This window comes from Gouania willdenowi, chromosome 4, assembly GCF_900634775.1.
Source record: "Gouania willdenowi chromosome 4, fGouWil2.1, whole genome shotgun sequence".
In the NCBI taxonomy this organism is placed as follows: Eukaryota; Metazoa; Chordata; class Actinopteri; order Blenniiformes; family Gobiesocidae; genus Gouania; species Gouania willdenowi.
Genome location: NC_041047.1, coordinates 6,685,459 through 6,973,816, shown reverse-complemented (window position 1 = coordinate 6,973,816; position 288,358 = coordinate 6,685,459). Strand labels below are relative to the sequence as shown.

General features: G+C 37.2%; 11 protein-coding genes across 20 annotated transcripts; 7 read left to right on the top strand and 4 right to left on the bottom strand.

Moving 5' to 3' along the window:
• The first annotated feature begins 18,129 nt into the window (after positions 1-18,129).
• cfap144 (cilia and flagella associated protein 144) lies at positions 18,130-20,413 on the top strand. The gene is made up of 4 exons (XM_028443760.1): positions 18,130-18,391; positions 19,559-19,618; positions 19,734-19,837; positions 20,094-20,413. Exons 1-4 carry the CDS (start codon positions 18,271-18,273, stop codon positions 20,223-20,225), a joined length of 417 nt encoding a protein of 138 aa, XP_028299561.1. The 5' UTR covers positions 18,130-18,270; the 3' UTR covers positions 20,226-20,413.
• A 407-nt stretch (positions 20,414-20,820) lies between these two features.
• stxbp3 (syntaxin binding protein 3) lies at positions 20,821-35,637 on the bottom strand. The gene is made up of 19 exons (XM_028443749.1): positions 35,530-35,637; positions 34,436-34,485; positions 33,547-33,628; positions 33,351-33,427; positions 33,152-33,224; positions 32,030-32,130; positions 31,625-31,770; positions 30,381-30,474; positions 30,010-30,134; positions 29,622-29,720; positions 29,496-29,553; positions 29,332-29,397; positions 28,480-28,560; positions 28,202-28,337; positions 27,934-28,040; positions 26,981-27,079; positions 23,322-23,407; positions 22,719-22,867; positions 20,821-21,918 (listed from the first exon to the last, which is right to left on the bottom strand). Exons 1-19 carry the CDS (start codon positions 35,573-35,575, stop codon positions 21,815-21,817), a joined length of 1,779 nt encoding a protein of 592 aa, XP_028299550.1. The 5' UTR covers positions 35,576-35,637; the 3' UTR covers positions 20,821-21,814.
• Positions 35,638-37,982: 2,345 nt separating this feature from the next.
• LOC114461562 (fibronectin type III domain-containing protein 7-like) lies at positions 37,983-52,628 on the top strand. The gene is made up of 14 exons (XM_028443743.1): positions 37,983-38,459; positions 38,584-38,599; positions 38,703-38,963; positions 39,919-40,182; positions 42,029-42,289; positions 43,240-43,503; positions 44,018-44,272; positions 45,579-45,836; positions 47,050-47,304; positions 48,546-48,800; positions 50,028-50,288; positions 51,363-51,392; positions 51,626-51,663; positions 52,095-52,628. Exons 1-13 carry the CDS (start codon positions 38,397-38,399, stop codon positions 51,655-51,657), a joined length of 2,475 nt encoding a protein of 824 aa, XP_028299544.1. The 5' UTR covers positions 37,983-38,396; the 3' UTR covers positions 51,658-51,663; positions 52,095-52,628.
• Positions 52,629-61,619: 8,991 nt separating this feature from the next.
• Positions 61,620-132,079, top strand: fndc7b (fibronectin type III domain containing 7b). Its single transcript, XM_028443737.1, has 59 exons — positions 61,620-61,752; positions 61,869-61,887; positions 63,024-63,293; positions 64,673-64,936; positions 65,873-66,142; positions 67,101-67,364; positions 71,040-71,158; positions 72,912-73,053; positions 73,330-73,593; positions 73,750-74,010; positions 76,795-77,055; positions 77,989-78,243; positions 79,716-79,976; positions 80,059-80,322; positions 81,350-81,613; positions 82,178-82,438; positions 83,241-83,498; positions 84,599-84,862; positions 85,624-85,881; positions 85,961-86,221; positions 87,017-87,277; positions 88,341-88,604; positions 89,353-89,613; positions 89,710-89,973; positions 91,961-92,221; positions 93,614-93,874; positions 95,453-95,716; positions 96,739-96,999; positions 98,455-98,718; positions 100,096-100,356; positions 101,222-101,494; positions 102,359-102,622; positions 103,681-103,941; positions 105,002-105,265; positions 106,308-106,568; positions 107,756-108,016; positions 108,636-108,896; positions 110,404-110,664; positions 110,746-111,003; positions 111,836-112,096; positions 112,170-112,430; positions 113,384-113,433; positions 113,520-113,730; positions 117,499-117,759; positions 118,380-118,640; positions 118,715-118,975; positions 119,634-119,894; positions 120,849-121,109; positions 121,853-122,113; positions 123,013-123,276; positions 123,355-123,615; positions 124,616-124,879; positions 125,873-126,133; positions 126,831-127,088; positions 127,230-127,493; positions 128,729-129,016; positions 130,032-130,268; positions 131,385-131,450; positions 131,538-132,079. Exons 1-58 carry the CDS (start codon positions 61,690-61,692, stop codon positions 131,447-131,449), a joined length of 14,040 nt encoding a protein of 4,679 aa, XP_028299538.1. The 5' UTR covers positions 61,620-61,689; the 3' UTR covers position 131,450; positions 131,538-132,079.
• Positions 132,080-133,033: 954 nt separating this feature from the next.
• Positions 133,034-162,996, top strand: fam102bb (family with sequence similarity 102 member Bb). Of its 2 annotated transcripts, XM_028443758.1 has the most exons (12): positions 133,034-133,049; positions 137,249-137,521; positions 143,851-143,971; positions 144,461-144,490; positions 144,643-144,759; positions 146,211-146,257; positions 147,699-147,793; positions 150,523-150,621; positions 153,861-154,089; positions 155,110-155,246; positions 158,808-158,877; positions 160,119-162,996. In XM_028443758.1, exons 2-12 carry the CDS (start codon positions 137,376-137,378, stop codon positions 160,159-160,161), a joined length of 1,134 nt encoding a protein of 377 aa, XP_028299559.1. In that variant the 5' UTR covers positions 133,034-133,049; positions 137,249-137,375; the 3' UTR covers positions 160,162-162,996. The 2 variants fall into 2 exon arrangements, with proteins under 2 accessions (XP_028299559.1, XP_028299560.1); XM_028443759.1 differs by lacking the exon at positions 133,034-133,049 and having other exon boundaries at positions 137,232-137,521.
• Positions 162,997-163,107: 111 nt separating this feature from the next.
• henmt1 (HEN methyltransferase 1) lies at positions 163,108-170,610 on the bottom strand. 3 transcript variants are annotated; one of them, XM_028443757.1, is made up of 10 exons: positions 170,592-170,610; positions 170,059-170,160; positions 169,875-169,987; positions 167,610-167,744; positions 166,556-166,738; positions 166,288-166,468; positions 164,923-165,109; positions 164,660-164,777; positions 164,409-164,569; positions 163,108-163,322 (listed from the first exon to the last, which is right to left on the bottom strand). In XM_028443757.1, exons 2-10 carry the CDS (start codon positions 170,140-170,142, stop codon positions 163,171-163,173), a joined length of 1,314 nt encoding a protein of 437 aa, XP_028299558.1. In that variant the 5' UTR covers positions 170,143-170,160; positions 170,592-170,610; the 3' UTR covers positions 163,108-163,170. The 3 variants fall into 3 exon arrangements, with proteins under 3 accessions (XP_028299558.1, XP_028299557.1, XP_028299556.1); XM_028443756.1 differs by lacking the exon at positions 170,592-170,610 and adding an exon at positions 170,337-170,567; XM_028443755.1 differs by lacking the exon at positions 170,592-170,610 and having other exon boundaries at positions 170,059-170,292.
• A 3,218-nt stretch (positions 170,611-173,828) lies between these two features.
• LOC114461565 (E3 ubiquitin-protein ligase RNF14-like) lies at positions 173,829-182,776 on the top strand. Of its 2 annotated transcripts, none has more exons than XM_028443751.1 (7): positions 173,829-174,094; positions 175,435-175,565; positions 176,468-177,160; positions 178,262-178,340; positions 178,426-178,626; positions 181,111-181,283; positions 181,375-182,776. In XM_028443751.1, exons 1-7 carry the CDS (start codon positions 173,938-173,940, stop codon positions 181,462-181,464), a joined length of 1,524 nt encoding a protein of 507 aa, XP_028299552.1. In that variant the 5' UTR covers positions 173,829-173,937; the 3' UTR covers positions 181,465-182,776. The 2 variants fall into 2 exon arrangements, with proteins under 2 accessions (XP_028299552.1, XP_028299551.1); XM_028443750.1 differs by having other exon boundaries at positions 175,432-175,565.
• A 1,166-nt stretch (positions 182,777-183,942) lies between these two features.
• On the top strand, positions 183,943-248,099 carry LOC114461561 (phosphatidylinositol 4,5-bisphosphate 3-kinase catalytic subunit alpha isoform-like). 2 transcript variants are annotated; one of them, XM_028443741.1, is made up of 27 exons: positions 183,943-184,251; positions 216,779-217,524; positions 217,897-217,978; positions 221,391-221,494; positions 222,843-223,011; positions 223,215-223,341; positions 224,222-224,431; positions 224,749-224,843; positions 224,951-225,106; positions 226,420-226,665; positions 228,347-228,432; positions 228,660-228,765; positions 231,975-232,127; positions 232,236-232,370; positions 234,632-234,756; positions 234,911-234,992; positions 236,345-236,509; positions 238,048-238,151; positions 238,226-238,397; positions 239,297-239,403; positions 240,120-240,241; positions 241,256-241,334; positions 241,444-241,614; positions 241,748-241,865; positions 242,970-243,121; positions 243,969-244,131; positions 245,649-248,099. In XM_028443741.1, exons 4-27 carry the CDS (start codon positions 221,439-221,441, stop codon positions 245,754-245,756), a joined length of 3,207 nt encoding a protein of 1,068 aa, XP_028299542.1. In that variant the 5' UTR covers positions 183,943-184,251; positions 216,779-217,524; positions 217,897-217,978; positions 221,391-221,438; the 3' UTR covers positions 245,757-248,099. The 2 variants fall into 2 exon arrangements, with proteins under 2 accessions (XP_028299542.1, XP_028299543.1); XM_028443742.1 differs by lacking the exon at positions 216,779-217,524.
• LOC114461566 (zinc finger, matrin-type 3) lies at positions 193,664-214,408 on the bottom strand. Of its 2 annotated transcripts, none has more exons than XM_028443752.1 (6): positions 214,133-214,408; positions 199,006-199,727; positions 198,767-198,907; positions 197,474-197,646; positions 196,726-196,829; positions 193,664-195,137 (listed from the first exon to the last, which is right to left on the bottom strand). In XM_028443752.1, the coding sequence occupies exons 1-6, from the start codon at positions 214,257-214,259 to the stop codon at positions 194,929-194,931; spliced, it is 1,476 nt and encodes a 491-aa protein (XP_028299553.1). In that variant the 5' UTR covers positions 214,260-214,408; the 3' UTR covers positions 193,664-194,928. The 2 variants fall into 2 exon arrangements, with proteins under 2 accessions (XP_028299553.1, XP_028299555.1); XM_028443754.1 differs by lacking the exon at positions 214,133-214,408 and adding an exon at positions 202,563-202,763.
• Positions 248,100-253,644: 5,545 nt separating the features above from the next.
• Positions 253,645-261,403, bottom strand: kng1 (kininogen 1). Its single transcript, XM_028443896.1, has 8 exons — positions 261,315-261,403; positions 260,360-260,512; positions 258,779-258,889; positions 258,602-258,677; positions 257,684-257,853; positions 256,500-256,610; positions 255,439-255,537; positions 253,645-253,938 (listed from the first exon to the last, which is right to left on the bottom strand). Exons 1-8 carry the CDS (start codon positions 261,378-261,380, stop codon positions 253,645-253,647), a joined length of 1,080 nt encoding a protein of 359 aa, XP_028299697.1. The 5' UTR covers positions 261,381-261,403.
• A 3,426-nt stretch (positions 261,404-264,829) lies between these two features.
• mccc1 (methylcrotonyl-CoA carboxylase subunit) lies at positions 264,830-278,891 on the top strand. 4 transcript variants are annotated; one of them, XM_028443747.1, is made up of 19 exons: positions 264,830-264,891; positions 265,076-265,159; positions 266,293-266,336; positions 266,434-266,573; positions 266,643-266,738; positions 266,818-266,939; positions 268,485-268,632; positions 268,705-268,826; positions 268,907-269,018; positions 270,169-270,250; positions 270,323-270,450; positions 271,543-271,726; positions 272,473-272,582; positions 273,945-274,161; positions 274,251-274,337; positions 276,038-276,087; positions 276,167-276,304; positions 276,794-276,901; positions 276,977-277,798. In XM_028443747.1, exons 2-19 carry the CDS (start codon positions 265,104-265,106, stop codon positions 277,226-277,228), a joined length of 2,196 nt encoding a protein of 731 aa, XP_028299548.1. In that variant the 5' UTR covers positions 264,830-264,891; positions 265,076-265,103; the 3' UTR covers positions 277,229-277,798. The 4 variants fall into 4 exon arrangements, with proteins under 4 accessions (XP_028299548.1, XP_028299547.1, XP_028299549.1 ...); XM_028443746.1 differs by having other exon boundaries at positions 264,885-264,938; XM_028443748.1 differs by lacking the exon at positions 264,830-264,891 and adding an exon at positions 278,371-278,891 and having other exon boundaries at positions 264,898-265,159; positions 276,977-277,048.
• Positions 278,892-288,358: the final 9,467 nt, after the last annotated feature.

Sequence of the window (288,358 nt, the reverse complement as noted above, 5' to 3'; positions counted from 1 at the left end):
GTATATTAAATTGATGCCGCCTATCACGAGAATTTTGCACTTTAGATAATCGCTCTGAAGATGAATAATAAAACTTTGTTACTAATGTGTGAAAAAATAAATGTCTGAAGTCATTTATATCAACTTTTCTCCTCAAACACTCTTAATCTCCCTTTATATGTGGACGTCTTCCATTTGTGAGATTTCAGCCAAATGTTTGTATATCCTGTTATCTTTGCATCATGATTACTCCTAGTTTTCAATGTGACGGTTTAATGCTTAGTTACGTCCCATCCATTTCCTTGGATGTTACTTTATTCCTAAAAAATTAACAGATTTTCACGTTGCACTCACCAGAAAATTAGAACTGGGAGTTTTTTGGGGGGTTTTTTGTGGTTAACCAAATATCTGTAACCATCTGAAAACCAGTCTGCGACCCACTTTGGGTTTAAAAGGCTGTATTTGATCCATTATTACTAATGAACGCACATAATCCAAAAATAATGCCATTCTGAGGATGCAGAGCATGCATTATGCAGCTCCACGTATATAGCCTTATGAGTTTTTCACATATTTTGTACGCACTCACTCCAGATCAGAACACTAATAATTATTATACAAATCAATCATCTTTGACGTGCATAGGCAAGGAACATCACGGTACACACCTTTAGAAGTAAGAAAAGAGTCAAATAATCAAATTTATCTCAGACATTTGGGATATATTAAAGATGAAATAGTCGACAAAAATAAAAATGTCTTGGTTCAACATACGTTAATACTGTAAATACAAACCAGAGGAACAAATGTTTCCTATGCACACACGTTCCTTTTCACTAAAAGCTGCTATCCTTGATATTATTGCACAACTGAAGTCAGTGAAAGGGTTTCCCAGGGACCTTGAACGCATCTTGGGAACACATTAATGTAAAAGACCTTAACTACTGCTAATATTCGCTGTATCTGAGAAATTCCAGCAGTTTCTGAAAGCTAAGGATAGGCTATTTAAAGCCACTGTGTTATAGTTACGGTAATTCTATACTCACATGATGGAATCATTATAGATGCCGCTTTGTTTTGACGAAATCGTCACATGAGGAAAAGAGAAAGAGGACCAAAGTCCAAGAGAAAGAGAAACAATAGTGAATTTAAGTGAAAAGGTGATTTATTGAAGTTTAAACTTAATGATCATTTACTGGGAATTAGCTCCCAGTCTGAGTACGGGAAGCTGCTATTCTCTCCACCTTTAAAAATAAACTCAAAACCTACTTATTTGCTAAAGTATATATCTTATAATAGCAATAACCTAAAACGGACATGGTCTTGTTGTTTGGACACAATCACAGACCATTACACATAAATGCTCAACATCTCAGACCATTGCAAGAGATACAATCATAACCTACTCATTTACCATAACGTACATTGTATAGTTGCGATAATTTCATGTAAGCAAGTGTCCCTACTGTAGTGATCTTGAGATCACTACGTGCGCCCATTACAAGACAAAATCTTGTCTGTAAGAAATAAACTCAAAGCATGGTGGATGGCCGCTAGACATTTAATATTAATGTTAATCTAACCACTAAGAACGAGTGTATCATAGTGTATCATGTTTTTCCTGCAGTCTGTGCCTTCACCTCGCCCTGCGTTCTTTGTTCTGTTTCAGGAGTCTTGATGTTGGAGTTGGAGATTCCTGATCGATGGTTCGTGGCCCAACTAGTCTGGAACACTCTGATGGACTATCCTTCTATTCTGTTTTCTCTTCTGTTCACTAACCCTAACCAGTCGAAGCAGAAGGCTGCCACCTCTGAACCTGCTTCCGCTGGAGATTTCTTCCCATAAAAAGAGGGAGTATTTTAATTCCCACCATCACTAAATGCTTGTTCATGTGGATCTTGTTGGGTTCTTTCTTTCTTACAATGGACTCTATATTTTGTTAAGTGCGCTGAGATGACTTTTTTGTAAACAGCACTATATAAATTAAGATGAGTTGAGTTGGGGACGCACGGTGACAAGAAGGTCCTGGGTTCAAGCCCTGGGGTGGACACTTGGGTCCTTTCTGTGTGGAGTTTACATGTTCTCCCCATGCTGTGTGGGTTTTCTCCAGGTACTTCGGCTTCCTCCCACAATCCAAAAACATGACTGTTAGGTTGATTGGAGTCGCTAAATTGCCCGTAGGAGTGAATGTGTGTATGAGTGGTTGTCTGTCTGTATGTTGCCCTGCGATGGACTGCCACCCTGTCCGGGGTGTACCCCCGCCTAGCGCCAAAAATATTTGATCTAATTTGACCTAATTTACTGTATATTCTCCATTAGGGTTTCACAAGTAACTTCTGTGAGTTTGTAAAAGCGAAACCAGTTGAAAGATGGAGTTGAAGCAAAGCCGTGGGAGACAAAATCACTCTGCAGATAGAGAGAGAAATGGAGACAGCACGGCTTGTGATTGTCAGACTGCGTGTCAGACGCAACGCCTGCACCTTTCCCCACAATCTGTCCATCACCGCTCCATCTCACACACGAGCGCTCGTCACCAGAGGAACACCGTGCACTTTGTTTTTTTATTGTGGGAAACACAGTTCAGCAGGAAGGGGTGTTTTAATACTTCAACTGGAAGACATCATGCAAGATGATCCCTTGCAGAGGTGAAAGTAATGGATTACAAGTACTAATTTTACTTGTACTCAAGTAAAGTCATTTATTTCATTTCTACACCCAACCTATACTGAGTAAATTATTATCTAGCTACTTTTTACTTGTACTTGAGTATTTTATGTATGACTTACTTGTATTTTAATACAATTTCAATCACGTAACAGTACCGACTTGAGTAGGCTATATTAGTACCGTTCTGATTAATTGTGATATGATTGAAAGCAGTTGTCATGATTTGCTTTGATGGCAAAGGAACAAAATGACTTTAGAAGAAAGAAAAAAAAAGCCTTATTCAGTTTGTTTGAAGATGATTCTAACAACCAACCTCAGGCTTGAACGTAATGCCTTTCTAGACCGGTGGAATGAAACATAGAAAACGCGAACATGCCTTGAAATACTCCAGGGAAGCACTGCAGCGACATGGAGTGTGTTTTTGAGCATAACAAGGGATGACGTTTGTCAGAGAAAAAACATCAGAAGCCAGCAGCAATCCTTCTGCACTGATGCATGAATACCAGTTTGTTTGTGGCGTGTCCTACAGAGTCCGATGGAGCTAATGTGGCGAAACCGCGTAGTGTAAGAAAAACACAGAAACCTGTGCACGGAGATAAATTTACTCCTTGTAACATCCAAAAACTGAAGTTATTAACACACACTCGCACATACATAACACTGTCTGTCTGCCCAGCTGTGTCAACAGGTCTACATTTATTTAGTTGTGACTGTGTTTGACTTTGAGGAGGCAGTTACACAGAGACTGTGTGTAAATTTGTGTGTAAATGTGTGTTTTGGGCTGAGAGGTATAATGATGGTAATTAATGATCCTTCTACGCTGGGCGTGAGTCATGTTTTGTCACAACTTTCTGTCATTTGGTCCAAAAACAAGTCGTGCAACAACCTATTTCAGGGGCCCAGCGTATACGTACCAGCGCAAGAACTTCACGTCTCTAACTGTGCAGGTGAAGTGGAATTATTTTCAGATGTGGAAATGTTATTGTAGACTTTTTAAATCTGCAAAAAGTGAAAACTGTCACAAAAACATCCATAGTCGTTTTTGGCTATAAGCAGAATATGCAATTGCATAGGGAGAATGAAATCAAACACTGAATAAGATCTCCTAACGCCTGGTAAGTGTTCCACAGCACAGTCTGAAAGCGATCCATGTCAGATTTGTTTAAACAAGTAAAAAAGATAATGATCTGAACAAGGTCTCGGCATCTGACAGCAGCGGTCTCCAATTTGACAAATTCCTCAAATTAACAGTTTCTTGCATTTTAAGCCAGTTTGTATAGTGTGTGCCAGTGCTGACTGTTCTGGAACCGAGATCTCGACATCTGTCACTTTGGAGAGCCTCACTGCAGTCAGGAGGAAATGGATTTGCTCCGTCACTTGGAACGATTTATAACAAAAATTACCAAAGGAACACGGCCATGAGCAGCTCTTGAACAGATTTGATCCTAAATGAAAAAAACCTTAGAATTGTAAAGGTGGGCACACACTGTGTGATTCATTTCAATCTCTGCACTCAGCTCCAGCTCAAATTGTGCGACTCAATCGCAGAGTCCGAATTTTCGCAGCTCACGATTCATGTTCTCACACTATACGACAGACACTCTGACGAGACCTGACTGCTCACACTGTTCGTTCATACACGACACATCGGAGTCTTTAATCCGGAAATTTAACTTAAAAAATAGAAGAAGAAACCAATAAGTGGATAGACACTCGATGCCATGCAAAAAGAAATGCACTGCCTATGCAATGTGTCCCATTCTCTGATAAGATCACAAAAATAGTCGCACAAGTGAAAAATCATCTCAATATGGGCCAAAATCCACACACTGTATGGCCACCTTAAAGTTTTTTTCCTCTACCTTCTTCACGGATCTTTTAATTGAACAGCTCCGAGGACAGATGACAAGAGCAGTATGATTTTAATGTGGTTTACTGTAGTTACAGTCACAAGTAAAATACACACAGGTGGTCAGAGGAAGGAATCTATGTCTCTCTATGTCTCTATGTCTGTGTATCTCTATCTGCGTATATATATCTGTGTATCTTGATTGCTGGACCCTCCTTGCACTGCACATATGAGAGGCTGGTACATACTGTACGTGATCTAGCCATATATCACAGAGCAGTCCAAGCTCTGCTTGCTCAGGCTGACCTTGAGGCATACGCAGTTTTCCCAATTTTCAATAATATTGACATAATATATACAACATATTAAGTGCCAAAATTCAAAGTGACTTGGAAATAATAAAAAGGCGATATAAAATTCAAAGGTTCACAAAATAAAACCAAGTAAAAAGTAAAGAAATATGTAAACTCACTATAGTCTTGTTTGTAATGATGCACCGAGAAAACAAGCAGAAGCGTGCATGTATTTAGTGTTCAGCGAAGGTGGAGTAATATTGTTAGAAACTATTAATGCCATAATCTTTGTTGGACTTTTAAATGTTTTTAATCCATTTGGATCCTTTCATTCTATCCAACCTGTGTCTAACTTAGTGATTTACAACTGCCAGCAAGCATGTTAAAGCATAAATCCCATTTTAAAGCACATGTATCGAGTGTTTTATGATACAGTATATCATGTAGAGCATCATAAAAAAATAACACTGCTTAATTTGAGCAACTTTACTCTCTCATTCCTTAAGTTACTAGAGGGTCCTGAACATTTCAAGCTGCATTTTGGATGGCAGCAGTTCATCTATGGTACTGCAGCAAAAATGAAGCAGAAAGCAGACACCGGCCTCATTTTATCATGTATTTACAACATTGAAAGATGCTTCGGCACAATTTTTTGTAGTTTGTTGGCGCGAATCTCAAGACGTTCTATATATTTAATTCTATTTCTTTCTTTTTTTTGCCCCCCCTAGCAAGAACCTCAAACTCTGCCTATGCTTTGAGGTCATGAAAATAGTGCACAGTTGAAAAACACAGAAATAATCTTGCAGAGTCCTTCTGTGATTGAATAACCAATATTACAGCTGCAATGTCGGGCAGTGCAACACGGAGTCAATCAAACATATGTGACACAAATATTTGTGTTAGTAAATCATGTCATCTCATGTTGAGTAGCGTACTCGGCTTGTACAAAGTCGCACGAGTCTGTCTCAGCTGACACTGACTGGTGGACCTTTCACTCTGATTTATGCTCTTGTCATTCACTTGGTGGGTTTTCCATTCTAAAGAAATTATAGATTTTTTTTTTTCACTAATTTAGGCAAAACTGCACCCAAACCTATTGCACCATGATTCATGGACAGTTAGTGTTGGGTTTTGAAAATATTTGTGTTTATTTTTTTCTGTAGCAACAGCACTCGGAGAGCAAAAATCTTTCGCCAAATGCCAAATCTCCTCTTTGCCAGATATTGGCAGTTATCTGGATCACTTTTATGTAAACGTCTATCCCCTTTAACAACCATACAGTAGGTCCAAATGTATTTTTAGAAAAATCATGGTGAAAGGTGCAATCTGGATTCAATCTAGATGAAACTAATTGGGGTGTTTGATGAACCAGCTTGACATAACCGAGACAAATTTCAAAAAGATCGGCCATTTTTTTAAATTTCACCAATGATGAGAATGAAGGATTTTTCCATTTTTTTTTATTTTTTTTTTTAAGCGATCCAGAATTAGTACCGATATATTGATCCAGATACCCTCCAAACATAAGGACTATCTTTGGTTAAGATTCCGTCAAAATCCATGAAGTTCTTTTGGCGAAATCCTGTTAAGACACTAAACAAACAAATACATAAAGGCCAGAGAAAAATATTACCTCCTTGGTGGAGGTAATAAGTTAATGTGGAAGAGCCCCGTTGGTCCGATGCGAGTCACACCTGCTTCTGCATCTAAACAGTTCCCTCAAGGTCCTGATCCAAATTTCTTCGGTGTGTTCATGACTCAACAGTAGCATCAGAACACATGCTCAGTCATGCCTGGCCATAGAGGGCCACTCTGTTTAAAGAGCTGTGTGAAGTGTAGGTCAGTGGTGTCATCAGTAACCAGATCTGTGTTTGACTATTGACGGTGGCCACGATGAGCCACAGTTCTTTAAAAGGAACGATGGGAGGGAAAGGACTGAGTGTTTAAATGAGTAGATTTTAAAAAGTGGTCCACAATTTATAGAATTTCACATAATATCTGCTGTTGGTTTTTGGCATTTACTGTAAGGTGTTAGTTTGTTTGCTTTTTCGGTTGATGCACATTATTTAACAAATTATCAATGAAATATCAGCTTTCTGTTGCTTAAACATCAATGCAAAGCTGGAATTTCTTGTGATTAATTTGGCCAATCACATCTTGCGCCAGCTGCTTTCTGTCCTGAATGGGCCATGAATCTATAATCTATGAAAGTTTAACTTTTTGAATGGAATTATGGAAATTAAACAACTTTTCCATATATTCTAATTTTTTGGAAAGGGTCTGTATGTGGAAGCAGGAGAAGCAGGCCTGCTGCTAAATTTTTCTAACTTAGAATAAACTACCTTGAAATAGTATTACACACAGATTACGTCACTTGTCATCTGTTCAATTTAATTTCTGGGAAGAAGGTAGAGGAAAAAACCTTACAATTCTATATTTCAAAAGGACCGTTGAATTGACAGCCTTACAGACTAACTAAACCCCTGCTTTATGCTGACCTGCCACTTGGAGGGAAATTAAAAAATGCCTTGATTGTGGGCGTTACTGCTGTCGCTGTAAGACACACCCAGTCAGGCTGCCGGTCAACTCTGCACAGTGAGTGTCACTACTATCACATGCACGTACAATCACAACGTGAAGCTCATACACAACCTTACAGACATCACTCAGGGGCAAACAGCCCTACTATCCCAGCACCTCACGCAATAGCGTTAAGACATACACGCATGTCCGCGCACACACAGAGACAGATGGGAATACACACATTATGTGTCTGTACACACACACATCAGTTTGTTGAACACTCTGATTAGCGCAGAATCAGCTCTTTATAGAAGCACAGAGTCACAAACATCACCGCTGCAGATAGATGCTTCATACGGAGCAGTAAAGTTCTGCGTTGAGGCTGTCAACTAATGCTCACTGAGGGCTGTGATTGGTGGAAACCTTCCTCCCTCCTCCCAGCTTTTATAGGAGGGACGATGGTCACAATGATCCTTCTCTGCCAGTAACAAATTCAATTGTAATAGCCGGCGTTCAACCCTTCGATGCCAGTAACTCTGACATTTTACAACTAAATACGCAACATTTAAATACTAAAATGTGAAGAGTGAGACTAGGATTAATAAACACCACTACTTAATCCAAACACATATGTATTTGTCAGAAAAAAAGTGGGTTTGGGGTTTAGTTACTCTTTAAAGCTGCAGTTTGTAGAATCCTCCCACCGCTCCGTTTTGGAACCAAAACTTAATCCTCACTTACCGGTGTCTTTGTGAGAGCTCCGAGCGACTTTTTTGTCAATAGACACTAGTGACAAATGTAGGGACTTTATCTTGTTAGTGGCGAGTTTCCTGGTGTTTAGAGACTCTTACATGAATACACGAATCACTCTGTAGTTACTGCCCTGAGCAGTGGCTGCTCCCGTCAGCTTGTCCCTGACAGAGAGCTCACACAGGCTGCTGTGATCTCAGCTGCCGCTCTGAGCGGACTGACAACCACCACTGAAACCACAGCTGAATCCAGACTGTAAAATGAATTGCATCTGTTGTTTCCACCTTAAATAAGCTTCTCTTAAGTTTACATGCGATGTATCCCATCTGTTATCACTCTCCCTCTGACACCAGTGTGTAGGGTGGACCCTCCACAGTCACGGAGATCCACTTCAGTCTGCCGTTGCCGTGTAACTGTTGTGCCTAACGCAGCAATAGGGACTTCTGCTGCACTTGGTATGTGAACGCGTCTGACTTCAGTCAAGCAGCCAATAGTAATGCACGAAACAGCTCAAGGAGTGCACGTGTTTGTAGAACAATCTCTGATTGGCTGAAGTCCAGCCTCATGCTCCTGGATTTCTAAATGTATTTTACAGGGCCAGGAAAAGGAGAAGAGATTCACTGTCCACTCAGAACACTTTGGATTATAATATCCTCAATGATGATTATGGATTTTTGACCAAATGATGCAAAAAAAAAAAAAAGAAACTTACATTCTGCAACTTTAAGTCAAGCCCACAAACATGCTAGATAAGAAGCATTTGGCTAGCATGTTTTTCAACTTCACTGACAGTGTGTCTATTCTGAATAAATGTAATCAGTTAAAGATGAAGATTGTTACAGGGCCAGTTATGGCTAGGACGAGTCCCTTGGGTCACAAAGTGTTAAGTGTCACACACACACGCGTTGTAGAACAGGCGTGCTCAATACGTCGATCGCGAAGGTCAGCCTTTCATCCATCCCGTCCAAAAAGCGAGGGCTTAAAATTGGAGGTAACTCGCTGACTAGCTTGTTTGTTTTGCTGCACTTAGCGCCGTTATTTGCGCAGGCACGGTGACCTAAAGGTCAGAAAAATTCAGTTGTCATCTGACTGGCTGCCCTGCATGTCAATCAAGTGACGGGATGAATGATAGGCTGACGAGATGGACTGTCGAGAAAGTACCAGGTGAGGAGTGCGATGATGGGTTTTTTCTGCTGGTGGCTGAGCACCACTAGTCCATGAAAGGCATTTTAGGGGATATGTGTTGTGTTGTGTTGTGTTGTACTACTGGAAGAGGCCAGTCAGGAGAGTGCACCTGGACAGTACAATAATGTACATTACAAACTCATTATGCCACATAACTGCATTGAAAGTGTCAGGACATCTGTTTTCTTGTGAATAAAAGAGCCACAAAAAATATGGTCTGTCCTGTTTTTTGCTGCTGAGCCAGCATTTCTGAGCAATAGAAAGCTCTGCATCAATCCTGCACAGCGTGTGAAGCTGATAGGATGGGAGAAAATAAGCATTTAAGAGCTCTCCATTAATCAGACTCTTTTGGCTGGAAGTTACAATAATACCAGCAGAGCGTTGAAGAAGAACTAAAGCTGAATATCAGCAAAACTGGAAATAATAAGGCTTTTTTGTATTACTATTTGGGCTGCTAAAAAGCTGCTTATCATTACCATAAACCTCCTAACATGTCACAAAGTCAGACATTAATAAGGCATGCTTCATTACAACTGAAACAACACATCGCCAATGAAAAAAATAAATATATCACTTGACAAATGTGTCCATTAGGGTTTTATTTCACACTTACACTGATGGATAGAAAGCATTTGGGAGCTATTTTTGTCTAGTTTTCTATTGGTTATGATGGACAAGCAGGCTCCTGTGAAGTGCTTCAGACTTTTATAACAAGCCATTCGTGTATTTTAGTTTAATAGGACGTATCAATCACTATTGTTTGTTTTTGAAGCTCAGAAAGAGCTCACATGGTCAGTCCCAGTGATTAATAATCCAGAAAACATTTTCTACCCTTTTTTCTTTGGGATTATTGTTTTTAAAAAGTGTTTGTTAAGGGTTACCCTCTGGATCATGGAAGCAACTAAGAATTTTTTACAGCCCCAAAAGTAGTGGCTTTCCAAACCAAACACACGAAGTGTTGGAAAAATACTCAAAATGACAAGAAAAACACAGGAAATGACTCAAAAAAACATTGAAAATACACAGAATGAAAGAAATTTAAACAAAATTAAAAGAAATTACTCCAAAATCAGTAGTGGTTGATATTATACCATTGAAAATGTGTATAATTATTTTATTTTATTTTTTATTTTTTTTACCAACCACGGTGTTCGCATTTTTTTTTTACTTAACTAGTTTAATCTTTTGATAGAGGTTTGTAATACAAATAATATCCAACAAACACATGTCGGCCTATTTGTCTTACACACATGCAGTAGCACAACATTGTACAGATTTTCAAATAATAACAATAATAATAATTATCTAAATAGTAACCACTAAAATGTATTAAACAACAGAAAACTATGCCAACAAAAACTGCTCAAAGTCAAACTGGACCCAGTGATAATAATTCTAAAAGTTTACCTGGTTCAGTAAACCAGCCATGCTCTGTGTCCAGCCCAGCATTAATCAGCAGGTGTGGCCATTCAGCCAAAAAGGAAGTGGAAGAAACCATCTGAAATAATAAAAAAAACAAAAACCTGGTGGGATTATTTTATTATTATAACCATAACACATCAGTTCTCCTTTGAATGCTGAAAACTAAAGAAGGTGAGGATGAGATCTTTAAGTGGACAAAAAGGCACTTCTTCTCCTGTGACAAACCTCTCCTTGCACAGCAGAAATACGAGCCGGCTTTTGTAGCTTGTGTAAATTGGTGGTTGTTGACAGGTGTGACATTCAGTTGGACAGCACGGTGGGACGAGGGCTGGATGAGCAATTTGTTTTGATTTTCTCAACCTTCAAAAATGACACAGAAGTGTAGCTACTATTTACTCGAGTGAAGAAACTTCCAGAACGACAAACCTGGCCTTTGGTAGACATGTCATAAATATCACTCACGTTACTGTAATTGAGTTGCTTTTATGGGTATTTCTAAATCAGTAATTTTACTTGTACTTAAGTATGTTTTGAAAGAAGTAATTCATTATGTTTTAAAATGATCAACGGACATTGTGAAATATTAAAAAAATGACCAGACAACAATCAAATGTATCATAGCCGACCAACCAGATTACACATAATGAACAGTGCCAAAACAGCGTTGAATGACGGTTATTTTCTCAGGTTTAGAGTTCATAAATTTAGCTATACTTACAGCCTGATAATTGTTTTTATTTGGGATTTAATGAATTGGTGTTATTTTATTTTAAAAATAATTGTACATTTTGACAAATCTTTTATTTTATACAGATGCCTTTGTGGAAAATAAATGAAGTTCCAATAGTGCAAGACTTCGTCGCTTCTTTTTTAAGTTTATACATTAGATGTTTACCATATGCAAGGGAACCATGGCAACATTTATTACTACAAATAAACGTGGGGGGGAGTAATGCAACTTTTACTTTGAGTTACATGTACTAAGATATATCAGTTCTCTTTACACCTCTAGTAGTTTACGTTAACACTAAGGTTGAGATGCCCCAGAGTTTTAACAGATCCCAGATTGGCGTTACATTAGCTTGAACTTATTTTTCCTTCAAAATGCAGCATGTAGAAACATTATCTTTAAAGTGACCTTAGCCTTCATCACACCTTATTATATCTCTTATGATGTTCACTCACTGGTGGCCAACTACACCTTGAGCCATCAACTGGCTGCCAAGTAATCCACGGTTGGTTTCAAGTTTCTTAATTGATGGCCTGACATATTTATTATCCTTGCATGTCATGACTGGCTAAAAGTCTTTCAATACACCAGAGGAGGGAGTGATTAGAAATCCCACTTCTCTCAGTGTCTGATGAAACTCGTGCATCTTAAAAGTAGCCAACATTCTTCACCTTTTCCGCAACTTAGGGATTCCCAGGTAGTATCGTGTACGAGCTTATTGCATCCCAGACCATGGCCCATAATCAAAGTCATGTAAGAGTTTGAACAATCATGACAAAAAAGAAGTGGCTCGCTCAGTCTTCAACGAGTTATGTGACGTTATCGTTTTAGCATCTGGGGCTCCTTTCACTCGAGGCCAATGAATGAGGGCCAAGCTGTGTCAAAGCCAGATCTCTTTTCCAAACAAAGTGGCCACTTTGGTCAGGAATTTGACACGAGTGATGACCCCATCACTCTTTCCCCAACAACCTCCACCATTCAGATTTTCTGAGCCATGGAGACTTGGGTTTTTGTTGTCAGCCCCAGAGCTACAGAGGGTTAATGATGCAAACCAGTGTGACCGTAAACATCTCAGCAAGAGCGAAACCCATAGATACACATCAGATCCCTATTTATTTATTATTATGGAATTTTGGGCAAATCAAGATAAGATAAGATAAAGTTGAAATGTTGACATTAGGTTTACTGTTTGAGAATTAAGTTGAAATAAAATGTTGAGATTAAAGTCAAAAGACAAGATTAAAGTCAAAATTTTGAAAATAATAAGCAGACTATAGGTTTGACTCTCTCAGCAAGCCTTCAACTTTTATCACAATATATTTCAACTTTTTTCTCAAAATTTAAACTTTAATCTCGACATTTCATTCCAATATTTTCTACGTAAAAATTAGCCCTAATCCGCTCCCGTGATTTAAGAATTTCTTAATGATAATGACCAAAAAGGATATGGTGCCGTTTTTGGCTATCATTGAATGCTAGTTTTAAAGAATGTAATGTTCCACACTGTTGTGGCGGTTTTGAATGGAATGAGACAGAGTCAGTTGTAGGGTTTACTGGTCAGATGCGGACACAGGGTTTATTTGGTCAAAGGGTTTTCGAGGCAAACCGGTGTGGGATTCAGAGTTTTCCATGTGTGTCCCAATGAATCTGTAGTTGTTCTGTGCTCTCAGGGTTTTTTATGCTGCTGATAGCACTAAGCATAACAATGACAGAGTCTCTGAGAAGAGAACTTGGCAAATGTTATCAGTGTACGATGGTATCTGGCCTGCTTAGGGCACTGTGACCTGGACCAAGAGAGATTCTGTAATCACATAACACACACAATCTCACGGAGGGATGATGAAATTGTCACGTAAATGAATCTATCTATTGGTTTGTGTTTGCCAACATGGTTTCCTCATTTATTTTGTGCTGCTTGGAACACATTTTAAATAGATTTATCTCAATTGGAAGGCATTTCTCTAACTTTAGTTCTATTCAGATTTTTTTTTTAAAGCTGCTGGAGACGATAGTTCTCTATCAGATAAAGATATAGTGTAGGCCTCATGGATCAATAAATCAAAGCCAGGTGATAAGTGAGACCTTGCGGCAGAAAGCCAAAATGATAATTTGCCTAAATCATCAATGGCAGGTGTGTCACAATCTCTCACATTTAGAAATGCTGTCATCTCATCTCATCCCATCTGAAAATGCTAGGCACAAATAAGCAGACCTACAACTCCTGAGATTTCTTGTTTGGACATCATTTACTAAGTTAATATGAGGCTAAACACTTATATAGAAAAACCATTAACATGCTCCCGTACTCGAGGATAACGTTTCTAATGAGGACGTGTTCTTGGAGTCAGATGAAAAAATTGTTGACAGAAATGGATCAGAAGTCGGCGAGCTTCAGAATTAGGTTTATTTTGATTACTTTTTTTGGCTTATTTTATCTTGTCGCAGCACAATACTTGAAAGGTGACAAACCTAGCATAAATATGTAGACAACTAGTTTGGTATAAATGGTGTAATGGATTGTGATTTTTCTAGCACTTTGTGTTAATCTACTGAGAGGTCTTTCCAAAATCTAGACTTGAGAATTATCTGCCCTACCTGAGAGTTTCTTCTCCTGAGACAAAACAGGAGATAAACAGACAAGAGAAGTGGTGACACTGAGCTATCGTCTGATGTGGAGACAGCTTTCCCATGACCACGCTGTCTCCAGGAAGCCCCACACACACTTTGGGCTGTTTCAAAACAAACTGCAAGTCAAATGTCTGTGTGTGCAGCAACCTACTGTGTTTATGCATGGACCAGAAAATGAGATCTTTCAAATGTTGCTTCCAGAATAATATGGATGGATAAGAGTGCGTGAAGGTGCCCTGCTTTCCCAAACACTGCTTGTGTAAATGGCAGCGGAATGGAAATCCTTAATCAGTTAAGTAAATGATGGCAGTCCGAGTACAAGGGTAAAAAGGGAAAAATCAGATAAAAGAAGCGGCGTAAATGATTGCAATACGTGAGGAGACAAAGGGGTGAGATGGGTGGGATTTTATCTGTTGTTAGATTAGCTTTCCGGTTGACTGGCAGCCACAGACAGAGTCGGCAAGCCGCTCCAAATCCAACCACAAAGCCACTCTCTCACGATCTTTAGACAAGATTTTGGATGAGCTCTGGGTCCTAACACAAAATCCTTAAATCTTGAATCTTCCCCAGACCTGACAAGCATTAGCTTTGAATGTATATATATATATATATATATATATATATATATATATATATATATATATATATATATTGATAGTTGTTTTAAACCTTTCCTTCCCTCTGGGACAGACACTAATTCCACTACAAATATGAGTGGACGTGTTGCATAGCTTTCTCTGTTGCAGCTCCTAAATTATGGAACATGCTACCATTGCACATTAGACAAGCCTCATCACTGTCTATTCTTGAAACTGGTTTAAATCAATTTTTATTCCTTGGCTTTCAACCCAACATGAGAATCTCGTGTTTTGGTGTTCTATGGTTTGTTTTTATTTACTTTAGTGTTTATTCCTGTGTTACTTACTGTAGGTTGTTTTATTGTTTTCATTGGGGGTATTTCATCAAACCCAGCTCAGAGTCATTTCCAGGTTTACCCTGAGAGTCCGGCTCAGTTAAACCAGGTTCCAACTGGAACGGCCATGTCATCAAAGAAAAAACACATTAATTGCCATGGAAACACAGTTTGTGGAGCAAACCTGCTCCCGACCAGGTGAAGGCAGCAGTCTTGGTTTACCTGCTGCTCAAACCACGTCATCATTATGAAAGATATTTGTTGTGCTTTAAAACACTCAACAAAGATCTCCCAATAGAAAAAGAAGTCAAATAGACTTATGTTATATATTTCCTCCCCATCTATGGCTTTAGTGCCACATTTTAAAAGGAAATGAAACAGACTATGTTGGTACATTTTTAATTATGATAGATAGAATTATCATCATAGTGTTTTATGTGTACACGGTACATCACATTCAAAAGTACAGTACTGTGATTTCTTGTTTATCTTTGCTAGACAAGGAGGACAGAGATTCACTTGGCATCTTTTTTGCTCTAGTTTGTTCTCAGTATTCACGGTAAAGATTAAGTAAAAACACTTCTACGCATCTGTCTATTGGACGTTTCCAAAAATTGTCAATAAACAGAGTGTGTTGGAGATCAAAGGAGACTTTGAAGATGCAATTTCCACATTTTTTTCAAGAAAATGACTTTTGATTTATTGATCTTTGAGGCCTACACTGTGTTTTTATCTGAGCAGCAGCATTAAATTGTTACATATTACATATAAAGTAGAATATGTGGCATTAAAAGATGGACACCCCGCGACCCTGTTAAAACGGGAATAAGCGGGTATGAAAATGGATGGATGGATGGAAAAGATGGACATATATTTCATATTTGTTTCATGTTGTGGATGTTGGTTTAAAAGAATCCATTTTGATTTTAATTTACTTTAATTAATCTTAATCATCACACATTCAAAAGTTGTTATTAACTGGTGCTGTCTTGCTAGGAAAGGTCAGAGACTATTAACCTTTAAGTATTGAATTAGCTCACGGGAAAGATATCTGACACAGTTATCTTGGACACCAGATTGTTCAACCACTTCATGAGGATCACTGCAAACTTCTCTGTTCCTATATACAGTATGTTGTTCCACTGAAACATTGTCATATTTAATCAGCTCACTCGCCATCTGCTTTACCTTCCTTGGCCAGAAGAACTTGAACAAACTCACAAAGAAAGCCTTGAGTTGCCTGCTCGAAGGCCTCAAAGGCTGCTTTGATGATAACGTGGTGCGACGCTGTGACAGGAGCCGGAGAACAAAGCTTGACACGATCAGCCCTTTCATCCTCTCATACATAACGCTTACTCCCTACACACACAAAGGTAAAGGTATTCCACCCACACTGAAAACAAGTTATCTTTCACAGAGGACTAATAAAGCATGAATGAGGTTCACCATCTTTCTGAAACAATAAGATTAACATCTCAACCATTTTTAAAGTAGATGTCACTGAGATGAAAGGCAACACACAAGCATCAAGTCAGCAGAGACAGAAAGAGGAGAGCGCATAAACATGATGATTGCTTCTGAAAGGAGCAGATGGGACAGTTTGAATGGAGAAAGGCTGGAGGAAGGGGAACAGGACGAGGAAGGAAAACTAAATGAAATAGAAGTGAAATAATATGTCCTTATGTGAAGAGACAAGCATTAAGGAATTGGCAAGCCGTGCAGAACAGTCTTGAATGTACAACAATGCATCCGACCATGGGCGCCATCTAAAAAGATGTCAACGGCCCGTTATTGGAGTGTGACAGAAGGCCGGGGAAGCCAAGTGTGGTCTGAGTCGATGTGAAGAAACGCCACTGCTTCCACTGTTCTTACACCCACTGCACTGTCACAGCGCCACGTGTACGGTTACATTTTAGGACATCCTCAGGTCTCAGGTTGAAGTATCAGCTATCACAAAACGGACTCATGACTCAGCAAAACCTCTGTCAAATGAAACAGCCTCACTTGTCAAACCCAACGCTGTCAAATGAAACGGCCTCAGGCTTCAAAATAAAAGTCATCAGACGCAAAAACACAACATGGCGTAAAACACGACAAAAAAGCAGCACCAGGTACGATGGAGGAGGTACTTTTTCCCAGTGGAAACATGTCATAAACCACCTCAGGCCTTAAAACAGACATGATGTTCTTTTTTGAAGAAACTGGAAATACCCATGAAGTCATCAATACGAAATTAAGTTGAAAAGCCATTCTTACCTTTTATTTATTTTAAAGTTCAGACACATCAACGTATTGTTTGATTAATAAATACATAGTTAAATGAAACATTGATATATATAAAACCTTTAATAATAATAGAAAATAACAGCTTTCAAAGGGCCTTAAGTTTGACACATTTGGTCTAAACCATTGGTTCTCAGACTTTTTGGGCTCAAGTACCCTCTTTCTCTAATTTTTGATTCCGAGTACCCCCTTTGTCTGACTACAACATTTTGCTTAGAAAACTATTCAAAAACAACAATAGAGCATATGGATGGAATGAATGAGTGATAACATATTTTAAAGAATCTGGAAAGTGGAAAGAAACAGTATTTAATACAGTGGTTCACAACCTTTTTTGGATCGTGAACCCCATTTTGATATCAAGAATTTCTGGTGACACCAAAGAGCATTTTAGTTTAACGAGATGTATATTTTACAAAGTAAAGGTATAGAAATATAGTTGTTTAAAATTGTGAGAGTTGTTTTTGTTTTTTTGTTGTTGTTTTTTTAAATAATAATTTAAAATATCCAATAATTTATTTGAATTTTTCAGAAACTCCAGGTGACCCCATGTGGGGGTCCCAACCCCAAAGGTGAAAAACGCTGATTTAGTGGCTCCTGGATACGTTTATTTCTGACACTTCATTTGTTTTTTTTCCTAGGATTTAGAATTTTGCATGATTTTCTGCTTTGATCAAACTGGTCTGTAATTGTCTTGACCCCTGAACTGAAATAAGTTTGACACCCCTGGTTTAGAAAAATCACATTATTTAAAACCATTTAACCTCTGGCATCACCAAAGACTAAAACGTATTTATTAATTTATTTTTAAACAAAAGCAAAAAAAAAAAAAAAAAAAAAAAAGAAAAAAAGGGGGGGTTATGCAAGTAATGCCAAATGACAGTTGAAGCTCCTTCATCGACCACTCTGAGCTTAGGCCGCCATCTTTTGTTGGGTTCCCGCCACTGCAGCTGTTGACCAACATCAGTGTTTGGCGTTGCTATGGCTCTTGACTCTTTGATAGTGTCTGTTTGACAAGTCCTCGGTAAAAAGCTCAGTGGTTAACAACATGACTGAGAGAGAGAAACCGGATTTGGTTCATCTGAACGCCATTCACCGTGAGATGATAAAGAAAGAGCAGAAACTCCAGAAAATCCACACAGAGTTTAACATCAACCCGCACCGGAAATGTAAGTGTCCACTTTTCTGCTTAAAAACGGACTAACAACTGATTCTTTCATAAAGTGACACATACATGTATGGAACACCGTTGCCGCTGCAAATATAAAATAAAAATCCGTTACCATTCTTAATTACACTTGGAATAATAATTCATTCAAAACACACATTTTGGCTGTTTATTTAGTTCACGTGGTACATAGTGTAGAACAAAATAGTACAAGTACATAAATAAGTCTTTTCTCAAAATTATGACTTTCTATCTCATAATTATGACTTCCCAAAATTATTTTGATTGGAAACGGGCTTATTTGCCGGTTTACATAAATTTACATTAAAACAATTATTTTTCTTATAATTACGACTTTCTGTTTAATAAATAATTATGACTTTCTATCTCATAATTATGACTTCCCTAAATTGTTTTTTTTTTAGTGGCGGAAACGGGCTTCCATACACAATTGTGTAAGTTTGTTTGCAAATTTACATAAAAAATAATTTTCTCATAATTATGACTTTCTGTCTCATAATTATGACTATACTAACTTATTATTATGAATTCCCCAAATTGTTTTTTTTTTAGTGGTGCAAATGGGCTTCCATATAATGTTGGTGTTTTTTTGAGAAATTTACATGAAAAATATTTTTTTTCATAATTACAACTTTCTGACTCATAATTATGACTTTTATCTCATAATTATGACTTTCCAAAATGATTTTTTTAGTGGCGGAAACAGGCTTCCATACACATTTTTCTGTTTCTTTGCAAAGTTACATTAAGAAATAATTTTCTCATAACTTTGAGTTTACTGACTCATAATTATGATTTTACTAACTCAATTATGACTTGCCATACTGATTTTATTATTTTGTCAGTGGCTGAAACAGGGCTTCCATATCTATGATATAGACTCATGAGGACACATACAGTGATTTCAAGCCTTTATTTCCTGACTTTTTGATTATTATGGCTTATCAATAATGAAAACCCAAAATGTAGTTTCTCAGGCTATTAAAATATTACATGAGATCAATAAAAAATAGGATATTTATTTCTGTGCACTTGATACTTGGTTGGTCCTCTTTTTACATGAACTACTGAGTTACATTATTTATTATTTTGGGTTTTCATGAAGTATATTTTTTCTTCTCTGATGTCTAACTCTACTTTGTTTTAGTGCATATTCTGCCAGAGAAACCCATGTCAAGGAAATCCACGGACGCCATTGCAGAAAATAGTATGTTTTCATTAACAATAAGAAACAAGTACACGGTTTTATTTATATATATTATATGAATTCCAAAAGCATTTCACTTAATATATACCTTGACTGTTTTTTTTCACTTCTCCAGCCGAGTTCCTTAATATGTTTCACAAAGCTCATGAGGTACCCTCTCAGAAATACTCTAACCCAATCACTGAAAGTCAAGAGATTGGATGGATTTCTACTCCACTGGTGAGAATTGTTGTTGTTATTCTTGGTTAATGGCATGTTGCAACCTGGTGAGAATATAAAACCAAATCACATTTTGCTTCAGATTCACTCGTAAACATTATTGTGCTTGTGGGCACATCTTCTTGTCTTCAATGCTCTGGGCTACACTCCACACCACAATTAGCATATATCAGGAAATTATTTGAAAAGCATTCAGGAGCTCCAGATATTGCCAGTACTAAAGCAGTAACCATAAAAATGTCTTTTTTCCTCCCAGATCCCTGCCAACCGAAAAGATGAACGATTCAACTTCTGCAGAAAAGTCACAGATGTCACCAAACATCAGGAAATGGCTCTTCGGTCATCAAGTTCAATATTGAAGAACCCAAAAAAGACCGAGATGAAATAAACACTGTATTTTACGCTGTTGGTGTATCAAAGGAAACGTTTTGCCTTCATCAGAACAGAAGCTCTGCAGAATTACTGCAGAAAAGTTACAAATGTTACTGTGTTTGATTAAAATATAGGCAGTGGCTATCCGTACGGTTGCTGTATCAATATACCGACATTCTATCCGTACGCAGCGCCCCTATTTGGCCAGTTTAGGTCATGTGACTAAGACTAAACCTAACCCCAAAAATTGTTGTGATATTGGGTTATAACCGAACCCTAAACCGAAGACGTTTTGTACGTGTACTTCGTTAACTGTACAAATTGCACCAGGGGTTGTCCGTACAAATAGACACTTTCTCAAACATAGACCTACATAGGTTTCCTCCTCTCTCATAATAATGCATTCGATTGCACTCGAAACTCGGACAAATCCGACAGAACGAATCGGAAAAGTGCAATAAAACGGCCCTTGAGCTCGGGACCCCGACTCGCGAACTCGGGCAGGATCCAAGCATTTTGAGTCGGTCGGTATCACATTTAAGCAAAATGGCGGCACCTACCGTAAAGACGTAAACAGTTACTTTCTCCTCAACTTTAACATTCTTGTGCCGTCTAATTTGGCATGTGTGAAAATTCGTGCAAGAGTTTCATGTTTTAAGTTCATCATAGAGTGACCCACAAACAGAACAAGATTCAACTTTAAAACAGAAAAACACTGCTTGTCTGTTTTTTTTTTTTAAATTTTTCTATATTTCTGTTTTGATTTTTAAATCAGTACAACAAATTCACCACAGTTTGTTATTTTGATTTGGTTTTAAAACGGAATAACTAAAGAACGAAGGGTACATGAATTGTTGGACAGCAGGGCTATTCTTACTGCTAAGTGTCTGCATGTAGGACCAGAGAAAGGACCACTGAATGTTAACGTCACCTTACACCTTTCCTGTAACTGATCCTGCTTCACTTTACGGTGGAGGTTAACACATAATATCACATTATAAAAGTAGTGTTTTTTTTCTCATAAATATTATTTGAATCTATAATTATTTGTAGAGGTTAGAAGAAAAAAAACTATTTCCAATGTATGCATTTTGAGTAGGCCAACATATAAAAACAGTTTGAACCCTTCATCCATTTATTAGTCAGTTGTTCAATTGGGAGAAAACGTAAATACTCTGTTAAAAACTCTTCAAAATTACATTAGAACAAACAGAAGTCATTGAAAAACACTCAGTGCTTACATACAGTATTTACACATCCACTTTGTGCAACTTTCTTAAAATCCTTCCATCGCTGAATGATTCACAGAGGCCATTTGATTTGTAACATCCTCATTGTTGCTGATGTCGGGACAAAACGCCAACATGAAAAAGCCGGTTTGGTGTTTTCATGAACATAAAAAGCTTGTATGAAGACGTTTCAGACACCAGATCCTTTGCTCTCCAATGTGAAAGGCTTTAAATAAAGTCTAAACGTATGATGGGTTGGAAAATATAAAGCTGGTTTTATGGTGAATTCCCTTAAAGTTCCAGAGAGGAAGATATAGTGAACGGTAATTAGCAAGCAGCTTGAGATGATGGGAAAACTAGGACGTGTGAGGCCTGGTCAGGCATTGCTCCTTTCATCTATTGTGAAGAACTCCATTGGATGTTTGCTTAGAGCCTTGATGTCATCCAAAAGGCTGTTTGGGGTAAGAATGTGGGAAGATCCTGGAAACAAAGAAATAAGTTACTCAAACAATTTAAAATGAAATAGCATTTAAAAAACAAACAAAAGCACACAAAAAAAAAACTATCATCACACAGTTTTTCTGGTTTTGACCACTGGGCGGAGCTGTTGTTTGAAACATTGCTGGTTTAACCCCTAGGTCCAGCCCCTATACTATAAAACATGTGTCACTCAACTCAACGCAACTCAAAGCCTGGGGGCCAAATCTAGCCTGTTAAAACATCAAAATCTGCCTGCAGGGCAAAGTAAGAAATGGTTGAGAAACAAGTGTAAATTACCAAATAATTTAGTTGTGGATATATCAGTAGGGTTGCAAAGTGGTGTAAAATATCTGGCAAATTCCCATGGGAACTTAAGCTCAGGATTTTTGGCAATATTCAAAAAATAGAAACTTTTCATGGCAATTATTTATTGAAATCAAGCAGAAATTGGGAGTAATTTTAAATCACTATCATATCCAAACATAAATATTGGCATCCATGTAAAATTATACACAACATTTTTTATTCAAGTGGAGTTTCATGGAATTTGACAAATATTTGCAGGGGTTTCCAGTTTCTGATTTCTTCAAAACATTGGTATTTTATTGGGCTTGAGCCATTTTCTTTTTTTTTTGGTTGTTGCTTTTTTCCAAACATGCTTTTAATTACATTTTCTTATGGGTTATTATTTGTAAATAATTTTTCAATAAACTAGTTTATCATGGAATTGTATTTTGCATTCATTAAATAAAACAAATGACCGTTCAATTTCAATTATTATTGTTAGTTGTGCTGCTCACCTATGATCACCTCACAGGATTTCACTGCATGTGTGACCTCGTAGGCGCAGCGCATTTCTGAGTGAGTGATTCCTCCGATTACAAAGACGATGAGACGTGAGCCGGTGCGACGCTCATCCTGGGAGCTGGTTTTGTGTTTCTGCCGGGCACTGGGAAGCAACGTCAAATCAGATTCAGATAGGTTTATTGTCAGACACGAATAAAAACACAGTTTCGCTATGTAATGAAATGCTTTTATTGCTTGCTTTCCATAACATCACAGAGCAAACAATCACATAAAGTGCCCAACAACATTAATCAAGTGCAACACAGAGCTAATAAGTCAATAAACAAACAATAAAGTGCAACACAACAGAATCAAGTGCAAACAGGCAGGAAGAATAATATTGACGTGCAAGAAGGCAGGATGGAAAAAGAACAGCAGCAATAGAGTGTAGCATTAAAACAATGGACCACTAGAGGGCAGAATTTAACCTTTTTACAACAACAAAACAAAACTCCATATAACACGTTATTTTATAGAGGAAAATACCATTAAGTAACCTTCAAAAAACAATGAAGCAAAGGAAAGACCTTGACTGAGTGATATTACGCAGATCTTACCTGACGGCCCCTGAACCATTCCAGGCTGCAGGATTCTCAGACTGGTGTGGCCAATCTCTGGTGTCTAGTTTGTTCTCCACGGCATCCTGTAATAAATCCAGGTTTACATCATATTTTGTATGAGCTCATTAGGGCTGCACGATTTTGACTAAAAACCTAATTGAGCTTTTTTGGACCAATAATGCGATTGCAATTCGATTTGCGATTTTAATATTTGATACAGTTAAATGTATAAACTGCTAAAATGATGCGTGAAGGAAGTCATGTTACTTGTAGACTGTCAAACAACTGTCTTGCTCAAATTGCCCAACTTTAGAACAAAAAACACAAAAATCTACTTTCAAAATTTGGTTTTATGTGGACAGAGCCCTCTTGTGGAGGAATCACAGAGCGTCTATCTAAACACTTTAGGAACTGCTTTATGGAAACTCAGATCTTTTGTCTGTTCCAGCTGAACCTGAGATTGCAAGCCTCCACCATTTTGATTGGTGAACATCACTCGAACGCCAGAGACAGAGGAAAAAAACCTCAGCTTCTTGAGGTTCCATTATTGCAGCAGTCAAAACCTCGAGTGAAATTTGATATCAATAAACCTTGCGGCCCTAGAGCTCATCTCACTTGGAAGCGCCCAGATCTGTTGTCGTTTAAGGCTCCGAACTTGTACAAAAAATAAAAAATATTTGAGGGAAGATTGTTTAATAGGTTCGTAAAAATGTAGTATGTAAACCTACTAAATGTTTAACAAAGTCAACCTACAAACACATAGAATTCTTTATGATTACAGATTAATGATTCTACTTCAAGCTAATGCCAGTTATTTATGTGAAAAGAAACAGTAACACTTTACTTGAAGTTCTATACATAAGGCTAACATTACGTAGTCAAATAAGGTGTCAAGAAGGCTGTCATTAAGTGTCGTTCACTAAATTATGACACCTTTGGAGCTATGTTGGCATTTTTTGGGTTAGGTAGAGGGATCTAGTGGCGTTAGGGTAACAAATGACACTCAATGACAGTCTTCATGACACTTTATTCATGCTAATGGCAGGTGTTCATGTCATTATAATGACAGCGTAATGTCAGCCTTTAAGTGGAAAACTTCACGTAAAGTGTTACCAAAGAAACCAAGGGCTATTGTCATCCAGGCCTATTTACATTATTTATGAATCTGCAGTCAAGAACAACTACCTGAAGGAGGTACGACAAGTCAATAATCATAAAATCCTAATAGTTCATGGTAATTTAAACAAGAAAACATGTTCATCAACATCCCCCGCCAAAAAAAAAAAAAGAACAAGGGCAATAACTCCAGAAAAAATAATTGCACGCTTTTCATTTTCGAACTCCATCAAGGCATTGATACCCTGAAGCCACACACCGAATTTGGTTTTCCAATCTTAAACAAAAGCAGTCCCCTTTAACTCGGACGGACGGACAGAGCTCAAGCCTATATCAAGCCTATATCCCCCTTCCACACTTTGTGGTGGGGGATAAAAAATCTCACTATACAAAAAGTCCACTAGCTTCATGCTAACATCTATGGGAAACTCATGTACAGGTGCTGGCCATATAATTAGAATATCATAAAAAAGTTGATTTATTTCAGTAATTCCATTCAAAATGTGAAACTTGTATAATGTATACATTCATTTCACACAAACTGACATATTTCAAATGTTTATTTCTTTTAATTTTGATGATTATAACTAGGGGTGGGAACCTCTGGGTACCTCACGATACACGATACAAAGCTCATGATAATGATCATCTCATGATATGACGATACTGCGATTATCGATATATTGGTCAGAAATCAATCTACGATAATCTATGACATAAGAAAAAAACAGGTTAAGTGAAAAAATATTTTTTTTATTTTATATCTCTGAAAGACAATAAATTGAAAAAAGTGTCCTATGAACAGTGAGACTATTTTAGTGCAACATTTCTGTAAATAAGTGTCAACATACCAATGTAAATGAATAAGTATCTCCAATAGTGCTTTCTGTAAACAAAAAATAGGGTCTTTCTTACCAGTGACACCATTATAGTGCAGTATTCCAGTAAACAAAATATTGGTTCCTTCAACAAACAGCGACAACATTTCTGCGAAGACGTACCAGCGCATTTTAATTGATTGAAAAAGCAGAAAAGGTTTAAAAAAAAATTAAAAAAACCAAAAAAATTGATACTTAGCGAGAGCATATCGATAAACGATTGTGCGAAAAAAAATCGTGATATATTGCTGTATCGAGATATCGTCACACTCCTAACAAACCTATATCCCCCTTCCACTTTGTGGTGGGGAATAATAATATGCAATATATCATAAGGTAGGCAATTTTTTTTTAGAGACCACCAAAAAGTGGCCACAATATTCATGTACGAATTTAGAATAATAACAGATGTGAACATTAACACAGGGAAGAACAAAGGTTTTGTTTTTGTTTTCCAGAGGTTTTTTTATATATTTCTGACTGTTGTCATTCAACCCTTGGGGTACCTTTAAAAAGTTACACTACCAATACGGTACCCTTCATAAAACTGGCATAAAAATGTTGTGTAGAAATATTTTTTCACATCGGATGTTTTGAACAACTCCAGACCCAACCATAGATATAATGTTTTCATTATATTTCTGTATATTTTTGTCCTTTCCGTCATAAAACCAAAATTTTTTTTTAATGAGAAAAACATAAAATGTGCTTTTTTTTCCTTAAAAATAAGGTTCACAGTGGAACATTTGATATGAAGTTATTACAGACTTGAGTAGGTCAACAATTGATAGGAACATTGATTTTGAGGCATTATCACTTTTAGAGCTATGAGTATTTCCTTTTTTTTTTTTTTTAAATCCTACACAATTTGAGCTTAGGTACCAAAACGATACCCTTCATAAAAGTGTCTTCAATATTGAACCTCTCCACAATATTCTCATTTTCTGAGATACTCAATTTGGGGTTTTCATTAGTTGTCAGTTATAATCATCAACATTAAAAGAAATAAACACTTGAAATGTCAGTCTGTGTGAAATGAATTGTACAAGTTTCACTTTTTGAATGGAATTACTGAAAAAAAAAAATCAACTTTTTCATGACATTCTAATTATATGACCAGCACCTGTAGTTTCACCTTTTAACAGAAACCTCAAAGAAATGCCAAGAGGAAAACAGAAAAATATTCATTTTCAAAAAGCCTATATGTTCTTTGTCTCTTATGGACAGAAGGTACTTGAACAAAGCAGCAGATCATGGTGATATCCATCAGCACAAAGCAAGCTCTCACCTTACTATCATAACTTCCTATATGGAACACATTTAGCACACCAGAAAATGTATTGATGCAAAAACACAAAGGAGCCTCCTTAGGGAGCGACTCATAAGTGTTGTTTTATAGTTGGGCTTCACAGAGGTGTTGAAATGTCTCCTTTATACACAATAAAAGACCTGAATGACACTATCTCATATGTGCTACATTTTATCAGGTGACCTGAATCTTTACTTAACCTCTTTTTGTGCAGCTTCTACATTTTCATTATCTGTTTTTCTCACGGATGCCTGTTGGACGATGGCTGCGGTACCACAGTGACCCACATAGAGCTGCCGGTAGAAACGCGCACCATGTTTCTCACAATAAGATACACTGAGTTAGTCACTGACCTCCATCACATCCTTAATGACAGGAGTCCATCTGGAGAGGTTGTACGTCTCCCCCTGGGAACGATCCCGACGAGTGGGTTTGCGGGAAAAGTTAATGGGCTGGGAACAAAAACACAAAACACACAAATGAAAAAACAGCAAACAATATCCTTTTTTTTTTTTTTTCAAAACTCCGTTTTTTATTTAACATTTTTGGCACTCAATTAAGAAAGATTTCCACATTTGGTACAGTAATTGCATGCATTACAAAAACAAAAGACATCCGGCTCAAATATAAACAAAAAAAGTCAATAATAACAGTAGCAATGAAAGTAATAGTAGGAATAATAGCAACAATAGTGTTAAGCAAATAGTCAAGCAAAGCAATAGATATCGGATACCCAGAAAAAGCGGTCACACAAAATCTGAATGTATGGCACACATATATATATTTTTTTATTATTCTGTTTTTATTGTAAAGATTAATAATCTATTTTACATGTATGTCGAGCAGTAAAAACATGGTTTTATATATATATATATATATATATATTTTTGTAGTATATGGACACACATACCCATATACCCATATATCTATGGGTATACATACCCATAGATGTATACATGTAAACTGTACACGTATAAATTATATAATTTAAAAAATCAAAAATAAATGAATAAAATAAAAGCTGGGCTCGGTCAGATGGTAAACGGAGGTTCATCAACAACCTCAATATGGCTACTTTTAACGACAAGAGGTTTGAATCCCTCCAGGCTTTTATGAGGCAAGTTCACAGGTTTAAATGAGGTTTATTCTTGGTCATAGGTATTCTTCCCACAGTCCAAAAACATGTAAAATGTGTTGATATGTTGGACTGGCAGCCTCGGGTAGGTTAAAACTCTAATGAGTTTACATGAATGAAGATACATTGATGAGCCCAAAAACACATTCAATAAACAATATTTTCTCATACCGTTGTGATGATGGGGACCCCCAGTTCTTTCCAGTTCAGGATAAACTCTCGTTCATCCTCTATCTTTACATGCTGGATGAGTTTGCTCAAGTTCTCATCTGTAGTTCCTGTTTAGAAAACCAAACAAACATGAATACAAGCATTTTTTTTTAATCCTTTTTACCAAAATGCATATTTAACTGCAGACCTATATATAATTTTGTTTAACAACTACATATGAAAGTAAAATGACTTGTTGAGAGATTGAAAGAGAAGAAGCAGACTGTACCGTTAAGGCTGAAGATGTAGAGGAGCACAGCTCGGATTTTGTCGTAGATTCCGTATGGATTGAGCAGCACAGGCAACAGAGTCCTCATGGGATCTTTCACCTTCACCCCTTCCACATCTGAACCTACAGCAAGGTCCTACGAACACAAAAACATACTAAATTTACATAGTTTGTCCCTGAAGTTAAAGACACAGGTGTTGGAGGCTAAGCAATTCATTATATTGATAGATTAAAAGGTTTTATAATGCTTTGTGAAAAACCACAGAGAGGAAACGGACCTGTTCGGCTTTGCAGAGTTTCTCCACATTTTTTGAAAATTGTTCCATGCAGTTCTCGGCCAGCTGCAGATGAACAGTTTTCTAAACATTCAGACAAAAAGAGAGACAAATTAAACCAACAATGCATGACAAGAAAATTGATGTTTGCTGTGGATCGCTGCCCTTAATCCAGTGGTTCCCAAACTTTTCTGGGTCGTGACCCCAATTTGATACCAAAAATTTCTGGCGACCATGGACTTTTTAGTATTTTTTAGGGGTGTGTATTGCCTAGCATCTGGCGATACGATTCATATCCCAATACATTGGTGACGATACGATATATCCTGATATTTAAGTATAAGGCGATTATTAAATAAAGGTTTAAAAAAAAAAATCGATTTGGATGCATTTTGAATCGATCCGAGAATCGTGCGATATGATATCAACAAATCGATTTTTTTCAACACCCCTAGTATTTTTAGTATTACAATTTATTTGTTATACTGCGCTACAAATACAGAGTATCCAGTATTTGTGATAAATGCTGTATGAGTGCCAGCTTAATTCTTTTTTTTTTTTACTGTATTTTATTTGAACAAGATTTATATTTCACAAAGTCAAAGTATAGAATACAGTTATTTAAGATTGTTTTTTGTTTTAATTTGAAAAAGAATATGAATTAAAACATTTCAAAAATGTATCTTTAATAAGTAATTTTTTTTAATCAATTACTAGATATTTCAGGCGACCCCAAGGCTAAAAAACGCTGCCTAAATCAATCATTTAGGCTTCTCTAATATAACCACCCTTAGGTCAACCCTACATGACAACAGGCTGAAAAACTCACTAGATTGCATTAGAAAAATCATCTACCTCAGTCATTTGTTTGCGAAAAGCTGGCATTTTCTTCATCATTTGAGCCAAGTTATTAATGGTGATCTGAAAAAAAAAAAAAACAAGACAACATTTAATCACATATTAGCATATGTTCAGTGTATTTAACGAAAGAGAATTAGCTAAAGAGTGAAGCTCAGTACCTTTCCATCTGGCTTCTTTTTGCTGGCAGAAATCTCCTTTACCATCTTAGGAATTTGTCTATGGTGCAAAAAACAACAAAGTGGTTACAAAGCTCAATGATTTTAGGACTCATATTTAAGACTTACTCCAAGACCTCTGCGATGTGTTTGTGCCTCAGTCGGACCCAGAGCATGTCGTCCTCATTCAGAAACGCCTGCTTCTCTGAACCGTCTTTGGACTTGTACCTGGCAGGAGAATTGGTTCAAATCAGAATCATTTTTAATGGCCACACAACAGAGTATGTGGAATGTGTTTTCAGTACAGCACATCATGCTCACATCTCCTGTGTCAATTACATACATACAGATAGTCAAAAAATGCAACATTACAAGATTTAAGCATTGGCTTAGTGTCTGTATGACAGTGGGGAAAAACTGTTCTTAAATCTGTACAGTACAAACTTATAATATCTCAACTTAGAGCATGTGAGCACGGCCTAATGCAGATGTAGCATGCGTTAGAGAGTTGACATACCTGTAGATGTCGTTCTGAATGTCGATGAGGTCGTAGGCCATGGCCTGGTAGGTCAGCTCATGCAGGATTGGGCTCACAGGATCAAAACCTCGTTCTACTATAAGCAGCTGAGCCTGAGTCTTTCCCTGGAGAGAAAAAATGTTAAGATAACCTAATACCTACTTAGTTATTCTATTTATAAAACACAATTAGCATAAAAAGCTAATGTAACACTTTCAAGAGTAGTTAACCAATGTGTTTTTACCCTTTTTTTTTACCCAAAGAGTAGCGAACCTCACACTCAAAAAAACAAAACAAAAAAAAACAGTGTACTTTTGTGAACATTTAAATTTAGCGGGATTAAAGAGGAGGAACTTTAGCACACATCAAACCTTTTTCTTGGTGCTGTCATCCAGCTCGTAGTGTTTGGCCAGCTTGTTGTCCACCAGCTCTGCCAGGATCTTTGCATTCTCCATGCTGTTGTCTCTAAATAAAATATCAATCAAACAAACTTTATTTATAAAGCACCATTCTTACTAATTCAATTGTAGATCAAAGTGTTTCACAAAAATTTGCTTATGTTATTGATAAAAGTTAAAAAAAAAAAAAAAAAAAAAAGAGACTAATGCACACTGAAATAATTTAATAAAATATTTAAAAAGATGATAAAATAAGAAAGAGTCAGAGAAAAAACCCAAAGCAGACTGAATAAATAGGTTTTTATCTTGTGTTTAAAAATCGTGATACTCTCTGCTCCTCTCAGATCACCCCCAGGCTGTTCCATCGTCTTGGATTGAAACTGAAGGAGGAGTCTCCAAACTTTCTAGTTTTGCTCTTTGGAACAGTTAACAGAGCAGTACCAGAGGATCTGAATAACCAACTGGGGTTCATAAACTAAAACCATCTCTGGGGTGAGGCCGTGTGGTGCTTTATAAATTAATACAATTATTTTAAAATCAATGCAAACACTGACAGGCAACCAGTGTATAGTAATATTTGCTCTCCTTCTGGTCTTGTTCAGTACTTTTATTGCAGAATTTTGAATGAGCTGGAGTTGATTTATTGTATTTTTTTGGTCAAGCAGAAAGGAGAGCGTTAATAGTCAGTTAGTGATAAAAGCCTGCATTAGTCTCTCAGTTTGGCTCAGAGACAGAAATGATCTAATTTTTGCAATTTTTTTTAAATGATAAAATGCTGTTAGTTTCTCTATCTGAGCTTTGGTTCCAATAATTAAAACTTGAAATATGTTAAAATACATTTCCCCATGAAGTCCAACAATAAAGACGGTACTTAACACTATCATAGCTCTGACAACAGCATAAGGAAATTATTATACATTACCTCATCTGATCTTTCTCACAATTTTTGCAAATTGAATGTAAAATACTGTTAAAATCTGAGCCTTATGGCAGCACATGAGAAACTGAATCCTCAGTAGACATAAATCAATCTAAAAAGGTCCCTCAGTAATATTAAGATGTTTTTTGTTGGTTTTTTTTTTTACAGGGATGAGTGCAACCACACTGTCAACCTAATTTCCAGTCAAAGGTAGGTAACTCATTCCTAATAACTGGGTCTCTGTCCTCGGAGGCGGTTGTGTGTTGTGAGCGACGAAACTAAATCTCCTCTGACTTACTTCTTGTACCTGACCCCTGGGTACTCGTCCAATGTGGCACAGAGTGAGACGAGCTGATCCGCCAGAGTCTCCAGTGTCTTCTTTTTGTCCTGGCTGTGGGGGCTGTAGATGCTTTGGAAAGCACCGGGATTGTCACAAGTAAACACCTAAAGAAGTTTAAACATTAAAGAAAGCAAAGGAAGAATTAAAAAAAAAAAACAAGTTTAGAAGTTATCAAACATGGAAAAATTATGTTAAATCAAAAACGTTTTCAACATTATTTCAAATCAATGTTGCTTCTTTTAATGCTTATGACTGCAGCTTCAATTTCCCCACACTAAGTTCCCCTAAAACTGACAAAAAGTCAGTCAATAAAAAAGGAGGAAATGGAACGTTACGACACCAACACAAAGAGCCACTACTCACTTGTGCCTCCTGAGGCATGAACCAAATGTTGATTTCCTTACAGATGCGTATGTGCTTTCCACAGTACAGCTTCATGTTGTTGAACAACTCATCGGGGCAATCTATGGAAATATTAAAATAAAAAGGGTTCAGTGTGTATTAAAGGGATCCTCCAATGTTTTTACAAATGTGGTATAAAACCTTTGAAATGTTCTCATTAGAAGATCTGTTTAACAAAACACATTGTTTGGCACCATATTTGTTTTATTAAATAGAACTATCGTAATTTATAGCTTCAGTGACTGTGTTTCGCCATCTTGAAATCATGTGATTGATGATGTCACAGCCCCATTTGCCTGTAAGCATCCCATTGTTTTCTATTGGAGTGAAGCATTCAGCCTGCTTTTTAGATCATTTAGCAGCGTTTTCAGTCAAAATGCCATTTCATGCTGCTTTTGTTTGCTGTAACTAATCAGGAAAAGATGTCAATAAAAATCTCTTGTTTATGGAAAGAGGATAAAAATTCAAAAACTCTTCTATCCTAAGGGTTAATGCGTCTTCAACAGTCTGTGATTAGTCTCTAACTTCAGCCAGCAGAGCATCAGCTGTGCACTGTTTAAGGGAAAGTAAAGGTCCCTGAGGAGAGCTTTTCTTCTCTGCTTCATTGTCTACTACCAAACCGTAGGGTGGGAAGTGTCGCCCCCGGTTTTTGTCCCCTTTCTGTAAACAAAGAGATTTGCATTGACATCTTTAACTTCACCTAATTATTTGAAGCAAACAAAAGCAGCACAAATTGGCATTTTGATCAAAAAAGCTGTTTAAATAATCTAAAAAAGCAGGCTGAATGTTTCACTCCAATAGTAAACAATGGGATTTTTGCAGGCAAATGGGGCTGTGTGACGTCATCAATCACATGATGGTGGAACACAGGCTCTAAAATGGTAAAGTAGCCCTATTTTTAAAACTTAATAATCAAATATGGTGCAAAATAATGTTAATAATTGTCTTAGGCAAAGATCTTCTAATAGGGACATTTCAAAAGTTTTAGGCCACATTTATAAAAACAGTGGAGGATTTTGTTAATGGAACTAAAATGTCTCCATTTGTTCAGTTCTGAGATTGAGTTAGTATCATGCTACTTACAGTCAGTAAAATAAACGTACGCTCCCTTGTATTTGGGTTTTATCTTGAAGTCGTCTATAAAGGCATCCACACTCTGAAAAAAACACAGTTTAATGTGAATAGCTACAATAAAATTTGAACTTACAAAAAAACCAATATATGTATATAATTGATATTATTTTTTTTTAATCGAGATCATTGTAGAGTAAGTGAAACAAACCTTTGCGGTTGGTGTCATAAAGTAAATAGCCTTCATTTCTGGAACGGGCTCTCTGCTTTTATACAGATCCTCTACAACTAAAAAAAAAAGAAAAAAGAGAAAGTGCATATTACAGTAGGAAAGATAAACATTCAGTTTTCATTTCATTCAAAAAGCTGTAATATATATATATATACTGTGTTGAAATATAACCTACTTGTAATTTTTTCTGACATCAAATCTGACATTTTACAGCATGTTGACAGGAGTTTGGTGGTGAAAGGATCCAGAATCAAGATCTGAAAGAGAAAGTATGAGAAAAATGTGAACAGAGCTTTGTTTATAGCGCCTAAAATCAAATTAAGTTGATGTTTAAAGCAGAACTAAGTAACTTTTTCACCTTAATAAATCCTCCTCGTACTCCCTCTGAGGGTAAAACAAGTGTTTATGGGGTAAATGAGGGGTATTTCATCCCCCCCTGCTGTCTCTGGCCAGAAAACAGCACTTGCAACTTTCCCTGCCTCCGACTCGGTGGCAGTCTCACAGCTCTGTTCTCATTCTCCCGACAACACGTACTTCTTTACGACAGCCCAATACAAACTGTGTTCACACTAAACGCGACTGTAGTGACTGCAGTCACTTTAATCGCCTGTAATGAGTCGCTTGAACACAGTATTGCTTTTTGGTCACTTCATCGCTCCAGTGACGTCATTACCAGGGAACGTGCATGTGTGTGTGCACATGTGCGCAGCAGGGTGACGGGAAACAACTGGCTGACTTCCCTCATCATAAACAGCACTGTTTTTCCGGTATAAATGGTCAACTTACTAAGTCACTATAGGATACGTTTAGAGAGCCTCCCACTGCCCATCTCACTGAAGCCGGAGGGAGGACCTGCTGCCACGAGGGTGCGGAGGGGGAGCGCTAAGCGCAAGTTACTTAGTTCTGCTTTCATTCCAGAGCAGTTAATCTACCAGATATAATGCAAGTGTTAATGTGTGCATAGACGCACACAAATAATGACATTAAAAGATGCTGAAGCTCTCCAGAAAGTCACCAACGCATAAGTTGTATCTTTATGCTAAGAACACGGAATATTGTCGTACCTTCCATACTTCTGATTTCCTGCAATCAGTGATGATCGTGTCTTTGATTCCTGTAAAAGACAAAATATTATAAAAAAATAAGATCAGACATTTTATTACTCATTTAATTAGATAATAGTAAAACTTTTCCATTTTCCATTTATGGATAAAAAATATCTTAGTTAGTTTTGAATACAGTTAATATTTTGAAATCAATCATATCCAAAAGAGATGTAAAATGTAAAATTACCACAAAGATGATAAAGAAAAATAAATAAAATTACTAAAGTGACACAAAATATAAAGACACTCAAAAAAGGAGAGGAAAAAATATTTGAAAATTGAGAGAAAAAATTTAGACGACAAGTAGACTGTCTTACTTTAATAATTAATTACTTAATAAATATGGTCCCACTGCTCCAAGGTTTGGACAACATGACATATTTAGTGGGAAAATGTGCAGAGAAGGCATTGCAATTTGATAGAGAAGTGGCAGAAATGAGAGTAATGTAGCACAAATGCAATAAAAGGAGCAAAAATATGGCAAGAAAACGTGATCAAAATAGTTTAAAATATGGCAAGTTTGGAGTAGTTAAAAAAAAAAGTTAAAAATAAGCAAAAATGGGCTATTAATTGTTCAATAAATATTCTAAATTTCTCGAAGGTATCTGGTGACACCCTCCCAGTGTCTCGCGATCCCAAATGAGATCCTGACCCCAAGGTTGAGAACCCTTGCCCTGACCAACAGGAGGTTACGTTAGTCAGACTGAGTATTAGAAGAAGCTCATCTGACGGCAACTGTCTGAAGAAACAAGGTGTGGCTCCATGTTTTTTTTACTCCTACTCACACAAAGCACAAACAACACGTGTAAGATCTGATTTGGATATTTAATGTTAACTCTCAGCAGCTTCACTTCAACAAAACACGTTTTAACGAGAAACAAGTACACACAAAAACAGAAAAAAAGGGGCTCGAATGTCACCGGATAACACTTAACTACGTAAACAGGTCGTTAGAAAGCACAGCGATGACTTTTAAGTTCTCCTGCTAAATATAAACTATTGTGTCTGCAGTAAAACTGTAATCAAATATACTTATTTATGAGTTAACTTACTTTTCCAAACTATTGTTTTCAGTCCGTACTCAGAGCTCGCAGCCATCTTGTTTCTGTTTTGGTTTTATCGCGACTTCCTGTTCTTTGGCTGCTGATTATGACGTCACTTGCGTCAACACGTGTGCGACAGTGAACAATTGTAGTTTTTGTGTAACCTACCCGGAAACAGTGCAACGCCTCTTCTGGTCCTGCTCTCACGCAAGGACTTTTTGGAAAGACTTCAGTCAATTTATCATTGTCCATCTTTACAAAGACTTTGCACTGAAATGGGAGGATATTGTCTTGTTTTTTGGGGGGTTTTTCTTTTTTATAAATTATTCTAAAGAAAAGTGCTTTCTTTTTAATAAACTTCTTGATTATTTTGGCAAAATATTACATCCACAAGTGTAAGTACAGCAAAGAAAAACCAACCTTTATTCACTTTCATATTGATATAGTAAATTACATAAATCTCAAAAATAAAAAAAAAGGCTCAGAAATTAATTTACACATGTACAGTTTCGAAAATGTTTGATTGTATGTGAACCCCCTGGCACTCTTTTTGTGCATTTTGTATGTCCTTGTATACTGTTTGTTTGCAAAATAATAATTTAAAAAAGTAAACAATTACAGTTTTTATAATTGACCGTGTATTTACCATAGACTGTAAAAAATATTTACTTTATATCACATCAAACTCAAGGCCCAGATGTTCTCCTACTGCCAGCTCAGGCTGTTAAACCTCCAATCCGAGTACAAATGAGTGAGAAAACGTGAATCATTGTGTAAATTACCAAATAATGTAGTTATGGATATTTCAGTAGGGTTGCAAAGGGGCATAAAATATCAGGCAAATTTCCACGGGAACTTAAGCTCGGGATTTTTGACAATATTAAAAAAATAGAAACTTTTCATGAAAATTATTTATTGAAATTAACCAGACATTTGGAGCAATAATTTTACATCACTGTATCATATCCAAACATAAACGTTGTTATCCATGGAACATAATTAAAAAACATAACATTTCAACAGATTTATTTGGAAGTAGAACTTCACAATTAGTTTAAATGCAACAATGTTATTTGTATCAGAATCAGAATCTGGAGTACTAGTCGTGAACCATTGATCAGTCCATCCGAGTGTCCCAGACTAGTTGAGCCGCGATCCATCGATCAGGATCCGCCGGCTCCAGCATCAAGAAAAGAGAGTGGAGGGTGAGGAGAAGATACAGACTGCAGGAAAAAATGATACACTTGTTCCTAGTGGTTGGGTTAACATTTAACGTCTTGTGGTATCCTCCATGCTCTGAAATGCTACCACTACAGATAAGGTTTTGTCTTGTACTGGTCACATGTAATGATATATGGTGTGGACATCAGTGTAAATGGTGTGAAGCAGTGTGAGCAGTATGAGGGGGTATGCAACAAGGGACAGAAGTGGGGGGTTGTTTACAACCCGGCACAACAGTGTCTGACTGGACATCATCCCGTTAAAGCCCATTAGAGCTATGTGTAGATGGTGGATCGTGTTTGCAGATAATATTGGTGTTCTACTATATAATCTTTCTTTTTTGTTCCTATTTTTAGGTTTAGGGCTTTGTTCCTAGTGGTTAGGTTAGCGCTATTATACGGTATACGCTTTAGCAAATAAGCAGGTTTTGAGTTTAGCCTTAAAGTGGAGAGGGTAGCAGCCTCTCGTACTAAGATTGGAATCTGGTTCCAAAGGTGAAGAGTCTTGTAGCTGAATGCTCTGCCTCCTGTTCTACTTCTAGACACTTTAGAAACTTCCAGGAGACCAGCAGACTGAAAGCGGAGTGATCTGCCCAGACGATAGGGCACTAACAGGTCTTTATGATACACAGGAGCTTGATTTTGTAGAGCTTTGTATGTTAACAGGAGTATTTTAAACTATATTCTAGATTATACAGGAAGCCAATGAAGGGAAGCCAATACTGGAGAAATATGCTCTCTCCTGTTAGTACCTGTTAGTGTTCTAGCTGCGGCCTTCTGAATAACACTTCAACAGATTCATTTGGAAGCAGAACTTCAGAATTATTCAAATGGAGTTTCATTGAATTTGATAGGAGAACACTCAATGTGAGAACAGATCACAGGTCACAGGCTGAAAGAAGGGAAAGAAAAGAGCTGTTACGGAATTAATCGTACTTCACAGCTCTTATGATGCTCTCCTTGAAATAATTCCACATTGCACAAACTCACACATCACTTTTTTTCTCCAACTTTATTTGGAATATAAATAAAGGTATTTTCAAACTGCTGACATTGCAATTTACCTTGCAAACCGGAATTTATTATTAAATGCATTAAACTTGGTCAAGTACACACATCAGTATCAGTATCGATACAGTATTGGTATGGGGTCATCGTTAATATTTTTTCAAAAAGGCTGCACAAGAACAGTAAATAACAAAGTTCAATGTCAAACACAAGTGAATGTGCAAATTCTGGATTGATTTCTAAGAATTTGTTACTAGTCACATATTATTTTTCAGTTTGACCATCTGGGAAAACTATTTAGCAACACTTTGTGTTTCAGTCTGTGTGGTTTGCCAATGGGAAAGTTCAGTTTTCTGACTAGACCCGTACTCACGAGCCTTTTAGTGTCTGTATTATCAAATATCAAATAACATCCCTATGGTCAGAGCTGTTTCTTTCTCCTCCTGTTCACCCAACACCTTTCCCCAAGGCCCATATCATTGCTTTAGTGTGATTGGACATTTTCACCCAGTGGGAGGAGACACACACAGGTATTTCTGCTTCATATACATCATGTTTTTTTCTATAGGAAAAGGTATAAGCATTAGATGGACGTGTGTTCTTAAAAGAACAAATAGAAACTAAAGAAAGAAGAGTTGCCTGTAATAAATGCCAAGGATGGGTGCAGCAACATGGTTGGTGTTTTCTTTCCTGCTCGCCATGAACTCACAGGTACGGTGGTTAAAAGCTTTACTTTTAGGCAAAGAAAGTTAGTTTGTCATAGCACAAACTGGTACAATCAATAGGAAACTGCATTGTGATGATATAATAACCTTTTCTTGTTTCAAATTTGCAGACTACGGCACAGTCAGGTACTGTTTGTACCCTTTTACCACATTCATGTTCTACTCACATTCATGTGGGAAACCATTCCTTCTATTCATGGGCTTTTCTTATATCACTCTCTCTCCTCAGATGTCACAGTGTCTGTGTTCTCCACAACATCCAAGACTGTGATTCTCAAATGGACCAGGATTTCTGGAGCGACTTCATACAAAATCACTGCTGCCCCTAAAAGCTCTCCAAACAGCCCTGTTGCTTTCGTCACTTATGGTGAAAACACAGTGATGGGCTCCATCACCTCCCTGTCATCAAACGTTGACTACATCTTCACCGTTGAAGCGTTGAATGATGCCCAAGTGGCTCTGAGCTCTGGTACTATTGAATCATCAACAGGTATGCTTCATTATAGAGTTGTTGTTTGTTGTGGTGTGTACCATGAATGTCATTTGTGTATCTCTGAAAGTATCTTTGTGGACTTTTTTCCAGCTTTGTTTTTAGATTATTTCACCATTGTCTTTAACAAAATATATTTCATTCTTAATTACCATTGCAACATAGTTGAACTATAACCTACAACCAATAGTTAAACTTCAAATGAGAACAATATGCTATAGCCTATATCTTATTACAATGGATTAGTAAGATATTTGGTTCTTACTAAGCCATTTTTCCTCAAGTCAAAGATACCTAAATGTGCAGATTTAGTTGTTTTTCAAACTATTCAATTTGTATTTAAGGCCAAGAATAAATTATTAACGTAAAACATTCAAAAGCTCTTTATTGAGAGGAAAAGGGGCTTACAAACTGAGAAGTAAAATTACTTTTAGGTCTGTGAGTGGGAGTGTTTGCCAATGAAAATTAAAGAGTGTAACAAATGCCAGGTAACTTAAAAGAAAATATAAAGAAAACATTTATTTTGTATGAACATTTTTGACAATGTGTAATATGTTTTTTTGTGCGTAGTGTAATCAAGATCATATAAAGATGAGACAACATTCATTTATTAACAGCAGCAATAGTTAGAAAACAAAAAGATGCTGAAAATTAGATTATTTGTTTACTATAGAGTAGGAAAAGGGGTGGGCGGAACTAATACGTTTATACTTCCACCCACTCCCTTTTGAAAACAACAAGTATGTGCATGCAGTAATATATGTAATTGGGTGTGTCTTAACTGCTCCAGGAGCCCTACCCATAATCAAGTCCACCCCCCCACCCCCCCACCCCATTTCAGCCAAAGCCAGGGGATTAGTTACTCTTTAATCATAATAATGTGAATTATATCTATCTATCTATCTATCTATCTATCTATCTATCTATCTATCTATCTATCTTTTTGTCCCTACAGCCCCTGAACAGATGGATCCCATTCAGGCGGTGAAGCCCAAAGACAGCAGGTCCCTGATGTTGGAGTTCAACCCTGACCCTAGTGCCACCCATTACATCATCCGGATCCTGAACTTGGATGGCGTCTTCTTCAGAGAGGACTCTGTGTCCTCTTCCCCCGCTGAGATCCAATCCCTTACTCCGTACTCTGAATACACACTCAGTGTTCTGGCTGCAAACAGCGGCGGCCGCAGTCAGCCTTCCGATCCTGTTACTGTGAAGACAGGTACTCCTATTCTATCACTGGTTATTCATGTGGTTTTTAAACGTGTTCATCCCACCGACGGGAAATACAGCTTAGTGCAAATCTTGAACCCATTATTCTGAAATAATCCCATTTACCCTGCAGATGTGACCTGATCCTGTTTCTTGTTGCACAGCAGAGCGTTTACATGTGACTATACAGAAACACACTGGTGTTCAGGTTCCTTCTGCTTAAAGAAAGACATCAGCACCTTAAGGGGCTTCTCATGTGTCAGTGGTGTTTGTACCCGACCCCACTCATAAACAAAGAGATGACCCCATCGCCTGCACAAAACCATCACCTCACCTCTCACCTGTAGGGCAAACATCTGATCCTCATGAGTCACATCTGACCTTATTAGTGTTCTAAAGCCAAACTATTGTGGTGTGTTTGTACTTCGCCTAAGCAATACAGTATATCAAGATTCAGGATATATCAAGATTTCTATTTTGGCGATATAGAAAATTATAATATTGCCTATAATAATGTATTTTTTTATTTATATCTTGTTTTTTGATTAAAATCCTCATTTTAAGAGTCATCGCTTTCACTACTTCTCAGAGCAGCATGAAAAGCTCAGTTAGATGATTAGTGATTGTGTCCTAACCCAGACCTTCCCCTGAACAAGCCACACTACAGAACTCACTCACACGTGCTGTCCCTTAGAGGAGTGGTTCTCAAACTTTTTTGGCTCAAGAACACCCTTTAACTTATTTCTGAATCCAAGTTCTCCCTTTGTCAGTCTACAACATTTTGCTTAGAAAACTAGTTAAAACATCTATAGAGCACAATGATGGAATAAACAAAAGTGAAAATAAGATTCAGATTCAGTTTCAGAAAACTTTATTTACCCCCCAGGGGAAATTCAGTTTCAGTTATATCGCATCCAAGAAAACATGAAAAGACACATAGAACATGGGAAACTCAGAAGCTTTAGTGATTGACAAGCCTACAACATGAAAAACGTGAAAGATATTAAATATTTCATAATAGATATTCCATTTTAGTCAGTGTACTGTATTTACATCAGATGTTTCTTTCGACCAGCAGAGAGCACTAGTAACCCAGTGGTCGGTTAACATGCAGCTATTCTAGCAGTGACGAAGAAATGCTATGCTAGCAGACAGAGCGAATAGAAAAACGTGACTTTTACAGATATTCACGTAATATTACAGATATTCTTTCGGTGCTAAAGCTGTAAGGAATAATTTATGAACATGTTTAAGAGTAGTAGGTTTTGAAGCGCGCAATGCACAGCAGTACCAGTAACATGCAAGTGGGGTTGCCAGGTTTGGGGCCCTCTAGTGGCCAGGGGGCCCTAAGCAGCCACTTAGTCTGCGTATAAACTGGGGCAGCATGCTGATATCGTGCAACATGCTATCGGAGGGTAGTTTTATAAAATGTCCTCAAATATCATATTTTCCAAGCAAAAAATTTTACAATAAGTGTAAAGATTTTCCACAAGGACCAAATTATGATGGATTTATCTTTGAAAAGATGTGATTTTAGGAAGTTCTGAGGGAGAATTCAGTAACTATACAAAAATTTATAAGGAAGCCCTTAAACAATGGCTCTGAATCAGAGGTTTACGAATGGAGGTTAATGTGCCACTATGGGATAATAATGTGAGCTGTATAGGTCATAAATAATATATTTTATCAAGTCATTTTAAAAAACTATTTCAATAGAATACAAGACCTATAGGTAATAAACTGAATGTACTAATTTATTATTATTATTGTCTTATAGGGTCTTTTTTTTAAACTAAGTTGTCTTTATGTCTCTTTGTAGCCATAAAACATAACAAAATATCTTCTTTAATCCACAGTTTTGCCAGCTCCAGAGATCACAGCCTCGTCTCCAAGCAATGACAGCATCATTGCGTCCTGGTCTCCTGTTTCCAATGCTGTCCTCTACACTGTGTCCATTTACAAGTTCGACTCAAACACCCAAACGGAGCACAACACCTCCGACACCAATCTCACCTTCTCCGGCCTGAATGCTGGCTCACTGTACATCATTAGGGGTCATGCATGGGACCCTGAGGGGAGAGAGGGGGAGAGCAGTTTCTACATCAACCAGACAACAAGTAAGGAAACACACTGTGTTACTGGACCATTTGAACAAATACACTTGACCAGTGTGTTTCTTTTTTCTTTATTTGTTTCAAATTTGTATCTGTTTATTTAACATTATTTTCTAAAGTTAATGTGGTATATTGATATTCTAAGAGCTTATATAGCAGAGTTGGGCAACTTCTATCACAGCAGGGGCCTCAAAAATGTTTTTGTTTGATCGAAGGGCCACATTATCAACATTCTTGTCAAGATTTAGAATAATGACCAATCTGAGCATTAACACAGGAAAGAACAAAGCATTTTTATCGTAATTTTGTGTTTTTGTCATTCTGTATATGTTTGTTGTTGTCATGCTTGTTATAAGGAATTTTGTGTATTTCTGTTGTTCTTTTGTGTATTTTTCCTGAATAATAAATGTTGTTTAGAGTCATGTGTTGTATTTGTGTTGTCATTTTGCGTTTTTAGAGACATATTGTTTATGTGTGTTGTCATTTTGCGTTTTTTTGGAGTACTTTTTGTATATTTTTGTTGTCGTTTTGCTTGTTTGTTAGTACTGTGGGTTTGTGGAGTAATTTTTTGTGTTTTTCTTTTTTTTTGTTGTCATTTTCTGTAATTTTGTATTTTTTTTAGCCATTTAGTGTATTTTTGTTGTTTTTTTGAGTTATTTGGCATAATTTTGTGTATTGTACTGTTGTCGTTTTGTTCATTTTTGTTGATGAGTATTTTCTGTGATTTTCTTGTATTATTGCTTTAGTTTACTTTGCGGGCCACATAAAATTAGACCAAGGGCCTCCAGTTGCCCATGTTTGCTATACAGGAATATGATAAATGATCCCTTTCCGTGATGTAAAATGTGGGTTAAAGAATAGCAAATGTCACAGTAATGGGGTAAATCTGAAATATAGAAGGGAACATAAGGCATCAAACTCTGTCAAACCTTTTGTATTTTCTCTTTTAACAGGACCTCCAGCACCATCCTCCGTCAATGTTTCCATGGTGATGATAAATGGAACAGGAAAACTTTCTGTGTCCTGGGAGCTCAACCAGGAGCTTTTTGGGCTTACGGAGTATCATGTGACCAGCGACCAGGGCCTGACCTGTAACACCACGTCGCACACCTGTAGCATTTCACCTGCAGGCTGTGGCGAGGTGCACATCATCCAGGTCACTGCCTCCAATGTGGCAGGGCCAGGCAGCCCATCAGCCCCTGTGGTCTTCATCACCGGTGAGTCTTTATGAGAGGAGGCTTTTTTAACTTTTGAGATTAAGAATCTCCTTTTCAAGAGAGTCCTGGAGTCCTGATGGATGGATGGATGAATGGATGCATGGACTGATAGACTGATGGATAGATGGATGCATGCATGGACTGATAGACTGATGGATAGATGGATGCATGCATGCATGGATGGATGGACTGATGCATGAACTGATGGATGGATGGATGAATGAATGGATGGACTAATGAATGGATGGACTGATTGATGGATGGATGCACTGATGGATGAACTGTCAGATGTACTGATAGATGGATGGATGTACTGATGGATGGACTGATAGATGGATGGATGTACTGATGGCTGGACTGATAGATGGATGGATGCACTGATGGATGGACTGTCGGATGAACTGATAGATGGATGGATGTATTGATGGATGGACTGTCGGATGAACTGATAGATGGATGGATGTACTGATGGATGGATGGTAACACTGTAGCTGTGTGTTCTCCTTTCTCTCAGTCCCCTGCCCACCAGAGTCTTTGACTCTAACGGATTCCTCTGAGGATGAGTGCATAATCAGCTGGAGCTCAGCGCCTCACGCTGACAGCTACATAGCCTTTGTAAAGAAGAGCGATGGCAGGGAGGAGATGTGCAACACCACCTCTAACAACTGCACCTTCTCCTGCCAGTGTGGCTACACATACTTCATGTCGGTGCTGGCCTTTAACCACGCTGGCAGCAGCCCCCAAGGACCAGTTCTCAACAGTACTACACGTAGGTACCAGCTGTTGTGGCAGTTTTGAATGAAATGAGACAGAGTCAAGTTTTATGGTTACAGGTCAGATGTGGACACAGGGTTTACTTGGTCAATGGGTTTTGGAAGCAGACCAGTCTGGGATTCAGAGGTTTCAGTGTGTGCGTCCAATGAATCTGCCATTGTTCTGTGCTCTCAGGGTTTTGTATATTGCTGATAGTGGTAGTCATAACAATGACAGAGCCTCCGAGAAGAGACCTTGGTAAATGCTATCAGTACGATGGTATCTGGTTTAGGGCAGTTTGACCAGAACTGACAAGGAGAGATTCTACAATCACAAATCAGAGACTCGTTCACTTGTTTGACAACATAATCCTCTATTATTGTTACGAATCCAGTTTGAGACTGTTTAAGCAGGTACTTTATTGACCAGAATGTCATATTATTACTACTCACACACACACACTCACACGTATACACTAAGTTTTAATGGAGTGAAAGACCCTTGCAGCAAGAAGTATCACCATAAGCCAGTGGTTCTCAAACTCTTTTAGGTATTCACTTTGAACAAAGGTGAACTTTCAAGTCCCACCTGTGCCCATTGCGTCCCCAAATAATCCTGACAAATACATTTTTGAATTTATTGAACAAATAGGGAACAAGTAACATCATATTTAATAAAAAAAAAAACTAATGTTAACCAACCAATTTGTGTGGTTAATAAATTCCAATTTCACCACCTTTTCCATCATTTTTGGTCACTTTTAACCCATTTTATTCCTGATTAAAACTAGAATTTACATCATTAAATTGACTATATACTATGGAGCGAATAATAATAAACTTCCTGGATAACAATGAATATTATTCAAATAAATAAATGTGGTTATCACACATTCAAAGAACAATGGACCATCATTTTGCTGACTTTATGGATGGATCCCAAAAGGCTCTACCCTTTATTTCCCCCTTATATAGTCTCCACATGACTGTTCTGCAATGTTCATGTCTGTGTTCAACCACTTTCAGGTCCCCGATCTCTGGAACCTTTATTTTGGAGGTCGCAGGCTGAAAAGGTTGAAAAGGTTGAGAACCACTGCCAGGATCACTAATAAATATTAAAAAGTTTTCTATGAAAACAGGCACAAATGGACCAATTTTTCCATTAATCTCAAAAGTCTGATTCCCATTGATAAGAATCAACCTCACCATTTACTGTAGTTTAGTGAGATTGTATATATAAATGTTTGATTTCCATTAGTATCTACTGAATGAGTACATGTTGTGAGTGTTTAGGTTTATTTTAATAATCGGTGTGTTTTTCAGTGCCCTGTTGTCCAGAGGGCGTGTCTGTCTCATCTGTGAGCACAGACACATTGGAGATCATGTGGTTGGCGTCACGAGGGGCCGAGGTGTACGAAACCCGAGCTGTAGATGATCTGGAGACCATCATCTGCAACGACACCGCCCCAGTGTGTGCCCTGTCAGACCTACGCTGTGACAGCACCTACAGCGTGGTGGTGATGCCCTGCAGTGACGTCAGTGGATGCAACCGTGCATGCAGGAGTCACACCAAAGACACAGGTACCAAACTTCTCATCATCTCCAGCCAGGGTTTGGGCTCAATTATAAATGTAATTGCGTAATCGATAATTAATTACAGTTATTACATAACTATGATTTTAAAAAATCTGTTGCTGTTGTAATTGTAATTGAATTGTAGTTGAGGGCAGATATTTTCCTTTGTAATTGTAATTCGGGGGGTGTCAAACTCAGTTTAGTTCAGGGGTCAAATACGGAGCTGTTTCATCTTAAAGGGGCCACAGATTTTTTGCTGGAAATTGAGTAATTTCAACACTTCTATGTATACATAAAATACAAAATATGTGAGAAACTGACAATATCCAAGTAATAATTGACAGATATCAGTCCCAACAGGATCTTCACTTTAAATTTCCTAGATTTTCAATCATGCAATATAAGCCCCTGCAAATATTGTTGAGTTTCATTTACACGATTCATGTTTTCTCTGTTATTTTTTTTTACTATCTTCTGTGGGCCGGATTGGATGGCGTAAAGGGCCGGATTTGGCCCGCGGGCCTTGAGTTTGACATGTGTTGTAATTGGTATGGATTTAAAAACTGGAGAATCATGTTACAGTTCTATAGCTTGCACACATGTAGTTTTATGGGATTATTTATTAATGGCTTAGTTTTGGGGTGACCATGGCTCAGTAGTAGAGTGGGTAGTCCAGAAACTGAAGGGTAGGGGGTTTGAATCCCACTCTATTCAAGTCATTTTACCCACAACATTGCCTTGTATGAATGGGTTTGAATTGTGCATGGATGTTGGTTGTGGTCAGAGGGGCCCTTGTCGTGAAATGGCAGCCACGCCTCTGTCAGTATGCTGTGGCTACATTGTGTCTTACCACCACTGGTATGACTGTGGTGAATGATTAATGGTTTCTGTCACGTGCTTTGAGTCTCCTAGAAAAAAGCGCTATATAAATGCAAGCCATTATCATTATTATTATTATTATTATTATTATTATTAGTAATTGTGATTAAATGAATGAATTTAAACTTTAATAATTGAGAACTTAATTGTAGTTGACTTTCAGGGAAAAAATAGTAATTGTATTTTTAATTGTAACTAGAAAAAAATGCTGGTCAAATCGTAATTTAATTGTAATTGCACATGGATAACTGAAGACGTAATTGTAATTGAAAATTTACATTTTTATACCTCACATTGCATGTCCACCTAAAGCATGAATCATCTGTTCTTTCATTTACAGTTCCCTGCACGCCCACTAATCTGATCCTGGAGCCAAAAAACTCGTCCGGCGTCAGCGTAAGCTGGACAGCTACAAACAGAGCTGCTGCTTACACTGCGAGCGCTGATGGAGATGGAGGATGGTTCTCCTGCTCCACTAATGGTAGCAGCTGTGACATCACAGACCTGCTCTGTGGATCCACATATGAAGTCAGCGTTTCAGCCACCAGCCTATCTGGTGACAGCTTACCCAGCTTCTCTGACTCCATAGAAACAGGTCAGTAATCTGAGGTTTGCTTTCATGCAAATATTTTACAACATGGAATCTTTTGAGAGATAAACTTGTTTATCTTCTATTTGTTGTTTCCCCATCCCATAAATTATTTCACTCCTCAATCCAGTCAGTGTAGTCCATTCCCTGTTCAGTATATCACAGTTAACTCAACAGGCAAAGCAGACCTTTCAGTTCACCCCAATTTAGTGTTTTGTTAGTAACATCTTTGTAGCTTTTTCTGCCAAAAAATAACAAATAACTCCAAACAGCAGGAGACCATAGCGATGCCAATTGTTTTATTACTAAAGAAGTAAAAATAATTGTGGGAAGGGAACATAATCTTGCATCTTGACTTGATAATTAGTAATCTTTATGGAAAAAGTGCAACCTTTCAGAGGTGTAAAGAGTACTGATATTTCCTACTCAAATACAAGTACTGTTAGTACAAGTAAGTCATATAAAATACTCAAGAGTAAAAAGTAGCTCAATTAAATAGTACTCAAAGTAAAAGTTAATAGTTACTTTCACCCCCACATTTATTTTCCCTTGCATACAGTAAACATCTCATGTATAAACTTAAAAAGGATGGAAACCAAATTTTGCACAATTGGAACTTAATTTATTTTCCACAAAGGCATCTGTATAAAATAAATGGTTTGTCAAAATGTACAATTCTTTTTTAAATGAAATAACACCAATGAATTCAGTTCAAAATAATATATATATATATATATAAATTATGAACTTTAAAACAGTCATGTCAAATGTGCCATTTGGCTTTGGTCCACATAAGCAGTAGTATAGGCTAGTTCTTCTTATGATCTATTATCAATGCTGTTTTTTGAGTCGTGCATCGCGTTTAATCTGTTTGGTCAGGTATGATGTGATGTACAGTATTTGATTGTTGTCTGCTCATTTGATTTTTTTGTAGTTTCACAATGTCCGTTGATCATTTTAAAACTAAAAATAATCATTTGCACAGTAATGGTTGGTTGTAAAAATGTAGTGAATTACTTATTTTAAAACATACTTAATTACAAGTAAAGTTACTCATTTAGAAATATACTAAAAAAAAAAAAAAAAAAAAAAAAAAAAGTACAAGTACCCAAAAGAGCAACTCAATTACAGTAACTTGAGTACTTGTAATCTGTTACTTTTTACCTCTGCAACCTTGGTGCATGTGTGAGACAACATAGCAGCTCTTCTGCATGGCGTCCATGTCTGCTGCTGGTTTTGTTTTCCAGAGCCCTGCTGCCCAGCAGAGCTGACGGTTCATCAGGTGACACAAGCCATGACCAACGTTTCATGGTCAGGCGCCAAAGGGGCTCAGTCATTCATCACCTCTCTGACATCACCACGTGGTCACGCCCGCTGCCACACCAAAGACTCCCACTGCCTGATGGGATGTATCACCTGTGGCACCAGCTACAACGTCACCATGGAGGCATTCAGCCACACCGGACGTGTCTCCAGCTGCACCTATCAGGGCTTCTCATCCAGTGAGTGATGATGGATTGCATCTTCACAAGCCAGTCATATGGAACATAAAATATTAAATCAAATCAATTAAAATATAAATTATTTATTGAATTAAATCATGAAATTTTAATCACCATAAATTACATTTTAATTATGATTAAATAACATTTGAATTTTTAATGACAAAAATAAATGTGATTAATTTTTAATGATTAAAAAAATGTAATTAAATTAATGAAAATGTAATTAAATAATTCTCTGTTATGGTTCGGTGTGGACCCAAATGCAGGGAAAGAAGGAGGCAGGATCGTAGCATATCGTTCCTGGAACCAATCCATGTTTTTATTCCAAAATCAAAACAGGGGAGTAGGAACAGGGAGCAAGACCAGACAAGAGGAAGGAGACAAACGAACCTGACATCACACAATGATCCCGCAGTCATACTGTGTCCAAGCACTCAGCTAAATAGTGGAGGAGGCCTGATGGGAATGGGCCACACCTGGGTGAAAACACCAGGGAGCTAATCAATCACCACCCAAGCACACAGACATCACTGAGGGGTTGAGCCACAAACAGGAATCCCTGAAACACAGACAAGAGTTAACACAAACCAAATAAACAAAGACAGAATAACAAAAAGAGGACCCAAGGGTTAAAATAAACAGAACCTAACAATATTCCCCTTTACTTTAGTTATTTTTTAGGGGCGTGCATTGCCAGGAATCTGACAATATGATCTGATTCTCGATTTGCATGTCCCGATACTAAACAATATGATAATATGACATTGTGATATATCGTGATATCAATATTTTCTAATTTCACCTTTACAAGTAAAAAAATTGTATGAAATAAAATTTATTTTTATTTTTTAAACTTGCAAGAACAAGTAAATGGTAACTAAGTGATTGAACATTTTTTGGATAGATACGATAATCGCGCAGTAAAATATTGCGATATATCACCGAATTGATTTTTTCTTACACCCTTAGTATTTTATACTTAAAAAGTCCTTAGGTACCTTTCCTCTCTGCAATAAACAGTTGTTCTTTAAATGGTATTAAATATCTATACATTAAAAAAATAGATTAAATAATATAATAATTTACTAATGATAATAATAAGGACATGGAATAATTAAATCTATATTGTTTCATATGCTGTACAGAAGAAGGATGGGAGAAGATGGTGTTTTCTGTGATAAAACAAGTGAAGCATCGTGTGTGTGTGTGTGTGTGTTTCCTCAGGTGCTTGCTGTCCATCAGGTGTGAAGCTCTACAGGATGGCCGGTGACTCTCTGAGGGTTTACTGGCGCAGCACTGGGAGCAGCCACAGCTTCACTGCAGAGATGTTTGGGAGCACCAGCAACTACACCTGCACTGCATCACCAGGAGAGAACAGCTGCAACGTCCACAGCATCCAGTGTGGAGACGTCTACCAGTTGGTTGTCTCTCCGCTCAAAGCAGAAGGAGACAAGGTCACGTTCTGCCCTCAGAAACTCTATTCAGGTAAGACACACCTGGACACGATCACATACTGTATTATTATTATAGGTACACTCAGCTTAGGCAACAGTTTTAAACAGTTTTATACATAAAAACACAGATTCCTAAATCGCACCCAAACTTTACCAACAGACGACCAAAGCACATGCAAAGTAATTGATACTAAACTAGTTTGATAGACTCCCAACAATAATCCCATATCCCATTAATAGGACTAAAATTAAACAATAAAAGGACTAAAATGGGAAATTGATAGGACTAAAATTAGACAATAACAGGACTAAATTGGGACATTAATAATGAGACAATAACAGGACTAAAATGCAACATTATTGGACTAAAATGGGACATTAATAGGATTAAAATGGGACAATAATAAGACTAAAATTAGACAATAACAGGACTAAAATGGGACAGTGATAGGACTAAAATTAGACCATAACAGGACTAAAATGGGACATTAATGAGACTAAAATTAGACAATAACAGGACTAAAATGGAACATTAATGAGACTAAAATTAGACAATAACAGGATTAAAATGAGACATTAATAGGACTAAAATTAGAAAAAAAAAACAGGACTAAAATGGGACATTAATAGGACTAAAATTAGAAAAAAACAGGACTAAAATTAGACAATAACAGGACTAAAATGGGACATTAATGAGACTATAATTAGACAATAACAGGACTAAAACGGAACATTAGTCCTGTTATTAGACAATAACAGGGTTAAAATGAGAAAATAACGGGTCTAAAATGAGACATTGTTCTTGTCTAATCTTACTCCTATTAATGTCCCATTTTAGTCCTACACTTTTTGTTTAATATCCTTTTGCACTCTTAACCTGTTAGATATTTATGTTTTATTACTTTTTTTTTAACCTAAACTGAACAGTTGTAGTGATGTTGACAATAGACATACTTGTTGAACTGAATTAATTATAAAAGTATTTTGTATAGACAGTGTAGATTAACTCTGTCTTGCAGCCAAAAGTTTAAGCTATGGTTTGAGTGTGTTAAACGTATGGTACACTAAATATCTCTGAACTTAACATTTCTGTTCTCTATTCTAGTGACTTGTTTGGGGAGTAACATTGGCACAGGTGAGTACATTCTTCTTTTATAGAAATCTACTTGAAAAACAACCTTAAATGCCACTTTATTTGGTAGCTGAACCATGTCTGCTTCTCATAAAGATGCTTAAGACCTTCTTTAAGAGATTATTATGCAACAGTAGAATTGTTTGATCAAATAAGCTGACCATTGCATTTTTAAATATATAATCTATATTATTTTGAATTGTTTCTGAAACATGTGATTTCCTTTCATCCTATAGTGATTTACAGAGGAAAGAGAAGCGTGGACTAGCAGATGGTACGTTTTACGTTTCTTTAATTTAACCTGTGTAACACTTCACAATAAGGGTCCCTTAATTAACGTTACTTAATGCATTTTTTGGCTTTTTGTTTTTTGTCAGGTTGCTAATGTTACGTAACACATTTCTTAAGAAACACCATAAGTAAATGACTACTAGAGACATATCAAGCATACATAAGGATAACTAATTATATTATGTAACTTTTATGAATTGACTTATTATTAAACTGTTCATTAATATATTAACTAGCATTAATTAAGGGACCCTGATTGTAAAGTTTTAACATTCATGACGACTTAAGAAAGTAAGACAAGATATAGGATGATATTATACTCTACTAGTCCCACAATGGGGAAAACACTTAAAGAGGATTACCTCATTTGACACCTTTAAAATCTATATCTATTCCATTTTTAATGTTTTTCAGAACCCTCTCCTCTGCAGATACATCATCACCTTGGTCCAATCATTCCGATTCCACTGCAATGAATCCTTCCAATTCATCTAAAATCAACGAAACATCAAACCAAGAAAAGCCTCAAGTAGCACATAAATAGGAAAGAAGAAGCATCAATAGTTTATTTTTCCATGTGTGGAAATGTGCTGCATGAAAACAAAGATAATGATCTAATGAAACCTTAAAGCAGTCGTTCTCAAACTTTTTTGGGGGTATTTCCCAATTTCACCCCAAAGGTGAAATTTCAAGTCCCACCTGCACCCATCGCCCCCCAAATAATCCTGACAAATAACACATATTTGAATTTATTGAACAAACAGGTCATATTTCATAATAAATCAAAAATCATAAACTAAAGTAAACAAATTGCCTGCCTAGAAAAGCAAGTGTAAAAGTGCAGTAGAAAACAAAAAAAAAAAGGAAATTAAGTGGAAGTAACGTATTTCATAAATAAATCAAAACTTAAAAACTAAATTAAACCAATCACCGGCATGAAAGTGTAAGCAGTCAAAAAATACAAGTCATAGCCAAACATTGTTTGCAATCTGTGACAAAAAAGATTTAGAAAACAAAAAAGGGAAAAATTTTCTCTTAGTCAGCTATTAAAATTTTTTGTTTATCGTCCCTCTCCTCCATATCTAATATGGAGTCTAATAATTTAATACTCTTTAAATTTCTGCTACATTTTTAAGCTTCTCATTATCACTTTCTCTGTGTGTTGGCGTTTGAGACGCACACATTTAAACTCATGCGCAATTAATTCACTTGATTATAAATAAAATCTCTGCAGCTGATGATGCTTAAGGTTTATGACTACTGGGTAAATATTACATAAATGACATTTCAGATCCTAACACAAAAACTGCACGTTAGGTCTGATACTGTCATTTTAGAGGCTTTGTTGGATTGTTATAGGATAAATTACAAATGCATTTTATTATCTAAAGCCCCATGTAGGAGGCCCCCTGGTGGTGAAGTACCAGGCACTGATCAGAGATCTGGTTTTTGTGGTGAATAAAAAGAAATCTTCAGTGTAACGTTCTCTTTCACCCAGGATGGGAATTGAATCTAGATCATTGTGTAAACGAGATGTATCTCAATTAATAAAGCTTGAGCATTCACTTCAACAATGTATGTATGTGTGTGTGTGTGTACAAGATTTTAGACACTTTTGTAATTATGTTTAATGTTAAATAAGAGGAGAAAACAATTAGAGTTAGAATTATTATACATATACATATATATATATATAAATAATAAAAAATAATATATAATAAATAATTCTATATTTTTTTTTTTTTTAAAGGCGCAGCTTCATCTCGAGTAGTTGACATTTAAATAAAAATGTGTTTCTCTATATCAGTGTTTCTCAAATGGGGGTACGCGATGACACTACAGGGGGTACTTAAGAAAAAATGTAAAATTAACAAATGAAAACACTACAAATATGGGGTTTATAATGTTTATTTTTAAGCTAAAAATGATAATCATAATAATGTTTTTGGAAATGATCTTGGGTAGAACATGAAATGAAAATACAAGAGAAATTCTTGGTTGCACACCAGGTGGGAGATGACTGGAAATGATAAAAAAAACTATAGAAATAGATCTAAATATTGTTTCATTCTACTTATGTACAATGGGATTCTTTAAATTGTGTGTTATCACTCATTATGCTCATGGTTTTTGTTTTTTCATATTATTCTGGGCAAATAGTTGTTGTCGGACAAAAGGTACTTGGATTCAGAAATCAAAGTAAGGGGTACTTGTTTGTTTGTTTACTTATTTATTTCATTCAAGACATTTAAACAAGTTCCTTTCTCCCCACATTGAAAAAAAGATGAATGAACAGGAGCAGAAAGAAGTAAAACGTATAACATCTGCCCCTCCATTAAAAAAAATAATGACATTAAACAAAGGCAAACTTCAAAGCAGTCATTACCACAACTCATTTAAAACTAATAATTTGATGTCCTAATTTAGATTTTTCCATAATTTGACCCCTGAACTGAAATGCACCTTTTATTTTGTCATTGTGCTCAAATTTGGGGTTTTTGAATATATCTGTTACTCACAACACGTTATAATGACTTTCTCTCTTAATTATTATTATTATTATTATTATCATTATTATTAATAAACAATTTTATTTTTATTTTTTCAGATTTGTGGGTAAGATTTTTAATGGGCTTTGTATATGGTTTTTAAAATGTTGTATTCTACCAAATTCTGAAATTTTATTGTTTTTTGCTGTATAGATATTGGGTTTTGTATGTTTCCTGTTTCCACTTTAGCGTTATCTGCTGGAGGAGCGCCAAATTACACCCCCCACATTTTTTTTAATTTATTTTTTTATTAATAATTTTTTTAACTATACTTCAATCAATCAATCAATCAATCAATCTTTTATTTGTATAGCGCCAAATCATAACCAATGGTATCTCAAGACACTTTACAGTAGAGCAGTCTTAAGGACGGACTCTTCATTTTATGGATACACACATATGCATATATACGTATATACGCATATATATGTATCCCACACCCAACATGAATTCATCATGGCGGCAAGGAAAACCTGTTAAGCAGCAGGAACCTACAGTACTTGCTAATCTTTATTTTATTTTTTGTTCTATTCTATTGTGCTGTTTGCACTTTGTGTTTTTTGGTTTTAAGATTACGAGTAAAACCAAACAGGAAAGTAGAAAGTCCACTCTTGTCTCGGGCACCGAATGACCTTAAGGTCAGGAATTTGGTCAGGAATAACCAAATTCTCCTGGATTTAGTTTATTCAAATATCTCATTGATGTTCTTGACAAAGTCACACAAGACTCACACAACTTTGGACTCCCGCACTCATAATATAAGGGGGTTTCTAGTATGTTTTACTGATGAGATTAATCTTCTCAGATAATTTTACAAAAATAAAAAGTCTATGCACGCAGTATCGGCTCCACCTCTGCTTACATTTTGAACAAATAAAAGAGGTGGATCAGATCCTGGTCAGATTTCCTGTGTCTTATTCATAGTGATAGTGTTGCAGTCTGTAGGGAATAGATAATCCCACGATCTGTGACTCAAATGTGAGCAGAACGCCAAAGAAATGACCTTTCTTTAAAATGCTTATCTTACGTAATTTTAATATATCCCACCAAACAACCACCAAAACAGACAAATTCCAGGTTGCCAGGTCTACACTTATTTATCAAGTTCATTCCAAGTTCATTCCTTCCTTCTTTGATCTTCTTAATTAACTTATTTCTCTCTTATTTTACTTATTAAAAAATATGTTCAGCTTTCATTTATGCAGATAACTTTAAATAGTTTTTTTTTCCCCTGACAGTTGGCAGTCGAAACATGTCAGGTGATCAAAGTCAATTTCAAAGTCAATTTCCTGAAAAAAGTTGTCATATTCCATAACATATTATTTCACTGGCCTGCATAGAACAAACAAGCAGATGGTGAATGAATATTCAATGTTTTGCTGAAAACAATAAATCCTGAGAATATACTGTCTGTAGATTAATGTCTTTATAAAAGTTGCTTCAATTAAAGGCAACTCAAAATTTAAATGTTTTTAATTGAAAAAGTTTTTTTTTTTTAAAAAAAAAAAAAAAAACCTTAATTAAAGAAATCAAAGTGTTTAAATGCATTTTTGAGGGGACAGAGTCAAATATTTGTTTGCATTCAAACACTTTCATTAACGAATATTGAAATAGCTATTTTTGACCAAATAATTGCAGTTGCAGTTTTTTTTATTGAAGTAAACTTTTTATTTCTTTTGATTGAAATTGATTTTTTTTTAAAGATTATTTTATTGAGTAATAAAGACACATCTACCTCCATAACTAAAGTTAAAGGAAAATTAATAAATGCATTACATGGATACACCACCAGGGATCAGTAACTCAGCCAATGGATGGTATTCCATCCGAAATAGTTGCTCCTGTCGTGTGTATATTTGAAAGACTCTTTAGAAAAATAAAAAATAAAAAATTAGGAAGTTAGGTTACGATAATATATTAAATTATATTATTACAACGACCTGTGCAAAGTTTAAAATGTGTTGAATGTGTGTATTTAAAATAAAGCTATAAAACTGGCACGATACGCACACATTGCGCATGCGCAAATGTGCCCAATAGGTCATTTTTAAAAACATAATCTACCGCGGGTAAGTCTTCTTTTGAAGTAATTTGTCCTGGTTACTTTTCTGCTTATTTTCGAAATGTTTGTATTAATTTCAAGCGGAGCGACAGGGACATTTATTATTTATTTATTAAGTTTTTTTCTTAATTTAATATATCAAGGTAGACGTGCGGATATTTTAATTGTTTCAAAGGTACGAGCAACATGTAGTTAGCTTGTTGCTATAAATACGTCACATTTCCTTCAAAAAAGATAAAAAATAATAAATAACTGGAGTTGACTTTCAAATTAAAAAATTCATAGTGTAGTGTTGTTGTACTCGCTTGTGACTGTAGTATGTAGACCTTAGAACTACCACCATTTATTATTTTTAAAAGGCTATTATTTGAAGAATTATGAATGTTCTAGAACAACTTAACGATTAAATAATGGGAGGGGGGGGGGGGGGGGGTTATGATATTTATTAAAATTAATCAATTAAGTGGAGGATTTATGGGTGTTTAACATTTTATGGCATCTATCTAGTGTTTCCTAACCTGGGGTATATGTGACAAATTACAGGGAGTAGAAGGATATATATATTTTCCATTCAATTTCTATTTCAATGCCCTTTTCACATAAGGTACCGTATGTGAGAAGAGTAGAAGCCAATATCAACTTTAGTTATTATGGAAGAGGATTATAGCTAATTTTGAAAAAAGTAAAGGTTAAAGTCGAAATTTGAAAAAATACAATATCGTGATAAAAGCCGAAAGTTTGCTATTAAAGTCAAATCCACAGAAGCTGACAAGGGCCAATTCACCATACGACAACAGTCTCCATCCAAACTGGCCCTGATCTGTTTCCGTAGCTCCTCAGTAGCCACAGACGAGAATGAAACATTTTCGGCAATATCTCTACTAAGTCCTTAAAGAGATTACATCGCTGTGTTTATGGGCTAATAAAGAAAGAATCTCTTTGTTATTAAACCCAGATTTGAAGTGTAGATTAATAATAATAATAGTAATAATTCATTGGATTTTATATGGCACTTTATCATAGACACTCAAAGCGCTTTACAGAATTAAGGCATTATTCTTTCACGCCACACTTATAGTGGCGATTAGCTACTATTGTAGCCACAGCTGCCCTGGGGCAGACTGACGGAAGCAAGGCTGCCATAGTGCGTCTTCGGTCCCTCTGACCAGCACCAACACTCACTCACACACGACATTCATACTAGGCAACGTGGGTGAAGTGCCTCGCCCAAGGACACAATGACAGATACCACTGGGGTGACTTGTCCCCCACTGTGGCACCTAGAGTTCTCAGATTAATACATTCATTGATGCATGGAATTTTGTAGACGGCCACAATCTGATGTTTGTTGTCATATGGTGAATTGGACCTCGTCAGTTTCCGTAGATTTGACTTTGTTAGAAAACCTTTGACTTTTATCACGATATTGTATTTTGAGTTGGTTTTCAAAATTTTGACTTTAATCTCGTTTATCGATTTTGATCTCGACATTATATGTCAACTGTATTCTCAAAGTTTCAACTTTACTCTTGTCATTTTGGCTTTATTCTTGATTTTCCCAAATTTATTTTTTCCATCAAAATCGGCCCTAATCTGCTTACGTACCTTTCTTTATGACTGTATAGGAATACATTTAAAAACCGGAACAAATGCTCAACTTCTTACTGTACTCCTGTTTCTCTAGTCTAGACTTGTCAAACTCAAGGTCAGAATCAAACCTCCAGAATGGTTTTTCTTGAGTGAAAATGAGAAAACTTTGCATATTTGCTGATAAATCCTTTGCACTTTAGTTGATTGGAAATATGATCTTTAAATGGAAAGTTCTTTGGCGCGTTTAGTAGGGGATGTGATTTTATTATTGACAATTATCAATCGATTCTAAAAATTCCAAAAATCAATTGTTTAATTTTTCAAATTGTTAAAATTGTTTGATTAATTGATACAAATCTGATGATTGCTGATCATTTTGATGTTTTAATTACACTTTACAATATTGAAGGTGCTGTGAGTGGTTACTTAAAAGAGAACACAAATAAGTGAGTGCTGACTGGTGTTAAATGGAAGGTCAATAATAGACTCACAATCACAATAGCTACTTAAATACCCATGTGTTTTACTGTAATGTGCAGTTATTTTAGCTGAAAACAATAACAAGAAAATCGCTTTTGGTGATCACTGATCTCTGATCAAGAGCGAGGCATGAAATCTGCATCTTTAGACAAGCCCACTCATTCATATACATGAAGGCCCCAAAACAGCTTGTTTATAGATGCGTCATGAAATTTACTTTTCAGAGGGCTAAAACTCCAGAAAACAGGTGAGTTTGGGAAAACAAACCTCAAATACTATGTTGTTGGGGTTTTTAGAAGAAATGGAGCCGGGTGAAAAATAACAAAAGTTGTCCACAGGTTCAGGCAATTACCTTTTGTCCAGTGAATAAAAACATGATTTTCTAATATCTTTTTTAAAATAATGTAGAACTGGTCAAATATAAGTATTATGATGACACAGGTTTAGATCAGTATCATGTGGAAATCATCTTAAAGTGGTTCATAAAACGTAAAAGATTGCTTCCGAGTTGCATCACAGGAGGTTTATTACCTGTTGACCTCAGAACAATATCACAGTTGCATTGACACAAAGCTAAATATCAACCTGGTCACATCACTGGTCCTTATTCACTGTGCTTCAAAATCGCTCTTTTGTTTAAGCAGGACAGCTTAAGTTTCCCTGGGTCGGTTTATACTGTAGCCCGTATCCACTTTCATGTTGACTTACTTTTATTTTTCTAACACCAGATAAAGAAGCAGGATAACTACAGCTTTTTATTCACTCGCAATAAAGGATCAGGTTCAGCTGGGCCATGTGGCTTTTATTCTGTAAATTTAGACTATCAACAGTGCAAGAAACATCCAAAAAAACATTCAGGTATCAACAACAAAACTTACGGAAACTTTGTAAGTGACTTATTCTTTTTTTATTTAACACAGTCCCAATTCCCATGTTTGCATTCCTGGCTTTGGTTTCAGTGGCACTTGTTTCCTTTTTCTGTAAAGGACCCACCCATGTCTTTATCTCTTTGGTTCGGGTCATTCTCTGTGTTCTCACGCATTGTTACAAGGATGAGGGAAAACAAGCTGTGCTGTATTCATACATATGTGTTAAATCATGCCTGAAGTAGACTTTAAATTGATAATTTCTTCACAAACGAAAATGGCTTTGATATAAAGAACAAGTGACAAATGGATCCCATTGATACACTTACTGGTGCCATGAAGGATTAGAGATGTGGCTTGAAGATGAAGATGATGAAGATTGTGTTAGTGGGTCAGTAAATTCAAGCTGCATCTACAGTAAACACTGAATGCACACATTTTGACATTGCTGAGATAAGATCAATGACGTAGATCAGTTTACAGTTTCTTTTGCACATCATCACTCCGACTACAGTCACATTTTAATCCGCAGAAATTTATTCAAACCGTTCTTTGGTACAGAAGCTTATTACTGAAGAAAAAAAACATTTTTGTTTTTCTGAATTGAGATAAAAAATAAGTAAATAACGAAATTGGCCCTGTTTTTATAGGGAAATGTATTCAGTTTTCCTGAGTTGATGAGATAAGTTTTTTATAGGAAATTCATAAAAAATGAAAAATATTTCCTATAAAAACTGAAAAACTGTTTTATAGGAATATACCATCATGCAAACAATCAGAAGTGTAAAGAGTACTGATATATTCCTGCTCAAGTAGAAGTACTGTTACCTGATTGAAATTGTGCACAAGTACAAGTAACATTCATACATAACATAATCAAGTACAAGTAAAAAGTAGATCAATTAAATAGTACTCAAAGTAAAAGTGACGAGTTACTTTCACCCCCCACTTTTATTTTTGATAATAAATCTTGCCACGGTTCCCTTGCATACATTAAACATGTCATAACGCGTCATCATTTTTCATTGTTACCCCACACCACAAAGTGGGGAAGGGGGATACGGGTTTGAGCTCCGTCAGTCCGTGAGTCCGTCTGTCCGATTTAAAGGGGACAGCTTTTCTCAGAAACTGTTAAAGATAGGAAAACCAAATTTGGTGTGTGGCTTCAGGGTATCAATACCTTGATGGTGTTCGAAAATGAGAAGCGTGCAATATTCTTTCCCGGAGTTATTGCTCTTGTTTGTTTTTTTTACTCTGTTCAATGTATCTTCAAAGGGGGCCGCTCTTCTCAGAAACTGTTTAAGATGGAATAACCAAATTCGGTGTGTGGCTTCAGGGTATCGATGCCTTGATGGAGTTCGAAAATGAGAAGTTATTGCCCTTGTGTCGTTTTTTTTACTCGAGGTATCTTCAAAGGGGACAGCTTTTCTTAGAAACCATTGAACATAGTAATTTTATATTCTAATGTGATTATATTTTCCAATGTATACATCTAAATTGTTAGATTTAGGACATTTAGGAAAAGGCTGTGAGATCTAATGACAACAATCTGGCGGGGGATGTTGATGACTTTTTGTTGTGCGATGTATTTGTTTTGTATGACTACAAACGATAAATCCTCACGGGATATTTTGTACAGTCATAAATGGAAAAGATATATGCTTTGCTATTTCTTTAGATCTTCACTGTATGGTGTATTTATTTGGTACGACTATAAATGATAAATTTGTATGGGACATAGATATATGCTTTGCAAATCGTATAGATCGTCAGTATTGTACGGCGTATTTATTTTTGTACGACCATAAATGAAAAGTATGATATGTGCTTTGTTATTTGTATGAACTTTAAATTGTGCTTGTCTTTTTCCTTTGATTGTATGACCATAAACAATTGTTAATAATGTACCAGCATAGACTCATGCATGTGTTGTTTGCATGAGTATATGTTGAAAGTTTTTCAAGTGATGTTTTAGATGCACGTGAGATGAGGTGTAGGTTTTTATAAGTTATTTGAACTTGTTCCTGCTCTTTTTGAGCGTAATTGTTGTTATGTAAAATGAGTTTGTCAAATGCTGCTCAAATGAATAAATACATGGAAATGGAATGTATTAACTGATATGACACAAATAGAGTTTGGTTGATACTTCTTTATTACAATGTTTCTTTTTTTGTGTAGGAGTGAGAGATTAGCTAAAGAAGCAAAGTAATATATTTAATGATCTGTAATAGACTTAATGGCAAACTGAGAGATTGAGAAAGAGATCTATTGAAATATCCACTGCTCCCTCCTGCTGGGTTCTCAGACATGCCTGGGTTAACAGTGGGACCGCCCTTTCCCATTTGGGAGACACTGATTGGTTCTCACGCTCACTAAGGTTAAGCTCAAAAGAATCCGGCACACCTTTTGTGTTTAACTCCCTTGTACTGTATACTAAACTAATTTTAATCCCACTGTCAAACATGTCAAACATGGGATTGTTGGAAACCATATGCTTTTCTTTAGCCTTGATGTTTTTCACTCAGGTAAATTTGATCATTTCACAAAGTAGAAACAGCAACAATTTTACAATGTAGATATTTTATAGATGTTTTGTTTGAAGAAAAATATGTTTTAAGATGGCTTTTGCTTTCTTTTACAGATTCATCACAGTGCAGAAGGTAAGAATGTAGAGTTGTAACTGTTTATGTTGAACATGAATTTCACAAGGTACAGGAATGAATCTGATCACTAATCACAAATTGTTTTTTGTTGTAATTTTTAGCGATGGACTATTTGTGAATATGTAGATATGTTTGTTTAATGATATATGGGTAATTAATTGTATTATTAGTTGTACGTAAAAAAGCTAAATCGGTAGTGATTAAAGGGGTAGGATAAAATAAGTTTACACTTCTTCCTGCTCCTTTTTGCACATGTAAGTTAGGTGTTGGGGATCATATCAATGGTCTATTTCTGCTGTTGTAATTCATAATCTTTCTTTTTTTGTTTTTCAAACTGTTGTTCTTTTGTCATTTTACATGTTCAAAATAAAGACATCAATCAATCGGACCTTTCACAAATTTTGATTCAGTGTGTTCAGTGAATTTTCGTACATGTTTTCTGTAGTGAATTTTTGCTCAGAATTTCGTAAAGTTTTATCCCCCGCCACAAAATGTGGAAGGGGGATATTGGTTTGAACTCTGTCCATCCGTACGTCCATCCGTCCGTCCGAGTTAAATAGGACAGCTTTTCTCAGAAACCGCTTAAGATATACGATAACCAAATTCGGTGTGTGGCTTTGGGCTATCAATAACTTGATGGAGTTCGAAAATGAGAAGCACGCTTTTATTTTTTCAGGAGTCATTGCCCTTTTTCTGTTTTTTTTATTCTGAGGTATCTTCAAAGGGGACAATTATTCTCTGAAACCATTTAAGATACGATAACCAAATTCACTGTGTGGCTTTAGTGTATCAATTGATGAAGTTTGAAAATGAGAAGCGCGCAGTTATTTTTTACGGAGTTGTTGCCCTTGTTCCATTTTTTGGACTCTGTTCAAGGTATCTTCGAAGTGGACACCTTTTCTCAGAAACCGTTTAAGCTAGGATAACCAAATTTGGTGTGTGTTTTATATTCTGATATGATCATATTTTCTTATGATACATCTAAGTTCTTAGATTTAAGATATTTAGGAAAAGGTTGTGAGTTATTATGACAACCAATATGGCGGGGGATGTTGATGACTTTGTCTTCTTGTTCTTATTTGTTTTAAATAAGCAACTGACCTCAAATATCACCTCTATTGTCACTCTTTCAGCTCTTCCCCAGTGCAGAATCCTGTCAGCTACTGCATCGGGAGCTTCATCCCTTCTGGTGCAATGGGAAAGCTATCCTGGGGCAACGAGCTACCTTTTAGATCTGCGGAAGAAAAACTCTCCAGGCTCTGCTCCGGTGGTCACATCCATCCCGCAATCCACCACCATCAAGGACGTCCAGGGTTTGAGTCCAGGAACAGAGTACAAAGTCACCCTCAAAGTATTTATGTACTACTATGTGGAGTGCGTGAACACAACAGAAGCTTTCACAGGTACTTATATCAATCTCTTAACCTAGTAAAGGCTGAATCATGAAATAATTGACAGATTATTCCAATGTTTTTAAACTGGTCTTAATGCTCAAATATTGTTCTTTTTTCTTTACCAACAAAAACATAAGAAATAACCAACCTGTCAACAAATTGGTAAAATTTTTAGTGCTATTTTCATGCAACAATGAGATATCCATCAATAGAATGGGCACGGTGAAGTCTGTAACATAACATTTAACTTATTTTCCTTAATTTTGTGGTAAAAGTGGCCTGCACAATGCCATGCAATTTTATTTAGTTTACTTGAAAAAAGAAAATTAGAAAAACACTTTTTGTTGCTTGTAAAATGCATGAACTGCAATAAATTGTTTGATTTGGGGTTACATGAGTTCATATACCTGCTGTATCAAATCTTATACACCATTTTAAACATGGTTATAGCAAAACAGAGATAATGAAATATAAATCTGTCACACTGCATCAACCCAGTAACTGTTCTTATTGATGTTTCAGTAAAAATGTAACTTTAATCTTTTCAAAATTGGAGAAGTTCTTCCTCTAAAACTACATGTGCATCTTTCCTCATAAATGACAGATATTGTAGAGTTGTCGTAAAGGCAACTAATCACTGCCCCATTGTGGATAAATCTTGTATTGCATGTATTTGATCATATACATCTCAGTGATCATGTAGAGCAGACATAGGCAACTGGCGGCCTAATTTTCAAATTCCCAAAGTAAACGTACAAAATGACAAAAAATACACAAAACAAAAAGCAAGAACACATAAAACAAAATACATAGAATTACAAAATATAGTAAAATACGCAGAAAATACTCAAAGAAAAATACAAAACTACAACAAAAATGAACAAAACAACAACAGCAATGCACAAAATTACTCAGAAATTATCTAAAGTTACAGAAAATTACAACAAAAGTACACAAAAACCACAGTACTGTACTCACAAACTAGCAAAACTACAACAGAAATACATAAAAATTACTCCAAAAATGTATTTTACAGGAATAGATACACTAAAGAACAACAGAAATGCACAAATTTCCTCACAACTAGCAAGTCAACAACAAACATACACAGAATGACAGAAAAACACACAAAATTACTATAAACACTATTTGTTCTTTCCTATATTAATGCTCAAATCACTCATTCTTCTAAATGCTGACATGAATGTTGATCACGTGGCCCTCCGATCAAACAAACATATTTTTGTGACCCCACTGTGATAAAAGCTGCATTTCCAAAAACTCATGTATCAAATATGATAAATTTAGCATCATAGGGTTAAAACTCCTTTAGATTTCAGTATTCTGTGCGCCACAATGCTTTTTTTCTCCTCTGTTTTATTCTACAGTCCCCGATAAGTCGCAGATAGTCATGGGTCAAGCTTTGTCCAGCACTTCAGTCTTCTTAAAGTGGAGCCTGGTGCCTTCTGCGGACTGGTACCAACTGGAGGTGTACTCGCATACCGCAGGGCTCGTGCTCAGCTTCAGATACACTAACATCACTGAGGCGGTGGTGAGGGACTTGCAGCCATCCACAGACTACGACTGCTACATCTACACTGGCAATGTTGCCGGTTTGGGCAAAGCCAGCAAAGTGAGGACCATCACAACCTGTGAGTAACCACATTAAACCCATGTGTTTTAAGAGGTGTTCAAATAGCTCCAAAAGTTGATGAACTAAGACCCACAGAAAGATTTGGTAAAAACACAACGTGTTTTCCCTAATGCAGGGGTGTCAAACTCATTTTAGTTCAGGGGCCAAATACGGACCAGTTTGATCTTGAGTGGGCCGCAAATTAAACGAGTAATTTCAACATTAATTTGCCCTAGCTTGCATTTTATATAAATAATAGTAAGTAAAGAATGTAAGGAAACTACAATATCAAAGCAATGAATGACAACTATCAATCCCTGTGAAGAATTTTTGTTTAATTTGAAGACATTTTGTGAAATTTTTAAGGAAAATTACAGGATTTTGGAAAAATTTAAGACTTCTTTCAAAAATTTGAGTTTAAAAATAACTGCCATCATGTAATGTAAGCATGGGAAAACTAGTAAACAAGTAAATGGTAACTAACTGTAATTCAAGTACCAATATCAAAAAAGTGCTATGTTTATTATCAAACTGGGTAATTTTTCCCATAAGTGAAATGCTCTAAAAGAGACAGACATTTGTAAATATTTGGTTATTTGGGCGATTGGTGACTAAGTTGGAGTTTGAAGCAAGTCTAGTATTGTACAAGTGGATATGATGGGAGTATTCGAGCTTTTCTTGAAATAATCTTGGTTGACCAGTTAAAATAATCTTGTTCATAAATAGTAGTAAATTATAATGCATTTTAGTTTTAATGAGGGGCCATGATAAGGTGCAGTACATAACAGTGATACTGATCCTGTAGGGACACCTCAAAGGACACCATTTCCTCACTGAATGAATTTATGTTTTGTTTCTAATGGTTCAATGGATGTTTGTGGCGATTTAATGAAGTGAGTGCATACCTGCGATACAGTTTGTGTGAATTAAATAAATCTTTGCCTTTCTTTTTCAGTGGTCCGGCCCCCAGATGGGATAGAAGCAACACAGACGGGTCAGGATACGGCCAGAGTGACGTGGCAGCCCGTTCAGAACGTCCTCTTATATCAAGTGAAAATTGAGGACATGGACGACCCCACTATCCTGCCTTCCGTGCACAACATCACAAAGACAATGCTGGATGTGAACGGCATCCTTCCCTGCTCCAACTACTTAATATCAGTGTCCTCATACAACAAGTTCCTGGTGCCGAGCGAGGCCAGGAACTACACGTACACCACCAACAGTAAGTTCGTTCTCTATTTCACGGAACCTGCGATTGTGATCTGGTCGGCCATTTTGTCTTTGGAATCACTTTCAGTAGTGATGAACACAATCCTCCAAGCAGAAAGGATTCTGATGCCATGAGAAGTCAAGTGTCTTTAGGGCTTACATAAAAACTAACAGGAATATTGTACTTTATTTTATTTTTTTTCTATCAGAATACAGTGACAAGAACCTATATCGCAGACATGGGCCCTCGGTCTAATTTTATGCGGGCCTCAAAGTAAACGGACAATGTGACAGAAAAATACACAACACAAAAGCAAAAATACATTAAAAAATACAAAGGATTGCAACATCGCAGAAGTAAAATACAAGAAAAACATGGAAAATATTCCAAAAACACACAAACTACTACTACAAAAATGACAACAGTAATACAAAAAAATGACTCCAAATAACACAAAATGACAAAAAATTTACAAAACTACAGAAAATTACAACAAAAGTAAAAAAAGACAAGAAAAACACTAATAATTACTCTGAAAACCCATATTACTAATAAACAAGCAAAACGACAACAGAAATACACAAGAATTAATCCTAAAAAATGCAAAATGACAACATGAATACACAATATGGCTCCAAAAACATACATTTTAGAGGAAAAATACACAAAAAGACAACAGCAATGCACAAAATGCAATCATAACAAGCAAGACAACAACAAACATACACAGAATGACAGAAAAACACACAAAGTTACAATAAAAACTCTTCTTTCCTATGTTCACCCTCAGATTGGTCATTATTCTAAATGCCGACATGAATGTTGATAATATGGCTCTCAGATCAAGCAAACACATTTTTTGTGGCGACCGCTCTGATAAAAGTTGCCCACCTCTGCTATATAGACTCCTTAACTGTCATATGTCAGGTTTCAAATGTAAAAACTAAACATGTTGACTGTGTTTCTGCAGAGCTGACTCCAGTTTCTTCAGTATCTGTGGACTATTCGTGCACGGCCAATTCCGTCAGGGTGTCGTGGTCGGCTGTTTTTGGAGCCGACACCTACAAGGCTATGGCCATCGGTGAAAATGGCACGAAGATGTCATGCACGAGCCAAACCACCCACTGTGACATCACTGGACTGAAATGTGGTCAGGAATACGTGGTGCACGTGACACCCATTTCGGAGAACTGTGAGAACGTGGTCAACGCCACGCTGGCTACGTTTCACACAGGTGAGAACGAGAATAACGACAGACGTCCGTTTAAAACTAGTTTGTTGCAGATTCTTCACAAATGAATTGCTTTTTGGTGAAATTAAGACACAAACAAAATCCAAATTAAGATGGAATTAATACATTAAGATGGAATTAATACATGCTTCACGTATTTGTTACTAATTCCATATAATCAGTAGCAAATATTAAAGTACAATTGGTCTATTGTAGTTATATATGTGGATATAGTATTGTAGTTATATATGTGGATATAATAATATTTAACTTAAACCAAGTTGAATTTCCACTAGAATCTAAGAAGAAACTTCTAAAAGTCTTCAAAATAGAATTTCGTTTCATTTAGAAATCCCACTTGACAATATTTTTTTACGGAAGCTCAGTGCATTCACTGAAGAAAAAAAAGTTTAGGTTTTTCTGATGAAAAAAACCAAGTGAATAAAAAAAAAATTGCCCTGTTTTTTTTGGAAATATTTTTTGTTTTTTCTGAATTTCCTATAAAAACTTATCTCATCTACTCAGAGAAAACAAAAATATTTCCTATGAAAATGATCTCATTAATTCAGACAAACCACAAAGATATTTCTTGTAAAGACAGAAAAACAGGACCATATTTTACTTTTTTTTTTAATCAATACAGAAAAACCAAAAGTCTTTTTTCTTCTTCTGATTGCAATAAACTTCCGTACAAATATCATACATGGAGGAAAATGAAGCTCTTAAAAACCATCAAGTTGACTAAAAGGACATAATTCCCAATGGTAAATATAGAATTTTGGTCCAAAAAAAATGAAGTCACAAAACCCTGCAGTGAAGCTCCACCCGGACTCCGACATTTTGTGTGCGTAGGTGATTCTTTAATTTCGTGGAACCACACCCGTGATTCACATTGTGAACCGTGAGGGTGGCGTGGCTTGGACGACACTGAATGGGATTTTAGGAAACCTGGCTATTATTGCATGACAACCATGCAGGCATTTAATACCTTCAATTTAATACAAAACCTTAAAAGTTCATCAAGTGATCAAACAGCCTAAAGGCACAAGATGCATTTTGGATATTGTGTTTGGTGGTAACAAAGCTGCACTTGACCTCCATAACCTTTGTATCAGGTATCTCAATTGTTTGCAATTATCCACATGTTTAGTTTTATGAATTACATTTAGATTTATTTAAAAATGGAACATCATATTGTCTCTGTATAAGCCTTTTCACACTTTGAAAATGTGTATGAGCGAACTCAGGGGGGTCATAGGTCGAGAGGGATACACTGTAAACGTCAACAAGCTCGTTCACATTGTTGATATTTCCAACCTAACAACGTTTGTAATTTTATTCCAGAGATCGTTAGTGTTTTAATAGTGTTTATATTATTAATGTTACACATATTCAGACTCAGGGGTGACCAGGGTTTTCCACTGATGCCACTTTTGGCCGATCCGAGCACTTTTAAAAACCGATGGGAGCAGCTCAGCAGCAGTATGGAAGCAAGGGCAGTCCTCTCGCTTCCACACAGGTGACCCCTAGTGGACAAAAACGCCGACTACTGGGTCTCCAGCAGGCGGAATTCAGACTCTACCCAGGAATGATGCACATATCCGAGCAATTTTTTAAAACTGATGTTAGAAGCAGTATCAATGCTTCAGACCTCCTCTGTTTCCACACTCCTTCTCCCAAGCTTTTAACTTATGTATTTTCTCTGTTTACTTTTATTGTTGTTCGTTTTTTTCCTGACTTGTGTAGTTGTTTTAACAACTGTAAAGTGTCTTTCAGTTTTTGAAAAGTGCCTATAAATAAAATTTATTTTTATTATTATTGATGGAAAAGTGAGATTTCCGAGTGTGAAAAGGACAGTATGAGTTTTCACTTTGAAAAGTAAATTTACAAGGTACACCATTTACTAACTGGGTTCAGTATTATTTTATTAAGCTATTATTTTAATACAATTTACAAATTTGAAGGAAGTGCACAATGTGTACAGACCGATAAGTGAAACCGTACTGATCACCTCATTGATCACTGTTTAAAAAGCAGGAAAAACCTGAATTTTCAGCTCGTGTTCAGCATTAGCTTTAGCAGCTAACTCGACAGTTCTGCCTTGGAGACCAATACCAAGTTTCCACAAAAATATTTCAAAGAATCAACGCTCCAACGGGAAAAATAATCTAAATCTCAGTCAAACTCGCTGTCAGCCAAGGCAAGTTTATCCCTCTTGACCATTGACCTCATGCATGAGATATGAACAAGAGCAAGATTTCCGTGTGTGCCCCCCAGGGCTTAGTGTTGGGTCCAAATTTGTTTATCATGACATATATATATATATATATATATATATATATATATATATATATATATATATTAATGATATGATAAGAAAATTGCTTGACAAAAATAAATGATCACTAAATTTGAACAAAACAAAAATAATGTCATGAAACTGTACAACATGCAATGAAATACAGGTACAAATAGATGGTAAAGAAATGGTTCTTCAGAGGTATTTTGATATAATAATAATTAGCACAATGTGTTTGCTTGGTATTTGGAGTGAAATGTTATTGCATGGTTTCTGTGTGAGTATTATATTGCATTGATTGTTTATTCACATTATTGTTTTGAAATTGTTAGTAAATTGAGACTGTTAACATTTAAGATAGGAAATCTAGAAAAAAATTAAAGGGTTAAGATTAGACAAGTTTATACTTGCAAACTGAAAATGCAAGATTTTGTTCTGTTATTATTTCTTGATGTTAAATTTATGTTATTTTAATTATTTGATTCATCAAAATAAATCAAATCAAACATTTCTCCATTATTACAGTATTAGGAAGTGTGTTTGGTTTGGGGTCAACTGGGATTCCCGTTGGTGTTTCCAAGCCCAAGTTTTGTTCACACGTTTTTTTTTTTTTTAACAATCACTCTGGAAACTGGGTCTCCTTTTGAGCACCACTGTATACTGTATGTATCACATTGTGTTGCTCACAGTCACCTAAGAAAGTTCCTGTGTTTGTGTGAAACATGAAACTGTGCTCAGTGAAAAGCAATAATCTTCAGTATCAGGGCGTTTTGAGTCAAAAAGAAACTGAGAAGGAACACTTTATATTGATGTGAACATTTACTCGGATTTATTGTTATTTTCTTTTTTAACTTCTCATGCATGGGGTGCTGAATGTAAAAACTCGATCACTTTTTTCATAGCCGGCATATTTTTTTTCTCTCATTTTTCTCTCATTTATTTTATTTTAATGTGTAAAGCTAAATGTTTAGAAATTATGCAAAGCATACTTTTTATATTTTCTAAACATTTAGCTTTACACTTGACGATTTAACATTTAGATTTAACATTTATATTTAACTTTTACATTTAGATTTAACATTTATATATAACTTTTACATTTAGATTTAACATTCACATTTAGATTTATTTTTCATGTTTACACATTTTTAGCAATGATATAGAACATGCTGTTTTGCATGAATTTGTCTCAAATGAAAGAAAAATGAGCTAAATTTGAGGAAAGTGAGCTTAATGTTCAAAAGATGTCTGCTATGAAACAGTGACCGAGTGTTTACATTTGGCACCCCATACATACATACATGTGGCTTTTTGTGGAAAGTAGAGTGTGATGATGCATTCATGTCTGAATAACTGTACAAATCTGATCTGTCTTCCAGTGCCCTGTCCTCCCGGGAACCTGAATTTGGTACGAAAATGCAACAAAGATGTCATCCACTTCTCATGGAGCCCCACTGACAACGCTGACCATTACTTTGCACAAGCAGTCGACTCCCTGGTATAACATTTATGAAAAAATACTGCTACCTCTGCGTGAAATGTTGTTTATGTTTATGGCAACACAGAAATAATTTGTGTAATGGGCTTGTTAGAGCCCGATATGTAACAACAACCCAAAATATAACAGACCAGAATTCTTATCAAAAAAAATGTACCGGTAATAAATCCCGAAATGTAATAACTGGTGGACTGACGCCCTGTCCATGGTCTACCCCGCCCAGCGCCCAATGAGAGCCGGAGATTGGCACCGGCAGACTTCCACGACCCTGACAAACAGGAATAAGTGGGTCTAAAAACGGATGGATGGATGCATGTAATAACTGGTCAATAATAATAAAAATGCTGAGTCCAAAACGCAAAAACCTTATGCCCTTTTTATATAAATAAACGCTATGTATATATATATAAAGTAGGGAAAAAAGTTACCAAAAATGTCAATATTCTCCAAAATGCATTAATTATACAGTCTATACAATAAGTTCTTTAACCCATTAATCATTGACTCACTCTGTGATGTAATCAAATTAATACGCTATTGGGGGAAAAACGTTTTGTAGTAACAAAAAGTTATTACATAGTATATACACAGTATACATTGTAATATATATAGTATATTACTTAGTATATATAGTTTATGTTTTGGTCTCAGCACTTTTGTTACATTATTGACCAGTCGTAACATTTTAGGTTTCATTAAAACATTTTGCTCATCACTTTTGTTATAATATTGACCAGTTATTACATTTTGGGCTTTTTATATATAACAATTCGGGTCGTTGTTACATATCGGCCTCTAACACGGCTCTCCCACATTTGTGTCGTTTGGTATTTTCCATTATGGCGGCTACCCTTCTGCCCACAAAAAAACAATACAAGCAACAAGTTGGTCAAGAGGAGGATTGACTACATGTGTGTCTCTGGTTCAAGCAGATTTAGTTACAGTCACAAAGATTGGGCCTCAGGCTAAAATGCAGCTTGTTAAGAAACACATGTTCTCTTTGTATTTATAGATGTACAGTATGTCTTTGGGACTTATTCCCTGAAGTATTCCTTGATTTTATTAGACTTATTGGGTTTTCTAATTTATTTATTTATTTATTTGTTTTATGTGATTATAGAATATCCTTGTTTAAAGCTAAAATGTATGTAACCCATAAATGGGTCAGTTTTTCTCATACCTACTGTTGCTGACTATTGTTTTCTGTTTGTGTAATATCACGTCAAGCCTTTTCTAACAGTTCAAATTACAAAATAAGTCATAAAATACGGTATGTAATACTCAGGGCTGCAATATCTGTGTCATAGTGGAAGTGAAAAACTTCGGGACACTCCTAGAATCACATAATAAAGTTGATTGGTTGCCTCTGTCTTTTAGAGCAGTGATTCTCAACTGGTGGGTCGGGACCCAAAAGTGAGTCGCGGACATGTACTGGGTGGTCAAAAATAAATACTTAATTTCTTTCATGTTGGGCTTGTCTTTTATTTTGAAAGAAACTTTTATTTTGATATGAATGTTGCACAGGAAAATATATAGATTTATGTTTCAAAAAATATTCCATGTTTGTTTTTGAAAAACTAAAGATTGGTTGGTTGCGATTGCGATTTAAAGAACATGGCAAAATGTGGGTCCCAGGGTGAGACCAGTTGAGAACCCCTGTTTTAGAGAGTAATTTATTTTGTCTGATACCTATTATCAAAGAGGTGATGAGTTTCCATTCACTCTTTTGAGCATTTATCTGTTTCTTTTCCAGGGAAGAGTTCACCCCTGCTTGACTGAAGATGACTTTTGTAACTTCACACGTGTGGTGTGTGGACGGCGCTACGACTTCAGCGTTTACTCCATAACCGGGGGGTGTAACAGCGATATCAGCTCCACAGTGAGCATTCACACTGGTGGGTCATACCAACACAACACCTCAAAGTTTACATGAAAAAAACTTTGTTTCAGAGCTACGATAGTTTTGCTTATTATAGGATTTTGTCATCAGAATGAAACTGAAAAATATTTCAAAGCTCATAACCCTAACCCTAACCATAACGGAGTAAAAGCAGTGGTTCCCAACCTTTTTTGGAACATGACCCCAATTTTTTTGATAGCAAAATTTTCACATGGGGTCCCTACCCTGAGTTTGAAAGTCCCTGTTGTAATGTTGTCCTTCCTCTCCGTAGCTCCCTGTATTCCCCACAATCTTCAAACATCGGCCAACTGCAGCTCAGACGTCCTGCTCAGCACGTGGGATCACTCTGAGGGAGCTCACCGCTACACGGTGAACGCAGTGGGTAACAGGAGACACAGCAACTACAGCTGCACCTCCATCACCAACAGCTGTGCCATGGAGGGCCTGTCCTGTGGAGAGCATCTGAGCATCAACATCACAGCTTTTGACAGTGAATGTGCCAGTCCGCCATCCATGGGGCTCTCAGCAGAGACAGGTTAGGAAGAACTTCTTTCCTGAAAAACTTGAACACGTTTTATACAGTATATGTATATATATATATATAACTTTTGTTTTCTCATGACAAAAATGTCAAATTTTCCGATGGCTGTCAATGTAAATGAAACAGAATTCTAACTTTCTCCTCGTTCAGTCCCATGCGCTCCCTACAACGTGACGGCCGTGAAGGATTGTGGGAGCGACGCCCTCGACGTGACCTGGAGCATGGACAGTGGGGCACTTTTCTATGTTGCCGTGGCAATGGACGGTACCGGCTCGATTCACAGCTGCAACTCCATGATCGAATCCTGCAAGATTGTTGGCTTGAAGTGCAGCACACATTACAACATCTACGTCATCGCCTCCAACTTCATGTGTAACAGCACCAAGAGCGAGACGGTTACCACAGAGACAGGTAACGTGGGGGGATTCTAGTTGGTTTAACAAAAAGTAAAATAATATATCCTTATGCATTCTTGATCCACATCGGGGTGTGATGTCAATACTCTGAGTAACAAGGCCATTAAATCTCTCATCTGGACTTTGTAGATCGACCTTTGAAGGCCTGTGCAGTGTCTGTCACACTGACGGTACACCCCACTGCTGTCAGACCTCCCTTTCACATGTCCTGTACCACTTCACTACTCTATTATATGCTTTCTCTAAATCCACTAAGCATTCTCAATGCAAATGTTGCACTGCTGCGTTCTTTTATGCCATGAAGTTGAACTGCTGCTCACTGATGGTCTTAACCTACTACTATAAGTACTACTTATTACCACAGCTTCATGGATCACCTTAATGCCTTTGTAGTTACAACAGCTCTGGATTATCCCACGTCATTGATGTGTTCGAAATCGCCTACTAATGTACTATACACCAGTGGTTCCCAAACTGTTGACAATCCCATACCCCTTCAGACATTTCACCCGAAGTCATGTTCCATGTACCCCCTGCTCCTGCACACTTAGAAAACATAATAATGTAATGTCATACATAATGTAGCCCTACATCAAAATTTGTCCCTGAATTTTACTGATCCTGTTGAGGATATATAATAAGAATAATAATCTGTAAGCACACAAGAAAACATCAGAATTATCACCCTATTTAAGGGATGTAACGTTTCACTCAACTCCTGATACGATTCGATTCATGATACTGGGTTCACGATACGATTCTCTCACAATTTATTTTACAAAATGAGACTGTAGACAAATGATGACTGAAAACTATTCCTTTATTTTATTTGGGGAAAAAAATAGATAATACTGTACTATTTTCCTTTTATTTTTCATTGTCAAAAGAATCCATTGACAAACTATTCAAAACAATGCAATTTAACTAAAAATAAATCTTGAATGAAATAAATAAATAAAGGAATAATACAAATGAAGAAGAAGCCTGTTCATTTAAATTCTGGTTCTATAGTAAACAATGCAAAACTTTAAAAGTGCAACTAAAGATGTATTTTGTGCCTTAACAATTGGACTTGTAAAAAAAAAAAACACTCATTGCACTGTATTTACGTCAGATATTTCCTTGGACCAGCAGAGGGCGCTGGTAACCCAGTGGTCGGTTGGCATGCAGATATTCTTGCAGTGAAGAAGAGATGCTATGCGCTAGCAGACAGAGCTAATAGAAAAATGTGACTTTTACAGATATTCACATAATATTAAAGAGATTCTTTCGGTGCTAAAGGGGTAAAGAATAATTTATGAACATGTTTAAGAGTAGAAGGCGGACAGAAAGAAAGTAGTAGCAGATTCCGCCCGCTGCCAACACTTCTGGACAAGAGAAAATAAAATTAAAAAGTACTGCGATTCAATTTTCACAGTATCGATGTGAACCGTGATACCTATGAATCGATTTTTAACTGCCCTACGATTAATCGTTACATCCCTACTCGATTTATTTAATGAACTAGCCTGCTGGCAGTGAGGAGCAATTTATTTTTGAAAACATTAGGTGATTGAACATATAGCAGTAATACAACATCGTCGTCATCCTGAAACTTGGGACAACTTTAATGAGAATGGCGAGGTTGAGAGAATGCACAGAACTCTGCAATGTTTGGCTGAATTTGAGTCTCAGTCTAAAATCATTCACACAAAGTCTTGCTCTGTATTTTATTTTCACATTTGTCAAAATTGAAAAACCACTTTCACACAAGTACGTGGTGGCAAAGGGCATCAAAGACTTGATAACATGCTTTGCTTGTACAAAGCAATGTAGCTCATGTCATATTTGCATTTTTTAAAAATAAGATGTGTCTGTCACCACTCGAGGGCAGTCTTACAGAGGCCAATAATAGGTGGCAATGCATGGAGGCTCTTGACTGCTGCTCTATTCATATTCTGGTTTCCAATGTTGTCATGCTGTTTTTAATTTGTATTTATGTACCACCGTGACAATTTGTGTACCCCTGAGGGTACCCGTACCCCACTTTGGGAACCTAGGCTATACACTACATACTCAATGAGTATATACTGTCTAATAGCTACTATTAGTATGATTAGGATGGTGACCGTTCCCACTGAAGTATCCCAAGTTTCCCAAGATGCACAACAATAAAAACCTGAATCACACTGAGGCTAAATATCTGTGTTGATTCTCCACCTTTGAAAGTTCTGAAAACATTTTAAGTGAGAAAGTGACCAAGTAGAATATCAACATGTGCTCATTTAATCCAACTCACAAAAACATATTTCATGCTGACATTTCAGAGATTTTCAGAGAACACGCCATTGTGCTACTGACTATACTTGGTTAACTTCAAAATAAGAGCCCAATTAACAAAAGCATTAAAAACTAATGGAAGACAAGAAGAGATGCTTTTTGTTTTGAAAAGGGGATGTTTGACTTTTAGTTTGAAGCCAGTCCCAGAACCATTTTACATACTGATTTTGATGTCATGCTTAGTATGAGTAGTACGTTAGTATTACATTTCCAACACAGCCCTGGTCTGGCCCACTTGAAACTGCTGTAAAATAATGAGTTTAACATCCTTGTTTTTCATGGAGGAGTTTTGCTGCTATAGTGAAAGAATCCAGGACATGAGGCGATGATTAGTATTGCAACAGAAGAGAATTATACTTCCGTTCTGTATATTTGGGTTGATTTCACATGATGTGAAGCAGCTGCTGATATTAGATATTTCTTTATCACTAAAGTTTCCTGCCTTTTATTTTTTCTCCAGCCACCTGTCCACCTGACACCCTGAGAGCGTCCCTGGACTGTGCCTCCAACGAGGCTTTGATTTCCTGGAACGGCGTGCCACAGATGAACTCCTTCACGGCCACCATCGTGGATCAAGATGACAGTCTTCTCAGCTGCAGCTCCACCAACACCAGCTGCAAAATACCCGACCTGAAATGTGGACAGCGCTACATGGTCACCCTCAGCGCCCATGACAGCATCTGCACCAGCATGCCCTCGGAGCCCATTTACATAGAGTCTGGTATGAACTTTAGACTGAAATATGTCATTTATCAGCCTCTTTTATTGGAATTATTCCAAATTCATCCTTCCATCTCTATGAAAACACTGGAGGAAGTCGTTAAGAAGTGGCTAACACTTACACACAGAGGTGACAAAAGTACTTGTCTGAAGTACTCAAGTAAAAGTTTAGATACAAATTGACTCTGGTAAAAGTACAAATATTGAAGATGCTCCCTTACTTGAGTAAAAGTAAAAAGTACATGCAACTAAATGTATTTAAGTAAGAAATGTAAAAGTGAAACAAATGTCCCTTCAATAAAAAAACAGGGTTTTTACTAATTTATTTATTTATTGGAGGATATGCCCCTTGAGATGGAACAGCAAATTCCATTTAGATAACATGTTTGTTTTTTAAGAACTCTTAGAATACTGGTACATGGAAAAAGTGAAATCTGTTTCCTTTGAACACATGGAGAATTTAGCACTCAATTTGTATTTAAAATGTATCCAAAAAAAGTGCTAATGCTCAATAGAACCCAGAGCAGCTTTGGTTTAACATTTTTAAAAACTTGTACAAAACTGTTACATGAAAATAAATGTCATATGTTGCCCTTATCAACACCTGGAGAATTTAGGACTCATTATAGATAAAATATTTGAAATAATAATAATCAAGCTTCTCTTCCAGCTTTGCAGTTGTTGGTTTGCTTCTTTCTACGTCTTGACGTCATCTTCGAAGGTCTCAAAACTAACAAGCTAATTTTTAAAATGTAAGGAGAAGAAAAGTAAAGATATTTGTTTCAAAAAGTAAAGAGTGAAAGCAAAAAGTCACCAGAAAAATAAATACTCAAGTAAAGTACTGATACAAAAAAAAAAAAGTACAGTAGCAAAGTATTTGTAGTTTGTAACTTGTCACCTCTGCTTACACTCCTTTGCATTTCTTTCTCCATAGTTCCCTGTGGTCCAGCCAACATTCAGACTGATGTGGGCTGTGAATCCGGTGGTTTATCCATCAGCTGGGACCAAGCTTCCAACGCTGAGGGCTACACAGTAGTGATCTCAAACACCAGCACACACATGACCTTCAACAGCACGGAGCCTGTGCTCAGCATTGACACACTAGGGTGTGGAAAGGAGTACGCAGTGAGCGTGACGTCCTTCATCAACACCTGCACCAGCTTTGCCGCAGAGACAACTATCAGGGAAGGTGGGACAAGTATAAAAACTTTCCCTTTGTGTCCTTTCTCTTCACTGTTTATCATGTTTGCTTGTATGAATGTACGGTAACTCACTGGCCAGGTTGGTTCTCAACCAGTGTGGTTTCAAAATACATCATCATCTCCTTTCAAACCATTTTATTGTAAAAATGAAGTTGTTTTATTACACTATTGGGCCTTTTTCAGTGACATGCAGTGAGGTTCATGATTGGTCAGGTATTCTGGAGTCAGGTGCACAAATATATGAATCCAATAGAAGCTTTAATGCATTCATTTAAAAAATATATAATTTCATATTTGTAAATATGGAGCAGTTACGTCATTGTACTTTTATTTTTATTCATTTTTATTTTGCAATTGCAAGAAGATTGCATTGGTATGGTATGAGTCTGAATGTAAGAGAATGTAAGAGCTGGATGAAAGACTCAAAACAAAACAAAACGCTAGCTTAGCCCTTTCCATACAACCAAAGATAGGGTCTGTAGACTCTGTACATGCACAAAATTAACCAAAACACATTTCTAAGATAAGATAAGATAAGGTAAGATATCCTTTATTCGTCCCACAAAGGGGACATTTTCACAGTTTCAGCAGCAGTTAGATAGGAATATACAGTATATATAGATGGGCCTTTACACAGTACAGATAGAAAGAGGGAAAAACATGTTGCAAAAAAAGAAATTGCACAATAAAACTGAATATATATATATACAAATATATAAAAACAGAATATATACATATACACACTAGAATTCCTGACTTGTGTCAGTGGATTTGCTGCCAATGTTCTGGTTGCACACAACAGTCTTCTATACAGTCTTATATATGTAAACATACCTTGTTCACACTTTCAAAGTCCATAACTTAATTTTTTTTTTGTATTTATCTATTTTTTTTAAATGTTAAAATGTTTTATATTTATTTTAGTTTTTAATTTCTAATTCATTAAATAATTAATCAATATTTTTCTCTATTGTTTTTAAGTGCATAACTTAATGTTAACTCTACTCTGGCGTCATTTATACTCACCATTCGGCAAATATCTGCAAAGCAAGTTTTTTTTTTTTTTGCTCATTTCAAATTTTTGGCACAAAAGTCAGGTAGATTAACTTTGCAGCAAAAAAAAAAAAGAAAGTGTCTGTTTGTAGGTTGCCGTACGGACAACTCCCGGTGCTATTGATACGTTCACCAAAGAACAAGAATATAGCGTGTTAGGATTAGGTTTAAGTTTAGGGTTAAGGTTAGGTTATAACCCAATATCGCAACAATTTTTAGGGTTAGGGTTAGGGTTAGGTTTAGTCTTAGTCACGTGACCTAAACTGGCCAAATAGGGGCACTGCGTATGGATAGAATGTTGATATATTGATACGACAACCGTATGGATAGCCACTTCCAAAATAAAGTGTTGTTGAAACAATGAAAATGGATAAATATATAAGTATCTAATCATCTCTCTCCCCAGCACCATGTGTTCCCACAAACCTGATCACAACAAGGACATGTAGCCAGAGTTTTGTTGACGTCATGTGGCAGGAAAGCCGTGGGGCCAAAAACTACACTGCTGCCGCCGTGGATGTGGACGGGGGGCGATTGGAGTGTGTGTCTAATCAGACGAATTGCAGGCTGGAGGGAATCATGTGTGGCCAGGTTTATAACATCAGCGTGGCTGCTGTGGACGGCACCTGCACCAGCACCGGGAGCCCCTCAGTGAGGCTGGAAACAGGTACGAAAACAGATGGAGAAGCTGTTTAGCTCTGTGTGTGTGATTCTACATTTCTGTGCCTTTGTGTGCGCTTCCTCTGCAGAGCCCTGTCCTCCCTCTCAGCTGATGGTATCACTGTTGTGTGCCAGCAACTCTGCATCATTAACCTGGGACAGCAGCATTGGAGCAGCGTCTTACACTGGGAAAGCAGTGAGCTCAGACGCGCATATGGTCACTTGTGAGGCCGGCCTGAGCCTGGGGTGTGTCCTGGAGGGTTTACACTGTGGAAAGGAATACGGCTTCACTGTGTCGACCTCTAACGGTCACTGTCAGAATGTTGAGAGCGAGCCGGTGAAACTTACAACTGGTGAGAGACTGGTTTTATTCTGTTTTTACATTCAATACTCCCTGAACATCAAATCAAAAATGAATCTTTGTTGTTTCATTAAGATACTATGAAAAGTATTGAGTTTTTGGTCGAAGAAAGTTGTAATAGATACATGAGCAAGTTTTTTTTTTGTTTGTATTGACTTAACAGAAAATAAAAAATCTATTTGAAGGGATTTTTATTGACTAATGTTTAAGGGTATAAAAATAAATTGATTTGGCGATATATCGCAATATTTTTCAAAGAATTTCTAAAAAGATTTTTTAAATCATGTTTTTTAACAAAAAAAACAAAACATTTAATTGCACTAACATATGCATAGTACGTACACCCCCGGTCACTAGGTGTCAGTGAACCACATCACACCTCACTCCTCAATGCATTTTAGCTGGAAGTTGATAAAACATACTGGGCGCTTTTCTAGATTACTTTGTGGTTACTTTCTTTTTTTTTAACAATTCAAGAATTCAACAGAATCAGAATCTGTTGTAGAAGCAAATGTGAAACTTTTTTGAAAAATGTAATTTGACAGTTTGATAAGCATACCACTTGTTTTTGATATTGGTACATTAATTACAGTTAATACCATTTACTTGTGCTCTCAAGTTAAGAAAAATTTAAATACATTGTATTTCATACCATTTTGTACTTGCAAAGGTGAAATTTGTACATAATGATATTGAGATGTATTATCATATTGTTTGGTATTGAGATATATATATATAGTATCGTATTGTCAGATTCATGGCAATGGACACACTAATGTTTAGCTGTTTGGTGGGGAAAATATCTGAGATTGTAACAAAACAATATTCAATGAATAAAACAAAATAAAAGTAGGCGAGCAAGTCAACTTATTTGAATGTTTTAAAATGTGGATCACCTCATTTTGATGAATCGGTTCTTGTTTACATGAGATTGTGAACTTTTTTGCTAATGAAAATCTAAATGTCCTTTTTTTTTTTGCTTTAATCACTAAAGTATCATCTTTTGTCCATTTCCTCAGCTCCGTGTGTCGTTCAAAGCATGATGACCAGCCTTGACTGCAGCACTAATGTTCTGACCACCAGCTGGGAGTCCGGAGCCGTGCCAGTGAACCACAGCGTTGCTGCAGTGGCTGCGGACGGTACGGCGACTCTCCGTTGTGTTACAGAGAACTCCAGCTGTGCTCTGACTGGTCTACAGTGTGGACAGCAATACTCTGTGGTGGTCAAAGCCATCAGCAGCACATGTGAAGGACCAGACAGTGCCCCAGAGGTTGTGAACTCAGGTATGAAAGGACCTTAAGTTTAAAATTCTGATTCTAACTCGTTTCAGTACAGCGAGAGGTTTGTCTCAAAAATATTCACAAAAATGTATACGTAATTTTCACATGTATTTTTAAGATTTTTCACATGCATAATTTGTGTGTCGATGACGTTTCTGAAAAACTCAAAAACACAGGTGAAATCTAAAAAAGATATGAAAATCTAAAAAACACAGGTGAAATCTAAAAAACATGTGAAAATCTAAAAAACACAGGGGAAAATCTGATAAACACATGAAAATCTAAAAAACGTGAAAATCTAAAAAAAAAAAAAAAAAACACTTGAAATTCTGATAAACGTGAAAATCTTAAAAACTCATGTGAAAATCTTAAAAAACACATGTTAAAATAAAAAAAAAAAACACAGGTGAAAATCTGAAAAACACATGAAAATCTGAAAAACATGTGAAAATCTTATGTGAAAATCTAAAAAAAAACAGGTGAAAATCTAAAAAACGTGAACATTTTAGACATCTCTCCCATATTCAGTGCTTATTTACAAATTTTTGATGCAATTTTCCATTTTAGTTCCCTGCGTTCCTGCAAACGTCCAAACCACCGTTGACTGTTCCACCAACACGCTGCAGGCCTCCTGGGATGCAGCAGATGGCGCTGTGTCCTACATTTCTACACTGAGAGGAACTGGAGATTTCTCATCGTCTTGTCCCACCACTGACCAAAGCTGCCCGTTTGCTGCTCTGCAGTGTGCTCAGGAGTATGTGTTCAGTGTGACGTCCGTCAACGACAGGTGTAGCAACTCCTGGAGCTCAGACGTCATGACAACCACTGGTAATAGCAATTCATGGAACATATTCACTATTCATCCTCTAACAAAAAACCCCACAAGAAATCACACCTGAATTTATTTTCATGTTCTTGTTTCATTTGTAAAGGTAACGTTTTATATCAGTTGCACTAAAACCCAATACTGTCCCCCAGGGGTCAGTATTGGGTTTTAGTGCAAAACCCAGGGGTCAGATGTTGCATGTCATAGCCTTACATCATCCTGCCAAATCTTGAACGAATCGATGAAGATCTGACGGAGACATGAGTTTTAGAGATTTTGCCCCATGCTTAAGATAAGGAATTTTGCGATTTTTGATTATTTTGTGTGACCTTGATCTTGAACCCAACTTCACCAAAATTGAATGGTCTCATCTGTGCCCAAAAACCAATTAACAGGAAAAATTGTGGTGGATTTGTCAAAAATTGATGACACTATTGTGTACACAGACACACATACAAAGAAATATGATTACCAATATACTTTCGAAAACCGTTTTCGAAAGTAACAAACAGGCAGACTGACAAACGCTCTGCGCTTCGGTTAAAATAGAAATAACTTTTAAATGTTACATTTAATTGTCGTAAAGTTTAGAAACCCAAACATCCAAAAAAAATACTTCCCTGAATTACTTATTATAACTACAAACAGAGATAAAGTTCTGTATTTAGAACAATTATTGTGTGTTTTCTAGGGTTTGTCAGAATTTCATACCAATATGATGAAGAATAACCATTCTGTCTTTTTTATTAAAGCGATAAATCAAGCTGTAAATATTCTCCTCTCCTCTCATCCACTGAACTCTAGCTCCCTGTGATCCCACTAACGTGGCGGCGTCTCTGGACTGTGCCTCGGGTGTGGCGACGGTGACTTGGACGCCGAGCGCTGGAGCCGATGCTTACTCAGCTATAGCTGAAACCCTGGGTCACGTGGACTCCTGCGTCTCCACTGGCGTTTCCTGTGAGCTGAGCCAGCTGCAGTGTGGAGAAGAATACACAGTGACGGTGCTGGCCGGGGACGCCAAGTGCAACAGCTCCGTGCTCGCCACCACCTTCATCACAACAGGTAGTAGAAACAGAGGAGAAGCTTGTCTGTAAAAAGGTTTCAAAATGCAGATTTTTGGCCAGTATTGAGTTACTAATCAATTGAGTTTTTTATTAGATATTTTAAGCTATTCACAGAGGGTTGTTTTTCTCTAAGCCAATGTTTTTGTTTTAGGGTATTTAGAATAAAACTTTGGGGCATAACATTATTTTATGAATCTGTCATTTACTATTTTTGTATAATTTATTATATAAACTATTTCATATTTGCAATTTGCATTTAAACTAGCCTCTACTGCACATTTACATATTTCTGTACTGTTATCTTGGCCAATATTTTTTTTTTAATAACTTTTTTTTCTTGTCAAATTTTCATTTCTGCATTTTTGTTTATAGTTTTCTTGATTTCTTTTTCTTTGTGTCTTTGCCTGCTGTAACATGTGAATTTCCTCACTGTGGGATAAAATAAAGTTTGATCTAATCTAATCCAGCCTTCATTTAGCAAAAAGGAGTAAGAGTTATTTGAAGAAAGTTTTACACATTTCACACTATATTTATTTAATTTTTTTTGTGTGCTAAAATAATTTAAATATTTAGGCTAAACTTTTCCTGACCATAATTTTGGCCTAGTGCTGGGTGATATGGACCAAAACTCATATCTAGATATTTTTACCTCAATAAAGTCTGACCAGAAAGACGTTTCTGGGTTAAATTTGCTGACCCAAAATGCCAGACAGGCACATTTATTAACAAACAGCTGCACAATATGTCACTTTTGGCTTTTTCTCCCATAAAGGACAGCATGTGTGAGTGAATTCTGTTGTGTGGCTTGTTTAGGACACTCAGCAATCCCTTGAACTGCTTTTCATGCTGTTCTGAGGAGTAGTGAAAGCAATGACTCCTAAAATTAGTATTTAACTACAAAATAATCTGTAAAATAAAAAAAAATATTGATATAGGCGATATTGTAATTTTCTATATCACCAAAATAGAAAACTTGATATATCTTGAATCTTGATATATTACCCAGCTCTATTTCAGCCCTGCTGTAAGATGCTTCAGCCAGTTTTAAGACCCCTGGTTTTCACTGTGACTCATTCGTGGTCTTTGTGTTTTCTCCAGCTCCCTGCCCTCCAACCATCCAGGATCACTCTGTCGACTATGCCCTCAACAGCGCGTTGATCACATGGGCCGAGGACGATGACGCACAGCTCGTCACCGTCACAGCGAGCTCAGCCCTGGGACACTCACAGTCCTGTAACTCATCCTCCAGCCGCAGCTGTTTGCTGGATGAGCTGCAGTGTGGAAACACCTACGACGTGGAGGCTGTGACACACGGAGCTCAGTGTGTGAGCTCACCCAGCTCAGCCTTTCAGATCATCACAGGTATTTTTAGAAATAATTACACAGTTCTTCATGGCAGAGATTGTGACCTTTTTTGTAAATGAGAAACTGTTTTTCTTTCAGTCGTCTTTAGTTAACGTATTCAGTGGCAATATGAGGAATACTAATCAGGGTTCTTGCCAGCGCTGTTGAGCATAGGGGCCCGTGACACTGTGATTTTGATCCCCTACGGCAGGGGTTCTTAACCTCGCAAGACACTGGGAGGGGGTCGTCAGATGTATTTAAGAAACTAAGAATATTTTCTGAACAATTTGAGCCCATTTTTGCTTATTTTTTACCCAATTTCTGCAACAACATCACTTTTTCTTGACATATTTTTGCTCCTTTTAATGTATTTTTGCGACATTTCTCCCATTCCTGCCACTTCTCCATCACATTCCAAAGCCTTTCCAGCACTTTTCTCACCTAAAGTCACACATGTTGACCCATTATTGTCACTTTTAACCTCTTTTCACGCTTATTTTTGCATATTTAACCACATTCAGGATTTGCCATTATTTTTCAGTGTCAATGTTGACACTTTTAACCCTTTTTACCACTTTTTCTGTCATTTTTTGGCTTCTCTAATCCCAATTCACCACCTTTCCAACTATTTTTTTCCACCACTGTGTGTCAACCAGCGTAGGGGGCTTTTTTTTTTTTTTTTTTAATTGTTACTGTCGTAATAAATGTTGCACACAAGAGACTTCCAGGCGTGCTTTGGTGAAAACCCTGCTAATAAAGCTCTTGTCTCTTTTTCTCAGCCCCCTGCACCCCTCCCAATGTAGATTATCTGTATTCCTGTGAAACTGGCATCACCCTCGTAAACTGGGGTGAGACTCTGGGCAGGGAGAGTTTTTACCTTCATGCTGAAGCTGGAGACCACGTTACATCCTGCAGCTCGTACAAGACCAACTGTACGCTGTCGTCGCTGCTCTGCAGTCGCACATACGACGTCCAAGTGACGGCTGTGGCCCAGCACTCTAACAGCAGCATACCTGGCCGGGTGCAGATACAGACGGGTAAGAGCACGCCACATGTAGGTAAAAAAAAAAACAACCCACATTGATAGAAAAGTTCATCCAAATGTTTTCCCATCAGCCCCCTGTGCCCCCACGAGTGTTGGAGCCACCCTGCTGTGTGACGACAACACGGCCGAGGTGACCTGGGAACCAAGTGTAGGAGCCATGATGTACAATGTGACGGCAACAGGAAAAGACAGAAGTGTTAAGCGGTGCGGGACGAACACCACAAGCTGTCAACTGGCCAACATGAACTGTGCTGAGATGTACAACATCACCGTGACCCCTTTTACCACAACCTGCCAGGGTGAAGAGACGCCACCGTACAGCTATATGGCAGGTGAGAGAGATTCATGTACTGTCACAGTCCTGATGCTGTTATGTAGTCAGTGAGACAACGATGATGTCATATAATCACTGCAATTTAGCAACAGTTTAGGACAGAATTTTTTCCTACTTAATCTAAAAAATACTGAAGAAGGCTCGTTCATTGTAATTTCAACAAATGGCCCATGCACTTCGGTCTCAACAAATTCTAAATTTTTTACCAATTCTTACATTATTATTCAATAAGCACACTGTACATTTTTAGTTTGATCGGATGACTACTTTTTCAGATATGGCCAATTAAGCGAGGGGGGTATGTGTCGATTTTTGCTTGTTCTTATTTTTCTCATATCACATAGGAAACTAGAAATAGAAAAAAATTATAATTAATTTATAGTATAAAGATGACTTCTTCCTGGGATATAAAACATTTTTTCTTTATGCGACTTCTTCATTTTTATTTTGGACTTTAACTTTGGGACTATCTCACAAATTTGTTGGAATCTTTAGTTTTTATTTGCACTGTGGATGTAGGAAAAATGCAGTTTTGACCCTCAATACCTGTTTTATAGATAATAGTTAATAATGTTTGTTTAAATGTTACATTATTTATTCGATTTATTTATTTATTTTTTGTTTCCTGTTTTTTATTAATTACAAAAAGCAAAATATTTGTTTTTCTTTTTCCCCTGTTTACACCATAAATTATTAGCTTTTTCTTCTAAATATTTTTTTCCATTGCACCTCATGTTTCAATCAAATATTGCATAATTTTCTTCAATATTTCCCTTCTCTCTTCTCCTTGCAGGTCCGTGTCCTCCATCCAATGTCCAAGTGTCTCTGAAGTGTGAGGATAACGTTGGCGTCGTGACTTGGGACGCTGCCACGCAGGCAGACACGTACGAGGCCACCGCTGTGTCTTTGGACACGCACGTATACAACTGCTCCACCTCAGGAACGGGCTGCTCCCTCACCAACTTAACCTGTGGCGAGAGCATTGACGTCACCGTGGTAACGGTGGAGAGAGGATGCAGGAGTGAACCCAGTCAGCTCGTCACCTTTCAATCAGGTCAGAGAAGTAGACACATTATTCACATCAATTATAGAGTGAATGTTGCTTTTAATTCACATCACAATCAGCATCTATGCATTTTCTTATCATTTTGAGATTCGAAATTAATTGGATTTCTTGTCCATTAATTAAGGGCCTGAAACAACATGCAATCTTAAAAAACTGTATTTTATATGTTCACTTTGTAAAATATAAATCTAGTTTAACTAAAATGCAGTAAAAAAATATGAGCTGGCATGACTTGTCACTAATCCTGGCTACTCTGTATTTTTATTACAGTATAACAATCATAATCAAAAGCTAATTCTTGAAAAAATGTTTTTAATGCAGGGTTTTTCTACCTTAGGGTCATGATTCTATGTGGGGTCGCCTGAAATATCTAATATTAATAAAATAAAATAAACTGATTAAAATTATAGTTAGTTATAGCATTTTTAATAGTTTTATGTTTTTTTTTTATTAATTAAAATGAATTAGAAAACAATACTTATAATCACATAAATAGATAGATAAATAGCAGAAACAAACAATCTGAAACAACTGTATTCTATACTTTCACTTTCTCAAATATACGGTAAATCTAGTTCAGATTAAATGCTGTATAACAATATCGCAGCTGGTGCTTATTATTACTGCATGCACTGATTCTGGACACATTATAACAAACATGATAAAAAAAAAAACTAATTTTAGTAGAAAAAAAAGTCTCTGAGGTCACCAGAATTTTGTGACATAGAAATAGGGTCACGACAAGAAAAAGGTTGGGAACTACTGCTTTAGGGTTACCAGAAATTCTTGATATCAAAATGGGGTCATGATCCAAAAAAGGTTGGAAACTGCTGCTTTAGAGAGACTAAATTAAACTTGGATTTATTTATTTATTTTTAAATAATGTGAGAAAACCGGAGTACTTAAAGGAAACCCCTGAAAATGTAGGGAGAACATGTTAACTTCCCTTGGATTGGAAGTTTTTAAGTAACTATTTAAATAAATTAATCACAAAACTAAAGACAAATAACTTCACGCTGCATTATTTTAATTTGTCAAACTTCCTTTTCAGTTATCTGTCCTCCCACTGGTTTGATTGGACTAACCACCTGCAGCAACAATGACATCACAGTGAGTTGGGACCCGAGTCCAGATAGTGGTATTCAATACTTGATCCACTCCCAAGAAGCGGGCGGAGTCGTCGCCAGCTACTTCTCCACTCAGACGTCCCATGTGCTCTCTGGGCTGCTGTGCGGCGAGAAGCACTCGGTCAGAGTCGCTGCGTCGGACTCTGTGTGCACCAGCGTCTTCAGTGAGACAATAACTACTGACACAGGTTGGTAGAAATCTAGAAGTCTTTTGTGCTATTCTCAAACACAATTTAATAGATAAAGCAAATTTCATTTCCCATTTAATAACCAACTAAAAAAACCCATGATGATAATTTACTTAAAGATACAATAGCAATAACAGGTGAGGATTTAATTGAGTTTTGTAGAAACCAAGTTACTATGGCTTAATGACTGCATCAAATGGGCTCTAAATCAAGAGTTAAAATGAGGTTTTCTGTTAAATGTTTGTCAAAAGTTTCAAAAAAGTTCGTGCAAGGAATCATGGTGAATCAACTGACGGGTTATGGAGGACCAAACCTGCTAAATTTAAAAATAAATGAATTACTAAATAAACGTGAAAAATAACAAAAAGGGAAATTGAAAGTTAAATACAAATAAATAAATATAGATTGATAAATACTATAATTCATTGAATCTTTTCTTTTAAATTTTGGCAGGTTTGGTCCTCCATACTGAGTACCTCTTAAGCATTTTTGGAGAAAGAAATTAATCAAATATAGCAGGTGTTCATTATATGAAATGTAGAAAATCTAATGTTCACTTACTCTTGTGGTTAGTGTCTACAAACTCTTATCCTGAGTCTATAGTCACCACTCTATAGTACTAGGCTCAGCCTTCTGACCCAAGGCTGGTTGAACGTCTCCTCTGCAGCTGATGCTAACTTTTTTAATGTAATGCATTGATTAACATTACTTTCCAATCCTTTGCTTGTTTCTATCCCTCTCCTCTCAGCCCCTTGCACCCCCACGGATTTGACAGTTGAAACTGAATGTGGCACCAACCTGGCAACTTTGGCCTGGGCACAAAGCTTCTACACCGTGTCCTACACGGCCACCGTGAGTGGCTCACATGGTCATGTGGTTTCCTGCTCAACCAACAGCACACTGAACTGCTCCATGCCAGTGGACTGTGGACACCACTACTCAGGAGTGGTGGTGGCTTCCAGCGAAACGTGCAACAGCAGCACATCAGCTATGATATCATTTGACTCGGGTGACAGAAACAAAAAAGAAACAGTCCACAAAGTGTATTCAGACTTTAAATTTAACTCTGACTAAAGGTTTTTTTTCCTCTGTTCACCTCCAACAGCTCCTTGTTTGCCTAAAAACGTCCAAGCAGAGCTGGACTGCAATACCAACAAGTTTGCGGTGCAGTGGGAGGGCAGCTCCAGCAACGTGGGCCTTTATACAGCCATGGCTATTGGCAGTGATGGCTCAAGAGAAACGTGTGACTCCGATAAAGACAACTGCACCATCCACAACGTGAAGTGCGGACTCACTTACAGCCTCCTTGTCACCACGTCCACGGTTGACTGCGGTATCATCAAAGGATCGAACTACAAGATGCAGTCAGGTAACAAATAAAATCTCTGTATTATTGCAACTTTCAGTGGGCGGGATGCGTTAGGCATCCCGCCCACTGAACTATAACAAAGCTATAACAAAGCATGTCATTTTAAAAGTCTGATAACGCATCGTTAAATGCAAGCAGCATCGTAGGGTCTGAAGAAGTGTCTGGTGTCGGTGACCCAATGTCACGTATACCAATGTTGGGGATTGGTCAATTTGAGCGAATTTGCTGCAAATTGGTGGAAAAACTGCTGAGATGTTGCATTTAAAATGTAATAGCGCTAGCATTAGCCTAACATTGACATTAGCCTAATGTTAGCATTAGCCGAGCATTTGTACTAACCTAGCATTAGCTTTAACCTAGCATTAGCACTAACCTAGCATTAACACTAACCAAGCATTAGCACTAACCCAGCATTAATGCTAACCTAGCATTAACCTTGCTTTAGCCTAGCATTAGCACTAACCCAGCATTAACGCTAACCGAGCATTAGCCATGTAACAACATTAGCCTGGCTATAACATTAACCTAGCATTAGCATGAGCGCGTGCCGCGCCCTTGCATACCTTCTGGTGCGGCCCCTGCTTGGGCAATCCCCCGTGAGGCAGGGTGTCGGGGCCAGATTAGGGGGCCACATCCCGGCGGGGCGGTCTGGCTTGGCCTCTGGAGGGGGCCCTGGCTTTAAAGAACTGAAGCTCGTGGCGCGGGCGGCATCAGCATCTGGGGTGCCCGGGGGGGCTAGGTTGGGGTGCCTGGGGACCGGCGGGGGGACCCCCAGCGGCCCCCTGGTGCCTTATGCGGCTTGGGGTGTGGTCGTTCGCCCTGGGCGGGCTGCTCCTGGTGCTGCGTCCATTCCGGGTCCTCCTGGCCTGGGGTCGGGTCCCTGCTGGCTCTGGGCTCACCGGCGGGTGCCCGCCGGCTGCCCGTTCGGCGTGGCTCTGGTCGTCTGCTGGGCGTGGGCTTTGGCTCCTCCGCTGGGGTCTCGGGCGGGGGGCTCTCTGGGCCCTCCCCTCGGGGGGCTGGGCGCGGGGGTGTGGGTGGTGGTGGGGGGGTGGGGGGCTGGGGGTTGGAGTCGGTGGCGTGGTGCGCTGGGTCCTTGGCTCCTTGGGGGCTTTTCGGGTGTGTATGGGGGGGGCAATGGCAGCCTCTCGGCTTGGGGCCTTGGGGGCGTTCGGGGGGCTGCTTGGCCGTGGGGTGGTCGCCGGGGGCCCCTAGATCTCTCGCTCTTTCTGCTGGCCCGACTGCTTCTTCGGGCCCGGGGGCGGCTCATGGGTTTTGCAGTAGCAGCTCTTGGAATCACATTTGTCATGGACGCACTGGCCTCGGGCTGTGGGATAACACTCATACTGGGCTCAACCATAGACACGTTGTTCCCAAATACCTGTTTTATGTAACTTCCACTCACTTCCTCCTCTGCTCACAGCCACCACCATTATTCCTAAGCCGCACACTGGTCACCAGACTGGCTTGATAACACAACAATAAGCACAATATACACAACCACAATTTCACATCACATCACTTGAAACTTATTGACTATTCCCCACCCATTCGTTTTCCTATCTTGTATCCCTCCTCCCTGTTAACTCCCCCCCCCACCCCCCTCACCCTGGTGTAACACTGCCCTCTCTTTTTTACATCCTCCCTTTAATAAAGTATTTACCCTTCCCTAGGGAGGGCTGGTGATGGTCACAATTATGCAATGAAATAAATTCATTTATTTAATTGCAATAATAAAATATGCATTGCTGTTAAAAGATTGCACTTCTTGTAGTGTTAACCTTCAACAGCATGTGCAGACAAGGTGAAAAAAAAAAAAAGCATGAGCCGAGCAATTGCATTAACCTAGCATTAACATTAACCTAGTATTAGTATTAGCAATAACCTAGCATTAGTATTAACCTAGCTTTATCATTAGCTTAGCATTAATGTATGAACGCAAATACATTCTGCAGGTTTTGCTTCATTTGTTTCATTGTTCCTTCCTTAGCTCCCTGCACACCCAACACTATGTCAGTGGACCTGCAGTGCCACACCCAGGAAGTGTTTGTCACCTGGGAAAACTCTGGCCCAGATCAGACTCAGGAGGTTTCTGCCATGGACGCCATAGGAATGATCACCGTGTGCCACTCCAACAGCTCCAACTGCACCTTTGAGCAGCTGTCGTGTGGCAGGAGTTACATGATCAGCGTGGTCGGACACACTGACACGTGCAGCAGTGAGCCCACAATGCCAGAGCTGCTAACCATGGGTACGTAGCATTGCAAAAGAAAGGGTGAGGTTGTGTTAAAACAGTATGGTAGTTGTTTTAAAGGGTACCTGTAGTGAAAATGTGTATATAACAAAAAATGTGTTTATTTTATTACTAATAAACAAAATATTTGCACCTTTGAAAAAAAAATTATAGAAAAAAAAAAATTCAAAGGACTTTTTTACAACGATTTTATACCTTCCGGCATAAACTATGTGGAGTCGCCATTTTGGTTATGATGTAATGCACTGTTGTTGATTCCTGTTAGCTATTGCTAGGCAACATTGCCAATGTTTGCTATAACGACAAGGAAAAAACCCTGCAAAAATATTTATTTTGCGTCTCTGAGCCAAATAACAACACTAATTCAGAGTTATCCAGACGTTGGCTCCATAATATCGGCACGAGATACACACTTAAAACGTTTCCGTTCGGACGGAATTCGGTGATATATGAGGACCGCTTCAAGCTGAGCTGCTGTGACAAGGATCTGCGGGCTAAGCTAATGGGCATCAAGCCAAAGTTACGTCTGAAATCAGACGCGGTCCCGACATAATTCTTCCTCATATAATCTCAAATCAGCTTATAAACGTACTTGTTCAGAGCACTACTACGTTTCTGCTTACAGGGGATACTATAATCGGCTGTCTTGACACTAACCGTGCTCCTATCACATTGTTCCCACTTATTTCCTGGTGGATAAATGATGAACTCTATCAGGGGAACTTACCTGTTCATTAGGGCGCAGTCCATGAACAAATATACTTTCACGCAGCTTTCATCACATTTGATAGCCATATTTGTGCACTTCCAACACCTAACTTCTCAGCCGTGTCTCGTTTCTGCTGGTAATAACAGCTCTTTTCGTTAGGCTAATTCTGCATGCTGAGTGGATACAGGAAGACATATAAGAAGCAGGCAGTTATTGAGAAAGGTGATATTTAACCCTCTCTTATCATACGACCTGGATGCTGCACTGTTATCAATAAGGGAGAGTTTACACACGTCCCACAATGTAAACAGACCTGTTACGCCCCTACCTCCCACAATGCACAATTTCTTTAAACCAACAGGCCAGGCCGATGAACGAAAGTGTGTCATATCCTGTCCAAAATGGCGGCTCTCCATAGTTTATGCTCCAAGGTATGAAATCGTCCTTTTAGTCCTTTTAATGTGTTTTTTTATAGAAAGGTGCACATGTTTTGTTTTCACTACAGGTACCCTTTTATATAGCTACCAATAAAAGCACATTTATTCTTATTGATTCATGATCATCCTTAAAAAATCTTCTTAATCCCCAAAACCTTCTCGCATAAGAATTACTACCAACTGAAGGACATGCTGTGGACATTTAAAACCCTCAGTGATCCCTTTAGTTCCTCTGTCTTGCAGCTCCATGCATTCCCACACACGTGGAAGCTCATGTCAACTGCAACACCAACATCACTCTGGTGACATGGGACTCAGCTCTGGGAGCAACGTCCTACACTGTCTATGCTCAGGGGAGCCTGGGCCACTACGATGAATGCACCAGCACCGACACCAGCTGTGACTTCCAAGACCTGGCGTGTGGACAGGACTACAACATCACGGTGGTTGCTCGCCACGACACCTGTGACAGTTTGGCCAGCGAGACGGTCACTGCCACCACAGGTGATCACAGTTTACTAAAGTAGTACATTTTAGTGTTACACTGGAGCCAGACACTAATGACGACAGAAGAACAGAAAAATAGAGCCAATATCTCGCTGAGTGAGACTCCACAAACAAAGCAGAACCAAAATGTTGTCAAGCAAACTACTGCTTTAAATATACACAAATATAACTTCAAACATCACAGTCTGACCTTGTGCTGTAAATTTAGCGTGATAACGAGAGGCCTTTCACGTAAGTTACGCCAAAACCTCGCTCTCTTTCTTGCAAAATCTGTAAGAAATCTTTTCTGCTTCCGTGTCATCTGTGCATTCCTCTATAGCAGTGGTTCCCACACTGAGGTACATGTACCCCTAGGGCAGGGGTCTGCAACCTGCGGCTCATTGACTCTTTTGCAATGGCTCCCGATAGCTTTAAAAATATATTGAAATAAGGAATTGTTATTTTCTTACAGAGAGTATTAATGTATTAATGATTAATTACATTGACACCAAATAAAATCATGATATAACATGATTTTATTTGGTAAGATAATTCACATTGTGAATTATCTTTAATTCACAATGTGAATTAAAGATAATTCACATTGTGCAATAACTCCACGATCCGACTTCACCTCCTGTAACATCTACAGACCAACCTTAAGTTTTAAATCACTGGTAAGATAATTCAATCAATAAAAAGACTTCTGGAAGAAAATAAAGATTTTAATTGTGTGGGGGGATAGATTCATTTATTTGTTGTAGCCCGTTAAATACATTAACTCAAAAAACCTTTCTTTATATAACATTATTCAACATAAGTTTAACTGCAAAGAATTGCATACACTATATTGTCTTCATTCCTTTTTCATCGGCTCCGGTAGAACTTTAATCCAGGTGATATGAGGCAAAATGGCTCTTTTGAGAGTAAAGGTTGCAGACCGCTGCCCTAGGGGTACTTGAACTGTTTTCAACATTCTAGATTTTTTTTTTTTACATGCACACAGACTTTTTTTTCTCATCCATCAATAATAATTTGTGGCACAACTCTTTAAAATACACCAAAAAGTGAAGTTCAAATTCTAAAACGGGCAAAACAACAGAAATAAATGATTAAAAAGGCCTCAATTCAAGGTTAATGTGACACAAATATATAATGTATAACATGAGCCAAGGGGTACTGTACTTGCAATAACAAAATAAAGGCTAAGAGGCAATAAAGTTCGGGAAACACTGCTCTATGGGTATCGCAATCCCAGAATGCGATGCGCAAAACTTTTCCCAAGTTTAAGTCACATGACCACTTGTCCACAAACCTGTTGTTTGTTATGCAGTCAAAACAAAAACTATTTGTGAATTAATTGACCCGTTTGCAGAAGAAATATCTTAAATTTTTTGATTTGTGAGGCCTACACTATGTCTTTATTTGTGTTAAAACCTGAGTTTGGTTCAGCACAACAAAGATTTTTTATTATGAATAGATGAATTTTTAGGTGGTAAGGATGTGATGATAAACAAAGGTTTCAAAACAACCAGCAACAGATGGAGAATGAGAAAGCAGATTACTAAAGATGTGCTATAATCACTTCTTGTGCAGGTCCTTGTCCTCACAGTGGCCTGACCACCTCACTGGAATGTAACACCAACAGCGTCATGGTGTCGTGGACTCCCAGCAGCGGCATCCTTTACTACAACGTCTCTGTTGATACTGTTGACATCAACAGTGAGAAGACCTGCTGGAGCACCAACTCCTCTTGTAACATCACGTCGCTGCGCTGTGGGGAAAGCTATAGAGTCAGCGTCAGCGGACAAGGACAGCGCTGTCAGAGCCCGGCCCAGGAATGGCACATAGTCAACACAGGTACATCACCCTGTTACAAGGTTTTAAAACTGCCACCTTTGAGGATTTATAAATTAATAGTAGTTTCTCACATTTTATGAGCCACACGCAGACCTGATTGTTGCCTGACATGTTGAAACAGTGAGAAAAGTATAGGCCAGAGAACATAATGAAAAACAAGGCAGTTGTCATCAATCAATCTAAAAACAAACTATTTTGTAATAGCTACGGTAAGAGCGATATTTTGCAATAGAAAAAATGTAGAAACAGTTTTACTAAGAGTGAAAAATTTTAATCAAAAACGAAATTTTGTATCCAAGAGGTGATGAAAGAACTTTTCTTTAAAAGTTTTTACATACTGTATTACCTAAGTTTACGGAAAAGAAATACGACCACTGAAAAAAAAAATAAAAAATTGTATAACACGTTTTTTAATCATATGGTTGTCTGTGTTTTAATTTTTAGTCTTAATTTTTTTTTGTCTTAATTGTTTGTTTTTTTACTATTTCGGGACGCCTGCAAGCTCCTCCCGCACATACCACAGGTGGAATTAGGCAGCAGATGACCTAATTGTGAATGACCTTGAAGAGAAGACATTCTCCAGGAAACAGATGAAAATGACAAAAAAAAAAAAAAGTACTGGAAAAAAATAGGCTTAGACAGAAAAAAAATCAAGACAAAAAAAAGATTAAGACTAAAATAAATAAATAAAGGATAACCATATAATTTAAAAACGTGTTCTACAATTGTGATTTTTTTATTTATTATTTTTTTCAGGGGTTCTGTTTTTTCTTCTTCTCCAGTGGCCCTAATCCTATTCCGTATAAGTAAGACAGTATTTTAGTCAGAATATCATCAGGACACTAAAATAAGGCAAGTGAGGTCTGAGGCTCAATCAGACTTCAATCTGATTCAGATGCAGAAGCCTATGAGGCAGTTCATGCTTTGACACCCTCCGATGGTGCAAAGTAGAGTGAGTTAATGTTCCAGCACAATGAGAGAGACTTGATGTCTGTTGATGAACATTCCCCCTATTCCTCCAGCTCCTTGCCCCCCCACCCAGCTGAGTGTAACCTCCACCTGTCAGTCAAACAACATCGTAGTGTCATGGGAAGCGTCGCAGGGCTCCGTCTCCTACACTGTGGTGGCTGAAGACGCAGACGGTGGTCAGTGGTCGTGTGACACCGTCAGCACCTCCTGCCAGGTATCCGATCTGCCATGTGGACGAGAGTACTCAGTCTATGTGATGGGAGTTGATGGGGCCTGCGCTGGATCCAGGAGTGAAGTGACAACGACACAAACTGGTAGGGTTTATAATCACAAAACTTTTTAGGGCGACCATACGTTCGGATTTTCCCAGGCATGTCCGGACCATCCGGCCGGATTTTATAAATTGATGAAAATGTCCGGGTTTCCCAAGGACCCTGAACGCATCTCGGAGAACAGGTTAATTTAAAAGACTGTAGCTCTGCTAATGTATGCTCTGAAAGAAATTCTGAAAGCTAAAAAGTTAATTGCTGTAATCTTACTCACACATGATGTGAAGATGCCACTTTTTTTGATGAAATCATCACAGACACGCACTAGAGAGAAAACAATGACTGAAAGAGACCAAATACTGGTGGATTTAATGAAAAGAAAATGTCAGGAAAACCCTCCTAGATTATAAAATCTCCATGGAGGTTCAGAGAAACTTATCCTGTAGGAAGTTAGGGTCACAATTATTTATTGAAGTGTATATTTAATGATTATTGTGTTAAAGTTTTATTTAAGTTTCTCGTTGTTTCAGTTATTGAGATATTTTAAGAAGGTTTATATGAGATTTTTCAAGGTCAGATTGTTGTAATCATAATGAAGGTGATTGACTTGAGTCACCACTGATTTCAGATTGTTTTTAAGTCTTTGTTATAAAGAGAGGAATGATTTTTTTAATGGACAATAACAACTTATTTATCTACTATATTGTATTTTCCCATTTCAAAGTAGATTCAAGAAAACGTCGAACACCGCAGGTGTCACGGTCTGAGTTTACCTCGTACTGAGATCGTTTATGAGCATTTCCACTACCAGAAAATTTATTCTTGCTAGTTCCACTGTGAGTTTTTCTACTTTTGCCGTGCTGAGATTGAAAATTAAATTTCAAAGCTAATGTTATTTGACGAGTGCTGAATGGCTTCTTTTCTTGGGTACAAATGTACAACTGCTCAATATACGAGGCAGGAGAGGTTCCAACGCCACAAAGAAAGGATAGACAGGTTAATCTTTTTCATGGTGAAGGGTAATTTATTTTTCAAAAAAAATGATTATGATATACATTGCAATAAATAACAGTTAACCTAATGTAACTTTACAATAATAAGCTGTTGTATTCATATCAATCTGATCATGACAATCATATTATTTTTTTTTTATCATTGGTTGATTTTTTATCGATGTGATGTTTTAAGCATTTTTTTAAAATCAGTACAGCAATCTCTGAGCATGGCTAATCCAGCACGGGTACCTCTCAGTACGTAGCAGTCACGTACTGAGATTGTAAGAGAATCTCAGTACGGAGGTAAACCCAGACCGTGACACTGGGTTCGGCTCAAGTTTCTTCTTTTTTGGAAATCAAAATATAGTCACCCTAAACAAAACCAAATTGCTAAAGTTTTCCAAAAAAATCACAAATGCATAGACCAACAAAGTTAAAAATAAACCTGGCAAAAACCACTGAACTCCTGCTTTCTTTGTGACCACACTCCTTGATTTCTCTTTAGCTCCATGTATCCCTGAAAGCATCCAGAACCACCTGGACTGTCTTTCTGGAACACTCAACATCACATGGCAGTCAACCGGTTACTTCCTGCATTTCCAAGCTTCTGTGACAAGCAACAACGGTTTAGTCAGCAGGATCTGTGACACCAGTGAACATCACTGTGTGGTGCAGAGCCTGGACTGTGATCTAACCTACAGTGTAACTGTGGTGGCTATGGATAATACCTGCAACAGCTCCAACAGTCCTGTGAAACAAGTCACTACAGGTGGGTGAAGCTACAGGTGGGATCGCACAAACAGCTACATTCAACGACCCACGGGCATCCTTCATCATTGTTTGTTGTTGCAGAAGTATTGGCTCCGTGCAAACATGATGCTGCACTTTTTAAAAGTTAGAAACAGCACACATTAAAGCTGCTGCAGATGAAAATTTCTGATGTAAATTAGATAATGACATATTGTAGGTTTGAAGAAAAATTTAAAAGTTAAATGCTGAAACCCTCAGTTTATTGACAGTAAAAACACACCACATCCCACAATGCATTGCGTGAAAGATTTTTGAAAATGTCAATAAACAGACTGTTTACAGTGACGATCAAAACAAACTTGAGCTGCAAATTCAGCTCCTTACATATTTTTTTTGAGCAAATTATCTTTGTTTTATTGATCTATGAGGACTAAATTATATCTTTAACCTTTAAGGTAAAAGAAAAAGTTACATAACTGTCACTTTGCATGTTGGAGTGGAATTATTAAAGGAATCCTCCACTGTTTTTACAAGTTTGGCCTAAAATCTTTCAAATGTAGTTATTAGAAAATTTATGACTAACAAAATTTATATTTATACAATATTTATTAAATGGCCTGTTAAAAATGTGACTACTCTACATTTTAGAGCCTATTCTGCCATCTTGAAATCACATGATTGACAATGTCACACGGCCCCACTGCCTGTAAACATCCCATTGTTTTCTAGTGGAGTGAAGCATTCAGCCTGATTTTTAGATCATTTAGCAGCTTTTTCAATCAAAATGACAATTTGTGCTGCTTTTATTTGTTCTGAAAAACCAGGACAAGTTAAAGATGTCGATGTAACAATCTTTTGCTTACAGAAAGAGAAAAATCTGTGAACTGTCCCTAAGGAGATCTCATCTTCTCTGTTTCAATGTCTACTACCAAACCTCAAAGTTGGAACTACGGACACAATTTTTTTTTTTAGCCATGTGACGTCATCAATCAAGTGATTTCAAGATGGCGGAACACAGGCTCTTAAACTGTAAAGTAGTCCCATTTTTAAAAGGCAATTAAATCAATATGGTGAATAATAATGCAGTTTGTTAGACATAGATCTTCTAATAAGTACATTTATAAGATTTTAGGTCAGATTTGTAAAAACAGTGGAGGATCCCTTTCAAGACATTAGTCACATTAAACACATTTTTTGCCAAATTATGAAACTTGATAAACTTTTTAAAGTATGCAATGGGATTCTTATTATATACAATTCTGTTGATTTAAAATTTGTGTTAGTGACCATAGAAAATGTTCAACACGTCTTCAATCTGGCCCAATTTAAATTGTAGTTAAGTAGCCCTGTCTTACACGATCTCAACCTCAATGTTTGTGTTCCCTGGTCTGCTCAGCTCCCTGCCCTCTCTCCACCTTCCAACCCACCGTGGATTGCCGCACAGGAGCTGTGTCCGTCACCTGGATCAATAGCATGCCTGGAGTTTCCTACAGAGTCTCCGCCATCGACGCCATGAATCGCACACACAACTGCAGCAGCACAAACCCGGGCTGCAATCTGACGGCGTTAGAGTGTGGGACGGAGTACGACATCAGCATCACACCGTCCAGGGACGGCTGTGTGGGCAGAGACAGCGTGATAAAAACCATAACCACAGGCATGTTGAAGCTGTTGGAGCATTTTAGTGAAAAACAAAACATTTACAGGCATTGGTTGTTTTTAAAATGTTGCAAAAGCCAGTTGAGTTAAATCTAGTGTTGATATAGGATGGAAAAACATGAAAATCTGTATTGAATGTCAAGCTTAGACCCTGAAATGTCTAGTAATGATAAAATATAAAAAAGTAATGATTAAAATAAAATGTTTATATTTTTATTATTTTGCGCAGTTAAAAAAACCAATACATAAATCAAGGATTTTTATTTGTCATGGACATAATGTCCCCAAGTGCCCCGTTAAGCCCTTAAATAATAGATCGAGTAAAATAATAATAGCAATAAATATAGAAAAACTAATAAAAATACAAAAACACCTGTAATACAAAGAGAATATATACAAAAATAAATATACATTCATATACAAAACAGTAGTGACATGAATATCACAGAAATAGTGATATACAGTGCAGGAATGGGCAGAAAGCTCCAAGATATTAAATATTTTTTATTCTTTTTAAAATTAAAACACCACATACATTCTCTAACAGTTGTATTCTGTACTTTCACTTTCTGAAATATAAATCTAGTTCTGATAAAAAGCAGTGTGAAACTATCTGAGCTGATGCATTTTGTAACTTTGTATTTGTAACATGGTATAATAAACATGATTAAAAACACTTATTTTAGAGAAAGAAAGTCTCTGGGTTCGCCAGCAATTTGTGATATAAAAACGGGGTCAAAACCCAAAGAAAGTTGGGAACCACTGCCCTAGTGGTATGATTAACTTAACGATGATGAACTTGTGAAGTACGTAAATTATCCCGAAGCAAAATGTCATTATTCTTCCAACTTTGTCCCATCCAGTGCCCTGCATCCCTCGCTTGTCAGACGTGGAGATCGACTGCTTGTCAAACTCGGCGTGGGTGATGTATAACGAGTCGGCGGGGGCCGAGAACTACGTCGTCATGGCAACGGACAGGACGACAGACAACGTACAGATGTTTGAGTGTAACATCACGTCAGATGGGATGTGTTCGCTGCCGCCGTTGGCCTGCAGCCAGAATCTCACCTTTACCCTGAGAGCTCAGGACCAGCAGTGCGCCAGTGCACCCAGCAACGCCATCACAGCTGAGACTGGTGAGAGATCATGAAACGCTGTGTGTTGTTCTCAGTAGAAGAAGAAACAATTTAGAAAAATACATGCTTGATTTTTAAAAAATTAAAATATGAATTTCCCGAAAAACAATAAGACTCTAAAGCACGTGTCAAACTCAAGGCCTGGGGTCCATATCCAGCCCTTCCGAGCATCAAATTCGGTCTGCGGGAGTAAGTAAAGATCACAGAGAAAACATGAACTATTGTGTAAATGACCAAATAATCCAGTTGTAGATTAAATTCACCAACTCCACAATATTTTAGGGGCTTGCATTTTTCCTTTGTTTACATCACATGAATGTAGTTATTTTTAATTGCAAATTGTGGAAAGAACTCTCAATTCTTCCCACAAATGTTGCAATTTCTCACAAGCAATTCCACAAATTGAAAATTCCCCTAAATTACACAAAAATTGGTGACAAAATCGAGAATTTTTAAAGTGAATTGAACTAATATTGAAAACTAGGGCACAATAATGTTAAAGTTGGTCTTTTCTCCCCCACCTAAAAGCAATATTTGCACAAAACGTCCCCAAATTCCCAAAATCAGGGGAATTTTAAATGTAGATCCTTCTGGGACTGATCATATTCTCACATACTGTATCATTTATATATAATTTATATGTGGAAGTAAAAACCAGGGCACATTAATGTTGAGTTTGCTCTTTTTCCCATCTATGATCTGTGTCCCACTTAACATCAAACTGGTTCGTATTTAGCCCCTGAACTAAAATTACTTTGATACCCCTGCTCTAAAGCTTGCAGATTAATTTAATCCGTGGTCTTCATTTGTTGAATTAATATCACCTTTGTCGAACTGTTCCTCACTGTGCCTGTCCTCCCTTAGCTCCCTGTTCTCCAGAGAATGTTACACAGTCTGTTGACTGCAATAATGGGACCATCAGCATCAGCTGGTTGCCTGTCTTCGGTGCGGTGTCGTACACGGCCACACTGGAGGAGCTATCAAGAGGAATAACCAGCTGCTGCAAAACTTCAGACGCCAACTGTGACGTCACAGACCTGCCGTGCGGACAATTGTACATCCTACATGTCACGGCTCAGGGGCAAACGTGCAACAGTTCAGAGAGCGAAGGGATCCTCACCAGGACAGGTAGTTCATTGAATTCACTTCACATACTGTTTTAGAATAAAAAAATAAGAAACTGATTAATTTCACATGAGAAAACTGCATCTGAAATTACAGAAATATACATTTGGGTCATTCTATGTCATTTTATAAATGGTCCACGCACTTCGGTCTCCGAAAATTTTTACCACTTGTTCCTTGATTATTCATTTGACACGCTGTAAATTTGCAGTTTGATCGGATAAACACTTTTTGAGATATGGCCAATTTAGCTTCCAATATCTCAGGAACTACTTGAGATATTTTTGTGCAATATCATTGTCATTTTGGTTATATGTTGTCATTTTGTTGGTTTTTGGAGTCTTTATATGTATTTGTATAGTGTTATTGTGTGTAATTGGAGTCATTTTTGTTGTAATTTTTCATTTTGTGTACTCATGTTGTACATTCATTCATTGGCTTTTATATTTTTTATGTTACTAGTGAAAAACTAATAAACAACAATTGATTATGAGACACAGAGGGAAGCTACATTGACCTCATGTAAAGTATTTTCAATATTCGCGAGTAGTGAAATAACCCAAAGTTGAGGTTCAAAATAAAAATGAAGAAGTCGCATAAAGAAAATTTGTTTTATATCCCAAGAAAGAGTCATCTTTATACTATAAATTAAAACAGAGATCAGATATTTTCTTACATACCCAGATGCAGTTATGGGCAAGTTCTGCAAAGTTGTTTACTGAAGGCACAAACATGTTCGAGCCCAGAACCCTGACAAACTTTTTTCCAATTTTGAGGAGCTGGCATGTCCACCAGATAGTATGTATAGCAGATCTTTTTCAACTTCCTATTTGATGTAGTTCATGAGATATTGGAAGCTGAAAATGGAAGAAAAATAACAAAAATCAACACATACCCCCCTCACTAAATTGGCCATATCTAAAAAAAAGTATTCACCCGATCAAACTAAATATTTACAGTGTGCCTATTGAATAATCACAGAACAATTAGAACCGAATTGCGTGGGATGTCCTGAAAATTTGTTGAAATGACAAGGAACTAATTTGTTTGTCCCCGTCCAGTGCCATGTGTACCAGAAAATCTCAGCTCCAGTTTGAGCTGCAGCACCAACGTGGCCAAAGTGTCGTGGAGCAGCAGCGAAGGAGGACAGATTTACACGGTGACGGCAGAGGGAGACGATGGACATGTGCACAACTGCCAGTCGCCTTCCAGCCAGTGTGACCTGACAGACCTGCACTGTGGACGGTACTACACCACCACGGTGACTGCCGAGAACATGGTGTGCAGCAGCAAACCAGGCGACAGCATGAGCATCAAGACAGGTGTGTATTTCAAAAGAGTTGTTCTCAACAAAGGCTGTGTTTGAAATGGCATACTAATCTACTATACACTACACACTCAGTAGTATATAATGTCTACTATATACTATAAGTATGGTTAGGAGGATTAGGATGGTGAGCGTTCCCACTGAAGTATACTTCCAAGTTTTCCAAGATGGATTTTGAACCTACGACAAAAACCTGAATCACACTGAGGCTAAATATCTCTACTTTTGAAAGTTCTGAAAACATTTAAGCGAGAAAGTGACCAAGTAAAATTTCAACATGTGATCATTTGATCCACAAAACTTGCAGAAACACATTTAATGCCGACATTTCTGAGATTTTTGGAGACCCTCCATTGTGCTACTGACAACACTTCTAATTAACTTAAAAACAAGAGCCTTATTTACAAAAGGGTTAACAACTGATGGAAGACAAGAAAAAATGCTTTTGTTTTGAAAAGCGGATGTTTGATTTTTAGCTTGAAGCCGGTCCCAGGACAATTTTACATTTTGGTCGCAATGTATCATGGGGTGGTTGAGTATGACGAGTGTGCCCACCGTGCATTCATATAATGTACATCCGGGTATTTCTCGAATACTCGATCTTCCCATACTATCTAATGTGAATGCACTACATACTCAATTTGATGGATGATTTAGTATGAGTAGTACGTTAGTATGATTAGTACATTAGTATGCAATTTCGAACACAGCCTATAAGTTTCTTAGGAGAACTGTTCTTCTCTGCTTTGTTGTCTACAACCAAACCAGTTGGAACTGTCGCTCCCTGTGGTCACAGATTCTTTTTTGGGTGGAACACAGGCTCTTAAGCTGGAAAGTAGACCCATTTGAAAAGGCAATAAAATGAATATGGTGTATAACAATATGTTTTGTAGGGTATAGATCTTCTAATTAGTACACTTTAAAGGTTTTAGGCCAAACTTGTAAAAACAATGGAGGATCCCTTTAATAACAAGCCACAATTTAAACCAAGGACATTGTCTTATATGACAACTAATAGGCTTAAATGTTCTTTCTTTTTTGCATTCTCTCACCAGTGCCTTGCACCCCAGAAAACACCACAGCTGTTGTAGACTGTGAGAGCAATTCTCTGGTTGTTTCCTGGTCTGATGGTGCCGGGGCAGACTCGTATGTTGCCACGCTGCAGGACAGCAACGGTCAGAGCACGAGCTGCCTCGCCACGACGGAGGGCTCCTGCAACGTGACCGGAGTGGGCTGTGGTCTGATTTACCACGTCTCCGTGGTCTCCTCTGATGGATATTGTGACAGTTTACCCACTTCAGAGATTGAAACACCTTCAGGTAGGACATTGTAGATTTCATCCCTGATATATATCAAAGTTCAGTGTGCTAAAGGATGTTTGACAGTTTAGAGCAGGGTTTTTCAATCACTGTGCCGCGACACACTTGTGTGTTGTGAGAGATCGTCAGGTGTGCCGTGGGAAATTATTGAATTTTACCAAATTGCTTAACTGGTCTCACCCTGGGACCCACATTTTGCCACGGTCGTTAAATCGCAACAATACAAACAACCAAAAATAGTTTTGGAATACACATATATGATCTTTTTTAAAACATAAATCTATATATTTTCCTGTGCAACATGCATTTCACAGCATGCCTGTCAAAAGAAAAGTTTCTTCCAAAATAAAAGACAAGTCCGAGTATTAATTTATTTTTGACCAGCTGTCCAAAAGAATCCACCCAGTACAGTTCTGCAACCCACTTTTGGGTCCCGACCCACCAGTTGAGAATCACTGCTCTAACAGATGCTCTAAAACTCTTAACGTTTAACAACACAGAACAAAAGGTAATTATATATAATAATAATAATAATAATAATAATAATAATAATAATAATAATAATGTTATATTTATACATATTATATAAATAGAATACACAATCATATAATGTTATATTTTATGTTTTGTTTTATATTTATATTCAAGACACTGATAAGAATGACTGCATATTGTTAATAGCAGTTTTAAATAAACATAAAAATTTGATTTTTTTTTGCTGTCATTCATTTGATTCCTTTTAAAAACACTTCTATGAATGACTGCAGATTCTTAATTGTTAATAACTTTTTTTTATTAGAAAGAAGAAATATGAAAAATCATAAAACTTTTTTGTGTGCGTTTATTTGATTACTATTCAACATTTTGATAATAATGACTGTAAATATAGGCTACAAAGTTACATTTTTTTCAGTTGGTGGTGTGCCTTGGGATTTTTTTCAATGAAAAGATGTACCTTGGCTCAAAAAAGGTTGAAAAACTGTGGTTTAGAGAGCTCTAGAGCTACTTTGTAAAGTTTTTTTTCCGCCTTTTTTCCTCACAGTGCCCTGCAAACCTTCACACCTCTCAGCAGTGGTCGACTGCGTCACACAGACTACTCTAGTGTCCTGGCTTCCAACTGATGGAGCAGAATCCTACACCGTGTTAGCAACGTCTGCTTCTGGCTCCGCAGTGAAGTGCAACACCAGTTTGACCAACTGTGAACTGGAAGGGTTGTCCTGTGGTCAGAGATATGCAGTGTCTTTGGTCGCTGTTGGAGAGTCCTGCAGCAGCATTGAACACATGGCAGAAGAGCTGATCGCAGGTGAATTCACAGTCTGATAAGATACGATAAGATATATTTATTGTCACTGTACAAGTACAACGAAAATACTGTTAGAGCAATCCAGTAAAAATATACAAATATACAAAACACTATAATCAAATTTACAAACAAGAATATGAATATGGATAAAAAATGCAGTATAAATAGACACTTTGCAGTTAAAATGAGATGCAGTAGCCGCTAGCCTAGTCTCAGTTCAATTATTTTACCACACAGAGCTGCATTTTGGACTTTACATTTCTACGCTGTATTTAAAATGATTTAGGTCCGGGGTGTCAAACTCATTTTAGTTCAGGGGCCAAATATGGACCAGTTTGAGCTTAAGTGGGCCACAGATCTTAGGTGGAAAAAATTAGACAAGTTTATACTTCTTTCTACTTCTTTTCATTCATGTAAACTGCAATGCATAAGACTTTGAAGATGCAAGATATTATACTGTTATGTAGTTATTTTTTTTTATTTAATTTATTTTATTTTATTTTAAACTGTTTTTAAGTTGTCATTTACATGATCAAAATAAATAAATTAAATCAAAACATTAATGTGCCCTGGTTTGCACTCCCATGTCTAAATTATATATAAATGATAAAGTATGTGAGAATATCAGTCCCAGCAGGATCGTCACTTTAAATTTTCCTGATTTCAAGAATTTGGGGAAATTTCATGTAATAATTTGAGATTCCAGCAAATTAATTTTGTTTTCTTTTCTGAAATATACTGTATGTTAAGGTTTTGTTTATTCAGAAATGTTATCTCCTGACATGTTTCAACTGTCAACTGCCAGTCTTCCTCAGAGGGGATTGCTTTGAGAGAACTCGTGGGGATACGTCAAAGCAGTCACCTCTGAGGAATACTGGCAGTTGACAGACGAAACATGTCAGACGACAAAATTTCCTAAAAAAAACTGAGCTTTGCAAATTAAATATTTGTATTGAGTGGCTGAGGTATGTAAAACTGAATTAGCTGGTAATTTACTAAATTTTTTCATGTTTTTTTCTATCATTTTTACTTTCTCAAGCAGGCTGAATTTGATGCTCCAAAGGGCTGAATTTGGCCCCCGGGCCTTGAGTTTGACACATGTGATTTAGAGATATTTTCTTTGGAATTTAGTCAAATTCTGTCTAAATTTAGGCTTTTTTGTGCTTTCTCTCCACTATTTCCTTTAGCGCCGTGCCCTCCTGAGATCATTTTGACTGAGTACAGCGTGAACATCGGCCAGGCCATGTGGACATCGACAGCAGGCGCTGAGTACTTCACGGTTACCGCGGAAACTGACCAGGGCCTCACCACTTCCTGTAACACCACTGACTCCTACTGCTCGCTTTCTAACATGGCGTGCGGGCAGATATACAACCTCACGATTTCTGCAAGCAACCATATGTGCGAAGATGTATCCAAGTCCTTAGAACCCGTTACCATAATGACAGGTGCGAACTTTTCAGACCAAGGCTTCATTGTTTGCATAGTGCAGTAGTTCTTAAACTTTTTTAGGTATTCTTCACTTTGAACGAAGGTGAACTTTCAAGCCCCACTTTGAATTTATTGCCACCAAAAAATCCTGACAAATGACACATTTTTAGATTTATTGAATGAACGTAGAGCAAGTAACATCATATTTAATAATACATTAAAAACGAAATTAAATTAATCAACTTTGTAAAAAAAAATGTATAAAAAAAAAAATAAAGTGTAATAATGAAATATTGTTTGCAATCTGTGCCAAAAAGCTTAAGAAAACAGAAAAAGCTAATTTCATTCATGAAATGAACTAACAGGGAACAAGTAACATCTTGTTTCATTATGCATTGACATATTTTATAAATAAATCAAAACTCAAAAACTAAATTAAACTGATCACCTGCATAAAAAACTAATGTAAAAGTGCAGTAGACAAAAATACAGGAAATAATGAAATATTGTCGGAATCTGTGCCAAAAAGCTGAAGAAAAAAAGTAAATTAACTCTTTTAAGTCAGCTAATGAAAGTTTGTTTATCGTTCCACTCCGTGTGAAACATGGCATGGCTTCTGCTCCATCTCTTTTCCAGAGCCTTGTCCTCCCAACAACGTACAAACAAGTGTAGTCTGTGAGAAGAACCAGGGCACCGTGTCCTGGGAGTCCAGCTTCGGAGCCCTAAACTACATGGCCCACCTGGCCGGGAGTGATGGACACTCTCTGTCCTGCTACACCAGCAGTATGTCCTGCTCTGTAGACGGCCTCCACTGTGGCGTGATTTATCACACTAGTGTTATCGCCATCGGGAACACGATGAACAGCAGCAGCTCTACTACAGTGATGCTGGCTTCAGGTACTTTGTCTGTGTGTGTAAACTGACACTGAGTAAATATATTAGTGCACTTATTTTTCCTCCACATAAGTTTTATCTTTTACACTCCACTTTTGTCATCTTGGAGCTTCAGGTAAGATCACTTCAAAACCACGAAAATGCATATGCAAAAACTCTTTCAGATTTATAACAGAGGGCGCACACACGTCCTGCGCCTGTTTCCGTTTATAAATCACTACCTACTCTAAGTTTGTCGTACGTGAGAAACAGTGATGTGCCGTGAGCACTAGGGTAGGGTAGGCAGGGCGTTCCAAATCGAGACCACCAATGTCAACACCAATGACAATTTCATATATTTCTGCTGGCAAGTGTTAATTCAATTCAATTCATTTCAATTCAACTTTATTTCTATAGCGCTATTTACAACAAATTCATCTCAATGTGCTTATCAAAATATAAAATTCATAATAAGAAAGAAAAAACCCAACAAGATCCACATGAACAAGCATTTAGCCATCTAACAAAATTAAGATCGTAAAACATCATTTAAGAAACATGAACAATTATTTAATATAGCCTCCATACTCTCCCAACAAGATATATCTCATGACACGGCAGCACATCCGTTGTTTGTGTTAGAAACACAGAAACACGGAGAAAATCACAACAACAACTCAGAACAGCCTCAGTGAGGAGCATCCACAAAGTCAATCCTTTGTGTTGTATCATTCACTGTAGAAAATACGAACAATGTTCTGACCTTACCTTTGCTGAAGGTCTGGTAACTCAGGTGTTGGTCTACCATCTTTTAAAAGCTGTCATTTTTCCTAAAAAAAAAGTTTCTTTATCGTCTCTAGGGCTGTCATCCTGACTGTAGTGTTATCCTGCCCACTAGCTAGAGAACGTAGCAGCAGCAACCACGCTGTATCGATTCACTCATGCACTGTGAACTTACGTATAGCATTTAGCATAGCGCGGTTACGTCCAAAGGCAGCATAGAGAGCTGCCTTTTTATGTAAATGGTTGTCATCTTGGGGAACTGACTGCGTTGATCAGCAGTTTTGCGCAATGATCATGTGATTTTAATTACAATTATTATTATTAATATAAAGCTGTATTTGTAGTCGCGCACACGTCACTCACGCCCTGGGGCGTCAGTATAGTTTTTTTCTCCTTCGCTTTTGCAATTATATCCTTCATATATGCGTTGTGAAATGTGTAATATTTGATTATTTCACACAAATGTATACATTTCACAGAGCTGTCTTTAATTCCATCCTTTTAATTTCCTGTTTCTCCTAATTTTGTGCATACGGCAGGGTCAGAGCTGCCATAGAGGTCTGCACATTATCTTACCAAGTTTGTTTTTTGTACATCGCAAACGTTGCAAACACATGGTGTACGCTTGTTTTTTTTTGTACACAGCATTTATAAATGAGATCCCTGGTCATACTTTGCTCCCGCTGAAAGTTAGAGTCTTAACTTAACTGTCAGTGTGATTTCTCCCCATTGTTTTGTGTGTCTGTAGCTCCATGTCCCTCTGAAAATGTCACTGCTACCCTGGACTGCTACAACAACACAGCCACAGTGTCCTGGAGCTCAGCCACTGGAGCAAACACCCACACTGTGACTGCTGAGTCAGCGGATGGCTACTTGGATTCATGTCAGTCTGAAGTGGGTCAGTGTGAACTTACAGGTTTGAAGTGTGGGCAGACGTACAACATCACATTGACATCAACTGATGACCAGTGCCAGGCTCAGACACTTTCTGATGTGACCTTGCGCACACGTGAGTGGAACATCATGACTCATTTTTAAAATTGTTTTTTTATCATTATGATTAATGTGTTTTACTTCTGTACTGACACAGGCCCCTGTAAGCCACTGGGTGTAGGAGTGGACCTGCAGTGTGGGACAAACGTGGCCAACATGTACTGGAATGAACAAGAAGGAGTGGATTTTTATGTGGCTACTACCTCCTGCAGTGTGGGAACAACTCAGTGCAATTCCACCACCTCCACCTGCCAGTTACCCATCCTGCAGTGTGGGGAAACGTGCCAATTCTCTGTTACTGCTTCCAGCAGCCTGTGCTTCAGTGAAGACAGCAGCGTTGTGGAGCTACAAACAGGTGAGGTGTAGATGCAGCGTTTTTAGGGTCACAACAAAGTGTTTCATGACAGTAAAAATGAAAGGCATTACTAAAGCATGGATGAACCTCTACAACTCCACCGGACCTGCCCAAAGGGAAAGCTCCCGCCTCTGCGACTGTCACGTGTCTAAATGTTGTAAAAAAATGAATGAAATCACACATTCAATACCTCTCTGTAATCCTAAGAAACTCAGCTAAAACTGCATCCAACCCAAATTCAGAACAAAAGACATATTACAGTTACACACTTGTTCTCAAACTTGTGGCAAATTTGGGAAAATTGTGGTTTTTTACAAAAACTTACCTTTGGCCTATTGTTTATTATTATCACCAATTTTGCTTCAGTTGATGTCCATACATTAGTTCAATTATTTCTGCCTTTGTAGCCTTCCCTATTGAGAATTGGCTTTATATTTGATGTAAATCTCTGTTGTTTTTTAGGTTGATTGATTTCTATATTTAAAACATTATTCATTGTCACTCAGTAGCATATTTTTCTAAAATTTCACATCAACTGTAAAAATAGCCATGTAGGTCATATAGAAGCTTTGAAAAATGTTATTTGTTATGGGTATGTGATTTTCAGAGAAAAGGGGATGTGGGTTAACACTTGTTTTAGCTCAGAGCTCATATGCAGTGTGATATCTATTGAACCAGAACACAAAGTCGCGGCGTTTTTTTAACAAAATAAGTTCAAATTAAAAATTCTTCTGCTCTAGTTTTACCACTTATTACTTACCACATATAAACAACGGTAATGCACTTGGTCTACACATATAGAACTGTTTATAATTGTTGTTTCTGTCACCAGATCCTTGCCAGCCCACTGATGTGATAGTCAATAACCGGACGTGTAACAATGACACAGCGAGACTGGAGTGGTCCGAGGCTAAAGGAGCATTACTCTACACGCTGGAGGTCACTGGAGATCTGGGCTTCACCAGGTCTCTTCAAACCAACTCTACAACATTAGAGGTGGACCTGCCCTGTGGACAGGTCTTTAATTTCACCGTGGTGGCTCAGGATGAGCGTTGTGAGAGCGCTGGGAGTCTGGCCGAGCAGTACAAGTCAGGTATGAAAGCCATAACCATGCTCTGTTTTCTCTTTGGTGCCTAAAACATCCAAGTATTGACCTTTTTTCCCAGGTCCCTGCATCCCTGAATACTTGCAGATCTTCACGTCCTGCGAGGACAGCATGGGCGGCGTCAGCTGGGTGATGAGTTCCGAGGCGGAGACGTACTTAGCCGTGGCTGTGGGAGAGGACGGTCACACCCACGAATGCACCTCTAACTCCACCAGCTGCATATGGGATGACCTGCACTGTGGTGACGTGTACACTGTGTACGTCATCGCCAATGACTACCTCTGCACCAGCCTGCCCAGCAACAGCACCACCCTGTCAATGGGTGAGAAACATACACAGTGTACAGTTGTTTTTGCACATCTGTTTGGGCTTTTAGACATGAATTTATGGGTCACAACATGCTATGGTGAAACTTAAGATAAAAAGTAGATTGAAGCCAAAATGTAGGTTGAGTTAGATTTATGATAGTGATAGCTAGGATGATAAGAGGGTATAATTTCTATTTCGGAACGATCTTCGGGTGCCTTGCAGCATGGTTGTATACTTGTGTAATTTCTATTTCTATCAAAATGTGTTCATAAATTGTTCTATTATTATTATTATTATTATTATTATTATTATTATTATTATTATTATTATTATTGTTAATAATAATAATATTAATAAACTGTTTCTGGTTTGTCTTAGGTTTTTTTTGCACCATCCATCAAGTAAACTTCCTTTGTTTGGAAACTGTACTTTGCAATAAAAATCAAGAAGTTTCCTTCTGATAGATTAGTAATATTTTTGACACATCAGCATTTATAAAAAAATATAAAAATAACAGAAATTGTATAAAAATACATTTTGTGTATTCAGTAGGACCCTGATTTTATTTATTATATGTTATTTTTTATTTGCTCTAATTTGGAATTGGTCATCAGTTAAGTGAGTTAAATAACTAGTAATTTAGTGAATATGTATGGCTACATTTGTTGGTTTGAATAAATTCACAATCAATGGATTAATTGGTCTTAATCTTTTGATTATTGATGGCCACTTGTTTCATTTCTGTATTTTTTTTACCTCAGAATCAGAATAAGCAGCTGTAAGATGTGGGCGGATGATTTGATGATGAATGCAATTTACTACTGATTTCTAACTGTGTGCAAAAATTACGTCTTGATACAAACTAACATTTTACTTTCGTTCTTAGAAAAGATGATGAATAAATAAGAAGAAATCATTAACATCATACAATGTTATTGTTTGTTTTCTTTCATTGTCTGTTTGCAGCACCATGCATACCTCAGAACCTGACGACATCCTTTAACTGTTCCACTAAGGTAAATATATCAGCCGTGCTGTAACTTTGGAATCCTTTGGGTACTTCCTCATTTCCTTTCCTTCCTTCAATGTTGTCTTTCTTCAGGTGGGATCATTGTCCTGGAACGTCAGTGAAACTGCAGAGTTTTACATCGTGACAGCACAGAACAACGACGGCCACACAGTCCAGCTCAGCACCAACGACTCCTGGACCTTCATCTCTGAGTTCCAGTGCGGTCAGCAGTACTATCTGTCAGTTCAGGCAGCAGACTCTATGTGCACCAGCACTCCCAGTCAATCTCTGGTGCTATTGTCAGGTAAGGCATTGAATTTGTGATAAAGAAACAAAGCAAATTGTTATTTAAAGAGTAACTAAACCCTTGCTTTCTGCTGACCTGCCACAAGGAGGGAAATTCAAAAAAATACCTTGATTATGGGCATTACTGCTGTAGTAGTAAGACACGCCCACTCAGGCAGCCTGTCAAAGCTATGCACAGAGACAGACGGTAATATACACAATGATGTGTCTACACACACACATAGCGAGTTCACACAGCTGAGATGTTTCACTACTACCACAGACACACACAATCACGACTTGAAGCTCACACACAGCCTTACAGACACCACTCAGGGGCAAACAGCCCTACTCTCCCTCCACCTTATGCACATAGCGATAAGACGTACACACGTCCGCGCACATGCAGAGACCGATTGGAATACACACATGATGTGTCCGTACATACACACATGGCTTGATGAACCCTCTGATTACAGTCAAAAACTTCACTGTTGCAGAGGGCGGCTTCACACGGAACACAGTGGACTTCCTCATTAAAACTGTCAATCAATGCTCACTGAGGGCTGTGAATGGAGGAAACCCCCCTCCCTCCTCTCAGCTTTATTAGGAGGAGCGGGGCCAAGAGTGACGGTTGATGACGCAGGGCAATCCAAAGAATTCGTTTCAGCCAATAGCAAAATGTAATTGTAATAGCCTGTGTATATGTACTGAGTTCACATCGTGCTGAGATTGTATATGCGCACCACTGGAAAATTAATTTTTGCCAAAAAAAAAAAATTCATGTGAACGGACACACGTTTTATTTGTTTATTGGATTTGGTTAGGGTTATAATCTCAGTACGAAGGTAAACTCAGTACGCAATACGCAAAATCAAAATTATTTTACTAAAATGTGAAGAGTGGGACTAGGATTAATAAACAGCACTACTTAAAACCCAAATACATGTGTATTCAGCAGAAAAGTGGTTTTGAGGTTTAGTTACTCTTTAAAGGGACCTCCTCTGTTTTTAAAAATGTGGCCTAAAACCTTTTAAATGTATTTATTAGAAGATCTATGTCTAACAAAACATTGTTTTACACCATATTCGTTCTATTAACTTTAAAAAATAGGACTACTTTATAGTTTTGGAGCCTGTGTTCTGCCATCATAAAATCATGTGATTGATGATGTCACACAGCCCCATTTGCCTGTAAACATCCCATTGTTTTTTATTGGAGTGAAGCATTCAGCCTGCTTTTTAGATCATTTAGCAGCTTTTTCAGTCAAAATGCCCATTTGTGCTGTTTTTGGTTGCTCTAAATCAGTGTTTTTCAACCTTTTTTGAGCCAAGGCACATTTTTTTCATTGAAAAAATCACGAGGCACACCACCAGCCAAACATGTTAAAAAATGATACTCTGTAGCCTATATTAACAATATAGCCATTCTCATCAAAGTGTCTTGAATAGGAATCAAATAAACACAAAGAATAAAGGACTTTATCATCATTTGTATTTCTTCTTTCAAATAAAAAGTGCACTTATCATGTCCACTTCAAAAATACAGCTTGAACATAACAAATGAAACAACAATGTGGTCTTAAAGGTAGTAGAAAACGTCAAAGTGTTTTGCAAACTCTAATTCTGTCCAAAATTATACCATAGCACTGTTGGATAGCTTCTCGCCACACACCAAGCACAACGGGATCGGTGTCGTTGCATCCCCGGTGGAAGTAAATCCAAATGAAACATAACTCTCGCTGTATTGCCTCGAGCTCACCGTCTTTGCTTTCTTTCCTCCACTCATACTAGGGCCTTCTTCTGGGTCCGAATTTTGTCCAGGGCCCAGATCGGAATTAATATTTTTCCTCTTCAAAAACTTCTCCATCACTGTCACCGTAGTTTCGCTTACCCACAATGCTTTTACCGCCAGCTGTCACTTTCATGCCTCACTAATTCTCTTGTCTCAACGGACAATGAAATTCGCTACCTGCTGCCATCTAGTGTTATGGAAGAGTTTTACATGATTACGCTCTCAAGGTGGGTTCACACCGAACGCGACTGAAGTGACTGAAGCGATGCGATTACATTAAAAATCAATGTAAATGACGCAACGTCAATTTATCCCCCCCTCAGCGACGCGACTTGCATGATCAAAGTTGAAAAATGTTAACTTTTTAAGCGACGTGAAGCGATATCTCCCGTCCTCCACTGTCTGTAGAGCGGAGGCAGCAGCCCCTCCCTCCCGCTCCCGCTTCAGTGCTGACGGCTGCAGCGGAGGCTGTTCTACTTCCTCAAAGTATCAGGTTCAAAATTAAAGCGGTAAATTTCTTTAAAACCACAGTAACTACTGATCAAACACATTCTGAGTGAAGTCATCCTTTAATATCTCCGTTAAGTTGATCATTTAACCGTAGAAGCGGAGCAAGAAGGAAAAAAAAAGACGTCATCAACACTCTCTCTCTCTCTCTGTCTCTACCCTGTTACCGGGGCCACACACACACACACACACACACACACACACACACACACACACACACACACACACACACACACACACACACACACACACACACACACACACACACACACACACACACACACACACACACACACACACACACACACACACACACACACAGAGCTCCCTAGTGATCGCGTCGCTGGAGCGATGAAATGATGGACTGACAAAAAAGCACCACTATGTGCAAACTACCGATCAGGGACGATTTAAGGCAACGGCATCGCTTCCGTCGCGTTCGGTGTGCACGCACATTTAGTCACTACTGCAGCACGGACACTCGACAATGGTATATTATTTGCAGATAATAATTAATATGTTTTCAAAATTTTTTTTTAGACCAATTAGGTGAAATTGGATAATTTCCCACGGCACACCTGACGATCTCTCGCGGCACACTAGTGTGCCGCGGCACAGTGGTTGAAAAACACTGCTCTAAATAATCAGAAAAAAATTAAGATGTCGATGTAAACCTCTTTTGTTTATGGAAAGAGGATAAAAACATCCCAAAAGGACTTATATCCTCAGGGTTTATGCGTCTTTAACAGTCCGTGATTTACTCCTATCTTCAACCATCGGAGCGTCAGCTGCACAGTAAAGGTCTCTTAGGAGAGCTCTTATTCTCTGCTTCATTGTCTACTACCGAACCACAGACACGCCCCCTGCGGTTGCACTGTTTTCCATTGAGATGCAGCTTCTAAACAGGATGTATGTGTGCGTGCAGAACGTGTGTGTGAACAAGGCTACTGGAGTCAAGGTCAAATGGGAGATTTCACAGTCTTGCTGAATGGCTGCTTGGATTAATTTTCAGGTCACAACTGGTTTTATCCTCTTTCCATAAAGCAAAGAGGGTCACATGGAGATCTTAAACTTTTTCTGGTTTTTTAGAGCAACCAAAAGCAGCACAAATGGGCATTTTGACCGAAAAAGATCTAAAAAGCAGACTGAATGCTTCACTCCAATAGAAAACAATGGGATGTTTACAGGCAAATGGGGCTGTGTGACATCATCAATCACATGATTTCAAGATGGCAGAGCACGCACAGGCTCTAAAATGGTAAAGTAGTCAGATTTTTAAAAGTTAATAAAACAATTATGGTGCATAATAATGTGTTTTGTTAGGCATAGATCTTCTAATAAGGACATTTCAAAGATTTCAGGCCATATTTGTAAAAACAGTGGAGGATCCCTTTAATAAAAGGTCAATGTAAGGAGGTAGAAATATGAATAGAAATGAAGCTGCTTCGTCCTTGTGATCCATTTTTAATCTAAATGTCTTTCTCAGAGCCCTGTGCCCCCACCAACATCACCAGCTACATGGACTGCATCTCCAACATCGCTGTGGTTTCATGGACTGGGTCTGCAGGGGCTGAGTTTTACACTGCCGCCGTGACGACTGAGGATGGCCAGTCAAACAGCTGCTGGTCTGACAGCGAGCAATGTGGGATGCCAAACGTCCAGTGTGGACAAGAATACAGTGTGACGGTCATCGCCTCAAACACGATGTGTGACTCTGATCTCAGTGTGGCTGAAACCCTTAAATCAGGTCAGGGAAACAAGCCTCATCCCAGTCTTTCTTTAAAATTTTTATTTATATTATTTACTAACGTACAAAGACAGACATTTTCACTGTGGTCAGTTTCAGGGTTGGGGTCAATTTAATTTTTAAATTACAATTACGTTCATATGTTCAATTACAACTCAATTACGATGACCAACATACAATAAAAATTACAGTTACAGTTATTATTTTCTCCCTTAAAGTCAATTACAATTATGTTCTCAATTACTAAAGTTCAATTACAATTAAACAAAATTACTGAGCCTTTAATAAATAACCGCATGAAACTTAACCTCCCCCTTGTGTTAGCTTTCTGTTAGAATCGGTCAGTCTGACCCATGTCTTAAATCAGCTGTAAATTACACTACAAAATATTATCTATCATCTAATTTGTTTCTCATCTCTTGGTTACTTTGTTAGGCTTCAGCAACAGATTTTTTTCAGGTACAATTATAATTACGTCGTATTTGCAATTATCAATTACGCGATTACAATTTTAATTGACCCCAACCCTGGTCAGTTTTGATGCGATCATATTTCTTTATTATTACCTCCTTTTTTTCTAGAGAAATCAATAAAATGACTTTTTACTCATTTTCCTGCAGTGCCTTGTGTTCCCTCTAATGTCGATGTGGCGATCAACTGTTCCACAAACCAGGCCGTGGTTTCGTGGAGTGCGAGTGATGGTGCGCTGTCCTACAAACTGACGGCGAAGAGCGCGCAGGGTGATGTGTCGGCCTGCGAGACCTCCGACCTCGGCTGCACTTTGACCAGCCTGACGTGTGGACGTAGTTACTCTGTTCAGGTGGTGGCGGTGCACGACTTCTGCTCAAGTCTCCCCAGTCAGCCTGTGAATTTCAATTCAGGTAAAATCGCGATTCACTAAAATACGGAGTGGTATTCGTGTCTGAGTGTTAATTTAACTCCCTTTGTTTCTCAGTTCCCTGCACACCCAATATGGGCTCAATCTTTTTGGACTGCTACACTAACACGGCACTATTGGACTGGGTCTTTTCCGAGGGCGCTGTATATTACATGTCCACTGCACGCTCGTCTAACGGCCACGTGTCCACATGCACTACCAACTTTACCAACTGCGAGCTAATGGAGCTGCAGTGTGGTCAGATCTACAATGTGATCACTGTGGCAGTGAATGATGAGTGCAGCAGCAGCCCCAGCTCCAGCCTGCAGGTGGAATCAGGTATACAAATGTTTTCATCACTCTTCTCAACTTTGACTTCTCCCACAGGGGCAGCTCACGGGTCTAAATGTTGTAAAGAATGAACAAAATCACACATTCTATACCTCACCATAATCCTAAGAAACTCAGCTAAAACTGTAGCCAACCCACATTCAGAACAAAAGACCACAGCATATACATCAGGCCATTATGTTCGAAGAAGGAAAGGTTGACAACTCGGCAAACTCAGCCTTTTTCAGTCCTATGCTTCACAAAATAAATGCAAAGCTCTATTGCAAGACACTGTGAAACTACAGGCTGAGCTGAATCTACTGATATACAGGTCGGGTATGTTACGTACCAAAACAACGACACAAAATCAGAAAATACACAGTGTCAAAAGTCAGTGTCTTTACCTTTGTAGCCTTCCCTAGTGAGAATTGGCTTTATATTTGATGTAAATCTCTGGGTTTTTTTTTACTTCAGATTTCTATATTCAAAACATGATTTATTGTCACTCAGTATCATATCTTTCCAAAATTGTTGGTCATATCGAAGCTTTGAAAAATATTATATTTGTTATGGGAATGTGATTTTTGGAGAAAAGAAGCTGGGGGTTAACAGGTTAAACATTTTATTGTAACAAACCTCTTTTTCTCCCTCCCCTTCTGTTCACCAGTGCCTTGCCCTCCTCAGAACGTTATGTCTGCACTGGACTGTTCCACAAACACAGCCTCCGTGATGTGGCTGTCTGCTCCTGGTGCTCAGTCCTACATCGTTCAAGCCCTGGGCATACAGGAGCACCAAACGTCCTGCGAGACAAACTCACCATTCTGTGTCCTGACAGACCTTGCGTGTGGCTTTACCTACAATGTTAGCGTGATTGCTGCTAACAGCGTGTGCAATGTGTCACAGAGTGACATACAGCAGCTGAAAGCAGGTGAGAAAGTGCTGAAAGTCAGAGAAAAAGGTTTGAAGGCTACGGCCAGAATACGAGGCACAGTTTTTAGTTTTCTAGATAAAAAATTGGAAAAAATAGGAGAGGACAAAATAACACTGTGCAAAAATGTGTGACTTTGTGTTCATGTATTTGGGTTTTATTTTTAATCTGAGGAAGTGCTGCAAACAACAATATTTAGTATTTGAGGAGCATGGTTCAGACACACTTTAAAAAGGCACCAGTGCCTTTTTAAAGGCACTGGTGCCTGATTACGCTGATTATGTTTTTCAAACGTAATCAGCTCGGATTCTGGATAACGGATTGGATCAAATCTTGAAAATGGGTATGTAATCGGATTAGATCACATAATCTAATCTTTGTTTGATCTGGATCAAACCTTTAGTTTGGATTTTTCAAAATATTTAAGTAGGATTGTGATCACTTTAATCCAAAGAATCTGGATTAAGGGTAGATTCATGGGGGATTTCAGGCCCAAAATGTAATGAAATTTGAAAAGTATATCAAATAATTCTATATTTGGATCATGCAGTATAGCCTACAGTATATCCAATTTACTCATAAGGTTTTAATTAGATTTGTTCATCCTTTAGGTTACAGTGATTAGGTAGGCTATGCCGTATTACAGCAAGGTAAAAATGTTTGGAAATGGCATCACTGGTTTTTGAAATCCAAATCAGAAATAGTGTCTAACAGTGGTGTATTGTAGGATATGGGGTCATATTCCATCGTGAGGATCAAGGGGACTGTTTTTGTTTTAAAATAGAACTAAAGAAAAAACATATTTTGTGAGCAGTTTATCAATGCATACTTGTACAATCCCACCTATGAGCTAAAAGAATAACAATATTAAACTACAGGCCATTAGATAAAACAGCTGTCTGTCAGGGATGTAGCTGGGATTGAATAATGTTTTTTGAATCTTTGTCCTTGCAGTGCCCTGCGTGCCTCAGCAAGTGGCTGCCAACATGGTTTGCGAATCCGGTTCTGTTGCGGTTTCTTGGGAGCCGAGCAAAGGGGCGTATTCCTACTTCGCTGTTGCCCAGGGCAACGGCGGCTATGCCTCTCTGTGTAACAGCAGTGAGACCACGTGTGTGTTCAGTGACCTGCTGTGTGGTCTCAACTACACAATCACAGTCATCGGCTCAGACGACACATGTAACAGCACTGAGAGTTCAGCTGTAGACGTCGCCACAGGTATCGATACAGTGAGAAAGAAATGTGTCACATTTACACCAGGATTTCAATTATAATTGTAATTGCGTAATTGATAATTAATCACAATTATGGCGTAACTATAAATTGTAATTTTTTAAATCTGTTGCTGTCGTAATCACAATTAAATTGTAATTGAGTTTAGATGATTGACTTTGCAATTGGTTTACACATGTAATTAACAATTTAATACAGTTTAATGTCAAGTTTACCTGTCAGTTCTGTTAATAAAAAAATAAAAAAATTAAATTGAGGGCTATAATGACAGAAAAAAGGCTCAAATGCCCACACCAAAAATATTAAAACCTATATTTTCATTGATCAGGAAGCGTAACAAGGTAATCAATAGATAGGAAATAAATGAGATGATAAATATTTGTTTTTAGTGTATTTCACAACTGATTTAGGACCCATATTCATAAGAAATGCTAACAGAAAGCTAACACAAGATTATTATGTTATTTATTTCAGGCTCAGTATTTGTGATTAATTGTAGTCTGACTTTGGTAATTGAGAACGTAATTGTAATTGATTTTCTGAGGATATAAAATAATTGTAATTTAATTGTAATTGGAAAAAATTCCGGTCACTGTATTCAGAATTGAATTGTAATTAAACATGGGAAACTGAAAACGTAATTGTAACTGAAAAATGTAATTGCTCTCAACCCTTACTGACACGGTTGAATGAATGTGATCTAAACGTGATTCCTTTGATGTGTTCAGTGCCGTGCACACCACACAAAGTCACCGCAGAGATGACGTGCAGCAACGACACCGGCCTGGTGTCGTGGGAGGAAGGAGGCGACGGTGTGTCCAACTACAAGGTTGTTGCTGTTGGACCTGATGGTCACATGGCTATGTGTGACAGCACTGAGAGCAGCTGTCACTTACCCAGCATGCACTGTGGCCAACGCTATAATGTTACAGTCACGGCTCAGGATGGACGCTGTGACAACAGCCACGCCCACCTCAGCCTGCAGTCAGGTAAACATGAACAGAAGCAGAATAAAAGACGGGTCCTGGAAATGTTTATGTTGACTCTAACCAAACTGTCAAAGCAATTTCTTTCCAACCAAGAAATGAAGTTAAAAACAAGTTATCACTTTTTTAATGAATTCACAGAATGTGATATTATTAGTCCCAATCCAAAACGATTTCTGGTTTCCATGCAAGTGCTGTCTTTGTTGGCATTTACTTTTATTATTGACCTAGCTGTTGAAGGAAAACTTTAAAGCTGCTAGAGACAAAACTGTTTTAACTTTTTATTCCAGCCATGGACTGGAAAAAGTTAAGACAAAAAAATGATGACTAAAACAAACAAAAAAATCAAGACTAAAAAAAGACGATGAAACAGCAAAAAATATAACCATGTCTTAAAAAAAAATTCTATAATTGTGATTTTCATTTTCTTCCATGACTAGATCTGTTTTTTGGGTTGTTTTTTTTTTTTACCAGTGATCCTAGTCCTCCTCCGTATAAATAAATTGATCATTTGCTTGAAAAAAAAATTTTTAAATAAAATGTTGCAATTGCCTCTTGAAGGTTTGTTATCAAAACTTTTCTGGCAATGTCAATATGAGTGTTTACATTGGAGATCAAAACAAACAAATTTCATCCTTTTACCTCTGTTTTATTCATCAAATTATGTCTATTTATTTATGTATGAGGCCTAAACTATATTTTGATTTGCTAAAATAAATCATTGTATCCGGCACCTTTAAACAGGTGTCACGTATTGACTGTCGGTATCTGTAGATTTATTTATTTTTTTGCAGAGATGCTGCTCAACCACTTTGTCAGAATCTGTTCACTCAAACCAAAGGTGCAACATCCTCCATCTTTCTCTTACACCTTTTTCTTGTCCTTTCTTGTCTCTCCCATAGCCCCGTGTAGGCCGACCAATGTCAAAGCCTCTTTAAGATGCCAATCTAACTCTGCGGCTGTGACGTGGGAACAAACCAGCGGGGCGCTCTCCTACGTAGCCACTGGCGTTGCAGCAGAAGGAAGCCACCAGGCAGAGTGTAACAACACCATGCCGTACTGTGACCTGAGAGAGCTGCAGTGTGGACAGACGTACAACGTGAGGGTGTTGGGCCAGGACCAGTCCTGCTCCAGCGTGGACAGTGACATGGCCTACGTGCGCACAGGTAATCTATCACAGGAGTGGTTGGAGATGTTAGTCTTCAGACAAAAATGAAACTCTCTGATTTCCATTGTTTGCTCAGCTCCCTGCCCACCCCAAAACGTGGCAGTCGACACACGCTGTTCTGAGGGATCCATGGATATCTTCTGGTCTCCTGACCCTGATGCAGAGTATTTCCTTGTAACGGCAGTGAGCAACACTAGGGCCAGACTGTACTGTAACTCCAGCAGCAGTTACTGTACTATAGGTGATCTACCATGTGGACAGAGCTACAACATCACTGTCATATCTGTACGAGATGATTGTGAGAGCAAACCAAGCCAGGTGGCCATGACTTCTTCAGGTAAACAAGTTATCAACTCTAGTGATGCACTGATCAATCTTGTAACTTGCTATTACCTTGAACTATTTATAGCATAACATAGGAGAGCAATATTAGGATATTTTTTATAAATCACATTTAATTTTTTATATTGCAATTTATACACACTTTTTTACAATAGTAACAAGGCTTTAGCAGACAAAAGGTAATGAAACTTCTACATTAAGCATTAAAATGATCAACATGAAACAATAGCTTTGTTCTAAATGTCATACTACTGTACTACTCATACTATGTCTACTACTACGTCAAAATGAGTAGTATGTAGTGCATTCATATTAGATTTTATGGAAAGAGTGAAATACCCTGATGTCTATATCGAGACATTTTTTAAGTATGCACGGTGGACACACTAGTCATACTCAACCGTCCCATGATGCCATGTGAGCGGAACGTAAAGTTGTCCTGGGACGGACTTCGAGCAAAAAATCAAACATCCCCTTTTCAAAAGAAAAGCATTTCTTCTTGTCTTCCATTAGTTTTTTTAACGCTTTTGTTAAAAGGGCTCTTGTTTTTAAGTTAACCGGAAGTTTAGTCAGTAACACAATGGAGGGTCTCTGAAAACCTCAGAAACGTCGGTATGAAATGTGTTTTCCACGAGTTTTGTGGATCAAATGACCACATGTTGATATTTTACTTGGTCACTTTCCCACCTAAAATGTTTTCAGAACTTTCAATGCAGATATTTAGCCTCAGTGTGCTTCAGGGTTTTGTCACCGTAGATTCGAAATGCATCTTGCAAAACTTGGAAGTATATTTCATAATAATAGTATATACTAGACTGTATACACTCATTGAGTGTGTAGTGTGTAGTACGTTAGTATATGATTTTGAAATTCCTCACCAGAGAATTGCAAACTGAAAAAGCCCCTAATCATCTCAGAGTTTTAGTTAGCTTAGCATGCTAGCAGGGTCAAAGAGTACTGGGTTATAACCTCGCTCTTGCACTTCCCCTCCACAGCTCCATGTGCAGCCAGGAACGCTCACGGCTCACTCGACTGCGTTTCTAACTCGGCCTGGGTGGTGTGGGACCAATCAGAGGGAGCCACTAAACACATGGTTTTTGCCGAATCGACAACGGGACACAGATCCAACTGCACAGCCTCCTCCTCCAACACCTGCGGCGTCCCAGACCTGGAGTGTGGTGCAATTTACACCTTGAACGTGCAGGCTTTAAACAAACACTGCAGTAGTAATGACAGCAGCAGCTTTGAGCTTGAAACAGGTATTCATTTAACATATGCTACCAACTCAGAGCACCAACACTTTAAATGAGATATAATTCAGTTACAATCAACAATGAAGTCATGTGATACAGGAACGATTGATATATCTGATCACTCACCCATAAAATGGTATTTAGCATAAATAATCATTTAAAAACAACACTGTGGAGATTAAACTCAAACATATTAAACAATTACAAAAAGAGATGCAAATGAACTTTAAAGCAATAGTGGCAGGAATAACTGACAATGTGGTGAAGGCCCCAATTTCAAGGCTAAAACTACATAAAAGTCCCGGTTTGAATGGCTTATCGGCCGAGTGGTATAAATGTTTTAAGGATCACATAATCCCAATGTAACTGGACACTCAAAAAAGGAGAGATCCATCCCTCATGGAGGGCAGCTAAAATTTCAGTGATTCCAAAAGAAGGTAAAGACAAATTAGACTGTAAACAGTACCGACCAATTTCTGAGACATAATTCAGTCATTTGAAGATATCGCAAATGTTTTCACAGATTGGTTCTTTGGTTGCAATTACCTTTGAAACAAGTTTGGATTATTTCATGTTTACAAGTTAATCAAAGGGAAACTTTAACCCAACCAATAATTTAAAAATGTAATTAAAAATGTGGTAATTTCTGCAGCCTATTGTCAGAAATCTGAATAGCTGCTGAAATAAATTAGATTCAAAAACAACCTTTTAGTTTATTTTAAACAAGACTAATGTCTGTGACCAACTGAAAATGGGTTTGCAGCCCACTTTTGTGTCCAAACTCATAAGGTGGGATCTGCCTGAGAGCACGTTTTACATGCAATGAACCACTGACAACAGAAGGAGGTGGGATACATTAGGCAGCATGTGAACAAAAACAGATCATTTAAGTAGTTTTGGATGTTTAGAAATGAGTAGATCACGCACACAGCCCCACAACATCTTTCAACACACCCAATGCATCTGAATGGTTTGTCAACTGATGTTTATCACCTGCAGGTCCTTGTGCTCTCCAATCCATCGATGCAACGACTGAGTGTAACAGTGACACCATCCTGGTGGATTGGAAGCAGACCTCGGTAAGCCAACTGTACGTGGTGACCGCTGAGGATGACGACCTCGCAATCATTTCCTGTAACAGCTCCTCCAACTCCTGCCTGCTGGAGGACGTGCACTGTGGCACCCACTACAGCATCATCGTTGCTGCCACCTCGGACAAGTGCAGCAGCCTCAGGAGTCCTCCCAAGAAGATTCAAACAGGTATTGGACACCTTTACACTCCTTGGCTGTGCTTAAAATCGCATACTAACGTACTACTCATACTAAGTGTGATGTCAAAATGAGTATGAAGTGCATTCAGATTAGATAGTGTAGAAAGATTGAGTACGAGAGAAATACCCAAATGTATACTACATTGGGACAATTCCTAAGTATGCATAGTGGGCACACTAGTCATACTCAACCATCCCATGATGCATTGGGAGCGTAAAATCAAACATACCTTTTTAATTAGTTTTCTAACTCTTTTGTAAACAGGGCTCTTGTTTTGAAGTTAACCGCAAAGTTAGTCAGTAGCACAATGGGGGAGGGTGTCCGGAAATCCGTAAATGTCAGCATGAAAAGTGTTTCTACAAGTTTTATGGATCAAATGAGCACGTTGATTTTGTTATTGGTCACTTTCTTGCAAAAATTGCTTTCAGAACTTTCAAAGGTGAGATATTTAGCCTCATTGTGCTTCAGGTTTTTGTCGTTGTAGGTTCAAAATTCATCTTGAAAGTATACTTCAGTGGAAACATTCACCATCCTCATCCTCCTAACCATACTTATAGTATATAGTAGACAGTATATACTCATTGTGTGTAGTGTATAGTACGTTAGTTTGGGATTTTGAACACAGAATATGTGTGACTTCTGCCTGAACTTTGGAGATGGTTGAGGTTAATTTCTTGCTCTTCAGCCCCCTGCAAGCCAGACGAGGTCACAGTGGAGATGCTGTGTGAGGAAAACGGTGCCGCGGTAACTTGGACTCACTCTTCTGTGGCCACGACGTACTATTTGACCGCCGTGGGATCGGATGGACATGTCGTCAGCCACAACACTTCAGTGAACAACTGCTCCTTGTCTGAGCTTCACTGTGGACAGACCTACCACCTGAGCATCACTGGCAGAGGAGGCAACTGCAGCAGCCCCCCCATTACCACCTCCTTCTCAACAGGTACGGACAGTGATATTTACAACGTGTGGGGTTCAAAAGTACTGCACACAGTATGTTCTCATTAAGCAAGGTGGATACAGACAATAATGATGATTAGCTATAAAGGCTAATACGCTTCACATGGCTTCTTCTTCTCCACAGTGCCCTGTGCACCTGCTGATCCCGTTGTGCATTTTGACTGTGAATCTAAATCTGCGAGCCTGTCATGGGAGAGCAGCGATGGCTCCGAGGAGTATTTCAGCTATGCTCAGCCTTCGACAGGAGAAGAAATGCTCTACTGCAACGGCACTGATCCTTTCTGCACCTTTGAACAGCTGGAGTGTGGCACTGTTTACAATTTCTCTGTGAGAGCTTCCAACAGCATCTGCAACAGCTCGTTAAGTGCACCTCTGCAGGCCGGAGCAGGTAAATAAAGCAGTACACTGACTCGCCTTAAATGTCTAGTAATAATAAAATTTAAAAAAATATTAAATGTTCAAACTCAGCCACTTTTTCATGACCAACATATTTTGAACATTTAGCTCACTTTTCTTTCATTTGAGACAGAAATTCATGTAAAACAGCATGTTCTATAACATTTTTTTCCTTTTTTTAATGATTATTATTTTTTTATTTTATACTTATTGTTATACCTATTGTTGTTAAAAATGTGTACACATGAAAAATAAATCCAAATGTAAATGTTAAATCTTAATGTAAATGTTAAATCTAAATGTAAAGGTTAAATCTAAATGTTAAATTGAAATCTTCAATCTAAATGTTAAATCTAAATCTAAATTTTCAATCTAAATGTTAAAACTATATATCTAAATCTAAATGTTAAATGTATATCTAAATCTAAATGTTAAATCTAAATCTAAATGTTAATTCGGTCGCCAAGTGTAAAGCGAAATGTTTTGTTATCTAAAGTAGGCAGGTCAGTGTCTGTCAATCATGAGGTCCAACCCACACCACCGACTGCAGCTCAGTGAGTGAGGAGAGGGGGAGAGCAAGACATTACGGGATGGCTCCAAACTGACGAACTTGAAAGAGCGGTAATGACTGCTGTACGGGCTGCACATCAGCTCAGGGAATGTGTGGACAACTGCCCTCAAACAGATTAACAAATGAAGATCTGCTGAGATTACCAGCATGCTGTATGTCAACCCTCTTGTGCCTGTAATGAAGACACAGATGATGCAGAAGACCTTCAAAGTTTGGGTGTGTGGAGTGTGGGCGGGGTCTCGTGATCGATGGGCACTGACCAGGCCACTTTGTATAATTTCTAAACATTTAGCTTTACACTCAGCGACGATTTAACATTTATATTTAACATTTATATTTAACTTTTATATTTACATTTAGATTTCATGTTTACACATTTAACAATGAAATAGAACATGTCGTTTTACATGAATTCTCTCAAATGAAAGAAAAATGAGCTAAATGTGAGGAAAGTGAGTTAAATGTTCAAAATATGTCTGCTATGAAACAGTGACAAAGTTTTTACATTTGACACCCCCATACATTGCTCACACAAACATGACTCTGCAATAAAATATTTCTAATTACATGTGATCATTTCACCTAAGGGATCGTTTCAAACTCCAAAGTTGTCCTAAGTAAGTTTCTGCCTCTCTGTTCCCCCGTGTCCTCCTCAGCTCCATGTCCTCCAGCCAATGTGATGGTCCGTATGCAGGAGATTTCCAAAACATACTGGGCCATGGTGTCATGGGACCAAGTCAACTGCTCCGATGTGGATTACCTGATGTTGGTGACGGGTCGTATCCAGAACGACGCACAAAGGCAAATGGCGATGTCGTCCTATTGGCTCCCCAGACCGTACTTTGAGGTCCCGCTGCCCTGTAGCACCGCGTACAACGTGACCGTCATGTCCAGAAACTCAGCCGGCGTCAGCCAGCCGTCCAATCAAATCACTGGAGTCACAGGTGAACCTTTGATCACTAAATATACAGAGCAGTTATTTAATAGCAGGGGTGGACTGGGACAAAAATACAGCCCTGGCTTTGTCTGCTCTGAGGCTACCAAAATTAGATTTGCAAATATTTACTAAATACATGATAAAGTTGTTATTAAGTCAATAATGCTTGTAATGTCTTAATTTTAATTATTATTTTCATACAAAACCTTAAAAGTGGGGCGATTTTAACCCCCTTTTTTTCTTTTTCTTTGGCCATTTTGCAACTTAATTTGTCTTATTTTTGCCCCTTTTCAACATTTTTGACTTTTTTTGTTTTTAGCTTCCTTTTGGCATTAATTAGCCCTTTTTCTTATTTTTGTCCGTTTTTGACAGTTCTTTAATTATTTTTTTTTGCCACTTTTGATCCACATAAGCTACTTTTTGCAGAATAAATACCTTTTCTTTCCAATTAATACTGTTTCCTTTTTTTCCTTACATTATGCCTCTTTTTGTTCCACATTTTTTCACTATTGTTTGCCACTTTTTGCTCATTTAAGCTACTTTTTGCAATTATATACCACCTGTTTCCTCTTCTTTTCCCTTTTTTTTTGCCACTCTTGACTGCTTTTGGCCCATTTTCATCACTCATCACTCTTTTCTTGCCACGTTTTTGCCACTTTAGGACCATTTTATGCCACCTGTTACTAATATTTTGTCACTTTACTAAACACATCGACTGGCACGGACTTTATCACCATCGGCTTCTGCTGATTTGTCTGATGGGTTTTGTCAAAATAATCATAAAAAAAACGTAGCCCATTTCGGGTCGACGGCCCATCGCGATGATGCCCGGTATCCCAGATGGCCAGTCCACCCCTGGATATTAGGTTTAAAACATCAGTTACCTTCATCTGTCATGTTGAAATCAAATTTCAATCTTTTTAAAAACTGAATTCTAACTTTAGCATTAGCATTAGCTAAACATCTTGTTTATACCCTCAATAACCATATTGATATTAACATTCCCTTCACTTGTTTCCTAGTCCCTTGCCCTCCACAGAACGTGCAGTACACTGGTAACTCTCAGAACGCTGTGCTCTCCTGGGACTCATCGGTGTTTGCCACCAGCTACACGGCTTACAGCGTGTCTGAGGGAAGCCGTGTGACGCTCTGCACCACCACCTCACTGTCCTGTCAGCTCAGCAACTCTGACCCCAGCACGGCCCAAGTGACAGCCAGCAACGCTGTGGGAGAGAGCAGCCCCAGTCAGAATGTTACAGGTCAGACACTGAACCAACTCTGGTCCAGTTTGCCCACTTCATAGCCTCTCTGCTGTTTCCTGTTCGGCACGGTGTGGAAGGATACAAACAACCCTAGTTTTTTTTACTCTGCCAGAACCAAGAAATGTTTCTGAACAATTTCCAGATTATAATCACTTTGATCCAACCAAAAACAAGCAAATGACATCTTTCTCTGTATGAATAGCCTCAGTTTTAAGATGAAGCACGCCGCGGCGCACACAGAGCAGATGCAGTTGAAACGGACAGAACCAGAAATCTGCTGCAGCACTTTTCCCTCCCCAGGATAGGATTGTTTAGGGCAGGGGTGTCAAACTCATTTTAGTTAAAGGGTTCACAGTTGGTTTTAGTTCACAAGTGGGCCTTAGATTTTAGGCTGGAAAACCAACAATTTTAACATTAATGTGCCCAAGTTTGCACTTCCAGTTATAAATAAGACAAAGTATGGAAGGCATCAACAATATCAAAGCAATAACTGACAGATACTTAAATGTCCTTTGATTTTTGATTTTTTTTTTTACCAATTTGTATTTAATTTGGAGAGATATTATGGAATAATTTGGAAAAAAAAAATGCAGTTCTTTCAACAACTTACAACTGGATTATTTGGGAATTTGCACAATGTTTGATGTGGGCCAAATCGGATGCTCTGAAGGGCCAGATTTTGCTCCCGGGCCTTGAGTTTGACACATGTGGTTTAGGGTTTATTTCAGCTGGTATCCCATGTGATTTCTAGCAACAGTTTTCTGGTCCCGCTCCTGTTTTCATGCAGTTCGTGGGTGTTTCAGCTCGTAAAAAGCTGCTCACCTAAGCTTCGATTGGCAGTGTTACCAGGACGATTTTACATTCTGCTTGCAATGCATCATGGGGCGATTGAGTATGACTAGTGTGCCCACTGTGCATATTTAAAAAATGTACTGATATTGTATACATCCGAATATTTCTCGCATACTCAATCTTTTCATACTATCTAATGTGAACACACTACATAATCTTTTTGACGTCAGACTTAGTATGAGTAGTGCGTTAATATGACATTTTGAACACAGCCTAGGACTTTGATACACTTGTTAACAGACTTTTTAAAATCCACTTTAGGTCCAGTAGCAAAACGTAGAAGAAGAGATCTGTGGGAGATTTCGTCCCACACCCGTTTAGAGTGAGGTAAGCACAGTGTTAAGCCCGAACTCAACGTTTTATGATGGATTCAATCATTCCTCTGTTCCACACTTGTCTCTTTCTGTCTGACAGAACCTAAGGTGTCCAAAGTTCTGCCTGAGTTGCTGTCACATGACCAGGAGCTCAAGTAGGAGCAGAAAGGCTTCACCCCTGCAGAGTAGACCCCCCAACCTGCTGAATCATGGCAGATGTTTGAATAACCCTGACGCTCAACGTGCATCCAACCAACAGTGCTGACATTAACACTGGATGCACTCATCACTAAAGTGGAAGCACGTGGAAAATGTCTGGATTTCTGATCAAACCTGATGAGAAGCTTTACATCTGACAGCTTATGAGTACGTGTTTAGCTGTAGGGTATTTGTAGCTGCTGTCTTCTTAACGCTACGTAGCATTAGCTCTGTTGAACAGCTCTGTAATGATATTTATCAGAGTGGACTCTGGTCTTCCAGAGTCCTTTTTAAATTCCTCTGAATGATTGTAAAAGTGGGCTGATGTAGCGAAAAGAAACTAATCTTTAATTTATTTGGCAATGTTAATAAAATAATGCAGTATATTTTCTTTTTAATGTACTATAGGACTGCTCTATTTTTTTGTGACGGGACCTTTTTAACGCTGCCAGAATAAAAGAACAGAATGGTAAAACAAACTTCTGTTGACACAAAGTTGTAAAAATCTGTGAATTTGTGTCGTCACCTCTTCTTGATTACGCTGTGCAACTGTACACTGAATAAATGCATGTTTCTTTGCAAAAAAACGCATTTCACACATGGAAAAACACAGTGCTTAAAAATACTTAATACTTTTTTCAATTTTATTTTAAAACTAATGGAGAAAGTTTCCTTGACATTCATTCATCTTTTATACCTGTAAAATGTATAGGAGGGCAGAGCTGTGAGGCTACAGTGCATTCAATTTAACCAGTACATATTTTTATTGAAAATAATCCACTAACCAAAAAAGGTAAAATTTAAAAAAAAATAAACTTTGTAGCATATATTAACAATATTAGTCATTCTTATCAGTCTCTTGAATAGAAATCAAATAAACACAAAGAAAAAAAAAATCTATAATGATTTTTCACATTTCTTTTTTCAAATAAAAAGTAATAATTAACAATTTATAATAATAAATCAATAAAATTGTATGATTACATTTTGTTCTGTAATGTTAAATGTTAAGAGTGTCAGATATTAACATGAACGATGAGAACTGAGTGTTCTTTCTCATTTTATTTTTTTGGTTGCTGTGTATAGACCCTTCAATTGTTTGTAAACATTGTGACGTATTTTGTTGGGCGGGGCTTAACCCTTCGGGGGGTTCTTTTTTCTGAGCACGAGTATCCGCTGGAATCCTATAAAACTTGAATTTACGTCCACTAACGATATTCCTCCTGTTCTGGTACCCAAACACACAACAAAGCTGGAACATTACACTACTAGCCTACAGTCTTCAGCCAGAGGCGTTTCCTGTTTTTGCCTCCAGCCACGTCACTCGTGATGTCACTCGTGACGTAGGCAATTAATGGGTCTTTTTTTTTTTTTTTTTTCCCACGAGATTGATGCGTTGATGCCGCTGTACGAGGTGAGTGGAGACGGAGGGACGATTTCAACCGTGTTTGTGGGAACTTTGAGTGGATCTGACTGAGGAACTTTGACTAGTTCACTTTGTCGGGGTGTGTGTCTGATTTCAACCAATGGAGTAAACCCATTAAAACGTATTAACTACAGACTCCTCACCCCTTTGCTAATCTCTAATTATTTAGAGTAACTTTTTTTGTAATTTCTCTGATGGTTACAAGAATTAGCAGGTGAAAACCGTAGACTTACGGAGTAAACCCATAACAACTTCAAAATGTATTTCTACAGACCCCTCACCCCTTCCCTACAAACCCCTAACGTCTAATTATTTATTTATTTATGGCTCTATTCTTCCATGCGCGTAAGTCAGATAAGCCGCACAGCGGCGCCGTTTTTGGATGCGTGTTATTCTCTCCCTGTACTTAAGACAGTCACTGTGTGTCTTGATCCCAGTTATGCACTCTGAGTGGAGCAACCCTGAAATGTGGGCGTTCCCATTCAAATCTGGCCTTGCGTGTGTTCTCCCATCTGCTTAATTTCTTTTCCTCTTACATTCTTCTCAACCTGGAATAAGTGCAGCGCCCCCATAAGGTGAAATATTATATTGCACTAGAAGTTTGGACTCAGTTACAATTTAAGCCACACGGACTCATAATGTTGCAAAAGAGACTTCCAGAAAGAATCTATCCAAACTGACACCGTCAGGCTGTTACACTGTCACGGGGTTCAATATGTTCACATTTAACAATTCTAGACAGGACCAGATCCGTGCCATCCACTCCTTTTCCTGAAGAGACGGCGGGTGCTGCTTCTTGGAGCTCACAGCTGTGCACACCCAAGTTGCACCTTGGCTGCTGCTGCTTGATAAATGAAACTCTGACAGACCTCAGACATCTGTCATCGTTGGCCACAGTAATGTCCAACTATTACCATACTATGTCCAATGTTAAGCCAATACGCGCAGGAGGCGTGTAACTGCAGGTGCGTAAAAAAGCACTTCAGTCCAGACTGGAGAATAGGGCCCATAGAGATTAGGAGTCATTATTTTAGGCTATTTATCCTTACCATGTAGATGGTTACAAAAACCTAACTTACAGCCAACCACCCACCCCAGCCTACCTATGTGCCATGTCTCGTGTTCTTTGATTGTTTTTGCTTAATTACATGTTGCCACAATGTTTTTTTTTCCGAGTTTAAAACTGTCTACTCCAATAGGGAATTCAGTTTCAAACTTGCCTTTTCCCCATCACCTCTCCTCCTGTTTTAGTCCCACCTTTCATCTAAATATGTGGGTGCCACAAATGGCATCCTGGTGTGTTGATTTTTTACTTGGTGGAAGTATAGCGAGATGGATCGGTAACCTCAGTGGTCCGCCTTCCGAATTTCCTTTGGTCTGATGCTTCTGTTGTGTTCTAAGAGAAGAAAAATAAATATTTAGGGTTAGTGGTTCAGTGAGTTTTCAATTAAGTTGCTTGTGACAAAATACCTTAAATGACCATGGGAGGGTAATTTGTGGATAGCTTAATTAAATTATGAATTATTTCTTACCTGCTTGGTGACATGCCATCCATATTCCATGTTCGATGTGATAGGCCCCTGGTATTTTTCATGGGGTGTTAAGTGGGCCCTCTCCATCACCTTGTAATAGGTCGCTGGAAAACAGAGACAAAAAAGTTAATATTTCTGAAGCAATAAGGTTCTACATTGAGATAATTTAATGTGAATATAACTTACTCTTTATTTTGGTCCCCTGAGGTTTGTAAAACTGTTGTTTGATCCCCTGAGGACTGAACTCCTGTATGCGCCCCTCATGCTGGAACTCCTGTTGTTTCATTCCCTGAGGTTTGCACAACTGTTGTTTGGTTCCCTGAGAATTTAACCCACGTTTGGTCCCCTCAGGATTGAACCCCTGTATGATCCCCTGAGGTTTGCACACCTGAGGTCCCATGATCAACACAGTGGAGATTCTTAAGTCATCTATCGGTATGGGACGAGCCACATGCACGATTATTCTATTGTACATCTTGTTTGTATTTTTCCCAGGCCTGCTTAATAATGAGGGGAAAATGGTTTTTACCTTAAGCCTGTACTGAGTCTGAAGGCTTGGTCTATCAGTGGTAGGAGCTAACTGTTAAAACCACCAATGCTCTGTGTGTTCAGACGCCACTATGAGACCAAAGCCAAGCGAGAACTCTTGCACTAGGCGCTGACATCACTAGAGCGCATGACGTCACTAGAGGCCATGATGTCATTGTTCGAAATCGCACACTACTCACACTAAGTCTGACGTCCTAACTAGTATGTAGTGCATCCCAATTTGATAGTGTGCAAAGACTAGGGGCTCTATTCTCCCATGCGTATAAGTTCCAAAAGCTGTGCAGCAGCAATGTTTTTGGCTACGCGTTATCCGCCCCCACCCCCCCCCCCGTACTTAAGTCAAGGGCACACTCCAGCACCCCATGATGCATTGTGAGCGATGACAGCCAATACTGTGGATGTCGGTCCAAGCCAACAGCTGGAGGGACAAAGATATAAAGGTAAGTTTCTAATGTTTTTGTAGGTTTTGTGGTTAAAGGGTAGTCCTGACACCCCACAGATTTGTTAAGAGGCCATTTTGAATGCGTTAAGGAGTTCAGATGCTACATAACGTGCTGCTGCTTGCTAATAGCTAGTTGCTGACTTGCTGGGGGAGAAAGGAATCAGCTCAGCCCACAACAACTTGATCATTTTAAATGCTATTATGGTTAGTCATCATGCATATTTTCCAGCCAGGATCTGTTAAGAACTTATATTAATTATCTTTATGTGGGTTTGTTTAGCACTTGAGTGGCCTGCTATTAGTAAGTAAGAATATCATGTCGTAGAATGTGGTTAATGTTTTAACTGTGTTGTAAATTAATGACGTAATGTTTCAAGATCACAATTTACTTTCCAGAGATTAGCTTTGTGATAGTTGCAGTGATTTTAACCATTAGTTGCTCTTAGGTTTTGAATAATAGACATTAATCATTTGTGTTTGTGTTTATGGAGCATTATTTTATTTGATCTATACTGTAGTTTGTTGAGATAATAGTGATATTAGATATCATTTGCTTTTAAATTATGCTCTGGAAAAGTAGCTACTGCCATTGAACAACAAGAATAAATAATTCATATAAATTATTGTTTTTTTTTTTTTTAGATTTCCAGATAGGAAGCATTGATTCATAGACATACATTTTTTTCCTGATTAGAGTTGATTTACATATGATGGAATTTTCTTATTGATAAACTTTTTAACATTTTTATTTATTTTTTAATCATGTAAAAGCACATTGCATTACTATGTAAAGTGTTATACAAAGAAATGTGCTCTCATTCATACAATAATAATAATACAATAAAATTATAATGTAATGATAATTATAAGAATAGCAATAACAATAATACAGTAGTTATACAATAATAATAATTGTCAAATGCAATGTATAGCCTTTAGCAATGTTGTCAATAAAAACCTGAGCACATCTGAACGTTTTCTGGTTCCTTTTGTTCTATCTATCTATCTATCTATCTATCTATCTATCTATCTATCTATCTATCTATCTATCCATCTATACATCTATCTATACATCTATCATGTCTGACGACCCCGTGATAAATGCTTGAGAATTGAGCGATTTATGACAACTTTAGTTGTGTAAGGACATCATTCCTCTATAGATGTAATGCACTGTAGGAGCGATTGCCACCGTTCCAAGATGGCCGCCCTGTAGACGCACCACTCTAGTGGGCTGCAGCAGTCGGTGCGGCGTCTACGTATATAATGTCTATGGTCTGCAGCTGCAAACATCTGGAGCCTGTGTTGTGCTAGGTTTGAGATGTCTAATCGTTCACAGACTCACATCAACAGAGTGTGGATCTCCAGAGAGACATTTTATCTTGTCTTACCATTGGTCGAAAAAAATAAGTATTTTAATTTGGATAATAATTTATTTTTTTGTCTTTTCTTTTTATTACTCTTATATTTAATAATACATTTTATTCTGTAGTTATTATTCTCCCTGTCTTTAACTTTTGTGATCATATTTTTCAATTCCTTTTATTACTCAGATTGATCACTTGTTAAATAAAGAAGAAGAAGAAAAAAATTCTGAAATCCGATTGGAAAGCAGCGTTTTATTTTGAAAATCTCCTTACAGGAAGTCTCGGTGTTTTCTTTAGGTATTTCCGGCGTCGATGGAGAGTCGTCCCGTCAGTCCTTCATCGTCCTCCCATAACACAACACAAGTGTCCAACGGCACAATGGGTCTGTAATGTGGACACCCCCAACCCGGCTCTGACTCTGTGTATGGATCTAATGATGATGAAAAAGAAGAAGTTTAAGTTCAGGGTGGATTTCGAGCTGGACGAGCTGTCCTCCGTCCCTTTTGTCAACGGTGTGCTCTTCTGTAAAGTCCGGCTGCTGGACGGCGGATTCTCCGAGGAGTCTTCACGGTGAGAGCTCTCAAATGATCGGTTACGGTATTCTCGACTCGGCTCCGGTTTACCTTTGCGACTCCACACGACTCGGAGTGTTTAGCGTAATATCTGCTGCTGCTGTAGCGATGCCAGTATTAAGCTAATGTTAGTCGTCACTGCTGTTCATTTGGGTAAACTGTTAAAACACCTCTAAGATAATGTAACTGATAATATCTTGTGGTTTTTACTAGGCCTGACAATCACACCCAGTGTAGTAAAGCGCCACATTTAACCCACTTTGATTTAAACTGGGCCTGACCCAGAATAATCCAAGCATTTCTGAGATGTGTTCCTTTGTTTATGCTTTCATAAATGCAAAATTAAGACGTTCAGATCACATATAATTTTCTTAGGAGCAAATCATTCTATCAAGAACATCTGAAACTGAATTACATGATGTTTTACTTGGGAATAAATGTTTTCTCTGTGATAATCAATGTGGAAAGTCAGGCCGAGGTCCAGATTGGATGCATAATGGGCCATAATTTGGCCCCCACACCTTGAGTTGAACACACGTGAAGCAGGTATCTATGCATTGTTTGCACATTTGGTCTAAAACACAATAATGCACTGATTTCTTAGGTTGCATACCATTAGGTTTGGTATCAAACGGGCTGGATCGAAAAAAAAAAAAAAAAAGATGTACAACTGCAACTAGAGATGTGCTGATTCAACTCTTTCACGTCCGATACGTTATCGATATTGCAGCTCTGCATATTGGCCGATCATACATAGTTTTTTTAACTTATTTTGTAGTGTTAGAAAAGGCTTGATCAAGTGATGTCACTCAAACAGAGAACAATAGTCAGCAATAGTAGGTATGAGAAAAACTGACCCATTTATTATTAACCAATTGGTTATATACATTTTAACCTTCAACATAGTAGCTACAGTATTCTACAATTGAGTAAATATAATATACTGTATATCAGAGATTTTAGATGCAGTTCGATAAAATCCGATATTCGTTTTCTGGCTGACCGATATCTGTTATCAATATCACCTCGTGACACCCCTAATTTCAACATTAATAAACATGATGTTTTACTTAATAATAAATCCTAAAGTCATGCAGAGGTCCTGATTGGATACATAATGGGCCAAATTTGGCCCCCACTGCTTGAGTTGGACACACATGAAGCAGATATTTAACTGAACCCCAAACCCACTTTTTTCTGCTGAATACTGAGTATTTTGGTATTAAGTTGTGGTGTTTATTAATCCTAGTCCCACTCTTCACGTTTTAGTAAAAGTATTTTAAATTATGCTTATTTAGTTGTAAAATGTCAGAGTCACTGCCCTCTCAGGGTTTAACTCCGGCTATTACAATTGGATTTTAATATTGGCTGAGACGGATTATCGTGACTATCGCACGTCACCAACTTTCACTGTTGGCCCCGTCCCTCCTATAAAAGCTAAGAGGATGGAGGAGGGTTTCCACCAATCACAGCCCTCCATGAGCATTGATTGACAGCCCCAATGAGGAACTCCACTGCTCCATGTGAAGCAGCCCTCTGCAGCTGTGATGTTTTTGACTCTGTGCTTCTATAAAGAGCAGATTCAGCACTAATCAGAGGGTTCATCAAGCTGATGTGTATATGTAGACATCATGTGTGTATTCCCATCTGTCTCTGTGTGTGCGTGAAAGTACGTGTACATCTTATCGCTATGTGCGAGAGGTCCTGGGATAGTAGGGCTGATTGTCAGTCAGCAGTGGCTTGTGAACACATGGTCTGACTGGTCCTCCTGATTGAGCTTGTGTGCTCGTGATACTCCTGTGAGAGGAGGTTGTTAGTTTGTGGAACTTTAGTTGATAGTTATTTGTTGGCGTAGGTTGGGATGTGGGATTTATTGATTTAACTGAATCCTTGAAGGTTTGCTGTAAGCCTTTCTTTTTTGGTTAAATGATTAGTGTTTGGTTTGATGGAGTCTTTATTTTACTGTAATAAATAAACACAACGTTAATTCTGCTTTATATCTGTTTCTTTGTCTTTTATCCTGGTTTTTTGTTATTGTTCCTTTCCCATACTCCTTGACGTCACTGTGTGTAGGAGCTTCACGTCGTGATTTTGCGTGCATGTGATAGTAGTGACACAGTTCAGCTGTGAACTCACTGTGCAGAGACACGCCCTGAGTGGGCGTGTCTTACTGCTACGCCCACAATCAAGACATTTTTAAAATTTCCCTCCTAGTGGCAGATCAGTAGAAAGCAGGGGTTTAGTTACTCTTATTTTTCACTGGGAAAAAAACGGTGCTTGAATGTTCAGAAAAATGGACAAATATGTCCACTTATCCCATTTAAATTCTCTCGCTACGTGTCTTGATGAGGCTCATTTTACCTGGTGACAAGTCATGGCAGAAGCACCTCCAATCACACGGCTGTGCGGGATTTTATTTCATGCAAAACGTGAGGGAGATTTATTAGTTGTCTGTAATCAAAGGCTTCAAAAAAAAAAAAAAAAAATTTGGGACATGTCACATTTCCATGGTTCACTTTTTTACCAGTTAAACTGCTAGCTGAGGTTCTAGCAGTGTGGCTAACGTCGCTAACCCTCAGAATTAGAATCAGAAATACTTTATTAATCCCAGCAAGAAATTGCTTAATGGTTTATAATATAGAAATTGAAAAAATTAAAAAGACAAATCGATTCTGAGAAGCATAATCAATTTTTAAAATCGGCGCCCAAAAAATTGCAATAAATCCTAAAATCTATTTTTTTCCCTCACCCATATATACTGTATCTGCTCTAGTTTTTTACGTTGAGACATAGTTGAACTTGTCTGCAGAAGTTTTGCAAGTAAGCAGCTTCGTAAGAGACATATTTTTATCAACTGACTGGCCGTCTCATGTGGAAATTCTTCACCTAGGATTCCTCTCGTGCCCTTTGACTCCCCCAACCGTGAGTTTAAAGGAAGGGTGGGTTGTTGTTTTTAGAGCTTTGCTTTTCCTTTGGTGTGGAGCGTCATCAGTTCTCCTACAGTTTGTGCTCCAAACAAATTCTCTTGGTCACAGAAAAGGTAATAATATGATCGTTTTGGCCCTTTTCAGACCAGGACTGAGCTTTTCATTGACACTTGCTTTAATAGATAAGCTTCACTGATCCACCATTAGGGGATTTATTCTGTTGAAGCATTTGTCAGAAAGAGGATTGTAAAATAAGAACTCTCAAACTAATAAAGAAAAGAAAGATAATGTTGAATCCAAAGTTCTGTGTAGATATACATGTATATGTGCATCATATATAAACTATTCCCATCCCATAATCCCATTTTATATACAGTATCCATACACAGGGCTGCTCTATACACAACCCAGTGATGAACACTCTCACTAAAGCAAAAGGAACGCAAAGGAACACATTTACAAACCATTTTAGTGTTTGAATACTAACGTTGTATGTGAAGGGTTTGTTTGTTTATACAATTGCATTGTTTGAATTTTAGTGAGGGTAGTACACATTCAGAGCCATAAATGCAATGGGACTTATGATTTGCATAATTGATTTTGGTTTTTGGCCTTGGTTTTTTCTTTTTCGGTTTTGGCCAGGAATTTTAATTTCTGTGCATCTCTAATAATAATTAAAAAAAAAAAAAATAAATACATATATATATATATATATATATATATATATATATATATATATATATATATATATATATATATATATATATATATATAATGAATATAAGAAAAATCACATTTTTCATTTGAAAAAAGAAATATGAAAAATCACATTATATTTTTTTTGTTGTTCATTTGATTCCTATTAAAAACACAACTAACTGCAGATTGTTAATAGCACTTTTTGTTTGACAATAAATATGGAAGATCTTAAAATCGTTTTCCTTTGTGTTTATTTTATTCCTATTCAAGACACTTTGATTACGGTACTTTATCTTGTTAATATAGGCTACAAAGTTTAATTTTTTAACATTTTTCATTGGTTGTGTGCCTTGGGATTGTCTTCAATGAAAAGATGTTTCTTGGCACAAAAAAGGTTGAAAAACACTACTCTAAAGGCCTTGATTTGGCCCCTAGGCCATGGGTTTGAAACATGTGATAAGTGACATCAAAACACACCTTTGGGACTTTAAAAACGGATGTACACACACACACGCACACTGACTGAGTGTAGCTGCACTGAGGAGTCAGTGCTATGATTCTTAGGACGTGAACTGGAGCCAGAACTCCCGAGGCACAGTGTCCAGCTGGCTGGGAGTTCCCTCTTTCTCCGACTGACTGGAGAGATGAAATCAGCATTAGTGAAACATTAGTCACAGAACTGCTGCTTTTTATTTTAGTTAGAGGGGGTGGCGTACCAAATTCAGGCCTGTTCATTTAAATTTACTTATTTTTTAGCCTTCAGTTTTGATTTTTAAGCCATCAGTGCAAGTCTCGGCCATTAGTTAAACTAATAACATTTTCTATTTATTGTCATTGCAGCCCACCTCGTGTGTGAATGCAGAAATATTTGATGTCCAAAACTGACGTGAGTGTGTGTGTGTATGTGTGTGTGTGTGGCACGAACAGATGGGAGTTGGTTGGGAATGAGTGGGAGAGAAGAAGGCCTCAATAAAGGCGAGGCCATCTGCGCTATCGTAATTCTGTGCATGCGAGCACGCGCTGGCTTTCACATCGTCTCATCCTCTGACCGACAGGAGTCTACAAACTCGTGATCTTCTTTACAGATGGAGAGGAGAGAGGACGTGCAATTGTTTCTCTGCTTTCATCCCAATGCACAACACATGTGCTATTTGTGATGTCACTCACCAGTTTAAAAAAGCTTTAGGAGAAAATAAGTGACTGTAAAAATTTATGAGAAAAATAGGAATAAGTGAGCACATATGTTTACTCTGCCATCAAACATCACTAGAACTTATAGCATTGCTTCTAATGTTCTGCTTTTGTTACATTTTGATTATAATAATAATAATAAATACAGGATTTTTGAGGGGATCTTCCACTAAAACCTTTCAAAACCTCAATCATGGACTGTTAAAGTCTGACCAGAACGACAATTCTGGGTTAAATTTGCTGATGCAAAATGTTACATTGGCTCATTTATTAACAAACAGCTGCACAATATGTGCTACTTTTGGCTTTTTTACCTGTAAGGGACAGCACGTGTGAGTGAGTTCTGTAATGTGGCTTGTTATGGGGAAGGTCTGGGTTAGGACACACTCACTGATCCATCTGAGAAGTAAAAGCAGCGACTCCTAAAACTAGTATGTTTATACAAAATTCGATATATGCGATATTGTAGTTTTCTATATCGCCAAAATAGAAAACTAGCTACATCTTCAATCTTGATATGTCGCCCAGCCCTAAATTATAATACAGCCTAAATTAAAACATAAATGTGTATATGAAGCACATTTGTTTATTTAATATACTTACATTTTATATACAAGTCAACACATTGCATATTTAATTTTACATTGCTTGTCTTTAAGTTATACATTTACATTTTATTTTATTACATATATTCTTTTAATTTCTCATGCTCACTCATGTGGTGCTCTGTTATTCACTAATGACTTATTACATTTGTTGCAGACTTTACATTCTTTAACACTTTTTGAAAGCAGTGTATATTTGTGGAGCTTGTGATTGGCTGATTTTTCATGGTGATTTACTTCATTCCTTCCATTGTGGGAGACGCTAAAGTCTCAGTTACTAATCATACAGAACATGTAACTGTGTCCCATCCTGCTGCTCTTTAGGAAGGTAAACTCTCTGTCCTATTTTACAAGGTATTTACAAAAGTTCTTTGTTTTTTTCACCGGAACGTCTTCTGACATCCATCATCTCTCTTCTGAGTTGTTTCCGGGTTTGTTGCCGCCGTCTGCACTGATCTCACGAGAACTGCCACCCAGGCAATTTCAGGTGTCAGTTCTTGCGAGGCTAGTGACAGCGTTCAATTTGGAGAGGAAGAGGAATGTTTGTTTTTTTTTTTTTAATAATCTTTTGATTATTACTACATTATTAAAATATGGGATATTTACGGTAAAGTACTAATATGGGACGGTGGGAAAGAGAGGTAAAATACTGTAGTTTCCAGACCAAAACAGGATGCTTGACAGGCATGCTTTAAGGAATCAATATTTATCAGTGACCACGTTATGAAAGTCGAGCCATTTCACATGATTGTTGAATTAAAATGCTTGGAAAGTGAAAAGCATTTTCAGTCTTCAGATACGTCCTGACAATAAGACCGCACGCATCCCAGTGAAAAGCATAATGTCTAGTCTAACCTGTGGGAGGGATTGGTTGTGGTATAAGTCTTTGTGAATTGCCCTCACAGGGAACCAGTGCAGGCCAACTGTGTTCGATGGAGGAAGAGATTCTCTTTCCCCTGCAAGATGAGTGCCAGTGCAGGAACAGGAATGCTGGATCCCTGCGTGTGCCGGGTGTCCGTCAGAAAGGTGACCAAAAAGGATTTATCATAAATATTGGTTTTTTAGTCCATGTTATTTATAAATGATATTTTATGTTAATGACCTAAAATTAAACTGGAAATTCTTAAACGGCATTCATAAAATAAAATATAAATTAATCAAATCATTTGATTACTTATGCTGTTCTCTCTAACTACACACAGTACCACTACTGGACATGCGACCTTTGGGCCTGCACCATGGAGCCAAAGGGGTGCATGTACACTGCAAAGCTTGGCCTTATGTTAGAAAGTGTGAATTGAACTTCTATTAATAAAAAATATGAAGCCATTCTAAGTCTTTTTTTGTAGGAAACATTCTTCAGATGACCTCATTTTACATGTATTAAAACTTGAAACTATGCATTAATTCAACATGTTTTTGTCTCCCAAACATGATATGTTTGGTGCTTTGAGTTGAATGTGCTTTAGAACTCATAAGAAATCTGTTTTGAATGTGTTCCTTTCTTTTCTGCAGGAGCTGAAAGGTGGAAAGGCATATGCAAAGGTAAAGTCACATCCCATCCCATTCCAAGCGTTAGCTTCCACTGAAAATAAATCTTAAAAAGTGACATTTTCAAATGTATCCCCTTCATTAAACCACGGTTTATTTAAAGATCGATCTTTACAGGCAAATTTAAGTTTGTCGTTCTCCAACAGCTTGGTTTTGCAGACCTGAATTTAGCAGAGTTCGCTGGCTCAGGGAACACAACCCGCAGATGTCTGCTGGAAGGCTACGATACCAAAAACACCCGCCAGGATAACTCCATCCTTAAGGTAAGTGGTGTCGCTGCTTTTTCCTTTCTCGGGTGTTTTGAATACAGAGCTGGAATTTTCCTTCCTGGCATTGCACTTCCCAAAGGTTTTTGCATAAACCTTCAGTGTTTCGAGGAACAACAATGGTCAGAGGTGCATAAAAAAGAAGCAGCACCATTGGCAACAATATTTAACTTAATATAAATGCTGTTTAAAATGGTGTAGTAGTGCCTTAGTTTCACTGACACAAAGACTGTTCGAAATTGCATACTAACATATTACTCAGAGTAAGTCTGACTCACTGTATCTTGTGCGTTTACATTAGATAGTATGGAAAGATTGAGTGTGCGAGAAATACCCGGATGTACTGTATACTATAGCAGGTTATTTTTGTAGTATGCACGGTGGGCACACTAGTAATACTCAACTGCTCCATGATGCATTGCGAGCAGAACATAAAATGGCCCAGGGACCGGCTTTAACCTAAAAGTCAAACATCCCCTTTTCAAAACAAAAGCATTTCTTCTTTTCTTCCATTAGTTTTTAACTCTTTTGTAAATAAGGCTCTTGTTTTGAAGTTAACCGGAATTTTAGTCAGTAGCACAATGGCGGGTCTGCAAAAATCTCTGAAATGTCGGCATGAAATGTGTATACGTGAGTTTTATGGATCAAATGAGCACATGTTGATATTCTACTTGGTCACTTTCTCACTTAAAATGTTTTCAGAACTTTCAAAGGTGGAGAATCAATAGAGATATTTAGCCTCAGTGTGATTCAGGTTTTTATTGTTGTAGGTTTGAAATGCATTTTGGGAAACTTGGAAGTACTGTCTACCTCAGTGGGAAGGGTCACCATCCTAATCATACTAATAATATATAGTAGACAGTATATACTCATTGAGAGTGTAGTATGTTTGTGTGCAATTTCGAACACAGCCAAAGAGTCAGTCTGTGCTTCAGGCTTTATTTTGGGAAAGTGTTGTCACTGTCATGTAGTGCCTTTGTTCTACACTTCACTAATAGGCTCCGCCTTTAATGGAGATTAATGCAATAGTACTGCGCACTTTCCTACTGAGTTAAAAAGTAAATGTGTCAGCAGTGCAGCTTGTTTAGCCTTTCATTGCGATTGTAGTTCCAATCTTTAACATTGTGAACAAAATGTTTCCTGTTGTCATCAATGTGGGCAAATCTGGCTTTATATTGTGCTGCATCAGCTATCCCTTAGCAAGGACTTATAGTTGTTAGCTCGTCTAACATATTTATTCTCTGTGAAGTGCTATTGATGTCGGGAAAATTCTATCTAGCCTCAATAAAACTAACTTGATTGTTTTTATAGATGTTACAGATCGAATACATTTCTACATTAGGGCTAAGACTGATAACTTCACAATCGCAGCTATACTCAACCTGGTGTTTCTAAAAGCGTTTGTTAAATATAAACTAATGGTCCTTTATGTGTGTCTACTGTAACAGGTGATCATCAGTACACAGCTCATGTCTGGGGATCCCTGTTTTAAAACGTAAGTCAAAGCCAAGAAACAACACTCGATAGTTGGTGATCGATGGTCTGACTTTGAAGTTTGAGAGCTAAAAGTGTTAAGTTTTTATATCTGAAAATATCAAAATTGCAAGTTGAAATATTTAGTCGTGTTGTAGCTCAGTGTTTTCTGAAGGTAATATTTGAAAACACACCTGTTCGGGTTGTAATTATTAAGTTGTGTCATTGTGGTAGCTGTTGCGCTGTCATAAAAGTATGTTTGTGCAGTAAGAAATGCCACTTCACCCACAGGTGAGATATGAGCTAAAGGGCACCAGTGAGGACACCGCTGGCCCAATGCTACATTTTCTTTTAAAGGAGCATAGGGCAGGATTTGAGAAAAAAAACAAACATTCATTTTAAGCTTTTTTTTTTTTATAATGGGTGATGAAGCGCTCCAAAACCAAAGAGAATGAATCCAAACACATTTCTACCGATTGCCATGAGAAGATTGTGTGATATATTTTCAGTTACCGTTCCTCTGATGGTGACGTCAGATGACGCTGGCGCGCATTCTCGACGGCATCCCAATAACCCGGAAATAAAAAAGAATGAAAAGACGACTTCTTGGAGACTGAAAGAAGACAAGCACAGTGGACTAAACTACTGTTTGGTTCCATAGATAGATCCACAGGTCTATCAAGTAAATTAATAACAGTGTCACAGTTAGTTTGGATCGGGCCGCATTTTCTCGTCTGAGTGAAAACCTCGTTTTTTTCCCTCAAAGAAATGACATATGTACTGTATGTTTGTTTTAGTGGTAAGCACCGGTTTCATTAACAAACAACTGTTAATGTCAACAACAGATCAGCGCATGGGTAACAAGCGAAAGTGAAACACAAACTAGATAAAGATAATCCATGTTACTGTGCAGTAAAAGGAATGTTTCAATGGTGTATTCCTTTAAATTGTCCTCTGCTCCATTCTCCTTGCCCCATGGATCACAGCTTTCACTGTGCATTTTTCAGAGCTACATCAGCTGTAACTGCTACTGCACTCACTTCAGACTCCGCGCAAACGACATATGTAACCGAACCAGACCATCAGTTCTAAAAATCTGTCCGAACCTGACCTGCCCGGTCCCGTCGGGTGTTCATCCTCTATCCACAGTATCAGCTGTGCTCTGGTGATAAACAGACATTACGTTACCGTGGTGGCTTGGCTGATGGCTGCAGTTACACTAACCACCGTGGTGTCACTATGGAGTCTGATTTCTAGATCCTGCCCTATGCTCCTTTAACTGAGCTGGCGTTTTATTAGAATAATGTAGCACTCTCTCTCATTAAATATATATGTAGCTCTGTAAAAATAGATATTTTTTTTAACAGTCTCATATGTTTTCTTTTTGGATTGAGTTCAATTGAATATATTTTATTATGTAGATGAAAGAAATTAAAGCCCCACTATTGTTCCTCTGTGACCAGGCCTCCCTCCACAGCCACAGTGATTGGGATTCAGACTGACAGGGAGAGTCTGTTGGAGGAAAGGAAAGGAGGCGACGTACAGAAAGGCTGCTCTGGTAAAAACTGTCATTACTTTTCCTTTCTTTGCTCTTCTTTAAAGTCTCATTACACAAACATTGTCCTTTTGTAATAAAGATATTATACTTCAATGCATTCTAGACTTTACGTAAATATATTGACTTAGTTGTGTAGCATTGCTACCAGGGTTGGGGTCAATTACATTTTTCAATTACAATCAAGTGTTCAATTACAACTCAATTACGATTATGGTGACTAACATTTTTTGAAATTACAACTAAAATTACAATTATTTCCCCCCTGAAAGTAAATTACAAAATAAATAACCCCATAGAACTTAACATGTGATAACAGGTCAGTCCTGATCCATGTCTTAAAACAGATGTAAAATACACTAAAAAATTGTATCTATCATCTAATTTGTTTCTCATCTCTTAATTACCTTGTTAAATATCCTTATCCATGAAAATATTGGTATTAATATTTTTGGTGTGGGCATGTGAGCTTTTTTTCTGTTAGTGTACTCCTAGATTATCATTCTTTTTTTAAATGGTAAAATAACCTAATACGAAACATATTTTAATAATCGTTAACAACATATGTATAAGCCATATAACTGTAACAAGGTTCCACAGTTTTGCATTTAATTAAATTGTAAATTTATGTAATTTGCATGCCAATTACAAAGTCAATTATCTGAACTCAATTACAATTCAATTAGCATTGTATTTTTTTCCAATTGCAATTATAACTGTCATAATTGTAAATTATTATCAATTACACGATTACAATTATAATTGACCCCAACCCTCATTAATATTAACATTATTGGACAGTGGAAGGAAATTAAATCTTTTACAATTCACTACCTTTGATTTGTGACAACAAGCACATTTTCTTAAACTAATCAAATTTAGTGTATTATAGTTATTTAAGGTTTGCACTTTAGTTTAAGACAGTTGATGCAATTACTGATCTGACTGACAGCTTTTAGTTTTTTGATATATTCACTGCTTCAGTTTGTGCGTTGACGTGTGAACACATTGCTTGGCTTGAATGCCGGTCCCTCCTGAGAGGTTGAGACGCACGCCTCCTGCATGTATAATTCAAACTCTGCTCTCTTTAGATGAACTACAATCTGCTCCGACCCTGCAGCCTCTGTCCTGGTTAAAAATAGAACTCTGAGGAGGTTATGTGTTGGCTTGTGCTCATCACAAATGTGTACTGATTGTTTCTGTAAGCACCAATATATGCCACTAATAATGTCTTTATCATGGTACCTTAGGCAGCATTGGAACATTTTGCCCTATAAGGTTGATATTGACGTAGCAGGAGGGGGAAAAGAAAACAACTAGCATGAGGATTGGAAGAAGTTTGACAGCATCCACCCCCTCATGGCTGCACGAAGGGGTCAAAGCATCGCTAAAGCTAAATAAAAGAAACATCTTCCAGAGGCAGAAGCTTCTCCGAACATTATAAGAGGCCAAATTGGGTTGAAAATAAAACAAGTTTGATTTCATTTTAAGGGAGTATTAATGGAAATTGGTAGACATAAAAACAATCCTGGTTTCGAACCTATAATGCAGCACAATGACAGAAGCTAAGTTAGAGAATCTGGGGATTTTAGGCAGAAACAGGCAGACCTATGTAATCATGTGGTAAAAATATAGTCGATCTGTGTGCCAATATGAACTTATTTATCAGGGACGATGGAATCAACATAGTTACAATGAACTCTTTCAGTGCCAGCCTGTTTCAGAATGTTTCTAGCTTGTTTCGTTCTTCTGTAACCAGCAGTTGAATAGAGGCAAGTTTCACACAAATCACCAGTTTGTGACAAAAAGCTTTTTCAATCACACATACATATACGATCACAGACTCGGTGCTATTTACAAATGGGTACAGATTTGGTTTGTTTTCAGCCAAGACTTAACCCTAGAAGTGAACATTTTAAACTCAGATATGGTTTTATGTTTTGTGGGTAATTAGTTCCACAGCTTTGGACCTCAGTACGAAATGGCAGACTGACTAAATGAAGTCTTGCAGAGTGGAATTGTACAGTTGTGATTGATGGAACCTCTGGTGACTCTGTTATTGTTTTGTCTCTGTTATAAATGAACTGAGTGCCTCAGGTGCTAGATTATTGAAAGTTACTTTGAGAATGCACAACTTGCCAAAGTTGTCAAAGTTTAGCAGTTTTTGCTTCTCAAGAATATTGCAGTGATGGTGGCTTGTTAATATGAAGCTGGACCTGTTTGATAATGGTAATGGTAATGAATGAACGTGCTATTTATTAAGCGACTCTCATGACTTTAATTTTGAAATATTATGACTTTAATCTTGAAATAATATTACTTTAATCTCATATAATTAATATGTTATTAAGATGCAACATTATTCTCATAAAATTACAACTTTATTCTTGAAATATTACGACTTTAATCTCGTATGTCCAGATTTTTTATTTTAATGTGATCCTAATACGCCGTTGTACAAAGATATGTGATAACCCACAGATCTTTTATTACTTGGTGTTTGCAGCAACTTTTCTAATCATATTTACCTGAGCAGAATTAACATGTTTTTTTATTTATTATTTTTACTGTGAATAAATATACACAGTAGAAACTTCACATTCTAGACTATTTTGCATGAACACGTTTCAGTCTCAATGTGTGTAGTTTTGGTTCCACCAGTAGTTTGGCACATTTGCTGACTCCAGCTTTTTCCAAGCCTTTCCTTCACCTGATTTCTGTTGATTTAACAGAGGGTCGAGAAGGAAAGTGTCCCATTGTGTCTGAAGACGTGGGGGGCTGCGGACACTCCAGAACCTCGAGCTATGCCAGTCAACAGTCCAAACTATCAGGTAGGAGCATCATCAGCCCATCATCTCCTAGGTCCACATTCCCTAATAAAGCCAAATTCAATACAATCACAACCACACATATTTTTACTGCTACGGCCAAACTGGAGTCTCCACAGAGTTCAGTGTTTACTATCAAACTTATATTTACTTTTTTTTTTTTTTTTTTTTTTTTAAATGTATTTATTGTTTTTATTTGCCTTTTTTTTTTTTTTTTTAATGTACAGATATATACATACACACATACAACATATATATTTATTTTAATTTTTTTTTTAAAAATAATGCTACCTTAGCTTCACCATAAGTGGAGAATTATCCTTTCAATGTTAACTCACATAACACCTGTGTTGTGTTTTTTTTTTTAACTTCATTATTATTATTATTTTTAGATTTGTCTTTCTCAGTAGAGCCAGGGGGTGATGTTTAAGTCCCTAAACAGTTGGCCATCTATGTAAAGCTTGTCTACGACCAGTTTGGAATTTTTGCCTTTCTGTCGGTTTTCTTTAAAGATAGGATACAGGGTTTTTCGACGTTCGTTTATTTCCCGAGGGAATTGATCATTCATGCCGAATTGCGTACCTTTAAGTTCCCGACCTTTACTTTTAACCTGGATCTTCTGTTGAAAGTGCTCAAATTTGGCAATGATGGGACGTGGACGGTTTCCTCTACGTGGTCCAAGGCGATGGACACGGTGAAATGTGATGTTTTTCACGGTTTCTGCCGGGATTTTAAGCGCCGACGACATGAAGTCTTTCAGCAGAGCATGTGGGTCATCGTTGGGGGTTTCTGGAATACCTGAGAATATTACGTTGTCTCTCATACTACGAGATTGGATATCCAGGACTGACTCTTTAAGAAACTTGTTTTCTTTTTTCAGCTCTTTTACCTCGGAGCTCACCGCAGATAAAGCCGAATGGATATCATGGTTGTCTTTTTGTAGGTCCTGGATTTGTTGATAGGCAAATTCCAGGCTGACTTTCATTTCCTGAACGTCTCGGTGCAGTAAATCGAGCACATCCAGCCTCTTAATTATGGTCTGTAGGAGTTCCGTGTGGGATTCTACCTCGAGGTCTGATGTATCGGTGGCCGAATCGTTTTTCCGGCGCTTCGCCGACTTACCTGATGTACTGGCTTTTGGTCCGGACTCCATCACGTACTCAGCGTAATATCTATCTATGAAGTCCTCGAGGTCCTCCACTCTGGCTGGTGAGAGGGCGCGTGGTCGGCTCTCGTTGGTGGCGTTGATTTAACGGTAAAAATCGTTAGTATGTGCACGTAAACAGGATCGGTAAACTAGTCACGGCAGCGAGCCGCCATGTTGAATTTTCTCAGCTTGTCATGTGACTCTCAGAACATCTCGCGTGACTTACCTCCTGCCTCTCTCCGTGACTTACCTCCTGCCTCTCTCCCCTAACACTAACTGTAATTACTTACCAATCGCTAAGTGGGAGGCCGAACTCTCAATCACCCCGAGCACTGATTTCTGGGCAGAAATTTGTTGTAATACTTTTAAGATGACAAAAAACACAAACCTTCAGCTAATTCAATACAAGGTCCTCCACAGATCCCACATTACCCAACAGAAAATGCATAAAATGGGCTTCTCAGCAACAGACATCTGCTCTCAGTGCACCCAGAATACAGCGGATTCCTATTTACATGCCTTATGGCTTTGCTCCCCAGTTCAACACTTTTGGATTCTAATCACTGAAAAACTGTCCTCCATTTTGGACTACAGAATTCCTTTATCTCCAAATCTTTGTTTGATTGGAGACCTGACAATGCTTCAACCTCCAGCAAACCAATCACAATCAATCCTTGCGGCACTAGCCATAGCAAAAAAAACAATATTACTAAATTGGAAAGACAAAAAATCCTTAAACATAAACCAATGGCAAAATCTCCTCACAGAATTTATTTCCATGGAAAAGATGTCTGCTCTCAGAAAACAAAAAAAAATAACGTGCTTTGAGGAGCGTTGGACTCCTTTTTTAATTGCATTAAATCTAAATTTTTAAAAGAAAAAAAAAAAAAAAAAAAAAAAAAAAAAAAAAAAAAAAAAAAAAAAACTTATATTTACTGTCTAATGGTCCAGCCTTATTTAAACTCTGGTTATTAATTAGGGGATAACAAGCATTTCATCAGACATTCAACAATGTAATGTTCTGTTATTTTAATTCCCTTCAAAGCGTACGATCTTCTTTTAGATGGAATATGAATGTGAAGAGGGAAGTTATAAATCGCCTTTATAGAGACACTCAAACAGTGCACTGTAGACCTCAGGCTTGATTTCCCATAACCAGCAGATCAGATGACAGTAATAAAAGCTGAGAGGATGCTCTGAGAACAGCCATGGTTAGCTAAAGACAATTTCCTCCTGTGTCTAAATGCTGAACGATTGACTCAGATGTCGTAATAGTGTGTGAAGTTTACTTCTTTGAAACCGCAGTGAAAAAGGCTTTTGCTCTGACTGATGGAACATGGGACTGTGGGTGAATCATTTAAGATAAACTCACATAAGTGATGAAAGTCTCTAGGGTTTTTCTGCGTGGACATCAAATAGAGCTCATTTACTCTTGTTTAAATGGAGAAGTAGTTGCTTAAATCGCAACTTACAGGTTAAAAAGATACAATTACTCTTGTTAAAAATGGTGATTCATAAAAGAAGACCCTTTAAATTCCTGGTGCAATCACTTACAAGACACAATCACATTCAAATTCTTGGCCCAGGGGCCAAATCCGGCCCTTTGGTGCATCTAATTCGGCCCGCAGGAGAAAGTAAAAATGACAGAGAAAACATGAATCATTGTTTATATGACACTCAACAATATTTTTAATGTTAAACAGTGGAAAAATACCAAAATTCCTACAACATCCTTTGATTTTCCTCAAATTATGACGCAGTATTTCACTTAATTAAATAGAAATTTAAAGGTGAAGGTCCTTTTGGGACTGACATGTCATTTATTGCTTGGATATTGTCTGTTTCTTACATATTTTGTATTTTAGGTGTGTAGAATTGCAAACTATGGCACAATGATGTTGAAATTGTGTTTTCTTGCATAAAATCTGTAGCCCACTTGAGATAGAGCTGCTCTGTATTTGGCCCCTGAACTGAAATGACTTTGACACCCCTGTCCTTCACTAATACACAAGACACCAAGACAGTTGTAATCCAAAGCAGCCTGCCACACAGATGTTGTCTGAACCTAATCACCTTCCGTCCTTCCTTCCCTAAGGCTACAGCACCGGCCATTCCCGCTCCTCCAGCATGTCGGAGTTCAGCCACCGGAGAAACCACTCCGTGGGCAGCGCTTCAACAGGCATCGGTAGCCTCCCAGAGCCCAGTGAGGACCGCGAGTCCAGACCGTGCCCGGCTCTGCCCGAGCACCCGGTTCCCACAGCCAGCACCAGTCACCAACCAAGCACACCAGTGCGAAGGGCCTCGTCGTATGACCGTCTCAATAGGCATGTTTTTGTTATATTTTATACCTATTGAATAGAAATCTGATCCAAATCAGTTTTTTAAGGCAGTGGTTCTAAACCTTTTCAGCCCGCGACTCCCAAAATAAAGGTGTCAGAGACCGGAGACCCCCACTGTGGCTGAAGGTGGTTGAACACAGACATGAACATTAAAGAACAGTCATGTGGAGACAGGACCATCTATAAGGGGGAATAAAGGGGAGAGATTTTTTAGATCCATCCATAAAGTCAGCAAAATTATGGTCCATTCTTCTATGAATGTGTTTATTTATTTATCTGAATAATATCCACTGTTATACAGGACATTTATTATTTGGGCCATAGTATAAAGTCTTCTTAAAGATGTATATCCTTGTTTTAATCAGAAATAAAATGTGTTAAGTGATTACAAATGGTGGAAAAGGTGGTAAAATGGGAAGTTGCAAATTTGGGTGGCCAAAAACAGACAGAAAAAATAGTAAAAGGAGTTACTGTAAGTGTCAATATTGGCTTAAAAGTGGCAGAAAAAAATAGGAACAATGTGTTTAAACTAGCAAAAAAATAAGCATGAAATACTGTGAAAAGAGGTTAAAAGTGACAATAAAGGATCAACATATGCAACATTAGGTGGGAAAATTGGAGGGAAGGGTTTATAAGTGGCAAAAATGTCTTGAAAGTGAAAAAAATGTGCAGAAAAGGCATTGAAATGTGATGGAGAAGTGGCAGAAATGGGAGTAGTGTAGCAAAAATGCATTAAAATGAGCAAAAATATGGCAAGAAAAAATTATGTTTGGTGAAGGTGCAGAAAAACGGTAAAAGTAAGCAAAAATGGGCAAAAAAAAAACATATTTGTTTCTTAAAGGCATCTGGTGACTCTCTCCCAGTGTCTCACGACCCCAAGGTTAAGAACCCCTACTTTCAGGCACACTTGCATTTTCTAAAGGAAGCCACACCGTCAGTTGTTCCAGTTGTTTTCCATCAACGTCAGTCCATGGATTAACTCATGCTCCGTATCCTTGTCTGCAGACACCCGGTCAAACAGGACTCCATGGAGTCTCAGCTGAAGAGAATGGATGACACGCGGGTGGATGCTGATGATGTTGTGGAGAAGATCCTTCAAAGTCAAGACTTTACACCAAACCTACTGGACTCCAGTGCCGAAGGTAGGACACGTCTCACAATCAATGTAGTGCGTTCACATTAGATAGTATGGAATGATTGAGTACCTGAGAAATACCCGGATATATACTACATCGGGACATTTCCTAAGTATACACACTAGTCATACTCAACCGTCCCATGATGCATTGCGAGCAGAATGTAAAATCTTCCTGGGACCAGCTTCAAGTTAAAAATCAAACATCCCCTTTTCAAAACAAAGGCATATCTTCTTGTCTTCCATTATTTTTTAACCTTTTGTAAATAGGGCTCTTGTTTTGAAGTTAACCGGAAGTTTGGTCAGTAGCACAATGGGTCTACAAAATGTCTGGATGAAATGTGTTTCCACGAGTTTTATGGCTCAAATGAGCACGTGTTGATATTCTACTTGGTCACTTTCTCACTTAAAATGTTTTCAGAACTTTCAAAGGTGGAGAATCAACAGAGATATTTAGCCTCAGTGTGATTCAGGTTTTTGTTGTCGTAGGTTTCAAATGCATCTTTGGTAAACTTGGAAGTATACTTAAGTGGAAATGCTCACCTTACTAATCATACTAATAGTATACAGTAGACCGTATAATAGGGATGTAATGATTAATCGTAAGGCAGTTGAAAATCGATTCATAGGTATCACGATTCACATCGATACTGTGAAAATTGAATCGCAGTACTTTTTTTAACCAGCAGAGGCACTATCCAGAAGTGTTGGCGGGGGGGGGGGGGGGGAATCTGCTAATACTTTCTTTCTGGCTGCCTTCTACTTTTAAACATGTTCATAAATGATTCCTTACCCCTTTAGCACCGAAAAATATCTGTAATATTACGTGAATATCTGTAAAAGTCACCTTTTTTCCGTCTGCTTGCGTAGCATCTCTTCTTCACTGCAAGATATCTGCATGCCAACTGACCACTGGGTTACCAGCGCCCTCTGCTGGTTCAAACAAATATCTTACCTAATTACACTGAAATTACTGTTTTTTTTTTTTAAGTCCAATTGTTAAGGCACAAAATACATTTTCAGTTGCACTTTTAAAAAGAACTATTATGCAGTTTTGCATTGTTTACTATAGAACCAGAATTTAAATTAATAAGTTTCTTCTTCAGTTGTATTATTCCTTTATTTATTTCATTCAAGATTTATTTTTAGTTAAATTGCATTGTTTTGAATAGTTTATCAAGGGATTCTTTTGACAATGAAAAATAAATGGAAAACTATAGTTTTTTTCCCCGAAAAAAATAACGGAATTTTTTTCAGTCATCATTTGTCTACAGTCCCATTTTGTAAAATAAATCGTGAGAGAATCGTATGGTGAACACAGTATCGTGAATCGAATCGTATCGGGAGTTGAGTGAATCGTTACATCCCTACCGTTTATACCCATTGAGTGTGTAGTGTATAGTACGTTTGTGACGTTACATTATAAGGACTGTGGCAGGACTTTATTTTGAAGGCACAAACAGGACTCAAAATCACTCGTTACCGTCACACTGCACATTTATAGACCTTTTTCATGACAACCGGAATTGCGGGTCTAATGGAAAATGGCTCTTATTTTTTCAACAGCGTTGCTCAACTGCGGAGGCAATCGCAGCGGTGAATACCCGAACAAATAAACTTGATAAGGAGTGTAAGATCTTCCATGAAGAATATATCCACAGCTATCAAGATAGAAAAGAAGTAGCTTTGTGAATAACTATCTACAGCATATGAAGTATAAACATTGTAATAAATAAACCTTATTTAGTCTGCTAAAATATTCAGAATGTTTAAAGAGAGGCATGTTTTAGACCTTTATATTATATTTTAACATTCTGGTATGTGTTTGTCTTATTTACCTGTGGGTGGATGTGCCGTAGCAGCTTTAGCATAGCTAGCTTGCTGTGAGAGGACAAGCTGCTGTTTCTGAGCCCTCTCGAAGGCAGACTCGCTCTACGGTGGTGCCATAAAATGATTCCAGGGAAAGAAAGATGGAACAGCTCCACTTTTAAGGCGGCTGATGGTGACTGGATCCGCTGACAAAATCCTCCTGAGTGAAGTTCTGGTGTAGTGTAGAATACACATTCCAGACCCTCATTCCTCCTAACTGCGTAGATCTACTGCCTATTTTGGTCTGGGTCCGTCGGAAAAACGTGGTAAGACGGGTACGTCTGTTTTCTTGCCCCACAAGAGCAACCAGGACCTGAACATGAGTAACCACGCTGAGAATGAGCATTTTTGTCACTGTCTAATGCTATAGCCACAGGAAGTTGTTGCACACCACTTCCGGTTTAAAATGCGAAAGTGTGAAAAAGGTCTATGGTATGCATGGGACGTTCAAACACTGCTTCTATATCATTTCATACGGGACGGTAACAGAAAAGTGACAAAGCTCTGTCCATGGGCTCAGTGCAAATCAGGAAGTAAGCAGGTCTGACTGAACTCTGACCTTACGTTACCATGGCTCCCTTAAAGGGATGGTCCTCAGAAGGCCATTGTTACAGTGTGTGTGCGTGTTAGTAGTGGTAACTGTTTATAATATATTCTGTATGCCACTTTGGATAATAGTATCTGATAAATTCACAATTGTCAGTGATAATAAATACATAATTGATAGTTAATTATAATAATTAAAAAATAACTGTACAGCACTTTGGTCAGCTGAAGTTGTTTTTAAAATCTGCACAAATGCACATAATTGCTTTTCTGTTGATATTGTTCTCTACACCTCTGTTAAAAAAAGGTTCCTGTGTGACATTTGGCTTTAACTGACTTACCTTATTTTGAAAAAGAAAGGAACCAACAGGTACGCTATGCTACAATAGTTAGAGGAAACCCCAATTACATCACAGAGAAAACATCAATATACTGTGTATTGAGTATTGCCATTCATTCTGGTTCGATTGTATGCGTCAAGGCTTCATCTCAAGGCAAGGGCAAAATATCAAGATACAGTATATATATTGATATAGCTTGAAAATATCAAGACATTTAAAAAAGGTCATATCGCCCAGCCCTAACACACACACACACACACACCTGAAAAACAATACAAATAAAGCTTTCTGCATTCAGCCAAAAGCCAACGTCTCATCAGGTTTATAGTCAAAGCCACAGTTTTGGCATCGCATCGGAAGTGAAAAACTTCTATCAGGACACCACTATTACTGTATTGATTGTACATTGAAAAGACCAAGACATTTTTAATCTGTAAGATTTAGTTTTTCTTCATTGACCAATGAAGTAAAATGATCTAATATTTCTAATAATATTAATTGTCTTGTGGTGAATAATTGCTTTAGTTAATGGGAAATGGATCAGTAGTCCTCTGGGACTAACTCTTTTTCTGCTTGACATAAAGACACAACAAAGATGACACAGCACGATGTCACTGAGTCAGTGTTTGCACGACGATCACAGTGTCATTTATCTTTCAGTTCATACCCAGGAAAGGAAAAGGGCCATTGATACCTGCAGGTTATATTTAGCCTTCCTGGCAAAGCCCTGTTCTTTCCTGATGAGAATCAAGCAGGAGGAAGTGGATGCTTTGCTGTGTGCATCGACTAACGATAGCCTGACTGTGTTTCAGAGGAAGGTCTACGTCTGTTTGTCGGTCCTGGGGGAAGTACCGCACTCGGAAGTCATCACCTTCCCACGAGGTGAGCGTGACCACATACAGTATAATAACCTTATTTTCACTTCCTCTTGCAATGTTCCCATTACATTTTTTACCAAGAACAGATGTTTTCCCCTCACAAATACATTAATAAATAGAATATGCACAATAATTACATTCTAGGGCTTTTTTCATCAAATGAATCACATGACTCTCTCACCTCAGGTCTTCTCTGTGACGGTGCATCCATGTTGTTCTGTTCCAAATGACCAAAATGCTGTGGTAGAGCCAGTACATCTCAAAGTTAATCTAATTAATTATTAAGACAATTTGGGCTCTAAGATGTGGCAAACTTTTTATTTCCAAATCAGTAATTGTACTTGTACTTAAGTACGTTTTAAAACAAGTGAAGTCATTTGTTACATTTCCACATCCAACAGTTGGCGAGTAAAATGATGATTTTTTTTGTTTTAAAATGATGAACTCAAATTGTGAAACTACAAAAAAAAAAAATGAAATGACCAGACAACAATCAGATTAAACGTATTAATGAACAGTGCCAAAACAGCATTGAATGCTGCTTATTTTCTCAGGTTTAGAGTTCATAAATGTAGCTATAGTTAGAGCCTGAGAATTTTTCTTATTCTGAATTTAATTTATTGGTGGTGTTTTATTTTAAAAAGGAATTGTACATTGTGACAAACCTATTTTCTACAGATGACTTTGTGGAAAATAAATTAAGATCCAATTGTGTAAGATTTGGTCTGTTCCTTTTTAAGTTTCTACATGAGAAGTTTACTGTATGAAAGGGAACCATGGCAACATTTATTACCACAAATAAACATGGGAGGTGAAAGTAACTACTAACTTGTGCTTTGAGTACTATTTAATTGTACTTACTGTAAGTATTTTATGTATGACTTATTTGTAGAAATCCATCAGATGTTTTTGGTCATCTTGTGAGAGTTTGAGGCAATAAACAAGTGTGAAAAATAACCCCAGAGGTGTAAAGAGTAGATATATCTAACTCAAATACAAGTACTGTAGTAGGATATATCAGTACTAAATCTAAAATAATCAATTTCAACCTTTGGGATTTGTTTGTAAGTAAATTATCCCATTTTTTAAGAAGAAATACATTAGATTTATGGATCTATGAGGCCCACATTATGATTATTATATTCCCCAGCAGCTTTAATAAAAGGTTTAACTTTTTATTGGGTTTCAGCCGAGCTGTGTGCAGTATTTACACTCTGTGACTGGTTTCATCTCTCGTCCTTGCAGAGTTGGAGCTGGAGCCTACGAGCAGGTGGTGATGAAACGCTAGACCTCTTTGTGATGCACCGTTACTGCATAACGTCAAACAGTAGCAGCCTCTAATAGTGCCCACATTTTATCCTAATGTGAATTCAGAGAAGTCAAACTCAATCTGGTCACTTTAACCACTTCACATTCTAGTCTGAGAGACGTTTGGTTCCTGCTTTCTGTTCTGTAGCAGCCCCACAATGTGGCTCACAAACTTTCCTCAAGCGTTGAGCATCCAAACTGGATCTGCTTTTAAATGTTTACAAAGTAGGGGATAATCAGCACTGCTCCCGTTCTCTGTGTCAAAACATCAAAATAAGGATTTCTCTACTGACGACGGGGGTTTTTTATTAGCTTTTTAAGTTCTCAGTACATTCCTCCCTTCTTTTTAATAAGATGTTCTAATACCGTTTGCCTACGAGCTGCTAAAAATATGTTTTTTAAGCAGTATGACAGCTATCAGTGTTAAAGAGTGAACTTTATATAGCAAAGACATCAGTGTTAAGCTTTTTGACGCCTGACTTTTGATTGTGTGTGTGTGTGTTTGTGGGACCACTTACTAGCAGTAAAACCCTGCTTTCTAGTGCAAATGAAGGAAACATTTAAAATGTGCTTTGAAGGGAAAACGTTTCATCTCTTCTTGTGATCACAGAGTGGGAGATAGTTTCAGAAAAAGCTGCAGTGTTTTTATAATTGATGTCGTGATTCTGACACTAACGTAGCAGACCTGAGTTTTTAAAACGTCATGCGTCTCAATCAGATTTTGGAGTTTAAGCTACAGACTTTGGACATTTTAGGACAGAGTGAGAAAACATCTGTCATTTATCAGACCAAACTGACTCATGTCTCAGCAAAACCTCCGTCAGATAAAATACCTCAGATTTCAAAATAAAAGTCGTCAGACTCAACAGCCTCAGTTCGTAAAACATGACATGGCATTTTATTTTGAAGGAACCAGGAGTAACCGTTCTTTCCTTTTATTTTTTTAAGATATATCAATGTATTGTTTGATTAATAAATACTTAGTAAATTAAATGTTGATATATCTTAACCTTTAAAAATAAATAGAAAATAACAGCTTTCAACTTAATCTCTTGTTTGAAGCACATATTGATGACGTCATGTCGTGTTTTATGTCCTGAGGATGTTGAGTCTGATTACTTTTATTTTTAAGCCTGAAGCCATGTCATTTGACAGAGGTTTTGCTGAGTCATGAGTCCGTTTGGTCAAATCATTGACAGATGTTTTCCTGATACCTGAGGATGTCCTAAAATATGGACCGCACTGTAAAGATGACTTCACTTACATCATGGTGTGTTGAATATGAAGAAGAACCACTTTAAATACTTTGTAATTCACGGCTGTTTTCATGTCCTGTTAAATTGTTTGTGAACTGGACATAATCTAGATACCGTCCAAAAAAGTAACAAAGAGTTCCTTTGATTTTAACATGTCATTCGCCTTATTTACCATCTCTAAAATGATTCTGGGGCGCAGTATAATTAGTTATTTTAGCTGAGTTAAAGTGTAAGACGTGTGCTTGGTAGCACTGAGCTTGTGGTTAGCTTTTATAATAAACAGCCACAGCTGTTAGAATCCTTTGAACATAATGGACGTGATTAACGCCAAATCTAATTAGGATGGAAAACGGCAATCGGTTTCTTTTCCTGTTTTTGATGGGATCGTTGCCTGCTAATATTAAGGACAACAATCCGAAGAAAATGATGATGCCTGGAACTGCTAAAGCTACTTAGCCATGCACTTCAGATGCTCTAACTGACATATTGTGAGCAGCTTGCAGTAACAAACAAGTACGTTTTTCTTCATGTTAGTATCGGACACAAAGGACTTTCTTAGGTAATCCACTGCCACTGTAAAAACGCCTGTACACTATTGAATAATCCAGTAGAGTCGAAGCCATTGACGGAGCCAGGTTAGCCTGCTGCTAACAGCATATTTTCAATAATCTGTATCTCTAAATCCTCATATTTTCAGATAACTTTTAGAATTGTGCTAAAGCCACTGCTGTAACTTTGATATCCGTCAGGCCTATGCAGAACACGAGTACTGGACACGTGCATCATCTGTAATCCAATGTTCCCATTGTAAGCCATAGTAGCTATAGGATAAATGCCACTAGAGTCATCTTATATCAGTGTCTGCACAAGTGTCATCTGCGTGTAGTGTTTCAACTATACATATGACTTGTCCTTTTATTTACGTTGTACGTTCTGCATGGTTCTTAGGTCTTTGTTATTATAACCATCAACAAAATCCACAGTTCCATTAGTCGTTAGATATCTTATTACTGTTGTGCCATCGGTTTACTCTTCCTTGTATTAAAAAGAACAACTTCCTTTGCCATAGTTGCAATATTTAGAGGATTATTTAGTTTTCTTTAACAAGCACATTTATCATTGTAAAGTAAAACGAGTTGTCATTATGTTTCTATTGTTAATATTAACCACATTAAAATGATATCCATACTCTGTTATTGCTGACACTGTGCCATATTTTTGCTAAATATTTTATCGTCCAAGGAAGAAAAAAAAAGGTCTTGCATTCAAAACTAAGACTGTTGACGTCTGATCAGTATTTTTGTTTGTTGTTGTTGCTTTTCTATCCCTGTGTGACACAGGTATGTTCAGCTATGTAACTAACATGTTGTTACAAACATGGTTGCTTCTTCTCTTCTGTGAAGCTAGTGTCTGTAGAAAAGTGTAATCTCTTGTAAAGTGATGTTCTGACGCTGCCCAGTGTTTCCTGTCACAGACATTTGTGTTTCCACCAATGTTGAGAAATGTACTGGATGCTTTAAAATGCACTGTTGAATAAAAACGATTTACAATGCTGTGAATTTATCGACTTATTTGGGAGGAAATGTCACATTTTGATTACATTTCTGTGTAGAAAATACTTAATTTCAGTAAAACCGGCCCTGGTTTGAAAACAAACACTATTCTCAACGATCAATAAATGCTTTTAATTATTAACTTAACACCTGAAAACTTTTCTGGCACCTTAAGGTATTTTAAACACGTCCGCTACTTGTCTTAACACATGGACTTCCTTCATCGTAGACCTCATCCTCCCAGTCTTCCACTCGCTCTGCAGTAGAGTTGAACTGGCAGGCGTCTGCGCTCCCAGTGTCCTCGATGTCATTCACTTCTTTCTCATTCTGGTCTGAGAAGGAAACGCTGAAGTGAATTATTTCAGAGTAGCAGAATGATGATTCTGAAAATAAAAAAAAGCTATTTTTGGACAAAAGCAGCTTGACAAACATGAGTCACAGACCAACTCTGGTTGCTGCTGTCTGTGATTTCATCTGTTAATATAATACAGACTATTTCATTTCTGATTAAACATCAACAGAAGCTTTGATTTGACAAAGATGATGTCGAGCTTCTTTTTTTAGGTGTGTGTGCTCCTCTGGGAGCTACTTTGGTTCATATTTCATCCCTACTTGCTCTAATCAGGTGTTTTATAACTGGTTTATAACTCATTTTGATTTAGTTTTAGTTAGTCTTTTGGCTAAAATGCAACTTAGTTTTAGTCTAAACTTGACCATCAGGACTATTTCAGTTATAGTCTAGTTTTAGTCAACTAAATGACATTAAGATTTTAGTCGACTAGAATAAACAGTAAAAGATTCAATTACCAACCATTATCATAATTGTTGTAATGTGGTGAGCAATGCGTAAGAGCACATGATCACAGGAGTACAGTTTACATTTTAGAACATCCTCAGGTCTCAAAGTGAGGTATCAGGAAAACCTCTGATTTGTCAAACCAAACACTGTCTCATGACACGCCCGTACAAACCACGCAAGCAATTTTTCCAATGCACTGAGCCTCCACAGTGAACAGTGTGTCTGTTGCCACGCTGCTTCGTTAGGGCTCTAGGGCTAGGGAGAGGCGAACTGTGCGTCTCAACTTCCGGGTTGAAAGAAAATAAGTCATATTTCTTAATAAATTAGTGTTTTATTTTGCAAAATGTTAAATATTAACCATATGTGGCTGTAGTTAACTTTGGAAGGTTTAAAATAGCATGATATAAAACTTTTAAACATTTGTGACACTGCTGAGCAGAGCCCCTTAAAAAAAAAGGTGCAGACAGAGCTAAAATGTAAACATGACGGTAGATGAAGACTTAACATTGTTGATAATTATAGAGTCGTTGAGAGATGAGTCGGCATAAACCCTTTATTTCCCCAAACCTAGCTGTGGTGCTTCACGTGAAATCATCCCATAATAAACAGGTCAACGTACCATTTTGCTGCAGGCAGTTGACGATCACAGCAGAGCCGTCCACACTCAGCCTGACTTCAGGGGCGTCCATCAGGAGAAGTTTGAGATGTTCCACACTTCCACTCAGAGAGCTGACTTTGGGGATGCAGGAACACAGGAACCCCAGGGGAACCCACAGAGAACTACCAGAAGCACCGTAGTGAGACTACAGCTTTTAGAACATTAGATGAGATGAAGAGGTGGTGGATTATAAAACACATAAATAAAGCCACCTGTGCAATGTGAAGGGCTGCTGGTGTTCGGCTGAGGGCAGATGATCATATCCTTCACCGTCCCACAGCGCCCTCGTGCTGCACTGATCTGAAGGATGTTCCAGGTATTCCTGCCAAGCTGTAGATTAAAAAGTATATTTCTTACTAAAATTAATAAAACAGTGAATCATTAACTAATCAGACCACATTCATGCACAGCTTGTAAAGAAGTTTTTTTGGGGGGGAATAAAATAATACATAGTAATACTTTCTTCTGTTCTCACTTGTTTGATTCTCGTGCAGCTGTTTTCCTCGTGCTGCCAGCCACGAGCTGAACTCAGCGCCCGGGTCACCACTTCTCTCCTCCATCCATTTATTCTTCAGTGTTTCGGTCCAGTACAGCACCTCACTAACCAGGACCCGGCGCAGGGTGTTGTTGTCTCTCAGGCTGGGGTAGTTTACACTGTACAACTGGCAGACGACAGGATAATGAGTCCTGGGCGGTGGAACGTAGCGCCGCGGGACGTTAGGGAACTAAGAAAGCAACTGCACGAGACGTGTAGCGTATGTTTCTTATAAACCTGAATGGCATTTGCGTGCATTTCTACAATGTGGAGAATTTTGGTACTCATGTTTCTGTGAGTAAAACAGGAGTTTGTTGGGTTATTCTGTCATTTCAACAAATGGCCCACACACCGGTCTGACAAAATTCTGAGAGTTTTTCCTCTTCCATAATTATTCAATATGCACACTGTATATTTTTAGTTTGATCGGATGAATACTTCTTGAGATATGGGCAAATATGGATACAGTATGTCAATTTTTGTGCGCCGTTTTTTTCCCTTCCCTTTTCAGCTTCCAATATCTCAGGAACTAAAATACATTCCTATGTATTTTAGTTAAAATTAGATATAGTAATACAGCTCCACCTACTCTCACAGAATACATAAATATATCTGCTATACATCTGATCTGGTGGACATGCCAGGACCTCAAAATTAGAAAAAGGTTTGTCGGGTTTGGGCCTTCAATAAACAACTTTGCATAACTGCATGTGAGAATGTTTTAATGTATAGTATAAAAATGACTGTTGGGATATAAAACAATTGTTCTTAATGCGACTTCTTCATTTTTATTTTGGACTATTTCAACACTTGTGAATATTGAAAATACTTTACATGAGGCCAATGTAGCTTCCCTCTGTGTCTTTTAATGATTTAGGGATTAAAAAATATTTTTAAAAAAAACATTGCAAAAGAAAAAAAAAACATTTATTTTTGAAAACAATATTTCTTATGAATACATTTTTCATGTTCTATATTTTCTGGAGCTGTAATACTAAACCAAATTTCAGTTTCCTGTGTGGTGTAGTTCATGAGATATTGGAAGCTGAAAATGGAAGAAAAATAAGAACACAAATATAAACACATAACCCCCTCACTATATTGTCCATATCTCAAAAAGTTTTAATCCGATCAAACTAAAAAAGTACAGTGTGCTGATTGAATAATAACGGAACATTTGCTAAATAATTTCAGAATAATTTCATGTTTTGTGCGTGGGATGTCCTGAGAACTTGTTAAAATGACAAAGAATGATCCAACTCCAAAAAATAAAAAAGGGAAAATTGTAAACCAAGTGAAACACACCTGAGTGTATGAAAACTCGTCCTCTGGGTCGTAACCTGGTGGCACGTTGCAGATGTTCTCGCGCCTGACGCGGTGAAAAACAGCGATCTGCGAGCAGAAGCCCACCTGCTGGCCTTGTGGTGCTCGTCCAACACCGGTGAACTCCACCTCGTAACCGTAGTGACAACACGCCTCCAGAGCCCTGAGGACAAACGTGACATATGCAGATCAAGTGTTCATAGGTTTAATGGCACAAACACACAACTCGTGTAAAGTGGAGGACACGTACCAAGATGTAAACTCTGCTCTTGTCCACTCAAACTTGTGGTCGCTGTGTCGAAATCCTGACAGTCCAGGCAAGAGGGGGTTGAACTCAGAGTTTGGTGTGCTGATGATCACTGCCTTCGGAGCCATGTAACCAAACACCACAGCAGAGAAACACTTCACATCAGCAAGATGGAGGTGCTCTATGCTGTTTGCCACCACAGCGGAGACGTGGACAGTTTTGAAGGACAAGGAAAAAAAGAGAAGCATAGAAACAGAGCAAAGTGGTCAGTACAACAAGAGCAATGCTGTTTGTGAAGGCCTAAACCAGACATGAGCGACTGGAAGCCCAGGAGCCACATGTGGCTCTATATCATTTTGTGAGGCACCCAAATTGAATGCACAAAATAAATCAGAAAAATTAACAACATGACAACAAAAACATCTGCGACCCTGAAATGGAGCAAGCAAGTCAGAAAATGGAAGGATGGACATGAAAAGTACACAAAAAAGAAACACACAACATGGCAATAGAAAGACACAAAATGGCAGAAAAAAACTAAGAATATATAACCAAAATGACAATAGTAATGCACAAAAGTCCAATAACAACACAACACTACGATGCACTAAAAACAGACAAAATGGCTCCAATTACGCACAATAACAATACAAAAACACAAAATCTAACCAAAATGACAACATTAATGCACAGAATGACAACAAAAATGCACAAAATAACTCTAAAAACAATCTAAAAAAACACTAATACAAAAAAACACAAATTGGCAACAAAAACACACAGAACGACTCCAATTACACACAACATTGCAATGCAAATACATCAAAGGACTACAAAAATACAAACACAAGAACAGGAATATACAAAAAAGAAAGAAAAGAAAAACAAAATGAGCACAAAAATCACACAAACCTGTATTAATGCTCAGAATGGTTACTATTTTAAAGTTGACATTAATGTTTATAACGTGTCCCTTGGATCAAACAATAAAAACGTGATAAAATTTGCCGGTCCCAGGCCTAAACCTACATTTTGATTCCAGAGCTCATACACTTACACCTCGATGCTGGTCACCAGATCAAATCCTCTAACACGAGCATCCTTTTCAAGAACTGAGCCGTGGTACAACTCCACACGCAGCTGCTCAAAGGTTGGTTGGAGGAAGTCAGTAGATAAAGGAGCTAATCCAAGCCTGAGTGAGGAAACACACATACGGTTGTCATAGTAACAAATGTCACACCCTGTTTGCAGACAAACTAGAGTTAAAAAAAGAAAAAGATGAATCGATTTCAATCGATTTTCCTTTGAATGCCCTGATATCGATTCATAAAATCATAAAATCTATCATTTAATACAAAAGGTGGGACGATATGTTGTGCATTAAGATATATTGCGATATATGTACGAGTTGTGTTGCGATATTACGCGAGGGGGTGTGGGAGATGGGAATATATTTTGTTTTTTGATTTGAACTGGCAGGAATTGTCAGTCACTGTATTTGCATTTCATTTATAGAGTGGCACCTTTTGCACTTTAAAAAGGAAAAAATTGTCTTATTTATGTTATTGTGTATTTTTTTCCTATTGAGATGAAAAGACCATATTTAGAGTTAAGTATATAGGGCGATACAATCTGACGATACAATACGATTCACGATTTGCATGTCATGAATCATGACACGATATATCCCAATACAAAACAATACGATATGCATCGCGTTATCAATAATTACGAATTTCACCTTTACAAGTATCAAAAACAAGTGGTATGTTTATCAAACTGTCAAATTATATTTTCCAAATAAATTTACAACAGATTCTGATAAGTTCTTAAATTCTTAAAAAAAAAAAAAAGTAACCACATACAGCTATAAAAGTGCCTAGTATGTTGTATGAAAATACAGTGCCATCAACTTCCAGCTAAAATGCATTGAGGTAGTTTAACAAGGTCTGATGGTGCGTTCACTGACACCTAGTGACCAGGCGTTTACGTGCTATTCATATATTAGCGTAATTAAATGTTGCAAAAAAACATAAATAAAGAAATCGATTTGAACATTTTTTAGAACGATACGATAATCATATGGTAATTTATTGCATAATCCGTTTTTTTCCCTACACCCTTATATGTAAGTATAACTTGAGTTTAGGTTAAAAAAAGAAGCATTATTCTTTTCCAGACTGCTGTGTTTTTCTGTGTTCAACTATTTTACCTTTATGAAATATCATACCAATTATCGTCTATTGTATCGTGAACTCAGTCCCACCCTACTTCACGTTGGAATGTAATATAAGGGTGTAAGAAAAAAAAAATAATTCTGTGATATTTCACAGCACGATTATCATATCGATCCAAAAAATGTACAAATCAATTTTTTTGAATGTTTTTTCATACTGGCAGTCTATTCACATGCAGAGCCCCTCATTGGCCAGTTTAGGTCACGTGATAGAAGCACCACGTGCCTTAAAGTTCCGTCAGTTTTTTTTTAGCTCACATTTATTTTTAGCTGCCCCGCAAACTCTTTTATTGTAGCCCCTAACCCTAACAATTTTATTTTAGCTCTAACCCTATCCCAGGAAATACCCTGGAAAGTTTATTTTTTTTCGTATATGTATTTTTAAAGGTGGAATTTGCCGCGTTAAATATGTTAAAATGAAAAAACATGTTAAATGTGGGATTCGAACCCACGGCAGCGAAAAGATCCGGCAACGTCATCTTTCATACAGAAAAACTGCCGGTATATATATGGTAGATACGTATTACGTACTAAGAGACACTTCATTTCATAAAACATACTAGGCACTTTTATAAATGTCTGTGGTTACTTTAAAAAAGAAAATTACAAATCTGTTGTAGCATTTTTTGAAAAAAGCCATTTGACAGTTTGATGAACATACCAGTTGTTTTTTATATCGGTAATTGAATTACAGGTAGTTAACATTCACTTCTTGTAAGTTAAAAAAAAAAAAAATGAAATAAATTGTATTTCATACCATTTTGTACTTATAAAGATGGAATTTGAAATATTTGATAATGCGATATATTGAGATGTATATTGTAGTTAGCATCGGGATATATCGTGAATCATATATCGTCAGAAGCATGACAATGCACACCCCTAATGTAATATAACTTCAATGAAACAATGATTAACCTTTACACTCGTTTTCTCCAATATTTAAATTTAAACTTTAGAGTAAATATAGTCCAGGTGATATTAGACATGTGGTGTCAAAGGTTAGCAAAGTGTGTCGGCCTTGACACAAAATTATGAATCATAGCCATTGTGGATTAGAAACGGATGATTCCCACACAAACCTACGTTTTTCTCCGTAGTTTCCTCTCGTCGATGTCCACACCGACCAACAGCTCGATTTCACGGCGAAACTTGAGCCTCGAGAGGAGGGAACATTCCCCACATCCTAAATCCACCACCTTTCAACACATCATATTATCAGCAAGTGTTACTCAAACAGAATTAAACTCACACATAACACTGAAAGCACCTTTTTGGGTTTGTTTCGCTGAATAAAATCCACCACAAACTGATGCCTCTGTTTGTGAAGAGAAGGGTTAAACATCGACGCCATTGTGGTGACGAACGTTACCTTTAAGAACAACAAGGCAAATGGACACAAGATGGCGCTGATTAACAGAGACACGACAGTTGACACGTTCATCTCCGCCGCCACAGGCAACCACCAAACACACAACTACACGAATAAATAGTTTAAAAGAATAAACAACACAATGGGCACAAAACGATGTTAAAAATGTTAACAACCTAGATAAATCCTTTGCTTTAATTGCCATTTTTTCTCTTCTAGGGGTGTTAACTCATAACAACCAACACTGGAAACTTTAATTGAATCATAAAAACGTTAAATCTAGAAATATCAACCAACAACTCCTACATAAACTGCAGAGGCTGGAAAAATAACAATTTATGAAACCAAGAGTATAACTCTAAAATCCCTAAACATCACACGAATTTTAAAGGCAGTGGCTATCAGTACGGTTGCCATATCAATATACCGACATTCTATCCATACGCGCCCCTCGTTGGCCAGTTTAGGTCACGTGATAGGTAGGGCTGGGCGATTTTGCCTAAAAAAAAAATCTCCAACTTTTTAAAGAAAAATGTGAGTTTCGATTTCGATTTTTTATACACTTAAAAATGACTGCAGACATCAGATATATTGTCAAAAGTGCAACTTTATTGCTGTGATTGTCATCAAGAGTTAAAATGCATAGAATAATCCCAAAATAAAAAGTAAATGAGGCTCTGTCATTCAACAATTTCAAGCTTTAACCCAGGTTGAAGCAAAAGTGCAACAGCAACTTAACAGTAGCTTAAATTTTTTGATTAATAAATCAGATAAATACATATTTTATAACATATAACATTACAATTAAAAATAATAATAATAATAATAAACTCTTCCTTTAGTATCCTACTCAAAGGGTAAACAAATGTAAACAAAGAGGGGACTGGCTCACATCGGAACGCGAAAAAGTTTGAAAGAACTGTGGTGGGAAAAAAATAAAAAAAATAAAAAAGTTTGGGTTTTTTTAAACTCGAATTTGCTAAACAAAAATCATTTTTATCTACAAATTTGATAAATCGATTAAATAGTTATTTTTGTCCAGCTCTAGTGATAGGTCAGTCATTGGCCAGTTTAGGTCACGTGACTAAGACTAAACCTAACCGTAAACCTAACCCTCTACTACGTGTACTTCGGTAAACGTACCAATAGCACTGGGGGTTGTCCGTACAAACCGAACGAACAGACATTTTAACCCACCTATTATCCTTGGGGTCAATTTGACCCCATTCGATGTTGACTCTTTTTTGCATCATATTTCATGATGTTTCCTAATTTGACAGGTACAATTGATTAAGCATAAAATTATCTTGATGATATTTTTTCAATATGCTGAACATATATTGATGTTCATAGGGTCAGTTTGACCCCAAACTGTTTTCGCTGTGTAAAAGGTTCTAAAGAAAGATTTTCAAGATAAACTAACTGTAAAAGTGAAAGTTTGACCTGATGGTGGCGCTGCAGGAAAGGTCAAAGGTCATATAATTACCACAACCAATTAGTTCATACTCTTGTGGTCATTAACGTTTTCAGTAAATTTGAGAAGTTTTGGATGAAAACTATTGGAAGATAAATTAATTGTAATTTAAAAGTTTGTGCTGATGGTGGCGCTAGAGCACAGGTCAAGGTTTCATTATCAATGGTTTTATTTATGTATTCAACAAATAAATTAAGTGTCTGACACTGAAACTTGGTCAACAATTTTCTGAAAATCATTTTCTGGAGGCAAATATGCGTGGGGTCAGATTGACTCCAAGGGTAAAATGTGTTAGTAATATTTGATGATAATAGGAGGGTTAAACAAGTGTAAAACAAACATTTGTAATTTTCTAACGCATCTGTTATTGAACAATATTTGATGTAATTTCACTCGTATTAGCCACGACACAAAGAGAGTCAATTACGATTATATTTTATACATTTAAAAGCTTCCTCAATAAATAGGCAACTTGTAAACTATACATGCTGTTGTTTTCATTGTGGACTTTTGGTTTAGCACATGTCGTAATATTACGTGGATGTGTTCAGTGTGCTGTGTGAAATGTAATGTAGTTACAGCTCCAGGAGTTTTCATTGCATCATGCACACAGCATGAGTCAGAGCTGGGCCTGGCACAGCACGGCGAGCGGTCCGTGAACGCATCACTGTGGTTTTAAGTCAGCAAAAGCCCTCGCAGCACAAAGGTGACATTTACAACCCTTTAAAGACGTGTTCATCTATAGATATCTTACAGAAGGCTTCTTCTATGTGTGTAAAGCTGCAGTATGCAAGTTTTTTTTTGGCTTCATTTGGTCAAAAATCCATAATCCCCTTTGATCATATTGTAATCCAAAGTGTTTTGAAAGGACAGTATACTTTTACACCTTCTCTTGGCTATCATTGTCTTTACTTTTTTTTTTTTTTTAAATAATGTATGTATCTTTGTTAGTGTTTCTTGACACTTGCCACTGAGTGTAAAAGGTTTGTTCTCCAAAATGTAAAAAAAAGCGACAGTAAATATATTTGTTTGAAAATGTACGAAGTAAAAGTAAAAAAAAATGTTAAGAAGCTGAAATAATTGACAAAAAAAAAACCAACAAACAAACAGGACTCTCTTAAAAATGAAACCTCATTGTATCAATGGGACTATCTGTATACATTCTAAATACATGCAATAAATAAATTATATAAAGGGGGAAAAAAGCAAAATCCATTGCGATGTTACATAAATCAAATTCTATCTGAATCAATGTTCTCTACTCAGTCTATATAACACAATGATTGTAGTACCATATTTAACTTACTGTGTGGAAATTACAAAAAAGGGCTAAACATTAGATATAGAGATCCATCAAACCCACTGTTTATCTGATGCAAGTCACTAAAATTTAATGATATTGTTGATTATAATATTCTTCAGATTTTGTATAAAGCCAATTAAAAAAAACATTGCCAAAGAACCTCCAAGAAAGGTTTGAAAAAAAAAGAAAGTCACTATTATTTAACAGGAACAGACATCTTAAAAGCAATGGAACAAACTGTCACAGTGACAGGAATTTGTTTATGGAATACACTTCAGAAAAAAATAAAACGGTCAAAAATTCTCCTAAAATGTTAGAAACACATCAAATCTGCAATGTTAATTAAGTATGAAAATTAGATTTGAATATAAATAATATGAGATGTTAGATAAATGATTTGAGCAAACATGAAAAATATGGGTTTTTTAATGTTTTGTTTATTTGTATTCTTGTTTTACTTTTTCTTCTCTTTCTTTTTGTGAATATTGTAAATACGGCACATAAAATGCCTAAAAGTATCTATAAATCTGTAAATATGTAGAAGGTTGAATATTATTAGACTGATTTAAAGGTACTGAAAGGCAACAAAGGGGAAATACTATGAGAGTAATCTTCTTTTCTGCTTCTTTTCATTCATAATGTGTTGATTTGGAAGTTTTGTTGCTAAGACTGTTTTTTTTTTTTTAATGTAATTTATTTATTTATTTTTTGTAACTTTTGAATGAAATAAATAAAATAATTACAATAAATTACATAAATATATACAGTAAAGTGGATCACGTTCATTTTTAATTTTATTTCTGCTGCTGTTGTTGCAGTGGTATTACATAATCCATAATTGGAAGGTGAGTCAGCAGAAGTACAAACACCAACATTATACCAGGAAGAGGAAGAAGGAGGCGGTCAGTGTTTTACTTAGTGAACGGAGAGAACAACAGGAATGTAACAGAGCTGAATGAGAACCAAATATTCTGTGTAGCTTTGTTTTTAAACTGAACAGATGAATAATCCAGACCCAGAGGAACAGGAAGACGAGCTGCTGGCGCTGCACAGTATTCTGAACTCTGAGGAGTTTGTCCGGGATGAGTCGAAGTCTGCCGGAGAATGCCGAGTGTCCGTGGAGCTCCCTGCGGGCTTCACGGTGCTGCTCAGAGAAGGTAAATAAAAAAAAAAACACTAGGTAAATAAATAATATTAGATATAAGATGGATCATTTTACAAGGAACTACTTTCAGTGACATATAGACATTATTAAAGCAATTAGTTTTTGATGTTTATTAAAGTGTGTTAACAAATACAGAGTAGCCATTAGTGAACAAAGTGACAGGTGCACCACCTCAGATATTTTATACTGCGTTTTATTTGAACTAGATTTAAATTTGAGATAGTTTAAGTATAGGATACATTTATTTGATATTTATTGTGTGTGATGTGTATTTGAAAATTGATATATATATATATATATATATATATATATACCAATTATTATTTGTTTATTTATTTGAATTAGGACAATGCATATTCATCAACATGTCAGCATAGAGAAACAACGTAAATATGCTGGAGTAAACACAATGGCTAATTTTCATCCGTTGTCCTAAGGCAGGTTAGTACAGTAGACATTCAACAAGACACGATACAAAGAATACATAAATCACAGGACATTACACATTACAAGTAGACTATTGACAAGTTACATATAGGTTAAGATTAAGACTTTGAGGCCCAAAGAAAAAATTGAATAATCTAATTGTGAGTGCATGTCTGGCTAGTTTTCAACCATTGTTTCAGCGTAGTTTTAAATGCTGAATAGGTATCACAGTTTCTGACATTTCAGGCGACCCCATTTTAATTTCAAGCGACTCAAAGGTTGAAAAACACTGAATTAGGTGAATAATAGTACATATAAGATGGATCATTTTATAATGAACTACTTTCAGTGACACATTTTTAGTGTCATATTAATTTGACATTTTAAAGCACTGAAAGTTCTGGGGTTATGGAAACTCCACAGGTTTTATAGATTTTAAAACACTAAATATAAGTTTGATTTACAATATATATTATTATTATATTATATAATTTGTTTTCAATCAGTTTACTGGTTTTTCCATTGAAATTCTGTAAAGTTGTTTTTAGCTATATTTTAAATTTTGGATTTAAAAATAAAAGAAGGGAAACAATAACAGTAAATATTAGATTCTTAGGAATAACCCATGAGTACAAGTACGAAATAATTTGAACAAACATGGTTTTTATATTAGATATTACTTGAATTTGAAGTTAAAAAAGTTTTACTTTTACATAGTGTTTGGTATGAAACTTGACATCATCTCTACTATTTGTATTCACATCTGAGATTAAATGTGTCCTTTTGAAAGTTGAGAAGTTAGTTAAGAACAGCTGTTAAACTGTTTTTTGTTGTTTTAAATTTAAGCAAAGTCTGTTCACAAATGTGAAGCAGAACTTTGAGCTCTGCTGCTATTTTCCTCAGAAGGTGAAACAGGGAGGCAGTATGAGATCTCCTCCCTTCCACCTCTGCTCCTGACCTTTGAACTCCCCAAGGATTACCCATCATCCTCCGCTCCCTCCTTCACTCTCACCTGCAGCTGGTTGACCAACAGTCAGGTAAATGTGCACAGAAATTACAAACACAAGGACGGTAAATCAGTGGTTCACAACCTGGCATTAGCCTAGCAAAAGCATCAGCTTAGCATTAGAATTAACATAGCAATAGCATCAGCTTAGCATTAGAATTAACATAGCAATAGCATTAGCCTAGCAATAGTATTAGCCTAGCAATAGTATTAGCCTAGCAATAGCATCAGCCTAATGTTAGCTTTGGCCTAGCATTAGCCTAGCAATAACATCAGCCTAGCTTTAGCATTAACCTAGCATTAGCATCAGCCTATTGTTAGCATTCACCTTTCATCAGCCTAGCGATAGCATCAGCCTAGCATTAGCATTAACCTAGCATTAGCATTACCTAGCAATAACATTAGCCTAGCAATGGCATCAGCCTTATGTTAGCATTGACCTTTCATCAGCCTAGCAATAGCATCAACCTAACATTAATATTAACCTAGCAATAACATCAGCCTAGCATTAGCATTACCTAGCAATAGCCTAGCAATAGCATCAGCCTAACGTTAGCATTGACCTTTCATCAGCCTAGCAATAGCATCAGCCTTGCATTAGCATTAACTGAGCATTAGCATTACCTAACAATAGCATTAGCCTAGCAATAGCATCAGCATAATGTTTGCATTGGCCTTTCATCGGCCTAGCAATAGCATCAGCCTAGCGTTAACATTAACCTAGCAATAACATTAGCCCAGCAATAGCATTAGCCTCATTTTAGCACTAACCTAGCATTAGTATTAACCTATCAATAACATTAGCCTAACAATAGCATTAACCTATCATTAGCATAACAATAGCATTAGCCTAACATGAGCATTTGCCTTGAATTAAATCATGTCTCATGTGCTTCAGAGTTTTAATTTAATATCATCTTTTTTTTCACACAGCTGTCTGCTCTTAGTTCTCAGCTGGTTGATCTCTACAAGGCCACCAGTGGCTCTGTGGTCCTTTTCTCATGGCTTCAGTTTCTGAGAGAAGATGCTCTGTTGTTCCTGAACATCCACAATGTCCTGGAGCTCCCAGCTGATGGAGACGATCAATCCTCAGAGGCCGATCGTAAACCAGACAGTCTGACTGAAGCTGCAGAGGACTTTCCTCCATCTCTGAATGTACCATCAGATCCACCAGAACCTGTCAGGTGCAGCACAGATGCAGAGGATCAGGAAGGTTTCTCAGGAGAAGAAGAAGATGTTTCTGCTTTGTTACTTCTCAACAGTTCGTCTGATCCATCCGATCCAAGAACACGAGGAGCAACATCTCTGTCTGTGCACTCCAGGGTTTCTCAGAACGAGGACCAAAGCTTCTGTGAAGTCTCTGTTACTCCTTCTCAAGCTCTCCTGTCTCAGATCTTGATCTGTGACGCGACTCATAAGCAGAAAGTGTTCGACAGCAGCCTGTTTGACTGTGGTGTTTGTTTTTTGGTCTTGCTCGGGTCAGAGTGTGTCCAGCTGTCTGAGTGTGGACACGTCTTCTGCCAGGCCTGTCTCAGAGAGTTCTGTACAGTCCAGATCACTGAGGGGAACGTCCAAGGGGTCACCTGTCCTCAGGCGGACTGCAAGGCCAGCCCCACACCTGCACAGGTGAGATCCTCTCCTGTCTGTCTAACTCTTCTTTAAACTTTCATTTATTTATTTCTGTTATTCTATAACATTCAGATCCTGAGATGTTTTGGGGGAATTATCCTTACTCTTCACCTGATCCACAGCAAAACATTGTGCACATCTTTGAATAAAACAAACTTTACACATGCACTTGTACACATTGTAAACAAGTAAACTATTGGAATGCATATGAACAGTCACTATTATTTTAAGAATGTTTATTTTTATCTTGTGACTCTAGAGCACCGTTTATTACCTGTGATATAAGGCTAGGCGATATGGACCAAAACTCATATTTCTATATGTATTCTCAAAATGGCGATGTACGATATAAATCTCAATATTTTTAACTCAATAAAGTCTCACCAGAAAGACAATTCTAGGTTAAATGTGATGATGTAAAATGCCACACAGGCCCATTTATTAACAAACAGCTGCACAATATGTGCAGAACATTGGGAGTTCTCTGGTGTGGCTTGTTTAGGGGAAGGTCTGGGTTAGAACGCACTCAGTGATCCATCTAACTCATTTTCATGCTGTTCTGAGAAGCAAAAGCAGCGACTCTGAAATGTATGTTATTACAAAATAAACAATATATTAAAAATATATCGATATAGGCAATATTGTAATTTTTTATATACAAAGCCAATATTTAAAAGAAAGTGTCTGATTGTACGGTTACCGAAGTACAAGTACGTAGCGTCTTATGGTTAGGGTTAGGGTATGACCCAATATCGCAACAATTTTTGGGTTAGGATTAGGGTAAGGTTTAGTCTATCACGTGACCTAAACTGGCCAAATAGGGACGCTGCGTACGCATAGGATGTTGGTATATTGATACGACAACCATACGGATAGCCACTGCCTGTAGAAAACTTGATATATCTGTAATCTTGATATATTGCCCAGGCCTATGTGTCATTGTATTGTTTTGTTCAACCTGAGCTTAATTAATTAATTTATAGATAATTATATGTTTTTTAATGATGATTATACTATACACTTTCATGGAGTTTGTGTGAAATTTCTTCCCCAGGGTTAAACAAACTTCTTTGTGTCTCTTTTTTCTCTCTTTGCCAGGTGAAGAGACTTGTTGGTGACGAACTGTTCAGCCGCTACGATCGCCTCCTTCTGCAGTTTTCTCTTGAAAGCATGTCTGGTGTGTTGCTCTTTTATTTTCCATTAATACAGAACAAATCATCAGGAGCTTCTTCGGTGTTTTTCAACGTCTCGTCCTTCCTCAGATGTGATCTACTGTCCTCGGATGTTCTGCGGTTCAGCTGTAATTATGGAAAAGTCCGGCACGGCAGCTCTTTGCTCTGTGTGCGGCTTAGCTTTCTGTGTGACCTGCAGGAAGACCTACCATGGAACAGATGACTGTCAGGGACAGGAAGAGAAGAAGATGAACAAACTGATGGAGCGACTTGATCTTCCGATTTCCGAAGGTGCACAAGGACACAGAGGAGAGCAGGGGTCATACACAACACAACAGTCGAGGGAGTTTACACTGATTATTTTTTGCAATGCCACGTACAGACCTCAGATACAACAGGGAGCGCCTGTTAGTAAATGATCACATCATGCCAGTGGGCGGTGACTGCTACTTGAGATTGTAGTTTCAAGCCCTGCTGAACCAGATTCCTCAGGGTTGAGTTTGCATTTGGTGTGACTGCTGTGTGGAACACAACAATGTTGTGATCAATAGTCTTTGCAATCGTCCATGGAATGAATTAACTTTCATTTTTCATTTAATTTATTATTATTTCAAATCACAACTTATTCAGTCCACATGCAACTTACATCTCTATTTATTATAAATGGAATCTGATTTTCCACACTTGATGAATATTTAATTTATAATCAGCAAAGTGGCAGAACAGTCAATAACTCACATCAGGAACTAAATACCGTAATTTCCAGATTATAAAGCACACCTGGACTTGGATAAGATGGCAGCGTAACATAGGCCGCACTCTATTGGCTGATGAGGGTGCCCTTCTCACGACTTGGCCAATCGGAACGAGATGTCAATGCTCTCTCTGTGAGTTTTACTTTACAAAATCATACTGTGGTATGGCTTTAATTTGGCTCCCACGCCATGAGTGTGACACATGCTCTACAGCAGAGTTTACCAGGATTGGGGTCAATTACATTTTCAGTTACAATTATGTCTTCAATTATCCATGTTCAATTACAGCTCTATTATGGTGACTGACCGGCCTTTTTTTTTTCAAATATAATTAAAGTTACAATCATTAATTTCCCCCTGAAAGTCCATTACAATTATGTTCTCATATATTAAAGTTAAATTACAATTAATCACAATTACCCAGCATGAATCAAATAACCGCATAAAACCTAACCTTACTCTTGTGTTAGCTTTCTGTTAGCATCTCTTTCGATAATGGGTCAGTTTGACCCTTGTCTTAAATCAGCTGTAAAATAACCTAAAAAATAATATCTGTTATAATTTCTCTTGGTTAACTTGTTAGGCTTCCTTATCTATGGAAATAATGGTGTTAATATTTTTGTTGTGGGTGTCTGTCCCTTTTTTCTGTCAGTATAGCCCTCGATTTAAATGTATTATTTATTTAAATGGTAAAATAATTGTGAAGAGAAGTGACAGGTAGTGGAAAAAGTTGATCTGAAACATATTTTAATGATTGTTAACTATGTATGTGTAAGCCATAGAACTGTAACATGGTTCCACAGGTTTGTGTTTCTTTGAATTTTAATGTAATTGGCCATACCAGCCTGACATTGTTCGATCTCATAAGATCTCTGAAGCTAAGCAGGTCTGGTTAGTAGTTGGATGGGAGACCACTGAGAATTCTAGGAGCCACAGTGAGGGACAGTCGCTCCAGTGATATCTGTCATTGTGTCCTTGGGCCAGACACCTCACCCACATTGCCTAGTATGAATGTAGTGTGTGAGCGAGTGTTGGTGGTGGTCAGAGGGTCCGATGTCTCACTATGGCATCCTCGCTTCCATCAATGCCCCAGGGCAGACAATAGTAGCTTACCACCACTGAGCGTGGAGTGAAATAATAATGCCTTAATTCTGTAAAGGGCTTTGAGCGCTATATAAAATCCAATTATTATTATTGACATTTTATAGAATTTCCATACCAATTACAATTACAATTTGATTATGGTTACAACAGCAACATTTTTTTTTCAATTATAATTACAAGTAAAATTACCTGATAATTGTAATTAATTATCAATTACGCGATTACAATCAGAATTGACCCCAACCCTGGTGTTTGCCAACATGGAGTGTTGGAGTGTTGGGAGTCTTTTAGCTCTTTGCATTGGGTACATTTATAAATGATTTTATGGTACATATTCACCAGATGATTTTATCTACTAACTACGACTCATCAATGGAGTAAGCAATGCATCGCCAACACTTGTTTTTGTACATACTTTTTTGTTTTCGTTTTTTTTTTAGGGGGGGGGTTATTGATATATTTATAAACAGTTTATTCTTAATGGCTTAACTTGGAACTGAGGGTTTGTCCATTTAAATGACCACAAATGACTAAAAAAATCGGAAATGTCACAGCTTCTCCTGAACTAACAGACTAATTTTTGTCTTGTTGCCTGTTGTGGGTAATTGGTTTTCATTACTGTGACCTTTGGTGGAAGCTACTGTAGCTACTGTCAAAGTAATTTTTTTTTTGTTATAGAAGAGTAGATAGTTTGACAAAAAGTCACATCCTGAGCTATTGTGAATGATTAATAACTGCTAAACTGTGTTATAATTTAGCTGATTTCAAACATGGAGCAAAATATGTTGTTTTCTTTCATTAGAAATGCTTTGTTTGCTGCAGGCTTATTTTAAAAACCTTTGCTCTAGTAGTTGTGTTTAAAATGTGGAAGTGCATTTGTAACATGCATCTCCGTTCCCTGCTCCGTGTGTTTCAGAGGGAAGGAACGCTGTCATGGATGACTTCCTCAAAGGCAGCAAAAAGAGAAAGAACCTCCTAATAAAGAGATACGGACAAAACATCCTGAAATACGTGATAGAGACAAAATCAAACGAGAAATGGATAAAAGCCAATAGCAAGCCCTGCCCTCGGTGCTCCCGTCAAATCGAGGTAAACAGTCAGTCCTTATCCAGAGAGTGTTTGACTGGCTGTAATATGCACACATACACATTTAGTTTGTTTGTTTGTATGTTTTTTACAGAAAAATGGAGGCTGCGACAGAATGACGTGCACTCAGTGTTCACAGGTTTTCAACTGGCAATTTCTGACCAAAATTGACCCACCTGACTGAAACATTTTTATTTTATTTCTTTTTTTTCTCTAACGTCTGTGAATTATTTTCTGTTTTGTAGGCCCTTACACTCTTTTGCTTTTGTTGGTTTCAACACTCATATAGCGTTGCACTGTTTTCACATGACCTCAAGGCCAAATCACGTTTGCACCAGCCTCCACATTACACGGAGCACACCCCAGCCACTCAGGAAGATAAAATGTCTGCTCCCGAATCTCTATTCACCCGGGGTGTCAAACTCACTTCAGTTAAGGGGCCAAACATGGACCAATTTGATCTCAATTGGGCCGCAGATTTTAGGTGGGAATTAAGAACAATTTTAGAATCAATTGTGCACAAGTTTTTAGTTTTTTTTCATTTGTTTTACTCAGTGGAACCGAGTCATTTCACAGAATTTTCGGGAAGGTGGTAAGAGGAGTCAGAGGTTTGGCCTTACTAAATCAATCAATCGTTTTATTAACAGATTTTTAATTAAAAGAAATTAATCAACAACAATATCAAGTCAATAGGAAAACAGGCACTCGTCTAATACACAGCTGTGGTATGGAGTAGGCCCCTGATCTAAATACGCACAGACCAAACCAGGTTTAGCCACTTCAGCTCAGGATGTAGCTTTTCTCAGCATTTTTATTCAGTCGTTATCTCGTCCCTCCTCCCTTTGGTCTGGCACATGGCTGGCCATGTGTCTTCTATAGTTATGATACGTAATAAATTTGCCGATCGTCAGGGTACAAACATTAGCTTATCAAGAGATACACACATTATTCGAGCAGGAAGAAATTCAAAAGTTTACATCTAACACTAGTCTTTTAATTAGAAGATGTTTTACATTTAGAGATCAAATGATCAGTTATTGTAGTTAAAGGTGACATTTACATCTTATTTAAAGCACTATAGGTTACGTTCAAGATTATTGATTGATTTATTATTTATCGTTGAGGGGTCTACTCTAAGGTGTCTGCTTCTTTAATTTATTTGGTTTATGTATATGAGTTGCTTATTGTGCAATATGTGTAGTATTTAAAAAAGACAATTCAGACTTTGTATTTGTTAATTATTATTATTTGTACTGCTTGGTTGGTCACAATACAATAAAAACTCAAGTCAGTTTTTTTAAACATTCAGCAGCACCTTTAGAAACTATGAGCTAACATAAGATAACAGAAAATGGAACATGTTCACTAGTTGAACTAGAATAATGGTTTATCCTACTCAAGTAGAAGTACTGTTACTTGATTTAAATTGTACTCAAGTTCAAGTACATGTAAGTCATACATAAAATACACAAGTGCTAGTAAAAAATTGTTAAATTAAATAGTATTCAAAGTAAAAGTTACTAGTTACTTTCACCCCAACATTTATTATGGGTAATAAATCTTGCCACGGTTCCCTTGCATACAGTAAACATGTTTGTTACAAAAAATATTACACAATTAAAACAATTTCCACAAAGGCATCTGTATAAAATAAAAACTTTGTCAAAATGTACAATTCAACATAATAATAAAAAAATTTATCAGGCTCCAAGTATAGCTACATTTATTAACTCTAAATAGGAGAAAATAACCGGCATTCAATGTCGTTTTGGTGAGGTGCATTTTGTTTAATCTGATTGGTCGGCTATAATGTGATGCTTTTGATTGTTATTTAATTTTTTGTAGTTTCACAATGTCCGTTGATATTTTTAAAACAAAAAAATTGTAATTTACTCAGTAATGGTTGGGTGTAGAAATGTAATGAATTACTTTACTCCAATATGCAAGAAGAATATTGAAAAAGATGAGTACAACAATAGCAGGGGTTAAATTATGGAACTGCCTAAAAGATGAAATAAAACAAAGCATCAACATAAACCAGTTTAAAAAGCTTTTTAAATCATATATCGTTAGTAAGTATAAGAAAAAAGAGCAACAATTTTACCTAGGGCAGCAATAATATAGAATATCTAAATCATGGTATAAAATATATTAATACTTAAACATAATTTGAAATAATATCATATTTGTATGTACATATCATATACATTCATGTGTATGTATGTATATATGTTTGATATGAGTGTATAAACTGTATATATAAAACTTGTGCAGAATTTATATGGAATGTATATTGTGAAAATAGTAATGAAAGTTAAATATTTTTTGTGCGTGATATTATGTAGAGAACCGTGTTTTGTTTTGTTGTGATGGGGGATAGGTATATATATATATATATATATATATATATATATATATATATATATATATATATATATATATATATATATATATATATATATATATATACTGTATATATAGATAAAAAATTAAACCACCCTTTCGGTGGTTTAATTGTACGATTTAGTTCTTTCCTTATTTTTGTTTGTGAAGACCTCCGAAATAAAAAATTAAAAAAAATAAAATTATATATATATATACAGTATATATATATATATTTTTTTTTACATTCTTTTTTTATTTTTATTTTGGTAACATTTTTTAGTAAAAAAAAAAAAAAAAGTACAAGACCCCATAATAGCAACTGAATTACAGTAACGTGGGTATTTATAATCTGCTACTTTCACTTAAGTAAAACTGAGTCAGGTAATAGAAAAAAACGCCGACCGGAAACAAACTCGTTGTCCGTTTCCGCACGGACTGATTTAAGAGGCGGAAAACTCGGCGCGGCCGGAAACCGAAACAAAAAAAAAACAACCAGCACAGACGTTCTTTTTACCTGCGGATCTGGTGGAAGAAACAGCATCTTTTAACAGAGAGGGAGCCGTTAAAATGAGGACGTGTAAATACAGTAAGTTACAGTAATATGGAGGTAATTGTAGTTTTGACCACTAGAGGGAAGCAGAGCAGCTGTGTATGAGTGTTTATGTGATTGAATTTTGAGTTGGAATCATTTAGTCCAGGGGTCACCAACACGTAGAGGTGGCAAAAGAACTAGTCTTCAGTACTCAAGTAAAAGTATAGATATTTGAATAAAAGTAAAAGTATTTAAGTTGCTCCCTTACTTGAGTAAAAGTAAAAAAAAGTACAGGCTACTAAATGTACTTAAGTAAAAAATAAACTATATGTCCCTTCAATAATAAAACAGGGTTTTTAAACCAGCAAATTCCATATCTTGTAGAATACTGATACATGGAAACAAGTTCAATAAATTAGAATTAGAATAAAGTTTATTGCCACATGCACATACCAAAAAAGAACAGCTACAACAGAATTATTGTGCGCGTTCAAGAGTCAGATTAAATTAAAAAATAACAAAAATGACAAACAACAAATCAGCCAAGACAGTAAAAGTAAAGGTGCAAAAACATGAACATGAACGTTGACCCCTACTGATCTTTTTACTCGTAAGTCGTACAGATTTGATCCATCGAAATAAAATACTCCACTTGAGATGAGCTTTTCATAAATGTTAAAGCATCAAACTTGTACAATAAATATTCGTAGAGATATGGAAAATGTTGGTTTTTAACACTTGACGCGATCTTGACCTTGACATTTTGGCTCCAAAAAGGTCGACTGCACATCCTTGACATTGCCCCTATGATATGACGTATCAGAATCAGAATGTTTTATTGTCATTGTTGATAAACAAAATTCACAACTTGGAATTTGCTTTGGCTTACAGGTGCTTAAAAAGGTGCAATAGCAAACAATCGAATAGAATAGACAAAAATAAAAAATAAGGCATGCAATAATACGTTATTGATAACAATATAATATATATACTAAATAAATATAATATAATAATATATACAATAAACATGTCGTCAGTGCAGGTTATTAAGGAAATTATTTATAAAGTGACCCACATTATAAAGTGGCAGCAGTTATAAAGTGTCAAGTTTGTAGAGTATGTAAAACTGACCGGGGTTTGAAGCAGCGAATTACATGGTTACATAATGTGTCATTAGTGCTGCATTAATAGCCTAGGAGGAGTTAAATAAGAACATAATAATAACTCCTATTCCTTAATGAAAATAATCATGGACCTGGTTAGTGAATTGTGTAGCTCATAAATTTACCTTTTCAAAGTTTATATCAGCAGTGCAGCTAAATCTACCTATTCATGTTTAATTGAAGCATGTAGTAAATAAAATGCCTTAATGTGGGGATGTTTTACTCCTATTTTCACACCTATTCGCCACATTCCAGGTAGGGCTGCACGATTATGGTCAAAATGATAATCACAATTATTTTGATCAATATTGTAATCACGATTATAATCACAATTATTTATCATGTTTGGGAAAAAAAATTATCTGTTTTTATGACTACTTTTAAACAAACAATATGTGTACAGTTTATATTACAAAATTAGGCTTTAAATAAGAATTATTCTAAACAAATAAATACAAAAATTAGCCCAAGAATGAAAAATGTTCCAAAGTCTAACTGAATAATACAGAGAGTATTTTAAATGTGAATATTGCAGACAATCAGGTTAATTTAATCGTGGAAACCAAAATCGTGATCATGATTAAAATTCGATTAATTGTGCAGCCCTAATATCAGGCCATTTTTTTTTGGAGTAACACTCCTCCTGCCTCTGTCTTCCAGCAGCAGTGAGATAATGACTGCAGTGAAAAGTAGGCTACACTGCTACAGTGTGCAATACATCATTGTCTCTTAACAACTGCTCCTCCCCCCCCCTCCCCAAGCAGTTTCAGACTGCGTTGTGGACAAGAACCTAATGAGACACGCATTCACAATAATGATCATCAACTGGGATCTGTTTGTTAATCATCTGGACGTTTATTCAAATGTCTCGCGCACACACTCACACAGGGCTTACAGATCAGTACAGGCACTCATTCAGTGTATTGGCAACATTATTCAGAGGCACTGAGAGTGTGCTGAGGTTCAGAAAGATTACAAGTGTGTATAATGTCCCGCAGACCTGCAACAAGGAGGTTTATTGTTAATGCTCTGACAGCCAGTGAAGGGTAGATGGACCTGTATACTGGATACAGGATAATATAGAGAGAGTGCACTCAGTGTTGACTTTGATTAACAAAATTAAACAACAGAAGGTGAAACAGGAAGACATACCATACATCAGGGATGGGCAACAGCAACACTATAACAGTGGGGGTCACAAAAATGTGATTGTATCTGATCCGAAGACCACATTATGGTTTTGTCTTTCTGTGGTTTTGTTGTTTGATCAGTTTTATTTTGTGTGTTTTTGGAGTCAATATGTGTGTTTTTGTTATTTTTTTGTGTTCTTGCTATAATTTTGTGTGTTTTGCTGTCATTTTCTGCATTTACATTGTCAATTTGTGCATTTTTTGGGGTCACTTTCTGTATTTTTGTTGCTATTCTGTAATGTGTTGTTTTTTGTGTTTTTTGTTTAAGTGGTTGTTGTGTGTCTTTGTCATTTTGTGTATTTTTGGAATTTTTTGTGTACTTTGTGCATTTTGCTATCAATTTGTGTGTTTTAGGAGTTCTTTTTGTGTATTATGTTGGGCTTTAAATTTCTTCCAACTTCTTGAATTACAATTTTTGGGGATTTGTTTTGGGGGCCGCACAAAATTAGAGGCCACACGAGGCCCCCGGGCCGCCAGTTGCCTATGTCTGCCGTACATAATGCTAAACAGGTGAAATATTCACGTTTAACAAACATTTTCTCACTTTTTGAAATGTGTTTCTGCACTGAGATGCAAACCAGGACATAAGGGGGTGAAATATTTATTAGGGGCACATTTGGGGAAAAAATGTCTGGGCCCGATACATATATTTTTTAGGAAAAGTTTTACTCTCTGAATATAAAGTGTGTATTGCTTAATAAAGCAGAAAAATCGTAGCTTTCTAGTTCCGCTAGTTTTTATTTGTAATGCAGATTAGATTAACTATTTTAAGCAGTTCTTTTCTTTTTCTACTCTGTTATCATTTACCGTATCCATGGAAACCTGAGAACAACTTTTTGATGTCAATGAAGGACATTACAACAGGAACCATTGAGTTGTACCTCAGTGTGTGATGACTGTGACCAACTTTCATGTTTTCCATTCCACTCCGTTACCACAAAAAGGTAACGGAGTGGAAAGACCTTCATTATTCAACCCCATGTTAAACAAATATTAGGAAAAATTCAGCACTACTGCTGCTCATACAGCACAGCTTACATGGACGCAAGCTACTGCAACCTTTAAATTCCAGGATTTTCAACATCCCAAATGTGCACCGAAGGAAAATTTCACCCATAAATAAGAAGCTCTTATTTCTTTTCTAATTTTTAGGAATATTTATGAAGTCAAAAAATTAAGATTGCTTTTAAAAGATGAGCAACAATTCCATAAAGAAAGGGTTAAGTATTTAATATTTTTATCTGTTTATTGTAATGCCAAACCTGTGCATAAATTACAGAGAATAAATAACAGAAAATGACAAAATATTGTGAAAGTATCTCACTTCATAATTTATTTTCTGTGTGAATTTGATCATCAAATGGCCCGTTTTGGGGTTGTGGTCTGTGCTTTTGATGTCACTGTTTAATCAGAATAACACAGTAGTGTGGCTGTTTTTGGACAGTGGGAGGAATCGTATCAATGAAACATGGATTGGGTTGTGGCTGCAGGGATTCAAACCCACAACCTATAGCTGTGTGATTATCATTTATTAATATTTTTACATAATCAGGATGCAGCTAGAGGCCACAGAAATAAGATGAAATCATGTCCATAACATTTTTTTTGATTGATTTTTGAAAGAATGAGGTCCTAATGATAAAATAAACCAATAGAATGAGGAAGAGGAGGATTCTTGGCTTCATCACTTGAGTTCCTTTGTTTTCTGTCATTTGGTGATGTTGAGCATCTGAATAAAACAATCCTGTTACATAACAAAAGGTCACGGTACTTGCTTTTCTATGTATGACAACGCAACAAAGTCCTGTTATAGCAACACAAACACACCTGCCTCATTTTTTTTAGCTTGTTGAGGTGAACAGCTGCTTCTTCTGCTCTCAAGGCTAACCAAAGCAACCCGAGGGGAAATCAGGATGCTGCTCTCATTTCACTTTCCAACACGTCTAATTATGTCGGCGCAGTCGATGGATTCAATTATGTGGGCGAGAGTGAGCCGAAGTGCTTGTATGGAAGGTGCACCTCGAGTGCTTGTATGGAAGGTGCACCTCGTAGGAATCTACCCTCCATTTGTCAATACACAAGAACAAAATGATGAGTCTGACTTCATATTCATGAATACACCTGTGATTGTTGCACGTATTTTAACAGTTTCAGCCCAAGTGGCTCAGCAGCTCAAAAAATACTAAATTATCAAAAAGCAATTAAAGAGTGGATTTGAACAGTTTGCTCAATTAGGGAACAAGGTTAGGTCTGACTATAAATAATCAGTCTACGTCCTACTCTTTGACATTTGAAGCCCGCCATCGTAAACAGATGCATCATCTATCCTATTTATTAAAATCTGTGGCTTTTTCTTTGTTGCTATAGGAGCACAATCGTATGTACCCTGTAATTATTTGTAGAAATTAAGCAAAATGACTTTCCATCAATCATGAGGTTAATTTCTCCATACAAGTGTTTTATCAACAATAAAGAGATCAAGAAAACATGCAAAAAGCGTATTAACATTTATCTAACTAGATTAGCTTTAATTACAAGTGCAGTGGAGATCTTGTCTTAAGGACAAAGTTAAAACATAACAAATATTGTAGTGGTTTGGATGAATGAGATGGAGTCAAGCTTTAGGGTTGCTGGTCAGATGTGGACACAGGGTTTATTTGGTCAAAGGGTTTTGGGGAACAGACCAAATTCAGAGATAAACAAGCTTTCAGCGTATGTGCCTCAGTGAGTATGCTGCAGGTCAGTGCTATAATATACTGTTACTGTTTACAGTAATGGTTTAGTTTAGCTTGATTGGACAAATCGCGGCTACAGGAAGTCTCTTGGGCCCCATGCTTAGTGTTCGCTGAGGGTTGTTTTGACTTCCTGGTCTTTGCAGGTTTTCCTGTTTTTTTGACATATGTGTCGGGGAAGACAGTAAATGACTGTAAAAGGTTGTTAGAAATATAGAATATAATAGGAAATTGAACAGACCGCAGACACTGGGAATAGGTTAGTGTTAGTAATTGTGGGTGTTTGATGTGTGTTGTTGGTCTCTCTCTAGTGATTCTGTAATTCATATATATTTGTGTCAAAAAATGCTTTTTTTTTTTTTAAACAAAGAGAGGATTGATATTACAGAACTCTCTCTTGGTCAGTTCTGGTCAGACTGCCCTAAGCAGCATTCACCAAAGTCTCTGCCTGAAGAGGCTCCACTATGTTATGACTACCGCTATCAGCAACATACCTACTGAGAGCACTAAACAGCAGCAGATTTGCTGAGGCACACACGCTGAAAGCTTGTTTACCTCCAAATCCCTTTTACCAGATAAACCCTGTGTTCGCATCTGACCAGCAACCCTAAAATTTGACTCAGTCTCATTTCATCAAAAAAGCCACAACAACAAACAAACTATTGTGATTGGATCAGCACGCGACTAGAAGAAAAGATTTTATCAAACACAAACGAATGATTAAGTTCTGTGTATAGTGTACGAAAGCAGGAGTTTTGTCATACAAAATGGGAATTTTGAAGTTTAAAAAACTTTTTTAGGAAACATCATAGGCATTTCTGGCTATAGGGCTGCTATGCAATTGCATAGATGACCATCAGCCACTCGGGGACCCAAAGCTGAGTCCTCAGTAGTGATAGATCGATACATCGGCCGGCCAATATTATCAATTTTGCATTTTTTACGTGTATCGACATTGGCCTATGAGGGCTGCTGCATTCGCCGATCCGCATTATCTGCAGAGAGCAGAAATATTTTTTACTTGTTCTTGTTCTACATGACCTGTTTTTAATATTTTTTTTTAAAAATTGAGACTCGTACCATTTGTCATCATCATTGTGTAATTTTTATGATGTAAATTGAGGGAGCAAAAGGAATATCGGCAGTCCGTATCGGTCATCGGCTAAGGCTGATGGAAAAAAAAATTGGAATCAGCATCGGCCCTAAAAAAATCCATATTGGTCTGTCCCTAGTCCTCAGTCTCATCTGAGGACAGTGAAACTGACCTGTCGTTAACCCTAATATTCTTCAAAACAAATGTAGGATATCACAGGAAAATGAACTGCTATCATAAGTTGCGGCTCGTGTTTTCAAGGCGTGATGAAGTCAAAATTGTTGGCCACGCAGTCAGCCGGCAGGCATTATGGGAATGATTGACAAGTACCTATCATCCATTTATTGGATTAGGAGTCTCCATGTAGCTACACAAACTGGGGACCTCCAAACAACATCTTGCATAGGGCCCCTACAAAGCTAGAAACGGTTCTGTAAACAGTTCTAGAGGTCAGGGAATGAGCGTGGGCTCTTATTAAAAACAAATAACTAACTGCTCTGTAATAAAGGACACTTGAGCTTCAGACAACATCACAAAGACCTTCGGCAGAGTCAATAGGACGAGGAGTTCACGTCTGTAAAGGTCATCCATGTAATGGTAATCTGGTAAACTGAGTAAAGGAATCTGGACTTGAATTGATGTTTCACCTTGCATTCTGAAGGGTTTGATGCTGATATTGTTTGAGTGTTAGGGATTCAGAAGGAAAAATAGGTTGAAAATCAATATTGCATTGTCTCTTGAAAGCACCGGTCACTCGATGCCGCGCTCTAATCTGTTACCGTTTTCCTCTGGTGTAGTGATGGATCAAAAGTGAATGGCTGGTTTTCGGCCGAAACACTTTTCTCACTGAAAAAATCTGACCAAAACAGGATGGTTTTGATGACACGGACAAACGGCGCGCGGGCTTGTCTGGAAACTGAACAATTTATTCACTGACTCACGGAGTGGCTGTATTTCAATACATCTGAGCACTAAAGCGCCTTCTGAGCAGAGTTCACGTTGCACGCAAGTGTGATTTATGTTTCTGTGTCACTTAGACGCTGTAGTTACGTGTAGCCCTCCGTCAACATGGACCACACTGCAGCCTGACGTATCGATCGCATCTGGTGTCAGAGTTTGTCAGCGCATGTTTTTCAGAGATCCTCTGGACTTAAGTTTATCATGACTGTACTTGGTCCGCGTTATAAAGATAATTACTTGGATGGGATCAAAATTAAACCAGCGCCCACAATAATTTATCCACACCGCAATCAAAGCACACTGACCACACGCTCTATGCACGTCTCCAAGAACATGCTTGAATAATAAACAAAGCTAAGGAACTGATTTTCATCAAGAACTTCAATGCACTTTGTGTTTTAGTGAGAGAACAGATTTAATTTGACTCTCTTCCAGCAGCCCAGTCAGTTATAGGCCTGTATATTATTATTTAATGTATGAGTGGGGTCAGGTTAAACATATAAATATTTTATTTGATACTGTGCATTGTTGAAATGTCAGTGCTAAATAAATATTTTCATATGTTTAGTTGATTATTCTTTAAAGCATTAATGTTAATTTATACAATTGCAACGTTTTAATTTTAGTGAGGTTAGTACACATTCAGAGCCATAAATGCAATGGTACTAATAATAATTTGCATAATAATTTATTTTGGTGTTTCAGGTTTCAGCCTTGGTTTTTTCGTTTTCGGTTTCAGCCAATAGTTTTAATTTTGGTGCATCCTTACTCTGGTGTTTTTCTTTTAGTACTTTTGATGTAAAAAAAAAAAAAATTAGCAAGCAAGCTAATTGCAAAGCGTGTGCAATGTCATGGTGTACGTGAGCTAAACCAAGCGTAAGCGAGCAGCACGACGTGCAAAGTCTCCAAAGAAAAACCCAAGTATGCCCCGTCGTCTTTACTGAGTTTACCAGATTAGACTCATTAGCAGCTTTTATCCACACACTGTAGCAATTAACAGTTCACCTTTCAACTTGATCTACACTCTCACACACACACACGCACACGCACACACACGGCGTTGATAAGGAGACATTCAGTCAGTGCACGCTTTGTACAAGATTCAGAGTAATAAATAAATTAGATTGATATTTCACGCTATATGCTAGGCTAACATAACTAATAACAAACAAGATTCAAGTATCTTCTACTCTATTTACACCGAACCTGTAAATGAAGAACGTTTCATAGAATATGGATTCAAAATAGGTTATAGAAAAACGCCGATTACTTCGGATTGGTTTTTAAATAAAAGTCTGACTTTAACCTTAAATCCCTCCAAAGGCACAAACAGCATTAGCAAAGGTTTAGCCTTTAGCCACAGCTTTAGCCATTAGTTGTTACAGCAAAAGTTCACAGATTATTCTAACTCTGTTGCTACCAGAAGGTTTAATTGTGCTTTGTGATTTTTTTTTTTTTTTTTACAACAACCACTGATGCTTTAGATTTTAATGGAGGTTTATTGCATTTTCATACAAAAAAAAAATTCTTAAAGTAGGACAACATTTTTTAATGATCTTTTTTACAAAATAATTGAGTCTTTTTTTTTTTCTTAATTTTTTTTTAGAATTATTAAATACGTTTTATTTTACATGGCCATATTTTACAAGTTTATTAGGGAAAATGTTGTTGGCTTTTTTTTAATTTTTCAGATACATTGATTTATTGACTTGCCTTTTTCCCCAAAGTTATAAGGTACTTTTCTCTTTTTTCTTATTACTAAATATAATTGATGGCTCTCTGAAGTTAAGTTTTTTTCCAAGTTAAGTATTTTTTCTGAATATGGGACCTCATTGCTAAAGATCTATGGCTGTAATCTGTTGTATTAAAGAATTTAGATGAAAAAAGTGTAAAAGTATGGCAGAGAAAACCTCTTTCAAGCAGCGTCTGCCTGGATCCTGGATTTAAGGAGAGATTTAATAAATAGTCGACTTACTGCAAAACATGCAGCATTGTAGGTACATTATTAGTTTCTACATTTCTACTTAAAAGTCTGCACAAAGTATTTGTTGTAACAGTTTAATTCTTTTTGGAAAATGCAGTCCTAATAAATATTTTGGGAAGTGCATTGTGCATCAACACTGAACAGTGCAACAAACAATTAACTTCTTTTATATAAACAGTTCTGCAATAACCCCGTTTAAATACATAGATTTATCAGATTATTTCTGATTTATTTCCAGTAAATCGGGAAATCTGAACCAAAATTCTCAACTGTGAAAAACCAAGACAATGCAATACTCCTATGTAGGATTTTAAAAGGTACTTTAGTTTTTCAAACATGTGGCTCCCTGAAAATTGGAGGCCCCTGGATTTACAGACTAAACTTTAAAAAAAAATTATTGGTTGACTAAAGTTAAAATTAAATAAATGTAACTAAAATAAATAAAGAAATTCCCTCAGTATTTTTTTTTTGTCCAACAAGCTTCCCTTCTTCTCAATCACCTCCATTTATCCAACATTTCCTGCCCATGTCAATAAATACTGCATTTGGCCACCACATTTCCTTTTTGCATGTCATTTTCCTGCACCTGAGTCGGAGTTGAACCTTTTCACAGCTTACCAAAAAACATCAAAAAGCAGTCGGTTAGAACCTTCTTGGAAAGAACGTGTTCTTTCGATGACACCTGGGAGTAAGTGAATAGATCACAGCTTCACATGGAGAAGCAGATGGGTTGGGTTGGTATTCCCCTTGAGGTCCCGTCTAATGACACTGATATACAAACTAGAGGATTTGCAGTTTAAACCTGATCCACCAACAAGCCTATAAATAACGTGTGTGTGTGTATCTCAAACAGAGGTCAAATATTTTATCGATATTCTAAGGGTGCGTCCAAATTGTCCTTCCTATCACCTTTCCTATCCACTATTTCTTAACCCCCGAAAGTGTTTAAGTGGCGGCCATGATAAGGAGCGATCCTTTAGAGGAAACACTGATGCAACTTTGACCAAAGGACACTAGATAATGCTGACCCACAATTCCTTGCGGCAACAACATTTAAAGGGACCCGCTCTTCAGAGCGTTCACGGAAACTCACGATGACTGAAATGGGATGCAGATTATGTAAATTACCAATGCAATAATATGCCTTGAACAACTTAAAATAATCTAAAACCCATATCTGAACAATATCTGGATGTTGTAAAATGAACACAGTAAAGTAAACTTTTTGTGCAGCCTATTCTCATTCATTATTTATTCATTCAGATTAATGTTGACTTCTGAGTGGAAGGTGAGTGTGAGCAACCATTCTCAATGTCTCAATGTGACGTTCTTTTAGCTTGACTTTTGTGCCTCGTAGACCTGGTAGCCTCTTTTCCTTTGATTTCAATTCAAACCGTCAAAGACGTCAAGGAAAAGTGGATGGGAAAGGCGATAGGAGGGACTATTCGAAGGCACCCTATATCTTGAGGTGATTTAGACCCATTACTCCCATGATTTACCTCTCATACAAGAGGCAGTATGTGGCTTCTGTCATGTCCTCATTAGTTGGTCACGCTTGACCTCGCATCATTCCTCTTCCCGATCGACCCCTGCAGGGTCTTCCTCCTCCTTAGCTGTAGCCGAGGTTTTCCATCTCGTGGCGGTATCTCAGCTCTGACACTTTGGCTTTGTGCTGCTTGCTCTCCAGATGCTGCCTGAAATCGGGCTCCTGCTCTGCCCCGCTGTTACACATGGAGCAGTAGAACTGCCCGCTGGGAGTCACGCACATCGCCAAGTCCCTGGGGATGCGCTGTCTCGGTCTGGGGTTGTAATAAGGCCCTGAGGGGGGAAACGGGAGAAGGACGTTAGTCATAGACGAAGAGGCCGATTCTGTCCAGATGTTTATGTTCTGACAGCTGGACACAGGGACACTTGGTTTACAAAGTGACCAGATTTTCATCAATGTGTTGCATCTTGGTTCATTAAAAGCCATTTAATATGAAATATAGCCCGACAGATATGTAGCAATATTTGGCTAAGATGTGCACCTCTGGAAGAAAGCATAAACATTTGTTCATTAGGTTTTTTGAGTACGCTGAATCCAATTTTTATGGGATCCACGCTGGCAAAGTGGGAACCGTTGGGTTGCCAGCATGGATCCCATTAAAAAATGGATTCAGCTTACTCAGAAACCCCCATGTACTTATTTTCATGCTTTCTTCCAGATGTCATCTTTTTGACATATCTGCCGCGCTAATACGGCAAACATAGCAAATGAAAAGACTTGTAACTGATTTCCCTCAGTAGCTTGCATTTGTTTTTGTTTTAGCAGAGTGAAAAGCCCTGAATTACACCTCAGATCTCCACAGAGCCTATGCTGTGCTGCTGTGAATTACTCAGACTGATTTATTATTAAAGTCGATTAACCAGATCAGTGACTGGGGATGCTAGAGAGGTAAAATAAATGTTTTAACCGTGTGACGATGATGCATTAAAGTGCACAAACACTGAAGCACACGCTGACAAGAGTATTTCAAAAGTAAACGCTGCTAAAAAAGGAAGAGATGAAGAGAAAAAGATTGATATACAGGGTTGAGCTATTTTAAGGTTTGTCCATCATAAAACTGATTAGCTCAGCAGAAGCTCGGAAGAGGGGAACGAAAGCGGAGTATGAATCACTGCATTTATTCATTTTGGTTTTTTTTTGTTCAAGGAATTTTAAAAAGAGGCTCCTTAAAGCGGTCATTTTATGTCAGCAGAATGTCTGAAGTTACCTTCTCCCTTTCCAGATGTAAACAAAAACCAAGAGCACTCTAAAAAGCATGAAAGTCAAGAGGTTCATGTCTCCAAACTTTGGTTGTGAGAAAATGTAATTAAGCTCAGATATTAAAATAATTTGTTGCATAAATTGGTCTAAAGGGATGCTGAATATAACTGCATAAGTGAGGGCGAGGAGTCAGTTTTTTTTTCACAATGTCATTAAAAAGGTCAGTTTTCAGTTTTCAATCAAAAACTCTTTAGTCTTTAGAGAGAAGTACTTGGTATTCATAAAGTCCTTAAAAAACTGATTACTTGGTTAATGTTTTCCGGCATCCGCAGATAAAAGAGTTATTTTTACAAAGAGAAAGAACGCAATGGATTCTGGATCAATCCCAATTCTACAAAAAAAAAGCCACAAGAGGTTGAACGAAAGGTCAATGAGGGTTTTTCTAATAATAGATGAGAAATAACAATCAGGAATGACAATCAAAGGACTTTGGTAGCTGCTAGGTTTAGGTTTAGCTTGAACTGGTACATGCGGGAGTGAGGTCTGAACAGAAAACACACATTATCATTCTCTCCACATTGATTTCTCGTGTTGTTGTTGAAATCACTGCACTCAACTGGCATTCCTCCCCGTGTGTGTGAAGTCTAATTGAAGTTTTACCTGGCATGGAAACCGGTACTTGAGGGCTGCGGCGGTTTTTCACCAGTCGGTACTCGCTGCTCTCTTTTCTGTTTCTTCTTGGACCTGCTTCGTTGCTGCTATCGCTGTAAATACAGAAACGATAGATATAACCGGTTAGTGCTTCTAAAGCAAGTGCTTCTCAAACTTTTTTAGGTATTCCCCACTTTGAACGAAGGTGAACTTTCAAGCCCAAAAAATCTACAAGTGTAAGTAAATTTAAACTAATCATCTGCATAAATGTAAAAGTGCAGTTGTCAAAAATACAGGAAATAACCAAACATTGTATACAATCTGTGACAAAAATACAAAAAACTAATATATTTTTTTAAGTCAGCTATTGAAAGTTTGTTTAATGTTCAGCTCCACTTCACATGCCAACATAAATCATTATTTTTACACTTTAGTTTCACGTTACATTTTGTTTCCGGTATCTAATGTAGTCTAACTATTTAATACTCTTTAATTCATGCTACATTTTTAGGCTTCTCATTCTCACTTTCTTTGTGTATGTGTATGTGTGTATGCATTTTGTTTAGAGTTAATTATCTTTATTGACAATGAAGAAAGGTTTTTAAGGAGATTGGCATGAAATTGAAAATGTCCTGTTTGTCGCGCCCCACCTGTCATGTCCCCATTCCCCACCAGGGTGGCATTCCACACACTTTGAAAAGTACTCGTCTCTTGGCAGTGCCATCAACTGTGTGTAAATATTGCGAGTCAAACCTACGTGTTGTTGTTGTTGGCGTTCTGCTGGGCCTCAGCCAGCCGTGTTTTCTTGGCATGATTTTTGCCCTGATAGTGAGCCGTGGCAACCGCTGGGGAACTGAAGGAGGCGTCGCACAGTTTACAATAGTCATTCTCTGTGGCCAGGATGACCCGCGGCGCCCCCTTAAACAGGGCCTGCAGAAACAGGACAAAGCAGAGCAATGTTTGAGGAAAACCACTGGAAGAGAGTTAGTGGGAGGCAGAGAGAATTCACCACATTGGAAGGTTTCTATTTTGTTCTCACAAAATCCTCGATAGATTGGATAATCCATTGATCATTTATGGATATTGTGAGGATAAAACTTGACGCAATCTTTGTCTCCAATCAAAAATGAAGACATTCCTTGTAAATCTTTCCAATATTGCATTATACGTAATATTTTTGTCAGTATGATATAATTTCCTTCGCTGTCTAAGATGAGGACAGAACATTTACCATCTGCAACAAGCAGTACAATGCAAAGCATCTTCAAGGAGGAAAAACAAACAGCTGGTGCACAGAATGCTGTGAAAGATGGATTTCTTTGCATTTCATAGTTTAACAGCTGTAAATTAAATGTGCATTAACAGATATTTGGTTTAACTTTGACAAAAATCATTCTCTGCTTCTTTGGTTTGTGAACAAAGTACAGCAAAAACCGTTGTTTGGAAAGGGACAACACTTATCCAACTAAAGTACTGTGTTTTATCTGAAATTGACTTTTGATCTTTGCCACCACACTCAACCCCTAACTCGCCCTCCCCCATCAACAAGTAACTGTGAGTTGAGAAACTAGGTAACCCCTAAAATTAAATCATGTTGGAACTGGGAAAAAAAACACACAAAAAAAGGGTAAAAAAAAAAAGGGATTTAGTTTTTTTTTAATGGATGATAGTAGATTGACTATTTATAATAATAATAATAGTACTAATAATATTTTAATTAAAAGCACTTAAGCACACTTAAAAACCAATAAAATAGCACAAAAAAGTAAGTAAAAACAATAAATGAAAGCAGCACAAAATTAAAATGAAAGTTACAGAGAGAATGCAACTTGGAACAGATGAGTTTTCAGTCTAAGATTAGAAGAGGGGTAAAGAATCAATGTTTTTGACATTGACATTAATTATGTTATGTATAAATGTTTTCCGAAGGTACAGTTTGATTTTGTGTAAAAGTAAATTTACATGTTTTCAGTTCAGAAAAATACTTAATAGTACATCGCCTCTAAATACATGGGAACATTATCTCGTGTTGATTCATAGACTCTTTTACCTGCCTCCCTGTGTCACCGTCGCTGGATCCTGAGCTCAGTGCTGACTGTCCTGCTGCCTCGAGGACCTCTGGGATCCTGATGGCTGGTGGCTGTTGGCTGCCTGCGTAGAAATTTCTCAGCTTTTTGCTGTGGTTCTTTCCCTGGAAAAAAGATAAAACAAGGGCCCATTATTCCTACCATTGTTGTCATCAGCTGGTGTGTGTGTGTTGATTATTACTGTATGTGGGTATCCACAGACCTGGTAGTGGGCCTGCGCCTGCTGAGCAGAGTTGAGGGTAACGTTGCAGAGTTTACAGTACAGCGGCTTACACAGTTCCTCCAGCCCCAGGGGGTCCTCGCACTCCTCCATGCCCTCGTCCTGTGGGGGCTCACTGGCTGGGATGGGCCCGCCTATGAGGTTGGGCCCTGGGACCGGGATGTGGGTCGGTCCAGGAGGCCTTGGAGGCAGCTGTGGAGGATTTTGTCCCAGAGGTGGGGGCGGTGAATGCAGGGGGCTCGGAGGGAGAGAGAAGTGTCCGGAGATCGGAGCGACTACGGGCGGAGGCACCAGCGCTTGTGCGGGGTTCAGATGTGGAGGTCCCAAAGGTTGAGAGAGGTCCAAAGTTGGAGGCACTATTGCTTGAGTGTGATCAACAGGTGGGGGTCCCACAGCGTGGACCATTGGGGGAGGCCCCAGGGCCTGGGGTGGGGGCATTGGTGGTGGTCCCATAGTGTGCGGTGGAGGAGTCATTGGAGGTGGCCTTAAAGAGTGAGCAGCAGATATGAGTGGAGGGCCTAGACTCTGTGTGGGAGTGAGAGTTGGGGGGCCGATTGCATGAGCGGGGGACATTGGCAGTGGGCCGAGGGGCTGCGTAGGAGCCATTGGTGGAGGGATCAACTGGTGTAGAGCCTCCATGTGATGGAAAGGTTGCTGTGGGTGACTGAAGAGACTCAGAGGACGCTTCAACATGGTTTCTGGGCCTGTGGTGTCAAAAACAGGAAGTTTAGACCTTAAAATATACAAAACATACATATTTATACTCTTCATATTTTTCTTTACCCTTCAATGTCAGCTCATACTCATGACAGCGTATTAGGGCCACATTAAAATTAAAAAAAAATCTGGCCACTACGAGAATATTTCGAGAATAAAGTTGTTATTTTATGAAAATAAAGTCAAAATATTTCAAAATTAAAGTCGCAATATTTTGAGAATAAAGTTGTAATTGTATGAGAATAGAAATTAAAGGCAAACAGGACCTTGTCTGTGTTGGGTCTGTGTTAGGTTTCACACATGGCAGAATTTATTTTTATTAATCTATTCTCAAAATATTACAACTTTAATCTAACAAAATTACTTTAATCTAATAAAATTACGACTTTAATGTCATGAAATTACGACTTTATTCTCAAATTATTGTGACTTTAATCTTGTAGTGCTCAGATTTTTTAAAATTTTAATGTGGCCTTAATACGCCGTCATACTTACTATCATCCCGAAGCAGAAATCACTAAGTATTGTATTTTGCACCCATGAATAGGCAACGCAAACTGGGTTTAGCCATGACTCAGGTTAGTTTCACCTCATAGATAATGTCATGTTGCAATAGTTAAATAGCAAACAATATTAGAATACTGCGTCCACCCCAGTTTGAGAAACACTGATTTCGTCACAAAAACAAAGACTGTGACACATTTTAATATTTGTTTCCTGTAATATATTTAAATTTATTTACATCCATTTTACATTACACGAAACAGAAGGTCATGGGAACCTTTGACCACCAAATTCTAAAGGTCATTGCTGGAAGACATAACGCGTGTGCCAAATACCACAAGTCCTTAAGGCACTCTGTATAATGTCACATAGTGAATGAAAAATGAGCTTACAGTGACCTTTGACAAACTAAACCTCAACCCTGTAACCAGTGTGTAGGTATAAAAAGAACTGCATGCCAATAAAGAAAACACGTATTACACAAACTGTAATGGTTTTATAGTAATAAACACAAGGATAATGGTGACTTTGTGGTGTTAAAACTGCAGAATTGCAAAGATAACGTCATGTCGCGTTTCGTCCGTGCTGACGCAGAGAAAAGGACTCGATGAAAATCCAATTACACATTTACAGTGACTTCCATGAGGCACTGATTTCCTTCAGCCTTGAGGCGCGAGGGACGTGAAGACGCAAGCGAGTAAGAAAACACATTCTCGGACAGAGAGGCTTCACACTCCAATAGGCATTGGAGAGATTAGACCGAGCATGCACTGCCTGTAGGCACACATGCAGGACCTTACACACACGCACGCACGCACGCACGCACGCACGCACGCACGCACGCACGCACGCACGCACGCACGCACACACACACACACACACACACACACACACACACACACACACACACACACACACACACACACACACACACACACACACACACACACACACAAGATTGGCTTATTGGAGTTGTATTTTTCCAGTCTATGAGGGATTCTAATCCTCATACAGTTTTTTATACTGTATATTGCATTGTATGCGAAGGTGAAAGTATTGGATTACCATAACTCTCGTTACTGTAAATGAGTTGCTTTTATGCGTATTTGCACTTTTTTGAGTATATTTCTATATCAGTAATTTTACTTGTACTTAAGTATGTTTTGAAAGAAGGAAAGTAATTTGTTACATTTCTACATACGTTACTGAGTAAATTATAATTTTTTGTTTTAAAATGATCAACAGACAACAATCAAATACATCACATCATAGCCAACCAACCAGATTAAACGTGATGCACGTGGCACCAAAACAGCATTGAATGCTATTTATTTTATCATTTTTAGAGTTCATGATTTTAGCTATACTTAGAAGCTGAGGATTTGTTATTCATTTTGAATAGAATTCATTGGTGTTATTTTATTTAAAAAATAATTGTACATTTTGACAAAGCTTTTATTTTATACAGATGCCTTTGTGGAACATAAATTAACTTCCAATTACATGTCACGATGTGGGGATGTGGACCCAAATGCAGAGATAAGTGGAGGCAGCAGGCGGGGAGAACATTGGTAATGCTTTTCTATTTTTAATTTTAAGATAACAAAAAACAAAAATCCAAAAAGGCATGAGGAAATCAAGGAGCAGGGAACAAAACGCAGCAGGACACGAGGAGGGTAACAATGACGACAAACCAGCAATCATTCTGTGTCCAAGCACTCAGCTAAATAGTGCTGGAGGCCTGATAGGGAATGGACCACACCTGGGTGCAAAACATGAGGCATCCAATCACTCACAACCCAAACACACTGACATCACTGGGGGTGGAGACACAAGCAGGAAAACCTGGAAAACAAAGACAAGAGTTAACACAAGAGCCCCCCCCCCCCCCCCCCCCCCAAAGGAGCAAGTTCCAAATGCTAAAAAAAACCAAGACTGGGAGAGTAGAGGGGGACCTGGAGGAGGGTCCAGGCAGAGTACGAGACTGGGGAGCGATGGTCTGCCGTGCGGCAGGCCGGACAGGACTGGGCAGCGCTAGTGCGGGGAACTCAGGAAATCTAGCCTGGAAGAAAGAGAACTCATGAAATCTGGCATGGAAGCTAGGAGACTCAGGAAGTCTAGCATGGAAACTAAGCTAGGGGACTCAGGAAATATAGCCTGAAAGCTAGGAGACTCTGGAAATATAGCCTGGACCTGGCAGGGCTGGGCTGTCTTCTTTGACCACCCTTAGAGGTTCTGGGGTCCTCTAAAGGCCAGTCGAGTGCCAGGTAGGGGTTCCTGAAAGGAACTTCCTCCAAATAAATCTTGGCGGCTCTTACCTTATGGAGGAGGCTCTGTAAATTTGAAATCCGTTCCTCGGCTGGTTTGTACAGTCAGGATGTGTGAATGTCAACCTCCTGGTTTTCCCCGTGCCGCCTTTGGATTTTGGTTTTGTCATTAAAATGGACTCTAATTTTGAACCTTACACCTGCCTGCTGCCTGATTCTGTCTCTGCGCTTGGGTACTCCTCATCCTCAACTCTAACAGATGACACTGTGCAAGATTTGGTCTCTTCCTTTTTAAGTTTCTCCATGAGATGTTTACTGTATGCAAGGCAACCGTGGCAAGATTTATTACCAAAAATAAACAAGGGGCGTGAAAATAACTAATAACTCTGACCCCGGCCCCATTTGGGACAACAGATGGAAATTAGCCACTGGCTATAATCTGGTGTGTTTACATTCATGTATTTTTTATTCATGTAGTGTATGTTCATTAACATGCACTGTCCCAATCAAATAAATAAATAAAAATTACTTTGAGTACTATTTAATTGAGCTACTTTTTACTTCTACTTGTACTTGAGTACAACTTCAATCAAGCAACAGTACTTCTACTACAGTAGGATATATCAGTACTCTTAACACCTCTGATTGTATGGTGTCATGTTGTGTGTGTGTGTGATGTGAATTGTATGCATTCACTGTGGGATCAGTAAAAGGCCAAAACTTATACTGAGGTGATCACTTTCTTCCAGAATGCAAAGCGGGCGCCCGGTGGCATCAAATCATGGCCCCAGAATAACAGCTCGGGGTGTTTTTGTTTCCGACCGCTGCTCACTGTCAGTCCGTCTGTCTGTCTCTCTGTCTGTCTATCTTAACTGTTTGAGCTGCAGCCGGTTGTCACCTTTCCAGGATTGACCTCAGGAGATAACTATGCTGGTCGAGCCTGTGATCCTCTGGTCTTACTACAGCCCTGTCAGCTGCACGACTCATCGTGGAAGATTAAGCAGATCTGTCTCACAGCAATAAGGATTATAAAGCAGTTGCACGCAGGCAAAAATAGATTCAACATTGTGATAATAATACTGCTCATTAGGAAATTACACAATACTTTATCACTGCCCATCAGTGTATACTAATGTTGTAGTAGTCGAGACCGGTCTTGGTCTCGAGACCAAATTTTAAAGGTCTCGGTCTCGTCTCGGACTCTGAAGCATTTTGACTCGGTCTTATCTCGGACTCGGGCTTCCTGGACTCGGGATTTTCCCTCAATACCGTTCGAGACCAGCACTAATTCCTGCTATTTTTAAACTTTTTTATAATGTGATAACACGGAGAAGAACGGGATAAAACAATCCTTTATTCATTCTTTAATCCACACCGTATAATGACCGCAACCTTCCTTAATGTGACTGAGTGACGTGTGTGACACACTTGTGTGTGTCTGGCTACGGTTTCAGTTCGGACCGCGGAGCGCAAGGGAGATATGAACTAATCACCGGTAAAAATCCCAGTAAAACTCCAGAAAACAATCACCATGAATAAATATTAGCTCCCTGGTAAAGACAGTAGCTCTAACAACTGGTAAAATGATAAATTGGTGATATTACAGCCTTGCAGCAGTATGAGGACACATTTACTCCGCCTCTGGGTTCTAGTGCCTGCCGGCCGGTGAAGCCTGTTCCGTTTACCGAGGTCCGTCTGTGTTTAATAAGTCCGTGTGAAAGTCTGCATGTTTATGCCTCTTTCCATCCACTCTTTTCATTATATCCATGTCTTTTAAGGCTTTTATTACATAGTGTCGGCTGTCGTACGGGACGCCGCCATCTTGGATTATGTCGTCACCAGCGCGTCATCGCCGCAAGTTGCACTAGCGCAGAATAACTCAAATAACTGTAAAGAGTCTTATATTAGTCTATTTTCTTTTTAAAGTGGTGTTTTTTGTCTTTAGACTCCAATTACATTTATGTATATAATATGTTCTCTACAATATAAACAGGTTCACACTATAACTATTTTTATAGTTTCTGTTTCCACTGTATCCAGAATAATAATAATAATTGATTAATTTGTCACATGACTGCTCCAGGGTTTGAGTTTGTTTTATTTAGTTTCACATCTACCTGTAGCTCTTTGTTTTTTACACTGATGACAACTTGTTTGTAGTTTTATTTCAGAAAGTTTCACTTTTACAGTTACAGCTGGAAACCTTTGTAATTGAATATCCTAGTTACATTACAGCAACCAAATGAAACTATATCAACTAAGTGAATTAATAAAAATGGCCTGTGTAAAGGCTTTTTCAAACTAAAAAAATATCTTGTGAAATCTGTGACCTGTTGACCTGCACAACTCAAAGAATCAGAATCAAGAATCGTTATTTCTTGGCAGAGATACTTTTAAACACTTGCTGTACATTCAGCTGACATAAAAATCTTGTTTTCAATGAGAACAATGTATGTAGAACAATTGTGAATTTATCAGTAGCAGTTTTAATATTTTTGTTAATTTTTTGCAGACACCCACAGTTTTTTCGGACTTTTTTGCATCGTGGGTTATCGTAGCGCGATGTGAGCCAGCCCCTCTTTGTTTACATTTGTTTACCCTTTGAGTAGGCTATACTGTATGTGTGCCACGGGCATGTTTTTATTCGCACTATGCTGAGATTCTAAGGGAAGAGTTTATTATTTTTTTAATTGTAATGTTAAATGTTATAAAATATGTAGTTATCTGATTTCTTAATCAGAAAATTTAATCTACTGTGAAGTTGCTGTTGCACTTTTGCTTAAACCTGGGTTAAAGCTTGAAATAGTTGAATGACAGAGTCTCATTTACTTTTTAATTTGGGATTGATGTATATATTTTAACTCTTGAGGACAATCACAGCAATAAAGTTGCACTTTTGACAATATATCTGATGTATGCAGTCATTTTTAAGTGCGTTGAAAAATATAAAATAAAAAATCGAATTGACACTCAATTTTTTCTTTAAAAATCCTGAGATTTTTTTTTTACGGTAAAATCGCCCAGCCGTAATATTTTTAATAAAACAGCTTATTTTAGTTTGACGGATTTCTGAACGCATCCTTCCCCAAAACAAGCAACACTACAGAACTTACTCACACGTGCTGTCCCTTAGTCCCAAATATGTAAATATGCCAGATTGAAGCCACAGGCTAGTTTCCATCTGTAGTCCCTGGCAGATTGATGTTGTGTACAGCAGAAATTACATTTAAAAAAAAAAAAAAACAAGACTCAAGTATAACTGCATTTAGCTGAGGACAGTCCAGAATTAAAGTGACCACTGCAGCAAAAGTGCATAAGGCAGACAAAGTGCTTTAGCGCTAAAGTGCTAATATTTTGCACTTTAGCGCTATATATATAAATTATTGCACACCACCCTTGGCCTGTTTATCATTTGTTAAAGTTATTGCACATAGCAGGCTTAGATGTTGTGCAGATTATCACACCGAGAGAGTGAGAAATATTGTTCAAAATATGCATACATAGCTGGATGTAAGTATCACTGCATAGATATATTAAGATAATTAGGCATGATCACAATTCTGGTTTGTCCTGACTCCTGAGCCACACTTTCACATTACCCTTGAACCCTGCAACGCTGGAGCATTCCCTGGAGCATTGCACTGTTCTACAGTGTGCTCCCTTTGAAATATGGAACATTTTGCCCAAAGGTAGAGTCCTAAGAGGTACCTCACAGTCCCCTCTAACAGGGGCCTGCCTGACGGCATCCCATACACAGTGCTTAATTTGTAAATCATCAGGTCCCGGAACAAACGCCGGGTGTTGTTCTGGCACTAAGAGAGAGACAAAAATGTCATGGAACACATTTTTTTAAAGCGCCTTTTGCTAACTAAATGGGCCGATAGTATCACGATAGTATCACATGAACACAAACCAATTAACCAAAATGTTTAATAAAAGAATCATGAATCAGCAGTAAAGAAGCACAGACAATCACCCATTACGAAATGCATCCGTCTCTCACTCTGAGTGACAGATGTCAATTCTGCCATATGTCATTTCAGCACCAAGGACAGTGCAAAATCACTGCTAATTTAGCCACAAAGGTCACTAAACTTTCAGAACACAAAAACCCACAAATAAAAAAAATCTTCACAAACTTTTACACCCATAATATAGGGCCATAACTCCTCTAATGAAGCCAAAAAAACCAGTCATGGTTTTAATATTTAACAGCCGAGGCCTGCTTTGTCTTTCATAACCTGAGTCCTCCGCATGTTCCCTGGATAGTTCTCCTCCTGTGTCCTGTCTGTTAGAGGCAGGTTCTTCTGCATTAGCATCATCGCTACAGGTGTTGCTAGTCGCTAAGCTAACTGCTGCTGCTGCTGCTCGGCGATTTCCACAGAAACAAGCTTAGACTTCTAAACTTCAGGCTTAGCTTCACTTATTTGCTCAAAAAAGCTCATTAAATCCAACTGCCTTTTTTTTGCCATTTTCTACCATCTTCCAAGCTAACAATTACATTTTAGATAGACGTAGCGTGGGGGCATGGCTTGACTTTCCTTTCTCTTCCTCTCTCGCGTCTACATTCAATTTTGTGTTTACAATGACATTTCCAGTGATTTAAACTCAATAAAAGACACAGCTGTCCAAATATAATACTTGGTGCTGTTCACCCATGGAGCCAGGCTCAGTAAATCACACACTGTGCGTCACACGTATCTCCTGAGAGACCATTTATGCTAAAAGTGCAGCGCAGTCAGAATCAAGACTGCAGCAGGGCCACTGACCTCTTTTCTCTTCACCAACAAACACCCTGAGGCAACAAGCAATGGAAGCTAATTCTGAGCCCGTTATTAGTGATTACACATAAACATGCTCACACACAAGTCAGTGTGTTGGTACATATGTTAAGGTTTCATTTATTCAGACACCTTTTTTTTAGGAAATTTACCATAGTTTGATCTCCTGATGTGTTTTGACTTTCAACTGCCAGTCTTCTTCAAAGACGTCTGCTGATCGCTTTTTTTGTTTTCTTGACTTCTGACTAATAATTCGGAAGTAAAATTCCTGAAAATACTTGAAATATTAACATATTATTCAAAAAGAATACAAAATGAACATGCTGGAATTATTACGTACAAGGCTAGAAAACATCAAAGTGATCAGCAAATGCCTCGACATCTTATAGGAAAGGTATTGATTTTTATCTGATGGACTGAGTCAGCCAAAAAAGCCTGTGTGCGTCGGGAGCTCTCGCACTGATAAATTAATTCATTATATAATTCATATACACTGTTAGCGACGCAGAGAACCTCATTCCTGTAAAATAATCCAGGCTGTAAAAATACTAATATTATCCACCTTATGATGTAGGCTGAGCTGTATGAATTCAGCATTAGAGCCTCAGACAATAGAGTGAAAATGATCAGTCTTTTTTTTCCCTCCGACTAATTACTATTGTGTAATCTCACAAATTTACGCATTCACAGTCATCAATTATCTGCCTGCATTCTGTCCTTTCAGCTTCTACTGCAGCATCAGCGTTGTCGTTGCAGCAAAACACATCAAAGATTCACAGAATATTTAAGGTACCTTTGTGGCAATTAGTTGACCAAATTTATTTTTCTTGCACATGTAAAATTAAACGCACCACTATGCTCTATAGTGGAAAACCTGGAAGTGCACAAACCATATGAATTATTAGCATGAGGGTGAGTACAGTAAACCTTGTGACCACTAATAAATAATTCCCTATGTCATAGTTTAAAGGAGCATCTACTCACAAAGAGGTAAAAGTAAAGTAAAAGTTGATTTACATCTGCACTGCAAGCAATACATAGACTTAACCTAAGTGTAGGCCTCATAGATCAAGGTCATTTGTTTGAAAAAATTTTAAAAGGTTCATTTGTCACTCGAAAATTTGCTTTGATTTATACTCTAAACACTCGGGAAAAGTTTTGCGCATTGCATTGTGGGATGTTGAGTACTGTAGGCGGATGCATAGAAGTGTTTTCACTTCATTCTTATCGGGATGTCCTCCTTGTCTGGCGAAGAAATGGAAAAAAAAATCACAGCAAGAATGAAGTAAAAACACTTCGATGTATCCGCCTATGGTACTCCACATCCCACAATGCAATGTTAAACTGTCAATAAGAGAGTGTTTATGGTGGAGATGAAAACAAACTTTTGAGCGGCAAATTGAACTTTTTACATCTTTTTTTGAGCAAATAATCTTTGATGTTTTACTCTATGAGGCCTACACTGTTTTTATCTGATAACGATTAATATCTCCAGCAGTTTTCAATGAAAAGAAATCTGCTAAAAAGTAGGGATGTCCCGATACAACTTTTTCACGATACCAATATTGCAGCCTCTAGTACTGGTCAATAACGATATCAATCCGATACAATATCAGCACAAATCATACATACTTTTATTACTTATTTCGTAGTGTGGAATATTAGAAAAGGCTTGATCAAGTGATGTTACTCAAACAGAGAACAATAGTCAGCAACAGTAGGTATGAGAAAAACTCACCCATTTATTATTAACCAATTGGTTACATACATTTTCACCTTCAACATAATATTTACAGTATTCTACAATTAAATAAATATAATATAATATATATATCAGAGATTTTAGATGCAGTTAAATAAAATACGATATTCATTTTCTGGCTGATATCGAAACAATATCGGATCGAGACACCCCGATATTGATATTGAAATTTATCGGACTGCTCGCCAATAAAATTTTCCATATCCATAGGTGACTGTGATTCACACTCCAACAAAGTGACCTACTGTTGCTGACTGTTGTTCTCTGTTTGAGTAACATCACTTGATCAAGCCTTTTCTAATATTCCACAATGCAAAATAAGTAGGCATTTAATGATTAATCGTAAAGCAGCTAAAAATCGATTCATAGGTATCACGGTTCATATCGACTCTCTGAAAATTGAATCGCAGTACTTTTTTTAAACAGCAGAGGGCGCTATCTATCTTTCTCTTGTCCAGAAGCGGGGACAGTGGGTGGAATCTGGTACTACTTTCTTTCTGATCGCCTTCTACTCTTAAACATATTCATAAATGATTCCTTACCCCTTTAGCACCAGAAGAATATCTGTAATATTACGTGAATATCTGTAAAAGTCACGTTTTTCTATTAGCTCTGTCTGCTAGCGCATAGCATCTCTTCTTCACTGCACGAATAGCTGCATGCCAACTGACCACTGGGTTACCAGCGCCCTCTGCTGGTCCAAACAAATATCTGACGTAAATACAGTGCAATGACTGTTTTTGTTAAAGTCCAATTGTTAAGGCACAAAATACATTTTCACTTGCACTTTTAAAAAGAAAAAGAACTATTTTTGCAGTTTTGCATTGTTCACTAAGGAACCAGAATTTAAATTAATAGGCTTCTTCTTAATTTGTATTATTCCTTTATTTATTTCAATTGCATTGTTTTGAATAGTTTATCAAGGGATTCTTTTGACAATAAAAAATAAAAGGAAAATAGTACAGTATTTTCCCGAAAAAAATAAAGGAATATTTTATATTATATTATCATTTGTCTCCAGTCCCATTTTGTAAAATAAATTGTGAGAAAATTGTATCGTGAACCCAGTATCGTGAATCAAATCGTATTGGGAGTTGAGTGAATCGTTACATCCCGAAAAATAAGTCATAAAAGTATGTATGATTCGTGCTGAAATTGTATCGGATCAATATCGGTATTGGCCGATACGCAAGGCTGCAATATCGGAAGTGAAAAAGTTGTATCGGGACATCCCTAACCCCTACTAAAAAGACAATGAATAAAGAAAAAACACTAATCTGTAGCAAAACAAAATGCAGTAGAGTCATTCTATGTCTTTTCAACAAATGGCCCACGCACTTATGTCTCAAAAAATTCAGAAATGCTTACCAATTGTTCTGTGATTATTCAATAGGCACACTGTGAATTGTAGTTTGATCAGTTGAACACCTTTTGAGATATGGCCAATTTAGTGATGGGGTATTTGCTCGTCCATATTTTTCTTCCATTTTCAGCTTCCAATATCTCAGGAACTACATCACATAGGAAACTGAAATTTGGTATAGTATTACAGTGTCACCTGCTCTCTCCGAATATACAATGAATGATTATAAGACACAGAGGGAAGCTACAATGGCCTCATGTAAAGGATTTACAATATCCGCGATTGGTGAAATAACCCAAAGTTAGCGTCCAAAATAAAAATCAAGAAGTCACATAAAGAAAAAAATTGTATATCCCAAGAAAAAGTCAAGTTTATACTATAAATTAAAAGAGAGATCAGATTTTTTCTTACATTAGTAGTTATGGGCCTATGAAAATAGTTAAAATAAAAAAGTGTTTTTTCGTATTTCAATAGACTGTCACCCAAGAACCAATGCATAGATGTGACTAATCATTAGTGATGTGAACAGCCTATGTACATAACTCAAAGCTGATCTATTTACAGGGAGCTGAGGCATATGTAAAGTTGTTTACTGAAGGCCCAAACATGTTCCAGCCCCAAACCAAGACAAACTTTTTTCCAATTTTGAGGGGATGGCATGTCCACCAGATAGGATATATAGCAGATTTTTTTGTATATTCTTACAGAGTATGTGAAGCTGTTTTACTATACCAAATTTCTGTTTGGTATGTGGTTTATTTCCTGAGATATTTGAAGCTGAAAAGAGAAGAAAAATAAGGACGCACAAAAATCGACACATACACACCTCACTAAATTCTCCAAATTTAAAAAGTATTAATTCGATCAAACTAAAAATTTACAGTGTGCCTATTGAATAATCATGGAACAATTGGTAAAAATATCTGAATTTTTCAGACCGAAGTATGCGGGATGTCCTGAAATATTGTTGAAATGACCTGGAATGACCCAGTAATAATAAGTCAACTTCAACTGGACAGTTTCAAACAAAGCACCTCATGAACTCAAAGCACGGAGACATTTAAAAAAAAACAAAAAACACTTAACTAGTAGCTTCTCTTTATCAATAGTCAAATTTCGTCATTTTTTTTCTCGAGGCTGATAAAGTTTTTGGTTTTCTGCTCCATCACCAAATCTCCAACCACCTTGGGTCGTGGAGACTGTTAGTCTCATGACCTCCGCTGAGAGTCTCTAAATAGACCAAGTGTTCATTTTCTGTGGAGTTTCTCTTATGGTGCATGTTTTGTGTCACATCAATTATGGAGCAATGAGAAGCACATGCCTCCTCACTCGCTCCGTCTGCTTCACTGGGCACCGGACAAGCACAACATGAGAAAACCACCAAATGTTCCTCACTGTACTTCACAACTCACTGACTGTAGCACTCGGGCCACTTCCAGTTTTATACGTGACTGACTACTCACTGTTTGGATATTGTTTACCTACTCCCTCAACTGGAAATAAAATCAGTGTAAAGGAACTAAAAGGATTACCATTTGACATGCTACGAAGAGTTTCAGATTGAGCACAGGTCACATGACCCGTGCATTACATTAGGCTGCTCGAACATCATTAATATGCTTGCTGGGAAACATCTACATTTATAGATGGACAGACAGATTTATATTAGGCAGGAGCTGGAGCCACCCTGGACTTGTTTTCAGTCCATCACAAAAACGGTTTGCATGAGGCAACAGGACGTTTGCATTTTTTCTCCTGATTTGAAGAAAAGAGAATTGAGTTTGAGAGGTTAATCCCCCAAATTGAAATGCTTACAAGGAAACAATTATATGCATATTCATTGTTTTTAGTCAGTTTAATTTACATTATTGACAAAACTGTTTAAAATACCAAATAAATACAAATAAAATATGAAATATGTTTTTTGAGAAATTGTATTTTAAAAGTTAACAGCTAGAAACTTTGAAACTTGGTATTGTATATAGACCAATAGTTGTACACTTTTCATTTATTTTCAAAATTGATATTGTTGCCAGCTGGGATAAGACTGAGATGACTTTTCATTAATTTCACAACAATGGTTAACGTAGGCCACGTTTACCTTATCACTTCAATGTAGTAATAGTTTTAAAACTTTTTTTAAAGAAAGCACCTGCTTAGGTTTTTTTTTTTAACTACACAGGTTCCTCTCTATAAAATAGTATTAATGATGTGTTTAAAATAATAATAATAATAATAATAATAATAATAATATTGGTCATTTTACTACACATTCTGCTCTGGTTTAGATTCTGGCTTAATGACAATGGAAAATGTCCAGGCCAGCCCAGTTTATTTGTATTGCTTTAATATCAGGCCCTTCTGAAAATGTAGTTAAATATTATTAGTTTTTGTTTTAAAATGATCAACAGACATTGTGAAACTACAAAAAATTAAATGACCAGACAACAATCAAATCCATCATATCACAGCTGACCAATCAGATTAAATGTAATACACTGCGCCAAAACAGCATTGAATGGAGGTTATTCTCTCAGTTATGGAGTTCATATATTTGGCTTTACTTACAGCCTGAATTTTTTTTAAATTTTGAATTGAATTCATTGGTGTTATTTTATTTTAAATAATTGTACATTTTAACAAACCTTTTATTTCATACAGATGCCTTTGTGGAAAATTAATTAAGTTCCAATTGTGCAAGATTTAGTCTCTTCCTTTTTTAAGTTTATACATGAGATGTTTACTGTATGCAAGGGAACCGTGGCAAGATTTATTACCACAAATAAATGTGTAGTAACTTTTACTTTGAGTACTATTTAATTGAGCTACTTTTTAATTACATTATGAATGACTTACTTGTACTTGAGTACAATTTCAATCAAGTAACAGTATATTACTTGAGTAGGGTATATCAGTACTATTTACACCTCTGCCAACTGTAAGAAAAGCTAAACTGTTCAGGTATGCAGCCACCTGTAAATGCATGTTTATGCATTGGTTATTAAATACATGTCACCAGTTGATTGATTACCAGACCTAATCCTCACAACAAGCAAATATGCATGGCGCCAAAACAGCATTGAATGGCGCTTATTCTCTCAGTTTTATAGTTCACAACTTTAGCTATACTTAGAGGTACAGCTGCTGGCTTGATCGCCCTGTAGCTGGCCACCTTTGATGAGGGTGTCTAGTGTGTAAAAATTTAAATGAGCAACTTTTTACTTCTACTTGATTATTTTATGTATGACTTACTTGTACTTGAGTATATTTGCAATCAAGTAACTGTACTTCTACTTAAGTAGGATATATCATTCACCTTTGCCATATTTCAGGTATGCTGCAGCCACCTGTAAATCCATGGTTATACATTGATTATTAAATGCATGTCACCAGTTGATTGATCACCAGACCTCGTCCTCACAACAAGCAAATATGCCTCATGTCACCATCAGCCCTGCAAAGGCTACAGTGAAGCTTGCAGGAACCATTTATTTCTTCACCTGCAGAGCTCACATTAAACACTCAGACACAAAAGACAACCCAGGATTTTTTCTTTTTTCTTTTTTACACCTTTACACCCACACACACACTGTGAATTTAAGGATGTTGCACGCTCAGCATCCAACCTCACTGCGCCTGAATCAGCATCATCTGTTCCTCCATCCGCACTAACCCGCTGACTGACAGTCACACAGGGTGAGCACCCTCTCCTTACCTGGTAAGCGGGATAGATAATGGCTGCTGTTGGTGTAGCTGACCGGTGGAGAGGTGTAATTCCTGCAGAAATCTGCAGCCGGGTAGAAGGATGATGGATCCCCGCTCTTCAGCTGCAGCGCCATCATCGCTGGATCGTCCCTGTGCCAACTTCTCCTCTCCTAAAACCCGGCTGGCCCTGGTAGACCGTCCCTGTCAGGGCGAACACACCGGAGAGAGGGGGAGGAGGGGGGCACCCACGGGAGAGTGGCACCTAGGGGTGTAGGACAGTCAACCACAGCGCGTGCCAGCATCCACCGTGAGCTCACAGCACTGGTGTTAGTGTTACAATAAATCCCAGTGGGGATGTTGTCAGGCAGAAACACTGGATAAGACCACAAAGCAGAGCCCACGCCCCCACCCGCCCCTGGCACACTTGGTACAGTCCACTTCCGATGCCACCGCTGCTTTTAATGCATGGTTGGCAATCAAATCACATTGTAGGAAATACGTTGTACCTCTGTGTTAGAATCAGAGGTTAGGACTTTATGTCAGTTTGTTTCCATCTTCTCTACCTCATTTCCCCACCATTTTTTAATATCATTTATGTATATATTTATTATATAAACATGATATTACCCCTTTTCAGCAAATAAGTACAGCTTATTTGCAATGGTTGGCAAGTACAGAAGAGGATTAGGGCCAATTTTGATGGAGAAAATAATTCTGGGCAAGAATAAAGTTCAAATTTTGAGAATAGAGTTGAAATATAATGTCAAAGTCAGATTTAAAAAATAAAATAATAAAAAAAATAGATTAAAGTCAAAATTTTGGGAAAATAAAATCAAAATACAATATTATGATAAAAGTCGAAGGTTTGCTAATTAAAGTCAAATCTACAGAAACTGACGAGGGCCTTTTCATCATATGACAACAGTCTCCAACCAAACTGGCCCTAATCTGTTTCAGTAGCTCGTCACTACCCTCAGATGGACTGAATGTTCCACCTCTTCCAAACTTCTCTGGTTTCCTTCTGAATAGATTCAGTTTTTGGCACTATCTCTTCTAAATCCTTAAAAAGATTACAACGCCATGTTTATGAGCTAAAAAAAGAAAGAATCTCTTTGTCATTAAACCCAACTTTGAAGTACATTTTAACGCATTCATCGATAGACAGCATTTTGTAAATCAGAATCAGAATCTTTATTTTTCATTTCACATGTAACAGAGCAACGAAATTTAATTTCACTTTAATCCCATCCAAGAAAACATTAAAAAAAAACAATCACATGTAACACATATAACATGGGAGGACAGGAGAGGGAGAACTGTGGGTTGCCACAAGGGCGGCGCCCCATGTTTTAGATGGAAAAATAGGAGAACAACAGGAGGAGAGGTGAGGGGAAAAGGTTTTAAACTGGGTTCTCTATTGGGGAGGACAGTATAAAACTAGGAAAAAACCTCCTCAGTGTACATGCACCAAAACAAAACAACATTCAATTCAATACAACAGCACGTTAGCACCAAGGGGATGGTCTCTAGGAGGTAGTTCGCAGGTCAGCCACAGTGCGGCGCATAGCTGCCTTTACGGCGCTTCGCCTTCTGCTGCCATCTGCAGGGAAGGAAGGGGTTTGTATGCTTGTGTGGTTATAGCTGTACTCATAATTCAATTATTTTTTAAAAAGACAATACATACACATTTTATATACAAACACAATGTGACTAACCCAGTGAACAGAAAAACGGATGAAGTGCTGAATTCCGAAATGTAATAAAAATGTTTTTTAATAAAACCCAAAATATTACAACTGGTCAGTAATGTAACAAGATACTGAGCCCAAAAACATTTTATTATTACATTATGGGACAAGCAAAATATTTTTCCCCTAATAGTGTAATAATTGTATTACATCATAGAGTGAGTCAATGATTTATGGATTAAAGGGCTTATTGCTTCAGTGTAGAGAGTATTATCATACACAAATGTGTATGCGTAACAAAAATGTGAAAGAAATAAATATAAAGAAGGAAAAGTGAATTCAATGAATAAATAAAAAATACACAAAATGACAGAAAAATACACAGCATGACTACAAAAATACACGAAATAGAAACATTTACAAAACAATGACAAAAGTACAAAAATAACTCCAAATAACACACAAAATGACACAAGTATACACAAGACGACGATACAAAAATACACAAACCCCAACAAAAATACATAAAACAATTCCAAATAGAATCGGTTTTTATTCATGTTTTTAATACTGTGTTACAAATACAGAGTTGCCAGGATTAGTGCACAGTGACAAATATTTTTTACATTGTAATTTATTTATTTTATTTAAATTGCGTATTGTGTTTTAATTTGAAAAAAATACAATGTATACAGTATACATTTTCATCAATCAATGTACATTTCAGGCGACACCACATGGGGTCCTCACCCCAAGGTTGAAAAACACTGTTCAAAATGCTGACATCCAACAATTTTTATGATTTGTTATGATATTTGTGTGTGTGTGTGTGTGTGTGTGTGTGTGTGTGTGTGTGTGTGTGTGTGTGTGTGTGTGTGTGTGTGTGTGTGTGTGTGTGTGTTGTCGTCCAAGGAAAGGGAGGAGATCCTGGCTCACACACAGGGTGGCTGCTTTTTTTTTTGTCGCAGAGACAACTTGCCCAGCAGCACTACAGTATAGACTGGACCATCAAATTCAGACCATCACCAGTACACCCAGTGCGGGTTTCTCTCGCTAATCATCCGGCTTTGCCTTCACCCTGGACCCCTCACCCCTCAGGAGGACCCCTCACCCCTCAGGAGGACCCCTCTACTGTTCAGTGGAGCTGCTGTCTTGGATAGTTTGGCGCAGAGAAGCTTGACAGACGGATACACCGGGTACTGCTGTTTCGGATCTAAGCGTCACCCTGTTAACTGGTGACCATTGCATTTTGTTTGGTATTTTCTCAAATTAACCCGCCTAAAGTGATGTTAGATTTTTATGTTTGATTAAATCACTTTTGTAAACCTAACCTAAACTGTTTCAGGAATGCAACAAAAATACGACAGAAATAGATACAAATAAACGTGAATCTGTGACGAATATGCATCAAAATACACGATGTAATGATAAAACTTAGTAAAAAATAACACTTTTAAATATTTCTTATTGGACTCATAACAATTCAAGTTCAACAACCACCGAGACTTACTTTTATGTACTATCATCCGTTCTGTCATTGAGAAAACCTGTCACCGTTTAACAAACAAACCAGTCGACTCGTAACACCGCCACCAACCGGCAGTTGTGAAGCCAGGGGGTGTGCTAGCTGGACGGCTAGCTGACTGGAGCGAGCCCTGGTACCGCGTTTCTGTCCAGCCTCCTCAATTAAAACCCACAGCTAACCTGAAAACGGGTAAGTTATTTCACACGTTGGTCTTTTTTTTTGGGGTTTTTTTTAAAAAAAAATTATTTATTTATCAGATACACGACCCTGTTGTTATTTGTTTTCCAGCACGAGAATGACAGGTTGAGTGTTAGCTGTCGGCTAATAACTATCAGTGGAGACTACCAGTCTGACTGACAATCGTTTATTTATCCATCACTGGGTGTTGCCTGGCTTACTGGTTAATATGTAGCGGTCTTAAATGTCCACTATGGTCGATATTGTCCTGTGTGTTTTGACGTAAGCTAGCCTCGCAGCTGGCCTGTGTGAGTCTCAGGGTCAGTGTACAGATGTTGGGTGTTTACCGCTGGTGTTTCTGTCATTTTGAAATGTTTCTTTCAGTGGAAGAAGAGACGATGGATTGAAACGTTAAGGGTGGGACTGTGTCTCCATCCACATCCACGTTGGCGGGCGTCACTGTGTGGTATGTCTCACCTCCTACTCTCCGTCTTCTGTTGTTTTCTAATCCACCTTTTACTGGTACTTAATTATTTTGTTTTGGTTGGTTGTGACCCATCATTTGTTCGCTGGGCATGTTCAAGATTAACGATAATAATAATAATAATAATAATAATAATAATAATAATAATAATAAAAAGATTATTAAAATGTATTTATTATTATTCTAAGATAATAATAATATAGAGGGTTTTCACCGACGTCACGTTCTGGGCAGTAACCCGGATATTGGAGACACTCAGATGTTTACACTGCGATGGATAAATGTCCGAAACCACAGAAAAGCTCCTCAAAATGTGTTATAGATGCAAAGGCATATAGGGAAGGACTTGGAAAAGTTAGGGTTTATTGTTAATGGAGATACATACGAGTTGGCTCCCTCTTCTTGGATCAATGATGACCCAGAGAGTCTTCCGTCTATTGCGTATTCTGATGTCGTCAACTACATGGTTTTAACCCTAACCCAATCTGGGTCAACCTTTAGATAAAGGTCACACCTTTTACCTGGAATGCAATGAGAAATACAGCACATTTTAGCTCTACATTTTAAGAACTGTGTTGCTACTGTAACTGGCTTTTTAATGTGATTATTGTATATTAAGTAAATAATGCCGCATGCAGTAGCTTGATATTAATTATATTCTTATCATCACACTAGAAAATTAGTTAAGAGCCACTGCTATTAACAATTCACTTACCTGACAAGAAATGGACCGAATAAATTTGGATGCTGTTCAGATGTTTGCCTCGTATTCTAAGTCTTGGTTTAGTTTCGTTAGCCACAAGCGCCTCCTTTCCTTTGATAACTTTTGACTCTGATCTCCCTGATTTGTTATAACTATTGGCAGTCTATAAAACTCCAAATGTTTATCAATGTCTGGCCGATTGGTACAGCCTGAAATACAGCAATAATTCATCGTTTCCTTTTGTTCGATATTAGGGATCTACTTTGTTTACCTGCTGAGTACCTCCAATATGGCCACTTCCGGTTTGATGACACTGTGATGACGCACCATGTTCATTTTTAATTTATTTCCATTGTGTAGATTTTATTCATTTCTATGGTTTTATGCAATAGCACGACAGCATATTAGGGCCACATTTAAATAAACAAAAAAAATCTGGAGACTACGAGACTAAAGTAATAATATTTTGAGAATAAAGTTGTAATTTGATGAGAATAAAAGTCGTATCTTATCAAAATTGTAATTTTATGAGATTAAAGTCATAACATTTAGAGAATAATGTTGTAATATTTGAAGAATAAAGTCATAATATTTCAAGAATGTTTTAGTATTTCGACAATAAAGTTCTCATTTTATGAGAACAAAGTTGTATCTTAATAAAATCATAATTTTATGTGATTAAACTTTAAAGTCAAAACATTTCAAGAAGAAAGTCTTAATATTTCAAGATTAAATTTGTAATATTTTGAGAAAAAGACGTAATTGAAATTCAAACAGGTTCTTGTGTGTGTTCAATTCAACTTTATTTATATAGCGCAAATTACAACAAAAGTCATTTTGAATGCTCTCAAAATATAAAATTTGTAAGAAGAAACCCAACAAATCCACATGAACAAGCATTAGCAACAGTGGGAAGAAACGACTCCCTTTAACAGGAAGAAATCTCCAGCAGAACCAGGTTCAGAGGTGTTGTGGTCACTCTGCGTTATGAAGAATGTGGAACGTTTAGTGAGATTGTCTCTGTCTTTAGGTTTCACACATGGTGAAATACTGTTTTTTTTGGTCCATCGTCACCATATGGTGCTACTGTTCTAACCCTTCACACACACTTTGTTTGAGCATTTAATTTGATCAAGTCAACGTGTCCACTGAACTATTGTTAGCTGCGTGTGAGTTCAGTAGCCCAGTGTATCCCCACCCACATCCTGTGTTGTAAGGAAGCTTCCACTTCTGTTGAAAAGTGTTAAGCTGCATCCTGATCAGGTTCTCCAATGTCAGAAGGACAGGTCAATGGCTGGTTTGTTTCAATTAAGGGCTTTCATTTTTGATAGTGTAATTCTTTATTTTCTCACACTCTGACAGTGTTACACATTTGAGTTTCCAGCTGAGCCTGACATTTATGATCATTTTATTTCAATGATGTCAGATATTTCTGGTGATCCAGCTGTTTTTCAGGTTTCTTCATGATGTGGCCTTGTCTCCATTCTCTCTGCTGCATGCGTTCCTGCTTTGGCTTTGTTTTTGCGTCAGGGGAAAGTTGTGCTGGGTTAGGCTTTGTTTTTATTAGCAGCTTCCTCCAGCTTGGGACAGCTTCCTGTTTGGGATTTCCTATTCCGTCAAAGCACAGTTTGAGTGAGTTCTTCAAAGTTGGTCGAACAATAGGGCTACTTACTTACTCCAAAATATGATGTGTAGCTTATTGTGTAGCAGTTCACCAATTCAGTTCAATTCAAATTAATTTGTATAGCGCAAATTACCACAAAGTCATCTCAATGTGCTTATCAAAATGTGAAATTCATAATAAGAAAGAAAAAAACCCAACAAGATCCACATGAATAAGCATTCAGCGACAGTCTGAAGAAACAACTCCCTTTTAAAAGGAAGAAATCTCCAGCAGAACCAGGTTCAGAGGTGGCAGCCATCTGCTGTGACTGGTTGTGGTTAGTGGACAGAAGGACCAACAGAACAGGATAGAGAGATAGAACATCAGAGTGTCACATCAGCTTCACAACACCTGAAACAGAGCAGAGAGAGAAAGGCGAGGAGAAGGCACTGACTGCAGAAAAACATGATACATTATTATCAAGTCAGCCTGCCTTGGCCTTGGGCCTCACTCCTAGTGGCCTAGTCAACACTTATTATAAATATGACAAATCTCTTCCTGTTTATTGATAAGCTAACAGCAACTCCAATGTCTGTAAAGGCGACCGTTTACTGACGAGCCCATGTCTGCTCAAGTGGTTTGGTTATGTAAACATGTCACTTATCACATGTTAATAATAGTAGTCTGACACAGTCGTGGTCTCACAGTAAAAAACTAACTCCGAAGAACACTGAAGAAAATCATAATTTTATTATTGTTTTCATTTGTAACCAACATTGTAATTTTGATATTGTTTTCAGAGCTGGTTTTTGTATTCATTTGTTCTATTAGTTTGAAACGTGACTCATAGAAATGTGATTTAGATTAAGGGTTCTAATCGTCAGCGTCACTGGTTTAAATTCTAGTTATCCAGTTTTCTCCTGTGCTTGCTTGTAGTTTGAACAGGTGCATCATCAAGACAGATTTTTTTTTTGTTTTTAAGCCAAAAAGTGTTTTGATCTGCATTACCCCTGGGCCTTATTATAAAATAAGTTTGTAGTCTGACTTTGAAGCCTAAATCTTTGACTATAATTGCTACTTTTTTCCAGGTGAGCTCTGCAGTTTGTGTGCAATCGAGCTGGAAGACAAAAGGGAAGATGCCTCCCAGGCCATCGTCAGGAGAGCTGTGGGGCCTCCATCTGATGCCCCCAAGGTACAGTACAGCGGTTTTATGTGTTTACACCAGGGGGGCTCACACTTTTTCAGCTCGCGAGCTACTTCTACAACGGACAGCTCTTCACGATCTACTGTGTTGGTGGGGGGCTATAATATTAAATAATTAGATTTTAATATTTACACTATTACAATGATTATATTATTACTATTGCAATTAATAAAGAATTATTCAATATTTGTATATTATTGAAATACAAAATAATATTGAAACTAATGCTTAAAAACTGAGTTTGATTAAAAAAAAAAAAAAAAAAAAAATATATGTATATATATATAAAAAAAATGCAATGAGGTAAAATATTTTGAAAATGAAGTTGGTAAAATATCTAGAGTAAATATGTAAACACAGCTGCTCACTTCATCAAAGACCCACAATAAAAAGCACATTTAGCGGTGCCAGTCATTAGCACACAGACAGAGCGTTTGTTCTTTAGAAGATCTTCTATGGTTTCTTCTACTTATAGTTTAAGGGTCTTCTTCTGCTTATTATTAGAAGTTGTAAATGAACAGATTTGTGAACTAGCGCCCCCTCAAATTGAGGTCAAAAGCTAAATTGTTTGGTGTAATTTCTGGTGAACGTGACTGTGCCGTTCTCATTAATTTATGAGGTCTATCGACACAAAATGCCTCCGCAATCAACCGGTAGATCGTGATCGTCCCCTGCTTTACACAATAACTCAGTGTTTTTCAACCTTTTTTGAGCCAAGGTACATGACACACAACCGATCGAAACTTTGTAGCCTATATTAACAATATAGTCATTTGGTCTTGAATAGGAATCAAATAAACACAAGGAAAAATTATATTTTATTTTTCCTTGTGATAAAAAGTGCAATTTACAATCTATAGTCATTCTTATACATGTTTTTAAAAGGAATCAAATAAACAACAAAAAACAATCTATTATTTTTCATATTTGTTTTCTTTTTTTAAAGTGAAATTAACAATATTCAATAATTCTTATCAAATGATTTTATCATCTTTCATACTTTGCATACTTGATACATGTCATGGGAGGGATAAAAGTGATTGAAAAAACATTAATTATGATCAGAACTACAACTGAACTCTTAAATATTGTTTTATTTTATATGATTTATTTTTTTTACATTATATCATTTCATATGTTTATATAATGTATAATATAAAAATATGTGATTAGTAATATGACCGTGCGCTTTGGGACTGGGAGGGGCTCACGGCACACAAAGTGGTTGAAATATCCTGCCTTAACTACCTCTCTTTTTTCATGCATTACGGTTTTTATACTTTGATAATCAGAAGATGTGAAAACACTCCTGTGTGTGTGTGTGACGTGTCTTTAGGATCCTGGTGGACTGCTTGCTGCCCAATGGGATGATCCTGACTCTGGAGTGTCTCCGTGAGGCCACGCTCATCACCATCAAACACGAGCTGTTCAAGGAGGCCAGAAAATACCCTTTGCACCACCTACTACAAGAGGAGACATCCTACATCTTTGTCAGTGTAACACAGGTAAGAGCATGGGGTCATCGTGGCTCAATCACAGACGGGATGTCTGTGACATCGTCATTGCACTTCTACAACTGTTTGCATCAGTTTCCATTCATACAAAAATCCAGTTTTTTATCAGCTAAAGCAAACGGCTGCCCCTCTCCAACAGCATGTTGTCATTGATTTCAGAGTGGAATATTGATCCGATTGTTCTACTCCTACAGGAAGCAGAGCGGGAGGAGTTCTTCGATGAGACAAGGAGGCTGTGTGACCTTCGACTCTTCCAGCCATTTCTCAAGGTTATTGAACCAGTCGGCAACAGAGAAGAAAAGATCCTCAACAGGGAAATTGGTGAAAAGCTTCCCTCATTATATTTAGTGTCTTGCTTTGTGTTAACACAGCTCCTTGTTACTGATTTTATCAAAAAAAAATTTAAGATTAAAATTGGAAATATATACAGATATATTTAGCATACTGATATGTTTTAATTAGGGCTGGGACTTTAACACGTTAATGGTTATTAATTAATTACAGAAAAATAACACAGTTAATCGCTGTTTTTTTTTTGCACTCCAAAGCGCAGAACCTTTCTTATTGCACAAGTTCCCAGTGTGCGCATAATACTGATGCACAGACTACAACATGAATCGTTCCTGTGTTTTGTGGGCGTTCCTTTTAGTTTTTAAAAACACACCGGATAGAAAAGCCCAGTTGTGCAAGAAAGAGTTCAAGTCTCTGTTAGCACCTTAATGCTAATTATGTAGCAGCTAGCTTTCCACTTCTCTGGAATGTTCTGTACTAAGGGCTGTTTTTTATTTTAATACACAAAAAGAAATTTGTTTTCAAAAGTTTACAAAAAATCCTGAAAAGCATAAACATACCTTACTTAAATTCAAGTTGGTGCTTTGTGAACAATGCAATCATAATGTTCTTTATTCATATTGCACATTGTTAGCACTCATGATGAAGATCATAAACACACATTTAGTTGTTGAAGCTAATTTATTGTTTTCATTGATTCAGTCATATACAAACTCCATTTAAATTGGAAAAACTTTGCTTCGCGTGTGAAATATTGTTAGGGAATTAATTAATTACAAGGTCTATAATTAATTAGATAATTTTTTTGATTGAGTCTCACCACTAATTATTACACTAAAGAAGATATAAAAACCTGTACAGTAATTTCACATTTAAAGTAGTCGTAATGTTGGTCTTCCTCTGTCCTCAGGGTTTGCCATCGGGATGCCTGTGTGTGAGTTTGACCTGGTGAAGGATCCCGAGGTGCAGGACTTCAGAAGGAATATCCTGAACGTTTGTAAGGACTCGGTTGAGCTTCGAGACGCCAGCGGACCCCACAGTCGAGCACTTTACGTTTACCCACCCAATGTTGAATCTACGCAAGAACTTCCCAAACACATCTACAGCAAACTAGACAAAGGTATGCACATAGTTCCTTTCTTTTTGTTTCGTGTTTTTAAGAATTAAAATAATGTTTTAATTTGATGTTTTTCTTGTTTCTCATCTTTTACTTGAGTTGTTTTGAATATAAAGGTCATCCGTTCAACAGTTAAATGCTTAATTACGGACTCTTTGTTTTACTCTGCGTACTTAATAGACACAGCCACTTGTTTTATAACAAACAGTCAAAGGATTCTGTTTAATTACTGTTTCATTTGAACTTTTTCTGTTGCTGCTTGGATTAGTTTAGTTATTTTTCCCTGTCCTCTGGCCCAATGTGCGTTTTTATTCTTGCAGGTCAGATTATCGTTGTAATCTGGGTGATTGTCTCTCCAAACAATGACAAGCAGAAGTACACACTGAAGATCAACCACGACTGTGTGCCTGAACAGGTGGGGCAAAGAATAAGAGTATAGCTTTTTTTATTGCACCAATTACACGCTTATAAAACTGTAAGTAAAGCCCTAACACTAGGTTTCTGCATCAACTGTGTCCAAAGGTTATAGCAGAAGCTATTCGCAAGAAGACCCGCAGCATGCTACTGTCTCCTGAGCAGCTAAAGATGTGTGTCCAGGAATATCAGGGTAAATACATCCTCAAAGTGTGTGGCTGTGATGAGTATTTGCTGGAAAAATACCCCATCAGCCAGTATAAGGTAAGACACAGAAGCAGATGTGTTTCTAAGCATGTGACAAATTCAGAGCTTTCTTGCATGGAGCAAAACACACGGGTTTTAAAGGGATCCTCCACTTTTTTTTTAACAAATGTGGTATAAACATTTTGAAATGTACTTATTAGAAGATCTATGCCTAAAAAAACGCATTATTTTGCACCATAGTTGTTTCATTAAGTTTTGAAAATACAACTACCGCTTTATAGCGTCTGTTCCTCCATCTTGAAATCACGTGATTGATGACGTTACACAGCCCCACTGCCTATAAACATCCCATTGTTTGCTATTAAAGTGAAGCATTCAGCCCGCTTTTTAGATAATTTAGCAGCTTTTTCAGTCAAAATGCCAATTTGTGCTGCTTTTGGTTGCTCTAAATAATCAGTAAAAGTTAAAGATGCCAATGTAAACCTCTTTTCTTTACCGAAAGAAAATTAAAAACAGTTTTGGCCCGAAAAAAAATCTGTTACTACAGGAGGCGACAGTTCCAACTCTGCGGTTTGATAGTAGACAATAAAGCTGAGAAGATGAGCTCTCCCAAGGGGGCCTTTACTCCTACACTCCCACTCAAAAGGACTTCTATCCTCAGGGTTTGTGCGTCTTTAACAGTCCGTGATTACTCGCCAACTTCAGCCTGCAGAGCATCAGCTGCGCACTGTTTAAGGGGGAGTTAAGGTCCCTTTGGAGAGCTCTTCTTCTCTGCTTCATTGTCTACTACCAAACTGCAGAGTTGGAACTTTTGCACCCTGCGGTCACATATTTTCTTCCGGTCACAACTGTTTTTACTCTCTTTCGGTAAGCGAAAGAGGGTTACGTCAACATCTTTAACATTTCCTGATTATTTAGAGCAAACAAAAGTAGCACAAATGGTCATTTTGATTAAAAAAAAGCTGCTAAATGATCTAAAAAGCTGCTAAATGTTTCACTCCAACAAGAATCAATGGCATGTTTAGAGGCAGTGGGGCTGTGTGACATCATCAATCACGTGATTTCAAGATGGCAGAACACAGCCTCTAAAATAGTAAAAATAGTCCCATTTTTAAAGTTAAAAAAACGTATATGATGCAAAATAATGCATTTTGTTAGGCAATTATAGGCCACATTTGTAAAAACAGTGAAGGATCCCTTTATTAAATTATCTGTTATCATTGGATAGTAACAAATTCATGTCAGTGCCTCACTAACGCTAACTGGAGTTTCTTTGTCAGAAATATGTCACGCGTGTGCAGCTTTGTGTGGAGTTCCTGCTCATCCTTCTTCTCTGTGTGACCCCACCCCACCCCACCCCCTCTCTATAGTATATCCGTAGTTGCATCATGCTGACCAGGTTGCCTAACTTGATGCTGATGGAAAAGGACAGCCTGTACACTCAGCTGCCCACAGATAACTTTGTCATGCCGTCATACTCTCGACGCATCTCAACAGCCACGTCGTATATGAACGGTGAAGCGTCTACTAAGTCCCTATGGACCATCAACGGGACCCTGCGTATACGTATCCTATGTGCCACCTATGTTAACGTCAATATACGGGACATAGACAAGGTAGGGGGGGCTCCAGTTCATCTATAAATAAATGTGTCTGGGTGGATTAATCCACTGAATGGTACTGGTACAAGGCTGCACAGCATCACCATACTATGATGCAGTATTTAATTACAGTTGGATTTCCTTCCAGCTAAAATATTTTAAAATGTAAATAACACCAAGTTTTTTTCAACCTTGGTGTCGGGGCCCCATGTGGGGTCACCTGGAACTGAAATAGGGTTGCATGAAATGTCTAGTAATTGTTAAAATAAAAATAAAAACTTAGTTAAAAAAATTGAATAAAATAATATTTTTACATTCGTTTTATTTATTATTCTTTTTCAAATACACATCACACACAATAAATATCAAATAACTGTATCCTAAACTTTCTCAAATAGAAATCTTATTCAAATAAAATGCAGTATAAAAAATATCTGAGGTGGCTACTCTGTATTTGTAATACACTTTAATAAACTTCATTAACCTCTGGTCTAGTAGTTCATAAAAAAATATACTGAATATTTATACATATTTTCTTTATTGTACTTGGCAATTCAAAATGGCGAAATACATTGTAATTGTAGTTCTTATTATTTTTCTTCCGCAAACTCCTTTGTCCTAGAACTTCTCCTAGGCTATTAATGCCGCACTAATGACACATATGTCATCTCATAGGGGCAATGTCAAGGATGATTTGTCAACCTTTTTTGTAGCCAAAATGTCAAAGCCAAGTTCACGTCAAGTGTCAAAAACCAACATTTTCCATATCTCTATGAATATTGTACAAGTTTGATGCTTACATTTATGAAAAACTCATCTCAAGTGGAGTATGTTATTTAATTAGACCAAAGCTGTGCGACTTACCAGTAAAAAGATGGGTAGGGGTCAAAGTTCATGACGTCACAAACAAAAAAAACAACTTTTTTCTTTATAATTTTGCCACAAATTGAGATAAAGTGCTCAGACTGGTACCATTGAACATTTCCTTTCAATATGTGACCTTGACCTTTGCTCAAGGTAAAAAAATAAAATAAAATACTTTTTTCCTATAACTGGGCCACAAATTGAAATACAGTGCTCAGACTGGTACCATTGAACAATGTTTCTTTTGAATATGTGACCTTGACCTTCGCTCAAAGTAAAAAAAAAACCCCCAAAAATACTTTTTTCCCTATTACTTGGCCACAAATTGAGATACAGTGCTCAGACTGGTACCATTGAACAACATTTCCTTTCAATATGTGACCTTGACCTTCGCACAACTTTTTTCCCTAAAACCTGACTACAAATTGGTCTTGCCTAGTTATTAATTTATTATTTAAATTGTATCATTTACTACTCACAACATCTCAAACACGTGTTTTATACTTTCACATATAATTCTAGTTCAAATAAAATGTGGTAAAACAAATATTTGAGCTGGCACATCTTGTCACTTTCTGCACTATAATCCTGTATAACAAAGATGATCAAAAACTAATTCTAGAGAACAAAATGTCTCTGGGTCTGCCAGAATTTTGTGTTCTAAAAAGGTGGGTCACAGCCTAAAAAAGGTTGGGAACCATTGATGAAGAGACAAGCCTTCAACATTTGTTTTGATGTTAAGGTCGTTTACATGTGAGATTGATGCCCTCGCTGATCACAACCCATCCTCGTTTGTTACTTTGTCTTTGACATTTCTCGTCTCAACCTACAGATATACGTGAGGACAGGCATCTATCATGGGGGAGAACAAATGTGTGACAACGTCAACACACAGAGAGTTCCTTGTTCAAATCCCAGGTAGGTAAATTAAATACCCTTAAATGATACATTTTCTGGAGTTCAGTTTCCTGGAAAACAGTCCAAGGGAGAGGGGGTAAGTTAACGGTTTAGTTCTGCATAGTAACATTATCTGTTGTATAACATTACTGCGTATGTTCTCTTCACTTCTTATCCTCTCTGAAAACTTAATTTGTCTTCTGGAAAAAGCTGAAGACATCCTACTGTGTTTTTTTTTTTTTGTGCAGGTGGAACGAGTGGCTCACCTACGATATGTACATCCCAGACATTCCCCGTGCTGCCAGACTATGCCTCTCCATATGTTCTGTGAAGGGCAGGAAAGGAGCCAAGGAGGTCAGTGTCCAAACATACAGGGAATGGATAGACTACCCTGGTGTGCATCCTCAATGATGCCTGCAAAAACATATTTTTTGTCATCCATCCATCCATCCATCTTCTCCCGCTTAGCCGTTTCCGGGTCGTGGGGGCAGCATCCTCAGTTTTTTGTCATTATGTCACAAATTCAGACTCGGGAATAAATTGATGCCACTTTAAAAAATAAAATCAACACTTTTTTTTATGCTTCAAAAATTGTGCGCTTCGCCTCCAGCAGGCACAATTCCAACTTTAACCGATAATTTTAACATTTTTCAACCTTTTTCAACTTTAGTTTCCCTTTTTCAACTTAATTTAGATTGTTTCAGATGCTTTAACCTCCTATTATTTATCATCTTATTTCTACTTTGTTTAGCTTTTTCACCTTTTTGAGCTTATTTTAACTTTCAATGCTTTTCCAACATATGTTATGTTATAGCCTGTATCCATGTTTTTTTAACCCATTTCAACTGTTTTCATCATACCTTCTGCAATATAAATATCACCACATGCATCCTCACTTGCATTTTCTTCAGGAAATGCATTTTTCTAGTTATTTGGTGTTGTCATACAACATTTTTCACTGTTTTTAGTGCAAAATGTACAACTTTTCTTAGCATCAGACAAAGAAGGGTTAAAAACAACAGACACACCCTAAACCCAAATTAGAAAAGAAAAAGACCTTTGGTGATAGAACATTTCTAGCAAATTTTATTGCCACTATTACAAAAAAGATGATTTACTTTTTAATTTTCATAATTATGCATCCCAATAAAAAAAGATAAAATACCAGTACAAAATTATAAAATTAGCTTGTTATTATTTCCCTATTTGTAAGTAAATACTAAAAAATACATCAAACAAAAGTGTTCGGAGGGTGTAAACCTCCGCCAAGTGCCAAATCTCGTCATTGTCAGATATTATCAGTTATTTGGATCAGTGATCCTGATCATGGTACCATGATCATTTACACTTCAAAGGCTTGGGAGAAATTCATATCCCCATTAATAACCATACAGTAGGTCCAATTATATGTACACCCATATATTTTGGGGAAAAAAATTGCGATGAAATGCAGAATTTGGATCCCAATGAAACTCGCTGGAGGAATTGAAAAACCAATCTGACATAACTCAGTGAAATTTCATAAAGATCGTTCAATTACGAACCAGGAAATGAATTTTTGAAACTTTGGCAATTTTTTAGTTTTTGAAACTTATCCATAATGTTCCAGATCCCCTTCATAGTTTAATGGAATCTCCCATGGTGTGAGATCTATCTTTGTTTTTAAAAAAAAAAAAAAAAAAAAAAATCTAAATATTTGAGTACTTTTGTCGTAATCCTGCTAAAAAGACAAACAAACAGATAAATAAATAAAAACCTGGTGAAAATATTACCTCCTTGGCACAGCTAATTAACAACTCTCTTGCACCTGTGAATCAGCTTCAAAATGAAAGTACAGGATCTTTTTCCCCTCTTAAAAAGTGATGCACTGAAAACGAGTTTGCAACCTATGTTTGGGTCCCAACCCATGAGTTGAGATGTAGATCTGTTTTAAGTAGGCTGATCCCCACAGGAGAGTGATGTCGCTCCTGAGCAATGAATCATGTAAGAAGCCACTCACCTTAACTGTGCGTCAGTCTGTCTGCGTCGCTGTGGTATCGTCTTTGGTTCTGTTTAATTACTAATTAGCCCGAAGCACAATGTAATGGCAGAAAACATCAGCAGTGACGTAATCAGGTGGATTGACACTCCCAGTCATAGCTGAAGGATTCCCTTCACACCTATTGGAATGTGTGGAAAGTGTGTGAAATACATGAAATAAAAAAAACACACACACAGTGGAAAATGCATGAATGAAAAATGAAAGCTTTTTTTTCCCTTTTTTTTCTCTTTTAAGGGTTTTTAATAATATTCATGTCAATTACAGTATCTAGTTTAGAAACATAATGCGTAAAACTGTTGCAATCTTTCTTTGACATTTATGACAGTCAAGTTAAATGATAAAATTGTCAAGTTGAAAGACAGATGTGTGCGTGTGTTTGCTGTGAGTGTGAGATGTATCAATGAATACCAGACATAGATATGGTAACAGACACCTGGTGTGAGTGCTGCCTATTGCCTGTGCCACGCAGGGTTGAGGTCGGGTTAGCGGATGCTCTTTCATGCCTCACCTGAATTAAAGATAAACACTTTTCAGCAGCTTCTTTGTTCTACCACTTACTATAAATAGGAGCATTTGATAGGCTGTCTGCATGTAACTCTGTCCACGTCTGTCACTGTGCTTGGTTTCGTCACCTCCCTCTGTTGCGCTCCATCTGTGAACACGTCATCCGTTAAAGATGTTATCTAGAACTGTGGTTCCCAGACTTCCCAAACCTGTTGCGTCCCTCTTTATATGGATGTAAAGGTTTCAGGCCCCTCTCCCAATAGCAACAAATTATCAACAAAATGGATTAAAAATTGTGGTTATTCTTTTTCATAAAAAATTATGTGCAATCACATATTTTAGAACAGTAATAATGAAGTTCTTTGAATGCAAAGGTCATGGCATCACACACACAAACAGCCCCCCTCCACCACCCACTGATCTAAAATATGTTGATAGATTATTTAATGCTTTTCATATATAAATATCTATCATGACATACATTTCTTGGTTTGTCCATACAGCAATGATTACAACATGTATTTTTACTTTGATTTTAAACAGATTTTTGGCCTTGGTTGGTTGTAGACGTGCCGGATTGGAGTTATATGACCAGACTCTCAATTCAAATCTGATGATTGCAAAAACTTGAATAGAAACATGACAGGAATAAACAAAACCCAAGATAACTCTTTTTTTTTTTAAAGACAGAATTACTCCAAAACACAACAAACATATCCTTTGTTCTTTCTTGCGTTAATGCTCACAGACATAATGGTTGATTAAAGTGAAACTTAGCTGAGAGATATAGTGTGCAAATGAGTTATTTTAAAGAGTATCCCATCATCTCATCTATATATGAAGGTCTCTTTCTAGTCAACCACTGATTCATTCAATGATGGATCAGCATTAGCAATAAAAATATGAATTTAAATCTGTGTTTTATTTCCCTTTAGTGTGAATTACATCTTCAATCATCCTTTATTACTGGGTTGTTTATTGATGCTTTGGTTGTGTTGCTCTTTGTTTTTTTTCTCAGGAGCACTGTCCACTCGCCTGGGGAAACATCAACTTGTTTGATTACACTCACACTCTGGTGACCAACAAGATGGCTCTCAACCTGTGGCCTGTTCCCCATGGTTTAGAAGACCTCCTCAATCCCATAGGAGTCACTGGCTCCAACCCCAATAAGGTATTCAGATATAGCATCACGTAAAAAAAAGCACAGACACAGGTACAATGTTACAGCTTTTGAATTAGTTTTTTTTAAATTTCTTTCCGTGTATTCTGTTTCCTTTAGGAAACGCCATGTCTTGAGCTGGAGTTTGACCACTTCAGCTGTGCCGTCAAATACCCTGATATGACCGCTGTAGAGGACCATGCAAACAGGACCATCTCAAGGGAGATGGGCTTCACCTACAACCTCTCAGGGCAGGTGATGTGAAGACTGATTTCTTTGGGATTCTTGTGTTTGAGTTAAAGGCTAAAGCAAGTGTTATGTTAAGATACAGGGGCACAAAAAGTTCTTTGAATTAAATCTTTACCAAAAGCTCATTTAATTACTGAAAGAGAAAAACAACAGTTTTTATTCTCTTTCAGTGAACAAAAGCAACCAAAAGCAACCAAAAGCAAGTTGTCATTTTAACTGAAAAAGCTGCTAAATGATCTAAAAACCAGGTTGAATGCTTTAGTCCAATAGAAAACAATGGGATGTTTACAGGCAAATGGGGCCGTGTGACGTCATCAATCACGTGATTTCAAGATAGCGGAACACAGGCTTTAAAATTATTAGAAAAAATTAAAAAGACATATTTTTAATCAGTAATTATTTTTAACATATTCAAGGAGACCCCACATGGGGTCACGACCCCAAGGTTGAAAAATACTGCCTTAAACCATCAGCTCAGACTGTTCTCATCCCCTCACATGCAAGCAGTCTTTATCCAAATGGACTTGTGGTTTAATACACACGCTTTAAATTAAGTTATGTGCTCGTTGTCATTGACGACTATTAAAATCTATTTGATCTATTCCCATGTGTGTATCAAAGCTGTAAAATGAATCCATAAAAGATGACACAATCAAGACTATATTGTGTTCATCCACTGGTGGCTGGCCGCCAATCCTTAGGATTAGTCAGAATCGCCCGTGCCTGTGTTACTGTATTTAGTTACTCATCACTGACAATGGAGCTCCACTGAAATCAGCAAACCATGTGAGGCATCAGATTAATAATGTCTGACATGATGTGACTTGTTGTTGGGAGTTACTGTAGCGCCACGTGAGGAGATTTTGTCTGCGATGTGTTAAGTTATTCATGAGGATTTGAGGAGAGTCCATTTCTCACACTGTGGTGTGATTATAACAGTGTCTGGCTTCGGATCAAGCAGAGCATTATTTGAGCTGGATGGAAACTCATTTAAGATTTAAATTACCATCTTATTACTGTCGGGAATGTTGCAGTGTTGCAGGAGGATTGTGGGTAAAAGGCATTTCCCTGCACGTGTGCACACAAAATTTAGCTGGAGTGTGAACCAGTATTTACCTTTTTCGGCCAGTGACCTTATTTTTATATCCCTAATGTCAAGTGACCCCAGAGCCTTTTTTTCCTCGAGATGTCGTTTCTTTTTTCTTCATTGTTTTTACATATTAACAGTATTTCCATTTAGAAACGTCCATACAGAATATATTTTTCTTCTTTGTTTTACAACAAAAACAAGATAAACACATATATAGAGACAAATAATTAAACCCCCCACCCGTATCCCTCCCCTGGCACATGTCCCATTAAGAAAAAAGAAAGAAACAAGGTTGACAATAATAGAAAGTAGATTAAAAAAAAATCACAGTGTTTTTCAAACTAGGTACTCAGTCCAGTTCAAGATGACAGTCCCTGTTTTTGACATATGGCAAAAAGGGGTTCCAAGTTTTTGCTCTTTCAGTTTGAGGAAATGAAGCACCTCTTTAATCCAGTGCACACATGTATGTAGGTGGGGCTGATGATTTCCCTCTAGAATTAGTTTTTTAACTTGTTAGCTATATTGTGTATCTAAAACATGATTACTGGGAGTTATATTTGAGAAAGTAAAAGTATATAATACTTTTGTCTGAGATTGTATGTGGTGAAGAATAACAATTACATTTTTTTTATTCAAAAAAAAAAAATTTTTAATCAGTAATTTATTTGATCAAATACTAGAAATATCAGATGACCCCTTATTAATTCCAGGCGAAACCAAGGTTGAAAAACACTGGTGTAAACCAGAGGTGGAAAAAGTACTAGTCTTCAGTACTCAAGTAAAATAATAGATACTTTAATAAAAAAAATGACTGGTAAAAGTATTGAAGTTTCTCCCTTACTTGAGTAGAAGTAAAAAAAGTACATGCTACTAAATGTACTTAAGTAAAAAAGTGAAATAAATGTTCCTTTGATAATTAAATAGGGTTTTTAAACCAGAAAATTCCAATTTTTTTATTTTCTTAAGAACTTGTAAAATACTGGTACATGGAAACAAGTTAAAAATGTTACCTTTGAACACCTAATAAATACAATTTGTAAATAAAATAAAATTCTGCTTTTTGTTCGTATGGAACAATAATGCCTACACATTTGGTTTGTTACAGCTTTATAGAGGGGACTTTTCAAAGCATTGAATGAAGTTGTTGCTTTTTTACTCTGTTCATATTGTATTTTAGAGCAACCGTGTGGCCAGAGATCACGCACTGACAGATGGTGACACTGAGCAGCTGAGACAGCTCAGTAACAGGGACCCTCTGTCAGAAATCACTGAGCAGGAAAAAGACTTCCTCTGGCGACAAAGGTAAGACAGGAAATATCTCATTCACCTAAACTACTACACTTGACGTATAATATCATATGTCCATACAAGTATTTACAGAGTGTATTATGAAGGATAAATGAGTTCGTATCAAACAGTGATGGAGCAAAAAAAAAACCCTTTGTTTTCTTATCAGGCATTACTGCATGAACTTCCCTGAGATACTTCCTAAGATCCTACTTGCTGTTAAATGGAACTCCCGAGATGAAGTAGCACAGGTACTCACATCATGTCCATCATGATTTATTTTGACTGAACATTTTTAATAGCTTTTCTCTATCACCGTCATTAAAAAAAAAATCTATCAATATAAAGTAAAGCTTGATATACTGATATATCCTACTGAAGTAGAAGTACTGTTACTTAATTGGAATCTTACTTAAGTACAAGTACAAGTAAGCCATACATAAAATTCTCAAGTAACAAGTTCTGATGAACTACAGCCGGACCCGCGGAATGTCTCCGCGCCAAATAGCACGTACCACGTTCCCGAGCATTCAGTCAAATGGCTTGGTTCCACCGAGTAAAACAATTCAAATTGTGCAACGTAAAATCATAATCTACAATGAATTGCCTTTGAAACAATATATCACACAACTACGTATGTTTCAATAAATTTAGAACCTACCGGAAAAGGAGTTTAGCCCCATTTTTTTATTGGTATGTGCCAATGATTTGGTACCACCAACCATCGTAATATTGATAATATATATTTCTTTTGGGGCCCCTTGGGGCCACCTTAGCCCCGAATCAAAAATTGGGCTCGATGCGAGGTCAATGCGTACACATTCATAGATTATACCTACCAAATTTCAGCCCAGTCCGTTCACAAATAACAGAGGAGTAGCGATTTTAACGAGTGTACACAACAAGAAGAACAAGAAGAAGAAGAACAAAGTGAGTGGCGTTTTGAATCTGGTACACCGGCTCAATTAAATAGTATTCAAAGTAAAAGTTACTAGTTACTTTCTCCACCACGTTTATTTTTGGTAATAAATCTTGCCACAGTTCCCTTGCATACAGTAAACATCTCATGTATAAACTTATAAAGTAAGAGACCATATCAACCACATTTAAAACTTTGTTAAAAATAAAATAATGCCAATTAAATAAATTCAAAATAAAATCAATTCCCAGGCTGAAATAACCAGCATTCAATGCTGTTTTGGCGCGGTGCATGACACGTATTCTGGTTTGTTGGGTTTGATGTGATGTATTTGATTGTTGTCTGGTCATTTAATTTTTTGTAGTTTCACATTGTCCTTTGATAATTTCAAAACAAAAAAATATTAATTTTCTCAGTAACGGTTGCGTGTAGAAGTATAACAAATTACTTTACTCCTTTTAAAACATACGTACATAAAAACAACTCAATTATAGTAAGTATTAAGTAAACAGTGAGTACTTGTAATCCATTGCTTTCACCGCTCGGTAGAGCTCAGTCTTTAAGGTTTTTTTTTTTCCTGTTTATTTAAGAGCAAAATGCACAAGATAATTAGATGTCTGATCTTGACAGTGCCTATATGTGTTAATTCTTCTCTCCTTGAATGTTGGCACTTGTGTTTCTCAGATGTACTGCTTGTTAAAAGAGTGGCCATCGATTCGTCCAGAACAGGCCATGGAGTTGCTGGACTGCAACTATCCCGACCCTATGGTCAGGCACTTTGCTGTACGCTGCCTTGACAAGTACCTGGCTGATGATAAGCTGTCTCAGTACCTAATCCAGCTTGTACAGGTAAATTAAACAAGGATAACAACAACTTAAACAGAGATTAAGATCTTATGTATTCTGAAAAAGGAACAAAGATAATCCGTCATTTATAGCAGCTGTAAACCTGTAAAAACTTTGACCAATGAAAAAAGATGGTTCGTTTTTTATTAACCAACCACGTCTCCCTATTGTTCTGAAACCTTCGTGTGCACGAGCCCACACTCAAAGCGCGTAATCGGTGTCACGTTTTTTTAACATATATAATAACAAAGTTTAGTGTTTACTTAACGCTGAATGAGACATGAGATGACGTAGTTTCTACACAATACAAGCGATGAACTTAGGTCCTCTATTAGAGCACTGGCACTCGTGAGTGAGGGGCGTGGCTTTAGAGGGAGCAGAGAGGGGAGGGGGCGGGTAAAATCGCAGCGTTCGGAGGATGCTACTTTCAACATTATGTTGTTTTCGAAAATTACCTACCCTGCCTTTAACTCGAAGCATTAGAATCTCACATTTGAGCTGTGAAGTTCTTTTAACAGCCTCTGTGTGTCTTTGACAATCCTTGCTTTTGTCCCTGTTTTTAACTGCTTCTTTGTTATGTCTCAGTCTGTATTTAAGCCTCATATTACCCTCGGGGTCAATTTGATCCCATTCAATGTTTATCATTCAAAAAACAATTGTTTTCATTACAATTGATTAAGCATAAAATTATCATAATGATATGTTTTTTTAATGTGCTGAAGACATATTGCACGCATTGGTTTTTTTTGTGTTTTAGCTGTGTAAAACGTGTCTGCCTGTGTGTGTGACACGTGTGACCTGCTTTCATCCCCACACCTGCAGGTGCAGAGTTGATACATGGGCATTGGTTGTGTGTGTGTGTGTGTGTGTGTGTGCGACCTACTACTCACACCTGCTAAAGTAGAACTTATATTTCATGTTTCGCAAATGGGTGAATTTTTAAACAATGTAAAACCCCTCATACAAAAAACACACAAAAAAATAACTCTGCTACTGCCGTTCTGAAGCCCGGATAACAAAAGAGGATGAGTGAGTGAAACTTAATTGTGAATAACCCCAAATATGTTACAAAAAAGGAGATACAAATAAGTAAATAAATATGTTTATAGAGGGTCATGAATGTGCACCTCAAATTAAAAAAGATTTTGGAGGAAAGATTTTCAAGATACACTAACACTAAAACTGAAAGTTTGACCTGATGGTGGCGCTGCATGAAAGATCATATCATCACCACAACCAATGGGGTTCAATGTTGTCTGTAAATTTGGGAAGATTTTGGATGAAAGCTTTTCAAGATAAATTAATTCTAATTTAAAAGTTTGTCCTGACGGTGGCACTAGAGAACAGGTCAAAGTTTCATTATCAAGGGATTATTTATGTATTCAACAAATAAAAAGTGTCTTGGGGTCAATCTGAATTATTTTCAGAAAATTGTTGACCAAGGGTGAAATGTGTTAGTCATATTTGAGGATAAATAGAAAGGTTAAGTGGATGTTGTCGAGCAGCAGTTCTCAAACTTTCAGTTCCCTTTTCTGTTCAAGGTGCTAAAATACGAGCAGTATCTTGACAACCCTTTGGCCCGTTTTCTGCTCAAAAAGGCCCTGACCAATCAGAGAATAGGGCACTTTTTCTTCTGGCATCTCAAGTGAGTCGACTTTTGTCTCGATTTGTTTTTTGTCTTGTGTGTTACTTAACTCCCTCTCCCACTTTTCCTCACAGGTCCGAAATGCACAATAAAACGGTGAGCCAGAGGTTTGGGCTACTGTTGGAGGCTTACTGCAGGGCTTGTGGGATGTACCTGAAACACCTGAGCAGGCAGGTGGAGGCCATGGAGAAGCTCATCAACCTCACAGACATTCTCAAACAGGAGAAGAAGGATGAGACTCAGAAGGTAAACAACACTTTGTTAGGCCTTTAAAGGTTCTATATCATGCAAATCAACTTTTTTCATCTTTTAACCTTGTTACAATGTTAATTCCTTATCAAAAACACCCCCAAAGTATTATTGGGCTTCCTTCCTGCATCTCTGAGAAACTCTCAATAACCCTGCTCTCTGAGCTGCTTCTCTGCCCTCTTCTGAAAAACGAGCGGTTCAAATGCTAGTGATGTCATTAGCATTCTGAACCGCCCCCTCCAGGAAGTGCCTGCTGCCGGTGCCACGCCTCCACGGTGAACACTGCAGTGTAGGCACCCAGGGAGCATTCATCGTATCGCCTTTGACTTGATCTGATGTGTTTGTGACCCAATGTGACGCAACGTTTGAGGTGATAAACAAATGATTATCACCTTAAATGCACTATTGCTGTATTTGATAAAGATGAGGAGGAGAAGAAAGTGAATTAGCAGCTTCAAACTCCGGTGAGTGTGTGAAGCGGCTGACTGCTGCTGGATGAACACACGGAGACGGACTCACACAATAGCCGCTTAAATATCCATGTGTTTTACTGTAGTGTGCAGTTTTTTGGCTGAAAACAATGACAACAGTGTGTGAATAGCAAGAGAAAATTACTTTCATATCATGTAGGAGCCTCGCAGGCAAGTCAGTGTATAGACACGCCCACTCATGAATATGCATAAGCAGGCAGCAAACAGCCCGTTGGTCAGAAAGTCACTTTTTAGAGGCTAAAACCCTGGAAAACATCCGAATTTGGGAAAATAAACCTCAAATACTATGATTTTGGGGTTCTTTGAACAAATGAAGTCGGGTGAAAAATGCTTGATATGGGACCTTTAAAAAGGAATCCTCAGCACGTTTGTCACATCGTTGTCGTGCTTGTGTCCTTCGTGGAGGTCCAGATGCGGTTTCTCGTGGACCAGATGAAGAGACCAGACTACATGGATGCCCTGCAAAACTTCACATCTCCTCTCAACCCTGCACACCAGCTGGGAAACCTCAGGTGAGAAACCTCGGAGAATGATGGAAAGTGGATTAAAGTGTCCTTACTTTACTAATGTTAAAGAAATGAATTGTACCTTTTCTTGGCTTATGCTACAAGACAAAATACAATACGACGACTATTATTTTTAAAGAAATTAATCCTGAGCGCTAAGCCAGCTTCATTGTTGAAAATATTAGATGTAAAGTTTAAACCAAACACACTTACATTCTTCGAGGTGTGCTTCTAGTCATGATTTGGTCATTAATCGGCCTAAAACAAAATTTCCGCAAAAGTCTGTCTCGTTTAGATAATCTCAACTATAGAATAAACTGCCTAAAAAAACTGAGAAACTCAACAAATTTGATGTATATAAAAAAAAACAGTAAAAACCCTGTTGTGCATGTACAGACATGTATTGTTCTATTACCGTTTTTGTATTTGTATTTTTTTCAGTTTTGGCTTTTGTACATTTGGTGTAAATATTTTGCTGCTTTTAATTAGGGACCCCAGGTAGATTAGCGACCACTACGGTGGAAGCTAATGGGGATCCCAATAAACAACAATTTCTTTGTTTTCATTGCTGTATTTGCTATTGTAGTTTTAACCTGTAAAGTGTCTTTGAGTTTCTTGGAAAGTGCTTTTAAATAAAACGTATTATTATTATTACTACTAATAATTTAAACAATAAAAATGACTGTGGTTAAAAACCTGTATTTATTGTGTTTCATGCACAGGTTTGATGAGTGCAGGATCATGTCATCTGCAAAGAGGCCGCTGTGGTTAAACTGGGAAAATCCCGACATCATGTCCGAGCTGCTCTTTCAGAACAACGAGATCATTTTCAAAAATGGAGATGGTATGAGATTAGCCTGCATGTGTCTGTTAAACCCTTCTTTAATGTTTTTTCTCTAATAAGGAAGTATAAACGACACTGAGAAATCAAAGAGAAGGTTTTTACATCTTTTTAAAGACAAATATCAAATGATTTGAGCAGAATCACAGGGTTCTGTCACTACAGAACTAACATACAGAGACTATCACAATCACACATCCTCTCAATTTATAGACAATTGACCTAAAGTGTTTGGATTTGCAATGATAAAGACAATTTTAATGCCATCCGGTTTTTTCAGTAAAGGAGGTTCTCAGCCTACTTTTAACTTTGTTTTCTTTTATTTGCTTCTACATAATTGTTTCTTTTGTTTCTTTTTCTTCATTGTTTTCATATAAAGAGCTTTTCTCTCACCTGCTTGCTCATGGACAACTGGTAGCTCGGGGGCCACATGCGGCCCTTAGTCTAATTTTCAGCAGCCCCATCATAAATGTACAAAATGACAAAACTACACAAAACAATTGGCAAACATATACTAAAACAGAACACAGTACAAAACCGATTTAAACATAAATGACTTCAAAAACATACAAAATTACAGAACACATAATTGAAATACACAAAATTAAAAAAAAATACATTAAAAGGCTCCAAAATACTTGCAAATTACAGGAAAATACACAAAAGCACAAGTACACTAACAGCTACAATAATATCAGAAAAATCTATAAAAACATTTATTTTTTTTTAAATACACAAAATGACTAAAATAACAAATACATACTAAATGCCAAGAAAAACACACAAAACAACAGAAATAAGGACAATACCATTTGTTCTTTCTTGTGTTGATGCTCAGATTGTTCATTACTAAATGCTGACCTGAATGTCAATCACAGTTTTGTGACCTCCAATGTGATAAAAGTTGCTCATTTCTGGTTTAAGTCATCAAAGTGAACTAATATCAGTTTTTAAGTCTTGTATTTACACACATATATCTGGAAATAATAAACTACTGTGTGTGTTTTTGTGTTATAGATCTACGACAGGACATGTTGACGTTGCAGATTATTAAAATCATGGAGAACATTTGGCAGAATCAGGGCCTGGATCTTCGGTATCTGCACCCTTTCTCCATTTTCATCAGTGTCTTTTCATTTTTCGACACTTGAATCTTTTCTTGTCTTAACACACGGGGTCGTGCGTCTATGTTTGTGTGTCTGTAGCATGCTGCCCTACGGCTGCCTGTCACTGGGAGACTGCGTTGGTCTCATCGAAGTGGTTCGCAGCTCTCACACAATCATGCAGATTCAGTGCAAAGGAGGCTTGAAAGGAGCGCTGCAGTTCAACTCCAACACTCTGCATCAGTGGCTCAAGGACAAGAACAAGGGAGAGATGTGCGTTCCTACCTCCACTTATATCTGTAGTTATAGAGGAAGATTAGCGTTATCTACGTCTCTGAGAAGATGTTCACTTTTAAACTTTATTTAATGTTTCATGCTCTGCTTGTTTGTGTTTGTGTTTGTGTAGGTACGACATGGCTGTAGATCTGTTCACGAGATCCTGCGCTGGCTACTGCGTAGCTACATTTATCCTCGGGATTGGAGACAGACACAACAGCAACATCATGGTCAAAGATGACGGACAGGTGGGTGAAGTGCACAGTGGTCTTATGCCAGCCCAGCAAGTCCAGTATCAAATTAATCCAGGGCTTTTCAAAGTGCGTGGTGCATCCCCCTGGTGGGGAAAGGAGGTACGACAGGTGGACTGCAACAAAAAGGACATTTTCAATTTTATGCCAATGTTCTTAAATGCTTTTCTTCATTGACAATAAATATTATGAAAACAAAACAAAACCCTACACACAAGGAAAGTGATTAAGTCTAAAAAAGTAGCAGAAATCAAGAGTTTTAAATTATTATACTGCATTAGATGAACCAGGAACAAAATGTAACATTGAACTGAAGTGCATAAATAAAGATTTACATCTGCATGTGAAGAAGGGCGAAAAAATAAACAAACTTTCAATAGCTGACTTAAAAAATGTATTTCCTTTTTTTTATTTTCCTTATGGCACAAATTTTAAACACTTTGTTTTGTTATTTTTTACATTTTTGACTACTGCACTTTTTCATTTGTTTTTTATGCAGGTAATTGGTTTATTTTAGTTTTTGAGTTTTGATTTATTATGAAACATGATGCTACATGTTCCCTGTTAGTTAATTTCATACATGCACTGAATTTCATTTTTTTTTTTCCTTAACTTTCTGACACAGATTTTAATGAATGTTTAGTTATTTCCTATATTTTTGACTACTGCATGCTTACATTTGTTTGTTTTTTTTATACAGGTAATTCATTTTTGATTCATTATCAAATATGATGTTACTTGTTACCCGTTATTTCAATAAATTTGAAAATATGTCATTTGTCAGGATTATTTGGGGGACAATGGTGGGGCTGGAAAGTTCATCTCAATACTCAAAAAAGTTTGAGAACCACTGAATTAATCAGACGCAAATTTAGACTGTTTAAAAAGTTAGCTCATCTACTGCAGCTCATTTATTCATTTCCCTTTTGGAAAGATACATTATTTTGTTAGTTTTCCATAAAATGTCTATAAAACATAATTAATTTACTTGACGTTTAAAGTCAATACTGGCTAATACTGGAGGATTCAAGTCGTCTTTTCAGCACCTGCTTATCCTGACAGTATTACAGGTTTGACTCGTCTTCTCTCTGTTCCGTTCAGTTGTTTCACATCGACTTTGGTCATTTCCTGGATCACAAAAAGAAAAAGTTTGGCTACAAGCGAGAGCGGGTTCCCTTCGTGCTGACCCAAGACTTCCTCATCGTCATCAGCAAGGGATCCCCAGAGTGTGCCAAGACCAAAGAGTTTGAGAGGTGCTGTTTTTTTGCTAAATATTTTTCATGGTCATGAGCCCAAATTTCAAACAAACTCCTAAGGTTTATAAAGAAATACCAATTTAATGGAACCAGAGAAACACAATAAATAGCTCATATTGAATGAATAAGAACATTTTATTTTATGGGATTTTTTTAAAATCTCATTTAAGAATTACAATGCAATAATTGGGAAATATTTGATGATTTAACTTATCAAAAGTGTGCCTGATGTAACGTATCTGTACATAAAAAAGTGCAAGTGGTTTGTGATTAAGCACATGATTACACTTTATTATTATTCACCTTTAGGCCAATCATCTAGTTACTAATTCATGTCAGAAATGTGTCATTTATATCAACTTGTTGCCTCAAACACATGTATTTATCCTTCTATATGTGGGCATCACAATATGATAATATATTTGATAATATTGACCGGTATATAATATACACAATATTTATTACAATATGATAATAGTTAGCATGGATTTTCTTTCGTACATACTGCAGCTTTAAAATGGAAAAGTCTACACTACTCTTGGAACGATAAAACCAGTTGGAGTTAAGTGAATGGCATAACCAGATTTGATCCACAAAACAACGACGACAACAAATAATAATAATAAGTTTAATTATTAATTAGTTTTTTAATCACTTTTACATGGAGCAGCTTCAGTGTTACAATTTCTTGTTAATCCCACCCATTATTTAAAACAAGACATCAGATTTCCACGACTCAGGACTGATCTTCTTTCGTACCGACATTTAAATGATGTTGAAACACAGATTTTGTTTGATTACTTCACTTGTTCTTTGCATTAATGACGCACTAACCTTCCTCCAGGTTCCAGGAAATGTGCTACAAAGCTTACCTGGCCATCCGGCAGCACGCCAACCTCTTCATCAACCTGTTCTCTATGATGCTGGGCTCCGGCATGCCAGAGCTGCAGTCCTTTGATGACATCGCTTACATCAGAAAGACTTTAGCACTGGAGAAAAGTGAACAGGTGAGTGGGCCCTAATTCTCATCACATTGATTTATTTCCCGCGAGAATTAACCTCCAGCCCGGGACAATACGTCCGGTTTTACCCGGACATGTCCCGACGTATTTTATAAATGGATGAAAATGACCGGGTTTCCCAGGGACCCTGAACGCATCTTGGGAACACTTTCATTTAAATTACAGTAACTCTGCTAATATTTGCTCTTTCAGAGAAATTCCACCAGTTTCTGAAATATAAGGAGTTGCTTTTTACAGCCAATATGGTTCATTTCAGTAAGTTTACTCACACGTCATGGAATCATTAAAGACGCTGCTTTGTTTTGATGAAGAGCGAAGCAGAGAGAAGAGAGAGACTAAAAGAGACCAAATACCGGGGGATTTAATTTCAACAGGAAAACCCTCCGCAATGATAAAACATCAATGGACGGTTCAGAGAGGAATTAGAAAACAAAGGAGGAATGGGAAAAACTTATTGTATAGGAAGTTAAAGTCATAGTTATTTATTGAAGTGTATATTAATGATTATTTACTGTTACTACAGCCTTGAGGGTTTTGTTATAGTTTTAAGTTGTACGAGGAGATGCTTCTCATTGTTTCAATGATTGAGAGATTTTAAGAAGTAAAATACAGTAAAAGACAAGATAAAAACAAAGAAAATACCCCAGCAACACACAAAACTACTACAAAAATGAACAAAACGACAACAGCAATACACAAAATTACAGAAAATGACAACAAAAGTAAACATAAAGAGAAGAAAAACACGAAAACTGACTTTTTCATGGACAGATGCAATGTTTTCAGATTTTTTTTAAGTCTGTTAAAAAGAGAGAAATGTATTTTGAAACCTCATTGACAACAACTTATTATCTTCTATATTGTATTTTGCCATTACAACTAAGGTAGATTAAAGAAAACACTCAGTGTGCCGAGTTCGGCCCAAGTGTGACTCTTTTTTTGGTAATCAAAATATGATCACCCTACTCATGAAAGTCTTCTTCTTAGTTCCATTTTTGTTTTTGTTTGTTTGTTTATTTGGGGCGGGGGGTCTTGTTTTTATTTATTCTCATTTTCCATCTCTACAATGACAATGTGATTATTAAATACTATTGCAGGAGTGGAAAAGCGGTTTTGTATGTGTGGTATAGGGCGACCGTGGCTCAGGTGGTAGAGGGTCGTCTTCTGATCGAGAGGTTGGGGGTTCGATCCCAGTACCTGACTATGTGTCGAAGTGTCCTTGGGCAAGACACTGAACCCTAAGTTGCTCCCAGTGGTCGACTAGTGCCTTGCATGGCAGTCCTGTCCCACTGGTGTGTGAATGTGAGAGTGATTGGGTGAATGAGCTGATATGTAAAGCGCTTTGAGACTGCTTCAGTGTGGTGATAAAGCGCTATATAAATCAAGTCCATTTACCATTTATTGTTGTATTTGTCAAAAAAATGTGTGGTCATAACCTGACCATATTTAAATAACCTTGCGTTTGCTAAAACAACATTCTTGTCATGCTTATTCTTTTCCAGGAAGCTTTGGATTACTTTATGAAGCAGATGAACGATGCTCACCATGGAGGATGGACTACTAAGATGGACTGGATATTCCACACAATTCGACAGCATGCACTAAACTGATCCTTGCACACCGTCACAAAACAACCAGTCTTGGCGTTCCAAGGAATGTCCCGTCTAACAGCCGACAGCTAACTGTTAGCGTTTGGCTTTTTCTTCTTCTTCTTCTTCTTAAATGACGCTCCTGTTTGCATTTTCCGATGAAGCCGTCGCAGTATTTTTGCTCTCTCCTCATGTCAGGGTCGATGTGAAAGCGTTTTTCTTCAGATGTGGCTCGTATTCGTTTGTGTCTACTGATTCCTCCGTGCCTCTTTTTCGCCCTCAAAAAACCCCCCAAGACTCGTTCTACTACTCCTGAAGGAAAAAAACCAGCAGTGTGAAGAAAACGGAGCTCCTGAGTTATAAATGTAGCCACAACGTCCAGTAAGTCCATCTTGCTGCTCTTCTGTTTTGCACTGCTGCTCTAGCCTAGCCTAGCCTAGCCTAGCCTAGCCTAGCTGCTCTGAAACCTTTTAGGAAGTATTTGCATTATTTACCATGGTTTTAGGAAAAGGGTTGACTCCAATATCGCAGATGTTTGGAAGCTTCTATGATGTCTTCCACCGTCTTCGTGGTGATGTTGCCCCTCTGAGATTATTTTGTGTCAACATTTACTATGTTTTTTAACTCTGTGGAGATTGTTTAATGTGGAGAAATGAGATCCACAGTCATGAACTGCATTCAAGTCTCCCACAGCCTCCATGTCCTGCTTCTCCACCTCCAGGAACGACAGGGATGCAACTTTAGACTCTTCAGGGTGATGATGCCTCTCCATCAAAAGCAGCACTTTGAAATACCACAGTAATATTCAACTTTAATGTGACTTTTAATTTCTCAATGCGTGTGGTTTAGTTTAGATAAATATAGGAAGGGGAAAAAAAATCACCTTTTAATTTAATTGTTTAGTTTGACCTCATCAGTGATTTATTTGTTTCTCGTGTAGCTCAATAGAACTCATTTGTTTGGTGTTGCAAAACTAAACACAGACGTGTAGCTAGGGCTGGGCAATATATCGATACAGTTTCTCACACGTGATATACAGTTAGACAATGTGATTTATATCAATATAGTTTGATTTTAAAGCTTATTTTGTACTAAAATAATAGATGTAGGAGTCACTTCTTTCCAAGAGCGTCACATCTGTCCAAAACAGTCTACGCTGTAGAACTCACTCACACGTGCTGTCCCGCAAAAGTGGCGCGACATCTTTATATTGTCATTGCCATTTTTATTTATTAAAATAAATAAATAAATATGATACTGATTTTACAGCCTTAAACATTTGATGCGATATCAGCATGAATTGTACCTACTTTTATGACTTATTTTGTATTGTGGAATGCTGGAAAAGTTTTTAATCGTGATATTACTAAAACATTATTAACCAATGGATTACAGACATTTTATCCTAAAACTTAATAATATTCTACAATTGAATAAAATAAATACAAATGTTTTCTTGTAGATTCAATTAATTATTATTTTTTACTTTTTTACTGATTTCAAACCAATATTCATATTAATAACGGATTGGGACACCCTTAGTTGGTTCATATTGCCCAGCCCTACATACGCATACCACACATTTAAAACTAAGTGACAAAACAGGATCTGAGAAAAGAACTATAGGATGACAGTATGCGGTGAAAAAATATGAGCACTTTAGGAAATTATGGATTTAAACTGTCTCTGGGCTGTAGTAATAGAATATTTAAGGAAAAAATATATACATTGAAGATTAAAGTAAATTATTTAATCAAAGGAATTGAGGAATCTTCTCAGCACTGTGTCTTTTATCATTATTTTTTAAACTTTTCCACCTTTAACTAAACTGTCAGTATTTAATTTTGTGAAGCCATTTTTTATACATATATATTTTTTCATATGCAGTTGTTTTTGTTGTCGTTTTAAATTCAGCGTCAAATGACTCAGATTTGTATTATAAATCAACACAAACTCTAGTCATTCATCACATATTTAATCCATAGAAGCAGCACGATTTAACCAATGCCTTTATCAGTTTCTGGTTCATACCCACTTTTTATAAACGGAAGAAGAAGAATAATCACTAGTTTTTTGAGGAAGAACAATCAAATAAACCATTTTATGATAATCCTATAAAGGTGTCACTTCAAAAGAAGAGATTCTCTTTTTTTTCTATGTTTTCACACGTCACCATCTTTGTATCTGCCACTACACTACGTCGTGCACCGTCCTGCTTTATTCTTCCTGCTCCCACCGTTTTTTTCCCAAAGCTGCCAAATCAGGCTGGAAAATGTGCTGCTGCTATTGCGTGTAAAGCAGTCGAGCATTTTAATGACAGCTGGGAAAAAAAGTTGGTTATGCACTAAAAAAAACAAAAAAAAACTCCTAGTTCTCAATGCCTTTTTTGTCCCGAAGGACCCTGTAAGAAACAAACTAGCCTAGTATGCATGTATCCTCCTGTGTGTGAGTGTGTGACGTACACGCCATATGTATGTACACTTACTGTGATGACCTTTTCTATGATGTGACAAACCTGTAGTCCTTTAATATCCTCGCTCGTGTATCATCTGAAACCGTGTGTGTGTGTGTGGGTGGGAATCTGTGCAGGTCGCAGTGCTTCATTTTCATTGGCCGGCTCCGATGAAAACACCAACATGTGTGAAACACTAAAGGATTGTATCTTTCAATGCTTTGTAAACCTTTGTTGCTCCATCCACTGGTTGGTTTGTGTTGACAAACCAGAAAAATGTTTGATTTGCATCATTTGTAAAGATGTTTTTTAAATATATATATATATATAAGTGAATAGTTTTTACTTGAACAGCCATCAGTGTTAATTTTGCCGACTAAAAATCGCCGTAATTTTTGTCGATGACATTTTTTCAAGTGACAACTAGACAAGGGCTGCGTTCCAAATCACATACTAACGTACTACTCATACTACGTCTGACGTCAAAATGAGTATGTAGTGCATTCACATTAGTATGGAAAATTTGAGTATGCGGGAAATACCCTGATGTAAACTATGTCGGGACATTTTTTAAGTGTGCACGGTGGGCACACTACTCACACTCAACCGACCCAAGATGCATTGCGAGCAGAACGTAAAATCATCCTGGAACCAGCTTCAAGCTACAAATCAAACATCCCCTTTTCAAAACAAAAGCATCTCATCCTGTTTTCCATTAATTTTTTTTAACGTTTTTGTAAATAGGGTTCTTGTTTTGTAGTTAATCGGAAATTTTGTCAGTAGCACAATCACAAAAAATAACCAAAATGTCGGCATGAAATGTGTTTTGTGAGAGTTTTATGGATCAAATGAGCACATGTTGATATTCTTCTTTGTCACTTTCTCACTTAAAATGTTTTCAGAACTTTCAAAGATGGAGAATCAACAGAGATATTTAGCCTCAGTGTGCTTCAGGTTTTTAACATTGTAGATTCCAAATGCATCTTGGGAAAGTGAATTATACTTCAGCGGGAACGGTCATCATCCTAATCATACTAATAGTATATACTAGACAGTATATACTCATTGACTATGTAGTGTGTAGTACGTTGGTATGCCATTTCGAACACAGTCTATGACTAATTGAAAAGAAATGCTTGTTGACAAAATTGTTATCAAAATATATTTATATTTTTGTCCACTAATTAAAAACTGAACAATAATTTTGTCACATGGGACGAAATCCATCAAAATCAAAATTTTGCAGTCAAAATTAACACTGACGGCCATAATTTAAACGTGTGCCGCGCTGTACGTGAGCAACGCTTCAACTTTGTCATCATCAGCTTGTTTTCATGCCAGTTTTGAATGTAAGTGCTGCCACAGTCGTGCGTTTCACAATGAAGAAAGAAATGTTTCTCCTACAAAGATCAGGGTCTCTAAACACATTATTGCACTGTTGATGTTTTTTTTTTTAATTTAAACTGAAGGTTTTATTTGTTTCATGGCTCATTAATGACAGGATATTATGAATTTTATTGTATGTTGTTGCCAAACCGCCCATATGTGAATTGACTTGTTGTTTTTTGGGTTTTTTTTTTTTTTTTTTTTTTTACATTATACGGAATGTAATCTAGTTACAGTAGTTTAGTATCAGTGTAAACTGTCTTTAATGTTAAATTAAAGTTTTTACCAGAGTTATGACTAAAACAATCTTCTTATTTTGATCATTTTCCTTAAATTGGCTTCCTGGTTTAGAAATAGGGAAAACGTATTACCAAAATAAAGTAATTCAATTTACCTACGTCTCCTAAACATTAACGTTTGACAAACAAGTTTTGTCAATTTTGTTTTGTAATTAAAAGAGAAAATATTTCCCTTCAAAGTTCAAGAGGCTGTTTATAATTTTTAAGCCGCTTACTTTAACCGTGCTACCTAAAACAGGAAGTTGTGCCAATTAATAGTAGCTTAAGGCTAAAACTTACCAATTAGCTGTGCTTTCAAATTAAGGTGATGATTTCTTTTGACCAGATTTTTAGCAATATTTGTGATATTTACTTTTCTTGTAAAAATATGTCAATGTTAAATCTAAATCTAAATGTTAAATATTCAAAATAAATGTTACATATTGAAACTAACTGTTAAATCTAAATGTAAATGTTAAATATTAAAACTAAATGATACATTTAAATGTTACATTTAGATATAAATGCTAAATTTTAAATGTTCCTTTTAGATATAAATACTAAATATAAATGTTGGATAGTATGCTAAGGTTTCATTTATTCAGACAACTGTTCTTCAGGAAATCCACCTTGACCTCCTGACATGTTTCGACTGTCAACGTCTTCATCAGAGGAGTTCTACTGATCACCTTTGATTAGACCAAATTAATCTTGCTTGAACTAAATTTTAAATCTAAATGTCACGGGTGAAACTAAATATTTAGCTAACACGCAAATTCACCGGAAGTACCAAAATAAAAGCTCATGGATGGAATGATAGACGGAACAGATTCAGATTTAAGATTTATATTTAATAATTAGCATTTATATTTAACATGTATATTTAAATGTAACATTGAGAATAAATATTTAGATTTAACGTTGACATATTTTTATGAGAAAAGAACATCACCAATTTCACAAGTATTGCTGTAAATTTGGTCAAAAATTCACATACATTTTTTTAAACATGGTTTGTTGCTAAATTTTGAGATTTATTTTAGCATGCACAACTTTACAATCAGTGCCCCATTATCAAAATGGTCACCAGAGGAAAGAAACCTGAAGGATGTGTAGGTTTTAATGTGTTCTGTGACTGATGTGTTTCTATGCTGTCTGACCTAAACTCAGTACAAATGAATGTACAACGTGACATTGTTTCTCACTGCATGAGCGAGGGAGGGTGACCATCTATTCACTTACTCTTGATAAATCCACATTTTACTTTGTGCGTAATCTGTAGAATTGATGCCTTAATTTTACTCCTCGTCGTATTTTGGAAAATCTCCTCCAACCCGAGCGTGCCCTCAGATATCTTTTTTAATTAAATAATGATTACAGTATTTTTAGTTTGGCCTCACTAGACTGAGTGAAGGTTTGTAGCCTGATCAAAGGCTGTTTCTGTGAGAATGTACAAATAAATTTGTTAAGAGTCACATGTCTGTTTGCTCTTGCTTTCTGAAGCTCACTTTATAGTAGTTTCATTAAAAACTGAAGTTACTGTTTTGATGCACGGCTTGAGTCGTAATAATGAACCATGAGTGTCAAACTCATTTTAATTGAGGGGCAAATTAAAATATGGCTATATTATTTCCCAAATAGGCCAGATTTGAAAACTCCTATCAACAATCTGGGCAACCTTTTATGGGGCGCCACTTGTAAAGTTGCGCATGCTAAAATAAACAGTAACTTTTTGCAACGTTTAGCAATAAACCATGTTTGGAAACGTGTGTGAATTTTATTATGTTACTTTTGACCAGATTTACAGCAATATTTGTGAAATGTGTTACATTTTCTTGTGAAAACATGTCAATGCTAAATGTAAATGTTAAATCTAAGTCTAAATGTTAATATGAATGTAGATTTAACATTTGCATTATATTTTTCCGAGAAAAAAAATCACAAATTTCACAAATTTTTGCTGTAAATCTGGTCAAAAGCAATGTTAAAAAAAGTGCATTTTATGAAAGTAGTCTGTTGCTAAATGTTGCAAAACGTTGGTGTTTATTTTAGAATGCGCAACTTTACAATCGGCAAACTTTTTCAAATTTCCATTGTAACAATTCAATAAGTTGGTGTTTATCATAAAGCTGCTGGGGACGATAACTAACATTTATTACAACACTGATAAAGTCGTAATGCTGGCCTCATAGATCAATAAATCAAAGGTATTTCATATGAAAAACAGAAAAATGTACTCAAATATTCATGGTTAAAACTGCTGCTTGCAAATTTGTTTCGGACTCCACCAAAAATAATTGTTTGTTTATGAAATGGTCACATGACCAAACTTCAGAAAAGTTCAACACTTTGCATTTTGGGATTTGGAGTTTTGTAACAGAATTCAAAGACATAATACTTCATTCTTACTGTGACTACTTGTGTTTCTGTGACAGACTATGAAGAGAGTGATACGCCATCTTTGTCTTCTCATCATCTGCAAAATTTCAGTTCGTAATTCTTGACCGATCTTTATGAAATTTGGCTTGATTAGGTATGAAATTTTTTCCAATCCTCTATAACAGGGATTGGGCTACCCTATCACAGCGGGGGGCACAGGCATGTGATTGTATCTGATCTGAGGGCCACGTGAATAATGACCAATCAGAGCATTAACACAAGGGGAAAAAAGGTGTGTTTTTGTTGTTGATTTGTAAATTTTTGAGGTCACATTGTATCTTTGTTGTTGTTTTCTTTATTTTTCTGTCATTTTGTGTGTTTTTGTTGTCATTTTGTTTGTAGTCAATCTGTAATGTTACCTTTTCTTCTATTGGTTTGTATCCTATGTGTTGTTTTGTTTGTGTTGTAACTATTTTAGTGCGACAATCTAAGTTCTTCATCAGGAATCAGAATGAGCTTCTGTCTGGTAAAATATAGATGCTGCAGATCCAAGAAGACCATTAAAAATGCAGGTAAGTCTATATTATGTTTGTTCATATCACTGCGATTCTGCTGCTTCCGTGATGAATTGAACTGAAGTTGAACCAAAAGCTTGACTTTCTATTTGTATACTACATATTTCATGTGTGATTCGGTGCAGAATCATGCATAAAAACCTCACAGAAGGTCATTTTGTGACGTTTCAAGGCTAACAACATTTAACACAGACGTCTGTCAGCATTTCATTGCAAATGCACAAAGGCTCAAAGTTGTTCCAAAAACTCATTTCCCTCTAACTAGATTTCAGGACCAGAGCCACTCAGAAAAAAGAAAAAAAAAATCATCACGTGAAATAACTGGGCCCGGTTTTTCAAACGGTTTATTCCGGATAAAAATGATTTGGATTTGGTAATCCTTTTTATTTTTTGCAATCCATGATCACGTAATCCATCTTACTTTTTAGCCCCGTTTTTCCAAAGCAACATCAGATTAAATCAATCAGATCCAAATAGAAACTTTTCAGGATCAACAAATTGAATACCTTTTAGGCTATACTACATGATCCAAATATAGGATTATTTGATACACTTTTAAAGTTTCATTACATTTTAGGCCTGAAATCCACACTGAATCCATCCTTCTGATGGGATCAATTTAATCCAGATTATGATTATTTGGATCAAAGTGATCCCAATCCTACTAAACAGTTTGGACAGTCCCAAACTAAAGGTTTGATCCAGATCAAAATCAAGATTGGAATACGTGATGTACGGTGTTTTCTTTTGAAAAATCACATTTTCAAGATTTGCTCCAATCTAATATCCAGAATTCGAGCTGAAAAACCAGGCCCTGGTGTTTTATTTAGTTATGAAGCTTATGACAGCAGGTCTGTGTCGCTGAAGGTGCCTTCTGCTGGAGGCTGAGCGGTGGGGGCCTCTGTGGGAGACTTAGTGGGAACAGAAAGGAGAGGATGGAAAGGTTTCCAGGGTTTGGACGGACAGTGGAAGGGGTGAGGGGATGGGGGGACTTTGGATCCTGAGATGTCCTCCTCGGATGACTCTTCCTTGACTGCAGGCTGGGTGGGGGGTGCAGAGGTCGGAGGCGAAGGTGAGGAGTGCGGCATGGCCCTGAGAGGGGTGAAACCAGGGGGACGTCGTTTGGCCGAAGCCTGCTGAGAGAGAAGAGAAGAGACTGACATGGTTAGACAGACTTCACCAGAACTTTGATCTCGTTCAGAACCGAACGCTAACACATCACATGTCAACACCTAACCATACCATTAACCCTGATTGTAATACAGGCTAACATTTATTACAAAACCTTTATTGTTACTTGAACTTTATACTTGAAACTGAGATTTTTCCAGCAAGGTATTTTTGTCTTTTGAATAATGATAAAGGGGCAGTATTATGAAAAATTCACTTTATAATGGGTTTGCTACATTCAGAGGGCCAAAGTTGAAAAAGTTCTGTTTCCTCCCTCCCTTGTTATTCCACATTGTGTAAAAAAGAAAATTTCTTTAGTGATCACTGATCTCCCTCGCAAGAACGAGGCATGAATTCAGCGTCTACAGACACGCCCACTCATGAATATGCATAAGTAGGCCCCAAAACAGCCCGTTTTTAGACTTTTCAGAGGGCTAAAACTCTGGAAAACAGGAAAGTTTGGAAAAATAAACCTCAAATATTATCTTGTTGGGGTTAAATAGCATAATACTGGACCTTTAAGGTTTCATTTATTCAGACAACTGTTTTTCAGGAAATTTAATTTGTTCTCCTGACATGATTCGACTGTCAACTGCCAGGCTTTCTCAGAGGCATCTGCTGATCGCTTTGGTGTGTTCTTTGCTGGAATTATTACGCGGAATTCTGTGGGAATTTGTGCCCATTCATTTTGTAGAGCATTTATGAGGTCAGGCACTGATGTTGGATGAGAAGACCTGGGCCCACAAAAGAAACCACATAAAACAACGCTAGAAACACACATAACGACACCTTAAATGCACATAATTACCACAAAACCAGAACAAATTATGTACAAAAAAGTATACCTAAAAGGCACAAAACAACACTAAGAACATGCAAAAGGACAACAAAACCCCCAAATGGCAACATAAATACATACATAGATGTATTTTTTTGACAACTTTCTCTGTTCCAGTTCATCCCAAAGCTGCTTGACAGGGTTGAGGTCAGAGCTCCGTGCAGGCCGCTCCAAAATCCTCCAAGCATGTCTTTGTGTTGCTGGCTTCGCGCCCTAGGAAATAGTATATATTTCCCCACAGCACAATTTTATACCGTTTTGGAAAGATATTATAACATTAGAATAACAAAGGGGCCGGGCCTTCCCTAATCTGTTTCTACAAAGCATAAAATTGTATGAAACGTCTTGGTATGCTAAAGCATTCGTCCACAACACTTTGTCGTGGACGAGCTTCCTACTTTCTTTTCGCGAATGTCGGACAGTGCGGCTGAGTCTAATCAAATGCAGTTAGGTGAAGGAGATGGGAGTGTAAAAGCGGACCAATCTGCGACCCAGGATTGGGAACCACGGTGCTAAAGCTAAAGATTTTACTAAAGATAAGGGGCCCGGCCCAGACCGGTGTGTCCAAATACTGTTGTAAATATTTATAATTGTGTCTATTTTGCATGTTATGTTATGAACTCACCCTTGGAGGCAGAGGACCCGCTTCACACTGGATCTGAACCGCGGGGGTCTCAAGTCTCCATGGAGCCGTGTCCACTGTAGAAAAACAGTTTGCAAACTCCTGCAACACAAATGGACAACAAACAAAATTAATTATAAATTAGTTCGTTTCATTTCCCAGGATGCAGCAGTGTATAAAAACTAATTATAAGGAAACTTAAAAAATATGTCTGTTAGGGGGTTTTGTCTACAAGCATGACATTTGGCACATTCATAGTTTTTTACCAAATGAATTCAAATCTGCAGGGAGCTGGGGCCAATTCTCAATGGGGTGCCTATATTGGACAATTCAAAATGGCGTCCACCCAAAAATTGTTTTTTCTATTTACTAGCTAACCAAAAGTCACACAAATAAAATTTAAAAACACTTTCATAAGGTTTTGGACCTCAGGGATTCTAAATATGATATCTATTTTACAGTAACCTTGACTGGCACGTGTGAATATTTAACATTGAACATATTTAGAATCCCTGAGGTCTGAAACCTTAGAAAAGTGTTTTTAATTTTAAATATGTAACTTTTGGTTGGCTAGTCATTTTGAATTGTCCAATATAGGGACCCCATAGAGAATTGGCTCCGACTCCCAGCAGATTTGAATTAATTAGATCAAACGCTATAAGTGTGCCAAATGTCATGCTTGTAGACAAATTTGCACAATTCATCCGCTAACAGACCAGACTAGTGCGAGTAATGAAATGTATTTAAACAATCATTTTGGCTCATCTCAAGTATGTTGCATTATTTAAAACAATATACTTTACAAGCTGTGCTATTTTGGAATACATAAAAAAATCAATACTGTATATGCAATTTTAGAAAATAACATTAATAATAAAATATAAAAATACAAAATATTAACTCGACAATTACAATGGTGGCTATCGTGTGTCAAACTCTCAATTATTTCCTGGAGGGCAGCAGTCCTGTATGCATTTATGTCATCAACAGGATCTGCAGAAGATCTGAGAAGGAGCCAATCACTGCTCTCCGTAAACCATCACATGATGTTGTTTCCTCCTCACCAGGTTCTCCTCATCAGCGACGCACAGCTCGTTCAGGTCTTTGTGTTCAGCTTTGGAACAGACGGTTTTCTTCATGTCAAACTGGAAATTGAACCGGAAACCTGCGACTACCTGAAGGAGGACATGGACACGGTTAGTGCAGCAATAAATAAATACAAGCTTTCTCCTCTTCATTCAGGTTTCCATGAGTTTAATACAGCAATCTGTCTATTTTCTATCAGTAGTGTCACACTGTTTGTCCAGGACCTGTTTTCCAGCCTGCTAATACATCACTTGTTTGAATAAATCAAATTAATATCTAGCCAATTTATTTCCAAACATAACAATGTTATGATGCAATAGAACTATTTTATTTTTATTATTTAGGAAATAAAAGAAGAAGAAAACTAAAAAAAGAATAAAATAAATACTAGTACTCTGGGATATGAATGTTCCTGCGAAGAAGGTCAAAGGGCACAATTTCAAATACTCATTGTTTAAATTGCTCAAATTGTCATTGTAAATTTGAATATATTAATTTTAAGATCATTTTTGTCAATGTGAAAAAAGGAGATATTATGCTGAAATTTATATTTTAAATATTACTTGCTATTCAACAAATTGTAAATATTATATGTATAAATAAATTTTGTGTATGCCTTTGTAAATTTAGTTCAAAATATGTTTCCAAAAACAAAACAAAAAAAGAACCAAAATAAATAAATCAAATAAAAGACTTTACAGGGTGTTGATATATATATATATATATTATTATTATATTATTATTATTTATATATTCACACAATGCTTCTGTAATGTAATGGATTTGATAGTTTATTTGATTATTTACATAGGCAGAAGCTAGCTGCTGCTGTTAGCCCCTGGTAAAATGGCCACCAAAGTGGAACCGTTCTGTTTATTTCACACCGTCTTTTTCAGCTCATTGTGCGCTGCTTCCTCTCCGGTTGTGTCTGCTTCCTGTTAGTCTTGGTTTATGAAGTGGAATTCTTGGTCAGGGTTTTGCAGATTTTTTTCATTAAATGGACATTGTTTTTGAAAATCATTCCTGCCTCCTGGCTCCTGTCTCCACATCTTGGCAGTTGCATGGGAATATGATTGGTGATGGTGGGTTCTACTGATATAATTGATATAATGATTTGCATTGTGTTTTTCTTGCTCTCATGTTCAGTGACCGGGCTCTGTACCTGTCTGGTGGCGTAGCCAACCTCGTGCAGTGTGAACAGGTGGGTGGAGTCTGACATGGAGTTAAACTTGGCGATGGAGACAGAAACGGGAACTTTGAGGTCCTCTGAGTTCTCGTCGATTGGCTCGGGGCAGCCCATACAGGAAGCTCGCTCTGTTGTGATGTGATCCTCTGCAGAAGAGGGAGAAAAGTGATTAGTTGCCAAACAAAATAAACAAAGGAAATATTACGGAAGCAGATAAGGGCCAATTTTGATGGAGGAAATAATTTTGGGATTTACAGGCGCTGACCTGCCCACTTTTGCATAATTTCTAAACATTTAGCTTTACACTTGGCAACCAATTTCACATTTAGATTTAGATTTTAAATTTATATTTTGAATTAACATTTATATTTAACATTTAGGTTTAGATATACATTTAACATTTAGATTTATATTTAACATTTAGATTTACATTTAACATTCAGATTTACATCTACATTTAACATTTAAATTTGGATTTAACATTTGAATTTAGATTTAACAATTACTTTTGGATTGAACATTTACATTTGGATTGAACATTTACATTTCGATTGAACATTTCGATTTAGATTTAACGTTTACATTTTGATTTAACATTTACATTTGGATTTATTTTTCATGTGAACACATTTTTAACAATGATATAGATTAGAACATGATGCTTTGCATGAATTTCTTTCTCAAATGAAAGAAAAATTAGCTAAATGTTCAAAATATGTTGGCTATAAAAAAAAAATAGTAGTAAAGTTTTTACATTCGGCGCCCCATAGTTTTTTTTCCCCTAAGTTAGTTGTTGGTGAGACAAAGAAGGAGGTAACGTATTTGTGCAGAGAGCAGCATGACGATAGTTTAGCATGTGTTGAAGTGTTAAATGGTGTAACGGTGAGCTCATACCAATATTACAGTGCACCTGTTGAGTTTCGGCGTTTGTCTCAGTCATGAGGACAGTGGCGTTGCACAGAATGGCTTTCTGGAGGAACAGCAGGAGAAAATAACGTTGCGTTGGGTTTGTCAGCTCTAAACATTGTTGTAGGCACATGGTTGGATTATTATGACTTCACTGAGTGTCACCTTGTGTCTGGATGGAAGGTAATCGCAGTCTGTCCATGGTTTGCTGCTTCCTGTCGGACAGTCGCTGCTTCTGCTGGTGAACTCCAGTGAGTAAGTCGAGTCGGAGCCATTCTCTGCCTGCAAAACACACACACACACACACACACAAACACACACACACACACACACACACACACACACACACACACACACACACACACACACACACACACACACACATACACACACACACACTGGTCACTGTGTACCCAAGGTTAAAGGGTCACGGCTTGTTTTCTCAGAATTCAGCTGTAATCATCACACAGCTTCAGTTCCTCTCGTTTTATCGCCACATTTTTGACGCAACACAAAATCGTTGATTTAGAGATTGATTGGTTGTTGGTGTTGGATGTTTCTAGTATGCGTCATCCTCTGCTGCCCCTTTGTCTACATCAGGGAGCCAATCAGAGCAGACTTAAAGAGGTCTACACCCACCATAGTTCTTCATAGACTACTGCACTGCAACAGCCTTAAACTGTTTAAAATGACATACTAGCGTACTACTCACTATAAACTCAATGAGTATATACTGTCTACTCTAAGTATGGTTAGGATGATTAAGAGGGTGACCGTTCCCACTGAAGTATACTTCCAAGTTTCCCAGGATGCATTTTGAACCTACAACGACAAAAACCTGAACCACACTGAGGCTAAATATCTTCATTAATTCTCCACCTTTAAAAATTCTGAAAAGATTTTAAGTGAGAAAGTGACAAAGTAGAATATCAACATTTGTTCCTTTTGATTCATAAAACTCACAGAAACACATTTTCGGAGACCCTCCATTGTGCAATTGACAAAACTTAAAGCCCTATTTACAAAAGTGTTAAAAACTAATGGAAGACAAGAAGAGATGCTTTTGTTTTGAAAAGGTGATGTTTGATTTCTAGCTTGGACCCAGGACGATTTTACGTTCCACAGTCGCAATGCATCATGGGGCGATTGACTAGTGTACTGTACAAACCGTGCATACTTAAAAAAATTCCCTGTAAAGTATACATCTGGGTAGTTCTTGTGTGCGTAATCTTTTCATACGATCTAATGTGAACACACTATATACTAATTTTGACGTCAGACTTAGTATGAGTAATACATTAGTGTGACATTTCGAACACAGCCCTAATAGTCAAGCAAAAAAGCAAAAACTAAAACATGATCATGAAGAATCAAAGGTGGGAATCAAACCCTCGACCTACGGAGCACAAAACATTTCCATGTACAAGCAGTGGAGAGTGTCTGTTGACGTTGAGAACTGAAACCTACACAGAGAAACACTCAAGACCCTAAAATCTCATAGTTTTGTTTAAAGATGATGAATTTTAAGCCCTGTGCAATCACCGAAACTGAAAATGTTTTAAACCATACTTTTTGGGTACGTTTTGGGGCCTGTTTGCTCAACCATCACCTGTTAGGAGTTAATTCCACTATCAAACCAGAACTGTTAAGGTCCAAAGTCACGACGGTGAAAAGGTTTATTGGATTTGAATGAGACTTGTGTTGAAACAACGATAAGCAGCGTGCTGCTGTTAATCCTGGCAGTCACTGTACCTTAGTGGCTGTCAGTATCTGATAGAGCGCCAGCTTGTTTCCAGTCACCATCATCTGGTTGAACTTGTGCACAGCGCTGTGGACCGCTCTCTCCACTGATGGGTCATCACAGAAGATCAGGACCCCAGGGTGGATCTCCACTGTCTCCTGCACAGAAAGAGGAAACTCTCAGTGTCAGGAACAGGAATGCTTTAAATCAGTGGTTCTGAAACTTTTTTGGGGTATTTCCCACTTTGAACAAAGGTGAACTTATCTAGCCCCACCTTAACCCATCGCCCCCCAAATAATACTGACAAATAACATATTTTCAAATGTATTGAACTAACAGGGAACAGATATTTCATAATAAATCTTTTTGGTTGTTTTTGGTGTATATTTGCTGTCATGTTGTGTTTTTTTGTGTTCATTTTGTATAATTTCAGTTACTTTTGTGAATAATTGTTGTTCTTTCTTGTATTTCCATAGTCTTTTTTGTGTGTGTGTAATTTTCAGTTAATTTTGTGAAAAATTGTTCTTGTGTTGTGTATTTTTGTCATCCTTTTGATTGTTTTTTGTGTATTATTGTTGTTTTGTTTGTTCTTGGAGTTATCTCTGCATTTTTGATGATGTTTTGTAAACTTTTTAGTTTTTTTGTGAATATTTGTTGACGTTTTGTGTTCCCGTTGTATAATTTCAGTTACTTTTATGTATAACTGTTGTCCTTTTCTGTATTTTTGTTGTTCTTTTGTGTATTTCCGTTGATGTTTTGTATAATTTCAGTTACTTTTGTGAATAATTGTTGTCCTTTTGTGTATATTCTATTCAGGCAACATTTTTCCAGGAAATTTGGTCTCCTGACATGTTTTTTAAGCTTTTCTAATGTTCTCCATCACCTCTGTTAATCACATTGTGCATGTATGTGTGTGTGTGTGTCTGGGATTATTACACAGTGTGTTCCTGCAGCGCTCACCTGCCCGAATGATGAGCTGTGGAGGCACAGCAGGCCCAACACACACAGCCCAACTCCACTTCTCATCGTCCTGATGGATGTTCAGCTCTTCTGCTTTAGGCCAGAAAAAAAGAAGCTTCTCCTCCCACGGAAACAGGTTTTGTTCTTTTCGAGAAAGAACTTTTGATGTTTGGAGCAAAGATCTCCTCAAACTGCTGTTGGAAATCGTGGGGACATCGACATGCAGAGAGACACATCAGCAGGGGACAGGAGGTTAAAGAGGACACACACCCACACACACACACACACACACACACTGGCTCTCAGTTGGTGAAAGGAGAGTCAATGTTTGCTAGTTCGTTTGCACTCCTACTCGCCGAGTCAACACCACAGTTTCAGAGTCAAAGACAGACTGAAAGTTCAACTCCCTTCCATTGGAAACAGATAAACACAAACATTTAAACAAACAACCCATTGGTTTAGAGCACCAGTGTCAAACTCAAGGCCCGGGGGCCAAATCCAGCCCTTTAGAGCATCCAATTCAGCCTGTAGGAGACAGTAAAAATGACAGAGAAAACATGAATGATTGTGTAAATTAACAGATAATCCAGTTGTAGATCAAATTCACCAATTTAATAAAACTCTACTATATTTTTAGGGGCTTGCAGTTTTCCTTTGAATTGATCACATGACTGTCACATCATTTTTAATTGGAAATTGTGGAAAGAACTCTGAATTGTTCCACAAATCTTACAAAATGTATTTTGAAGTGAAGATCTGTCAGGGACTGATATTAAAAACTAGGGCACAATTGATGTTAAAATTTTTTTTTTTACCCACCTAAAATCTGTGGCCCAATTAAGATCAAACTGGTCCATATTTGGCCCCTGAACTAAAATGAGTTTGAAACCCCTGGTTGAGAGGATTTAATAACACTGACACCCTCACGCTGCACATTTTGGGGGTCCTCTGTGTGTGTGCTTGTTGTATTTGGTACTTTGGCCTCACCGACCTTCAGCCTCCGCCTGATTTCCTCACTGCTCGTCCATGACAGAGGCTAAACGTGCTACACAGACATCACATAGTCAGTTCAAAGAGTGCAGCAGCATGAAGTCACCTTTCTAAAGACAACATCAAACACAGACAAGAAGAGGAAATAGGATAAGGAAAGATAAGAGCACACAAGGATTAGATGATTCAGGATAAGAAGGAAAAAGAAGCCAAGACAAGTAAAGCAGATGTCAAAGGACAAGATGAGGAAATGAGATGAGATGAGCTGAAGCAAGAAAGAGAGAAACATTTAGGATATGTCAAAAATAAGGCAAGACATTTGAAATTAATTGTTTGTTTCTGTGGATTTTACAGATTGCTTCAGTACAGACTTGGGCCACATGTTGTCATCGGATTAATTTTTTACAAGCTCCAAAGTAACCACACAAACGTACACAAGATGACTCCAAAAAACATTAAACATGACAGAAAATGGTACAACAAAAGTACACAAAACACAACAACAAAATGCCAGAAAAACAACACCAAAAAATCACATTTTGTGGCCGCGGCTGTGATAAAAGTTGTCCATCCCTGCTCTTATGTTACCCCTACCATGATAGGAAATGCTTATCATCTCACAAAGTTCAGAGTTCAAAGCATATTTATTTTTAAAATGCCTTTTTACTAATTTCACCTTTATGTGCATAAATTTGAGCAGTCTGTGCACTTTCTACTAGAACTATATTTTGTTCAGAAAGTAATTTTCAACTTACCATAAAATAAGGCCAGTGTCTTCCCATTAAACTGCAAGAGTGAATAAATAATAATGCAGTGCTTTGTGTCCTGAATGATAAATTTCACCTTAAACATTTTTTTTATTGTAATATGCGCCTGGATGCGCGATTGACTCCTGGAATTAGTGGAGGGTCGTGTGTCTGTCCATTCTTTCCGTTGAGGACGTGGAAGACATCTACATAATTGGAATTATGGTTGCAGGCTTGTTGCTGATTGGAGCTGGCAGCTTTCTGACCTAATGCAAAGTCCATACTGTGTTGGCAGCTGTTTTGGGAAAAGCTGCCAGTCATTTCTGATGGGTGGGGCAGGGCTCTTAATACTCAGACACGTGTTGAATGAACTCAAAAGTAAGCAGGAGGCTACTTTGGAACGTTTACGTGGAATTGAAACCAACTTGGAGAAATGAAATGCTTGGCTTGCAAGTTAATGCCACCTTATTGGATTACTGCTGGAGACCTGGACTTGAGGCTACAGAAATTATCCTGGCCTGAATCAAAAATAAATTGCTTATCATCATTGGGTCCCCACAGCCAGCCGTTCAACGCTGACTCATCTATTTATCAAGTTGTTTGTGTAGAAATGACGCTCCCTGCAGGCGGCAGAAGGGGTGAGTGTGGCGCCCACAAGAGGCTCCACGTACGTGCCCCCCCCAGAGGCTGGCTACAATACTGTCCTTTTCTCCACTTCAAACCCTCAGCCCCCACACCAGCCCACGTGCTATTTTCTCAAGTTTTTATTGTGACTGTGTTTTGGTTTTGTTTTTGGTACAAGTACGCTGAGGAGGTTTTTTCCTAGTTTTACACTGTGCTCCCCAATAGGGAACTCAGTTTAAGACCTGTCTTTTCCTCTCTTGTTTTCTCACTTTTCATCTAAATACGGGGCACAGCCCTTGTGGCTATCCTTAGTTCTCCCGCCCCTGTCCTCCCATGTTATATGTGATTGTCTTTTCATGTTTCTTGGATGGATGAAACTGAAATGAAATTTTGTTGCTTTGTAACATGTGTAATGACAGATATTGATTGACTGATTGATTGACTCTGACTTGACTTGATAACATTGCTGACATCATCACCATGCAGTCCATCAGTGGGTTGACTGTCCTATGGTTGAGGTCTCGTCACAAAATACAAAACTAAAACTTCATTCAGCAACAAAAAAATGTCACAATTCTTCTATCCACTGAACTCAAGTACGAAGTGTAACTCACTTCAATGTTCCACACTCAGTGAAACAGTTATAGTCAAACCTATGCAGGTGTCACACGGTCATTATTTATCTCCATAATGGGGGAGATTATGTCATTACAGCAGCAGTTAATGACAAGAAACTAAAAATAAAGATATGTTAAACATAGAACAGCTACAAATTAGTCGAAAGGCAACACAAATAAGCATAGTAAAGTAATGATTTTAAGATTTAATAAGCTCTGTCTGAATTGTATTTGTACTTTTAGTAATGTAAAGAACATTGAGCTACTTTATGTATAAAATGCTCTGTACAAAGAAATGAGCCTTTTCCCAATAACGTGACTATTTTCACTCAATAATGTGCTTTTCACACATCGGGATACAATCATTATTAATATCTTAATACAGTATGTAATTACCAGAAGTGTAATGGTGTTACATTAACTATGAATCACGTCAATAAATGAACAATTACCCCACTCTATAGTTAATTTTAAGAGTTAATAACAGCTGTACGATAGAGAAATGCCGCCATCTGCTGGTCATCCGATGTAACCACAGGCTCCGCCCGGCCTCTGTGTCCCTGCCTCTGATTGGCTGCAGAAACTACGGGTACCGGAAAGGTAAAAAATTACATCAAAACATCATGAAAACGTTAGCGTAATGAAAAGTACGCTGCCACCAAGGCTGTACAGACAGCATTTATTCCTTATCTGACAATTTCATATTGCTTTAACAATTGTATATATATATATATGGTGTTTGATAGTTGTACTTTATTTCACCGCTTCGCCCGTTTGTCCTCAGCTGTTAGCCTGCTAGCTCAGTTAGCATCATGGCCGCTGTCATCCTGACCGTCTCTGCTCTCCAAGGCCTTCGCCCCTTCCCACAGTGAGTTTAATAAACATATTTAACGTCTAACATCGTCTAACAGGCCCACAGCTCGGTGTGCATCTGTGCATAGTCTGTGTGTTTGTGTTGTTTCCTTACAGAATGTCAAGGGTTCGATCCCCCTCCTAAAACATGATTAATATTTATAGTTGTTAATGTTTAATCAAACCCAGAGGCTCTCGATGTGTTTAAAGTTTAAACCAGGGTTTAAACTGGGAGTTTAATTTTAAATTGCATCTGTGTGAAGTTAAGTTAATTAAAGACACTTTGGTCACAGTTTGTATGTGATGTTTATCTTTCCAGGTGTTTAGTAGCTTTACACTTCATCAAATATACAACTGTGTCTTATTTTCGGTAACCGATCATTTTTTTTAAATATAGTTTTCTTTAATGCTGTATTACATCTGACTATAATGACTAAATTGATTATCAAGATTAATGACATTTTTAAAATGTATGCAAAATAATGATGAAGTTTTTTTTTCCTTTAAAATAACTGGATTTTTAATTTTTTTGGTTTTTTTTAGTAACAAGAAAATGAAAAAGGTGGAATAAATATAGAAAAGCTATAAATTAGTCAAAAAGCAGGATAAATATGCATACGAAATCACGATTTTAAGATTTCACAAGCTCTGGCTGAATTTTCTTTTTACTTTTCATACATAAAGAACATTGTTCTTTATTTATGAAATGCACTATACAAAGATATTTGCCTTGTGCAGGATAATGATGAATTTGCTATTTTTTTGTCTATAATAACTGGATTTTGGCCCAGATCAAACTGGGTCACAAAATGAGTTTGACTTACCTGTTTTAAATGGAGCTCAGGTTACATTTGTGCCCATTATTACAGTCATTTTTCAAGTGCAATTTATTTATTTATTTTTGGTGTTTAATCCCAGAAATTTCCTGCAATTTGCATCAAACATTTTTTCAAAATCAGATCCTGGAGGGGCTGACGATGCTTGTTCAAATTTTAGACTTGAGGATTGACTTGTTTATGCATAGCATCACATCACATTCGCAGCTATAATCTCAGACAAATCTCGACACATAAACATTTATAACAGTAGTTTTTGACCTGTCTTAATGTAAGAAATAGGAAATGTAAGTGATGAAAACTTTCTCCTCAGAAAACTATCATGGACCAAAAGAGGAGCGAGGCTCATCTCAGGAGGTCAGTTTTTATCAGTAATTATCAACACTGAGTTATTTATCAGGCCTTGTGCTGAACTATTGTTTTAAGAACATTTTGAGACGTTGTTGTTTTTCAGAGGCAGGACGGATAGAAAAGGTTCTGATCGCTAATCGAGGGGAGATCGCATGCCGTGTGATGCGTACGGCTAAAAGGATGGGCTTGCGCTCAGTGGCGGTTTACAGTGAGGCAGACAGACACTCCATGCACGTGGCCATGGTGAGACCAGCATCCATCCTCTTCCTCTTCTTCTCAGTATGTATTTAATATGTCTTTGTTTTCCTGCAGGCTGATGAAGCGTATCACATCGGTCCTCCTCCCTCACAGCAGAGTTACCTCTCCATGGAGAAAGTATTGGAAGTGGCCAAGAAGTCCGGAGCGCATGTGAGTGACGATGTTGACAGGAGACATTAAATTAAATATCACAATAAATTAACACCACTGTGGTGTTTGTGTCCTGCAGGCGGTTCATCCCGGTTATGGATTTCTGTCAGAAAACACAGAGTTTGCAGAAGCTTGTAAACAGGAAGGGATTATTTTTGTTGGACCTCCTTCTTCTGCCATCAGAGACATGGGCATCAAGAGGTGAGACTCAATTTTGAAGTTTATAACTCTCTGAGGGCCAAATTGTATGAAGTAAAGCTATTTTTCTTTGTTACCACCTTACTTTATAGCCAATGTGATTTGATGAATTGGTGAAGGGTCATGATGAATGTGGTTAGACTGTTACTCATGCTTGGTATAGTATACAGTAGGTCCTCCACTATTAAACACACATTGTAAAGACAATAAATAAAATTTCATTCAAAAGACTGATTCAAATTTAAATGAGGTATCATGTGGGACCTGCAGTAATATTACGACCGTTATGGACACGCCCCCCGCCCCAACTCATTAATTTTATATTTTTTTATTGTTTTATTGAGTTGATTGTTTTTGTTTAGATTGTGGAGCACACTGTTGTGTTTATATTGGACTGTGATTAATGTGATTATTACAAAGCGGAGTATGCACACAGTGGAGCTTTAATCGGACCAAAAAAAGAAAACCTGACCCAGCTTGGGGCCGACAGAACACGACCCGAACCCGTCCGAATGAAGCCAGTTCTCATTACAAAATTCTCTCTGTCAGGGACCGAGGGTCAAAGTAGGAACACACCAAAGCAATTCAAGTTTACGGCTTTTATTTAGCCAAAAAACAATGTTAACGGAAGGAACAAACTGAACATGACACAACCCAACAGACCTACCAAATGACACACAGGGGGAACATTTAAGCTGGCTGATCAGACCAAACATGAAGTGGGTGACTAGACAGAAACATTACAGACATAATTAGATACATAAATTGGTAAGTAAATTAGCTAAATCTAAATAAGCAAATAAGATTTGGCAAGTAAAATACATTGACAAATAATATTAGCAAATTATGTATAAACTGTAAATAATAAACTTAAATTGACATCCCAGATCTCCCCTCATGTCCTGCCATGGTTCAGGCCATAGGGGTGGAGCCTGGAAGTTACACCCTGGAGCTGAATGAGTGACAGCTGTCCAGTGTGTGGGCGGGGTCAGCCCTCACAGTCTCTTTAAGCCTGAACTTGTTTCAACATGACAGTTTTCACATGTGTGTGTTCATGTCGAATGATTCATTGCAAGAGCCCAGAGCTCACAGTAAACATGGTGATGCTGCGTTTAGTTGTTATGCTGCAAAGAAGTGGAACAAACTGCCAGCAGAGCTGAAGTCAGCATCCAATGTGAACATTATTAAATCAAAGTTAAAGGCACTTTTTTTCTCTACTGCATATGATTGAGAGAGAGATTTTTGGTCATGTTGTTGATGTCGTGTTTGTTGATGATTTTAATTGATTTTACTGATGATTTTAATAGATTTTACTGATGATTTTAAATGTTCTTATTGATTTTAAACAATTGAATGTTTTATCATGTAAAGCACATTGAGTTGCCTTGAGTATGAAATGCGCTATACAAATAAATTTGCCTAGCCTTGCCTTGCCTACGCACAGCAACGCTGGCAAGAACGCTGCTCTTGTTCTTTTCCTTCATCTTTTTGTTGCTCTTCTTAATATTTACTCTAACTTTGTGATTCATGTTTCCTCTTGTCCCTCAGCACATCCAAACACATCATGTCTGCTGCTGGGGTGCCGATTATTGGTGGTTACCATGGCAACGACCAATCAAATGAACGGCTGCAGACGGAGGCAGCACGTATCGGTTATCCTGTGATGATAAAAGCTGTCCGTGGAGGAGGAGGGAAGGTGAGAAGAAATGAAAACAATATCCCTAAAAAATAAATAAAATAATAAACTCTGTCCGTGTGTGTTTCATAGGGAATGCGTATCGCCCGGTCAGAATCTGACTTCTTGGAGCAGCTTGAGTCAGCGCGACGAGAGGCCAGGAAGTCTTTTAATGATGACGTGATGCTGGTGGAGAAGTTTGTGGAGGACCCGAGGTAAAGTAACCCTCATCATCATCGTCGTCATCACACATCACCTCTGCAGCACTCTGGCTTTTGGTTCCTCCTTCACGTAGACACGTGGAGGTCCAGGTGTTCGGGGACATGCACGGTAACGCCGTTTACCTGTTTGAGAGGGACTGCAGTGTCCAGAGGAGACACCAGAAGATCATTGAGGAGGCCCCAGGGGTGAGCGGGAAATTATTGATTGCACTACTTCCTCTAAGGTAGGGATGGGCAACTATTATTACAGCAGGGCCAAAAATATGTGATTGTCTGATCCAGGGGCCACATGATAATTTTATTTTTTGGTCGTTGTGTGTGTTATTCTCTCATCTTGTGTATTTTTGTTGTCATTTGGTGTGTTTTTATAGTCACTTAGTTGTCAATTTGTGGTTTTCGATGCATTTTTGTTCATATTGTCATTTTGGAGTCATTTTAATAAATATTTGATGTCGTTTTGTGCGTATTTCTTCTCGTTTTGTAAATTTAGCTTAGCTGTCATTTTAATAATTTTTTTCTCGTGTGTTTCTTTGTTGAATTGTTTGATTTTAGTGTAATTTTATGTGTTTTTGTTGTCTTGTGCATATAAGTCATTTTGTGTAAATTTGTTGGCAGTTTGTGGTTTTGGATTCATTTTTGTCTATATTTGTTGTCATTCTGGAATAATTTTAATATATATTTGATGTCATTTTGTGCATATTTGTTCTTGTTTTGTAAATTTCGCTGTAATTTTAATAATTTGTTTCATGTGTTTCTTTGTTGAAGTTTTTTGTGTTTTTAGCATATTTTTGTTGTCTTGTGTATTTTTCTTTGTTTGTTGTTTTTTTAAAATCATTTTGTTGATTATGTCATCAATTTGTGGTTTTGGATTCATTTTTGTGTATACTGTTGTAATTCTAGTGTATATTTGTTGTCATTTTAATTATTTTTCCCTTGTGTTTCTTTAAGTTTTTTTGTGTTTTTAGTGTAATTTTGTGTATTTTTTGTTGTTGTCTTGTGTATTTTTGATGTCGTTTGGTGTGTTTTTGAAGTCATTTTGTGTATACTTTTGGAGTATAATTTGTTGTAATTCTGGAGTCCTTTTTGTGTATATTTGTTTATCCTTTTGTAATTTTCTCTGTAATTTTAATAATTTTTCTCTCATGTGTTTATTTGTTGCGCTCTTGTGTGTTTTTGGAGTAATTTATGTATTTTTTTTGTTTGTTTGTCTAATAATATGTTTTTATTTAAGTCATTTTGTGCGTTTACTAAAATGAAATTAGAATGAGGGCCTCATGTGGCCCACGTGTGCACTAAGGGTTGATTCTGGTTCCTGAGGGTTGTCATGTTCCTTCAGCCCGGCATCAGCCCAGAGGTTCGAAGGAGACTGGGAGAGGCGGCGGTCCGAGCAGCCAAAGCTGTGAACTACGTTGGTGCAGGTGACGTTCTTCTGATTGATAAGAAACCGCTGAAGGATGAGGACTCACTCATGGTTTGTTCTCCTGTTGCAGGGACGGTGGAGTTCATCATGGACGCCCAGCACAACTTCTACTTCATGGAGATGAACACCAGGCTGCAGGTGGAGCATCCCGTCTCTGAGATGATCACTGGGACCGACCTGGTGGAGTGGCAGCTCCGGGTGAGAACAGGAAACCTCATCAGAAAAGTGCACGAATGCTTTACTTCAGTATTAATTAAAAGTACAGTAAAAGATCACCTTATTTACTTAAGTATAGGGGTGTGCATTGCCATAAACCTGATGATACGATACGATTTGTGATTTGAATGTCACGATACAATATATCCTGATATGTCTTGATATTAAACAATAAAAAAATATATTGCAATGTATCTTGCTATTAAATTATACAATATATATTGTGATATATCACGATATCAATGATTAGAAATTTCACCTTTACAAATACAACATGGTATGAAATACAATTTATTAATTTTTAAACTTGCGAGAACAAGTAAATGGTAACTAACTGTAATTCAAGCACCAACATAAAAAACAAGTGGTTTGTTTATCAAAGTGTCAAGTTACATTTTTCAAAAAAAGTTTAACTTTTGCTTCTACAACAGATTCTGATTCTCTTAAGTTCTTAAATTATTTTAATGTTCTTATTGATTTTTAAGCTGTTGAACTTTTTGATCATGTAAAGCACATTGAATTGCCTTGTGTATGAAATGCGCTATACAAACTAATTTGCCTTGCCTGAAAAAAGTAATCTATAAAAGTGGCCAGTATGTTTTATGAAAATTAAGTGCAATCAGTTTAACAAGGTCTGATGCAGTTCACTGACACCTAGTGACCGGGTATATACTGTCCGTGCGATGCACAATTAAATGTCTTATTTGTTTAAAAAACATGATTGAAAAAATTGATTTGGACATTTTTTATATTATACAATAATCGCGTGATGAAATATTACGATAAATCTACTTTTCCTTACACCCTTTATTAAGTATATAGATAGATAGTGATACTTTACATTTTGTTGGTTTAAGAACCCAGAAAATCCACAAAGACTCAGAACTCAAACCTCCGAAATAACACCTTTAAATTCTTTGTAGGTGAGACTCTTTAAATTATTTATTTTTACAAACAAAAGGTCACTGAAAATCAGGCTCAGGCTATCAAAATAGTGTTTAATGTTGTAGTCATGAAGTAATTTAACTCATGAATAAAGCATCTTATGGTCAGTAATGAAGTGTTTGTGTTCAGGTGGCAGCAGGAGAGCGTCTGCCTCTCCTCCAGGACGACATCGTATTGAACGGACACTCCTTCGAGGCCCGGATTTATGCTGAGGACCCAAACAATGACTTCCTGCCGGGGGCTGGCCCTCTGCTCCATTTGTCCACGCCTCCAGCGGACCAACACACACGCATTGAGACAGGAGTCAGAGAAGGTAAACGGACCAAAACTGTGTTATTACAACTTCTACTGCAGTGATTTTGCTCTAGAACTCCATTGGTTCCAATAATCCTCCTGTTATCCTCAAATATTACCAACACATTTTACCCTCCGGGTTAATCTGACCCCAGGGATATTTGCCTTCAGAAAATGATTTTCAGAAAATTGTTCACCAAGTTTTGTTTTAATTATTTAATACACAAATAACCCCTTGATAATGAAACCTGGACCTGTTTTCTAGCGCTACCATGAGGACACACTTTTAAATTAGAATTAATTTATTTTGAGTAGTTTTAATCCAACGTTAATGGCCCCTAGCGTCTGAACCCTATTGGCTGTGGTGATCAAATGACATTTCCTGCAGCGCCACCATCAGGTCAAACTTTCAGTTTTTGAGTTGGTGTATCTTGAAAATCTTTCATCTAAATCTTGTACCCATCAAATTAGGAAAAGTCATGAATATGATGTAAAAAAAAATGTCAAACATTATTTTTTGACTGATAAATATCGATGGGGTTCATTTGACCCCAAGGATAATTGGAGGATTTATATTTAGAGTCAGAGAGGTCAAATATACTTTTTCTGTCAGTAGGGGGCAGTACTTAAGTACAATGTGGTGTATTTGGCTAGAAAATGTTCCTCTAGCCTTTTTTTTTTATGTAAAAGTGCTCACAGTAACGATTAAAGTATCATTTGATTAACTTTTTTTATTTATTTATTTATCTAAATGTGTGTGTGCAGGAGATGAAGTGTCAGTGCATTATGACCCAATGATTGCTAAGCTGGTGGTTTGGGGAGACGACCGATCCGCTGCCTTGAAGAAGCTACGCTACTGTTTACGACAGTACAACGTGAGACGCGGGGATGTCTCCGCCCCCTTTTTACCTGCCTGCATTTCTTGTGTATAAGGGATGAAAACAATATCAGGGAAGACGAGGATGGATGTTTATGTAGAATGAGAAGTTCAGAGGGTGGAAAGAAAAAGTAACTCTCGATTTAAGACATCTAATCACGTGTTGGGGAGTTTTACATCTTTTACCTAATTTATTACTGAAGTGAAGGAAAATGTGGGCCTTATTTAAAAGAATCAACTGACATTACTGGAAAATAGTCATGCTATAGAAATAATGTAGACCGGAGCCTTCTATTCTTTTGATTCTAGGCAGCTTCATTTATTCTGATTTGATTCATCATCCTTTATTTGGATAAAATGGAAATAAAAAAAAAAAAGACTGATGCAGTCGCTAAACAAACAGTGAAATGGGAAAAAGCAGAAAAAGAGACTTCAAAACAAAAGGGAATGAATAAATATGAGAATATAAATATCTCAGGCAGTGGTTTTCAACCTTTTCAGCAAAATGATGTTCCATTGTTCTATGAATCTGTGATAACCACATTTATTTATTTATCTGAATAATATCCACTGTTATCCAGGAAGTTTGTTGTTATTATTTGCAGCATAGTCGTCTTAAAGATGTAAATCCTTGTTTTAATCAGAAATAAAAATGGGTTAAAAGTGACCAAAAATGGTAGAAAAGGTGGTGAAATTGAGTTTTAAAAACCACAGTAATTGGTTAAAAGTTACAAATTAGAGTGGCCAAAAAAGGACAGAAAAAAGGTAAATAAGGGGCTTGACAAATCGTGAATGTAGTTAAATTGGCAGCAATAGGCATGAAATATGGTGGAAAGAGGTTAAAAGTGACAATAATGGGTCAACATATGTGACATTAGGAAGGAAAAGTGGTGGAAAAGGTTTATAAATGCTGAAAATGTCTTGAAAGTTAAAACAATGTGTAGAAAAGACATTGGAATTTGATGGAGAAATGGCAGAAATGGGAGTGTCACAAAAATGCATTAAAAAGAGCAAAAATAATGCAAGAAAAAGTGATGAAAGTCGGTTAAAATATGGCAAATTTGGTGCAGTTGCAGAAAAATGGGAAAAATATGCAAAAATAGGCTGAAGGCATCTGGCAACCCCCTCCCAGTGTCTCACGACCCCAAATGGGGTCCCTACCCCAAGGCTGAGAACCCCTGGTCTAGGGTAAGAAGGGTGTTTGTGTATGAATACAACGTTTAACCTTAATTAAATTTTTACATTCTCTTGTAGCTTTGTGATTAAAAAGTATAATACGGCTGTAGTAGAAGAGGTGAAAAAATACTTCTCTGGACAAGTTTCACCTCTGTTTCTCTTATTTCTCGTATTTTGTCCTCAGATCGTGGGGCTGAACACAAACATCGACTTCCTGCTCAGCCTGTCGGGACACCGGGAGTTCGAGGCAGGAAACGTGACCACTAGCTTCATCCCTCAGCATTACGCAGACCTCTTCCCCTCCCCCAGGATGCCCAGCACTGAAACCGTGTGCCAGGCGGCGCTAGGCCTGGTGCTACAGGACAGGAAGCACACGGCCAGTTTCACACAGTCTGCCAGCGGTGAGAGGACAACGTCTTTTCTGCATCTATTATAGTTTATTTTTCTGTCCGTAAAATGTCAACATTTGATTGTTTTTTTTTTGTTTCAGAGCCTGACGCTCCGTTTGGCTCCAGCGCTGGTTTCAGGAACAACATCCAGTTCAGCAGAACCATGACGCTACAGCTGGGAGACAAAAGTAAGCAACTGATGCCTTACTGCCCCCTAGTGGATTTAGAGAAAAGTCATCCATCACCTGCTCTCTGTCATTGGGCAGATACTACAGCACACCGTCAGCAGCATTATTGGCTGATCTGTTTACCTTTAGGATTTCTACATTTAGAAAGAATCTTTACCAGGACAGAGGTGACTGCAAACACTTAACACTAAAGTTGCATTCACTTCACATCAAATGCAACTTCAGCAACTTAAATTGCCTGTGATGAGTCGCTGAAACATAATCGCACTTTTTGCTCACTTCATCGCTTCGGTGACGTGACGACTGGGGGAGTGATGTGGGGAGAACTTTGAGTGACTTCCAGCGACTCAGATTGAGCAATTGAGTCTTTGGAATGGCGCAAGTCGCTTGATATTGCGTCAGTTACATTGATTTTGAATGTAATCTAGTCGTCACAGTCACTGAAGTCTGTGTTTGGTGTGAACGCACCTTAAAGGTCCAGTATTTTGCTATAGTATTTGAGGTTTATTTACCCGAACTTGTCTGTTTTCCAGAGTTTTAGCCTCTGAAAAGTCACTTTCTGACCAACTCTAAAAACGGGCTGATTTGTGGCCTACTTATGTATATTAGTGAGTAGGCGTGTCTGTAGATGCTATCCACACACTCGTTATTGTTTTCAGCCAAAAAACTGCACATCACAGTAAAACACATGACCATTTAAGCGGCTATTGTGATTACGCTGCAGCAGCAAATGCAAAGGAGGTCAAACACTTCAAACGCTTACCAAAGCTGCTAAGTCACTTTCTTGTCATCGTTTCCTCTACTTATTACAGGAATAGTCCATTCAAGGTGATAATCCAACCACTGCGTCGCATTTTTGCAAAGACGGCAGATCTCAAAGGCGAGACAAGGAAGAGTTTCCGCTATGTGACGTCACGGGACGGGGAAAATCCAACTCACCCGTTTGAAGCTGACTTTTTACAAAATGTGGAATAACAAGGAAGGGAGGAAACAGAACTTTTTCAACTTTGGCCCTCTGAATGAGGCTAAAGGGACGTATATCACTGTAGCAAAGCCATTATAAAGTGAATTTTTCATGTTTTCTGAATTTCCTATAAAATCCTTATCTCATCAACTCAGAAAAACTAAAAATGTTTCCAGCAAAAACAGAAAAACAGGGCAATTTTCTCATTTACTTATTTTTATCGCATCAACAGAAAAAACTAACCTTTTTTTCCTTCAGTGAATGCAATAATCTTTCATAATGTAAGCATACCCTGAATTATGAACAAGGCAATCAACATAGTATTTAATTAGGATTTTACATTTTTAACAAACATTTTACAATAAAAGTGAAATTTAGTGATGGTGGATTCCTGCTCTAATTATTATCAGAGAGATAAGCTAACATTTCTTTGTAATGCATTGAAACTCAGATGTTATAATCACAATATGAAATAGAATCCAACTTATTCTTCACTCACAATCCTAATTCACGGCTGGTCTCACAATCATTCACCGTGCTGGGATTTACTGCCACTTTTAAATGTGATTCATGTGATATTTAAACCATTGGAGAGCAGACGTGTCAATAATGAAAGGTTGGTGGATAATGAACACATTCATTATTCAGTGTGTCTAATGATGAACTGTTCCTGTGTGTTTAACATGAACTACAACTGCTTTCTGAATATTTTTTTTTAATGTGTTTTCATCTCCAGAAGTCAAAGTGAGCGTCACGTACAACAGCGACGGTAGCTACACCATGCAGGTGAAATGATTACTTCCTGTTCTGTATCTGCTTATCTTGCTCACAGTCACACAGCATCATCGTCATCGTCTTCTTTCAGATTGATGATGACGTGTATCATGTGACGGGCGACGTGGAGCAGGAGGCTGGAGCCACTTTCCTTCACTGCTCCGTCAACGGAGTGAAAAGTCGACCCAAACTGGTGATACTGGATAACAGCGTGCATCTGTTCTCTATGGTGGGATCCCAACACTAATGGAAACCATTCATTCAAATATAGAAATTAGCATTATTATTAATTAGCAAATATATGCTATTATTGAATGCTGAAGGATGAAATACAGAATAGAGATGATTTGCTTTTTAACAGCAGTGAAGCCTTTTTCTGCCATGGGACTTTTTTTCTGAGATAAGGCGATCATAAAGCATAAAAATGGAAAATACTTGGAATTTTCCTCTAAGATAAGGCTCTAGTAAGGCATACAAATGGAAACATTTTGTGACTTTTTGTTGAGAAAAGACTATCATAGGGCATACAAATGGAAACATTTTGTGACTTTTTGTTGAGAAAAGACTATCATAAAGCATAAAAATGGAAACATTTTGGATTTCTTTTCCTTAGATAAGGCGATCATAACAAAAAGTACAAATATTCCTGGAGAGATGTTGAGAAGACAATAAAGAAAAATTAAATCAAAGTTGGTTTTTTTTTTTACTTTCCCCACAGGAGGGAAGCTGTGAGGTTTCCACTCCTGTCCCTAAATTCCTGAGAGCTGTGAGTGGAGGCGGAGCTCAGGGAGGGGCCGTGGCTCCCATGACAGGAACCATCGAGAAGGTGAATTATCTGTCAGACGCATCCAATCGCTGTCCTCCACAGATCAGAGATCAGCTTTGGTTTCTTTGTTCTCAGGTTCTGGTGAAGCCTGGAGACAAAGTAGCAGCTGGAGACCCTCTGATGGTCATGATCGCCATGAAGATGGAGGTGACACACACACACACACACACACTCTTTCTTTCTAATAGGGTGACCAGTGACCATTTTACCCGGACATGTCCTCTTTTCACGTCTTGTCCGGACCATCCGGACGGATTTTCCAAACTCATCAAAATGTCCAGATTTCCCAGGGACCCTGAATGCATCTTGGGGAACACGTTAATTTAAATGACTGTAATTCCACTAATATTTGCTCTATCTGAGAACTTCCAGCAGTTTTTGAAAACTAATGAGCTGCTCTTTACAGCGTGTCATGTGATTACGGTAATTTTACTCACAAGTGATGGAATCACTTGTGAGAATTTTGTCAAATTGTCACATACGAGGAAAAGAGACGAGAGACTTAACTCCAAGATGGATTAAAAGAGATTTATTAAAATGTATATTTAATGATTATTTACTGTTCTGTAAGTCTTGAGGTTTTTTTTCTTTAATTTCTAGGAGGAGATGTGGGGTGGGGCATTGCCCCCCCTAGTGGTGAAACATTTTCATAACAGTTTTCCCAAATTAATTTGAAAAAATACAATTCTTCATATAATGTACATAATATCCAAATATTTTAGGTGCCATAAAGTAGCATGTATTACCGTAAGTGTCGTGTCACAGATGTTAATTCTACCTCAGGTGTGTGGTATAAGTTTTCAGTGAAATGGTCCCAAACTCTTGAGTCTTTAGGTTGGTTCTTCTTTTGTTGCTCAAGTCTTCTTCACAATGTAAATGGTGAAGCGACACTGCACCCAGCAGTTCATTTATGGTACTGCAGCAAAAAAGAAGCAAAAGGCCTGATTTTATCATGAATTTACAAGATTAAACGACTCGTCAAAGTAAATTTTGGGGAATTTTTTTTTTGATGAGGCTATTACAAGACCCTAAAAATTGGTTCAAATATGTGGAGCAAACTTAAACTGGGATTAAAATGTAGTAAGACATGAAAAATGACAAAAAAGTAAGAAATACCCAAAATCAGAACAAAGGCAGAAAAATAGATTTTTATGTTCAGAGATAAGTAAGGCTTAGAAATGTAAAATATTGTGATTTTTTTTTCCCCCCGAGATAGGGCTATAGTAAGGCATAAAAATTTAGATTTTGACTTCTGTCATTTCAAGTTTTTGTTATAAAGAAAATAATGTTTTTTTTTTTAACCTTATGGACAATATCAACTTATTTATTTACTATATTGCATTTTACCATTACAAGGTATATTCAAGAAAACATGGAGTACTTTTTGAGTATGCCGAGGTCAGCCCTATTTTTTTGAAAGTTAAAATATGGTCACCCTATTTCTAACCACCACCCTCTGGTTTGTGCAGCACACCATTCGAGCGCCCAAAGCCGGCATCATCAGGAAGGTTTTCTTCAGCGAGGGTTCACAGGCCAATCGACACGCGGCTCTGGTGGAGCTGGAGGAGGAGGAGGATCCAAACAGCCAATAGGAGACCAGGAATTCCTCTGTGAGGACAAACGCGGTCCTTCCTCCTCCTCCTTTGTTGGTGTGTTGTCATGGTAACACACCTTCCTCAGAGGAAGAAGTCAGTGCTTCCTGTAGATGTTGCCGTGTTTCCTTCACTTTAAAGAACTTGGATTGAGATGTTGTAGTAAATGTTGTTTCTCCTTCCTGAGTTACTGATTCTGATGTAATATGTGATGTTTTAAAAACATCTGCCTTCTTTACACGTATCAATGATGACTATCAGACTATTTAAAATTGTTTTCCTTATTTTTAAACTAACATTGAATATAGAAACCATGACATTAGGTGATATTTTAAAAGGTTTGCTTCATTTTCTTTTGTTAGCATCAGAATAAAACTATTTCATTATCTTCTTCCAAACGAAGCACTCCAACCTCTTTGATCTGACTCACATTCACTATGGACAGATGTGTGAAAATGTTTTTGTCTTTTCTACTAACCCTGTGTTCTCTGAGGCCTTACAGACTCCAAACATTTGGATTTCTAAACAACTATGACATGACTTCAAGTAGTGAATGATTATAATGCATGTAACAAATGATTTATCAAGTACAAAGTATAGCAGTGTCTGAGCTTTTGTCATTGTATTTGAAAAAAATGTGTTGCTGTTGTAATAATAATTAAGTTCAGATCATTGACTTTGTAATTGTAATTGGCGTGGTTATGCTATAAAAACTCAGTATCAAGGACAAAATGTTTAAAAAGAAATTATTTATATAAAAAAAACACATTTTTGAGGTAAGGCATAAAAATTAAATTTTTTTTTTTTTTTAATGGTACGACCCTAAAAAGTTAAATATATCCACCAACAGAGGTAAGGCTCAAAAAGGAGATAAGACATAAAAACTGGCGAAAACAATTCAAACGCCCCAAAGTAAGGAAGTAAGGCATAATAATGGGTAAAAAAACAAAACAAAAATCACCCAAAATTGGAGGTAAAACTTTAGTCAGGCATATTTTTCAAAAAACCCTAAAAACTAATGCACATACTTAAAATGGGCTAAGACAGCTGTAAGGCACAAAAGATGACCAACAAAAAAAATCACTTAAAATTGCAGGTCAGGCTTTAGTAAGGCATATTTTTTCAAAAAAAAAAATTTGAGTTAGGACCATCATTAGACCCTAAAAACTACTGCAAATATAATGCACATTGTTACGGCTGGTGTCTCATGGCCTCTCAGCCTGCCCTTCTGAGAGTCTCCTAACACACTGACCCATATCAGCAATCAGGTAGGAGAGGGAGGAGGAGCTTATGAAGGGCTGAGAGGACCAGAAGGAAAGAGGAACAACAACCGACCAGCAGTAGACATGTGGGGAGAGTTCTTCAGCTCCCCACTGGAGGTCTTTGTAAGTTTGTTGTTTCAGTTTGGACTGGAGATTTCTGGTAGTCCTGTTTTCCTGTTCCGGTAGTTTAGTCTTTTGTATGTTTTTGTAGTTTAGAGGGTGGATGCTGTGACAATGGGCCTGTATAGAGTTGGCCCAGTGTCCTCCCTATTTTTGTTCAGTTTGGCCAGGGTCTCCAGTCCCTTTTGGTCTGTTCTGTTGCTACTTTTAGAATTTTGTTAATAAATACTTTTGATAAACCTTTGATTTCTGTGTGGAGTGTTGTTTATGTTGCAGCCCCTCAAGCCTTGCCATGACGTCTGAGAGGGGGTCGTAACAACATACTTAAACAGGGCGAAGAAAGCGGTAAGGCACAAAAGACTAAAATCACCCAAAATAAAAAGTAAGGCTATAACAAGGCATTTTTTTTTTTAATTTTCAAAAAAAAAAAAATTGAGTTAGGACCATCATTAGACCCTAAAAACTACTGCAAATATAATGCACATACTTCAAATGGGCTAAGAAAGCAGAAAGGCACAAAAAATGACAAAAAGAATAAAATCACCCAAAATAAAAAGTAAGGCTATAACAAGGCATTTTTTTTGAAAATTTCAAAAAAAAAAAAAATTGAGTTAGGACCATCATTAGACCCTAAAAACTACTGCAAATATAATGCACATACCTAAATGGGGCTAAGAAAGCAGTAAGGCACAAAAAATGACAAAAACTAAAATCACCCAAAATAAAAAGTAAGGCTATAACAAGGCATTTTTTTTGAAAATTTCAAAAAAAAAAAAAATTGAGTTAGGACCATCATTAGACCCTAAAAACTACTGCAAATATAATGCACATACTTAAACAGGTCTAAAAAAGCAGTAAGGCAAAAAAAGCGACAAAAAACTAAAATCAACCAAAATCAAAAGTAAGGCTATAACAAGGCATTTTTTTTTAAATTTTCAAAAAAAAAAAAATTGAGTTAGGACCATCATTAGACCCTAAAAACTACTGCAAATATAATGCACATACTTAAAATGGGCTAAGAAAGCAGGAGTGCACAAAAAATGACAAAAAACTAAAATCACCCAAAATAAAAAGTAAGGCTATAACAAGGCATTTTTTTTTTTAATTTTCAAAAAAAAAAAAATTGAGTTAGGACCATCATTAGACCCTAAAAACTACTGCAAATATAATGCACATACCTAAATGGGGCTAAGAAAGCAGTAAGGCACAAAAAATGACAAAAAACTAAAATCACCCAAAATAAAAAGTAAGGCTATAACAAGGCAATTTTTTTGAAAATTTCACAAAAAAAAAAATTGAGTTAGGACCATCATTAGACCCTAAAAACTACTGCAAATATAATGCACACACTTAAACAGGGCTTAGAAAGCAGTAAGGCACAAAAAATGACAAAAAATTAAAATCACCCAAAATAAAAAGTAAGGCATTTTTTTTGAAAATTTAAAAAAAAAAAAAAAAAATTGAGTTAGGACCATCATTAGACCCTAAAAACTACTGCAAATATAATGCACATACCTAAATGGGGCTAAGAAAGCAGTAAGGCACAAAAAATGACAAAAACTAAAATCACCCAAAATAAAAAGTAAGGCATTTTTTTGAAAATTAAAAAAAAAAAAAAAAAATTGAGTTAGGACCATCATTAGACCCTAAAAACTACTGCAAATATAATGCACATACCTAAATGGGGCTAAGAAAGCAGTAAGGCACAAAAAATGACAAAAACTAAAATCACCCAAAATAAAAAGTAAGGCTATAACAAGGCATTTTTTTTGAAAATTTCAAAAAAAAAAAAAATTGAGTTAGGACCATCATTAGACCCTAAAAACTACTGCAAATATAATGCACACACTTAAACAGGGCTTGGAAAGCAGTAAGGCACAAAAAATGACAAAAAATTAAAATCACCCAAAATAAAAAGTAAGGCTATAACAAGGCATTTTTTTTGAAAATTTAAAAAAAAAAAAAAAAAAAAATTGAGTTAGGACCATCATTAGACCCTAAAAACTACTGCAAATATAATGCACATACTTAATTAAACAGGTCTAAAAAAGCAGTAAGGCAAAAAAAAGTGACAAAAAACTAAAATCAACCAAAATCAAAAGTAAGGCTATAACAAGGCATATTTTTTCAAAAATTAAAAAAAAAAAAAATTGAGTTCGGACCATCATTAGACCCTAAAAACTACTGCAAATATAATGCACATACTTCAAATGGTCTAAGAAAGCAGGAGTGCACAAAAAATGACAAAAAACTAAAATCACCCAAAATAAAAAGTAAGGCTATAACAAGGCATTATTTTTTTTAATTTTCAAAAAAAAAAAAATTGAGTTAGGACCATCATTAGACCCTAAAAACTACTGCAAATATAATGCACATACCTAAATGGGGTTAAGAAAGCAGTAAGGCACAAAAAATGACAAAAAACTAAAATCACCCAAAATAAAAAGTAAGGCTATAACAAGGCAATTTTTTGAAAATTTCACAAAAAAAAAAATTTAGTTAGGACCATCATTAGACCCTAAAAACTACTGCAAATATAATGCACACACTTAAACAGGGCTTAGAAAGCAGTAAGGCACAAAAAATGACAAAAAATTAAAATCACCCAAAATAAAAAGTAAGGCATTTTTTTTGAAAATTTAAAAAAAAAAAAAAAATTGAGTTAGGACCATCATTAGACCCTAAAAACTACTGCAAATATAATGCACATACTTAAAATGGGCTAAGAAAGCAGTAAGGCACAAAAAATGACAAAAACTAAAATCACCCAAAATAAAAAGTAAGGCTATAACAAGGCATTTTTTTTGAAAATTTCAAAAAAAAAAAAAAAATTGAGTTAGGACCATCATTAGACCCTAAAAACTACTGCAAATATAATGCACATACTTAAACAGGTCTAAAAAAGCAGTAAGGCAAAAAAAGTGACAAAAAACTAAAATCAACCAAAATCAAAAGTAAGGCTATAACAAGGCATATTTTTTCAAAAATTAAAAAAAAAAAAAATTGAGTTCGGACCATCATTAGACCCTAAAAACTACTGCAAATATAATGCACATACTTCAAATGGGCTAAGAAAGCAGTAAGGCACAAAAAATGACAAAAACTAAAATCACCCAAAATAAAAAGTAAGGCTATAACAAGGCATTTTTTTTGAAAATTTCAAAAAAAAAAAAAAAATTGAGTTAGGACCATCATTAGACCCTAAAAACTACTGCAAATATAATGCACATACTTAAACAGGTCTAAAAAAGCAGTAAGGCAAAAAAAGCGACAAAAAACTAAAATCAACCAAAATCAAAAGTAAGGCTATAACAAGGCATTTTTTTTTAAATTTTCAAAAAAAAAAAAATTGAGTTAGGACCATCATTAGACCCTAAAAACTACTGCAAATATAATGCACATACTTAAAATGGGCTAAGAAAGCAGGAGTGCACAAAAAATGACAAAAAACTAAAATCACCCAAAATAAAAAGTAAGGCTATAACAAGGCATTTTTTTTTTGAAAATTCAAAAAAAAAAAAATTGAGTTAGGACCATCATTAGACCCTAAAAACTACTGCAAATATAATGCACATACCTAAATGGGGCTAAGAAAGCAGTAAGGCACAAAAAATGACAAAAAACTAAAATCACCCAAAATAAAAAGTAAGGCATTTTTTTTGAAAATTTCAAAAAAAAAAAAAAAAATTGAGTTAGGACCATCATTAGACCCTAAAAACTACTGCAAATATAATGCACATACTTAAACAGGTCTAAAAAAGCAGTAAGGCAAAAAAAGTGACAAAAAACTAAAATCAACCAAAATCAAAAGTAAGGCTATAACAAGGCATATTTTTTCAAAAATTAAAAAAAAAAAAAAATTGAGTTCGGACCATCATTAGACCCCAAAAACTACTGCAAATATAATGCACATACCTAAATGGGGCTAAGAAAGCAGTAAGGCACAAAAAATGACAAAAACTAAAATCACCCAAAATAAAAAGTAAGGCTATAACAAGGCATTTTTTTGAAAATTTCAAAAAAAAAAAAATTGAGTTAGGACCATCATTAGACCCTAAAAACTACTGCAAATATAATGCACATACTTAAACAGGTCTAAAAAAGCAGTAAGGCAAAAAAAGTGACAAAAAACTAAAATCAACCAAAATCAAAAGTAAGGCTATAACAAGGCATATTTTTTCAAAAATTAAAAAAAAAAAAAAATTGAGTTCGGACCATCATTAGACCCTAAAAACTACTGCAAATATAATGCGCATACTTAAATGGGGCTAAGAAAGCAGTAAGTCACAAAAAACTAAAATCACCCAAAATAAAAAGTAAGGCTATAACAAGGCATTTTTTTTTTTAAATTTTCAAAAAAAAAAAAATTGAGTTAGGACCATCATTAGACCCTAAAAACTACTGCAAATATAATGCACATACTTAAAATGGGCTAAGAAAGCAGGAGTGCACAAAAAATGGCAAAAAACTAAAATCACCCAAAATAAAAAGTAAGGCTATAACAAGGCATTTTTTTTGAAAATTTATAAAAAAAAAAAAAAAAATTGAGTTAGGACCATCATTAGACCCTAAAAACTACTGCAAATATAATGCACACACTTAAACAGGGCTTGGAAAGCAGTAAGGCACAAAAAATGACAAAAAATTAAAATCACCCAAAATAAAAAGTAAGGCTATAACAAGGCATTTTTTTTTGAAAATTAAAAAAAAAAAAAAAAAAAATTGAGTTAGGACCATCATTAGACCCTAAAAACTACTGCAAATATAATGCACATACTTAATTAAACAGGTCTAAAAAAGCAGTAAGGCAAAAAAAAGTGACAAAAAACTAAAATCAACCAAAATCAAAAGTAAGGCTATAACAAGGCATATTTTTTCAAAAATTAAAAAAAAAAAAAATTGAGTTTGGACCATCATTAGACCCTAAAAACTACTGCAAATATAATGCACATACTTCAAATGGGCTAAGAAAGCAGAAAGGCACAAAAAATGACATAAAACTAAAATCACCCAAAATAAAAAGTAAGGCTATAACAAGGCATTTTTTTTTTAAATTTTCAAAAAAAAAAAAATTGAGTTAGGACCATCATTAGACCCTAAAAACTACTGCAAATATAATGCACATACTTAAACAGGGCTTAGAAAGCAGTAAGGCACAAAAAATTAAAATCACCCAAAATAAAAAGTAAGGCTATAACAAGACGTTTTTTTTGAAAATTTAAAAAATTTAAAAAAAAAAAAAAATTGAGTTAGGACCATCATTAGACCCCCAAAAACTACTGCAAATATAATGCACATACTTAAATGGGGCAAAGAAAGCAGTAAGGCACAAAAAATGACAAAAAACTAAAATCACCCAAAATAAAAAGTAAGGCTATAACATGTATTTTTTTTGAAAATTTCAAAAAAAAATAAATTGAGTTAGGACCATTATTAGACCCTAAAAACTACTGCAAATATAATGCACATACTTAAACAGGGCTTAGAAAGCAGTAAGGAACAAAAAATGACAAAAAATTAAAATCACCCAAAATAAAAAGTAAGGCTATATAACAAGGCGTTTTTTTTGAAAATTAAAAAAAAAAAAAAAAATTGAGTTAGGACCATCATTAGACCCTAAAAACTACTGCAAATATAATGCACATACTTAAATGGGGCTAAGAGAGCAGTAAGGCACAAAAAATGACAAAAAATTAAAATCACCCAAAATAAAAAGTAAGGCTATAACAAGGCATTTTTTTGAAAAATTAAAAAAAAAAAAAAAAAAAAAAAAAAAAAAAATTGAGTTAGGACCATCATTAGACCCCAAAAACTACTGCAAATATAATGCACATACTTAAATGGGGCTAAGAAAGCAGTAAGGCACAAAAAATGGCAAAAAACTAAAATCACCCAAAATCAAAAGTAAGGTTATAACAAGGCATTTTTTTTGAAAATTAAAAAAAAAAAAAAAAAAAAAAAAAAAAAAATTGAGTTAGGACCATCATTAGACCCCAAAAACTACTGCAAATATAATGCACATACCTAAATGGGGCTAAGAAAGCAGTAAGGCACAAAAAATGGCAAAAAACTAAAATCACCCAAAATCAAAAGTAAGGTTATAACAAGGCATTTTTTTTGAAAATTAAAAAAAAAAAAAAATTGAGTTAGGACCATCATTAGACCCCAAAAACTACTGCAAATATAATGCACATACTTAAATGGGGCTAAGAAAGCAGTAAGGCACAAAAAATGACAAAAAACTGAAATCACCCAAAATAAAAAGTAAGGCTATAACAAGGCAATTTTTTTGAAAATTTCACAAAAAAAAAAAATTGAGTTAAGACCATCATTAGACCCTAAAAACTACTGCAAATATAATGCACACACTTAAACAGGGCTTAGAAAGCAGTAAGGCACAAAAAATGACAAAAAATTAAAATCACCCAAAATAAAAAGTAAGGCATTTTTTTTGAAAATTTAAAAAAAAAAAAAAATTGAGTTAGGACCATCATTAGACCCTAAAAACTACTGCAAATATAATGCACATACTTAAATGGGGCTAAGAAAGCAGTAAGGCACAAAAAATGACAAAAAACTAAAATCACCCAAAATAAAAAAGTAAGGCTATAACAAGTCATTTTTTTTTTTAAATTTCAAAAAAAAAAAAAAATTGAGTTAGGACCATCACTAGACCCTAAAAACTACTGCAAATATAATGCACATACTTAAATGGGGCTAAGAAAGCAGTAAGGCACAAAAAATGACAAAAAATTTAAATCACCCAAAATCAAAAGTAAGGCTATAGCAAGGCATATTTTTTCTGAAATAAAAAAAAAAAAAAAAAAAAAATTGAGTTAGGACCATCATTAGACCCTAAAAACTACTGCAAATATAATGCACATACTTAAACAGGGCTAAGAAAGCAGTAAGGCACAAAAAATGACAAAAAACTAAAATCACCCAAAATAAAAAGTAAGGCTATAACAAGGCATTTTTTTTTAAAATTTTCAAAAAAAAAAAAATTGAGTTAGGACCATCATTAGACCCTAAAAACTACTGCAAATATAATGCACATACTTAAATGGGGCTAAGATCATTAGACCCTAAAAACTACTGCAAATATAATGCACATACTTAAATGGGGCTAAGAAAGCAGTAAGGCACAAAAAATGACAAAAACTAAAATCACCCAAAATAAAAAAGTAAGGCTATAACAAGGCATTTTTTTTTTTAAATTTTCAAAAAAAAAAAAAAATTGAGTTAGGACCATCATTAGACCCTAAAAACTACTGCAAATATAATGCACATACTTAAATGGGGCTAAGAAAGCAGTAAGGCACAAAAAATGACAAAAAATTAAAATCACCCAAAATAAAAAGTAAGGCTATAACAAGGCATTTTTTTTGAAAATTTTCAAAAAAAAAAAAAATTGAGTTAGGACCATCATTAGACCCTAAAAACTACTGCAAATATAATGCACATACTTAAATGGGGCTAAGAAAGCAGTAAGGCACAAAAAATGACAAAAAACTAAAATCACCCAAAATAAAAAAAGTAAGGCTATAACAAGGCATTTTTTTTTTTAAATTTCAAAAAAAAAAAAAATTGAGTTAGGACCATCATTAGACCCTAAAAACTACTGCAAATATAATGCACATACCTAAATGGGCTAAGAAAGCAGGAGTGCACAAAAAATGGCAAAAAACTAAAATCACCCAAAATCAAAAGTAAGGCTATAGCAAGGCATATTTTTTCTGAAATAAAAAAAAAAAAAAAAAATTGAGTTAGGACCATCATTAGACCCTAAAAACTACTGCAAATATAATGCACATATGGGGCTAAGAAAGCAGTAAGGCAAAAAAAATGACAAAAAACTAAAATCACCCAAAATAAAAAGTAAGGCTATAACAAGGCATTTTTTTTTAAATTAAGGGAGTTTGAAGTTTTTTGCCCGTTTTTATGCCTTACCTCCGATTTCGTCATTTGAAATATTTTCGCTAATTTTCATACCTTACTATCGATCGCGTTACCTTCATTTTGATGTGTTTGAAATATTTTCACCTTTTTTGATTCCTTACCTCCGTTTTGTAACATTTGAAATTTTTTTCGCCCGTATGCCTTACTACAGTCTTACTTTTGTTTTGGGGTGTTTGATATGTTTTTTTTTTACCTGTTTTTATGCCGTACTATAGCCTTACCTCCATTTTGATGAGTTTGAACTTTTTCAACCTTTTTTGATTCCTTGCAATAACCTTACTTCCATTATAGGGCTTTGAAATTTTTTAGCCCATTTTCATGCCTTACTATAGCCTATTGAATGTTTTGGGGCGTTTGCAATTTTTTGTTTGCCTGTTTTTATGCCTTACTATAGCCTTGCTTTTGTTTTGGGGTGTTTGAATTTTTTTTTTTTTACTCGTTTTTATGTCTTCCCTCTGCTTTGGGTCATTTGAATTTTTTTCGCCCATTTTTATGCCTTACCTACAATTTTATACGTTTGAAAT

Coding starts and splice junctions, on each gene's coding strand:
- LOC114461561 (XM_028443742.1), top strand. CDS start 221,439: ATGCCTCCCAGGCCATCGTCAGGAGAGCTGTGGGGCCTCCATCTGATG. Junction 228,766..231,974: donor GCAGGAAAGGAGCCAAGGAG/GTCAGTGTCCAA, acceptor TTTTTTTCTCAG/GAGCACTGTCCACTCGCCTG. Junction 238,398..239,296: donor AGAAGGATGAGACTCAGAAG/GTAAACAACACT, acceptor TCCTTCGTGGAG/GTCCAGATGCGGTTTCTCGT.
- kng1 (XM_028443896.1), bottom strand. CDS start 261,380: ATGAGAAGTGGAGTTGGGCTGTGTGTGTTGGGCCTGCTGTGCCTCCAC. Junction 260,513..261,314: donor ACAGCTCATCATTCGGGCAG/GTGAGCGCTGCA, acceptor CTTTCTGTGCAG/GAGACAGTGGAGATCCACCC. Junction 253,939..255,438: donor CGGGTCCTCTGCCTCCAAGG/GTGAGTTCATAA, acceptor CTCTCTCAGCAG/GCTTCGGCCAAACGACGTCC.
- LOC114461562 (XM_028443743.1), top strand. CDS start 38,397: ATGCCAAGGATGGGTGCAGCAACATGGTTGGTGTTTTCTTTCCTGCTC. Junction 42,290..43,239: donor CTACATCAACCAGACAACAA/GTAAGGAAACAC, acceptor CTCTTTTAACAG/GACCTCCAGCACCATCCTCC. Junction 43,504..44,017: donor CCCTGTGGTCTTCATCACCG/GTGAGTCTTTAT, acceptor CCTTTCTCTCAG/TCCCCTGCCCACCAGAGTCT.
- LOC114461565 (XM_028443750.1), top strand. CDS start 173,938: ATGAATAATCCAGACCCAGAGGAACAGGAAGACGAGCTGCTGGCGCTG. Junction 175,566..176,467: donor GCTGGTTGACCAACAGTCAG/GTAAATGTGCAC, acceptor TTTTTCACACAG/CTGTCTGCTCTTAGTTCTCA. Junction 181,284..181,374: donor GGTGCTCCCGTCAAATCGAG/GTAAACAGTCAG, acceptor TGTTTTTTACAG/AAAAATGGAGGCTGCGACAG.
- fndc7b (XM_028443737.1), top strand. CDS start 61,690: ATGTCAAACATGGGATTGTTGGAAACCATATGCTTTTCTTTAGCCTTG. Junction 84,863..85,623: donor AGCCTTTCAGATCATCACAG/GTATTTTTAGAA, acceptor TCTTTTTCTCAG/CCCCCTGCACCCCTCCCAAT. Junction 124,880..125,872: donor CAGCTTTGAGCTTGAAACAG/GTATTCATTTAA, acceptor TATCACCTGCAG/GTCCTTGTGCTCTCCAATCC.
- fam102bb (XM_028443758.1), top strand. CDS start 137,376: ATGGATCTAATGATGATGAAAAAGAAGAAGTTTAAGTTCAGGGTGGAT. Junction 137,522..143,850: donor TTCTCCGAGGAGTCTTCACG/GTGAGAGCTCTC, acceptor TTGCCCTCACAG/GGAACCAGTGCAGGCCAACT. Junction 144,760..146,210: donor AGGATAACTCCATCCTTAAG/GTAAGTGGTGTC, acceptor CTACTGTAACAG/GTGATCATCAGTACACAGCT.
- cfap144 (XM_028443760.1), top strand. CDS start 18,271: ATGACTGAGAGAGAGAAACCGGATTTGGTTCATCTGAACGCCATTCAC. Junction 19,619..19,733: donor GGACGCCATTGCAGAAAATA/GTATGTTTTCAT, acceptor TCACTTCTCCAG/CCGAGTTCCTTAATATGTTT. Junction 19,838..20,093: donor GATGGATTTCTACTCCACTG/GTGAGAATTGTT, acceptor TTTTCCTCCCAG/ATCCCTGCCAACCGAAAAGA.
- mccc1 (XM_028443747.1), top strand. CDS start 265,104: ATGGCCGCTGTCATCCTGACCGTCTCTGCTCTCCAAGGCCTTCGCCCC. Junction 266,940..268,484: donor AGAGACATGGGCATCAAGAG/GTGAGACTCAAT, acceptor CTTGTCCCTCAG/CACATCCAAACACATCATGT. Junction 271,727..272,472: donor TGAGACAGGAGTCAGAGAAG/GTAAACGGACCA, acceptor GTGTGTGTGCAG/GAGATGAAGTGTCAGTGCAT.
- stxbp3 (XM_028443749.1), bottom strand. CDS start 35,575: ATGGCTGCGAGCTCTGAGTACGGACTGAAAACAATAGTTTGGAAAA. Junction 29,554..29,621: donor CACATCGCAGAGGTCTTGGA/GTAAGTCTTAAA, acceptor TTTGCACCATAG/ACAAATTCCTAAGATGGTAA. Junction 28,041..28,201: donor CTACATCTTCAGCCTTAACG/GTACAGTCTGCT, acceptor TTTTCTAAACAG/GAACTACAGATGAGAACTTG.
- LOC114461566 (XM_028443752.1), bottom strand. CDS start 214,259: ATGATGGCGCTGCAGCTGAAGAGCGGGGATCCATCATCCTTCTACCCG. Junction 197,647..198,766: donor ACGGTGACACAGGGAGGCAG/GTAAAAGAGTCT, acceptor CTGTTTCTGCAG/GCCCTGTTTAAGGGGGCGCC. Junction 195,138..196,725: donor AGTACCGGTTTCCATGCCAG/GTAAAACTTCAA, acceptor TTCCCCCCTCAG/GGCCTTATTACAACCCCAGA.
- henmt1 (XM_028443755.1), bottom strand. CDS start 170,232: ATGAACGTGTCAACTGTCGTGTCTCTGTTAATCAGCGCCATCTTGTGT. Junction 166,739..167,609: donor CTGGTGACCAGCATCGAGGT/GTAAGTGTATGA, acceptor GGTGGCAAACAG/CATAGAGCACCTCCATCTTG. Junction 166,469..166,555: donor AGAGCAGAGTTTACATCTTG/GTACGTGTCCTC, acceptor GTTTGTCCTCAG/GGCTCTGGAGGCGTGTTGTC.